This window comes from Colias philodice, chromosome 18, assembly GCF_061535455.1.
Source record: "Colias philodice isolate Cphi_HAF_F1 chromosome 18, ilColPhil1 Martin Lab GWU primary, whole genome shotgun sequence".
Lineage (NCBI taxonomy): Eukaryota > Metazoa > Arthropoda > Insecta > Lepidoptera > Pieridae > Colias > Colias philodice.
In genome coordinates, this window is record NC_143103.1 from 4,614,258 (window position 1) to 4,853,024 (window position 238,767).

The 238,767-nt window shown below is 32.9% G+C and overlaps 24 protein-coding genes and 1 long non-coding RNA gene across 35 annotated transcripts; 12 read left to right on the top strand and 13 right to left on the bottom strand.

Moving 5' to 3' along the window:
* The first annotated feature begins 743 nt into the window (after positions 1 to 743).
* On the top strand, positions 744 to 6,687 carry LOC149480388 (aldo-keto reductase family 1 member A1-like). Its single transcript, XM_089706511.1, has 6 exons — positions 744 to 933; positions 2,768 to 2,948; positions 3,061 to 3,248; positions 5,314 to 5,552; positions 5,964 to 6,114; positions 6,462 to 6,687. Exons 1-6 carry the CDS (start codon positions 862 to 864, stop codon positions 6,603 to 6,605), a joined length of 975 nt encoding a protein of 324 aa, XP_089562637.1. The 5' UTR covers positions 744 to 861; the 3' UTR covers positions 6,606 to 6,687.
* A 550-nt stretch (positions 6,688 to 7,237) lies between these two features.
* LOC149480389 (very long chain fatty acid elongase AAEL008004-like) lies at positions 7,238 to 10,841 on the top strand. Its single transcript, XM_089706517.1, has 6 exons — positions 7,238 to 7,352; positions 7,504 to 7,694; positions 7,944 to 8,078; positions 8,581 to 8,686; positions 9,521 to 9,657; positions 10,649 to 10,841. Exons 1-6 carry the CDS (start codon positions 7,292 to 7,294, stop codon positions 10,823 to 10,825), a joined length of 807 nt encoding a protein of 268 aa, XP_089562643.1. The 5' UTR covers positions 7,238 to 7,291; the 3' UTR covers positions 10,826 to 10,841.
* Positions 10,842 to 11,664: 823 nt separating this feature from the next.
* HSPBAP1 (HSPB1 associated protein 1) lies at positions 11,665 to 16,607 on the bottom strand. The gene is made up of 6 exons (XM_089706489.1): positions 15,988 to 16,607; positions 15,777 to 15,910; positions 15,513 to 15,637; positions 14,980 to 15,104; positions 13,215 to 13,325; positions 11,665 to 12,257 (listed from the first exon to the last, which is right to left on the bottom strand). The coding sequence occupies exons 1-6, from the start codon at positions 16,312 to 16,314 to the stop codon at positions 11,859 to 11,861; spliced, it is 1,221 nt and encodes a 406-aa protein (XP_089562615.1). The 5' UTR covers positions 16,315 to 16,607; the 3' UTR covers positions 11,665 to 11,858.
* A 5,961-nt stretch (positions 16,608 to 22,568) lies between these two features.
* Smug (Single-strand-selective monofunctional uracil-DNA glycosylase) lies at positions 22,569 to 25,498 on the bottom strand. The gene is made up of 5 exons (XM_089706415.1): positions 25,050 to 25,498; positions 24,851 to 24,970; positions 24,598 to 24,741; positions 24,355 to 24,507; positions 22,569 to 24,057 (listed from the first exon to the last, which is right to left on the bottom strand). Exons 1-5 carry the CDS (start codon positions 25,299 to 25,301, stop codon positions 23,935 to 23,937), a joined length of 792 nt encoding a protein of 263 aa, XP_089562541.1. The 5' UTR covers positions 25,302 to 25,498; the 3' UTR covers positions 22,569 to 23,934.
* Positions 25,499 to 27,120: 1,622 nt separating this feature from the next.
* LOC149480392 (tRNA-specific adenosine-34 deaminase catalytic subunit ADAT2) lies at positions 27,121 to 27,899 on the top strand. The gene has a single exon (XM_089706238.1). It carries the CDS (start codon positions 27,334 to 27,336, stop codon positions 27,820 to 27,822), a length of 489 nt encoding a protein of 162 aa, XP_089562364.1. The 5' UTR covers positions 27,121 to 27,333; the 3' UTR covers positions 27,823 to 27,899.
* Positions 27,900 to 28,034: 135 nt separating this feature from the next.
* LOC149480393 (uncharacterized) lies at positions 28,035 to 30,165 on the bottom strand. Its single transcript, XM_089706236.1, has one exon. It carries the CDS (start codon positions 29,966 to 29,968, stop codon positions 28,955 to 28,957), a length of 1,014 nt encoding a protein of 337 aa, XP_089562362.1. The 5' UTR covers positions 29,969 to 30,165; the 3' UTR covers positions 28,035 to 28,954.
* Positions 30,166 to 35,519: 5,354 nt separating this feature from the next.
* Trs33 (trafficking protein particle complex subunit Trs33) lies at positions 35,520 to 36,592 on the top strand. Its single transcript, XM_089706420.1, has 3 exons — positions 35,520 to 35,834; positions 35,909 to 36,172; positions 36,386 to 36,592. Exons 1-3 carry the CDS (start codon positions 35,751 to 35,753, stop codon positions 36,509 to 36,511), a joined length of 474 nt encoding a protein of 157 aa, XP_089562546.1. The 5' UTR covers positions 35,520 to 35,750; the 3' UTR covers positions 36,512 to 36,592.
* A 538-nt stretch (positions 36,593 to 37,130) lies between these two features.
* Positions 37,131 to 40,032, bottom strand: LOC149480395 (cytochrome c oxidase subunit 7A2-like, mitochondrial). The gene is made up of 3 exons (XM_089706525.1): positions 39,863 to 40,032; positions 38,526 to 38,624; positions 37,131 to 37,447 (listed from the first exon to the last, which is right to left on the bottom strand). Exons 1-3 carry the CDS (start codon positions 39,878 to 39,880, stop codon positions 37,295 to 37,297), a joined length of 270 nt encoding a protein of 89 aa, XP_089562651.1. The 5' UTR covers positions 39,881 to 40,032; the 3' UTR covers positions 37,131 to 37,294.
* Positions 40,033 to 42,324: 2,292 nt separating this feature from the next.
* PolA2 (DNA polymerase alpha subunit B) lies at positions 42,325 to 51,687 on the top strand. 4 transcript variants are annotated; one of them, XM_089706479.1, is made up of 12 exons: positions 42,325 to 42,477; positions 42,629 to 42,863; positions 43,078 to 43,123; positions 44,964 to 45,037; positions 46,191 to 46,358; positions 46,745 to 46,868; positions 48,029 to 48,153; positions 48,549 to 48,697; positions 48,991 to 49,225; positions 49,314 to 49,517; positions 49,855 to 50,038; positions 51,535 to 51,687. In XM_089706479.1, exons 1-12 carry the CDS (start codon positions 42,402 to 42,404, stop codon positions 51,667 to 51,669), a joined length of 1,755 nt encoding a protein of 584 aa, XP_089562605.1. In that variant the 5' UTR covers positions 42,325 to 42,401; the 3' UTR covers positions 51,670 to 51,687. The 4 variants fall into 4 exon arrangements, with proteins under 4 accessions (XP_089562605.1, XP_089562608.1, XP_089562606.1 ...); XM_089706482.1 differs by having other exon boundaries at positions 42,335 to 42,477; positions 42,756 to 42,863; positions 43,083 to 43,123; XM_089706480.1 differs by having other exon boundaries at positions 42,336 to 42,477; positions 42,677 to 42,863.
* Positions 51,688 to 51,720: 33 nt separating this feature from the next.
* On the bottom strand, positions 51,721 to 64,085 carry LOC149480397 (mitochondrial amidoxime-reducing component 1-like). Of its 2 annotated transcripts, XM_089706508.1 has the most exons (9): positions 64,038 to 64,085; positions 54,238 to 54,311; positions 53,647 to 53,872; positions 53,425 to 53,569; positions 53,241 to 53,335; positions 52,620 to 52,728; positions 52,338 to 52,543; positions 52,187 to 52,261; positions 51,721 to 52,032 (listed from the first exon to the last, which is right to left on the bottom strand). In XM_089706508.1, exons 2-9 carry the CDS (start codon positions 54,248 to 54,250, stop codon positions 51,903 to 51,905), a joined length of 999 nt encoding a protein of 332 aa, XP_089562634.1. In that variant the 5' UTR covers positions 54,251 to 54,311; positions 64,038 to 64,085; the 3' UTR covers positions 51,721 to 51,902. The 2 variants fall into 2 exon arrangements, with proteins under 2 accessions (XP_089562634.1, XP_089562633.1); XM_089706507.1 differs by lacking the exons at positions 54,238 to 54,311; positions 64,038 to 64,085 and adding an exon at positions 54,527 to 54,676.
* Positions 54,903 to 55,387, top strand: LOC149480398 (uncharacterized). The gene is made up of 2 exons (XR_016317008.1): positions 54,903 to 55,047; positions 55,112 to 55,387. It is a non-coding gene; the product is annotated as an uncharacterized LOC149480398 (long non-coding RNA).
* LOC149480399 (mitochondrial amidoxime-reducing component 1-like) lies at positions 57,634 to 64,116 on the bottom strand. Its single transcript, XM_089706509.1, has 8 exons — positions 63,975 to 64,116; positions 63,234 to 63,459; positions 63,008 to 63,152; positions 62,820 to 62,914; positions 58,790 to 58,898; positions 58,492 to 58,697; positions 58,334 to 58,408; positions 57,634 to 57,950 (listed from the first exon to the last, which is right to left on the bottom strand). Exons 1-8 carry the CDS (start codon positions 63,985 to 63,987, stop codon positions 57,821 to 57,823), a joined length of 999 nt encoding a protein of 332 aa, XP_089562635.1. The 5' UTR covers positions 63,988 to 64,116; the 3' UTR covers positions 57,634 to 57,820.
* Positions 64,117 to 72,583: 8,467 nt separating this feature from the next.
* Positions 72,584 to 73,500, top strand: Srp14 (signal recognition particle 14). The gene is made up of 3 exons (XM_089706539.1): positions 72,584 to 72,810; positions 72,894 to 72,966; positions 73,052 to 73,500. Exons 1-3 carry the CDS (start codon positions 72,787 to 72,789, stop codon positions 73,276 to 73,278), a joined length of 324 nt encoding a protein of 107 aa, XP_089562665.1. The 5' UTR covers positions 72,584 to 72,786; the 3' UTR covers positions 73,279 to 73,500.
* A 147-nt stretch (positions 73,501 to 73,647) lies between these two features.
* Positions 73,648 to 89,682, bottom strand: Sptz (zinc finger FYVE-type containing 26 spastizin). Its single transcript, XM_089706537.1, has 17 exons — positions 89,577 to 89,682; positions 89,162 to 89,341; positions 87,250 to 88,897; positions 86,907 to 87,025; positions 83,613 to 85,328; positions 83,427 to 83,525; positions 82,526 to 83,338; positions 82,128 to 82,402; positions 81,793 to 81,933; positions 81,054 to 81,178; positions 79,768 to 80,183; positions 79,146 to 79,616; positions 78,389 to 78,614; positions 77,660 to 77,960; positions 77,445 to 77,579; positions 76,953 to 77,079; positions 73,648 to 74,394 (listed from the first exon to the last, which is right to left on the bottom strand). Exons 2-17 carry the CDS (start codon positions 89,225 to 89,227, stop codon positions 74,224 to 74,226), a joined length of 6,849 nt encoding a protein of 2,282 aa, XP_089562663.1. The 5' UTR covers positions 89,228 to 89,341; positions 89,577 to 89,682; the 3' UTR covers positions 73,648 to 74,223.
* Positions 89,683 to 89,986: 304 nt separating this feature from the next.
* Positions 89,987 to 92,673, top strand: CLS (cardiolipin synthase). The gene is made up of 5 exons (XM_089706271.1): positions 89,987 to 90,660; positions 90,739 to 90,876; positions 91,257 to 91,472; positions 91,789 to 91,884; positions 92,252 to 92,673. The coding sequence occupies exons 1-5, from the start codon at positions 90,253 to 90,255 to the stop codon at positions 92,402 to 92,404; spliced, it is 1,011 nt and encodes a 336-aa protein (XP_089562397.1). The 5' UTR covers positions 89,987 to 90,252; the 3' UTR covers positions 92,405 to 92,673.
* LOC149480403 (transforming acidic coiled-coil-containing protein 3-like) lies at positions 92,667 to 95,661 on the bottom strand. 5 transcript variants are annotated; one of them, XM_089706273.1, is made up of 2 exons: positions 95,358 to 95,661; positions 92,667 to 95,221 (listed from the first exon to the last, which is right to left on the bottom strand). In XM_089706273.1, the coding sequence occupies exon 2, from the start codon at positions 95,151 to 95,153 to the stop codon at positions 94,191 to 94,193; it is 963 nt and encodes a 320-aa protein (XP_089562399.1). In that variant the 5' UTR covers positions 95,154 to 95,221; positions 95,358 to 95,661; the 3' UTR covers positions 92,667 to 94,190. The 5 variants fall into 5 exon arrangements, with proteins under 5 accessions (XP_089562399.1, XP_089562400.1, XP_089562398.1 ...); XM_089706274.1 differs by having other exon boundaries at positions 92,667 to 95,224; positions 95,503 to 95,660; XM_089706272.1 differs by having other exon boundaries at positions 92,667 to 95,224; positions 95,358 to 95,660.
* Positions 95,662 to 96,914: 1,253 nt separating this feature from the next.
* On the bottom strand, positions 96,915 to 104,130 carry CIA30 (complex I intermediate-associated protein 30). 2 transcript variants are annotated; one of them, XM_089706279.1, is made up of 6 exons: positions 104,032 to 104,130; positions 103,376 to 103,658; positions 98,283 to 98,500; positions 98,012 to 98,197; positions 97,168 to 97,312; positions 96,915 to 97,060 (listed from the first exon to the last, which is right to left on the bottom strand). In XM_089706279.1, the coding sequence occupies exons 2-6, from the start codon at positions 103,647 to 103,649 to the stop codon at positions 96,981 to 96,983; spliced, it is 903 nt and encodes a 300-aa protein (XP_089562405.1). In that variant the 5' UTR covers positions 103,650 to 103,658; positions 104,032 to 104,130; the 3' UTR covers positions 96,915 to 96,980. The 2 variants fall into 2 exon arrangements, with proteins under 2 accessions (XP_089562405.1, XP_089562404.1); XM_089706278.1 differs by having other exon boundaries at positions 103,376 to 103,786.
* LOC149480405 (uncharacterized) lies at positions 98,283 to 102,186 on the bottom strand. Its single transcript, XM_089706270.1, has 2 exons — positions 98,615 to 102,186; positions 98,283 to 98,500 (listed from the first exon to the last, which is right to left on the bottom strand). Exon 1 carries the CDS (start codon positions 101,573 to 101,575, stop codon positions 100,139 to 100,141), a length of 1,437 nt encoding a protein of 478 aa, XP_089562396.1. The 5' UTR covers positions 101,576 to 102,186; the 3' UTR covers positions 98,283 to 98,500; positions 98,615 to 100,138.
* Positions 104,131 to 104,619: 489 nt separating the features above from the next.
* Positions 104,620 to 108,003, top strand: Gnpnat (glucosamine 6-phosphate N-acetyltransferase). Its single transcript, XM_089706280.1, has 6 exons — positions 104,620 to 104,924; positions 104,997 to 105,216; positions 105,930 to 106,057; positions 106,411 to 106,472; positions 106,944 to 107,084; positions 107,466 to 108,003. The coding sequence occupies exons 1-6, from the start codon at positions 104,898 to 104,900 to the stop codon at positions 107,482 to 107,484; spliced, it is 597 nt and encodes a 198-aa protein (XP_089562406.1). The 5' UTR covers positions 104,620 to 104,897; the 3' UTR covers positions 107,485 to 108,003.
* Positions 108,004 to 108,034: 31 nt separating this feature from the next.
* Positions 108,035 to 120,016, bottom strand: yata (N-terminal kinase-like protein yata). Of its 2 annotated transcripts, none has more exons than XM_089706268.1 (13): positions 119,393 to 120,016; positions 118,976 to 119,205; positions 117,783 to 117,959; positions 116,038 to 116,266; positions 115,654 to 115,797; positions 115,208 to 115,389; positions 114,583 to 114,811; positions 114,406 to 114,493; positions 113,817 to 113,978; positions 113,140 to 113,280; positions 112,709 to 112,827; positions 111,859 to 112,057; positions 108,035 to 110,774 (listed from the first exon to the last, which is right to left on the bottom strand). In XM_089706268.1, the coding sequence occupies exons 1-13, from the start codon at positions 119,768 to 119,770 to the stop codon at positions 110,623 to 110,625; spliced, it is 2,430 nt and encodes an 809-aa protein (XP_089562394.1). In that variant the 5' UTR covers positions 119,771 to 120,016; the 3' UTR covers positions 108,035 to 110,622. The 2 variants fall into 2 exon arrangements, with proteins under 2 accessions (XP_089562394.1, XP_089562395.1); XM_089706269.1 differs by having other exon boundaries at positions 108,035 to 110,790.
* Positions 120,017 to 120,488: 472 nt separating this feature from the next.
* On the top strand, positions 120,489 to 121,935 carry mRpL11 (mitochondrial ribosomal protein L11). Its single transcript, XM_089706400.1, has 4 exons — positions 120,489 to 120,711; positions 120,789 to 120,978; positions 121,051 to 121,217; positions 121,762 to 121,935. Exons 1-4 carry the CDS (start codon positions 120,577 to 120,579, stop codon positions 121,858 to 121,860), a joined length of 591 nt encoding a protein of 196 aa, XP_089562526.1. The 5' UTR covers positions 120,489 to 120,576; the 3' UTR covers positions 121,861 to 121,935.
* A 102-nt stretch (positions 121,936 to 122,037) lies between these two features.
* On the bottom strand, positions 122,038 to 133,332 carry LOC149480409 (N-acylneuraminate-9-phosphatase). The gene is made up of 5 exons (XM_089706399.1): positions 133,112 to 133,332; positions 127,784 to 127,958; positions 126,452 to 126,536; positions 125,034 to 125,256; positions 122,038 to 124,567 (listed from the first exon to the last, which is right to left on the bottom strand). Exons 1-5 carry the CDS (start codon positions 133,211 to 133,213, stop codon positions 124,403 to 124,405), a joined length of 750 nt encoding a protein of 249 aa, XP_089562525.1. The 5' UTR covers positions 133,214 to 133,332; the 3' UTR covers positions 122,038 to 124,402.
* Neurochondrin (neurochondrin) lies at positions 130,410 to 133,078 on the bottom strand. The gene has a single exon (XM_089706397.1). The coding sequence runs from the start codon at positions 132,775 to 132,777 to the stop codon at positions 130,564 to 130,566; it is 2,214 nt and encodes a 737-aa protein (XP_089562523.1). The 5' UTR covers positions 132,778 to 133,078; the 3' UTR covers positions 130,410 to 130,563.
* Positions 133,333 to 134,736: 1,404 nt separating the features above from the next.
* Positions 134,737 to 136,850, top strand: LOC149480411 (phytanoyl-CoA dioxygenase, peroxisomal-like). The gene is made up of 4 exons (XM_089706430.1): positions 134,737 to 134,984; positions 135,240 to 135,413; positions 135,887 to 136,057; positions 136,528 to 136,850. Exons 1-4 carry the CDS (start codon positions 134,790 to 134,792, stop codon positions 136,777 to 136,779), a joined length of 792 nt encoding a protein of 263 aa, XP_089562556.1. The 5' UTR covers positions 134,737 to 134,789; the 3' UTR covers positions 136,780 to 136,850.
* Positions 136,851 to 211,132: 74,282 nt separating this feature from the next.
* LOC149480412 (uncharacterized) lies at positions 211,133 to 216,067 on the top strand. Its single transcript, XM_089706874.1, has one exon. The coding sequence runs from the start codon at positions 211,133 to 211,135 to the stop codon at positions 216,065 to 216,067; it is 4,935 nt and encodes a 1,644-aa protein (XP_089563000.1).
* The last annotated feature ends 22,700 nt before the right edge of the window (positions 216,068 to 238,767 follow it).

A 238,767-nucleotide genomic window follows, 5' to 3' on the forward strand; every position in this document is an offset into this window, starting at 1 on the left:
TTGAGCTTAGTATACCAACAGTGGGACACCCTGTATAATTCCGGATTTTTATTCGCAGAAAAAAACGACATGCAATAGATAATTACGTTTACTTATATTGCACGCCTCATAAGCGAAGCGTTGAGGTGGGTACTACTGTCACTTCGCGCAAAACATCTGATTTTTCAAACTTAAAATGTCTTTATGTATCATACATTGCACTTGTAAGATAATACATACACACATATATTAAGAAAAAACACTATTTTTAACGTTCATGATATTTTTGATGTCATTTTTGTTATTTAAACTAGTTAAAAAACAGTTTAAAAAAGTTCTGTCTTGGACGTCCGTGTGTCTGTATGTGCTGATCCTTTTTCTTGTTAACACGATAGCGACCGAAATACTTTACTAATCGAGTCTTTTTTTTCTCTTACGCTTGAGTATGCTCAGGAATAGAACCCTTTCATTTTTCAGGGTCTGATTCGATGTGGTTTAATTGTTATTAAATAAACAAAAATAATAATTAATAAATATTTATTAAAAAAAAATTATTTAATTAATGAAATATCTTTTTTTTATATTTCTGTGGTCCCCAGCTAACCGCACTTTGAATAAGTTAGAAGTAGGTAGTAGGTACTAGGTAGGTACCTAGGTATTGAATAGATTTTATTTTTATGTATTGCATTATAGTAATTTTCAACAGGCTTTATACCTCGAGTGCAACTCAATTTCAACAATTTAAAACCTGTATCGAGGTTGCATTCACTCCTCACTCCTCCGACAGAGACTCCGCCGGGCGACCAACGGCTCTACACGTCTGTCTAGTTACTGTTGCTGTTTACATACCAAAGTTTATTATTTGTTATTTACTAACAAATCATGTCTGTACCAGAATATTTTGTGCTTGATAATGGAGACCGCATGCCCAGAATCGGATTTGGAACGTGGCAAGTAAGTTTATGTAGAGTTAATTATTGTTTATATTTTTCATTACTATTTTATTTTGTTCAATTAAAACTTTTTGTATATATTATAAGTAAATAAATCTATTTTCCTACTTATTTTCATTTTAAAAACACAAACGGAATTTCACCTAGTTAAATATAGGTAAAGATGTCAGATAAATGGGTAGTTGAAGCGATTATTCTAACGGTGTATTTAAGAATGTACAAAGTAATCAATAAGCTTCTAATGGAATAAATTATACACATAGCATTTAACAGTATTGAAGTTAGACTGTAAATTATCACTTGGTCGGCTCCGGCCTGCAAAATGAGCAGATGATAACAAAAATAATACACTAAATAAATAAATAGTACCTACCTAACTACAGCTATAAGTTTATACTGGAGTATAGTTTCCTTCCTTCTCTTCATTTTATTCTGTCATTTTTGTTTCATTTAAATAGAAGAACCTACAGTTGAATTAGCTTAAAGTCTTGTTCTTTGGCATTTTCTTATTTCTTTAGATGTCCAGTGTGTAAACTAGCCCATGTGAAAATACAAACAATGGTGAGCATTAACGGTACTTCTACTTAGGTACTTACGTACTTACATGATTAAATTAAGAGATGAGGAGCGAGTACAAAAATTTTACCACGATATGTATAATATTATTATAGAGTTTATACCGTCTAAGTATGATATTACGTACCTACATATTATAGAGTGAAAGATAAAGTGGTCTTTAGGTAATTTTATTTGAATCATATTCACACATTTTCCTGTTTTTGTTCAGAAATAATTTCCCGTTCATTATTTTTAGGGGAATTTATGTTATTCATTTTTTCAAATGTTTTTTGTTTAGAGTTTGAGATTTTCGCATCTCGGCTTTTCAATTTCATTCGTCGTTTTAAATAACTTTTGAATAGATCCCATTTCGTTTTGTGCAGTTTACAAGCAGAATCGATGATTATTATTGGTTTCTCGCAGCATTCTGATACATAGGCGTTGTCTGCACCACAAGAACATTTGCCGCTGCAGAAGGAATATGTTTCGCTGTCATCGCAGTCTCCTCCACTGGAGCCAGACAGACCTCTGGATGTTGACGCACGACACTTGTTATCTTGAGACCACTTTCCGTTCACATCAACATCATTACATACATTTGAGGATGACACCGATAGCATTGATTCAGACATTTACGTCATTTAACTGACTGCATATTATTTGTATGCAATGCTGCATTTTGCCTTAAATCCTTGATTTGATGCATTCATTATAATTTAGCCTGAGGTTGCACTAATTTTCTTTTGATCTGACACAATAATACAGTAATTATAAAAATAATAAAAATGCCTCATTACGCTTGCTTGAAGGTTGAATAGGACAAGAAAAAATCAAACAAGTTTTTGCTATAAATAAGTTTTTGTACCTACCTATCAGGTACCAAGATTATCAGGTAGGTATTATAAGAATTAAGGTACTCAATACTACGCGTTGCAGTACTAAGTTGGTAGGTATTTTAAAAAAATATTCACAAAAATTAAAGAAAATACCTAGTTACATAACTCACTAGAAGCTTAGGTACTAGGTAGTTAATCTCTATAGGTATTATTAAAACATAAATATAACTTATCTTGAGAAATATTTTTTTGTACTTAACTACGAGTTATATATTTATTTTTATTTTTCAAAGAACTACTAGGCGAAACAAAAAATTTAAAGTTGTTATTCCACCGGAAATAAAAATTGATTGAAAGTAAACTATGAATCGTTAAGCAATGTATTTTTATCATAGATTCAAAAACAACCAGACCATTTGAATAAAAAATTACATTCTTTAGACTTCAGATGAGGTGTTGGAAAAAGCTGTTGATGCAGCGCTGAATGCTGGTTACAAACATATCGATACCGCAAGAGCTTATGAAAATGAAGCGACTATAGGTAAAGCACTAAAGCGCTGGATTGGAGATGACGACGACAAAAGGAAAGATCTTTTCATAGTCACCAAGTTACCCCCTGGAGGTATGCACATTAATGATTAATTAGATACATAATCTTAAGAATGAAGAAACATGTTTGTGGCTCTACCTAGAGCAACACATTACTTCATACTATAATTTGTATTTTTTTCCAGGAAATCGACCGGAGCTTGTTGAAGAGTACTTTCTGGCTTCTTATAACGATTTAGGACTAGAATACATTGACATGTATCTTATGCATGTACCGTTTTCTTTTGAACATGTGCCTGGTGATCTGCACCCTAAAAACCCTGATGGAAGCATGAAGGTTGACCTCACGACAGATATCGTTAGTACTTGGAAGGTTAGTTGAGTAAAGGTTATACCCAAAAAATAATAGTAATTATATAGCAAAATATGTGTTTGGAACCTCCGTCGACTTACTAAAGATTTTACAAATACCAAACGTAAAATTATCTCTGTATGATAGTAATTAGCAGATCCAAGAAGTTTATATGTACATTTAAGTCTATATTTTTGACTATGCTACGTGACAACGTTAGTTTTCAATATTATTCAATAAAGTTTATGTTTAGGCTAATAACCATCAAAAATTAAATTACAGTGTATTTAAATTAATATCACTTATCTTTACTAAAACAAGGCAAACGATAAATCTTTATATAATGGGAGTGTCCTTATTTCACTGTATGCGCTGTGGTGAAATAGAAAAATGCGACTTACAATATGACGAAAAAAATATTGTAAATAGTTATCGAAATGATGAAATATACAAAGAGTGCAGTTACCCAATGTGTTCATCAAAAAAATGCCTGCAATTAGAAATGGCTAATAAGAAGAAAAATACTAAAACAGATATAAAACACAAAGATTATCCAAATCTGAATCAAGATTATTTTTCATGGACGAAAATATACAAATCGCCTATTTTTCGTCATAAAACAAAAAATAACTTAAACAAAATCGATAGCAGCGAGATTTTTAATGTAAGAAGCATAACAAAAGAGGACATAGAACCAGAAAATAAAACAAACATAAGTGAGAATGTACCTATTACAGCACAAACCACAACACTAACAAGATCGACGTCTATGCAGAGAATACAAGTAGACATTACGGAAAACAAAGTTTGGACTAATTTAATTCCCAAATTCATGTGTCCTTGTTGCTGTGGTGGTGGTGAAGATCAATTACCAAAAATCACCAAGTTTATAGAAATACCAGAGTACTGCGCTCATGTCGAACCTGCTGCTAATTCGTTCGATAGCATTGATTTACATTCTAAAAATAGCAGCAATTATCCAATTCATGTAGATGCATCACTTTTAAGTATAATGCGACTTCGGGGCAGTCTTAAAAATAAAAAATTGCCTAAACTGTATACCAAAGTTCTCAAAACAATGATGCGTGTTGCATATAAAAATGTTAGATGTATTTTTCATACTATTTCTCAACTTTAAACTAATTTCTTCATCCTCTTAATGCATCTAATAAAGTAATAGACGATAGTAGCCGAATAATTGAGATTGAGAAAATCAAAGCCTAGAAAACAAAATGCGCAAGAACAACAATAATTATCTTTCAAAAAATAAACTCATTTTATGTGAGAAACAAAGCAAGCATGGATTGAAAGAATCACAGAAAAATTTTAAAGGAAATAATCAGTGCAGCGCAGCGGAATTTTCCAATATGTGCTCGCGTGAAAAACGGAATGGAAAGAACATTTTTAATCATATTTTCCCGTGCTTTAACAAAAAACGAAATGTGAAAAGTTATACATGTAAGGAATATCAAAGATCGCTCGCTGCACAAAGAATAAATAATGAACATGACACGGTAAAATCTGCACGTACATCTAGCAACTTTTCAAGTCAGGATAATGCAAAGTCGAATCATAGTCTCGAGATAATATCACTTGTCTTATCGAGATCATTGTCACAAATTTCTTCATTGCAAAGCATTCTTAGTTTAAATTTAAATAAAACACAAGGGAAACAACCAAATAAACATAATGCTGCATATATAATGATGTGCAATATACGTAATAAATTCAAAACGAAAAAAAATAAAAATCCCAATCGATTCAAGCGTAATAATGTTATAGTACTACAAATGCCAAATGAGTTTATCAAACAATCCACTCCACATGAACTATCCGCTAATCGAACTGTGAACAAAACGACACAAAAATCTGAAAAACAAGTTATCATAAAAGACATTTCAGATACTAATATAAGCGTTGAACCTAAGAGCGTCACTAGACTGACAAATAAAATTTGCGGACCAGGGGAAGTTTTCTTTAAAAACATCTAAACCCTTTTAAGTAAGATTTACATAGCAACTAATTGTTAAAAAAATAGCAAGCTTATAAGATAAGTAACATAATATTTTGTATTTTCACTTCGCAGGCAATGCAAAAATTAAAGGATTCTGGTAAAGTCCGTCATTTGGGAGTGTCTAATATGAATGAAGAACAATTAAAACGCTTGTGTGAAATAGCAAAACCGGAATGTCTTCAAGTGGAGGTGCATATTTTATGCCAACAAAAACCTCTCATAGCTGCAGCCAACCGTTTAGGAATACCTATTGTAGCTTACTCACCATTAGGCTCCAAAGCTCTTGCTGATATGCTGTCTACCAAAACTGGGTACGTTTAAATTTACTTCATATCAAATTTTATAATTCTAATTTAAATAGTAATACATAGTACCTACTCGTCATTCTGTAATCGTTGTTATGTAATTCTATTGAAATTACAATTGGCACAGAATATAATATGTAAGGTAGTTACTAAGATTTCATTTCGTAGTTTTTTACGAATAACAAAGACTAGATTTTACATCACAAGGACATGGACCTTACGATTGATGTAAAATGAAGCAATACATTATTTTGTAGGTATGAGTTGCATGCACATATTAATAACTATTAAGAAAAGATGTAACTACCTAGTGTATAATGATATACATAGAAGATGATGTGCCTACTTAGGAGAAAAACTAAATCCTAACAATTATGATAAGGATTGTTGTACTACTAATAAGCATTTACAATATAGGCGGGAGTACCCGAGTCAACTAGACCTGCCGGCAGTGAAGGAAATAGCCAAGAAACATAATCGCACTCCAGCCCAGATTTTATTAAGATACCTACTGCAGCACGGTGTGGCAGCCATTCCTAAAAGCACAGACCCTACAAGGATTAAACAGGTAAGATTTTGCATACTACTTATTTAAACAATACTTCTATTTATTTTTGTTGGGAAAATATACACAACCAGTGTAGTATATTATTTTATTTAAAGTAATTAATAGGCAAACGTTTGAATACTTTCCTATACTTTTGTTAATTAAAGAACGCGCTAATATCAGGAACTACTGGACCGATTTTAAACAAACTATAACCGCCACCCGTTGCATGTACGTGATATATAACCACGGGCGAAGCTGGAGCAGACTCACAGACTGCGAGTATCTAACGTAGAATATTTTAAAACTACTAATTATATAAAATACCTAGTGATAAAGAAGTCATAAAATTACAATATTTATTTCAGAACATCAGTGTATGGGACTTTGAGCTTAATGAGGCAGAGTTCAATGAGCTAAGAAGCTTGGATCAGGGAGAAGATGGCCGTATTTGTGATTTCGCTTTCTTCCGAGGTGTTGAGCAACATCCGGAATTCCCTTTTAAAAAATAATGTATAAATTGTAAACATATAATGTTTTATGAACTATAGAAACATATCTGAACTACCTAATAAATATCATCCAAATACACAATGTGTTTGTTTATTAAATTTCACAACCTTAGCATAAAGATACGAAAATTATAATTAAGGGTTATTGACTACTTTAAAAATCCATAATTCAAAGCTGAAGAGTTTTTTGATTGAACACACTAATCTCAGAAACTACTGTACCGATTACAAAAATTATTTTACCATTGAATGTGATCTAGCCTACACCTACTCGTATTATGTATCACGAGCGAAGCCGGGGCAGACCGCTGGTACCTACTCTTTAAATGGAAACTTTTAGTACCTACTCTTTGAATGTCATCCTGTTTAACTTTGATTATTACATATTAATTTAAATTTATACTATAAAACCTATTCTCGATGTGCAAAAACAAGGAATTTGAGGGTTTTTGTCATAGATATAACTATAAAAAAGTTTAACCGTTGACCTGATTTTTTTTCTTTCTTTTTATTCATAATTGAATTATATTGATTTACGTATCACCGAGTCCAGAAGGGTAAATCCACTGTATACATTAATAATAATGTTGAATACTAATGTCCCCTTTGATCAGAATTGAAATGAACAGCGGGATACTTGGCTGTGTTTTAGGCTGTTAACATATTATATTTTTGGTTAGATAGATATGGCGCTTATTATAAAGGGATCAATTAAGTTATACCATTATTTAAATGAAGATATCGCTGGTGAGTAAATAACTTTATTTATAAAAATATATTTTAGAAATGTAAAACTAAAAAATTAAGTGTTTTTATAGAAATTAAGGTTCTGTCACGGAATAAAACAGGATCAACATTTAAATTGCGTATAAAATCTACCTTTTTTATTTATTTTTAGATGAAAGGACACGAGACTGGTTCCTAATTGGTTCGCCATGGCCTGCCTTAGCATTAATAATATTCTATTTATTTACTGTATTGAAATGGTTGCCCAACTATATGAAGGACCGACCAGCATACGATCTGCGGAATGTTATAGCAATATATAACGCATTTCAGATAGCATTCTGTGCATATGTGGTTTACTATGTAAGTAAATACTAACTTCTTTTTTTATAGTAAATAGTAATCAACATGTTCTTCATCAAAAACTATAAAGTCATTAAAAACTTGCAAAATTCCTTTATATAGTTATTTTATAATTAATATTTTTAAGAAATGTTACTTACCTAATATATTATCCTTTAATTTAACAATGTGCATTCCTTCAATAAGAGAAATGTTTATTTTAACATTATTATATCAATCCGTGCATTCGTATTTCTTTCTCATTTTTAGAGCCTACGTCTTGGATGGTTAACTAATTACTCCCTGGTTTGCCACCCAGTGGACAACGGACCTCACAGTATTGACTACGCCTGGAAAGTTTGCTACGGATATTTCATTATAAAAGTTATCGATTTGCTTGATACGGTAAGAACTGACATCTTAGCCAAATGTTATTATAACATTATTGAACAATTACTTACTTCAATGGCGAAGCGAATCTTGGCCTTTGATACCAAAAGTTTCCAGGTTTCGCGCCTAAGCGTGGCGTCGAGTTCTTCTACTTGTCTCTCCAACCGTGGCGAGGTCCATCTGTGCGTTTACAGATCGAATTACTCATATAAACCCCCTTCGCGTCGCGATCATTAGCCAGATGACCAAAAACCTGTTCGCCAATGTAGGCGCTGCGCTTTTGTATCCCCGATAATGTTGTGTTCATGGATAAGGTCTTCGATATCTAGATTACAGATTAATTAAAAGATTCAAACTCAAACATTTATTTCTTCACCTAGACTTCTTGATTTGCTGGAAAATTAATTATTTTAATTGCCTGTCTTGTTATTATTTTGAAAATTGGATCTAAAACCAATACGCCTCAGAAGCCTTCTAAATTAGTTTAAGTTCTAATAATAATCAATAAACTTTCTAGGTGTTTTTCGTATTGAGAAAGAAACAAAATCAAGTATCATTCCTCCACGTATACCATCACTTTGGTATGGTCGCCGTCGCCTGGGGAATGGTCAAATGGGTGCCAGGTAAATCAAATTTTATTAAATCATTAAAAACAAAACTTTTACTGGTCGTTTGCATGTTTTCTTGACAAACACTGGCTTTAACAAATAACTTTCTCCTCAAAATTTCTGCCACATAATATTGCCCTTAAACAATTCCTTCATTTAAATTGAATAGGTCATTATTAGACCTGAATAAACATAAGATATATAAATAGTATCTATCTTGATCGGCTATAATTCCGTTGAATATTAACAGAATATCATTGTCTTGTTATTGAATTTATTGAGGTACCTACGTTTCTTAGCTTGAAACATCTATACTAATATTATAAAGCTGAAGAGTTTCTTTGTTTGTTTGAACGCGCTAATCTCGGGAACTACTGGTCCGATCTTCTATCTACTGGTCTTGAAAAATTCTTTCGGTGTTAGATAGCCCATTTATCGAGGAAGGCTATAGGCTATTTACAGCTAGCTACTAATAAATAGTAAATGTCCTTCAGTAGGTACCTTTGGTGTTTTTAGCGTTTTCTCAGTTTTTCATAGCATATTTTAATAAGGTAAAATAATCTAATAGTACCCACGTAAAATAGTCTCTTGTAGCCTCTAGGACACCAGGGGCTCTAGACATTTTGAACTTTAGTATACCTCAAGTGACTTAATATGTATCGTAAAAATTGTTCAATAGGAATGTAAAGATATCACAAGAATAATGTTTTATGTGTCGAAACTAATACAAGTTACCTTTATTCTAACTCGCGAATTCTTTGTAACAATCGAGACTATGGTGTCAAATTCGCTAATTATCACTAAAATTTGAAGATAATTTTATGCAATGAATAATTTTGTATGCAACAGGTGGTCATATGACAATGTTGGTTCCTATCAACTCGTTCGTCCACATCGTTATGTACTCGTACTATTTGCTGACGACATGTAACGAATCGTACAAGAAATCTGTTTGGTGGAAGAAACACGTCACACAACTACAAATAGTGAGTACCTATCATTTATTTAAAATGTTTAAAGAATAACAAGAGATATTGAGTTAAATTATTTACCATCCCCATTTTATACTCATAGAATTTCTTCGTATTATATCTTGTAAATCTAACGCAATTACTATTATGAATATTTTTGAAATTACGTTATTTTTGTTATGAACTATTTATTTATATTTAAAGAGAATCTACAGCTGTATTCTTAAAATAGTCACATAATATATACAATAAGCCATTTACAGATTCTCACGGCTAATTGTTACATATTAAGTAATGTTATTCTACATGAATATGTAAAAATTAGGTACAAAAATGTGAGCGATTACGCACACGAATCACAATATGCCTAAAACCAATACTATATTAACACTTGCTAAATTGTGTTGTTAAATTAATTAAATAACCAATATTGGGCAACTTTTTCAAAAATACGTCTTGGCATTTGCATGCGGTGCGATGTAAACAAGCCACTGTAATTCCATATTAGTTCTGTACCTAACTAATTAATTGGTATCTAATAAATCACTATCACTACATAGTATAAAACAAAGTCGCTTTCTCTGTCCCTAATCTTTGAAACTACGCAACGGATTTTGATGCGGTTTTTTAATAGATAGAGTGATTCAAGAGGAAGGTTTTAGTATATAATTTATTATGTTTTAGACAAAGCGGGCGAAGCCGCGGGCGGAAAGCTAGTGTATTATAATACATTGACACCTTTTTCCCAAAATAAATAGATACGACACGGGTCAAGAACGCGAGGTGTTTTTCCTTGTTACGTATTTTTATTTACTTATTTTTATGGATAAAAATACGTAACAATTAAAATCAGAATTCGTTGTTATAGAATCGAAAAATTAATGAATTGGAAATTTCCACAATACATCGATTTTATTTGTATGTATTAATGATTAATGATGATATAGCTTTTAGTATATGGTATAACTATTTTTTTAGTCCAATGTTCGATTTCTTTTATTTTCAGGTGCAGTTCACAATATTACTGATCCACTTTATCGTCCTCGCAGTGGCACCGGATTGTCCGTTCCCACGACCGCCCGCCTATATCCTCATTCCTCAAAATCTCTTTATGGTTATACTCTTTAGTGATTTCTACTACCGCACTTATATAAAACTTAATAAAGTGAATAAAGAAAACTGAACGTCTTATAAAGTATAATAAGTTAATAAATTATATTAAATACTATTTTTGAACGACCATTCTTATTCAATATCCTAGCCATAGAAATCTAAATAACAAGAAACATAGAAGTGCTATAATGTCATAATTCGTATGAAAACCGCTGTCGCCAAAATCAACACATTTAAACCGATAGCTAAACAGTACACACAAGTAAACTATGCCTTTTATTGGACTGCTTGATTTTAGTGAAAACTAACTTAAATATTAAATTAAGCTTTTTAATATGTATCCTAACGCACGAATTTACGGTTTATTTTAGAATAACATCCCTAAGTATATGAGACGTTTTGTTTCTTTTTGCTCTAATAAGGTTGAAATTTGTGTTAAACGTGATAATAAGAATGCTCGACTGTGTCATTCATTGTTATTTCGATTACTATGGTGACACTCGTAATAATACTTATAAATATAATTATAATTTTAAGGAAAAACGGCATTATTTATAAAAAAAAATATTTACCGATGAAATATTATTCCTTTATTAGTATAATTACAACTTGTGGAAGAATTTCCGCAATGGGAAATGCTGAAACACACCATGTTTACACACATACGTCTCCAGAGCAACTGAACTGTGACGAACACACTGGTGGCACAGCTGGTGATGTGAAAGTCACCTGAGTGGCGACAAGGTCACGCGCGCTTACGACTTCTAGTGTCTTGTTATTTAGATTTCTATGATCCTAGCCCTGTACCCAACTGTATACTTGTCTGAACTCTGAATTGACACAATCAAATATTTTTTTAGTAACGTAATAGAACCGAAACTTAAAAAAAATTCAAGAAAAGAAAAAAAGTCATCACATAAATTATATTTATTGCAATATCGCCCTCATAATTTTCACTTAGTCTAAAAAATTCTTTAAAATACATAATAATTATGTATCATTATTCCTTACGAATATATGTATTGTGATATCAATCAAAACTGTACTTATACTTACATTAATAAAATAGCTCTTTGAGCACGTATGTTAATACGGGGAAAGCTTTAACTTAAACGAGCTAGTAAATTATGCTTAACGAGATCGATGACGTCATTCTGACTAAACGCGTCGATGACAGCCTTTGTCAAACAAAGGCTGCTCGTAGCACCGTCCAATTCTTCGTCGTCTAACGCTCTCTCAGTATTCGCGTATTTACTAAGATTATCCTTCAGTATATTGATGAGATCTACACTCGTTACGGTGGGTGCTATTTCCATATTATTCTCTGGGTTATCGACTAAGCTCTTGAGATCAAATTCCTCTAAGTCCGGCAGCGGACTGTCGTCATCGCGCGTCTTTTGTCTCTTGACACGACGCACTCGTCTCTTCTTATCCATATACGTATTGGCTACTGTTTCCAACTGCAGGAATAATACTGCAAGTGGCGTGTCCACAATGTCATCCTGTAAACAAATGAGCGGTTTAATTTTTGAACGTAGTATATGCATTTAATAATACTGGTAATATCCTCAAAACCGTGTTCTCAGACACAATCAGTTCAAAAATTTGACATATAAAATTAAAATTTACAAGTGACGACGGCTTCGTCATTGTACAAAAGCTCGGCGTTTTGTCACTTGTTCACTATGACTTAAAATATTATATTATAACAAGCTATTTGTCCCGTTTAAACAGGAAATATATAGTTAAAAAAACTCATCAATAACCACTGACTAAGAATTCCTATGATCCGAAAAATGCAAATCATACTATTAAATCATATATGTATTTCATACAATATTTAGTTCGGATGACGTAACGCATCTATATGATGCATATAGTCACATACAGGGATACTAATGAATATAATCGGAAAGATGACTAATCCTGTATTTATGACACTCTAGTAACTCCTCCGACCTTTACACAAACACCTGCATGTAGTTTCACGGTCAATTAATATATATTTATAATTCATTATCACTTCATGCCAGGTAAAATATATGTAGTCATTTCTTGATTCACTGCCAGGTCAGAAATCAATGAAAACTATTCTGTGCATTTTAATTAGCAGCCACATTGTTTAATATCATTTAATTATCTTATATATTACTAGCGGTCCGACCCGGCTTCAAACTTTCCTATCTCTCAAGGTTTAAACTATCCTATCTCTCAAGTTGGATCGAACTGCACATGGTGTGCGAGTCCATTGAGGACAAAGATTGTGACACGAGATTTATATATATTAAGATTTTATGAAATTATTGGGGCATGTGTAGTAAATTAAACTTAAGGTTAAATAAGTGTAGATTATTCTTAGAATTAAAACATAAAACTATTCACTTTATATGATAATTGATAATAACGAAATAACAACACGATAAAACATTAAAACACAAAACACATTAAACATAAATTACCTCATTAGGATTGACCAGCATTTTAGCAGTTTCCAAAGGCAAATCTTTGCACATTTGGGCAATAAATATTTTAATGAGTGCTTCTGATACATGCGCCGAGGGATCTTTTTCCTGCAAAAAAAAAACCTACATTAGTAACTCCTTGTAAGTATGGAAGTAAAGAGCAAAATCTACTGGTATAATAAAATCAAAATTAAAATTGTCTGGTAAAATAATCATCGAGTTCTTTTTTTTTTTTCAAGAAAAACAATAAGGCAAGGATTTACACAAATAATATTGTTTATGAGCACATCTTCCTTGTATATTTTCCTGATCATTTATCAATTTCCTAATGATATACTGTTTAAATTATCATTTATAATTTTAAAATATGGAACCAAAATGATACTGATCAAAATAAAATTAATTAAAAACATAATAATATTACAATATGAATAGATTTGAAAATAAAATCCCTAGCTGATTTTAGTAAGCTTTATCATTGTTGATTGATTGACACGCTTTTGTCCAAACTTGCATTCACCAAAATAATACATTATAGTATAATTATTGGACAAAGCTAGTCGTCCGCTAAACGGATGAATAAAATAAATTAGTCGTCCGATTACCGGATGAATAAAATAATTTAATCGTCCGATAACATCTATTTATCTATATAGTTAGGTTATCGGGGTTTCTTTAGAGAACTGACGCACGTATTATAGGTTTTTTGTGGGGGGAGGAGGGGAGAGGAGGGCACACGTAGGTATTTGATTTTTTTTTTGCGCGTCGACGGAGCCCCGCTTCGCGGGGCTCCTATTTCTGTGTAGTTTTTTTTTAAGAAACCTAACCTAACCTAACCTAAAATTGATTTTTTTTTTCGCGTCGACGGAGCCCCGCTTCGCGGGGCTCCTATTTCTGTGTAGTTTTTTTTTTTAAGAAACCTAACCTAACCTAACCTAACCTAAACTTGATTTTTTTTTGCGCGTCGACGGAGCCCCGCTTCGCGGGGCTCCTATTTCTGTTTAGTTTTTTTTTTAAGAAACCTAACCTAACGGCTAACCTAACCTAAACTTGATTATTTTTTTGCGCGTCGACGGAGCCCCGCTTCGCGGGGCTCCTATTTCTGTGTAGTTTTTTTTTTAAGAAACCTAACCTAACCTAACCTAACGGCTAACCTAACCTAAACTTGATTTTTTTTTGCGCGTCGACGGAGCCCCGCTTCGCGGGGCTCCTATTTCTGTGTAGTTTTTTTTTAAGAAACCTAACCTAACCTAACCTAAAGGCTAACCTAACCTAAACCTAACCTAACGAATTAAGGGCGAATATCTCGGCCATTTTTGATTTTAGAGAAAAGTTGTTCCTATAAAACATGCTTATATTAGCGTAATCTTTACGATAAAACAATAATAAATAGGTGTTATAATGACACCAACTCCATCAAAAATTTTCTAAGTCCTGCGCCCCCTTTGCTTTAGTCCAACCCAACTAGCTTTAGTGTTAAAAGGTTATCTATTAATCCGAATAATCGGACGATTAAATTATTTAATTCATCCGGTAATCGGACGATTAAATTATTTTATTCATCCGGTAATCGGACGACTAATTTATTTTATTCGTCCGTTTAGCGGACGACTAGACACTTCGATAATTATTATGTTGTCTTGATGACATAATAAAAAATACTTTTTCAAACTTATAAATCATACGCCTTAGTCATACTAAATTGTATCAGAATTGTACTGTTCTAAGTAATGTGTAATATCAAGTGAAAATATCTACATACATGTGGCAGCCACATATTAAGGGTAATGTTCACTGGGTCAATGTTCTGCACATAATGCCACCATCCCCTTGGCACTAGGAGAGCATCACCTGCAGACAACTCAACCATTCTGCCTCCGGTTAAACCTAGAATAGAATATAAATAATTTCTTTGCTATTTTTCGCATTCATACTAATATTATAAAGCTGAAGTTTGTTTGTTTGAACAGGCTTATCTCAGGAACTACTGGTCCAATTTGAAAAATTCTTTCAGGGTTAGATAGCCCATTTACCGAGGAAGGCTCTATATCATCACACTTAGACCAAAAGGAGCGGAGCAATGCGGGTGAAACCATGGAACACAGCTAGTCTATAATAATAATGGTATTTAATGGTAATTAATGGTTCAAATTTAAATTGAAAAATAACTTTTGTATTGGATAGTCCATTTATTACATCATGCTATAAGTAATGGGATTAGAGCAGTCATGAAAAACAGGAAAGAAAATTTATTTTAGTGTTATGTACACAGATACATAGTAATAATATATTTACCATTAAAAACATCCAAACTGTGAGGACAAAAGAAGTTCAATTCACTGTACACACTGGACTCTTCATAGGGCACCCTGGTTGGTTTTAGGCCTCCTGTCTCAGGTGGAAATAGAATCCACCGCTTTCTAAAATATATTACAAGTTTTTATCAGTTATTTACTTAAAAATACTTTAAACATAAATGTAGAATAGAATGTGTTTGTTAAAGTTTTAAAGAATTCTTTCCAAGTTCTATACAAAAATAAACATTATTTAGGTACTCACTTTCCATGCACTTGAGCAATTATGTTGTATCCATAAGTATCCTGGTGTGCAGGAGTGTGTGAACCCTCACTGCCCACCCAGAGGGTTGTATCGGCAGCTCCCTTGTCATACCCAAACTGTTTCCATGATAACTCCTTCAAAACAAAACAGTGTATTATCCATACATTTTCAATTTAAAACAAGAAAATAGGTAATAAGCTAAAACACTCACCTTACACAATTCACTGTCGGCATCGAACCATTGATGCAGATATTTGTAATCAAAATACATCCACTCTTTACTAGCAGCCAAGTTGTTGATAAAATTCTTAAATGTCAGTTTTTTAACCTTACATTTTCGCTCCCAACAGGGCTCATCAGATATAAAATCTTTCCGCATACATCTAAAAGGTATTTCTCTATCACCGAAGACGGTGGACCACTTCTCCAAATTCCACTGGCTTAACGACCAGTTAGTAACAAAATTACGAAAAACAAGCGGGACAGACACATTTGTTGTTATATTCCGTACCAATTCCTCATTCAGTGCCGTAGCCATGTCTTCGCATTAACAGATAATTCGATGCAGTAATTAAACATTCATATAGCATTACTGAATTGTGCAACAGTGCATTACATCATGCACCGATTCTAGACACCGAGCATCACAGAACAACCTCTACGCCAAACGATGAACCAAGCTAAACTAAACGGTGCAGAACACTGAATAGTGAACACAAAATATCTGATTAATATCCAATAATACCAAATGAACGTGTAAAAGGTTTTGGACCTCACCAAAACAAACGCTTCGCATAAATGCATTTGACAGTTGACATTGATAGATAACGTTTATGACAGATGATGACAGTGACGGCAAATTGGAATCGAGCCGCGATCAAAGATTAAAATATAAAATACTATACAGTATTGAAAGTTGTGTAATTTATCTTATCTAATAAAAAAAATGTCATAACTAGACCAAATTCAAGATACCAAACAGCAAACAGTAGACAGAAAGCTTATATATAAAAAAATAATCATCAAAATCAGTACATCCAGTTGAAAGTTCTGAAGTAATAAACACAAAAACAAATCTAATGGGCGGCTAAAATGTTATCCACTTGTTATAAGTACAAACCAAACGTGGTTTTATTTGTTTTATGATACGAAAATATGGCTCAGATTTAAAATAATAATAAAATATTCAGAATAGTTTGTATACAGGGTGTCACACTTTCGGTATACTAAGCGCGAAGGGACTTGTAGTTTTGCATACACTGATCACGTAAAAAATACTCAAATAACAAAATTACGTGAAAAATTTTTCGCCAAATTTTTCCTTAAAATCCATGTATTCTTCTCTAGCTTCGCGCAGCCGGCATATATCGCTTTGCTAGAGTGAGAGTTTGTCTATGAAAACATAATCAAACGATAGCTCACGTGCGGGTGGCCAAGTTGGGCGGGTTGCTTTTTAGGGGTGTACACATGGAATTTTAAGAACTCCTCTATTTGAAAAAAAAATGCGTCTGGAATTTTATAAGTATTTTTTACGTACTCAGCGTATGCAAAACTACAAGTCCCTTTGCGCTTAGTATACCGAAAGTGGGACACCCTGTATATACAGGGTGTCCCAAAAAGTAGTGATGAACGAAAGCTGGGAGGTAGAGGACCTAGAGGGCTATCCGAATCACCCCCATGTATGTTATGCGATTTTTCGTATTTTCGGAGTTATGACGTTTTTTTTCAATTTTTCACCGATCGCCGAGTACTATGATATTTTCACTCATGGTGACGTAAATTATTGCGGAAGATGCTTGATTTTTTTTGTGTGCTAAGCTGAAAGATAGGCCAATTTAGTATGGTAACATTTACTATCGTTAGATCTTTGAATGGAATAAAAAAAAGAATGAAATGCCAAGAAAGATAAAATTACCCAGTATGTTCACCACTTCAAGGGCCCGTAAAAAAATAAAATCACATAAAAAATGTTTTCTGTTTGGCTTTTAAAAACTTGCTCTATCTATCAGGAAGCTACCCTGAAAATTTCATTTTATCATACAGAAGGCTTTAATCGAAAAATTGAAATCTAAATTTGGTAAGTGCAAAAATTGAATTAACATTATGATTAATAAAAACAAATTAAAACCAATAACAAGGTGTTTTATTACCAAAAATTTTTAAAATGACCCCGCGGTTGCTCAGTGCAAGTGCGACATCACCGTAAAAAGTTGTCTTTTAAATGTCTGTATGCCCTTTTATCATTTTTAATGGTTTCTTCTGCTACTATGAATTTCCCGGCTATTTCGTCCAAATTGTGGCATTCTCTTAAGTAGCCGAGGTATTTTTAGTATCCCCATTGAAACAAATCAATGGGGTTTAGGTCGAGGGACCGTGGAGGCCGGGCTTTAAGGCAGGCGTCACCGGCGCATGCGCAGGCTGCAACGACCAATCCATCTTTCGAGTATCTTTGCCCTTTAGCCTGGCCTCCACGGTCCCCGGACATAAACCCTATTGATTTTTTCCGCGGGGATACTACAAAGACGAGAGACTGCCACAATTTGGACGAAATAGCCGGGAAATTCATAGTAGCAGAAGAAACCATTAAAAATGATAAAAGGGCATACAGACATTTAAAAGACAACTTTTTACGGTGATGTCGCACTTGCACTGAGCAACCGCGGGGTCATTTTAAAAATTTCTGGTAATAAAACACCTTGTTATTGGTTTTAATTTGTTTTTATTAATCATCATGTTAATTCAATTTTTGCACTTACCAAATTTAGATTTCAATTTTTCGATTGAAGCCTTCTGAATAATAAAATGAAATTTTCAGGGTAGCTTCCTGATAGATAGAGCAAGTTTTTAAAAGCCAAACAGAAAACATTTTTTATGTGGTTTTATTTTTTTACGGGCCCTTGAAGTGGTGAACATACTAAGTAATTTTATCTTTCTTGGCATTTCATTCTTTTTTTTATTCCATTCAAAGATCTAACGATAGTAAATGTTACCATACTGAATTGGCCTATCTTTCAGCTTAGCACACAAAAAAAATCAAGCATCTTCCGCAATAATTGACGTCACCATGAGTGAAAATATCATAGTACTCGGCGATCGGTGAAAAATTGAAAAAAACGTCATAACTCCGAAAATACGAAAAATCGCATAACATACATGGGGGTGATTCGGATAGCCCTCTAGGTCCTCTACCTCCCAGCTTTCGTTCATCACTACTTTTTGGGACACCCTGTATATTATTATATTTAAAAAATAATTGTAATTTTTATGGTGGGTACAACTTTATAAGTTATAACTTAGAATAAAGCTACAAATACAAAAAAAAACATACTTTAAAAAAACTTATGAATTTAATGAGTATCAATCTGTATCGTCGTCGACGACTGTTATAATATAAACTTCAACATTATTTTGGGGATTAACAACTTAACTGTCCAATGAGTCACATATGACTCATGGTGAACTTTTGGAATAAGTTCGTGAGTCACAGGTGACTCTTTTTTCAAGAATCTTTGGGGTATATTTTTGTTATGAACGTGGAGTGATATTCTAAATATAATTACGTGAACGTGTGGCGAAAACCCTAACCTTCAAGAAATTGAAATAAATTTTCGCAAAAGTTTTATACATTATCTGTGGTAGGTACTAAGGTAGGTGTGTGTATCCTATTTGTTCGAAATAAAACAAAAAATACAGTGAAAAGGAAAACGTTTTATTATGAAAAATATGTTTGTAAGTATTATTAGGAGAACCAATCAACACATAATATTATGTTTTTCGTTGTAGCAATATAAACAATATGCTTTTTTACATATTTTGCACTCTGTGTGCACTTGTTTAGCTTTTCGAGCCAACTGCCCTTGAATTTTTAATTTTTCATAGCAACCGGTACATCTCTTTCGAACTAACTTATTGTTTGTAGTATTACGCGGAATTTCTTGAAGACTATGGCCAGGAGATGAACTAGAAACTGGAGATCTGGGAGTCAGAGAAAGCGAAAGTCTTTGAGGCACGTTATTTTCTGTAGTTCTCGCTGCTGGCCCTAGAAAATGTCGAACTAAATGTTCTTGTACTTGCAAAACAGACAATTTAGGACATCCTGATGCCAAATCATTGTAAATGCACCTAGCATTTATTACAGAAACTTGAAATAAAATATCAACAGCCATTTTTTTGTACCAAGTTAGGCTTTTGCGTAAAGGAGAGTGAAAGGATGCTAGTTGGTCCGAAATATCTATACCTTTTGCTTCATTATAGTCTATTATAACGTTGGGTTCATCAAATTCGGTTCGTCGGGTCATCAATCAAGTTTTATTGTCTATTCTTGATGTGTACACATATGACTCATTGAACTTGGAAAAAAAAATCTTTTATCCCACGCTCATGCTCATATATGAGGCATAAATATAAATTGAATAAAATAAATAAAAACAATAACTATTTTTATAAAATATAATTTATAAAGACAATGTGAATGTTTTTTACCCTAATAGAAAAAAAAAACTGATGGACGTGGGGTAGTGTTATTTTGTATTTTTTTTTTTTTTTTTTTTTTTTTTATTATCAGAAACAAAATAGGTTTACAGATATATTAGTGTACAGTTGTGAATTAACAAACCACTGAGGTTTATAGTAATGTTCGTATACAATAATTTATAACAAAACAATTTCGGTTTAACTGTAGAATACATAAATTGAGTCTAAAGATTGCACAAAAACAACAGTTTTTTTTTATTGATACTTATAACTATAACATCAACTACAGTTTGTCTAGATAATATTGCTTAAGTTTACGTTTTATGTTTATTTTGGTAATACAATTTCTTAAATTAATATCCAACCCATTCAAGATATCTGGTAACAAGAACGCGGTACGTCGTTGGCCATACATGTTTTTTGAGAATGGTTTAATTAATTTATTAAGAGTAGTGTTCCGTGTATGGTAAGAGTGTGAATTTAATGTTTGATATTTTGTGTTGAAGAAGTTTTCTTTGAGCAACTGAAATTCAAATTTATAATTAATTGGCAGGACACTGCAATGTTTGAAAAGTTTAGGTATGTCATTTTTAAATTTTATTTTTATTTGCGGCGACACAATTTTTTTGAGAATTCGAACTTGTATGTTCAGAATCCTTTGCATATATGTTTTATAAGTCCTACCATAGCTACTTAGGCCGTATGATATTATAGAATCAGCAAAAGCATTGTACAGCAACAGTCTTGTTTTATATGGTAATCTGTTTTTAATAATATACAAGACTGCCAGAAAAGATCGAAGTTTATTGCACACCTTTTCAATGTGCATCCTCCAGTTGAATCTGTTATCGATTATTACACCTAAGTAAGTGTAGGAGTCGACAGCCTCAACAGTTTCACATTCGCAAGTTGTCGCACGTGGTTTACAATGCATACACTTATGCGTATGATTTTTTATACTTTGATATAGATTACCGTTAATGTGGGGAGATTTGATATGTTTTTCGTGCATTTATTACTAATCCAGCATCATGACACCATCTGCACAGGTTATCGAAGTCATCTTGAAGCAAATTCATCGCTGTGTCAACATTTTTATGGGATACTAAAAGGCATGTGTCGTCAGCAAATTGAAATATCTTGGAGTGTTCTATTGCTTCTCCCATTTTATTCACGTATGCCAGAAAATGCAAGGGGCCCAGCACAGAACCCTGCGCTGTTCCCATGTCCACCTTTGTAGCATCACTATACGTACTACCAATTCTGACAAAGTTGTTGCGATTTTGCAGATAACTTTTGCACCAAGCCAGTAAAGTACCGGCTAATCCACTATCCTCCAATCTATATATTAGTTTCTCATGATCAAGGGTTTCAAAGGCGCGGGAAAAATCAATAAATAGCACCAGAATGTGTTTTTTTTCGTTCAGATTTAAGTTTACGGTATCAGTAAAGTCTGATAGAAGGGCATTGGTGCTTTTTCCAGATTGAAAGCCGTATTGATTAGTAGAGATTATATTATTATCATTATAAAATTTATGTATTTGATCACTAATAACTTTTTCGACTATTTTATCAATTGACGAGAGTAATGTAATTGGCCTATAGTTCACAGGGTCATCGTGCGTCCCTTTTTTAAATATTGGTCGGATACATCCTACTTTTAGCTTATCTGGATATTTACCTGTCTGGACCGAGACGTTTATAAGGTTAACTATAGCAACAGTAAGATTTTCTGATATATATTTAACGTCCACATTTCTTATTCCATCTATGCCGGGACTTTTTTTATTGTGTAGATTTTTAATAACACTGGAGACCCTATTGTGTGTTGTTTTTTGAAATCTCATACATACATTTGGCGGGACATTTTTAGACTCTTTAAATAGGTGTTCAGTGCAGTTTGGAATAATATTTTTTATAGAGTTATAAAATTCAACGGAAAATTTATTTGCAATTTGTTTCACTGATATATTTTGGGCTTCAAACGCTTTAAGTATTGATTCATCAATACTTTTTGACTCCCTACCACATATGTTATTTATAATTTGCCATAACTTGCTCGGATTGCCGTAGTTAGTTTTTATTTTATTTTCATAGTATTTATTTCGGTAATATTCAAGTAGTTTATTAGTTTTATTTCGAACTTTAGTATACTGCAGTCTGAGGATATGATTGTTTGGATCAGCTCTCCATTTATGAAATAGGGACAGTATATATAGGGACAGTATATATAATAGAGGGAAATTGTATGGGGATGTATATATAGGGACAGTATATATAATAGAGGGAAATTGTATGGGGACAGTTAAGTTGTTAAACTAATTAATAGCAATCGCCCTTGCGGATGCCATAGGACAGTTAAATTGTTATCAATTAAGAAAATGTACGTATCCATCTCCAAACTTAATACCTACTTACTTTTAATATTTCTAAGGTACAACAAAAATCACTTTAAATACCTATTAACATAAAGATACAAGAATCCAGATCTATTAAATTGAACAGCATAAAAGCTCTGCCTCATTAAAACGCCATGGCGATTGGCGACGTCTTTCCGACTTCCGTCCATCCAAGCAGTACGGAAATGTCCAAATCAGCGACGTTGCCAAACCGTCGCCAAGTGAGTTACGTAGGTACCATAATTTTGAATATTACCTTATTAGCTGGACCATGGCTACGGAGCCAGCAACGTCGCCACGGCGTCTTACTGAGACTTCGGCTAAGTTTGTACGAGCATCAAGCTGCGTACACGCCTGACGTGTGTTGCTAACATGCGTTGTGTGATTTGTCCTCATTATATACTCGTCCCGACCGACCCGTCATAAGTCTAGTTCCGCTAATCAACCTTAGATCATTAAAACTGTGATTAAAACAAATAGATAATACAGTACACAATGATATAACAAAAACGAAATAAAACTGTCCTCAAGTGTGTTTGTCACAATCTAGACGAAAAAAAGAAGGTTACAGCGAAATCGAGCTTATTAGCATTGCTTTAAGGTTTATTGTCAAAACTTACGAAAAGCAAAAAAAAACTTGAGCGATGTCAAGGGACATCCGGATGGAACGAAGTGTTAAGTTAGAGAGAGACAGTCAGAGAACCACGCGCACGCCGCGCCGCACGGCTTACAACTCTAGCAAAAAGTGTCGTGACAACTTTTCGTAAGAATTTTTTCCGTCTAGCCCCCTTTCACAACGCGCGTTAAGGAACTTCGTTCCAAATGCTAAGACTATTCTGCGGCAAAATAAATTAAACCTTATCACTTTGAATTAAAGTCAGATTTACAACGCACCAAAAGTCCACCCAGAGTAAATTTCGGTGAAGACATTTTTTATCACTGATTGTATAGCTAGTTGTTATTAATGATCAAAGTTACCAACATTATGACGTATATGTTGTACGTATGTATTAATATTAAAGCGCGGGTCGATGTGCGATGGCCTTCACAATTTTTTTCTCCCACTTTATCGCAAATCAATGCGCATCCATGTCGATTGAAAATTTTCAGATGGCAATATTGATATTGTAATATTGCCATCTGGAAAATCTAACACTCTTCTCACATAGCAAGAAGGAAATTTCTTAAAGCTTACAATATCAATAAGTTAAAAAAAAATTAATACAAAATACAATATGTTGCTTATGTCCATTACATAAGAAAGTGTAACAATAAAATTATATTGTTCATGTGATATTGTCTTTGTTGTAATATTTTAAAAGATCATGACTTCTTAAGCATTCTATGGCTCGCTGCTCCCAATTTCCATTATTTACAACACGTGGGCTTGGATGCATCAAATACACAACCTGTAATCATTCAGATTTTTTATAACAAAATTTAAAAAGATATGCTTCAGCCTTCACTTAAAGCCAAAAGTAGTGTAAACCACACATAATGTTGACGCTGAGCAATATTATGGTTCAAATAAGTTTCTCATTACAAGCCTGGAAGCATAAACCAAAGACAAAATATATAGAAAATAACTAAAATTACAATGGCAACATTAAAAAAAACAAAAATATAAATTTAAAAGTAGCTATGTATGTGAATATTTAGTCATATCTTCTTGCTATGAAGAAAAAAAACAGATTGAAGTACAATACCTTAATATTATGAAGAGCATATTGACTTATTGTCTTTTGGGCTCTAGTTAGACAAAATCTTCCAATAGCAACAATAGTTTCAACTTCATACAATCTTATCACATCTGCTAATACACGGTCTCCCATACTATACAGAGGTTCCATATCAGACACCTGGAAAAAGCAGTAAAAGAAAATACATAAATTAAAGACAATGGTAAAAAAAATATTATTTTTAACACACTACCTAACATTTTAACTTACTTTAAAGTCTGCTGGTGTTATATTACATCCTTTACCATTCATCCATTGCTGATTAATATAGTTATACACAAAACTAGTTTTGAAAAAGTTTTCTGGTACACCGCATAACTTGTTAAATAGTCCCCAAAATCTTTTACCACTGATCTATAAAAATATAAAAAATAAAATTTTATAAAATGGAGCAATTAATTTATAAATAACGAAGTCTACATAAATAAATAGAAATAGAACAATACTGTCAGTTTGTGACTACCTCAGTCCTGGTGCATTTAAAGCCATTAACAGGGCGGGCTTCATTTTCATTAAGAGGTTTTTGCACAGGTCCTTCAATTCCCAGCCAATCACGTACAGATGACACTTCTCCAAATGGAACCTGTTCAACATATTTTTATATATTACCTACATAATAATTTCTAATTAGATCTCACTATTTTTTTAATTAAAATACACACGCCAGTTTGAGACATTCCCCAAGGGCCCGGATTCATGCCAAAAAACATTATTTTCTTTTTAGTATTGCAATATTTTTTTACATACATTCTGAAAGTATATTCAGCATAAACAGTAGGATTGTATACATGTTTTATAGTTGCAGGAAGCTTAAAATTTTCGAGTAACTCATTATAATTCTCAATAATTCTAATAAAATCGTCAGATATTTCTTTCTCTTCTTCAAACGTGAAAAACGCCGATACTACTTCCATTAGTAAAACTATTGCCTAATTAAATTTATAAAAATAATAATTAAAGTTATCTGAATAAGGATTTCATATTTAAAATCATCCCAAATTGAATGGTTATTTAAATGTTTTTTTTGTTTAGAGGCTTTGTTTATTTTCTTTGTTTACCACATTGTTTACAACCAGAGTATAATGTATATTATGTTTACATGAGTTTACAACAGCTGAACGTAGTATTTGTATTCTCTTTGACAACTGATTGATTCACAAATCACAGAATATATATACTCTGGATTGATTACAGACAATTACAGATTAACCATAGATTAAAGAGTAAAATATACTGTGTTTTAGCGCCAAATGTCAATGCTTGACAGAATTTTTGTCCACGTATCCAACTTTTTTTGAAGTGAAACTTCTTTATCGGAGTTGGAGAAAAAGTTAGTGTAACATTTTTGCGTTACGCCGTACGCGTGACATTTTTGCGTTACGCCGTACGCGTGACATTTTTGCGTTACACCATACTCGTGACATTTTTAAGGTCATAAAAAAGTTTCACTTCTTACGTGTGTACACGCATACATTTTTTTTAACCTATTGCATATTCTATCGCGGGCCTTGAGCGCGGGGACCGAATCCAAAAATTCCGTAACGAAAAAACCTCACGCTCCCCACTCCGACGGGCTCGGAGGTGTGGCTTAAAGGCATGCTATGCAATAGCTTTAGCGCGGCCGCGGCAGTCCCCGAGTGCCACACGTCTTTTTTTTCTTAAAGAAATGATCTCCCACTGTAGGCCAGTAGAAATCGACACTAAAAACCCTAAATTCGCAAAGCACGATGTAGTTCTGAATTTTTGGTACGTTGTTTGGATCAGAAGGGTGATGAAAATCCCAATTTGCAACTTCGAAAAAGTTGTGCTCGCTGCGCACCACGTGATAAACTGCGAAAATTTTGGACTTTTTTGACTGTTGTGTTATTATTTGCGTATAATCTTTTTTCCTACTTTCCCAAATTTTGTAATTTTGTTAATTACCTATCCTGCAAATGAAAAAGTATTATCCTTTTTATGATTATATGCTCTCAATTTCAACTCTTTAAAAATCTATTTCTACCTTCTTTTTGTTTTTCAGATATTGTGTGTGAACTATTTGTCTCACAGACTTTGTTCTATGCTCTAATGAAAGAAAATTAAATGCACTACAACTTTATTATACGAACTTCTCATAGAACGAGCGGTTTTTGCCAATATTTTGCTTCAAACGGGAGCAAAACTAAAAATTTCAATATTTCGGGAAAAATGAACCATCTTCGAATGGCCACAGTTTAGTCGTTATAAGGTTTAGAGAGCTGTAATTAGGCTTAAATTGTTGCAAATTTAATAACCTTAATTTATGTACTGAATAATACTTGTCGGAAACGCATAGTTTATGACTTTTAGAGCAAAAAGTGAAAAAAGTCCAAAAGTCGCAGTTTATCACGTGGTGCGCAGCGAGCACAACTTTTTCGAAGTTGCAAATTGGGATTTACATCACCCTAACTGATCCAAACAACATACCAAAAATTCAGAACTACATCGTGCTTTGCGAATTTAATGTTAATTTCCACTGGCCTACTGCGGATTGCTTAGAAACTAGAAAATAGGCGATCTGTGAAGTGGACTACCTACCAAAACAAACTCTAGGTGCACTCTGCCTTTTACTTTTCTCTTTCCATTTTATGTAGGTACATTTGACTAAGCTAGTAAACAGACTGTGATGTAGTTATCTGTGATACTGACACGACCCGACGTTGACACATGGTTGACACTTGTGACTTGACTCACCGGTGACATTACCTACTGGCTACTTGCTGTGTTATTTCAATTTTCATAATTATTCATCTTCATCATCTTGCCTTCATGGATTAGAGCGGATTAGAGCCTTTAATAGAAAATTGTGTTGACACTGCATACTTATAGTTGAATAGATGTTTCCCGTATCTATTAAATTATATTTTTCATCAAGATCTGTTTAAAAATAAGAAGTATTTCTATAAAATTATATATCTGTCTAATATTATGATGGTCGACTTTATGGATCAAGCTCTTAATTTAGGAAGAGAAGCTTTGGAAGCCAACGAAGTTCCAGTGGGATGCGTATTTACGCTGAATGGAGAAATTATTGCTGAATCTAGAAATACAGTAAATGAAACCCGAAATCCTACTAGACATGCAGAAATAAACTGTATAGATAAGGTTATAAATTATTGTAAACAAAAAAATCTTCAGAAAAGCTTAGTTTTCGAACAAATAGTTGTTTATGTTACTGTAGAACCTTGTATTATGTGTGCTGCTGCATTAAAAAAGTTAAAAGTTAAAGAAGTAATATATGGCTGTGCAAATGACAGGTTTGGTGGTAAAACAGTTCTCAATGTAGGTGAAATTTATGAGAATGGTTTCAAACTAACTGAACACAGCAAAGGAGATCAAGCTATGCTTTTATTGAAACAGTTTTACAAGGGCACTAATCCTCATGCACCTGAATCCAAAGTTAAGAAAAAAAAGTAATTACATATGTATGGAAGAAATTGGATACATTTAAGAAACATTAAATAATCCCTCTCCTATGTACATTCTTATCATTATTTAAAAAATCCTGGTGATGTTATAAGTCTTAATTTAAAATTAATTGAAGATTCAATGGAAGAACCACACCCATCCTTAGTGCACAAATTACAACTTAAATTAAATAGGTAAATGGTGAATAAAGACATCAAATGTAATTTAGCAACATAATCAGTTTATTCCTCTTTATTAAAATCTATTTCTTTTAATATTGAGTAGTTTATAAGCATTTTTTTAAATAATGTTATACAATTAGACATACATCTAGTTATTGTAGCAAGATATAATTAAGTTTAATATGAAATGTTATTCCTCAACAAATACCAATGCATATGTATGCAACATCTAAGACCTTTTATATAATAATATATTGTGCACCATTCTACCAATACATGCAAAATCTACATTTATTAGAATGTTACAAACTGCCTAAAATCATAATTTTGGTATCATATAAACTTAATAGAAATGTAGAAGTAACAATATTTTAATTTATACACAACAATCACAACATATATTATTATCTATATCTATTTACATAAAATTATACTGCACAAATATAAAAGTGAGATCCATACTTGGAATATTTTATTGTTATTTTACAGTTAGACCCTCAAAATATTTATTGAATGAAATGTTTTATGATGTGTAGAATTCATGTTTTTTGTCTAACAATGGCATATTAATGTGGTTTATAACAAATAAATTAAAATGGACATCAAAAAATGTCAACTATATCTAATGAGATCTCACAATTACATTCTTACAGTTTACACTACCAAAGTCCATAAAATAAATCATATTTCTAAAAGATTTTAACTTACAGAGTTTAACTTTTTGAAATTAAAAAAAAATTGAATTGAAATAAAATTTAAGGGGCCTATTATAATTGCTAGCTTATAATTAAATTGTGTAGTTTAAAATGATCATGTGAATTCTAAATACACAAGATCAGAATTAAGTTGTGCAATAATGAGATATATTATGTATGTATTATGATTACAACTAAACAGATTACAACCTGAAGATTGGATTGTAACTAGGGATTTATGTGTCAAGAATAGATTAAAAATACCTATTCTGTGGGTTTATGAAATCCGTTAACAAGTGGCTGTTCACAGTGAACATTGTCAGAGTCATCATCCCCATTCATATGTACTGCTGGTTCTATGCCATTATTAATGGTATTATCAACATCATGCTCTGGACTTGAACAGCTGGAACTACTGCAACTATCTGAACTAGATGAACTATCACTTTCTGAATCCTCACTGGTATTCTGGGCCTGGTGCTGGTAATGTTCATTTTCAGCTTTCAACTTCTCATTTGCTTGCTCAAGTTCATTAATTCTCTCTTCTTGTTGCTTCAAGCGTTGCAAGATGTCAGACATTGATTGCTCTTCTGTCGGACCTGGTAAAAGTGACCCTACAGAGGCATCCTTCTCAAGTAGTCCATTGCTTTTATCAGAAGGCACTTCTTTGTCTGGAATGGCAGCAGTTTTCTCCTCTTCATTATCCCTTGCTTTGTAACGTTCAGTCCTTTTTAGAAGGGTATCATACTTTGCTTCCAAAAGAAGATATTCTTCAATGAGTTCATTTTTGGACATATTCGACAACCTTTCACACTGCGCATCTTCGTAAACACTAGAAAATTCCTTTGTTAAATATTCTTCCTCATCTTCTGGTAATGAAAAAAAGTAATTTTCTTCGGAATCAACGCTAAAACTAGAGTCACGAGTACGAGCCGATGGTGTTCGGAAGATATTAAAATTATTCTCCGGTTCTGGTTTGTGGATTTCCATTAGAAACTGATTGTTATTAAAGGGTGCCTGGGTTTTAGCCAAGACAATTTTACGATATCGCTTATTTCTTTTACAATTACTTCGGACTTCATTTTTTCTTCTTTCTTGCCAAGAAATCTTCAGATACGGTTTCATTATTTGCCGCTTTGTTTTTCCGCGACGTCTCTTTTTTTTAACGTTGCCGTCTGATTTAGGTTTTGTTATGCTTATAATAGAGGGCGCTTCTATCAAAACCAGAGATCGCGTCGGATCGCCATCTTTTATTTCGGATATGTTATTTACATCCATTTATATTTCGTAAACCAAATTAATGCAATAAATATAGTCAATTTACCAAAACAAATCCCACGACTACTCACAAAATCGAAGTCTTCACAAATATACTGTATGAATTTAGGATAAAACACCAAATCTCACAGAAACCTGTTCACTAATAAACACTACAATACACGACTTCGCCATATTTGACTTTTATCAAAAGTCTAAACCACAGAGCAAGTAATATAGTAAGAGACGGCACTCAGTACTTCGATTTCGAGCTCACGCACACATATGCATGTATTACTTAGGTCAAATCTTATATACCAACCTATGAAAAGTTTACGTCAAACATGACCCACATTGCTGCCAACATTTAAAAAGTAGACGTTGCTAGTGATGTCTCTTTATGAGTGCTAGTATCGATAAAACTTCATATCGATATCGATAAAATTATCGATGCTGGGTAACAACACTACTAATTCTCATCGATATATTCAAATTTATAGGAAATTGAAAATAAAACAACAATGTAGATCAATAAGTTTATTATAATATTAAATATATAATAACATTTTTATATAATATTAAAACTCACTATTATCAGCAATTGAATATTACTGAATATCTTTATTTAGGCCTGTAGGACTGAATTCGGCTTAAATATTATGTGAATACAACTAGATTCACATTTTATACTTTTCCTTGAAATATTTTGCGGGATTTCTATTAAATCTCGTTCTAAATTTCGATACCAATATATCGTTGCCGTTCGGATCGCCATATTGGAATTGTATATGAAGAAGCCGTTGTTTTCTTTAGACATAATAATATCTCCTCCAATTGATTCTACAGCCAGAACATGACGTGTTAGAGACGTTTTCTCATAAATCGTTATGTAATTATTATGTTTTATCTTCCTTAGAGAACAGTCATTGGGTACATATTGCAAATATTTAGCACAATTGAGGAGGGTCGGAACAAAAACCGATAAACGCCATGCTGTATTATTTTTTTTTTTTTTTGTAATTTCGATGCTTTTGCATAATTTTACATGATAAGCTTATTGAATCTGTTCTAAAGCCGATGAATCTTGTAGAAAAATGCGCTTCAAGTTAAATGATCTATACAGATACCGATAAATCCACTGATGAGGTAAAAGAAAATTGATATCTTAACAGAAACCGATAAATCCTACATAAATTTGATAGATTTTTATAAGGTTGAGACAAAAACCGATATATCAATTTTTTATTTTTAATTATTTAATTCCTCATATACTTAGTTTTAACCAAAAATGTTAATGGTTTTTTCACATAGCGATAAATCCTTAGTTGATTTTTTCAAAAAACGATAAATCCGGATAGTCTAAGCAAAAACCGCTATATCCATTTTTTTTTATTTTTTTTTTCGTTTATTACTTCACACACGAATCTGTTGTTTTGGCCACCAAACAATGTTGCTAATGTTGATATATTAAGATTTTCTACTCTCTTTTACCTAAAAAAACAAAGAAATAAAACGTTTTTTCCGATTTGTCAAAAATCTTAGAAAGTGGATTTAGCGGTTTTTGTTCCGAAGCTCCTCAATTCAGTTATTACACACAAAGATTTTAACATTGTTTACACAATATAACACTTTTTCTTCTTTTTTCACTTTTGGCAGAAATATTACAAATTAAAAAATGTACTGTACATTAACTGAGTAGGTTAATAACAAAATTTACGATATATGAAGAACAAAACAAACTTTGTTTAACATCCACCAAAACAATAAAATAAAACGCCATTTTGAATTCAAATTTCAAACAACAAATCAACATCAAGACGTTGTCTATGCTTAAGTCTTAACCATTGACAAGAAATTGAAGAAAGAAAGAAATAATTTATTAATGTACTAACTTAAAATTAAAATGTACAAAAATAGGGTTTAAAAAAAAAGAAGAAAGAATAATAAATAATTAAAACTAAAATATTAATCTTTTATTTTATGATTACATCGGAGATGCCAACATTAGAAATATTTTTATTTTTTCTAAATGTTGGCAAGCCAGACTTGACCTTAGGTCTTGGAAAAGTACAAAATAATTTGAACTCTATGTCAATTGAATGAAGTTTAAAATTGCTTGATAATGGAAGCCTAACCAAAACGATGTTCTAAGTGTCGACCCACTGGTCTAAACAATTTTACAGCGCGAAGGAGCCTCCAGCGTAGGTATTTGCACGTATGACATAATACAAATTTATTGCCATCTCCATCCCATCCACTTCCCACCCTAAAGACAATTAGTATTGCCAATCTTATCACTACATAGTATAAAGCAAAGTCGCTTTCCCTGTCCCTATGTCCCTATGTCCCTTTGTACGCTTAAATCTTTGAAACTACGCAACGGATGTTGATGCGGTTTTTTTTAATAGATAGAGTGATTCAAGAGGAAGGTTTATATGTATAATAACATCCATTAAATAGTGGAGAAGTACTGTTATTTTTGAGGTTTCTAATGTGAGGTCGTAAAAAATTACATATTTTCCGCTTACATTGCAAACGCAGGCTGAACCCTACGAGTTTTATCAAAATAATGTACTAAGTATTATACACATTGAAAAGGTCTACAGAAAAGTCCGCGATGGTATATGTCTATCTCTTATGGATAACCCACAATAACTTTTTTTTGTCATTTACTTTTTACGACAAATAATGGCTAATTTTCGATGCGATTTTAACCAATACAGCAATTAATCCTTAACCAATTAAATACCTTGAATACAATGTTCATTTAATATAGATCTATATGGCCTTTTACACCGTATGATTTAAGTGAATATTTTCGAAGATATTACAGATTTAAAAATTGCGGGACGTAGCGTTTGCGGCGGTACCGTCCGGCCGCGGCCCGGCTATCTATTTTATACCCGTGCGAAGCCGGAGCGGGCCGCTATGTTTTTAATGGTTTTTATATACTACGTTCACAGTTTTTCTGTATTGTTTTTAGTATCAGCATTGCACCCGTGCGAAGCCGGGGCGGGTCGCTAGTAAAAATATACAGTAGCGGTACCACAGTATTACCATCCTACAGTATGGCGACGAATGTACTTGTGCAGAGAAACGGAGGGGAACTGGCGGGGGGGTCGGGCGACGCGGGCCGCTTAATGCAATCACGCTGAGTTTGCATTAACTATCGCGAAAGGATGACGCAGTCGTATTTTTTGTGTAATAATTTTATTATACATAGGTACTTACATATTCTATTATGACGCGCAAAAACTGTTCCGTTTACGGATGTAAATCTACATTGAAATCCCAGAAGGAAACAATATTTCAGAAAGATTGTATTAATTGTATCTGATGAATTAAAATCAAAGCTATGTATATGTTGTCCTCATTATTTTCTAATCAGATTGTACATCCCAATGCGAATGCATTACTTAGTTAAATGGTTTAATATACAATTAAGAACATCCAAAAATAAAGTGTCCACGTAAATAATATTTAGCAGTGCAATATCTGTAATTATATATTTATGAACAAATAATTACATCAGATTTAATAATCGCAATTATTTTGAATGTACATATGAATAAATGATTTCATCATAATATTATTAATCAAAATTGTTTTATTTCCCATTTGTTGCAACCCTAGCGTATTTTCGTGTGGCAGCGTAAGTACCTACGCTGGCGGCGGCATCGCGCGACATCAAAGGCGATTCCTTACTGTAGGAAATAATATTGTAATACCACAGTATTACCATTATTTCCTACAGTAGTGCGACGAATGTACTTGTGCAGAGAAACGGAGGGGAACTGACGGGGGTCGGGCGACGCGGGCCGCGTAAAGCAAACACGCTTAGTTTGCTTTACCTAGCGCGAAAGGATGACGCAGTCGTATTTTTTTGTGTAATAATTTTATTATACATAGGTACTTACATATTCTATTATGGCGCGCACAAACTGTTCGGTTTACGGATGTAAATCTACATTGAAATCCCAGAAGGAAACAATATTTCAGAAAGATTGTATTAATTGTATCTGTTGAATTAAAATCAAAGCTATGTATATGTTGTCCTCATTATTTTCTAATCAGATTGTACATCCCAATGCGAATGCATTACTTAGTTAAATGTTATAATATACAATTAAAAACATCCAAAAATAAAGTGTCCACGTAAATAATATTTAGCAGTGCAATATCGGTAATTATATATATTTATGAACAAATAATTACATCAGATTTAATAATCGCAATTATTTTGAATGTACATATGAATAAAGATTTCATCATAATATTAATAATCACAATTGTTTTATTTCTCATTTGTTGCAACCCTAGCGTATTTTCGTGTGGCAGCGTAAGTACCTACGCTGGCGGCGGCATCGCGCGACATCAAAGGCGATTCCTTACTGTAGGAAATAATATTGTAATACTGTGAGCGGTACCGTGTTCGTGTATAGTTTAAAACGATGGTTTCAATTATATTTTTGTAAATAACTAAATGCTAGTCATAGAATCATATCGAGATAAGACCCATCTTTACTTTTTTTTTAATCTTAAATTAATATTGCGCTAATATTATTTAGCTGAAGATGTGGCTGAAGGTTTTTTAATTTTACTTGTTTTTGTGGAGTATTCTTATTTTATGAATATTATATAAAAAAGAATATAAACTCTATAGGTATATGTTATTAACATGTAACAAGGAGTTGTAAAACGACCCTGAGTATTTTTCCACATAAGAGTTGAGTAAAAATCTACTCTAAAATTGTCTCAAAATTATAATAGTGCATAATAATTTTGCACGCCTCATAAGCGAAGCGTTGAGGTGGGTACTACTGTCACTTCGCGCAAAACATCTGATTTTTCAAACTTAAAATGTCTTTATGTATCATACATTGCACTTGTAAGATAATACATACACACACATATTAAGAAAAAACACTATTTTTAACGTTCATGATATTTTTGATGTCATTTTTGTTATTTAAACTAGTTAAAAAACAGTTTAAAAAAGTTCTGTCTTGGACGTCCGTGTGTCTGTATGTGCGGATCCTTTTTCTTGTTAACACGATAGCGACCGAAATACTTTACTAATCGAGTCTTTTTTTTTCTCTTACGCTTGAGTATGCTCAGGAATAGAACCCTTTCATTTTTCAGGGTCTGATTCGATGTGGTTTAATTGTTATTAAATAAACAAAAATAATAATTAATAAATATTTATTAAAAAAAATTTATGAGGCGTGCACTTTTGGATTTTCCAAATTATTTTTCTGTATTATTTTGTATTCATTGATAGTTTACTGTTAAGTGTATCGGTAAACGTACAAATTCACACTTTGCTTAGCTTATTTATCGATCTTAATAATAAATATTATCCCGCAATGTTATCGGTTATAGATAAGGCAATCATATTAATTTTACGTTTCTAGAAATGACTTGTTTAAAAAGCAATTTCTTGCATCATCCTAACAAAAAGTTGATTGCATTGGAAAAAGATTTCGGTTAATTTGTAATAGACTGCTGAAATCCCCAGTTCTGTTGACATGACAAATAAGGACTTGTATCCATGGTTATGAATAAATCATTTAAAAAAAAGGGTGAATTGACAAAATGACACTGACAAATTAATAGTAAAATTGTTGACAAAAGCGATAATATTGATATCTAAATAATAGGAAAAGATTAGCAAATAACAAATAAAATATAAATTCATTTGTTTGAACGTTTTAATTTAATACTCGTAGAAAGCTAACTGCATTCTATTTTATAATTTTTAATTACGAACAATATTGTTTTATTGGAAATTCTACATAATACGATGGCAGATGATATCGTTTTTGAGTTATTGCATTCTGAAATAATTAATTATGCACTTGAACAAACAAAAGATACTAGTAATAAGGTTTGTTGTGTTCGATAAAAATTTATTGTATGTGATTTGAGCTCTTAAATAATATTATGAATGTTTGCTTATAGGAAACTGATCTATCAGTAGTGGAGTATATAGGTTTTGCAGCTGGTTATAAAATTATGGAACGATTAACAAGAGAATGGCCGAGATTCAAGGATGAACTAGATACTATGAAATTTATATGCACAGATTTTTGGACATGTATATACAAAAAGCAGATAGATAATTTACGCACAAATCACCAGGGTGTATATGTGTTACAAGATAATGCATTCCGATTTTTAACAAACTTTTCTAATGGTCACCAATACTTGGAATATGCTCCAAGAGTAAGAATATTTCATTATTAATCTTATAAATGACTTATATTTAATTTTTGCTCGATTAAGATTCATTGGTAGAATCAAACTTGTGAAAAATTAAGATTTACCTATGTTTTGAAAAATATAATAATAGTAGTTTTATATTATAATAACTTTATAGCATTGTAATTATTTTAGATTCTGAAGAAAATACAAGTAATGTTATATTTAACTTTTCAGTATGTGGCATATACATGTGGACTTTTAAGGGGAGGACTTGCAAATCTTTGCATTAACAGTGTGGTGACAGCCGAAGTTCAAACTATGCCTTCATGTAAATTCCATATTCATGTGCAGAGAACCTAAATGCATTCAATGTATCTATTATATTATATGTAATATTATATATTATCATATTTTATTTCAATAAATATTTATCATACGCAATAGTGTTATTTGCATTGATACTGATATATTTTATTAAATTTACAGTAGAAACTTGATTTCAGTAGAACACCGATTTTTAGAATTAATTGGGTCCGGGGTCAATTTGGATAATAAAATTTTGGATAACAGGATAACTGGACATAATAGAAAAACGAAGTATCACACATAATATGTATTTTAAACTTTATTAAGCGAAATTTGTAACTTTATTAAGTAGTGTCTTGCCTCTAGCTTTCAACAATAACTATTGAAGATGTCTGGTCTCCAATGAGTGTTTAATTTTGGCGGGAGGCAGAGAGTGTCCGTTCTGTAGCGTTTAGCTACTATTATGTATTCTGTGCCTTGACTGTATCTACATAGTCAAAGGAAATTCTAATGAGATGTTTCACCAACGACAAAAGTTCGACATCGAGTTTCTACTGTTATAAACATTGAGTTATACGTAGTAATAATAATAGCTCAATGGGAATAAATACTCTTATCCAATTTCACAACTTCTGGTTATGGTCCGTTGACCTACGAAATAAAAGTCACTATCTAAGGTACATAAATCGTGTATTATTTTAACAACAAAGAATTTAAACATTTAAAATATTAAAAAGTTGTTGTTTTAATTAATTATCAATTAATCAACTGCACGAAAAGAAACAGTGTAGGTAGATTGTCTCTTGAAATAGGTATACGAGTAGAACTATTGAGATTCTATTCCTTCTGTTTCCATGATTCTGGTTTCGCATTTTCATAAACAGCTCCAAGGGTCATGATAATACCCAAGTAACTTGCGACTATGGTGCTTATATACAGAACACGGTCAGAGAAACCCCTTTTCAACCAAATGGGCTGCCCATCTTCGCACTGGAAAATTATTATGCGCAACGTGAATATAACGTAACTCAAAGATAAAAGATACTAGAAATATGTACCTATTACTTACAACTAATATATTGGGTATGGTATGTAATATGTATCAATTTTATTATTTAAGTTACTCCCCACCTTTTATACTGCTGTCTGCTACAGTTCGATTCAAACTTTATTGGCGGTTCGGTAGTTAGGAACAGGCGCCAGGCGCAGATTAAGTATTAGTTGGTGCAGGTGCGAGTGCGCTGTGCGGGTGCGCAAAGGCAGTATCTTATGCTAGTATCATATCTGTGGCACAGGTCCCTTCACGTCCCGCTAATATCTAAAATTGTTTTCTGCGCATCGGATCGTATGATGTTCCGAGCCGCAATTAAGTTTGAATCGTACTGTACCCCACTACCCATAGAAATCTAAATAACAAGACACATAGAAGTGCTATAATGTCATAATTCGTATGAAAACCGCTGTCGCCAAAATCAACACATTCAAACCGAAAGCTAAACAGTACACACAAGTAAACTATGCCTTTTATTGGACAGCTTGATTTAAGTGAAAACTAACTTAACTATTAAATTAAGCTTTTGAATATGTATCCTAACGCACGAATTTACGGTTTATTTTAGAATAACATCCCTAAGTATATGAGACTTTTTGCTCCAATACGAACAAACGTGATAATAAGAATGGTCGACTGTGTCATTCATTGTTATTTCGATTACTATGGTGACACTCGTAATACTTGTAAATATTCTATAATTTTAAGGAAAAACGGCATTATTTCAAAAAAAAATATTTTCCGATGAAATATTATTCCTTTATAAGTATAATTACAACTTGTGGAAGAATTTCCGCAATGGGAATTGCTGAAACACACCATGTATACACTCATACGTCTCCAGAGCAACTGAACAGTGACGAATGCACTGGTGATGTGAAAATCACCTGAGTGGCGACAAGGTCACGCACGCTTACGACTTCTAGTGTCTTGTTATTTAGATTTCTATGCCACTACCCATAACGATTTTTAAGCGTCAGAATATCCACAATATTAAATAGGTACAAAAATGAAAACCTGAAAATCTGCTTGCAATTTTTTCAGCTTTACAAGACTTGAAGATTGATGCAATCGAGGTGTTAACATAACATTTCGTAAATTGCGACGCACTAAATTCTAGAACATAAAATAAATAAGGATATTAATTGTTGTGTTAAATTGAAAATTTAGGTACCTAATACCTATTTGATTTTTTTTTTCAATCAGTTTCCGTTGAAGTTAAAAAAGCACCGCGCCGTCGGGGAAATTTGAAAACTAAGACAGTGCGCGCACGAGCAACTTTGTCTCCGCAACTTTTTTGTCTCCGCAACTATTTTGTCTCTCCCACCCATGGGCTAGTATGAAAGTGCGCGCACGTAGCGACGCAACTCCCCATACAAATTGATGGGAGAGACAAAATAGTTGCGGAGACAAAGTTGCTCGTGCGCGCACCCTCTTATGAATCTAATTCATATAATAAAATCGTTGGAAAGTCTCTTACTGTGCTTAAAACATTGAATATTTTTTAAAAAGAATACTTGGGCGTGATCTTGGCGTGATCTACTATCAACAAACAAACAAAAAATAATATTTTTTTAACATTTAATAAAAATATAATTTTTTGTTTGTTTGTCTGTAGGTATGTAACTATGTCAGGGCTAAATAAACTAAATAAGTGCTGCTTGGATTTACTTCAAATTTTGCATGGATATTAATTAGGGGTCGGTTCAATATATCATCACGCTAAGACCAATAGAAGCGGAACCTAAGAGCGGAGCAATATTATACAAGTAAAACTTCCGGGCGCAGCTTGTATGCAAATAAAAAGGACAAAATTTGGAAGAAAATATAACTTAGTATATCCATACTAATATTATAAATGCGATAGAAATATCTGTGGCATGTCACACGATGCGTTCCGGCGCCGCACCGGACTTGTAACCACCAAGACGAGGCGGGGAGGGGTGAATGCGGTGCGACGTCGGAGCGGCACCGCTCAGTTGTTTTGCGTCACAAGGAAGGACACGCTGTGCAACGCTGCTACGACGCCGCTGCGACAGAACAACGTTACGGCGCCGCACCACTCGTGTGCCCACTGACACGGTGAAATCTTTGCGGTGCGGCGCCGCAACGCATCGTGTGCCCCCGCCCTTACTCAATCACGCCTTAAGTACTGAACCAATTTGCATGAAATTTGGTATAGAGATATTTTGATATCCGAGAAAGGACATAGGCTACTTTTTATCCCGGGAAATAGGATAGGTTTTATCCCGGAAATCGCACGGGAACTGCAACTATTCGGGTTTTTCTTTAACTGCGCGGGCGAAGCTGCGGGTGGAAAGCTAGTTAAGAATAAATAAGACATGGGTACTTACTTTAGCCAATTGCAACATTGTTAAATATATCCCTCATACACTTCATGAAATTACAAGAAAAAAAAACAATAAATAAATTGTCTATAAAAATTATTACATGCCAAGTTTAGAATATAGGATGTCAACATAAATGACGAACCTTTTTGGTGCAAATAACATTATACAGGCTGTTAGTATGAACACCGTATCCTTGAAATGGTTATTGGTTTCCAGAACGTAAAGGAGGATGGCCACATATGACCTGAATGCGAACATTAATCATCGGTGTATCAAAAAATAGTAATTTATGCGTGCTTTTACTAACGGGGTCTAACTTATTTTTTTCGGGCCGGGAAAATGTTATGTATTATTAATAAATAAACTCAAATTCATAACATTGTTTGAACGCATCCAAACGTCTTTCATTTTTACCTGGGTCATGCCTGGGTCATGCGTTTCGTTTTCACAGCGCAGCGGGAGTTAATTAGCGATTACGTTTAAAAAAATACTAGAATAATAATATATATTTCTTTGTTTTATTTCACCTATCATATTTAATAGCAAAAACAGTAAGAAAGATATAATTTATAGATTTAAAAAATATTTTTTGCCATAAATACATTTAATAATATACCTAAAATATGTAAAACGGAACGTATTTTTTACCGGCATAAATCATAATAGACACAAGTCACAAAGGTTAGATGACACATGACATGACTGACGCGTAGCTGAAAAACATGATTTTGTTTATTATTTGTGTTGTATTGGCTTATATATCAATCAAATAAATAACATAGGCTACGTCGTCCACCCTTAGAATTTAGTTATGGCTGTAGGTATAACTCTAAACCATATTCATTATATACGTAGCCATAACCTCAAAAATGGCAAATTATGTAAAAATTCTAAGCTCCACCACTTTCAAATAATATATTTGCAATGTGGGATTGCTAAGGGTGGTTAGGCGAACCATTTAAGCCCTATATTAATCATGGTCGCGACATTTCATAGTCAGGTCTTGGTATGTATGGGCAGTGGCCGATGTCCTTTAATGTTTAAAAAAACCGGTGGTAAATGGTAAAACGTGGTAAAACAATGTTATGAGTTTATGACTATCTACCTATTCAAAAGTGCTTGTAAGTCTAATGTGTAAACAAATGTTTGAGTTTGTGTGTACGTTGTGGGAAGTCCGACGCGGGCTCTCCGTCTACTTTGCCCTTGCGTGCACATATAGGTATAGGGTGAAATAATTTTGTAAAGATGGTTGGAAGCGAGCATGAAGCGAGAGTGTATATGTATTAGCTACTTTTTGCTAAAGACTAAAGTGAAACATGAGTGAAACATCTTATTTATATAGAAATTAGAGAAATTATTACTAGAAAGTATAAAGCATAATATTCTCTGTAGGTAATAGGTATATACTTTATACTTACGGTTAAAAAAGTTTAATACAGTATGTTTATTTTTCTTATCGTGCCTTAACTGTGAAGAGCGTTTTTAAAATGTTTTTAAACCATTTTTTATTTAAACTTATATATTTTTAACGTAGCAGCCTATCATATTGATTCTGAGTTTGGATTTTGTTTGGTATATTACTAAATTCAAATATTTTATAAATGATATCCAGGATGTAGATCCAAGCGCTCTACAGTCGACTCGCACATCTCAAGAAATCTCCATAGTATGTCCATGTCCACAGAGTTGGACGTGGAATCTATACTAATATTATAAAGAGGAAAAGTTTGTAAGTATGTATGTATGTATGTATGTATGTATGTATGTATGTATGTATGTATGTATGTATGTATGTATGTATGTATGGTTTTCACGCAAAAACTACTGGACCGATTTCAAAAATTCTTTCACTATTAGAAAGCTGCATCTTTACTGAGCAACATAGGCTAGGTAGTGCGGGGGTCACGGAGGAATTCTACCAATATGCGTCTTGACGGAACACAGGGGGGTTTTGGTCGGTAGGAATCCGACATAACCCACGGCTCCTCCCCCGGAGGCCGTGGGTATCTATGAAAGATTTCCCCACTAAAACAAAAAAAAAAGGCCGTAGTGCGGGACGGGGTAAAGGTGATTTTCATGTGATTAAAAATTAAACCTATAGTCCGACCTATAGTAAACTTTTCACTGTAACGATATCGCTATCTATGCGGGTGAAACCGCAGGGCATTGCTAGTACTAAATAACAGCTCTTGATAACAGCTTCCTTGCGGTACCCAACATGATAATAAACTAAATTAACTTAAACAATCGATTGAGTTACAAAAAAAATAACGTACCCAAATTCTTAAATATTTTATTCGATTACTTATCTAATTTTTCCACAATTATTCAGGTTCCTAAATACAATCAATAATAATTCCACAGAATAATTCAAATAGCCATAAACTAAATATAAATTATTGAATACGAACAAATGTCATCTTTCAACGTTCATGTTCGGTTAGTCTATGGTAAAGCAAAACTTTCTGACGCACACTTTTTGATTGGCGCTCTTTTACTTCATGCTGCCTTCATTCGCTTCGTTGTTTCAATATCTCAGAAAATGGCTACCGAAGAATTGGTGACTGAGCAATTTCAGTTTTTAGGTATAGAAGTGCAAAAAGATGTTTTACGGAAATGTGAGTAAACTTATTAGTTGCCCATTAAAGGCTTGTACATGTATACAAAGTTTGGAAAACTTATATTCTGTAAAAACTTAGTTGTTGTCAGTAAAACTTCAACGCTCAAAAATTAGTGTTCAAGGTTGTTCTTTCGTTCATGTCTTTATAGGCGTAAGTTTATGTGAAGAGTACAACGTAGACCCTGAAACTTTTATAGAACAATGGATGGCATTTAGTTTAACCAATTTAAACGGAACTGCGCCCAGTATTGATAACTTAAATTTACTTGAAACCAGAGAATTCTCTAAGAACAACGCAAGTAAGATTCATGTTCTTGCCAACGAAACCGCAAGATCAAGTACCGGCGCAAGTTTACCTATCTACAGCGCAGCCGCTTCAGCGCAGTATCCTTTTTATCCACGTGTTCTATTGTTTGCGCAATAATTTGAATCAGTTAATAAGTAACGCAAGATTTAAATGAATACCTACGTTTGTACAATAATTGATGACTTGCTAAGATATTTTTTTTTATCAGGCTAAACCTATAAATATTGAAATTATTCAGTAAACAAATCTCATGTATATGCATTTGTCTAAATTTTTTTCCTTAATATTTAGATCAGAGAATGAAGTACTCTCGAATTACATGACAACAACACCAAAGGTATGAATTTATTTTATTTAAATACTACTTAATTTGTTTGTTTGTATATTTATGTAAATTTTCTAGGTTCTACTGTTATTTGGAAGAAAATTCTGTTGGCAAAACATGGGTATAAATCTAGTGCCACAGTTTTATTCTGTGACTAGATCTACACTCATTGATTGCTAACAGAGATAACCTCAATAAGAAGAAATTTTATTATAATAATGGGTAAGTTAATGTATTAGACAGTAAACTGGGACATGCAAGCCATTTATGCCATTAATATGTACACTCGAAAAAAGGTTAAAATATTCCATTATGATGTACTATGTATATCTTAATTTGTAAATAGGATACTAGAAAAAAATAATAGCTATTTGTTTCGCAGCAGAAATCTTGTGACATATTTATTCAGTTGACTTGATGATATTTGTGGGCGAGTTTGCTTCTGGTTCATGTAATAGACATCATGACTAGATCCATACTCGTCTGCAGCCATCAACTCATTCTATGTCTAAGAAACTTTTTAAAAGTTGCAAATATGGGGTAATATTATAGAGATAGTGTAGAAAAATTTAGGGTTTTAGATTTATAGTAAAAGGAGAATGGGCAAATTGGGCCTGAAACTTGGGCTAAGACCAATACACACGAAATATTGTTTTTGTGATAGATCATTACACATACCTTAGGAAAAAAATAAATCAACCGGGTTCTTGTACAGTCAAGGCAAAAAGTTTTATTTATTTGGCTATTATTTTGCGCACAATAACGGTGTTTTTAATTCGAGTGAAGTAAATATAAATCTAAATGTCACTGGAGTGACTGAGTTTAACCACAAAAAACGTCTAACTACGTTGAATTATAATAAACACGGTTATAGTACCTGTTACAAAACATAATATTAGTGTATTTCGGTTATTAGAAGGCTTAAGATTAGTACGTATTTGTAAGTGAAAGTGAATTGGAGTAACATAAAGATATTGTCATTGTCTTATAACAGTTATTTATTGCAAAAAATATACACAAAGAAATAAAACTTGATGTGACTGTACAAAAACCCGGTTGATTATTTTTTTATATATATTTTTCCCGTTATGTATGTGTTATGATCTATTATAAAAACAATATCTCATGTGTATTGGTCCAACTCAAGGGTTCAGGCCCAACTTCCATAGTAAAATGCCCATTCTCCTTTATTTCAATTGTATATTAAAAATGTAACAAAATATAACAATATTATTAAGAAGAAACATTTTAATGTCAATCCCAGATATAAATCTTAATTACATGGATACTATTCAGTATTCATAGAGTAATAAAAATTCCTGAGACTTTCTGAAAGTAAGTTATTCCAAATATCAAAATGACATTGACAGAATAGTATTTATAGTATTACCAGTTCTCCTTTCTGCAGATAAAATATTGGTTTGTGTGAATACACCATTGCAGGATAAAGAATAAATATTTTGATCTGAAAATTCCAATCACCCAATGATGCTTTTCATAACATATTTATTATATTTGAGACTTTTATGTCGTAAAATTTTGCAATTTCATTTATGGTACCTTCACCACAGAATACTTAATAGTAGCTAATGCTACCTTCACATTAAAACAAGACATACAAGAATTGACTGTGTGACCAATTCTTATAAACTTAAGTGCTTGACTCTCAAGTTCATTGACCTAAAAAAATAACCTATAAAGATTGTTATTTGATTTTTTACCTTAAATGTACTTAGTTTTGTACTGCACATAAAATTTTCATGACTTGAGTAGTCTACACTGTAAATCCTTTTATCTTTTCTCAGGCAGAATTTAAATTATTTTCTTCTAATTGTTTCAATAAAATTTACAGAGGATAAAAGTTGAAAAGGAGCAAGTCTCGATACAACAAAATGAAATATGTCCAGCAACATATTCTCCAACAGTGTGAGTTACCTATAGCAATATGTATACATATAATAAAATTGTAGGAAAGTCAAAACTGTACATTAAATATTTTTTTAAGAGGCGTCAGGCGTGATACCGAAGCCAAAATTCTTCACAAATATTGTCTTTGGTATTTTTGTGTTTGTCTGTATGTATATCCGGTCTAAACTCAATAAGTACTGCATGGATTTAGACTAGAGATAGGTTGAGACCTGAAGAAGGACACAGGATAAGTTTCATCCCGGAAATTCCATGAGAATGGGAACTAAGCGTATGTTTCTTTGACAACGCAAGCGAAGCAGCTGGCGGAAAGCTAGTATTATTATAGAATACCTTAAGTAGAATTAAATCAACTATTTTCATGTGAATGAAACAACCTATTTCCATATATGGTACCATGTAGGTGGATGGAAAATTTATTAAACAAAGAATTAATTTTTTAACATATCTTGCATCTATAAGTTATGACAATTTACTTCATAATAATATAATAATTATCAATTGCAAATGTGGTAAATCATTAGTAATTAGTCTGTGAGGTATTAGGTAATGTAAATTTATTGACCTTCAAAGCATATATGGCTTCTGTATATATTTGTAATTATTTAGAAGTATGAATGAAGCTAAAAGTATTCTTTGACTAAGCTAATACCATGGTAAATAGATATAATTACAAACCATATATATCAAAACTCCTGACAAAACATTTGAATCAACTTACAAATATATGTAAGACTCCCAAGTGGTCATCAGTTTAAGAGTCTTGATCTTGATCTTTAAAAAACATCTACCTTGAGAAATTAAAGTTTGTACTTTATAGATATATATAGATTTGTATCTATACTAATATTATAAAGCTGAAGAGTTTGTTTGTTTATTTGTTTGAACGCGCTAATCTCGGGAACTACTGGTCCGATTTGAAAAATTCTTTCGGTGTTAGATAGCTCATTTATCGAGGAAGGCTATAGGCTATATACCATCACGCTACGACTAACAGGAGAGGAGCCACGGGGGTGAAACCGCGCGGAGCGGCTAGTTAATATATAAAAGTTATAATTCTTGTATATTTATGTTGTTTAACATACTTTATTTACACACATTACTATATATAAGCTGTTGTTAAACTAATTATATATTTTCTTATACTTATTAGGGGTAGTTCGGTTAAATATACGTCGAGAACCAATCAAGGATCCGTTGTACACTCATATGGACAGGACTCACTCTTGCAAAAGATAGATAAGTCTAATGATTTGAATTTAACGGACCTTAACATTACGCAAGTTGGTAATGACGATGGAGAGTTGTATAGCAAAGCTATGTGAGTATATTGTATACATTATTATTGTTAACATTCACCTACCAGAAAATAATTTATGACAAAGTATGTATGTAGTTGTAGGAATTTCAATAATATATTAAATATATATAAAAAGAGCAACTATGCTTATTGCCGGTTCTTCTCCATAGATACTCCTTCAGAATCAATGGTAAATGTTAAAAATATGATATTATGACGATTCAAAAGTGCTTCTAGAACAAGCCTAATTGTATAAATAAATGTTTGAGTTTGAGAATCAAATAACACAAATGTCAAATGTTATATCTTTTCTTATATTTTTTTATTAACGGTGTAAAACAATGAATAATAAAAAAAAAAAACACACAACATTGTATAATGTAAGGAGATTAATGTTTTAATTGTAGGTTTGGATTTGAGTTTCTTCATGAAAAAGCAAGTACGTTTGATAATCATATAAGATATATCTCACAATGTATTATGAAGAAAAATGGATTGTCAGAAACTACTTCAGTCACACAAAAGACACAGGTAGGAATTTATTTATAAGCTAGTAAATAATTTACCCGTTATATTAGAATGAAAAACAAAAGCAACTAAACTAACTTGCTATAGATGTAGGTAACACGAAGAAGATTTACCCACGTTATTGAGTTTTTCCTTTTAATTCTCAAGGAGCCTAAGTTTTTCCATATTACATCGGCTATCTCTTAGTGAAAGTCCCTTCAAAATCGGTCCAGCCGTTCCAGTGATTATTCTGTTAGTTACAGTTATTCTTATGAAGAGTTATTTTATTTTATGATTATGCATGTGTACACTACTAGTCGAATTGATGTAATAATTTTAATGATAATACCCCAGCCACACTATGCTACTCGTCCTGCTACTCGTGCTGCTCCTCGTCCTGCTCATCGCGCTGCCGCTCGCCTCGATATTGCCGTCTGGCCACACACTGCTCTACTCGCGCGATTAATCGCGACGCTCTTCACTAGGGATGGGTCGTCGACGTATTTTTCATCAACGAGACTAGATAGTTAAATGTCGTTCATCAACTAGTCATTCAACTAGTTAAAATCTTCGACTAGTCCATGTGTAAAATAAATAACTATTATTAAATAAATTCTTAAAACAATAAATTCTAATCTCAATAAAACAATTAATAAATATTTATGCTTTCTTACAAAAATTATACTCCCTAAAAAAAGTATTACTAAAAAACTTATTATCGTTTGTTTTTATAGTTTAAATTCAAAACATTGGTCTTGTAAACCAAAAATATTTTTTTTTAAAAACTTCAAAGAAAAGAATTTATATCAATAAGACTGTTTAGCCGTTGAATTCAACTAGTGCATTGGTGAACGATGGACTAGTCGAATCGTTGAGTGTACATATAGACGGTTAATTTAACTAGTCCGTTGATTCCATGACGCCCATCCCTAATTCGCACTCGTATTGCCGGTCCTTTGACTCGCGCGCAAAAGCCGACAGCAGTGAGCAGGACGATGAGCACGACGAGTGGCATGACGAGTAACGTGGCCACACTACGTCCCTGCCTACTTCCCTCGTCACTTCCCATACCACTCGTCGAGTCGTGTGGCTGGGGCATAACATTCAGGTAGTATTTTGTATAGCTGGGACTTAAGAAGAAATAACACCACAAAGTACATGTACATCTAAAATTATATTTACAGACAGAGGTGTTTGTAGCGGGAAGAATTGAATGTGACGCCGACGCTAGACTTAACGCTAAAAGTGTTCTATTACAAGGCACTTGGGAGAACTCACTTAGTAACTATGTTACAGTTGACATGGATAAGTAAGTTCATGGGGAAAAGGTTTTATTGATACTTGTACCCTGTGATATTTATTTTGTATAAAATATTGTAAATATTGATGTTTTAAATACTTGCATACCTAACATATTATGAACTGTGATCACTGGTAATGTACATAAAAATAATCACTAAGTATAGTTATAAATAGTATAGGTATATAAAGAACACGATTAAACACATGAAATTATTGAATTGTCAATAATCCTTGATAATGTTCAAAGTTTGAATTATATCTGTCCATTTAAAGTGGATTCTCAAAAATTATATATTCTAAACTAAAAGAATTACAACAAACGAAGGAAGCTTTGCTTTAAATTTATTATATTTATTACAACTCTGTATGGATATTTATATAATTTTCTTCCTATTACTCTAGCCTAAAGCAGTATTCCTTATTCCCTGGCCAAGTCGTTGTCATGCGTGGAATAAACCCACGTGGTGATAAGTTTATTGCACACGAAGTGTTTCACGATGGCGCCAGGCCTATGCCTGATCGGAAAGCAGATCTCATGAATATATTAAAAGGTAAGGACACAGTCTTGTAACTTGGATATTCTCATAATGAACAAGATCCTAAATATTTTCTCCTAAGCATCACAGAAATCCCAATGATAGAAAGAAACAGTTTCAAATTGATGAAATTCAAAACACTTCAAACCAGTTTTACACTTTTCGCTACCTATTGATATTTTTTTCATCAAATCCTCTAAAAATTTGAAACTAATTGATCTATTTTGTAAAATATTTCACCAGAAGAAAGATACGTCAGGTAAATATAGCACAACCAACAAGTAAAATATTTAAATAATTAATTTCAGATACATTATCACTAGTAATTGCAGCTGGTCCATACACAACATCAAATAGTATGGGTTATGAGCCGTTAAAAGATCTAATAACATACATAAACACACACAGACCACAAGTTGTTATAATGACAGGACCATTCTTGGATGGAGAACATGCTAATGTAAAAGATAATTCAATGGCTGAAACTTATAAATCATTTTTCGAGAAATTGATTGATAGCTTAGGTGAAATTTGTGTATCGAGGTAAATGTTTATAAATTTTTTTTTAATAAGTATGTATCATATATTGAATATGTACACTTCAAGAGTATAATTTTGGAAACAATTTCAGCCCTCATACAAAAATATACATAGCATCAAGTTTAAAGGACGCATTTCATGTTAACATCTATCCAACCCCACCATATTCAGTGCGGAAGAAACATACAAACATACATTTTATACCAGATCCGTGTACCTTAAATATAAATGGTGTGATGGTTGGAGTTACTGGTACTGATGTGCTTATGCATATTAGTCAGGAGGAAATATCTTTGTAAGTTGCCTTTGTATTTAATATTTTAACAGCAAGCTTTTTGAGTTTCATTTCATGACATTTTTCTGCTCAATGAAATGTTAATTTTTGTTAATAAATTTGCAATATTATAATATCTTTTACCTGACTAGCTCTAAATAATCACAAATTAATTATTATATTTATTTAAAATTTGTTAATAAGCTAACTATTTATTGTCTCTGTTCATGATGCTGTTTGTTTTAAAATCTCTATAATTATCATCTTTAAATAGCGTTTATAACAGAAAATCCTGATTGACGATAATTTTTATTTATATTCTTTCATTTTACTTAATTTGGCTCTTATTTATCACCAGAGGTACAGGTGGGGATAAGTTAGCGCGGCTAGCGAGCCACATACTAACGCAGCAGTCTTTCTACCCGCTATGGCCGCCGCCCGCATCGCACCCGGTAGACGCGTCTCTATGGGCGGCCCACGCTCAACTACCCTGCACACCACACGTTCTCGTACTACCCTCCAATTTTAGATATTTTGTTAAGGTGCGTTCAGATTTATAGCCTGTTTCATAAATTGATATGTTATCTAGATATAAAGTCAATTTTTGGATGTGTTTAGCTGATATGTATGTTTAAATAATGGTAAAATAGACGTGAGTCTAAAATAATATAAATGCTTCTTCACCTTTTCTCGAACATCTAAATTCTAAGGAATGAAACTACCAAATTCAATTTTTCCAGCTATCCTCTATAATCTTAATAAATTTAAATGTGAAAAGACACTTTTAAGTAAACATGCTCCATCTTAGGACGCGTTTTCACTTGCGATCAGGTGAAACGGCGGCAAAATGTTTGCCTATCTATGAATAATAAAAAAAGGTAACTCTATCTGTCCGTCTCTTTTTCATGACTCAACCACTGAGCCGATAGGTTTATGTCGGAAATCCCACGGGAACGATAACTATGCTGGTTTTTCTTTGAGTACGCGAGCGATAGCTATAGCCTATACGTAATAACTAATATAACATGGGTCAAAAAGTGTTAAGTAGTGTTAGTAGTAGTAGTAGTAGTTTAGTAGCATCATCGTCGAGTTGTGAAACTGACCTTTATTATCTGTTTAACTATTTAGAACATTTATTATAGGTCTCTTCACTCTCTTCTATTACTATGTATTATACTCTGTCCATTATATTATGTATTTGTTTTTTGACAGCTTCACGCTTATGAAGGATTGTATTGTTTAGGTTAAAATGTCATACAAGTAATATTGTAGTTCATGGACAGGCCCCGCCCACTTAGTGATGTCTACACAGAATAATTATTCAATGATGGTTCGATAGATTATAATAATCGATAGAAATACTCTGTAAAATATATCCGATACAGAACATTTATTCTATTATGTTATGTAATTTAAACATAAAGACAACCAAATTTTAAGATAGAAACCAATCCATACTAATATTATAAATGCGAAAGTAACTCTGTCTGTCTGTCTGTTACTCAATCACGCCTAAACTACTGAACCAATTTGTATGAAATTTGGTATGGAGATACTTTGATACCCGAGAAAGGACATAGGCTACCTTTTATTGCGAAATATGTACCACGGGCGAAGCCGGGGCGCACCGCTAGTAAATAATATAATATTAGTTTAGTTTTAACATAAAATGCATCGATATGTGGTCTTATTATAACATCTTATTAGTACGTTTACGTTGTAATTATTATTTACGTACCTGATTCGATTTATGATAATATTTTGAATTTATAATCGGAATGGTACTTATCACAATCGATAATCTTTTGGACATTCACTTCTGGTATCACCCGTCGAGCTGTCAAAAGGCAATTCTACCATTGAACTATAGAATATATGGTTCTAAATATTTTCAAATATAAGAAAACTACTGATTATTTGTAGCATTTGTTTAAATAGAAGGTATATTAAGGTATTAACTATATAGTATTATTTTTAATACCAATTTCGAAAACGAATTTTTCTAGATAATTCCAGTAACCGTGAAGTTATTTTTCAGGAAGTAAACGGCTGCGTGGTTGTGAATCCTGAGCATTTGACGAAGGGAACAGGAGGAGGCACGTTTGCACGAATGATAATATCCGATGACAATGACCTTTCTAAAAGTATCGCTGTCCAAATTCTTAGGATTTAAATATAAATTTGTACGACATTATGAATTTTCTTTTCGTCAATGAAAGTCAAATTGGTTAACATATGATTTTATTTTTATACATTTCGTGAACCGACCGTATTTTGATTTTTGAATACAGTCTTACCATTAAGCTTGAAGCTTATATAACCCAAAATAAACATTTAAAAAAGATTAACAAAATAAAAATCTTTGAACGATATACAAAGCATATCTGTAAAATGGAATGATAAATTTTATGCGACGTAAACGGGATCGTTCAATGAAACACGGCCGCCTGGTGGGGAACGCAGGGCCATACTTAATCCCAAGCGGGGAGAGTTTTTCTCACTCTTCCGAAGCACCGGGTCTTCTATCTGACGATAGCTGTAAATAAAATTATGAAAAAGACGCTTTTAAATTTTCTTTTTATAAATTAATCTTGTAATTTCTTCGATAATTTAAGATTAGTAAATTAGATAATACATGCAATAGATATTGCTGTTGCGTAGTGTCCAATAAAAAGTAAAAAAAATATTACGTCTTTAATGTTTGCACTGGCTCAGCTCTTGAGTGACGCAATCCTGTTTCTGGGTCGATCGTGGTCATTATGCATCTACGGAACATTAAATAGTTAATAATATGGTAAAAATCAATTCATGGATTAAGGAAAAGCTATAAATGTTGCTTACCTGGTGCATGGTTTAATGACTTCGAAAATATTTTCACCTATCTTCACAAATTTCCAATTGTCCTCATCATAAGGTTGGGCGCCGTCTACTACGAAGTTTGGTCTAAAGTGTTTATGGGTCGCTACGCAGTCGGTCAACCTTGTATTTAATTCGTCAACAGAAGCTTCGTTAATTAAATTGAACGAAACCTCATCAGTAAAGGCTCCCTAAAATATAATTTTTAAGTCAAAAACATTATAATGTAAAAAACTATTACGTACTTTACATTATAAACATTCATACCGTATCATTTTTGCCGAATTTGTACAGTTTGTTGTGAAATTTACCAGTTCGGCAATTTTGCGACGCATAATATACCAGTCTCATGGTTGCAGGAGGCTTATCCAATAGTCTGGAAAATGATTAATTTACAATAATTGTAAGTATATCTAGGTAAACAGAATTAGTCAAATATGGAGTGTTTTATTTTTTTGCTTCATAGTCTACTAGCTGCTCCGCGCGCTTTCACCCCCGTGGCTCCACTCCTGTTGGTCGTAGCGTGATGATATATCCTTAAACCTTCCTCGATAAATGGGCTATCTATCACCGAAAGAAATTTTCAAATCGGACCAGTAGTTTCCGAGATTAGCGCGTTCAAACAAACAAACAAACTCTTCAGCTTTATAATATAAGTATATACCAGTTCGGCATATATAATTGAGTGTCTTACTTCAGAAACACGAATATATTTTGTAAGAATGTTTAAGTGTATGTTAGTTAGTCTCACACAAAAACAATGAACGAATTTTGATGCTACTTGGGAGTAATATAGTCTTAAATGTGCTTGAATTTTCATTTGATATTGAATTACTTATGTTTGCTTTTGCCGCGGGTGAAACTACGCGGCACACTAGTCATACATACTTTGAAAACCATTCGGCAGCTTCATCTCCACAATCATAAACGGGCACTGGCGCAGACCACACAGTTGCGGTTTTAGGAGATTGTAAAGCAGTCACCTATAAATTTCAGAAAATTACACGTACTAATACTTTTCACCATACAAGTATAAATATAAGGCATTTAAAAAATCCTAAAGATTATCTACCTCAGCCAAATTCACTGACAAAGTTCCCATTTCACGATGCTTCATAGTAAGAACAGAGTTGTTAACTGTAGGTTCTACATGAAGCAAATCAGGGTAAACTCTAGCAGTCACGAAATTATATTTGCTGTCCACTATCATAAGGACTCTGAAAACACAAGTAAAAATAAAGAAGTGTTGTTTGTTTTGTCAGCCAAAGATTATTTACTTAAGTTTTAAATTTACCTGTCCCGCAGCCATCCACTTCTCAATCCTAGTAAAGTGCATTCTAGTGAATTTAAGACTATTTCACCACAAGACTTGATCGGATAGATGTATAGGTTTTTTAAAGTACCGACTTGTCTCCATTCCTCCGGCAACTTTGTTCTCTGTAACTTATTGTAGATATGGTAAGCAGCGTAGGCACCGCCGATTACTCCGACAGAAGCAATCGCAGCTGTTGTGTAGGAACCTGAGGAAATAATATAAAAAAAAATAGGTACACCATTAGTGTAAATATTATGTATGTACATAAAGCTACCTAAAGCAACAATAAAATAAAACATATTCCAATTAAAAATTGTAAACATCAAGAACGTAATCGTTACATACAGTTACATCATTTGAAATTAACCTAAAAAATAATATAAACTAAATAGGAATTATAAAATCCAGACTGTTCTGGAAAGAACCTAAATTAATATTTAATCATTTTGCCTAAAACTTAGCCTAAAATTAGAAATACCTAGTAAATGGGGTAGGTACACAACCCACTTGTCATTTAAACTTTTCTAATAAGTAATATTTAACATTATCAATAACTGAGATTTTTCTCACCTTTATAAGACATTATTTATTATTTATTTTATTTCAATATAGGATAAACTAACATAATACGTTGCTCTAATAAACTTCACTTCAAGACTGTTATCAGTGTAAATCACGCAAGGTACTGATTAACTGGAAATTGGAATTGTTTGTGTAAATTAGGGACGACACCAACATTCGCATCCGCATGCGGCTGCGGCGCGGGCGGTTCGATAATCGATATACATAAATGGCTTTTGACTTTTGTTAATTTAAGATAATAAAACTAAACATCAATAGAATTTGTTTTGTTACCTACCGTGTTTTTGCTGAAATAAATAATATTTATGGCTGCCCATAAGGCCCCTAGTAAGTGCAAGGGAGCGCCGAGCGCGCTGCGCGCAATATGCTCTATGCCGTTCCTTTTACAACCCCGCGTGCCGCGAAGTATCTCGTCGCGTTTTCAAATTATCCGATCTGATATCGGATGTCGGCTATCGGCGTCCGATATCCGATAATAGCACATATAAAATATAATGTGCAGTAATTAATAATATCGAATCTTTTTTTATATTTTACTTTTCCGTTTTTGAAGTCGGTTTTTTTTAATGTAGTTATTTTTACTGTATGTACAACTACGATCTATCAGTTGATTTTTTTTAATCATACCTTTTTAATAAAAAATACACGTTAAGGCAATTTTGTTTAGTTTTCTCTCAAAATTTCTGGCAACACTCATGATGATATTGGAATGATTTTAATTTTTAACGGATAATGTGAAAGGGCAAATTGTTTCCGATATCCGATATCGGATCGGTTAATGTGGAAACGCTCTTGGTAGTATCGTCTGTTAAAATTAAATCACCCTAATAAAAACAATAATTGTCCCCCTTCACCCTCATAGGCGCACCCTGCGCGCGAGAGAGACGGGCAGACTTTTCATGATGCGTATGCAGAATGCCGTCACACCGCGCGCGTATTCTCTGACACTACACATGTTCAATGTGTAATTGTGTGGACGTTCCAGGCTGGTCCGTCCACACAATTGCAGCTGGAACTTCCAGCTCTTGTTAATCGGCCTATAGAAGGATTACAAGTTACAACGCATGAAGGAAATAATAATTGCATTAAATTTTCTTAACAAATTTGTATTCACATGAATAAACTCTTTTTCCTGTTACTCTAGCCTTGTTTATTAATGGTCTTTTAAAATTATTTCACCAGCAAAAGGTTACGTAATTTAACACACAGGCTATATTATGTATGTTAGGCAAACTATATTTATTTAATTTATTCATTGGTTAGTCAATATAAAATGTAAATCTAATAAAATATTTAAATAAATGATTTCAGATACATTATCACTACTAATTGCAGCTGGTCCATACACAACATCAAATACCTAGTATGGATTAAGAGCCGTCTAGAGATCTATCATATAAACACCCACAGACCACAAGTTGTTATAATGACAGGACCGTTGATGCAGAACATCAAGATAATTCAATGGCTGAAATCATTTTTCGAGAAATTGATTGATGGTTTAGGTGAAATTTGTGTATCAAAGTAAGAGTCTACTAATTCTTATTTCTTCGTCTTTTCTCGAATATCTAAATTCTAAGGAATGTTACTAAAATTTTTATCTAAATTCTAAAATTTTTATAAAAATTTTCTTTTAATGAATTTAAATGTGAAAAGGCACTTTCTAGGTAAACATGCTCCATCTTAGGACGCGTAACTAGTCACTTGCAATCAGGTGAAACGGCGGCAAAATGTTTACCTACCTTTCTAATTCTATACCAAATATTATAAAGAGGAAAGGTTTGTAATTATGTATGTATGTATGTATGGTTTTCACGCATAAACTACTGGACCGATTTAAATTCTTTCACCATTAGAAAGCTGCATCTTTACTGAGCAACATAGGCTATATTGCATTTTCAAAAAAATTAGAGATCCTTACCAAAAATGCAATAATGTAACCCAAGGTGTAAAAAGTTCCTCAATAAAACTTCTGTCATTGCGTGCGCAGCGGAATCTATTGAAGATAGAACAAAAAAAAAAGGTTCTACGGTATTATAGAATGGATCAATATCTACAAGAAAGTCCGCGATACCATATGTCCATCTTCAGTAGTTATGTTACTACTGTTTTTTATTGTCTCTCTGTGAACCTCATTCTCTGTGTATAAAGTATGTATTTTTATTTATTTATTTATTTATGTTACTACAACAACTTTTTTACATTTTCAAAGTAAATAGAAGTGCCGACAGTAATCAAATCATGTTATCCATACAAATATATTAGGTAATCCTTATCCCATTAAATGATGTTTTATTATAGACTGTTTCAATACCAGCAAAATACTTTTTAAATGAAAAAAATTGGATATACAATGAGCAGGCGTAGTGCGGGTCGGGGTAAAGGTGATTTTCATGTGATTAAAAATTAAACCTATAGTAGACTTTTCACTGTCACGATATCGCTATCTATGCGGGTGAAACCGCAGGGCATTTCTAGTGAATAATAAAAAAGGTAGTTAACTCTATTCTATCTGTCTGTCTCTTTTTCACGACTCACCACTGAGCCGATTTGGATGAAAATTGGTAAGGATAGGTTATAGGTTTTATCTTGAAAATCCCACGAGAACGAGAACTATGCGGGTTTTTCGAGCGAGCGAGTATGCGAGCGATAGCCTATACGTATTAACTAATATAACATGAGTCAAAAAGTGTTAAGTAGGCCACATTATCGTCGAGTTGTGAAACTGACCCTTATTATCTGTATAACTATTTAGAACATATTATAAAGGTGTGTATAAAGGTCTCTTCTATTACCATGTACATATTAGTTGTTCATATTTAGTTATTTAAACTGTTATCGAAATATTTCATTTATATAGGTATGTAGTTCTAAATATTTTCAAATACCTATTGTATATGAAAACTACTGATTATTTGTAGCATTTGTTTAAATAGAAGGTATATTTTTAATACTATAATTTCGAAAACGAATTTATCTAGATAATTCCAGTAACCGTGAAGTTTTTTTTTCAGGAAGTAAACGGCTGCGTGGTTGTGAATTCTGAGCATTTGACGAAGGGAACAGGAACGTTTCTAAAAGTATCGCTGTCCAAATTCTTAAGCGCGTCACACACGGTGAAGATACTATAATATTTTATGTTAAGATTCTCTAATATAAAACGTTATAGTAGGTATCTTAAGGTATCCGGTATCAGCGTTCTGAGTTCTGACCATCATTTTTCTTTTTGTCATTGCGTAAGACCCCTGTAGAACCGCCATCCTGTTACAAATGACCCGAAATTTTGTAACAGGATAGTATCTTCACCGTGTGTGACGCGCTTTAGGATTTAAATATAAATTTGTACGACGTTATGTATTTTCCTTTCGTCAATGAAAGTCAAAATGGTTAACATATTAAGATTTTATTTTTATATATTACGTGAACATTTTCATTTTTGAATACAGTCTTAACTACCATATATTAGCTTGAAACTTATTTAACCCAAAATAAACATTTAAAAAAGATAAACAAAATAAAAAGCTTTGAACGATATAAAAAAGCATATTTGTAAAATGGAATGTTATAAATTTTATGCAACGTAAATGGGATCGTTTAATGAAATACGGCCGCCTGGTGGGGAACGCAGGGCCATCTGTAATCCCAAGCGGGGAGAGTTTCTCTCACTCTTCCTCTTTATTGGGTCTTCTGTCAGACGATAGCTGTAAATACGAAAAAAACTCTTTCTATTTTTTCTTTTTTATATACTTATTATTGCTAATAATCTTCAATTTTCTTCGAAGATTTAAGATTACAAGTAACACCGTATTCAGAATGAAAGCTGGAAACTTATAGGCGCTTACCGGCGCTTGACAGCGCTGGTTCGTTCTACACAAAACAGGTTGAAGCAGATCAAGACAGATTTTATATGGCACCGTTCAGCGCTTATCGGCGCGTGTTCATTTATTTTCTTGCGCAGGTTACCAGCGCTGACAAGCGCCGGTAAGCGCTTATAAGTTTCCAGCTTTCTTTCTGCATACGCCCTAATACAGGCAATAGTGATTGCCGTTGCGTAGTGTCCAATAAAAAGTAAAAAATTGATTACGTCTTTAATGTTTCCACTGGCTCAGCTCTTGCGTGACGCGATCCTGTTTCTGGGTCGATCGTGGTCATAACGCATCTACAGAAAATTAAATAGTTAATAATATTTTATATGATAAAAATCAATTCAAGAATTAAGTAAAAGCTATAAATATTGCTTACCTGGTGCATGGTTTAATGACTTCGAAAATATTTTCACCTATCTTCACTAACTTCCAATTGTCCTCGTCATAAGGTTGGGCGCCGTCTACTACGAAGTTTGGTCTAAAGTGTTGATGGCACGCTACACAGTCGGTCAACCTTGTATTTAATTCGTCAACAGAAGCTTCGTTAATTAAATTGAACGAAACCTCATCAGTAAAGGCTCCCTAAAATATGTCATATAATTTAAGAGTCATGAATGTACATTAAAATGTAGTTAACTATCATGTACTTTACATTACCAGATAAACATTCATACCGTATCGTTTTTGCCGAATTTGTAACTTTTGTTGTGAAATTTACCACTTCGGCAATTTTGCGACGCATAATATACCAGCCTCATGGTTCCAGGAGGCTTATCCAATAGTCTGTAAAATGATTAATTTACAATAATTGAAATTATATAGGTAAACAGGGTAAGGTTTGACGCATTTGGTGCACTTCTCAACTTGAACACCATGCTCAAATGGTGAATTTTGCAACTGGGGCGCTTCTCAAAAGGTAAACTTCGCAAAAATTGTCTAAATATGAAAAAATCTTTGGTTTTGCGTAGATAATTTTCTTAAAAATACAATCATCCTTTTAACTAAGTACGTACACTCTAAAGCGCATCACACACGGTGAAGATACTATAATATTTTATGTTAAGATTCTCTAATATAAAATATTACAGTATCTTAAGGTATCCGGTATCAGCGTTCTGACCGCCATCTTGTTACAAATGACCCGAAACACTGACACAAAATTTCGGGTTATTTGTAACAGGATGGCGGTTCTACAGGGGTCTTAGTACGCAATGACAAAAAGAAAAATGATGGTCAGAACGCTGATACCGGATACCTTAAGATACTGTAATATTTTATATCAGAGAATCTTAACATAAAATATTATAGTATCTTCATGCGCTTTACTTCAACAATTTTCGGTAATCATATAAAAGTCACACTAAGTTATAAAACAATTATTGTGAGAAAGATTATAATAATATATCATAATATCTTTATTAGCCAATTACGGAGTGTTTTTTTTTTTGCTTCATTTAGTCTATAATATATAAAATTGAGTCTCCAGAAACAGGATTTTTTTTAAATGAACCTATTGGTATATGTTAGTTAGTCTCACACATAAACATTGAACGAATTTTCATGCTACTTGGCACTCTTGGCAGTAATGTACCTAGTTTTAAATGTGCTTGAATTTGCTATTGACGTTTGCTTTTGCCGCGGGTGAAACCACGCAGCACAGCAAGTCCTACTAGCCTATAGGTATATTAAGAAGAGCTGGAACGTCAACACATTTACACATTGCACATGTTAGGCCGGGAGATACTGACACAAAATTTCGGGTCATTTGTAACAGGATGGCGGTCTAGAGGGGTCTTAGTACGCAATGACAAAAAGAAAAATGATGGTCAGAACGCTGGTACCGGCGGACTAGTCGCGTGGGCGTTAGTCACACTCGTCGGATAAATAGCGAAAGTCCAACGATTTGTAACACAAAAATTTTAGAATTTACCGATAGCCCTTAAAAAAGATGTAGGCGGTAGTGTCATGCCATACAGTTACGATGTGACTTACAGTCCGCCATACCGACGTGAATGCGTTGATTTAAAAAAAACAATTCAACCATTTGTACCGGGCTCACTTTTGCACAGGTAACCATCGTCGTGCAGCCATTTACTAAAATCGCCATGCCATACTTTTCGGACGATTCCAAATGGTCGACATACCGCGGAAAATCTGCAAATTTTTGAATTTTTTTTTCTCGCCAAACGATTTGTACCACCCTACATTTTTTTTTCAACAACTCCTGAATGATTATAATTAGAAGTGTGATAATGCCATACCTGTGGGAGGTGGCGAATGTGTATAAGATTTTTTTCTTATTGTAAGATTTTATTCGTAGTTTGAACGATTTGTAGCAGTATGGCACTAATTTTTCCCTCTATTGAAAGTATGGCAAATATAATAATGGTCACGTTGCATCATATACTTTCCAAAAATGCCGTACTGGTACAAATCGCCAATTCTTTTCATTTTTTTTACGTCTTGGCTTAAGTCTTACAATCATCCGCCCCATGTTTGCAATCTGCGATATTTTTTTCTAGGTAGAATTGTATACAAACAAACAGAATATACTGTAAAAAATTATTTTTATTATATATATATCGTATTTTTGAAACGTGACGAATAAATTAATTTTCAAGTATGGCAGCACTTTTTCCCCCTACTAGAAGTATGGCAAATATAATAATGGTCACATTTTATCAAATACTCTCCAAAAATCCAAATGCAATACTGGTACAAATTGTTTGGCGAAAAAAAAATTTTATTGCAGATTTTCGGCGGTATGGTGGCCATTTGGAATCGTCCGAAAAGTATGGCATGGTGATTTTCGTAAATGTCTGCACGATGATGATTACCTGTGCAAAAGTTAGCCTGGTACAAATGTTTGAATTGTTTTTTTTTTAATCAACGCATCGCGTCGGTATGGGGGGCTGTAAGTTACACCGGAAAAGTATGGCATGACACTACCGCCTACATCTTTTTTATGGGCTATCGGTGAATTCTAAAATTTTTGTGTTACAAATCGTTTGACTTTCGCTATTTATCCGACGAGTTCGACTAACGCCCACGCGACTAGTCCGCCGGTACCAGCGTTCTGAGTTCTGACCATCATTTTTCTTTTAGTCATTGCGTAATAAGACCTCTGTAGAACCGCCATTCTGTTACAAATGACCCGAAATTTTGTGTCAGTATCTCCCGGCCTATGTATGTGTCATATTTTGCAATTGTTTATAAATACAGGGTGATGTAATTGGTGTAGTACGAATATCTAAAAATCTATGAAGAATTTTGTGATACAGTAAATGGAAGAATTATAGACTATTTTACAGTATTTAATAAAATCATTTAATTTTTTGTTCATTTTCATTAGAAATGTCAATTTTTCTCACCAAGGTGGAAATTTGGATGATAAGGATCTTGTTAGAAAAATATAAATTTTGACTAAAATCGGCATTTTTTTTTTCAAAAATCAAATTACTAATTAATAATCAGAGTTATCACATTATTAAAAAAAATAAGCCAAACTATACACAATTTTTACCTACTTGATGCAATCCTCAAAGATCATGGACATAGTGTATTGGGCCTTGCCCCATACCATCCAGAACTCAACCCAATAGAGTTACTATGGGGCATAATTAAAGGGAAAGTAGCATCACAAAATGTGAACTTTAACTTGAAAACTGTGGAAGAATTATTTAGAAAGGAAGCAAATGCTATTAGTCTGGATATGTTTAGTGACGTTTGGAGAAAGACGCGAGAACATGAGGAAAAATATATTCAATTAGAACCAAAAGTAGATAATAATTACACTGACTCATTTATAATAACATTAAGAAATTCCGACAACGAAACATCGAGTTCTTCGAGCGATGAAAGTTACAGTGAAGTAGAAGATTACGATTATGATTAAATAGATTCTTCTTCTTCTCTATAGATACTGCTTTCTGAATTGGTGGTACCTAATTGTTAAAACTGTTAAACTGTTATGACGATTCAAAAGTGCTTCTAGAAGAAGTCTAATTGTATAAATGTTTGAGTTTGAGTTTAAAACCAATAGTGTGAAAATTATACAATAAACATGTAACACATATTTGTTAGCGCGTATTGGTAGGTATTACGTACTTACTACAAATATAATATTTCTTAGATATCTTTACTCGACCAAAGTCAGGAATTTAATTATTATTTGATAATTGAATGATTATTAATACTTTTATCCAATTGATTATTTTATCCAAATGATATTAGAATAAATAATTAACTTCATCAATTGATTTACTTTTAAATTATAATTTTACATGTAAATTATGAGAGCTTTCATAAGTAATTATATTTGCATATATATATCTACAACGCACCCATTTTACAATTCAAGTCTAAAATGAAACTAGAGTCGCATTTATTTTTGAACATACTGTAAGTGAAATTGCATAAGTGTGAGTACTGTGAACATGCCAGCTTTCCCTAATTTACCTTTACTTTAATATTATAAAAGCGAAAGTTTGTGAGGATGGATGTGTATTGTGTATGGGTGTGTTTCTTACTCTTTCACGCAATTACTACAGAACCGATTACAATGAAATTTAGCATACATATAGAGGGTAACTTGGATTAACACATGGGATAGGTTCTAATCCAGAAATCCCACGGGAACGGGAACTATGCGGGTTTTTCTTTGAAAACATGTTAACGTTTTCTTTGAAAGCTAGTCATACATACTTTGAAAACCATTCGGAAGCTTCATCTCCACAATCATAAACGGGCACTGGCGCAGACCACACAGTTGCGGTTTTAGGAGATTGTAATGCAGCAACCTATAAATTTCAGAAAATGACACGTAACTAGGTACTAATACTTTTCACAACACATATATATACGGCATTTATAAAATGCTAAAGATTATCTACCTCAGCCAAATTCACTGACAGAGTTCCCAATTCATGATGCTTCATAGTAAGAACAGAGTTATTAACTGCAGGTTCTACACGAAGCAAATCAGGGTAAACTCTAGCAGTCACAAAATTAGATTTGCTGTCCACTATCATAAGGACTCTGAAAAGACAAGCGAAAAATAAAGAATTAGTGTAGTTTGTTTTGTCAGCCAAAGATTATTTACTTAGGTTTTAAATTTACCTGTCCCGCAGCCATCCACTTCTCAATCCTAGTAAAGTGCATTCTAGTGAATTTATGACGACTGGACCACAAGACTTTATCGGATAGATGTATAGGTTTTTTAAAGTACCGACTTGTCTCCATTCCTCCGGCAACTTTGGTTTCTGTAACTTATTGTAGATATGGTAAGCAGCGTAGGCACCGCCGATTACTCCGACAGAAGCAATCGCAGCTGTTGTGTAGGAACCTAAGAAGATATAAAATACACCATTAATGAAAATATTTGATAAAGTGCATTCGAGGAATTCCGGATGCCGGGTAATTCGAAAAATTGTAAATACCACATCGGAGCATCGTTTTATTGTGAATATCTTGAAGGCATCGCAAGAAAATTAATTAATCAATCACTAGTTACGATTAATTTAACGTTATAACATTCACCCCATTATCCGTAATTACCCTAATGCACTTGGTAGGTACCTACGTATTATTGGTTGTTAGGCATTACGTTAAATACCTGTGGTTATACCTTACTAGTTACCTACATCAATAGAAAATAACCTAAAAAATAATATACAGTAAGAATAAACAAAATAGAAATTCCAAAATCAAGACTGTTCTAGAAAGAACCTAAACTAATATTTAAGCATTTTGCCATAATTTAGAAAATAGAAATACCTAGTAAATGGGATAGATACCCAACTCACTCTTGAAACTTTTCTATAAATATTTAACATTCTCAATAACCGAGATTTTTCTCACCTTTATAAGACATTTTTTTTATTTCAATTTTAAATAACCTAATAGGTATGTGGCTATAATAACCGCCTCTTCACTTCAAGACTGTTTTCAGTGCAGATCACTCACGAGTACTGTAGTAACGAACTGGAAATTGGAATTGTTTGTGTAAATTATTAGGGACGACACAAACATTCGCATCCGCATGCGGCCGGCGGCCGCGGCGTGGGCGGTTCGATAATAATCGATATCGATTTGTATATGCATTTATAATGTAAAAGATCTGACTCGGATTTTTTAAAAACGTAATATTTATATTTTTGTAGGAAAAGAAAGAAAATTGCATGAACGTCTTTACAAAATCCATCACATCCTTACGAATTCATTGTTTCACTTTCATCTTCAATTCATCTCATATCAATCATCCGTAATTTAACATTCGCATCCGTAATACGTATCTGCGTAGGTAAAAAAACATCCGTGACATGCCTAGTGTAAATTGTAAACACGTCATAATATAACATACCTACACATGTTGTCTGTATTCAAATTATCAGTTTTATTGTGGTTTTATTTATTGAGCTATCGGACATATATTATCCGTCAAGGTTAAAAAAGTTATAGGTATGCTTTACGCATATCTATTTTAGAAATAGGCCAGTAGAAATCGACACTAAAAAACCCTAAATTCGCAAAGCACGATGTAGATTTGAATTTTTGGTATGTTGTTTGGATCAGTTAGGATGATGTAAATCCCAATTTGCAACTTCGAAAAAGTTGTGCTCGCTGCGCACCACGTGATAAACTGCGAAAATTTTGGACTTTTTTCACTTTTTGCTCTAAAAGTCATAAACTATGCGTTTCCGACAAGTATGATTCAGTACATAAATTAAGGTTATTAAATTTGCAACAATTTAAGCCTAACCGCAGCTCTCTAAACCTTATAACGACTAAACTGTGGCCATTCGAAGATGGTTCATTTTTCCGGAAATATTGAAATTTTTAGTTTTGCTCCCGTTTGAAGCAAAATATTGGCAAAAACCGCTCGTTCTATGAGAAGTTCGTATAATAAAGTTGTAGTGCATTTAATTTTCTTTCATTAGAGCATAGAACAAAGTCTGTGAGACAAATAGTTCACTCACAATATCTGAAAAACAAAAAGAAGGTAGAAATAGATTTTTAAAGAATTGAAACTGAGGGCATATAAAATCATAAAAAGGATAATACTTTTTCATTTGCAGGATAGGTAATTAACAAAATTACAAAGATAATTAAATTTGCAACAATTTAAGCCTAACCGCAGCTCTCTAAACCTTATGACAACTAAGCTGTGGCCTTTCAAAGATAGTCAGTTTTTCCCGAAATTTTCAAATTTTTAGTTTTGCTCCCGTTTGAACCAAAATATTGGCAAAACCGCTCGTTCTATGAAAAGGTCATAAAATATAGTTGTAGAAAATTTAATTTTGTTAATTACCTATCCTGCAAATGAAAAAGTATTATCCTTTTTATGATTTTATATGCCCTCAGTTTCAATTCCTTAAAAATCTATTTCTACCTTCTTTTTGTTTTTCAGATATTGTGAGTGAACTATTTGTCTCACAGACTTTGTTCTATGCTCTAATGAAAGAAAATTAAATGCACTACAACTATATTATACGACTTTCTCATAGAACGAGCGGTTTTTGTCAATATTTTGCTTCAAACGGGAGCAAAACTAAAAATTTGTTATTTTCGGGAAAAACTGACTATCTTTGAAAGGCGACAGCTTAGTTGTTATAAGGTTTAGAGAGCTGCGGTTTGGCTTAAATTGTTGCAAATTTAATAACCTTAATTTATGTACTGAATGATACTTGTCGGAAACGCATAGTTTATGACTTTTAGAGCAAAAAGTGAAAAAAGTCCAAAATTTTCGCAGTTTATTATTTGCGTATAATCTTTTTTCCTACTTTCCCAAATTTTGTAATTTTGTTAATTACCTATCCTGCAAATGAAAAAGTATTATTCTTTTTATGATTTTATATGCTCTCAGTTTCAATTCTTTAAAAATCTATTTCTACCTTCTTTTTGTTTTTCAGATATTGTGTGTGAAATATTTGTCTCACAGACTTTGTTCTATGCTCTTATGAAAGAAAATTAAATGCACTACAACTTTATAATACGAACTTCTTATAGAACGAGCGGTTTTTGCCAATATTTTGCTTCAAACGGGAGCAAAACTAAAAATTTCAATATTTCCGGAAAAATGAACCATCTTCGAATGGCCACAGTTTAGTCGTTATAAGGTTTAGAGAGCTGCGGTTAGGCTTAAATTGTTGCAAATTTAATAACCTTAATTTATGTACTGAATCATACTTGTCGGAAACGCATAGTTTATGACTTTTAGAGCAAAAAGTGAAAAAAGTCCAAAATTTTCGCAGTTTATCACGTGGTGCGCAGCGAGCACAACTTTTTCGAAGTTGCAAATTGGGATTTACATCACCCTAACTGATCCAAACAACATACCAAAAATTCAAATCTACATCGTGCTTTGCGAATTTAATGTTAATTTCCACTGGCCTAAAAAGATTATGTGATGTAATAAATTGCAACGATGAAATGTTAGTGTAAATCTTAGTTCATTGTTTACCTAATTTTGCTCGAATTAGAATTTAGAATTCTCAAGGAATCGCATATAGTTTACTAATCTTAATATATATATAAATCTCGTGTTTGTCTTCAATGGACTCCTAAACCACTTAACCGATTATAATAAAATTCGCACACCATGTGGAGTTCGATCCAACTTGAGAGATAGGATAGTTTAAACATGTTGGTACCACGGGCGAAGCCGGGGCGGACCGCTAGTTATAATTAAATTATGAATTTATCCAAGACTAGTTATGCTTCTTCTTATTTTTGAAAAAATAAAAATTGAACCCAAATGTTATAGTGTTTAAGGTGATTCTGTATACTTAGTTTAATTATTATTATTTTGTTAACATAATTATAAAAATTAAAATCCAAAACCAAAAATTATTTCATTTTTAGTTTTTACACAATTTTTCCAAATCTCAACTCATCTTAAAAAGTGCACCATTTGCGAAGTGCACCATTTGAGAAGTGTAACAGTTGCGAAGTGTACCATTTGAGCATGCCTACAAGTTGAGAAGTGCACCAAATGCGTCAAACCCTTTTAAGGGTATGTAAGATTTCTATTATCCCAAGAGCCCACGACGGCCAGACATTCCTTATTTCATAAAAGTTGAAGTATGTGTCTCTTAAACAGATAAGAACGACCAGCGACTATCAAGTTTGGGTTGTGGTTACTTTGGCAGGAAACAGGTAGTAAAGGTGTATATAAAATTATACCTAAATTTCATTATATGTACTAAAAACATTACTTTACTATGTTATTTCATATTTCTTACACTTTTAGGTACCTAGTATATAACGTTAATTTAATGATACCTATGTTAGTTAATTTTTAATTTTGTCTGGGATAATGTAAAAACCATGAAAACTGTCTGGCTCTTGAGGTAACCTCTTTTTATACGTCCCCAAGTAACATATATAAAATCATAAAATTTAGCTTTTAAACTACAATGAAAGTTAGGTACTATTTTATACACCTTTACTACTTACCTGTTTCCTGCCAAAGTAACCACAACCTAAACTTGATTGTCGCTGGTCGTCCTTATCTGTATAGGAGACATAACAGAGAAACTTTCAACTTTTATAAATTAGGGAATGTCTGGCCGTCGTGGGCTCTAGCTATTATGTTTAGTATGTTTATTTTACAACACATTTAGCGATACCGCACGACCAGTGGCTGGGCCAACGGCCAACGCACTTCCAAACGCATTGGCCTATGTGTAGAGGCGGCATAATAAGCCGACTATCGACGCGATGGAAAATTACTAAACACTAGAAGGAATAATCAACATAATATATCTTATATATGTGAAGTAAAGGATAAATAATCAAATTGTTTACAAACTCTATTTATACCAATACTTTAGGTATATTATAAATGCAAAAGTAATTCTGACTGTCTCTTTTTCACGTTTAATAATTGGTTGAACTTATTTTGATAAAATTTGGTAAGTAGTAACGATAGTTTGTGACTGAGACATAGTGAGTTATTGAGGATAAATTTTCCCAGAAATCTCTATGCAGGTTTTCCTGTGACTATGCGGATTGCGGAAACTTAGAATAGATAGGTTTTTATATAAACTGACATAGAAACGGTATATGCGAACAAACAGTAGTAGTAAAAGCAGCTCCGTGAAGGCCTGTTCAAACTAGAGCGCCTGTTCTACTTAACTGTGCCTACTCGGATCGATATTCTATAGTATAACTCAAGTGTCTATCGGGACACAGCTACCTACGACGCGACGGTAGCGGATATAGCTGTAGTTTGAACAGGCCTTTAGCCGAAAAGAGTGAGCAACGTAATCGACTCGTAAGCTCGTAACCAAGCTAGCTTAGCAAGAAGTTAGCCTACTTCGAACGGAACCTGTTTTTACGCGTATGCTGTGGCGTATGCCGCTTTTATCTCAGGTTATATGATATTATGTCTAATTGCGGCCGAAATCGCGGGCGAAAAACTAGTATATTTTAATGTAATCAACTTAACGTAATCTTTACATCGATCCTAATTAACAACTTACTATTCGAATAATCCACAATTAAATCAGTTGAGATAGCAGTAGATAAGTATATATCTAAGTATGTATATTAAATTCTATCAACTACGTAGACCCTTAGGTACATATAAATGCCTTACCTGGCTTACTTTTCTTTCTTTTATTAGCTTTCCGGGACAAAATAACCATACAAGGCGTAAAGAAGAGACATACAGAATTACTTTCCCATTTATAATAATGGTTAGGATTTACACCCCAACTTCACTTGCAACAAAAAGTTATTTTCCAGGTTAAATCGAGTTGAATATAAATAATATATACTATCTGTTAAAATTTTTGTCAAAAAAGGATCACGTAAATCGGCTCAGAACCTCGGCCTCGGAGTAATCGGTGTACATACATAAAAAAATATACCAGCCCAATTGATAACCTTTTTTTGAAGTTGGTTAAAAATTCGTCAAAATCATTTCCGTAGTTTAAGCACTAAATTTAAGCATGAAAGCGTAACATATAGACAAATAGAGCCACTTTAATATAATATTTTAATTTAATATTACGTAGGAATTATTTTACGTTATCAGTGTTTATTTTATCTGAGATATAAATTCGCATATTTCCATTACATATTTCAATGGTATAGTCTAAAATTTTCAACATCGTCAACATGATTATATGGGAAAAGAATTAAGTACCAGAAAAGTTAACTTGTATAATACCTAAGTATATAAAATGTTTCGTCTACGTTATTAATATTAGGTCTTTAACTAAAACCTAACTAGGTCTATTTTATTATTTAATAGGCTAACATATTTCATATTCTGAATGCATAATATTTTTGTTAAGTAATTATGGTAGTTTTCCAATTACAGAGCATAATTCGACTCAGTGGCGCACAATGCCGAATTATTATTATTGCTGATGCTTAATTGGAACGTGAATTAGTTTTCAAATGCACCAGCAGGTTGCGCTAAGTTCAGTGTTGACTGTTGAAAAAAAATTCATTTAGCAATAACCTAAAGTGGTATTCACATTTTAAATGTGAAATATAAAAAAAAAAGTCAATGTTTGTACCTTCATCCATACCTATATTTATTTTTTTAACACAATTTGAATTAACTTTGATTATTTAGAAAAAACTACAATGAAACGAAAGCTTTAAATTTTTTTCCAACAATTAATAATATTACTAACGATAATAATTATATAAACAAAACATTTCGATCAATACCAACCTAAAGGGGAAAACACTTGTTAATTTTCTGTCACAGTTGGCTTCGATTGCACGCATCAATTCACGCGCATTACTTTTAAGAGCGTTTTCACATTATCCGATCCGATATCGGATATCGGACGCCGATAGCCGATATCCGATATAATTTGCACTTTCACATTGTCCGATAAAATCGTTCCGATTTCCGTTCCTCTAAGAGCGTTTTCCCATTATCCGATCCGATATCGGATATCGGACGCCGATAGCCGATATCCGATATCGGATACAATTTTCCCTTTCACATTCTCCGATAAAATCCTTCCGATATCATCATGAGTGTTGCCAGAAATTTTTAGAGAAAACTAAACTAAATTGCCAGTTGATAAAAAAGGTATAATTAAAAAAAATTCAAATGATATATCATAGTTGTAACTACATACATTAAAAATAACTACGTAAAAAAAAACAACTTCAAAAAAAGAAAAGTACTATCGGATATCGGATATCGGTTATCGGCTTCCGATATCCGATATCGGATCGGATAATGTGAAAAAATCCTTCCGATATCATAATGAGTGTTGCCAGAAATTTTTAGAGAAAACTAAACTAAATTGCCAGTTGATAAAAAAGATATAATTAAAAAAAATTCAAATGATTTAACCTTAGAGTATATATTATTACCTCAGAGGAATAATAGGTTTATTCCTCTGAGATTATTACAATATATGTGCGAGTGTATTGCACAAATTCCTCAGTGCGCATCGTAGGCAGATGAGCTATAGATAATAATATATAGATGTGTGTGTGACAAATAGGGATGGGTAGGTATCAATTGCGTGCCGAGCTATCGATAAGTTATGTAAATAAATATGTATCTTTTGTAAATTTTATGTTCAATATGTTATTTAAGGAGAAATGTATGAATAAAGTATAAATATGTCATTTTAAATTTGTTTGCCAAGAGAATAAAGTGTTTATTCCATTTGAATATTTCTTGTATTAATTTTAAGTACTTAAAAAAAATATGTTTATGAATATCAGAAAAACGAGTTCGATATTAAAGTTAATAAAATAAAAATTCGGGTTTGGTGCTATTTCTTTAATAATAAATGAAACAATAATAATAATGTTTTAAAATGTTAAATAAAAATAAGAAATAATTAGTAATTTAAAATGATAATATAATAAATCATATAAATAATTTTTTTATTTAATTTTATCCATTCTACTATAAAATGTTCAAAATCAATTTAGCGGTTCAGAAAATATATCGTAACATTACATACTTTACATTTACACTATAATACATTTGCATTCATAATATTAGAAAGTCTATCATACAAAACACACCACAAATTTCTTTATAATACATTTTTAAAAGAGTTTTAATTTTAAAGTTAAATAAATAATTTGTTAAAATATAGTTCTTCTAGTAAACTTTATATCGAGTACAGCGTTGGTCAGGTCACATCACTAAGATCACGTGGCGGCAGTGAGGTGCGCGAGCGAGCCTGCGCGTGTCCGCCTCCCACCTCCCCTTCACCCCCGCGATGCTAGATTTATTTTCATAAAAATAAGTATAACAATCGACTTACTGATGAAATGTGATACTGGATTTCAATTTTGTGTATTTTCTAGTATCGTTTTTGCAAAATATAACTGCACATTTCACCATGTTTATTCCTAGATATGAATAAAAATCCAGAGCAACGCACTTCATCAGCACTCAACCACGACTGCGAGCGCGCGCGGCTGGAACGTCGTGTTGTTCCCACCTGTGCCTACTGTTCCCACTTGGTCGTTCGCACTCTATAGATACTATCTATACTCTAAGCCTTAGAGTCTAAGGATAGGGTATCATTTAAGCTATCACCAATTTAATTAGTTTTGTGTTTCTTAAATAATAGGGTTTGTCCTCAAAATAGTAGATCTGTCACCAAAATGTAGTCACCAAACAATGCAAAATCAGTTCCACATTAAATCACCTAAAATCCTGAGATATAAGGTCTAGTACCAAATAAATGTTTTTGTATGTATTATAATAGGTGTGTCCTAATAAGTATTTAAGCAAACTAATTTAAAGAGATCACCAATAAATCATATTATGTTACTAGAAAATTGCATTAAGTTCAAATAAAAAATTAGGGTTGTCATCATCGTTTCAACCAAAACATTCTGCTACTTAACTAGACTCCCAAGGTTCTAAATTTCCACTGGTAGTATAAATTATGTTTAAATAAATTTTTTAGCAGAGCAGTAAATAAAACAAAGTCGGAGTCTATCGGCTTCCGATATCCGATATCGGATCGGATAATATGAAAACGCTCTAAGTGCTCGATTGTACGAAGCGTTGCTGTAGTTGAAACATTCAACGTTAAGCATTATGCCGCATAATGCGCTCTAGTGCTGTAATTCTCAGAACAAAGAATCCTATGATCTATGGGCGTATTCAGAAAGAAAGCTTGAAACTTATAAGCGCTTATAAGCGCTTATCGGCGCTTATAAGGGCTGGTAACCCGCGCAGGAAAATATATGAACATGCGCTTATAAGCGCTGATAGGCGCCGACAAGTTTCAACAAGTTTCAACAAACTTGTCGGCGCCGATCAGCGCTTATAAGCGCATGTTCATATATTTTCCTGCGCGGGTTACCAGCGCTTATAAGTTTCAAGCTTTCTTTCTGAATACGCCCGTTGTTCAGAGCTGTAATTGCTCGGAGCACCTTAAAGTGGTTAGAACTACAATGTAATTGGAAAACGGGGTAGGTTTCATGTCAAAACCTCAATACGTGTCAACAAAACAGTCATCTGTCCACTGTCACTGTCAATATGTCATAAGTTTAACGTGTCGTGCATTCCTGTATTCGTGTGAAAAATCCTTTGAAAATCACGATTCTTCTTTATTTAATAAATGTTTGTGATGGATAATTTACATACGAGTTCATAACATACGTAAAAGATATATTATATTCTATACTTTAAGCTTCACAGAAATTTATAACCATGGTTCTGTTAACTAACGATTTGGTGAGTATAATTTATTATGATAATGTATTAAATGTACAATTTCAATGATTTTACCTTATGTTTTAAAACACTATTATTTTCAGTTTCTAGCAGAACTATCAAAACTTTACCAAAGTGCACGAACATCAGGATCTGTAACTGTGACTATGAAAAGATGTATGTATTGGGTATATTTTTTTATCATAGCTGTAGGTAGTTATAATTTTCTGAAAAATATTGTAATTTAACCTATCCCTTTTAGATGATGGTCGTACAAAGCCTAATCCTCGTGATGGAAGCCTTGCCGTCCCAAATCCAGACTACAAATGTTTAGTAAGGGCACAATGTAGAAGTAAAAAAATCTCAACAGTAATTGAACAAAAAGATGTAGAAACATTCACAAATGCTTATTCTAATCTGCTTAAAACCAGTATAAATGGACTGAAGAGGTTAAAGAAACCAAAAAAGAAGGCTATGGCTGCTCAATAGTAAAGTATATGGATATTACAGACTGAATCAAAATTCAAGCATTTCACGGCAACACACATGCAATGCCAATGACCACAGCCAAGGGTGGAGGTCCATTAAAATGTGCTTTTCTCTCGCATGAGATTTGAAGAGTTGGAGTCTTGGCTTTATGGCTGATGGTATACAACCATGTCTCCAATTAATTTTAAAGTCAAACTTTATAAATAAAGTTATTATAAAATACTTGTTACACTTTTATTTTTGGGAGATGCTAAGTCCTGTGTTTAACTCTTATAATTAGAGATACTTGAAATGTAAGGGGTGATAGGAAATAAAATAAATACACAATGAAATTATTCTTCAAACAATAATATATTCATCAATAAAGGTAATACAGATTATATATCACAAGGTGAGACCATATATTTATTATTAAAAATATTACATAATTATATATTTTTATACACATTATTTAAAACATATATAGTATTCTATTCAGGCAAGTTTTATTATCTACTCCAATAACATTAATACTTAATTTTCTTGATACATTTTTAACAAAGTTTATCACAACATTTTTACACTATGTTATATTATTAGTAAATAATATTTTATAATGAGAAATTGCACCATTTATAGTAGAACAGAAAATAGAAATTAACAATTTCTGAAAATATTACTCAGAATTTTTGAACACAATCACTTTGGTTACTTACACACAAAAAAGTTGACAAATAATTGGATCAAATAATTATAACATATATCAATAATTCCTATAAACTAATAACAGATTGATCAATTTTATTAGCTTTATTTCTATATAGTGCTCAATACAATACTTAATTCAAATATTACCTTGTCGCAACTGCATTTTAACAAACTAAGATAATAAATCACCTTGCTATAAAATCACAGATAATCAAGATCCATTGCATACAAAAACTAGTGACATAATTAAAAAATATTTTACGATTTGGTATTTTTGGACGTGAGTCGCTTCAAGCAAGCATTCCGTACTTGGTCATTGCCGAGTCTCTCGGCCTCTTGTAGAACGCGCCTTAGGTCGTTGGTACGATCGTTACGAGCTGCCAAAATGTATGCACTACTAACATTGTGGCATATGAGGTAACAGGATATCTGAAATAATTGTTATAATGGTTGTTACTAAATTTAATTACTTTGTGTATCAAACGATAAGTTGCATAACTGGATCAATGAAAATAATGTCCTCCTTGAATTTATTATGAAGTCATTTATTATTTAAATAATTATTGTACTTACATTTAATAATTATTTAAATAAGCATGTTTAAACACTTTTGTGTGTATAAAATTATACAGTCAGCGCGAGCAGGCAGTTTCTTAATGATTTTATGTTCAATCTATCGGTCAATTAAGGAAAGCTGGCATGTTCACAGTACTCACACTTATGCAATTTCACTTACAGTATGTTCAAAAATAAATGCGACTCTAGTTTCATTTTAGACTTGAATTGTAAAATGGTGCGTTGTAGATAAATATATGCAAATATAATTATGTACTTATGAAAGCTCTCATAATTTACCTGTAAAATTATAATTTAAAAGTAAATCAATTGATGAAGTTAATTGTTTATTCTAATAATAATCAATTGGATAAAAGTATTAATAATCATTCAATTATCAAATAATAATTAAATTTCAGGTCATAAAAACAATACAAATAACACGTGCGCTTACTCCCAAGTTCCCAACACACGGATGGTTGTTTTGATAATGATTTAAATAACAGGCGTTTTTTTAATAATGTGATAACTCTGATTATTAATTAGTAATTTGATTTTTGAAAAAAAAAACGCCGATTTTGGTCAAAATTTATATTTTTCTAACAAGATCCTTATCATCCAAATTTCCACCTTGGTGAGAAAAATTGACATTTCTAATGAAAATGAACAAAAAATTAAATGATTTTATTAAATACTGTAAAATAGTCTATAATTCTTCCATTTACTGTATCACAAAATTATTCATAGATTTTTAGATATTCGTACTACACCAATTACATCACCCTGTATTTATAAACAATTGCAAAATATGACACATACATAGGCCGGGAGATACTGACACAAAATTTGGGGTCATTTGTGCGGAATGGCGGTTCTACAGAGGTCTTATTACGCAATGACTAAAAGAAAAATGATGGTCAGAACTCAGAACGCTGGTACCGGCGGACTAGTCGCGTGGGCGTTAGTCGAACTCGTCGGATAAATAGCGAAAGTATGGCATTATCACACTTCTATTTATAATCATTCAGGAGTTGTTGAAAAAAAAATGTAGGGTGGTACAAATCGTTTGGCGAAAAAAAAAAAATTCAAAAATTTGCAGATTTTCCGCGGTATGGCGACCATTTGGAATCGTCCGAAAAGTATGGCATGGTGATTTTAGTAAATGGCTGCACGACGATGGTTACCTGTGTAAAAGTGAGCCCGGTACAAATGGTTGAATTGTTTTTTTTAAATCAACGCATTCACGTCGGTATGGCGGACTGTAAGTCACATCGTAAAAGTATGGCATGACACTACCGCCTACATCTTTTTTAAGGGCTATCGGTAAATTCTAAAATTTTTGTGTTACAAATCGTTTGACTTTCGCTATTTATCCGACGAGTGTGACTAACGCCCACGCGACTAGTCCGCCGGTACCAGCGTTCTGACCATCATTTTTCTTTTTGTCATTGCGTACTAAGACCCCTCTAGACCGCCATCCTGTTACAAATGACCCGAAATTTTGTGTCAGTATCTCCCGGCCTAACCCCTCGTTTTCACCAAAGTATAATACATGTATTTTACAAATTTGATGCAATGTTTTCGTTCCTCATAGACATGTGTAAAACATGTTGTATACAAAATTTGATACATGTAGGATAACTTATATGAAACTTGTTGGTTGAAAACTAGTTGCCTGATCTAAGTTGCCTACATGTTTATGATCTCTTGTTTTTGTTGTAGCAATACTTGTAGAATTCGAGACAAATTCAGTCGTACCTACTTTTATAATTTCTATTAAAAAAAAAAACTTGTGATATGTATGTATGTTGAAAACTTTATCCAACAAACATGGATAAAGTTTAAAACTTGTTTGTTACTAGTATTATACAGAAATTGCAATAAAATAAACAATACTTATCTAAACCACGACTGTGTTTTGTAGGTGAGAACGCTATCAATGGATCAGACAAGTTCTACCATGTCACAGACTTCAGTGTAAACGCAAATGTGTTTTATACTTGTATAAATACTGGTTGGCTACAAAGTGTGAACGAAAGAATGTTTGAGACAGTCTCAATACATGTGTAAAATAAATAATTATGTTTTGAAAAGTATTCTACAAGTTTTGTATCAAACTAGTATTTAACTTGTTTCTTGGTGAAAACGAGGGGTAACATGTGCAATGTGTAAATGTGTTGACGTTCCAGCTCTTCTTAATATACCTATACATCTAATACATATATATTTTATATAAATCTTGTGTCACATTGTTTGTCCTCAATGGACTCCTAAACCACATAACCGATTATAATAAAATTCGCACACCATGTGCAGTTCGATCCAACTTGAGAGATAGGATAGTTTAAACATGTAGGTACCACGGGCGAAGCTGGGGCGGACCGCTAGTATATTATAAGGTTTAGTGTAGTTTATTTTTCCGCCGAATTTACCTTAATGGGAACACTATGTATATCAGCAATGAGTATCTCAGCCTGTTCGTCATGCAGCTGTCCTCGGGCTTCACACCGACTCACCACGGCAGAGACGCCAGCTTCTAACACTTGGTCGCTCATTAAACTGAAATCATATAAAGGAGATGATGGTAATTAAAATAATTAATGGTAATTAAGCTCATTTGTGGCTCTATAATATTTCAGAAGATCTTAATAGTAAATGAGAAGTGTATTTATTTATTTTACAATTTTATGTACCATAACAAATTTCAATACATAATATTAAAAGGAAAACATGCATAGCACATAAGGCAGCCTTATCGCTTATCAGCGATCTCTCATCTCTTCCAGCTGTGTAGCAAGACTTTATAAAATTAAGGGATTATTATTCCTAATCCTACGGCCCTAGAAACATATGAACAGTTAATAATAAAAATATATATCATATGAGTTTGAGTATTGTGAAATGATTACGTTTTATAAACTTACTTAGCTGCAGTTTCCTTTGAAGCGCGGATACATTTAGCCAATGTTTTCACCTCCATAAATCTATCGACATTCACTAAATATTTTGCGACGTGGATGTATATGTTCATAGAGTCCAGCTTGTGTTCTGTTATTATCCTAAAAAAATATAAATGTAAACATAACAAAGAATACAACTCGAAATAAAATATTTATTATACTAGAAAAAAATTACTTACTTAAACGCTAATTCAAAACCACTTTCGATTGACTGTCCTGTAGCCAGAACAACTGCGATGAGTTTTATTTTATCTGTATTAGATCCAAAAAGCGTCAATGGTCTATTGTCTATGCTTTCTGATTCTCTACGCATATTCGACAATGGTATGATTTCTTTTAAGACTCTTTCCGTTAGTCTATTGGATGCTTCACAGTTCGCTAAATATTTGGCTAGCTCAATTTGGCGCGAGAAAGTCGTCATTAAATTGTCAATAGTACTTCTATCGAGGTGGAATTGTATCGATTTAGGATCGTTTATTTCTGAAACGAAGGTATAAAATAAGACAATTTTATAACCAACCGATAATTTCTTGAAAAGAACATGCTTTAATAAAGCTATCACCTACCTACACTGTAAATTTTGACATGACAAAATAGAAAATAAAGAGCGTGTGTGCCGAGCACACGTGTCAGAAGTGAAACTTCGATGACGGGAACTTGAAATTTTACTTTGAACGCGCCTAAAGAAGTTTCACTTCAAAAATGCTTATTACTTGAACTAATAAACAAGTATCTAGTTTTAATTCAACACGACATATTCATCATCTTTACTTAATAACTCAGGCCCCGTAATAACTCAGGAATCACAGACACAATAGAAAATCTATTGTGTCGTGGACCGATCGGGCCGTTCGGGGTTCAATGGGTTAAGACATGATTCATTCAATAAAATAAAAATAGTTTCTTACTATTCGCAACCGGCACACACTGTCCCAAGTGATGTAAAGCGGCTGTCAAATGGTGTTGCCGCGCTAGTAAGGTTGCGAAGGTCGGGCCGCTGTTCACGGGCCGCGAGTACAGCAGTGCGCACGAGGCGGACGCGCGTGCGTGCTGCCCGCTACCGCACTGCAGTGCGTATAGCGCATCTAGACGCTTGCTCATTTCGAGCGTGCGGCATACGTGCATTATGTATTCCTTGAAATATAAGATACTATTGAAAAAAAAAGTGAAGTCCCGTGTCCCCGTAGTGGGGTAAGGGGCAGATGCATTATTCATACATCTGTTTCACTGATCGATTTTCTTTAGGGACAAGTAGGTGATCAGCCTTCTGTGTCCTGCCAGACCGAGACATTTTTTTTTCTTCGTCTCCACCGGGAATCGAACCCAGGACCCCTCGGTTCTACGCTCACGCGTCAACCACTGTACCAAGGAGGCGGTCCAAGATACTATTGAACAGGTAGGTAATTTTCAATAATTTATTAGTGTTAATAAATGGGGAAAAAGTATCTATAAAATAATTGAAAATATATTATCTCGGGTTCCTGCGCTTAGTAAGAAATATATGAACAGAATATGCTTATTTAAGATTCACAAAATGTATATTTACGAGTTAGTCAGTTTTTTTTTTCTAATATAGCAAAGAGCATAATTATTTATTTAAAGCAGGTGTTAACGCTAAAAATAACTAAAGAAGAAAAAAATCAACAAAAATTATAGAGAACTTACCGACCACATTTCCAACGTACTATCCATTTCGGTCATCGCCCTTAGCATTTCGTTAACTTTATCTTTCTTCAGGCATTCCATATAAACGGATTCTGTGAACGTTTCTTTATCAACTACGTTATCATAACAGTATCTTATAACTTCGATCATACTGCTGTGTTTCATATAAAACATTATGTTCGCAACATGAGAGCCATAATTGCTGAGATAATAAACACATTCTTTATAAAAGAATGGGTCCAGCCTTTTATTTTGGTAATCAACCTTTGCATCGTTATGGTTATTGTTTCTTCGTAAAAGACCTTGGGCCAGGGACTTTTTCGGCTGGACGGTTGCCGTTTGAAAGTCACTGTAGTCACCCTGTTTTATTTTTTTAACGCTGGCCAGCATGTGCATTATGTTTAAAGCTGGTTCGGCTAGCGGCAGTTTCTTTTTGCTCGTGTTCATTGATGTTAATTTCTCATTGGTAGTCTGAAATATTAAGAATATCATAAAGAAAATTTCGTTTCAAAATATGTATTGAATTTAGAAATTAGCAAATCAATTAAGAAATATGGCAAGGATTTATGCTACCTGTTCCTCAATGTGAATATTTTAATAAAAAGAAGCATTACAAAATTACCTTAATTGTTTCAGCTTTATCCAACAATTGTTGATTCACTGGATAGTTCATCTCCTCAAGCATGTTTATAATTTCGTTCAATAGTGGTGGGTTTGTTCGCACTCTACCCTCCGACTGCATACTAGACATTGAAACAGATCTCTCGGAGTTTCTCAAGCTATTCATTTTTCTATTCATAAAGTGAGATTCGGATGCCTCTTTACCGTACTCTAACTCTTCCGACATATCCACGTATATATTTGGTGCGTTTTTAAAACAAAGGCCGAATTTCCGCCGGGCTTCTCTAAAGCAGCCGGCTTTGAGACACGCTTTACCCCAAGCTGCGAGTACGCTGGTCCGTGGTATGCCTGATTTGGTGGCTATTTCTAATGCGAGCTCCCATTTCTCAGCTTCGAGAAGAGATCGAACTATTTGACCTGGAAATATGGGGAAATAATGTTATTTATAACATTGACTTCTTATTAATATAGTACTCCACTCGATTAAAAAAAACCCGAAAACGGCCTAAACTTAAAATATTGAATGGATTGTTTAGTAATTAAATTTTTATCGATAAATAATTTTTACATGTAAATATTGTTCATTAAATTCTCCACTGAACGTTCTTATTTTCGATTTTTAAATGGACTCTCACAATAAGTAAGTTCAAATACTAAACTACGAACGTCGACCAGTGTAACGATGGCCTGCCGCCCCGTTTTCGACACTTGATGCCAGATGCGTGTTAAAATACTCTTCCTTGCGGATTCGCCGTGCTACATTCAAATAAAAAAAATCGATATCTTCACATGGAAATGTGAAAATTTCCTATAAGAAATTGACTCGCAACTAAATCACTAAAGTTAAAAAAAAACGTTATCTACACGTAGAAACAGGGAAACTCCCTTTGTAACAAACTAGTGGTCCGCCCCGGCTTCGCCCGTGGTACATATTTAGTATCCTATGTCCTTCTCCTGGCTCTAAACTACCTCCCTGCCAATTTTCAGCTAAATCAGTTCAGCCGTTGTTGAGTTATAAGTGGAGTAACTAACATGACTTTATTTTTGTTGTAATAGGCAAATATTATAATCTGTATTTTGGTTATTGTACAGTCTGTATGGTATCACTGTAAACTGCAAGTGTCTTTGCCCTCCTCCTGTCTCTGTGGTTCGTGGTGTAATGTCGTGTGCGCACAATGTAGTTTGTAATAAAGTATTATAAAAATAAAGATAATTTATCAGCATCCACAAGTTGTGTTTCAATATACAATTATTTCAACAATTTTATATATATAGATGTGCACTAACTGGGATGCGCGCCGTGGTGCGGCACGAGGTGGTGCGCCTGGTGCTGCACGAGCGTCGCCATCGCCTCCGCGTGCGACAGGCAGCGCGACACGTGCGCCGCGCCCGTCTCCGCTATGCGCCCGCCCCTTTACATACACAATTTATATTTTACTAGCGGTCCGCCCCGGCTTCGGACAAACATTGTGACACGATATCTTCTTATATATAAAATTCTCGTGTCACAATGTTAGTCTGCATACTCCTCCGAAACGGGTGGACCGATTCTCATGAAATTTTCTGTGCATATCGGGTAAGTCTGAGAATCGGCCAACATCTATTTTTCATATGTACCACGGGCGAAGCCGGGGCGGACCGCTAGTTTATATATATTAAGATTATAATAATTATATTAAAAATTACACAAGAGAAATGAATCGGCATATTTTGATCAATAAATACTGTACATGATGCGAACGTTAACGTTCTGTAAACAATGGCCTAATAGCTGTCAACGAATATCTGAACGGCCGCGGCGTAGTATATAAAATCCATTCAAATTAACACTTTATTGCCATGCATCAATGTTCAAAATCTATTGGATACGCTCATTAGAAAACTCTGCCTAATAGACACATAGGCAGAGTTTGGATTCGGACAATTTTTGAGCGAGATCTTAAGTTCTTGTTGATTATTGTATGTCAATGGGAAGGAAATATAAAAAATAAGTAACTTGATTATTTAATGCTTTCCTAATACTTACGGTTTATCTGAAGGCGCTCTAGAATAAAGTTCAGCGGCTGCGAGCAATAAGGATCGACGCGCACGCACCAACCAGCGCGAGTCACCGCATCCGCCGTTCGCGAGCTCGCGGGCTAACTCGTCGCTACGGTCTAGTAAGAACCTAGGTTAAGGATAGTATAATTATTTTTAACACCCAAATACAGTATTTAATATGACATATAACAATGTTTACAACAAAAATGGATACATATGAAAATAAGTAGGTCAATCAATCAAATCAATGAAAACAACTTAATAAGAATAAGGTTGTTAAAAGCAAATCGTTCAATGGTTAAATAATTTTAGTCTACTTACCTTGGATAATCCAAGTTAATAGTGTGCATTTTCATAATAGACAAACACAGAGTAACATTCGGGGTGAATTCATAGCTAAATTCTTCTCGAACTGCGTCGTTCTTTTTAGCATTCGTGGACAAACTCCAGTCCATGCAAGTAATGCCGCTGGCAGCAGAATCCGAGTTACTACTCGTTATTAGATTGTCTTGATCTGCACTTGATTTCTTATTCATTGTTTGAATGTAACAGTCGTCGCAAACGCGAAATTTAACGCCACTGGGGTAAGTCGGCACCTAAAAAGTTGGATAGAAAATTGTCACACAAAAAGCTCACGTAAAAATGCATCAGTATAAGATTTTTAGTCTATCACTAAAGTAGGCAAAATTTCCATAATTTTATGTATAAAAATAGTTTACCTGCATTCTATTTCTTGAACAAGCATGACATACGAGACGCCCGCATCGACGACAGTGATGCCGGCGAATAATCATGGAAAAGTTGGATATTTTACACAGCATGCACCTGTCCGTGGTATAATCCTCAACCCATTGATCTTTTGCTGGTACGAGTTCAGGCATTACGAATGGTCGCGAAACTCCTTCCAAGTTAATTGAATCTATTGACTGTAATAGTGCGTCGTCCCAGGGCTTTGGTGGAGAGGGACACGTGTTTCGCGTATTTTTCATGTCTAACGCTTTTTCCGCATAGTATCGCAGTAAAGAATCAACTGAATTTTGAGATATCATCACAGTTTCAATTGTTTTCATATTGTAGTAAAGATAGTCCCCATTAGGATCGTTCTTCAAATTTGGTGATATTTTATTAAGAATGTCCGTGAGTATTTCCAGTTTACCGTTCATCAACAACTGTTCTATCATTAGTATAGGTTTCTCGATCAAATCCCAGAAAAGATGTCTCAGGCTCGGATCCATTTCAAGAATAATTCGCAAGCCAACTTTCAGGTTTTCGAATGAACGCCAGGAATTTGAATGATTATTTATGTATTCGAGACATACTTCAAGTATTTCTACATTTCGGACTTTAGACATTTCGCCTAATATTAAGTCCAACGCTTCTGATGTTGAAAGACGTCCGAGTAGCTCTTGGACAGCAGCTGGAGTAGCCTGATTTGAGTATTCAAATAACTGTCGTAACAAGTTTACAACTATTAAATTTTTCATATGTTCTGTAACGTTATGTATGTCCGCCCAATCTAGACATAATTTAAACTGAAAAAAGTAATTAAATAAATAAAATTTTATATAAAACTAAAGTTCATATTTTACTCGCATAAATTTAATAAAATTATAAATATACCTGTTGACTATCCATGAGCACTTCTACAATTTGCTCAGGATTTTCCATAGATTTTTCATAAATTGCATACCAATGATTAAATCCCATAATGGACGCAATCTAGAAGGCAATATTTATAATTTATTAATAAGAGACAAGACAGATGTTCACAATAACAAGCTAGATGATACTATGTAATAATATTACCTGCTCATAAAGAGGTATTTTAATCAACCAATCTGTACAACTCTTATATAGGTTTTCTTCTACGGCAGTTTTATCAAAAAGGAAACGCAAATAGTCAACTACTTCCAAGGCACCTTCGGCTGGCCAACAATTCAAATTATTCAAAATTAAATCAACTTTCAATTCAGGACATTTAAGATATTGACAATACTTCCAGTTGTGACTAACTTTAGAATTAGTCGCCAATTTAAATAAAATTAGGTCTCTCAAGTTATTTAAATTTGCACTGCTCATAACTTGACGTTCAGACAGTGCATCTATTATTTTTAAACATTGTGATATTTTCCCACACTCGATTAATTTTGGCATATATGTAAAGAGTTTATTGAGATCAATTAAAGTATGCAAGGACGCCAAATATTTATTGCCGTTAAATAATACTTTGGTATGATCGAATCTTTCTAGATCCATATATTTGTTTAAACACTTCGTTCTTGCATCAATACTTTGCTGCATATCAGTTTCATTAAGCGATGTATGGATCTTTTTAATGATATGTGCCAATACCCAATTATGTAACACGACATATGTGAGACATTGTGGGTCTGGAGTACGCGGTAAGGGCGCAAAATCAGCAACGGGATCAACAAACAACTTTTCTTCTGGATTTTTAAAATCGAACACTATATGCAGCAACGTATTAAAATTCTCTTCAGTTGCTTCTTTTGAAGAGCCCACTAAAGAAATGGAAGGGCAAAAATTAAGGATGAGCTTGGGTATCAAATTCACGTTCAGTTTTTTACATATTGGCTCCAAAAATGTGATTGGTAAGTCTTTATTATTTATCATTTTACCAAATATATCATGTAAATGTCGCTCAAGTACTGCGAAGTAAGGTGTATCAGTAGATGAAGCTGAGTCTTTCAGGATATTCTCCTGTTCTAATTGCGAAACAGATTTTGTATACATATAACATTTTCTAAGATAATGTATTCTAGATTTCTTTGTTCCGTTTCGCGTCACTTCTGCGATATTACAGATATCTTTGTCAGACGTTGCCACCACATTCATATAGATTTGGTGATATTTTTGCATTAGGTTTTCATCTTTCTTGTTAAAATTTTGAGGAACCACAAGATCTTCCAAATCCAAACAGCATTGTCTCAGTTCTTTTGATAATTGATTTAGTTTACAGAACTCTTTGTGCCTTATGGGAATACGACAATCTGTTATTAATGCACATATATTATCCGCAAAATCAAATGATTTGTCTGTGTTGCCGAATATTTCAAAAGTAACACTGGCGATATCTTCCACAAATCTTATATAATTGATTTTTTTCACAGATGTGACATCGGTACTACTTCTTACTTCAGCAAGTTTCCTCTCCACGACATTGATGAGGCCATAAGTTATCTCTCTGTTGAGACCACTGCTGATTAGAATATCTACAGCATTAATAAATGGAGAATTTTGGTGATTGTAAAGCTGCAAATGGGGATGTCGTGAACCTAGTTCGATTATATCGAAAGAGTTTGGTGCTCTGTTTGCAGCTAAAAATCCTTCTACCAGACCCATTACTTCTGTTGAAACAACAGACAACGCGGATAACTCTTTGGTAGGATATCGAGAACAATCACGATAGCAAACAATATTCTTTAGTTTTGATATCAAATGCCTTAATTGTTCGGTGAATGTAACTTCCGTAGCAATTTCAGAATCAGATAGATCAAACATCTGAAACAACAAAAGTTCATATAAGTAGGTACATAATTTTTAAGTAATTATATCGTACCTATATTATGTCTGGATCCCTTTCTACCACGTGTACGATAGTACAGGTTGGAAGTAACTAATGAGTAAGGGATCACCACCACCCAAGTACGTCTTTTTTATGTTTCCATAAAGTTACATATAAATACTTTGTGAAGGAATCTAAGTATTTAAACATGCCTAGTTTACGTCAAGATAAAGTCCATTTGTTAGAGTCTAACATGCTCAATTTGCATATAATTAATTTAATTCCTGCACTATTTTTTGTATCAGCCTGTTTAACATTTTCCGTAAATTCTCCAACGCAACGCAAGGTATTTCGTCTCTATTTTAAATATAAGTAGTTATCTACTTATTATTGAATTGAAATAAGAACCTAAATCTATTATATTATATACTAGCGGTCCGCCCCGGCTTCGCCCGTGGTACATAATATTTACGTTTTCTCTACATAAGAACCATCCTCGTACTTCAAGGAATATAATAAAAAAAGAATTATCGGAATCGGTTCAGCCGTTCTCGAGTTATGCGCTTACCAACACATTTTGCGATTCATTTTTATATATAAGAAGAAGATTGCTAAGTACCTATAAAAGCTATACAGAAAAGGGTACGCGTTTATGCGTATTTTATGCATCTTTTATATTTTGTATAACATATCTGCTCTCTTAAATGTAAACAATATCACATAATGTTCTCTCATATAAATTGTAAACATAATAAATTATAACCAGTCGTTATGCCAACATTATTGGGTGAATGACTTTAATATCTATAAATTGAGTTGATAAGTTGCATATGTTGACGCGGAAGTGATAACTCGACGCGGAATATATTTTTAAGTATGAAAATTTATGGATTTCAGTGTCTTCAACACAGAATAGAACATGTTTTGGAAAATTCATCATCGAATAGTGAAAAGGCGATTCGTTCTATTATTAATCACACACCAGGTTTAGGAATTACATATACTGTTTGTAATTTAGTCACATTTAAGTAATGTACTTAATTTTCCCATACTACAAATCTCTTATAAATTTAATTTAGGAATTGTTGCTAATTACAGAACCAAGCAGTATATCTAAACATATCATTGATAAAATGATTTTCCTGAAATCAGTCAAAGATTTGTATCAAGATTGTCGAACTAAGAAAATATCATACAAAATAGCCTCAATTCGAGTATGGAAAATTGTTCAAGTATGGTTTATTATTTACATAATTATAGCTATTCCTCTTTGGTGCAGTAAAGGTATTTAATCATTTTAATATTATTTTTTTTTTCTCAAGCTGATTATATTTTTTGTATATACCCTCATTTACAATTATGTTTCAGGTTGGTGTTTCTGCTTTTTGTGTTGCAAATTTTTCAAACCTGAGCAAACAATTCAAGATGCAAAGCTATATCTACAAAATAATCCCCCTGGAGTTCTCAAAACTGGCAATAAAGAAATCCATTATAAGCCCACTGATTACGAAATAAAATGTTATGAAAAATTTGATCATATTCTAAGAACAATATAAAATTAAAAATTAACTTACCTCCAAAATCTGATTGGCTTTTTGAAAATCATTATGGTACAGTGCTAATGCTACCAGACAATTGGGTTTTGCTAACATAATAGATATAAAGTCAATTGATGTTGTTTTACTGCTGTATGCTGTAAATTAGTGAATTGCATTGCATATAATGAAAGAATATAACTTAAAAAAATACACAATATACACAATTTTTTTTTGTCACTTTACAATTGAAGTATATCATCACTTGAAATATAAATTAAATGAATGTAGGCATTAGCACATGAAGGTGATTATCTAGATACTAATATTGATTTTTTATGTTAAAAATTCCAATTTGTAAAAGAAACAATATACAATTTACCTTCATCACATGCAGATATTGTGGAAGTGAGCATGGCTTGCTCCAATTCTGGCTTTGGATTTGTGTGTCGCCTTCGCACTTTCGGTTTTTTCCTTGTAACTTTAACTTCAAACTCATGTTCTTCATCCTCACTGCTCATATCCACCTCTACATAATCCATACACAACTTCAATTGTATTGGATTTGAATTTGGAGAGAGGGTGGACACCAGTTGCATTTTCCATATTGAGTGATTCACTACATCTACCAGCCTTCTTAATCTAGCCAAGACATTCACATCTGTGCAGTTTATTACTTCCTTTTTTTCAGTCAAATTTTCCAAACAAATCTTTAAAGTGTCCAAAAGTATTTGTGTTATGAAAGAGTTACACATAAAACCAGTGTTTAAACTCTTAACATCTTTAGATGTCTTGCTTTGTTTTTTTGAATAAAAATATGAACATTCTGAATGTGTTCCACATGGAAAGTCTTGATTGTGTTCATAACATGACAGATACTCGTATCTCAAAAACAAGCAAGAAAATATGTTCTCAATTACTTCAATACAACTTTGCAATGGCTGAATTGAAAGAACTAGACGTTTAATGTCTTCCATGCAACTATTTATCTCCTCTGGATTTGCCAAATCCTCTGATGAATCCAATATAATGTCTATTACTTTAGTTATTGTGCAATAACTGTTGTAGATAGATATATCCCAATTTATACCACTTGTTTTATTTTTGCTTGTTGATTTATTGCTCAGTACTTTTAATTCAGATATGAAATCATTATTCATATTTAATAATTGAGTGACTTTATATCTGTCTACTTTAGAAAGCCTACATACTTGAGATATAACAGTTAAAGCACTCTGCACCAGCACTTGACTAAAAATAGAAGTGGTCATAATTTTGCAATTGTTCTCTAAACAAAACTTGATTAAAGTAAGCTCTCTTTTTACTTCTGTTAAATAGAATTGTAATTGTTTATCCAATGAAGTATATGTATCTAATATTGAGAATATATTAGTCAATTGGTTGACTAGAGATGTTAAATCATATGTTTCTGGACAGTTTGTTAGATCTATTAGCACCATTATGAGCAATTGCTTTGTAAAGTTATTTATTTGAAAGGTAACAGTCTTCATGTCATGCAATTGTTGTTTATAAATTTGTGCAGCTTTAAGCAGCCAATGTACTTTTTCATCATAACATAATTCTATCATATATTCTGCTGTAAGTTTGAAATCCTTCTGTGCCTCTTTGTCATGGATAATGTTACTTGCAGATTGAATTAATTCTGGCAATTGTTGTGGTACTAAGCTCATTAAAATCTGTTTTCTGTGTTGTTTGAAGGTATCTGAAGTTATGAAACTCAGAATTTTACTTGAAAACTGGGGTAAAAAATTATCATATTTAGCTAATGTCAATATTGTGATTAGTCTATCTGGATTATTCTCAACTACTTCATTCTCCAATACTTCTACATAGAGCTCTTGAATCTTAAAGGAATCCTTAGTATCCACATTTCCTTGAAGATATTTTAAAATTAAAGATGTTGTAACAGGATTCTTTTTTAAATTTTGTTTAAAGAATTGTACCACATTTTCTGTCAGGGGTGGAACTAATTTTGACTCTTCAATGTTGTAGTATATTTTATGAATTTCCTAAAAGAAATTATTTTATCAATTAAATAGTTTTTTTTAATTACATAGTAATCAGAGAATTAAAAAGAAAAATTATTATTTTGAATAATCGAAATTTGATCAATGTTAGTTAACTCAACTCACAAACTTCAGAATACCCAATACCCATATTTTATTTAAAAGAAAAATGCATACAGACACACATGATATGACAAAAATTATAAGAGTGCTTTCAAGACCATTTTAAAAGAATTAAGAAGAATATAAAATATTAAGTATACTTACATCATATATTTCAGGTGTTAGGTCTTCAAGGAGACGAAGCATATAATTCAATTCCTCTTCCTTCATCTTGTATCAGTATATGAACATGTATTTATATATATATATTGCATATCACTAAAAGACTAAGGTATTCGACCTATGAGTCTACACTTTTTTATTATAAATTCATTTCCCCAGTACCTATAAAGATACATTACAATGTCAATATGCACTTAACGTGTATAACATGCTAGTAAATTAATGTTTAGCAAATGTATTATATTTCAAGATTACAAATGTCTAGTGAAATATTGTAAACAATGTTGTTAAGTTTATTTTCATTGTGACATCATAACAATTTAAGTTACATAGAAGATACGACGAATTATAAATTAATAATAATATTATAAAGTTGCAATCGATATAGAAAAGTTACCAATAAGGCAAAGTGGAGCACAAATATAAACACAAGTTCCGAGACTCAGCAGGAACACCAAAATATAATTTTACAACTTTGTTTTACAATATTAACAAACTTCAAAATAATTTGTTGAAAATTAAATGTCATACATTTGACAAATGACAAGTTTCATATGTTCAGTGACATTTCGCCGAAAAATTTCTTGCCGTTTGATATGTATTATGCTGTAACTCTTAGATTATACACTAACAAATTAGGCACAAAGTTATGAAAATACACGATCACGATAGACCTTATCGTTAGTGTAATAAATGTAAGGTGTATGTACATATTATGACATAATAAATGAGTACGTATCTACTATTATCTTTCAAAGAGCTTTTATTCTTATTATATCTGTAGTCTGTACCACAATCTGTACCTTGCTGCGAAATGTCAAAAAGTTAAAAATAATAAATATGTCAACATAACAATCATCTGATAAATAAAAAGGCAAATTAAATTATTTTTATGTATTTATTTGCAAATCGGGTGAAAATTTTGGTAAACGGTAACTTAATATTTCAGTAATTTACAAAACTATTTAAAATATACTTGAAATGTAGCAAAAGTTCTTTGCGCGAACTTTTTTGGTTATAATATGTCCCAATTAACTTAGTTAATTAACCGTCGCATATTTTCGTATTGATAAATGATGAGATTCAGAACATACAAATTGTATAAAGAACTTCAAAGTTTGTATTCCAAACAATTTAGTTCCTTATCAACTCTGAACACTTCAAATGTTTATAAGCGGCATTATCCAAGACATCCGATAAGTGTTTCATCAATAGTGTGTCTATATTCGTCAGATCATAAAAATTCCTTTCAAAATATAGAAAAAAAAGCAGAAGCTTTAAAAGATGCATTTGAGCAAAGAAGGGAAAAAATTAAAGACACAGAACATAAAATTAGACTTAAAGGCGTGGAAATTGTTCGTGATTTAAAACAACACAAGGATTTAACAAGCCAAAAATTAAGGGAGAAAAAAGATGATATTATAAAAGATATAAGAGAGACAAAAGCAAAAGTTAAAGAAAAACTTGAAGGAGTAGTTGAGGTGTGTATCATTCTAGAATGCTTATGAAATTTAAACTTATTTTTAACGCAAACTAAAATTATAAATGTATAATTTCAGAGAGAAAATGTTTTCACAGTTCCAAACATACTGTGTGTGATGAGAATAGCAATGTCTCCATATTTAGGTTATGTAATTTTGCAAGACGATTACAATCTAGCACTTGGATTACTTACATTTGCAGGTATTACAGACTTGGTAAGTTAATAAGACAAATATTTATTTTCAGATAAATTGAAAAACAGAAAAGCATTAGGTACCTATAACAACAACTCTCCTTTCATTATAATAATCACTAGCCCGTGGCTACTCGCAAACAGATAAACAAAATTCCTATCAGAATGAGATGTTTCACTGACAACACAAAAAGCAAATCATTGAATTGCTCCATTGCGATGTGATACAAAGAGAGAAGGACAAACATTTTCCCATACATAATATTAGTAAGGATTAGGTACTTTATAGAATTAATGATTATTTTAAATCTTCATGCATACATAATTCAAACTAGATACATATTATTATTAAAATTTTATTATTAAAAATATTTCTATTATATTAAATTAATATTGTTTCAGTTGGATGGCTGGATAGCTCGTAACTGGGAAGGGCAGGCATCAAAAATGGGTTCCTTTCTCGATCCAATGGCAGATAAAGTTTTGATTGCTACATTATTTATATGCCTTACCTGGCAAAATCTTATTCCCTTATCCTTGACCCTTCTAATTGTGGGAAGAGACGCAGCTCTGGTTGCGGCCGGTTTTGTTATAAGATATATCAGTCTACCGCCACCAGTAAGTCACTTAATTTTATTATGATATAGATTGTGCCTACTTTTTGTTGTTTATTAGTCATATATCATTGTGATAGGTTCTAGTGTAATGGAAACAGTTAAAAACATAAATATTTCTAAATAGATTTAAAGAAAGCAATATAAATTACAGTAAAAATATAACTATGAAACATTTATAACTAAAAATTTTTGGCATTATTAAATTTAGTTGCAAAGATATGATGATAACTAAATTTTGTGGATTTGTGCAAATCGTTATTTATTTCGTTGCATGTAGCATTTATATTAAAATTTATAAAAACAATTTAACATTGCAGAGGACCTTGAGCCGCTATTTCGACGTGACACACGCAACAGCGCAACTGGCGCCCACATTCATAAGTAAAGTGAACACTGCAATACAACTAGTATTGGTAAATTGCTTTTAATTAAACAATCTGAACAAGTCTGAGTACATTTTTAAGCCTTGCCCTTTGTAGAGTAATGGGGGCATTCCTTATACATTTTGTATGATGTTATAATAGTAAGTATGTATTTTTGAAGTTATTGACATTGTTGGTAAACATAATATGATATGGGTTTATATTCCTCAATCCACATAGGATTGGACCTTTGTAATATAGTTGGTGTGAAAAAGCTAAGCCCAACTTTCATACTATAGAGATAGACAATAATTATGTGAATTATGTAGTTTGAATTAAAAATTATTGTTGAGTTATCATATTTAGTACCATACAAATTTTATTATGTCATATAATATGAGAGAAATTTAATTTACAGGTTGGTACAACTCTCGCATCCCCAGTATTTGGGTATGTGGACCATCCCGCTTTACAAGTTCTTTTTGGCGTGACTGCGACATCAACAGTCATTTCAGCACTTAGTTATCTAACTAGCAAAGATACATATAAAGTTCTCAAGAAGAAATTATGATTCATATAAATATATTGTATATTTTTTGTAGTCTTCCATTATTGAGATTGATGAAATCTAAGAAATAGGTGTTCATTGTTAAATAACATTTTGAATAACATACTGATAAAATGCATAGTCAAGTAAGTGAGAGTATATAAATGGAATAAGGTTCTTGTGTACACTTTGCTTATAATGAAAATTGTTGCCTGTTCACAATATTGATGTTATCTTTATTAGTGTAGATATAAGATTGTGGGAGTTAAAAAATAAAACCTCTAGATACAAAATATGGATAATTTTATTTCCTCATTCTATTCACATGAACTTTATGCATAAAATTATGAAAGTACAAAATTATACTTAATCTACGAGAAAATTAAAAAAATTGGCCAATCAAAGGTATAAACATAAATTAATATCAAAATAAAACATTGGCTTATCAGTCTGAATCAATGAGGAGTTCGCTTAAATCCAAAAAAAGTACAAAACATTACAAAAATAGAATCTGGAATGTCACTATTACTGGTTCAATTTTTTTAATTAGGTGCATGAAATGAAATCAGAAGTACTACAATTAGTAAGATGTTGTTATAATTATGGATGATGATAATTTTTCCAAGCGCTCCACATCTTTACAGATGCCCATACATGAAAAATAAATATCAGTGCAATAAATTCCTAAAAAATTAAGTAATATTTAAAAAATTTTTGGTGGACAGGCATAGAACTTTAAATGATACTTACCTACATTTACTATTAAGTAATTCTTTTTTGTGAGTTATGTAATGGACTTTCTGGATGGTAAATGTTTTTTTCTGCATTGAAGGCACACATACATAGTCAGACATCAAAAGAAAGGGACAACACAAAGTATATACATTAAAGTAAATACAGAAACATCTGCCATTACACACATTTTTGGTATATTCTCTATGTGTTATAGAGATTCTAACTCTAAGCTGGCCTAAAAAGCTTTTTGTTATTATAATAATAAACATGTTGTGTTATGTTAAATGAATAGCATTATTTTTAGATAATATTCATTTGTTTTCTTTATATATTATCTACTGTAAGAATCTCAAGCTAGGCAGTACTAAAATCAGCATAGCAAAAAATAATTTTAGGACTAGAACAATATACAATCATAATTTTAGGGCCCAATTTAACTTCATAATATTTGATGCCTTATAATATCTTAATCTTACTGTAAGTAATCAATAAATGAAATAATGTATTAACAAACTAATATTATGTTTAAAATATTTGTATATAAAGCATATATAATCAATTAAATTATGGCATCTAAGTTACTTTGTTATAGGTTTGATTAATTTATAATATATTATTAAATCTGGAATTATAAGAATGAATAATACTAATGGAGATCAGGATCACTATCCCATTTCCAAACAATGCTAAAACTATAATATTATACTTTGACCATTCTATTGATGGCCACTTACGAGCAAAGCACCAAACATACATAGATATTAACAATATAATGTATACGATATTTAACAAAACATAAATGTCACAAAATGTTAAAATCTTAAATAACTAAATTATTTTACAGAATAACGGACATACAAACTGATTGCACAAATAAAAAAAAAGTTTTACATTAAATACAATGTAGATACTTTAACAAAAATGGTAACAAAATTTGATTACTTTTTTAGGATTATCATAATGGTTTCATCATTAACATCAGATGATTGAGACTATGTTTACACTCTAATGTTAAATAAATATTATTTGCTGAGTTAATGATGGTGTTTATGAGTAAACATGATCCTTTATGAAGTTAACCAACCTTGTTAATCAATTCATCACAGATAGCTGTAAGTTCTTCATTATCTTTGATTTTCTGTGCCAAAGATTCTTGTAGAGATGACGCATGTACTTCACTTTTCTTCAACATGGCATTTAATTTCAAAATTTCTGCTTGATGAGCTTTCTTAACCGAATCTAACTCTGCATTAGCTTTGTTCAACTGTTGCATAGCATGTTGCCTTAGAGTTTCATATCTAGCTTCCAGTTTTTGAATAGCATCATTATTGTCCTCCACAGTTCTTTTCAAAGTTTCTTCATTACTTTTGTAACCTTGTATAATCACTTTACATCGTTCATATTTAGTGTGAACATCATTGAATGCATGTTCCATAGAAGCTAAATGTGCAGCAGCCTCATCTCGTTCCCTTAATAATGTCACTCGTTCTTCAGTCCATCGTTTAGCCTCTGCTTCCCTTTCACCAATAAGTGAAGAGATAGTTCTTTCATACTCCTCCATAACAACACTCATTTGTTTGTTGTTACGAACTTTTTCTGCTACTCTTTGAGATAAAGCCTTTTCTTTTTCTGCATATTCCTCATTCTGTTCTGACAATTTCTTAATTTTAGTTTCACATTCTTCTAAACGCTCTTTAAGCTCCCGATTTATTTCTCGTAGACTTTGAGCCTCTTCCTCTTGGGAGGTGAGCATTTCCTTAACAGCTCGTAACTGCTCAACTGTATGAGGATCCATGTCGGCCGTGCGTTGTATAACGGGAGGTGGTGGTGGTATAGGTGTGCCTAAACTTAGTAATCTATCAATAGTAGCAATGGCCGGAGAAATGGTTGGCTTAACAGGAGTCACTTTAGATGAAGGTTGACTTCTATTAACAGCGGGTGTAACTACTTGAGTAGGTTTCTCAGTAGGACCACTGTTACTTGATTGTACAGACAATTGTTGCATTGAGTTCAATATATTTTGCTCGGTACCTGACATGGTACTTTAACAATCTGACACTGTCTTCAGAAATCCTACAGCTGCTGGAACAATTCTGACGACATCGTCTTCTGAAAATAACGTAATAATTATTTCAAGGACAATAATTAGTGGACTTGGTCACTTTGTCAAGTCAGTGCGACATTTTTATATTCGGAGGTTTTCCTTTATTTTTCTATAGAATAACGTTGTTAAAATAAATACCTTCTCTGAGATTGAGTGTTCCTGCTAGGAAAAAATTATACACATCCCACGCATGAAGTCATAAAGATATGACCCTAGGACCGTAAATGGTAAACCAAACGCTATGTTTATTTTATTGCCTTTGAACAAAAAAAATCACACTCACAGTAAACTACAGTTCTATACAGGTGTACTCACTAAATTCTTTTTGTTAAATATTGTACACACACCAGACTATAAAAATTTAACACAAATTCTAAATTCCCGAGCTAATGGTCGCGAATTGATGGATGACATCAGTGCCACAGACTCAAAAAATGTATCTTTCTTTTTTGAAAACACAGACTATATACAGTACGAAAGTCGACAAAGATTAAATTCGAAGTGAGTAGCACCTTTTTTTATTTATAACCTGTTGAATATTACTAAAAAAATATATATTTATTGAGTTTATCTTAGAGTATGTACATTGTACATGTATGTATATGCAAGCTATAGAGCGAGGGCACGCGAGTATGAACTGTTACTTAAGCGTTTCTAAGTTTTCAGCTTCCTTTCTGCAATATGGTTGGAGGTATCACATGTGGGATACCCGATTGGAACGAAGTTCAGGTTTCGTCTTGAAATAAGTAATATACGACGTATAAATAAATAAATAATATAATTAATGAAATAAATGAAGGAATGCTAATACACTTTTGCAATATTGCTATAGTATCGTGATGATTTTATTATTTTTAGCACGTTATGGAACTTCTTCCAATATTAGAAACAATGATTGCTTGCGAAAGACGAATTGTTTGAGAAATGATTAAATAACGTCTGTTGTATTCAAAGACGTTAAATAGACAGTGCAGCATGATGCAACAACAGTCCAGTGTCCGGTCGATAGAGAGCGTTTTCTTTCCCAACTTGTTTTTAATTAGGTGACCAGGGCTTAACAAAACAAGGGATAAATTCCGTCCATCCGGTACATATTATATTGACGACACGCTACTTAATTCAATGTACATAAGCAAACATAAACTAAAACATGTGTATGTTACCGTAAAAGGGTAAACACCGTAAGTTACAATTTTCATACATAGCTGAATGAAATAGTTTTTATCGTAATGTAACTTATCTCTTACGCGGTAGGGTTTCGTTTTAAGTTTTAAATAAATAAATAAATTACCGATACAAAATTCATGGTCACCCTAACTAGCATTTCTACGAACATCAATGATTGGTGGAGTTGTCAAAACGTTAGGACAAGGTTGGGAAACCTCTCGCTCGGACCGATTTAGGTGAGCTACTGCTTATAAGGAAAAAGCAACCCTAAGTATATAGTAATAAATGATAATTTAACAAAACAAATATTTTTTGGTGCTGTCTATCAGTTAAGGGTCTTTGGTTTTATGACACACCCACAGTCCAGACACTTTGAAAGTATTAATCTGTGGTGTTAATGTCAATTATGTTAAAATCAAGAGGAAATCTCTGTATAGAAAAATCGGAACTTTCCTCAAATTTGATTTGCGCTTTCGTTTTTTTATCGTCTTTAGGTAACCGCATATTTATACTATCAAAAGGATACAAATAAAAGTCTTATTTTTGTAACAAATTTTATTATTTGCTTATATTCAATTTCTTAAAATCAAAATTTTACACTCCTACAATAAACTTTTCCGTTTTATACATTTCATATGCAAATTCTTCTTCGTGGGTTGGGTCGTACTCTAAACCTGTAAATATATGTATTATCTTATGATTGTACATTCAAATTGATGTAATATTATAATAATCAAAATAAATAATGGTAATTAAAATATAAGACAACGTTTCAACATGCCTACGTATTCAATTTCCAAATTAAAAGCTCCGTCAATTTTATCACCACATGCAATTCCAAAATGTGTTACTTTATCAAGCCGCATTCTTGTTTGTTTATCTTGAAGTCTTCCCTTTGATCCCAACACAAACTTTGAAAATGGAATCTGAAAAGATTCAAAATAGGAACTAAACTTTCAAGACAGAACTGAAATATTGCAAGCTCATGTAATGGGTCCTCTTCACAACATAATGGGCAGCGTTGCCATAATAGATGATCGTCGATGTTTGCCACCATACGGCGATTATGAATAAACATCTACAATAACGGCCGATCAGAATCGAAATCGAAATTTAGGCCCTCTACATTATCGTGATAGCCTCTGCTCGCCCAACACTGCCCATTGTGAAGAACGCCCCAAAAAGTAATTGTAGGTAAAGGAGAAAGGTTTGCAGATGAATTATCGATATGAAGAGTAGAAACGCGATAAATATGTACAGATAATTTTCAATAGGTAGAGGATTTCTTTATTTTTATACTCAAGAACGGTTGAACGGATTTAAATAATTTGAGCTTCATTAGATTTGTCTCTTTTTGGGTATTGCTACAATATAGATAATCATCAAAATTATGTCCAGAGTCAGTTACTCTATCATTTATCCTGAATGAAGCCCTATATCGTCAATTTTTAGTGAAGAGGTAAAGGATAATAGTAATCTATTTGTGAGAATTGTTAGTTTTATTTGATATAATTTCGTTTCACCAAAAAAATGTACCAAAAGATGCCTACCTTATTTTCGTCAGATTTAAGAAAAATTCATCTGTAGGTAAGTATAGAATAAGAATATTCGTTCATTATACAAACCTTAGCAATTTGCCAGTATGGTCCACCTCTAGTATACAATACATAATGATAAATATCATTCCAAGTTATATCGTAATAACCCTCGCATGATATATTTAATAAATATGATCTACCGTCTCCTCTTACTTTAATAACTAAAGTATTGTAAATATTCCAATCAAATGTAGACTCTCGCTTAAATGATTTCTGAAATAATTTTTTTTAGTACCTGAGTTCAAAAAAATATTTAATTTAATAATAGGTATTAATGTTAACTGAACATTGAACTCACTCTTATTCTCTTAGATCGCATTGAACAATAGCCTGACCTTTTAATTCGACCGTCTTTTGGAATTCTTGTATCTAAATACCCGTGAAAATTAACTCTACCAGCGGGACTCATTTCCAATTTGCATGTACTGAATCCTTCGTTGTGGTCGCTGTCTGCTGTTGTTACAAATTTGTCGAGTACTTCTGGTTTATCAAAACACCAAATCAAATCGGTTTCTCCTGAAAGATAAAATTAAATATTTACAACAAATATCTATGTAAATTGATAAAGTTCTTTCATAGTATTTTCAAAGCGAGTTTACACATTCGTGTTTGTCACATTATTTTACATACAAGTGTCGTCGCGAACCACTGTTCACAGTAATTAGCGAATGTACATAATATGGGTGTTCGTTATACGCCTCGCTATTCGCAGTTCACACGAATGTGTAAATGTGCCATTAAAGTTAATCCGATGAAAACTTGAGGGTTCTGGGTTGTGTAATGTGTTTGCAAAGACGTTATAGTACTAACTAAACTGTGCACCATGGCGCAAAAAACGGTCCTAGTGAGAGCGTTCTTGTTTCCAACTTGTCTCGTTCTAATTAGATGACCATAGCTTAACAAAATAAGCGACAAATTGCTTGAAAACCGAGCGAGTTAAATACGTCCGGTACATAATAGATTGATGATACGCTACTTAATTGTATGTATGAAAAAATAAACTATAACATAGTGTATAGTATATTATGTTACCGTAAAATTGTAAACACCGTTAGTTATAGTTTTCATACATTTCTGAAAAATAAAGTTTTTATCGTAATGTAGCTTTACGTGCTAGGGTTTTGCTAAAAAAAATTAAAAAATATTACCAATACAAATGTGCAAAGTCAAACAAAATTCATGGTCACCCTAACTACCATTTCTACAAACATCAATGATTGGTTGAGTACTCAAAACGTGAGACCGTTTTTGGTAAGTTTAAATAAGGAAAAAGCAATCCTATCTATAGATCATATTTTATCAAAACAAATATTTTATGGTTGAACTGTCTCTGTTTTGCTGTTATCAGTCTTTGTATGTTGTCAGAGGGCGCCATAGACTATCTAATTATCTATACAATATATGCAATTATTAATCGCGCTTTATCTTCTAAACTCCTACAGTAATAAATTACAATGTTGTTGCTGTTTCTTTTAACTACTTTTATCGTTTAACTAGCTTTCGCTCGCGTCAAGGATAAATTATCTATTAGTCTCAGATTATCTCTGTAAGTGCCAATTTTCATCAAAATCGGTTCAGTGGTATAGTTATAGGCGTAAAGAGACAGACAGAAAGTTTAAGTTATGATTTTAAAAATAAAAAACTTAAACTGTTAACTGCCATGAGACTTTCCATTCATGGAAAGTAGAAAATTTATTAAGAATTTATACTCCCAAAGTATTCTAAGCATAATAAATTAAGATATTTAATATTTTAGCTTGTAGCAATAGAAATAAAATACAAGATTTAAGGTCTATATGAAATTTAATGTCACATTCAAATGTCATTAATTAAAAACCTAATAAATTACAACATAACAATACTTATTACTGGTGGATCATCACTTACTTATAATTTAATTAACATAATATCAGAATGTTTATTAAAGTATCTCTAAAATTTATGGATAATCACATAAAGCACCAAAAACCGCAAAAGCAAACATTTATATTATAGCTATTCAGTTAAAAAATATAAGAATACAATACTAATTATATTGTGCTAAGGCTACAATAATTTCAGATTCAAGTTTCTGCATTGTATCATAATTATGGCAGGAATTATAAAGTTAAAAATAAAATTGAGTAAAAAAATCAGTATCAAGTAAATGAAATCTCAGCGAACTTCATTTATTAGTTGATCACATATTCTGGTAAGTTCTTCATTGTCCCGTGTCTTCTGCGCCAAAGACTCTTGTAAAGATGATATCATTAACTCATGTTTTTTCATTGTGGCATTCATTTTCGTGATTTCAACGCTATGATTCTTTTTTAAATTTTCCAATGTTTGATTAGCTTTCTCCAAACTATCAGATGTAGTTTGTTTTAGGTTGTTGTACAAGGCCTCATACTTTTGCATTCCTATTTCGTAATCAGTAATTTTTTTGTTAAAGATATTTTCTCTATCTTTAGCTTCCAATACAACACTTTTACATTTCTCATATTTAGTAAGAAGATCATTGAAGGAAGATTCCATATTATTCAGATGTTTTACGGCTTGATCCCTCTCTTTTACCAATTTATCCAATGTTTCAAGATATTGTACTTTCTCCTGCTGTTGCTCTCCAATTAAAGCTGAAATAGTTTTTTCATATTCCTCCATAACAATGCACATTTTCTTGTTACTCAATTCTTTATCACTTATTTGTTGAGTCAATTTTATTTCTTTGTCCAATAAATTAATTTTGTCTTCAGTCAATTTTTTTAATTTAAGCTCCATGTCTTCTTTGTATCGAGTGAAGTTATGTTCCAAGTCTTGTAGTGATGATCTAAGCTCTCTGTTTTCTTGTCGTAGTTGTAGAACCTCATGGTCTTGATTTTGAAGAATTGCTCTTAATGATTGAAGCCTATCATTTTCTTGTGCTCCATAATGCTTTAGTCTGGGACTTCTAGGAGCTGCTACTGGTGGTGTATTACCTGATATGCTTATCAGTCTATCAGTTGCAACCTGAGTTGGTGTTAAAATGGCAGAGACACTACGAACAAGCACTGGGGTTGGTTTTGTCTGAGCTGCGGTACTTTTAGGTAATTCACAGCTGACCACTGGTGACACAACTTGCATTGGTTTATCTTTTCCACATTTATTTTGAACTGCTCCTGCAGTAAATGTGTTATCAGCTTTACCTGTCACATTGTCGGTTAAAATTGATGTAGAACTACTTGTCTCATAGCCAACATCATATTCTAATGAATCTGCTTGAATCTCAGCTTGGTGAAGTTGCTGTTTTTGAGCATACAAAGGGTCAAATTTAACATAGAGACTCTCTTTTCCTCTGTCCAAAAAGGTTGAGTTACGATTTGATTCAGCACATTTGTCTAAGTAATCTAAGCTGGTTGCATCAATGAACATATTATCATATGCAGGTATTTCTCGCATTGTTTCATCACATATACTGTCAAAATCGGTTCCAGTAAGTATATCGTTTGTCATGTGGGAAATATCTAAAGAATCGTCCGATTTCTTGGGTGATAAAGCCATTAAATCTCCCATGGATGAAACCGGAGTGATAAAACTTTCCTCTGAAGTAATCGTACTTGCTTTCGATGACAACATTTTTCTTGACTGTTGTTCTCGTTTTAATAACAGCGCGTTTAAAAATTATTTCAGTGTTATTTAGAACACTGTTTTCATTGCAAAACTCACTCGTTGTAAACGATTCAGAAATATTCCCGACCAGTATTTGTATGAACTTCCAACTTTTCACACACTACTTATAAATTTTCTTCGACAGTAAAACAAATATTTCTCAAAACCTAATTGTAATCAAATCATAAAATATAAAAAGTTCTATTTTTAGCTTTATCAAATTAATTTTAACAGCTGCACCGATTTATATCTCACAGCCATTCAGATACTCCGTAACGGATATTTATTTTTGAACTACTTTGACAGATGGTCGACGGATGAATATTTTTTTCTTTTTTCCCATCCATAGATTATAAAAATATACATAGTCGTAAATATTAAGACAAGATTATGACGAATTCACGTAATAAAATGCTTTCGGTCAAGTTTTTAATAGTTAAAGATTTATCTAAAACAATAAATTGAGTAGTGTAATAAGAACGCGGAAAACCGACCAACCTAACCTAACCAACCAACACCCAACCAAACAAACTACCTTAGCAACTACGATGCACAAATTACCTACATCATTCATACTTCACATGAAGTTCACATGGCAGAAATATCACTAAATAATTTATGTAGGTAATACAACCTAAAACAAGAATATTCGTTATCTTTTAAAGTTTTGGTGGTATCTCTAGGGATTTTGTTTAATCCTTGATATTCTGATTTTCCCGCAAAATATACCTCATACCTCATACTTACTAATATATGAAATAGATTGACTGTTATATCCGTGGTTATATCGAATTAACTGCTTTTTACTCAATGCTGATATATTTTCACATATGCATGTACAAAATGCAGTGCGTTTGTAAACTGACAATGTAATTACAATTATTAGTAAACGGTGAAATTATACAATTAGCCCGCGACCTTACCCGCGACATATATGTATATACACAAATATTTTTTTACCAATTTTAATGTCCATCTATTAGTTTCAGCTAATATCAAAAATGGATGGACTGATTTTGATGGGCTGAATAATTTATTTTGAAAATTTTGATTTGAATTTAAATCTAATTTACAGGCAAAAACATTGCAGGCACAGCTTGCCTTTGAAAATAAAATGCTAGTGTACTTACTCAAAATATTGAAAATAGTAGATCTCTACTATGTATAAGAATCATATCGAAATTTGTAGTTTGTACCTAACATCACTATTAATTAATAATATGATTATATGAACATACATTATATTTGCCAACACTCAGCTTTGGGAAAAAAATGATAATTAATATTTTTCATGCATGTAACCTATAGTATAGACATCATACCTACATAATAATTATTGTTCAAAATTAAAAAGGTAGGTACTGTAACAATTTTTTTTACATTGTTGTTAAGGCAGGACCGAACAACACCTGCTGGGGCAGCTAGTATTTTATTTAATGTCAGGAATAAAAATCCTTTACTGATATGTTGTATACAGTATAAACACTTTGTTTAACACATGCAATCATTCAACCAAAAAACACTGAAAAATCATTAGGTATACTTATTTTTAAAATTAATGCTTTGATCAATAATAACAATGTTATTGACAAATAAAGTATGAATTCTTATAATAATGTATGGTTTCATATTCCTAACTTTTTCACACTTAAACAGCTGAACAAGTCAAGCTCATGTGGTCAAGTCAATAAATCATTGGAACGGCTAAGCAATGGAAATAATAGGTATAAAACTAAATTTATCAATAAAAAAATTAATAAAACTTACCAGGCCTAGCAAACAGTAGGGGATCAGTAGCAAAATAATCTTTGACTTCTTTTGCAAATAGTTTTAACTCACATTTTAACTCTTGGAAACCATTTTTTATATGTTGAACAGTAGATATATTACCAAGCATCTCCTTAGTGTTATAACCACCTTTTCTATCACCTTCCCAAAAAAGCGCGCGTTCATGTAATTTTAATACATGCGGATACTTTTGTAAATGTAAATGTGAATCAAATGTTTTGACTAACACAGAATATTGTCGGTGATAAAACATAACCTTACGCTGAAATTGTTTATAAAGAGCCATTATAAAATTGTAGCACTTCCACTGATATTTTATTCAGAGCTTAAATGTGTCACGAAATCGTAGTTTTTACATAATACGAGAAAAGTGCGAGATCCTACAGACATCTGTAACCAAAGGTTTTATTCGTTCATTGATATTATTGAAATTTGATAGAAAATAGAAATCAGCTGATTGTCAAAAATTTAAAAATGAAGGAGTGTAGAGTGTAGACGAGTGTAGTCTGTAGATAACAAAAAAGCTTTGCTAATGTTCATGAATAAAAAGGAAAACGGATTTTGCGGAAGCAAAAATTAATTAAAACATTTCAAATGTCGCGATTTAGGTGAATAATTGATTTACGGATACATACATCAAGCAAAAGTTCAAATTTTGCCGCTCATACTCGAGGTCTGTGGGGACTGGGGACTGGGGATCATCTTGTTAAATGTCAAAAAAGTACGGCTGAGTATTAGTCAGTTCAATAAAGAAACGAATCTTCAATGGCGGCCAAAGCTGACTTTGACAGATGGTAGGATCAGCAAAAAAGAAAATAAAAATAACGTAAATTGATAATTATTTTATTAATTATTTCAAATTGTTTGTTGACAAACTTTTTTGTTATTGTATTTGTGTATTTATATGAATTATCATATTTACGTATACAGAATGTAATAAAATCCCCATAATACTTGTAATAAGCCCATAAAACTGAACAACTTTTCCCAAAGAACATATTTTGTCAAATTCCAATAAAACATTATTTACTTTCGCAAATGCATAATTGTCATTGTAAATTTATGATAAAAACTATTATAGGGAAAATCAAATACATTTTAGTGATTTTATTTTTCCATTTTTTTTTTGCATACCGTACGGCTGTGTGTGAGCGAGAGGGAATGATAAGCGCCGCCATTGAAGATTCGTTTCTTTAAAGAACTGACTAATACCTACTTGGTACCTACTGAAACCTACAAGAGTACAAGTTAACTTTCACTTTTTGTTGAATAATGCGGACCAATAACTTTATTATCTTATCGTTGATGTTCGCTAGACAGCCAATCGTAGTAATTTAAAAACATTGGTTAACGTTGAACATTTTCAGTGACCTTTCTCTTACCATTTTAGTTCCTCATTACTCTTGCCACGTACAAACGTCTCCGAGAGGATTTCTTTACAAATAAATATTGTGTAGTAAAATGTTTTAAACAAGAATAAAACATAATAAGAATATTAAAAATGGGCATGGAAAAACATAATTATAAGGTAGTAAGGACTATTTCTAATTAATAAATTTACTTTCATTCAAATTATATTAAATTAATGTTTATTTTACAGAATGAGGAACTCTCAGAGTATCTGTATCCTCCAGAAATACTACAAAAATTGGATTTTAACAAAAGTCCAGCAGTATTTAAGCCAAAAATAAGTGCTTCTAATCCAGGCGAGGACTGGATGGTGGTGAGACCTTTACAAAGATCAGATTATGATAAAGGTTTCTTGCAATTACTCAGTCAGTTAACCAGTACTGGTAATATCACAAGAAAACAGTTTGATGGTAAGTCAATGAATTATTATAATTTACATTGTATTGAACATGCTCTAAAATTTGTACAGAATCCTTAAATTCTTCTCTCTGTTGTAAATTCATTTATTTGTTTGTTTACATGTAAATATATATTTATTGTAATTGTTAAGAATATTTAAATTATACATAAAATAATTGCTATATTCTGTGAGAAGTTTGTAACAATTTATAAATTATTAAATTATAGATCTATAAAATTATTATGCTAATTAATGAAACATGGCCGAAATTATATAAAAACATAATTTGAAACTAATGAGGTTTAAATGGCAGAAAGACCTGTTTGCAAAATATGTGTGGATAATCAAGACTTGTGACCTTGCCACACCTGTTGACCAATAATGGCATTCCAATGTCTGCAAATAATGCTTTACATGTTTTGTTATAGATTTACTTAGCATATGATTTTAGCTGTGCAAATTATAGTTTTAATAAAATGTTATTTAATGTATGTTGTATTGTAAGACTTATGTTTTAAGAAGTTGAATCTAAATAATGAATAAATAGATTTAAAATAAAAATATAATTTTTCTAAAGTATATGGAGTATATCCAGGTTTCTGTTGTTATTCATACTGACATTCCAAAAATACACATTTTATAAGTCTGAATATTTTGATAGGTAATTTGATTTGACTTTTTCCATCACCTGAAATGATGATAAATTATACATATTTATTTTAGAACGATTCACACAAATGAAGATGTCTGGTGGATATTATGTCACAGTTATTGAAGATAAGAGGATTTCAAAAATAATAGGTGCAGCCACTCTTACAGTTGAACAGAAATTTATTCACAATTGCTCCCTAGTAAGTGTTCAGAGGTTCTTTTTTTCATACTTACACAAGTTTTCTGTGAATTCTTTACTATGTACTATTTTAAGTACATATATGCAGAAATATCTCATTGTCTGTTTGTTACACTTTCACACTTAAACCAGTAAACCAATCTTGATGAAATTAGATAAGGAGATAGACTTATACCTTCACAGGATTACATCAAGTGTAGATTAATTTAGTTTTGATAATCTGGACTCAATAATTTATTCAAGGCTTGTTTTAGAAAGTGTTTTTGATTGTTGTAATTCTAATGCAATTTAACATTAATGTTTTATAAGCTGTGTATGAATTACACAACTATATGGATGACATTTTATTTACAGAGAGGCCGCTTGGAAGATGTTGTTGTTAATGATACATATAGAGGCAAGCAACTGGGAAAGCTGTAAGTGTATTCATCCCTCTGAATTAAAATGATTTTTATTAGTTTTATTTGCATTAACAATTTATTTGTGACCGCTGATAAGTACACATACAATGAATAAATAGATCGAGATTGATTTTATTCATTTACGAAGTTTTAGTTAAACATTATCAAATCCATCCAATATAATTCTATGAATGTTGTTAGCAATATGATTTTACTCTCCTCACCTGCTAACGGATGATTCTCTTATTATAAACATCATTATCATGATTGGGTCTGTTTGATTTATGACTTCCAATAAGACTCGAGGGTGTTGCAATTGATAAAATTAATGAGTAAATGATCATAGCTTATTTATTGTACAAGCAAAATTATTGTTTGAACATTCTTTGAGGCAACATATAAAATCTGGGCTTGACCTGGCACATACCTTCTAAATTCTAATGTGTACTATATTCATATTGTAAATTGTAATGCTTTATTTTTCAGAATTGTGGTGACAGTTTCATTGCTAGCTCAAGAGCTTGGCTGCTACAAAATGTCATTGGACTGCAAAGATAAGCTCATCAAGTTTTATGAGACCCTGGGTTACAAGATGGAACCTGGAAATTCTAATGCTATGAATATGAGGTGAGTTAACATGTGATTATGATGTTTTTTTTTTCATTATAAGGGCATTTTCAGTTTCATTTTACTTATACTTTGTACCTGACCCACTGAAGTTGTTCTGTCAGCATACCATTATCACTTACGGTTATGAAAAAATGACGACCAAACGGTCCTCATACCTATCGAAAATACATATAAAAAATAAAAAAAAAATGGTCAAGCCAATTCTGTGTAGTGAAGGTGGCTACCAACTTATTGATATAAATTAATACTTAAAAAGGAGATGGTTTGTCCATTAGACTTTAATTTTACATGAGAAAGAGAGAATTACCATTTACATTTTAGCTTTATTGCTTCAATTTCAAACAGAGTTGTAATGTTTAATTTAATTATATTTTTTAGGTTCGAAGAGCCATCCTGACAATTAGCCGCTGAGTCATCCGACTTGCGCTCAAAGCTGTAAGCACTTACAGCAGCCGAGCGGACGTTGCAACACCACAAACGGGTCCATACCATTATCTGAACTACCCCCATTGTCATTATGTTATAGTCATTGTGATTTTTATTCCAAAATATTATAATAGTTAGCAATAAAATATTAAACCATTTTTGTGTTTGTTGTGATTTCTGCTTTGTTGTTTTGTGTTTACGGTCGCAGGGTCAATTTGTTTATCCATCAAAAATTGTATTTTACATAGTGGCACTTTTTGTATGTAAAATTTGCGTTTGATGGGGTGGTAAATTGATTTTGGATGTCTCGGCACATAATTATAATTTTAGTTGTAAGTTTTTACTGCTCAATGTTTAAAAATATTTGTTTATCGGATTTATTTGCGCTAAAATCCAGCTATGTCTGCTTCGCTTTTGTAACTAAATACATATAATTTGTTCATAAGCCTTAATACTAACACTCATTTATTAAATGTTGCTTTTGAGAAAAGGTGTTTTATTCATAAAATAAAAGCTGAAAATTTTAAAAACTTTTTTATTTACAAGAAGTGTAAATACGTATAGATATCGCATATTATAATAATAGACTTGATTACGAAACATTCATTACAATACCGATTCGTTGGCATGGATAATATTCTACGAAAGTCTAATCGCACTTAATGTTCTGCAATCATTATTAATAGCTATATACAATTATGGCTGTGCAATGCGACGAATATTATCCATGAGCCTTTAAACAGCTATACGATCCAGTCACACAAACACCAAATTGTCAATTATTATTCAAAAATTACAAAGAAAACATAGAAGCTGAATTCGCAATAGTGAGTAGTGACATCTCACTCTTACATTTAGGACTTGAACGATAAGGCATATCATATTTATGTAGTTCCACGTTTTTCATTTTATTCAGTCTTCATTTACACTAATATGCTTTGGTGTTAATTTTATACCATGTATTTGACAGACAATTTGTATTTTTTATAAATATTTAATCAGAGGGATGCTAATTACTATTAAATATTGTAAAGTCTAGCTAGAATTATTCGTGGACACTATAGTTAATTATTTAAACTAGATTTTCCTAACTGAAAGGTAATTTATAAGCTACCCAACAATTTTGATGAGTTCTACCTAAAATCTAAACAAAATGTAACATTTCTTCATCACCAGTATACAATAATAAGCTTGATTTTTGTTTATTTTCACAGGTAAAGTGTGGCGATTATTTAAATTACATATAACATAACTTTTCCTTATTTTTTTGTCGATTTCTCATGTCTGCTATATATAAAATTTTGTAATTATGAAAATAAATCAATTAAAAATAATTTTATGAATATATTTATTTATTGATGCACAGCACAAACCTACAGTGGAAGGTAGCATTAATATTATGTACATTTAAAAGCGGTGAAGCTTGTAGCAATCATCAGTATCCTTTAGGGAAATTCTCAAAATAAGCTATTCATGCCTATATTAGGCTTAGTCTTATTTACATAGCTCACAATATTACCAAACTGGCAATTATAGTCTCACTTGAGCGCCTACATTTGGTGCTTTAGTTTTATATTACTTGATCCCTATTTACCATCAGACATCTTGCAGCTTTCATATTGCAAAAGTTATAAAAATAAAGGCTATAATTAATGTCCCAAGCTATATCTTTATACCAGATTTGCACATTTTTATGGTTGGTAATATAAATCTTTACTCCTTTTACAAATTTCTTAGACCCATAAGCGTTTTTACGGAAAAGATTTGACCGCCATACTATATTTTGTGGAAAGCTACAGGAATAGCAAATGCGGGTTTTAATTCCAAGCCTTTCAAGCTATTAAAAATATGATAAAAGCTAAGGAGAAATTACACATACTATTTTTACGAATTTTAACTACATATTTGCTATTAAACTATTAAAACAAACAAAATGATTTATTATCTATATTCATCGATTAAAGTAAATTTTATATCAATGTGTTATCATATCAGCGATAAAGTTGATAAAATAAATGTTAACAATTTAATTGTAACAATACGTTATTTACATAACAAATCAATTATAATTTTTTTTTATTTTAGATTAACAAAATTCTAAAGCCAGTTTATATGTACTTACTATAAAATTTAATTTTAATGAAAAGCTGAATGTATACTGTCCAGTGGTTTTAAATCCTTAATTATCTAACCCAGCTCATAGAATTTATAAAAAGTTAATCAAAATAATATCGGAATTTGTTTAATATAAATATATTTTTACATTTAACTTATGAATTTAATCTGTTAGGAAAGATATCAAATGATTATAATCAAATCTTTGATAAACTATAAATGATAATAATAATTATAAGTACTTTACATAGCAATGATAGAATGGGAAACGCGTGATGATTTTATATTTCATAGGTAATAGAAATTATATCGTGATACAGTAATAAATTTATTTAACATAATATATTATTTTCATAGTAGGAATATTCGATACTTCAATATTATCATCATTATAAAAATAAATTCGTAATAATAGGTAAATAAAAATAGCAGAATACATAATATATTGGAAAAATATAATAAACCACAGCACGATTTAGAATTTAATAACTATTTGAAATCTTAGATATTTAAATGACACAATATATAATTTTTTTTTGTATTTCTCGCGCTGTCAATGTCAATAGTAGAAAAGTTTGACCTTAATAAACTATTAGTATATGCAACTTGACTCACAATCACAAAGGTCTTCAAAAATGTCCGAACGGCGTTGTACATAACGTTCATTCAATTTAACACCTTCATGCATGGCAGGAATGAATAAAATTGATTGTATACGTTCATTAAAAAACTCTGCTTAATATACACGGAGGCAGAGTTTTGGTTTGAACATTTTTTGGTGAGTTTAGTTGTTTATTTTATGTTAATGCCTTAATTCTTAAACATAATAAACGCTGACGGTTTACTCAAGGGTCATGCGAATACAAACTGCGGAGATTTCGATCTTTCGTATATTACGACGGCCGCTGTCACGTAAGCTGGCCAATTATATCCACACAATTTTTATTAAAGTTCATGAAAATTTCGTTTCACTGTGTTCAACAAGGTCCGGTAGCTAAAAGGGTGGGGTTGGGGTGGTTATTTTAGTTCCTAGTTTCATGGGCCCTTGCCCACGTGCGTTCCGCCTTGCTTCCATTTCGCGTTGTCGCTGTAGCTTCCTCTCTTCGCGTTTGCGACGCATTTCATCCATTTTGGAGGCGTTGTTTTCTGTAATTTTCGTTACCTTTTTTATTATGAAACGAAGAGACATGGAAAGGAGATAAAAAATCGGTTATTAACACATACTGTTTGATGGGTGAATGAAAGGGTTTATCTGGTCTTAAAAAAATTTTGATTTATTATTTAGCGCATAGCGCACCTAAAATTTCATCATTCCTTTATCTTCCTACTTGGAAGGTAAAGGAATGATGAAATTGAAGTGAAAGACAAGCTAAACAGAACACTGAACACATCCAGCTGTGAAACTGGCTGGCAACAATTCAATCAATTTATTAAAAAACTTAAGGTGTCAAGGATGGAACGAAGTTCTATGAGAGAAATAGATACAGATACTTTCGTAACACGCGATAAGGAACTTCTTTCCAAAAAAATTGGTTGTCTGTAAAGTCGGTTTACTGACGATAGTTGAACGTGACAACGTCCGATTGTGCTTCTTTGTCGCTCGTTCCGCGCTCTCGCTTGCACTTCAAGTCTTATATGGAACGCCTCAGAACGAGGTAACGCCGCATGAGTCATGTTTTTTTGTGCGTGCAGCCGGCTCTATCGAATTATAAGACGTTGTCACGTCAAAAAAAAAAGACGGGTTGTACTCCGGGAGTGCCGGCAGAAGTGAAAACTTGATTATTAACGTTGAGCATGTTTGATATTTTGGAATGGTATCCGTCTTACGCTTTTTCGATCAGGTTACGTGTCCTGTGGGTATCTTTGGAAGATTTCACCACTATAAAAAATAAAAAATGTTGTGTGGTTTTATGAAACCACGGTAAAAGTGAAACTGTTCGAACGGTTCCGAACACTGCTTTGTGTAGCGCATGTCGCGTGACGGTCGGCAGCCGCGATACACGCGACATGCGCTACACAGACCAAAAAGTTTGAGACGATGTAATAAAAGTTTCACTTTAAAAAAAAAAAAAAAGGTCACGTGTCCTGACGCGAGTTTAAGATTTTATACCCATTACAGAAAAAGTGCTCAACGCCGCTAAAGAAGTTTTCACTTCAAAAATTAAAGAGAAGTTGTGACACTGGCCACCAACACTCAACCAAAAAAAGAAAAAAAAAAAGCAAAAGTCACCATCAGCGTTCTCCTCAATCGGCTCGAACTCGCCGTCCTCCCAGCCGCCGAGCGAGTCGTTGCTGTTCTGCAGCGCGGCCGGCCGGTGCTCCAGCCGCGGCGTGTTGCGCACGAACGTCGCGTTTGCGTTCAGTACCGGCTGGCTCCAGTCCGAGTTGTTCCACGTCTCCGATGGGCTCGCTAGTTCCGCTTCTGCCGCCTGTTGTAAATGGTGACGAGTTTTTTAACGTGATAACGTTTTTAAAATCGTTTTAGTCGGGTGACATGTTCAGAAACTTGTGTCACACCAAAACCTCACGAGCGCGATCGCAGGTATAACGAGAGAGAGACGGACCGATCTCCCGTCTCATCTCGAGCGCTGCCACTGTATTATGTTATCACGTAAACATCTCGATCGTAAACCTACTTTACAAACAACCAATTTTTTTTATGAGTTTTGTTCAGTATATTAGGCCGCAAAAGCGTATATATAAGTATTAAATCTGTACTGATATTATAAAGCTGAAGAGTTTGTTTGAACGCGCTAATCTCAGGCACTACTGGTCCGATTTGAAAAATTCTTTCGGTGTTAGATAGCCCATTTATCGAGGATATCATTATATCATCACAGCTAGTAAATTATAATTGTGTAATAATTGCTTGTTCAATATTTTAAATAACACGATAAATAATGGCATACCTACAGAAGTGGTTGTTTAAACATAATTTTGAGGTTATTTAATAACACAGTTTGGATCTGCATGAAACTTGACACAAACACATTACACTTTAGTCTTAATTACCACACACGCTACTTAAGAGTACGAGTAAAACCACAGTCTCCAGCTAGTATAGTATAGTATAAACTTACAGGTTGTTCCTGCAGTTCCCCCCACTCCTCGTTATCCCAGTCGTCTTCGCACAGCGCCGCCAACCCGCCGGTGCCTTGAGCACTGCTCGCGCCTGACTTACCGCTGCCTCCTGTTGTACCTGTTACAATTAAAGTCAAATTGAATATACAGAAAAAGTTCAAATAAATTACGGAATAAGTAAGTATATAAATATCTGATACCGCATCTCTAGAACATGGTAAAGTTTGAAATAAAAATAATTTCCTTGTTATAATTTAACCTGTAAAAACTGAAAGTTTTTTGCAATTGATAAAGAGATGTTATTAAACTTTATGGCAAGAAAAATTACACTTTTTGTATAAGTACACACTCTGTTATAGCATACTATTTCTCCATACAAATAAAACGAAATCGGATGCTAAAGCTAAAATTAATTTAATTTTAAAAGTACCCGCACTAGAGTCGATTTCGCCCCACGCAGTCATGTCCCAATGTTCGGGATCGTAGTCGGACGCGGACTCGCTGTGTTCCAGTGACGTCATCGATGTCACAGATGATGTTGTTGTCGACATACTACTTGACGATGGTTGTTCTGTAAAGGAATGGACATGATTAGTTTATAGTTTGGATTAAGCTTTGGGCTAATAACTCTGGAAATCAGAGTTTCATCAGATCAGAGGTAATTTTGAATACAACTTTTGCTTGTTTTGCTAATTTGAAAGAAAGAAAAGGAAAAGAAAACTTACACGGAGAAATGTTTTGTAAAAACATGAAATGTAGTCTACACTAATATTATAAAGAGGAAAACTTTGTTTGTTTGATTGTAATGAATAGGCACATAAACTACTGGACCGATTTTAAAAATTCTTTCACCATTCGAAAGCTACATTATCCACGTGTAATATAGGATAGGTTTTATCCCAGAAATTCAACGGCAACGGGAACTATGCGAGTTTTTCTTTGAAACCGCGGGCGGATCAGCGCCATCTTGAAATTAGTCATCATTGAATTTAATCATCTAAATGACATAGCTTAGCGTACCGTTCACACATTTCTACGAACCAAAACTAAAATTTATATATCCTAAGGCAAACGTCAATTTATAGGTTAAATAGTTAAGAATCTCACCGAGTGAGCCCGGTTTAGAGAGCGCCGATTTAGTCGGATGCTGCACTTTAGCTGTATCGGAGTGCGAGCGGTAGAACTTAGCCGTGACAGCTGTGACCGCCCATCCCGCCCACGTGGCCGCCGCGTTGCTAAGCGACGGCGTCGCTGTGTGCACGTCCGCCTCTGTTGATGTTATTATATAATATGATTAACGATGGTTTTAATTAATGGCGTAATTCGTATCGGAAGCCAATACTATGTTTGGGTCGCAAACCTAGTTCAGTAAATAACGATAGTTTTTAACTTTTATATGAATGTTTTATGTAAGAGGAAGGCTTGTTTAAGTGGGTGTTTTAGGGTAGGGGTTTGTTTTTCGAGTGTATGTGGTAAAAGTATGCAAGGTAGAATAGAGGGAGGGGGATACAATATTTTTCTCCAGATTCTGAATTGAAATGAAATTTGTTTCTTCTGGAATATTGGAATTATTGGATTATTCTGCAAAAATGCCTTATTGAATTGCCTATGTTTAGAAATACCTGAATAAGCATTAGGAAGTCATAAACAATGGACCCTTAAATATTTATTTATAACAAAAATATTATAAACATACCCATTCCTTCTTTAAGGCTAGGATCCTCTGAAACTTTTTCTAATTTACCAAGAAAACCTTTGATAGTCCTAAAAGCTGCGTCACGAACCTTCAAAGAATATTTATTTTTTCAGAATATCATACACATAAACTTATAGAAAATAACACAACACATTTAAATTTATAAAAAAAACTGACCTGTTTTTCTGGATCAGCAGTAAGTGGACATAAAGCTGGCAACACTCTGTTAGCAACCTCAGATAAAAGGAAGTACTGCTGTGTTGCCGCCAAAGCAAGTACACCCGCTTGTCTCGCTGGCGGGAAAGAATCCCGTGTTGCCCTCACGAAGGCAGATACTAATACTTTTTGCCGAATTTGCGGGTGCAAATGGGCGGCTATTTTACCTAAACATACTGTTGTGTTCGTTCTGAAAATGGAAACATGAAAAAATTATTTCAGGAAAGCGATTTTCTGTAATTTTTTAAATTATGCTGAGACAGTTACAAGAAAAAGGCTTGGTAATTTAATTTAATAAAAACGTTATAGCTAAAATTTTAAATGAAAAATTATCACAATTTAATATGCAAAACATGGAAAAACACATAGAAACATTTTTTTTCCCAGCTGCCTAGGTAACCTCCAACTCAAACATTTATTTATTCAATTAGACTTCTTTTAGAAGCACTTTCGAATCGTCTTTACATATTTTTAACATTTACCACCGATTCGGAAAGTAGTACATATCTATGGAGAAGAACCGGCGAGAAACTCCATAGTTGCTCTTTTAAACGACTAAAAGTCTTATTAAAAGTCATTATCTTACCTAATACCACCTTGGTCATCCTTAGATTGTAGTCTAGCAAAATGTCGAAGTACTTCTACATTCAAATTGTTATAATTAAGTTTTGGAGCTAAATGAATTATCGATTTCACAGTTTGCTCTCTTATAACAGCGTTTGTATCCAAAAACCCATGAATGACTTGTGGAAAGATTTGGTCATTTACCTGAAATTTTAAAGTACAAAAGTAGCAAATGACCATAGATCTTAATTACTATATAGTACAAAACAAAGTAGCTTTCCGCCGTCGGTGTTTCTCTATGAATAAGTCTTTAAAATTATGCACAGATTTCGATGCAGTTTTTTTTTTTAAAGATTGAGTGGTTCAAGAGGCGGTTTTTTTATATAATTGGTTAAGTTTTTGACAACGCTGGCGAATCTGCGGGCGGAAAGCTAGTAATATAAAACAAAAACACGATAAATAACTTACGGTAGAATTTTGTAGGTGCAAAATAAACTGATCAAGTTGTTGCAACAGTCTTGACCGTGTAGTTCGATCATTGGACGCAAAAAGTTTCACTACACAGGGCACAATCTGTTTTTGGTACTCGGCATCTTCAAGTAGCTTACCTAACTGTAATACAATGTTTAGATAAAATATATGTTCAGTTATTCAAATATTATGCCATATTTCATCAATTATTTCATGTTTTTGACTAAAAACACAGATTATAATTTAGTTTTATTAAATCGAAAATGAAAATGAATACTTGCATATTCACACATGTTTAAAGAAAAACAGCAACATAATCATTATAAACTTCATTGACTTAAATAAATTCATATTAAATAAGAGTGCTGTTTTATAGAATACCTTAAACATTGGACCCAATACAGCAGAGCCAGCATCACCATAATGGAATGCAGTCATCAATTGAGGCAGAATCTTATGAACACACACAGCCTCCGGAAAACTGTCCAGATGACTGCCGAGCGTTGAGAAAAACCTCCCCTTCTCAGCCTTGTCTTTAATTTGTATTTCTTCTAAGAATAACATTGTATCTATCAAATCGTTTTTGAAATAGCCTCCTATTTTACGACACCTGAAATAAAGATAACCTTGTATTTGGGAAACACATGCATTATGAAAAACAATTTAAATAGCCTTCAATAAAAAATGTGTTATTGTAACAGTTTATCAAGTAATATGAGTCAATAATTTTATTGATGTCTAAGACAGTAAAATTATAATTTCATAATCACTACATAGTATAAAACAAAGTCGCTTTCCCTGTCCCTATGTCCCTTTGTATGCTTAAATCTTTGAAACTACGCAACGGATTTTGATGCGGTTTTTTTTAATAGATAGAGTGATTCAAGAGGAAGGTTTATATATATAATAACATCCATTAAATAGTGGAAAAGTACTGTTATTTTTGAGGTTTCTAATGTGAGGTTGTAAAAAATTACATTTCTTCCGCTTACATTGCAAACGCAGGCTGAACCCTACAAGTCCGGGATACATCGCCCATTTTTGCAAGTGATTACTATCAAGCTAATTTTTCGTGAGTAGCTTTATTTTGATGAGATGCCCAATAATTTCATGTACGAAACTCTCGATTGTGGTAGCTTACAGAGGTAACAAGGATAAAAATTTTTGATTTGACGGTTCTCAAATATTTATTACGCAATTTGTAGGACAATATGTCTGTTGAATTATATAAGTATTAAATAAGTGAAAATAAAAAAATCAGCTGGTTAGTAATCATTTATGATGACTTCGTTATCGATACACATTGGAAAGGGGGACTCTTTGATCAAACCATAGATTTTGTAGGACAAATATTTTTTCGAATAATTTAGATAATTATCTTGAGATTGAACAAAAAAAAACATTCAGTTAGTAATTAATATTTGAGAACCATCAAATCAAAATATTTTATCCTTGTTTCCTCTGGTAGCTACCACAATCGAGAGTTTTGTACATGAAATTATTGGGCATCTCATCAAAATAAAGCTACTCACGAAAAATTAGCTTGATAGTAATCACTTGCAAAAATGGGCGATGTATCCCGGACTATACGAGTTTTATCAAAATAATGTACTAAGTATTATACACATTCAAAAGGTCTACAGAAAAGTCCGCGATGGTATATGTCTATCTCTTATGGATAACCCACAATAACTTTTTTTGTCATTTACTTTTTACGACAAATAATGGCTAATTTTCGATGCGATTTTAACCAATACAGCATTAATCCTTAACCAATTAAATACCTTGAATACATTGTTCATTTAATATAGATCTATATGGCCTTTTACACCGTATGATTTAAGTGAATATTTTCGAAGATATTACAGATTTAAAAATTGCGGCACGTAGCGTTTGCGGCGGTACCGTCCGGCCGCGGCCCGGCTATCTATTTTATACCCGTGCGAAGCCGGAGCGGGCCGCTATGTTTTATATACTACGTTCACAGTTTTTCTGTAGTGTTTTTAGTATCAGCATTGCACCCGTGCGAAGCCGGGGCGGGTCGCTAGTTAGTTATATCAATAGAAATGTATGAACCTAATTTGAAGCTTTAATAATTAATTAAAATAGCTTATGCTTATGCATACCTTGTAATAATATCGGCTGGATTCGGTCTTGAAGCAGGATTTGCACTGACTAATTCACAATATAATGTGCATAGCTGTTTTGGAATTTTATCAACACATTTGAGTGATGGTTGATTTTTTAGTGGACCATTGTATGCCTCCCAAATGAGACATCCCAGACCCCACATATCAGAAGAGCTGTGGAACACAGTTTAAAGATAAAATAAATAAAATTATTTTATGGAAATACAACTAGTATTAAACATATTCAACTGTGTATAATCTGATAGGAAATTTAGCTATATGACTGGTCTAGAAGTCTAGTCATGAACTAATAGTAATACATATTTTCTGAGATATCAATGTTAGGCTCAGTGACGCACCACTTTTTTCCACCTTAAGCATATTAATTATTCATCTCTTTGGACTCTATGTAAGTACGAAAGCGTGCGTTGAATGTGATGAAAAAATAATTTGCGATTGGTTGCTCGGCTAGAGTTGAATAGATTCGTAAAACACGATGCAAGGCGTCATGTTTTACGAATCCATTTAACTTTTTCACTTTGATTCTGTACCGGTATTAGTCAAGCCATTTTTGTTTAGCGTTCCTCGATAAAGAAAGCTATACCTGTATAGCTAATCGTAAGATATCAAAAATCTGTTATATTTTTTTATCAGTAATAGTTACATAATAATCACCAGTGCACACTTAACTATTACACCCTGTATATCACGGCTCTAAGAACAATAGGAGCAGAGCAATGCGAGTAAATCTATGGGCCACCAGCCACAGCCAGTTTTTATAATATTCTGATAAACATATTGTAAAATTCAATCACAATTCACAACAATAGAAAAATTGCAAAAAGCATTATCAATAAAAAATTTAAATTTTTGTAATATCTCAATTCATACAATCCTGATATAAACACTGAAATAGTTCATCCAATTGAATTATAATTATGATAACTAGCAAGTGACACAGTTTTATCAATTATTTTTATGACCAACCAATTGGCAGAAAGGCAAATTGTTTTATGTATCAATTTAGTTGTTCCGATTAGGAAATTCTGTTTGCACAATAATATAGTAGCAATGATAATTGGCATCAATTTTTTAACTATGAAAATTTTATATGTGAAAAAGTATAATGGCCTTATTGAGAAAGAGCCTCATCCTTTTTTTGAAGTTGTTTAAAAATCAAAAAAACTTACCATTTAGTAACTGCCTTAATTTTAGTAGGATCATTTTTCTCCGGTGGATCATAAATTTCCAATGCTGGTAGTATTTTAATTGGTATAATGTTAGCACCTTCCTGTCCATGGCTTGTTATAAATTCGAAACCACCCAATTTCCATTCCTCAGCCGCAGTTACAAACACAGAGTATAAACATACATTGTTGTGTTTGATATTGCCGTCATTATTGAAAAATGATAATGCCCTCTGGAACAGTACATCATAATGTTTTAGAAACAATATAAAGCTATATGCCATGCCACACTTCACTGTTGTTAATAATGATAACATACATGAATAATAATCTTTGAAGCTAGTTGTATATTGCTTCAAACACACAAAAACATTAGATAAATGCTGTAAGTGTTGAACATGATGAAATTGTGCTACTTACAGTAATTTGAAAAATTCCCCATGATAGAAATAGTTCTCGTTGTTGTCCCTCCAGTTTCATTTCTTCTATATGAGTTGCTAAAGGCTGAACATATTCAGTTGCAACATACAAAAATTTATCTGTTTCACAGCTATCTAAGTAATGTAATAGACTGGGATGCCTTATAGTCTTCAGACGTTTTAATGACGCCTTAGCTATATCAAATAATGTTTCAGAATGCTTTTGAACATCGAATAGGAATATAGACACTTCATCTTGAGTTCCCCTCTTCTTTCCTTTGTGTAATGTCCATACACTTTTATCGTCAAGCCCCGTAACAGGGTCCCCAATTTCGTAAGGAAAATCCTTTGTAGGATCTCTCGAGAAAAATGACCACATATTGTTTGATTATTAAAATATCAGTTGAATACTTATTTACAAATCTTGTGCATATTTTATGCGGTTTTTAATTTGATGTCTTTATAACACACATCAATTGTTTGTCGAGATTTACTTAGTAGGCTGACTTTCCTTCCAAAGGGTAATGATAAATGCAAATATTACAATTTATACAAAACAATAATTGATGAAAATATTATTCACGACAGCAAATAGCAATAGAAGTCGAAATCTTGCAATTGTGAATTGACACAATGGTGACACATAGTAAATAAAAATCTGACATATGTAACAGATATCAAAAATAATCTATACATCTGAAACAAAGTGTCAATAACAATTTAAATTGAAAATAAAATTTGTCTAGCTCAAAACCAAAAATTATGTTTTATTGAAAGCAGGCATTTTCTTCTATTCTTCTTAATGGTCACAATCACGTTCGAATAGCTGAAATGATGAGCGAGATGTATAATATACGTAAAAGCAATAAAAGCGTACTATTTAGATTCGCTGAGGTTCGTGCTAGGGCCGGTTTTTCAAACGTAATTAAGGGGAATACTAATTAATTACGTGTTCAGTATATTCACATCGACACCCGAACAGGTACGAATATTTCGTTGTCACTTGTGGCTTATAATTTGTGCAATTAATAATAGTATAGACTTGGCTTATAATAATAGCATAGACACCCTATTATTTTATGTCAAAATCAAAATTTAAATGTCAACGTCAATATCATCTGTGAATTGAGGTTATAAAATTAAACTGTTTTGATTTTTCCTATTTGTTTTAAATAATACAATAAGATGTCTAAGTCTGTAGCTCGTTTAAAATCAATGAAGAAGGTTGCAGATAAAATCGATCACTCATCCAAATTGCGCACCAATATACCTGCAGGAATGGCTTCAGCTGGGCCCCCCTTAGGACCGATGTTAGGCCAGGTATGTGTAAATGATTTGAAAATATATTTTGATGACATACATTACTAATCATATTATTAATATATTTGATATTTTAGCGGAATATTAACATTGCAGCATTTTGCAAAGACTTTAACGAAAAGACAGCAAACATTAAACAAGGAATCCCATTACCAGTTCGCGTAAAAGTAAACCCCGATCGATCTTACCAACTGATCATACATCAACCACCATCGTCTTATTTCTTAAAACAAGCAGCTGGGGTCAACCGTGGTGCTATGGAACCAGGTAATATTATATAGTTGGGTTTTTCTGTGCCTTAAAGTTTAAATGTATACAATATCAATTTTGTTATTTTAGTGAAGGAAATGTGTGGTAAAATTACAATCAAGCACATATATGAGATAGCTAAAATAAAATCGCAAGACCCTCCTCTTGAATGGAGACCACTGCAGGAAATCTGTAATATGTTGCTTTCACAAGCCAGAACATGTGGGATTGAAGTTGTGCGATCATTAGATCCAAAGGTGAGTTAGCATAGTTTTTAAACCAATTTTTAAATTATCTGAACACATATAAGCTTTTTTGTACTAAGCTCATAGTTTAGTACAAAAAAGATTAAAGACTGATTTCTGAAATTATTGTAAGGTTTTGAAAATGATTTTGATATAATGTATTGTTTATTCTTTTTCAATTATTAAATATTCAACTAAGCTTGATTTCTGATTGAAATTTAGATAAAAATGTGTTGATATTAGAGTGGATTTGATTCCTACCCAGGGCAAATATTTGTGTATGAACATAGATGTTTGCTCTCTGTCTGGGAATAAATATACATATAAGTATTCATTAAAAAGTATATATGTATGTTTACCAGCCATTAATTAGGTTTCCATAACACAAGCAAAAGCTTAGTATGAGACCAGACTGTGCCATGTGTAATGTCCTGAAATATTTATTTATTTAAATTTAAATCAAGGAAACCTAAGAGAAAGGCATAACATAAAATATATTAATTAATAGGACTTTGTAAATTCTTTTTCTTGTGTTTTATGATACATTCCCTTTTAGGAGTACGGTGAATTTTTAAATGAAAGGAAAGCTATAGTAGAAGAACAAAAGAAAATGTTGCAAGAGAAGAGAGAAGCAAAGATGTTAAGAACTGCTTAATTTATATTATGTTCCTTGTAAATAGTTCTAGTTATTTCAAATTAGTTTATCCAATAAATGTAGTTAATATCTCAATATTTTTTTATATCATTTTACTCCTTGAAATACTATAAAGATAGAAATAAGTGAAAATGTTTTGTAAATAGGTATATTGGAAATTTAAATAAAACACAAATATAGAAAAAATAAAATGTAATAGATCCATAACAGTACCCAAAGAAAGACCTACCTTAATCACAGTATACCCGACCAATAGTTTACATTATTATGGAATCCATACTGTAAAAGAAAGGGACATGTGAAATTATCTGAAACTTTATCCATTACTCTGGACACAATCTATCATTACATAACAAAACTCAAAATTAAAAGATTCTCATCATTGAGAAGTTAACCTTATTAATTTACTTACACTATTTCTATAAAATTTTAAATTAACATTAATCTCTTCTATTCTAATTATAAAAAATATAGAAAATACACAACATTCACCATTTAGAAGCATCTGGGTAGGTCATAGAAGTACGAAAATAATATATTTCCTATTTGTATCTTTAGCACAGAAGAGATTAAATTATAATGAGAATATCACAATTATTACAGTCTATACAACATTCTTACACACAATTTATATAACGTGTTTGAATTCCCAAAGTTCTCAATATAATATAATATTAGTAGACATTTCAACTATTTGGCAAATTAACTTTACAAATTCATGTAACAAGGCTTCTTTACAATATTTAAGTGTGGCATTAATTTGAGAATTCATATTCACATGTCTAGCCAAATATGTTAAAATACATATGTACCACTAAAAATTCACAATACATACTATAATTTGTGCCTTGCCAATGAGAAAATTTCAGGTACTTTTGACCCTTACACCTTATTTCCAATGGACTCAATACATACAGAATGTCTTAGTAATTTATACTTATTATTTACATTATAATATGCATAATAAAATGCTGATGAAGCTGGTGGAAGAGTCAATTACAAATAAATGATAATAGCAGATTTTGTGACTAAGTACAAGAGATTAAATTTGTGACACATGTTCAAGATATAGATAATTACGAATTAAAAATAGTGCGAGGCATTAATGTAAGAATACAAGCCTCTTTACAGCTAACAATTATAGGCGAAAGTTCTAAGTAGTCAAAAGGCAATTACATATATAAAAAGCAAATTAAGTAAGGAGTTTCTTTAAGAAATGATGTTTTTTTAATCACAATTTGTACTGTATCCTTTGTACTTTGAATACTGATTATGCACATGGGATAGCAACTGTTTCGTATTTACAGAAGGAACTATTTGGTAACTGGTTAAGAAATATATGACTAACATCATTTACACATTTTTCTACTTAATACTACTTTACTATATTTTTTTACCTTAGTTAAGCAGTGTTTAAAGGAATGAGCTGATGCTCAATTTTTAGTAGTTTATATTTGAAGTTATACTTATACACTGTGAATTGAATACATATTTTACAGGTTAGTAACTTCATTATATATTTTTGATATTTCCAAATTGTTTCTTTATATTTGAAATACCTAACACTAGTTTTACATCAATGTCAATTAGACGGTATAAAATCTATAACACAATACTTTTGCAGGACAAACACATATATCAATCTGATTATGTTATACATACAATATAGGACCACAGGGAATGCCATGTGTATAAGCTCCATCTAGACGACATATCATATGTAAGTCTAATACTTTAAAGTTTAAATCATATCTCTACTATAATGGTGCATTTACACATTCGTGTTCATCATTTTCCTTTTAACTTGTAAAACCTTTCATTACATAAGAATACTCTTTGATTACATACGAATAACCGCTTTACGCGAATCAAAAGGCGAATAGCCAGTACTTCGTTTTTATATATTTTATACGTGTTCGTTATTCGTCTCGCTTATGTTCTAGCTTTTCACACGAATGTGTAAATACTCCATAATACTATACTATTTGCTGTGATTATTTACATTTATTCGAGCTCTGATAATACCCCAAACTGTCTTATTAAAAGAAATGTAAAAATATCTTACATATAAGTTTCACTCACATACGAACCATGTGTTTTTTCTTTACATGTGTAAATTGCATGTAAAATATTTTTGTTTATTTTTTTATTAAGATACTAAGGAGATATACATATTATGTATTATCTACGCAAGAATGAAAATAGTGAAAAAATAATTTACGAGTTCAAACATTGGCTCAAAAATCCAAATGAAATATTATAGGTAAGTATGGAATTTTGGCCAATCAAAGATTTCTAAGGTGCAAATTAAGTAATGTTTCAAATAAATAACACTAACCCCAGTACATAATACACTAATAAGTAAATTTTAAAGATTATCATGTTTCAGATACTTCTATCTAATAGATTGATAGAATATAAAGGATTGGTGTCACCATTTGCTGATAATGTAACCGATAGTCTGTTTGACAACTATGCTAAACAGAACATATCAAGAAGCTATGAAACCGACCATAACCGTTTAAGTACATATATATAAAATTTAGCATGTAGTTCTTTGTACCGAGCGTTTGAATTTCGGTGAATTTGGCAAGACTTCAGGTAACTCTGTGACCTTTTGTATCGTGAAATCGGGAAGGTCCGATTCCGAGTCGTCAGTGTACAGCGGCACCCAAACTGTACTTAGGAGGTCTGCATCTTTACCCCCCTGGAATAATAAATAAAACTATATTATAATATGTCGCATTATTGAAGAACATAATTAAATTAGAACTAAATTTATAATTGGGGTCACTTGGCCAAGCGGGCAAGTAATTATTATTAGCATTATCAGTGTACATATTAACATATTCAAATAATTATATATCTACTGCTAAAATGTTTACACAGGAGCAATTGCAATAATTTATTTACACTGTCATAACCTTTGTTGTTTGACACCAACAATACTATTTTGCTTACAAATTGATCCTATAGACAGATCACGTAGACATAGATATTTGAGATGTATCCAAAGCCATCAAGATACATGGAAATTCGCATTCACAATAAATCTATGACAATCTAATTCAATAAGGTAAGATTAAATAGATAATTTTTCAAGTAAATTATATCACTATGTTCATGATAAAATAATATCGAATGATTGATGAGTCAACAATGCGACTATTTACCTTTATATCAGTTTCGAGTTTATCCCCAACCATGATGCAGGAGCGCGGTTCGACGTTGAGCAGCTTGCAGGCCTCTAGAAAGATGTTCTGGTCGGGCTTCTCCCAGGGCAGGTCCCCGGAGACCAGCACACAGTCGAAGTACTTGCGCAGGCCAAGCCTATCGACCTTCTGCCACTGAGCCCGCGATGGCCCATTCGTGATAAGACCGAGAAGATAATCCTCCCTGTGCCATTCATTCACCACTTTTTTGTTATTACCCGTTCAACACAATGCTGAAACTCAGCACACGATCAACACGCTTGCACATACTTTTCAATGATCAACTCTCATACAACCGTAGAAATAAATGCAATCGTAGAAAGTAAATGCAAGTTATCACATATAATTTAACGTATAAACTATATGCAAAAGACTTATATGATAATAGTGATATGTTGATGAATTGTGTCATAATTTTTACTTGTTCGTTTTGAGAAGATTAACTTTGATTCTAGATTGAAAAGCATACATCAACATAGCATTTCTTATAATATAAAATAATAACAATGGAGATATTTCAATGTAATTCTCCATTTGATATTGCTGTCAAACAAAAGGTTTACCCATTTTATTCAACATATCAACATTACAAGTATACACACCACAAAATATCTCCAGAGTTAAGTAAAATTTCTGAGGCAATGGGTTTTACCTTCTTGGTGTACTTCCTCATATATTTTACAAATACAATTCAAACCTAAGTGTAGGGCACGCGGCGCCCAGAGTATGTCACTCGTTGAGCAACAACTGAACTGTTGAAAAACAAGTAATTCATTAGCAACATGCGCTCAAAGCCAACCCAATTCATTGTAGAGGTCGATATAACACTCGCCTAAAATTACTGCATTAAAATTGTCTGCCAAAAAAGTGTCGTACCTCCACAAGACATTGGTGTTGACTTCAAATGACATTTTCAGAACTCATTATAAGAAATACCCAACAAACACAGTATTATGTGGCGTGTGAAATACATGAGATATGAAGAATTGACATTTAAATGTAATGATGCCAATGATTTTATGGTGATGATAGAAAAAACCACATAAGACCATGCAAAATTCAGAAATTCTTCCAAGAATTTATATCATTACAACCGGAAATATGATATACTTAATGCACTTAAAATAGTACAAAAGTGACATTTTTTGCTCTAGAACTTGAGTAAACTTGGAACAATCTCTCCAAACATTATTGTCAATTCCTCTAATTAAATGTTTAGATCTCCCATTAAAAACATTTGAAAAGAAATTGACTATCATGTAAAAAAGTTACATCATGAAGAAATATTTTGATCAGCTTCAGAAAAGGGAGTTATGGCGCAAGCTCTTGTAAATATTTCTGCATAACATAATAAAAATCAAAAGACATTTAGGTCGTACCTTAAAGTTTCCAAGAGATGTATAACATCTGGCGAAAGAGCTAAATATTTAAATCGCAATTTTAACCACTCGGCAGATATATTTTCTGAAAATAATGAAAACAGTTGCTATAAATCATACAAAGTTTGTTTATTATGTACATATCTTGTGAATTGATATATAAGTATTGGTTGAACAAAGTTGATTTTGAGGCGCAAAATTCAGTACCTAAGTATCTAAATTACTTTGGTAGAACTTTGAAATTATGTATAACTGATTTGGAATAAATTTATAGTCACAGAGCAAGTCAATAATCGCGAATAATGACCATTGCTCTGCTCCCATAAGAACAATTTTCGGTTTAATTTTACAAAAAGTAAAAAAAAAATGGCTTTTGCACTCCACACAACGCGAAGCATGTGGATGTGTCCTACTCTCGATTTTACCATTTCTCCAGTAAAGCCACAGATCCTGCGCTGCAATGTAGGCTATATTAAAATTAGCGGCGATTATTACTGAATGAGTACACATGCAACGCAAAAATTACGCATGTGCAATGTGAATGCATCCCACATCATAATAATCACCGGTAATTAAAACGTAAAAAGCAACATTGAAACTCGTGCCTAATGGGCTATTAAGTTGCGATATAAACTGACGTTCTGGGCATATTGCCAACCAACGTATCTAAAATGAAACTTCCTTGAAAGGTCGTGAATAAAAATACAAATTCATCGTAAACATGAGTAGGTATTCATTAGTCAAGCCCACATAAATGATAATTATACCTTTCTTGGTTGGGTAATCAACTGCACGCCGCACTAGTGTTAGTATAGTGAATTAGTAAAAATTAATTTCCTTTCGAACAAAGTATAATGTGAAAAAGTTATACTAAAGTGTGAATAGGCAACCTGGCGACTTCAAAATACCGTTGTACATTATGTAATAAGACTGCAAGTCGTTAATTCTTAATAATTCCTGTACCTTTCCCACTTTCCTATTTAGTAATTACCAAATGCATCTTGATAAGATCATGAAGCAAAATTGAAAATTATCTCTTTTATTTGGGGAATTATAGGTATGAGGCAGGTTACAGGTATGTTGTATACCTACCATATACCTACACCTGTTTCACTGATCGATTTTCTTTAAGGAAGTGGTGTAGATGATCAGCCTTGTGTCATTTTTTTTTGTCCCAACCACCACGGAGACCGGGAATCAAACCCAGAATAAAGGAGGCGATTATTTTTTTATTACTTTTGTATAAAAGTTACTACGAATCAACTCATGCCTCCCAAAAAGTTACAGAATGTTGTTGTCATTTTTGTTTTTTAATTAACAATAAATACTCACTAGCGATATGTCTATAGTTCTTTGGTAAACAATTGCGCCACAAATGCGCTGGCCACTCGTGTATTGCGTAGGATTCATCGTCGGGGCGAGCGCGGAACGCGCGCAGAAACATGGCCGCACTCTCCGATGCCACGTCATGGGGAACACCGTACTCCTGATGCAAGATCTCCACTAGCTGTTGAGACAATTATTGACGTGGGTATAATGAATAATGTTTGTCAGTCATCAAACATAAACTAAAGGTGCTGACTCTTAGCATTTTTTGTTACGTAACTAACGAATGAATGGCGTGACACGTATTCGGGGACGTTGAATCACCTTATCCCACAGGAGAAAATAGACAGTCATATGTAATATTATTGAAAAGAATATACGTCTACATGAATTTAAGAAATTACTTGAAAAGAAAAACAAAACACTGTGCAATCTTTGCTTATGAAAAAAAAAAAACAAAAAATTAAGTGTTACCCAAATTAATAAAACTTATTTTAATTATGTTAATATGTTTAAGCAAAATGATGACTGAAAATAATTTGTATTGAACAAGTTTCACAATAAGCTTATTAAACATGGTGAAAAAAAGTCGGTAGGTACCTAATTTTTAAAACACAGGAACTAAGTAATTAATTTTCAACATAAATAGGTGAACATGGAAATTTGATTTGTTTATTTCAGCAGTGTTAAGGAAGCATTGGTGTATGTCATAAATAGAATGAGTTCATTGTACTGTTAAATTTAAGATCTCGTTCACTCACCTGCTAGTTGGCACCATTTGCAGTTTGTAAGATAATACCACTGACATAGGGTAATTGCGCTGGTTTGCCGTCCAGTTTCGGTTTTCGTCCATTTGACTGACCTGCTACAATCACGTGCGTAAAACTTGAATACAAACCTACCTTCCCGCGCAAGTTTGCACTTTTTACGGTCCTTAATGTGTAAGCAACAGTACTATCAACATCAAAATTTGATTTGACAAGAAGAGAGTTCAAAAAATTAACGTAAAAGTGGCCGCTTCCCATCCGTGCCTTGCAGATGTCATCGCGCGAGAGAAAAATTTGCCGGCGAGAAAAGTTCATGGTAAGTTAAATCTCTGTTTTAGCTAGTTAACGTAATGTTTTTGGTACGTATGTTTAGTTATAAGCCTATTAAACGCAATTAGAAGTGTTTATCATACTTTTTTTATAATACTCTTCGAAAAATTAAGTGGACGGATACTAGGTTACCAAATTCTCAAAATATTTGGTTTTCGTCCAAGTGGACGAAAACTCAAACAGCTACGTGAATATTTGTTAGGTTCTTTTTACTGTATCGGACCTTTAAAATACTGAATAGTTTCTCCCGAAGTGATCTTTATTGCTATTAGTTTAGATTTTTTGGTTTCCGTCCACTGCTTTGTCAGTGCTGCCAAAATAAAAAAATATTTAAAGAAGTGGACGAAAACTAAATTTAGCTTTAAACGTTTCAGTTTTCGTCCATGAATGAGTATTGGAGTGGACAAAAATTAAAAATGGCTATTCTTTTGCAGTACTTTTCGTCTTTTTTACGTATTGAAAAGTTTTCTATTCAGTATCTTCCTTATAAATAATTGGTGAGGGCCAGAGTGTTGTAGGTACCTAATATTGTCATTCATTCAGTCATGTATCATTCTCCTTATGTGAAGTAGAGTCAATTATTCGTGGCATAAATGGGGGTAGGTCAGACATAATACACTGTATTTTTCTTGATTATCATTCACTTGAGTATCATCTTTTATTCTAGGTCTGTTTTGCCAATGCAATATTTTTTTATTTTCCTTACTCAACGTATCCTAAGAAAGATCTTATTGTTTTTAGATGGCCTCGAAGGAGTCTAAGAAAGCTAGAAAAAAAAACGCTACGTACACTGAAGAATCTTTAATAAAGGCATCAGTAAGACAATAATGCATAGTTCAGTAAGGTATAGTATAGTTTATTTTAGTAGCTAAAACGTATTATTATGGCTGTGTTTAATATAGTACGTTTCATTTGATAAACAAAGTATTAGAAGGAATATTTCTGTTTTTTGATGTAATTTCTCAGTCCTATAATTATTACTTTATTCATTTACATTGTACGCATTCCTTTCTTTATTACGAATGATTAATCAGTCATCACTAACGCATATAAAGACTGCCAAGTGCTACATAGATCTCAGTGTTGACTAGTTATATTGATTATTATTAGTAAAACTAAACCTGTAAGGTAGTGAGAAATTGTGATGTTGATTAAATAAAAGTATATATTTACCTGTAATTGGTTTTTAACTTAATAGTTGACCTACCCTCCTTTTTCTACACGGTGGTCGAAAACTAGCTTACACTAGGACGAAAACCAGTTTTTTTGGACGAAAACTAGCATTTACCCTACTTTTGCAGAAAATAATTTAAATAAAAAGATACGTCAAAATGATTTATTTTCACTTAATATTATCTTAAAGAAGACTATATAAGGACTAAATAAAAATATTATATGTTTAAGGAAGGGTGCTCCAAAATATTTATTTCGCATCACAAAGTTGGCAACTCCCATAACTGGACGAAAACCAGCGCAATCACCCTATTTGACTCTTATTTTATTAATGAATTATTACTAATAATAAAACCCAGACATTGCTTTTAATTATTTATTTGAAAAAACATCAATGCGTTTAACATTTGAAAATAGTTTTAATTTCCATAAACATTATTTACAATAGCAATGTTACCATTGTTGAAAAGTATTAATAGCACACATATTAAAAGCTATATTTAGTTAAGAACACTCTTAATCACCAAATAATTTTTTGCCTAGATCCATCATTCTGTGGCTTCTGCACATTTTTAATGCACCACCTTTCTTTAATACCTTTTTGGCGTCTTCATTTGAGTCAACTAATCTGCACAGGAAATCTTCAAATGCTGATTTAATATTAGGAGCTAGCGTGCCTACTTTTACTTTAGCTAACATTTCGGCAATACCTTCTGCCCACCCACTTTCAATAGCAAATTCAGAGATCCATGGAACAATTGTCAAAACACCACTCAATGTTTGCATGCCCAAAAACCAGAGATCTGCTATTTCATTCCAATTTTCTTTGTAGGTCATGGATACAACAAGAGCACTGGGGTCATTAGACTCATCAACCATATACGCATCCCACAGGAACCGTATAGTTGACTGAATGTATCTACAAATTGAGAAGTCATTCTTCTTAACTTTATTGGCTTGTTGCTTGAGTAATAACAATCCTAAGACAGCAAGATGTCCATGTAATACTAGATTCTCAGGTATATTTTTCAATTCTGGGAGGTTATTGAATATAAATTTGAGCAGAGTGTTAAATAAAAGACTGTTTTCAACTACTTTTGGAGCTAACACTGTGAGGTTCATGAATATATTACAAAGGCTAACCATAGCTGCCCTTGAGTCCTTCATGTCTTCTAAAACTTTTGGATCTAATTCCGGTTCTGGTTGAGTTCTGGCCTTTCCCCTCTCTGATTTTGGAATGGGGGGCTTTTTATAATGAACAATGGACCAGTGGAAGCTCATTGCTTCATACAAAATGTCTTCTTGTTTCAAGTTTAAAGCAATGTCTCTAGCTTTATCTTCTACAACAAGATGGCAAAGGGCAGGTAACATCAACCTTAGCAAGTCAATCTGTCCCATTAAAGTTGTATCAGTGTCCATTGGTTCTCCTTCAGACTTATTTTTCTCAGCTAGTTTTCTTGATCTATAAGCATGGAAGGAGTCATTGGCCAGGGAAAACATAAATGGTAGTAAGTTATACACTTGGTCCCTCATTGCTGTAGTTTCTTGGGCTAGCCAAGCAACTAAAACTCTTACCATTGCACACACAAATACTTTCTCTGCATCAGGGAGTTTATCTCTGTTTTTATCATTTGAAACTTTTGTTAGTAAGGAGACAACAGCATTAAAAGCACCCTTTAGACTTGTATATACAGATTGCTTTTCTTTTTGTTCTAAATCCAGTTGATCTGTGGCCATATAGTTGATAGAGGACTCTAGTACAATAAAACATGCAGTAACCAAGTCACCATTAGCAAAAGCTTGTTTGAAACTCCTGTCCTCTAGTTGCATTCTGATTTCAATGGCACATAATTGTAAAAGCAAAAGGAAGAACTTCTTTGGGTTCTCTTCATCATTAAATGTCCATTCAATACCTAATAGATCTATTATATTGGCAGCCAATTTCAAAGCAGGATCTCTTTGGTTTTTTCCTATTTTGCTGGTAAGAATATCATGAAGTGCTCTGTAAATACTTTGAGGCCAAGTTTCATCAGATGCTCCTGGTAGGATAGTGTTTTTATTGCAACTATATAAAAGGGCACTTAATATAGTAGCTAGCTCAAATTTACGCTCAGATTGGTCTGTTGCAAAATCCAATGCAATTTTATTGACCAGGGCATGAAAAGGTTTTGGGTCATTGCCCCATGCTGTAGGGCCATAGCGACTTACCAATTTCACTAAAATATTCAATGCTTCATCAGTCTGAAAACTTTGGTGGGAGTAAATTTCAGACATTTTAGTAATAGCACCAACTTCAATAAGAGCTTTTTGTCCAGCTTCTTGTTCAGCAATACATTGCAGGCAGGTATAGGCTTCACTGATGATGATGAGGTTATCATCATAGTCTTCATTGTCAGATGTTTGAACTATATCAAGGAAAACTGGTATATTTTCAAGCATTTCAGGATGAGTTGCAAGTTCTGGTTCATTGCAAAAGCATGTTAGTATTGAGAGTGCAACTGATTTGTAAACAGAGGGAGGGCAATCATCTTGAGCATTTGCACCAGTCAGGAGTTTCTTCAGGAATTTAAATCCTATTGCTTCAAATAAGGCTTTCTTCGCCGCCGCATTGCAGTCCTTTCCTTTAACGAGTTTTGTTACCATAAAGAGGGCTGCGAATTTTTCGGTATCGCTTTGAGCAGCTTTTAGTATGAGTATGCATTTTTTTATTGGCTCTGATATTTCACCCATTTTGAATTAAATACACTGCGTTTACAAAACGCTATAGATCTCGCACCACTGAGAGCACGAAGCTGTTGAATCGAGCGAACACTGTTCACATCACGTTTATTAATAGCACGAGTTCTCTTTCAAAATAGCTAAATCTGGACGTTGAGCTCACGTTCTCCAACTATGAAAGTTCTATTTATACAACACTGGAACATAAACGAATCGACGAACACGCGGGTGCAACACAAGTAAGTTATCGACGGCGTACGAATCTACAACGGCGTAGATTGGCTATGACAGCGCGCGTAGTGATATAACCATGACCGTGGCAATGTCAACATAAAGGGAATCTTACCTTTTTGCAAGCTTTTGCGTCTCCCGCGCGTGTTTGTATCAAAGTATTATCTAAATCAAAAAAGATAGTTGACACATAGTTATCTTCGTAAACACCATCCATATTATTTTAAGACAAAATGATAAAAATAAATTGCAACAAAATTGTGTCAACCTATACGTGAAACGTAGATTTATGATTTGACAGAATTGCCCTTCAAATACAATCGTGAAAAACAAAATTTTTACTCAAATGTCAAATGTCATGAGAGTAGAGATCAGAAAGTCTATTCTCTTTGGTTTCAAAGTTTTTTTTTTTCATTTATTGTATGAATATCCGTCAGTACTTTCCCATAATTTTCATTTCATTTAACTTTAACACAATTATATAAGATAACCACAAAATTTTATAAACATTTATTAATAGCAGAGCCATCTAGAGGGTATAGACTTTACTATTTCATGCGTTTTCTTTTGAGTGCAAACAACAACTGAGAGCGATATGTATTATGTATTTTAAGGGTGTTTGTTCTTCAGGATGTTATTATGATACTCGAATGTTGCGCAAGGGTGCTCTCTTTACTATAATGTTGTAACTTATACATAGTTTGTAGCATTATCTCATAAATAAAGTTAATACATAAATAAACTAAAAAACACGCAGAATATTCTAAGTTGTCTCACATAATACAGAGCATACGCAAGGAAATTATTTAATCCTATCATCTAGTATCCTTATCACGATAACCTGATTGAATTATTGTATTGTCGCACAAAGTTTGAATAAAATCCTGAGATGCGTCTAATAGTTACCTAAAAATTTTAGAAGTCACTTTTGAGTTTTTATCCACTTGCACTTGCACGTTGCAATTGAGCTAAATAATTATTGCATATATAAATTATGTATGTGTTTAGTAACAATGCAACAATGGTACTATTTAGCTGATGAAGCTGTTATAAGATCCATCATCACACGGTTGTTGGCTGATGCACTGGACACGGGTAGACTTAATTTCGAATACTTAATACCTATGAAGTCTACCCTTTCATTTAAAAATACAGCTTGTTTTACACCATGTCTTTGCTGCAACGTGGCTGCAACAGATTTTAATTAGACGAGAAGCGCCTATAACAATATCTAGGTATTATTAGTTTATTTTCTGCTTCTGAGCGGATAATTTTTGTTTTTGAAGTCGATTTAATTTTTTTTAAACCGAATCATAGGTAAAAGCTATCCAGTATCCATATTAGTTGTGTGTGTGTGTGATTTTTTTTAAATAGCAATAATTGCCAATTAAATATTAATTATAATTAATAACGACCGATTATGTTTTTATGTTGGGAATGTTATTTACCTTCTTTCATATAATAGCGCTTGTCAAATCAGACTTTATCGAATACAAATGAGATTTTAAAGCACTTAGCTAAAGAACTTTAAGAATTTAAACTTTCCATTAAAGATTTTTACATTGATAAAGTAAAAAATGATCATCATTTATTGACATAATAAATGTAGACGAACTAAACATCACGTAGACCGTATACCGTACTATGGTTTTCGCGAAAAATCATGTGTTTTATGACATGTACATGGTTATCACGGGTCGTGACACCAGCTTTTGATAACATCTTCCCTATATATGTATTGTATAAATCACCGACACAATAATTTCACGGTCAGTTACCAAACAACCATCAAGATGGTGAGGCTTACGAAGGAACAAGTGCAGTTCTATAAAGACAATGGATACATCCATTTGAAGAAACTCATCAAGGGCAAGGAGCTGGAGAGAATCTCTGAAGAGTATGACAACTTATTCAAATTGAAGCAAGATAATAAAATTGATGCTGCGTGGGTTGGAACTGATGAAGATAGAAGTGGAAGTGAACTTACAGTAAGTAATTTTAATTTTTCTTTGCTTAAAATTTTCTTTGAATAGTTCATACTTAATTTTAAATATTTTACTAATTAATTTCTGCCCATTTATTTAAGAAAAATGAATGACCAATTATCTTGTAGCTGTTAAATTCGTTCAGTGCAATTTAATAATTAGGTATTATTAATGTGGTCTCAAATATACATTAAAGTATGTAACCATAGGCTATACTATCGTTTAAATTTTATAACAATTTTTAAACACTTGCTATAGGTGAAAGCTATCCACAACCTGCAGATGCATCATGAAGTTTTCGGTAAATATTTGTACAATGAAGATCTCTTGGATGCCTTGGAAGATGTTATGGACACAAAGAACATAATCTTGCACCACACGAAGGCTAACAACAAGCCCCCAGAAAAGGGTGCTAACTACCCAATGCATCAAGTAAGTTTCACTAAAACTTAGATTGAAGTTTAATAACGTCAGGTTTTCGTATTCAAAAGTGTTTGAATTATAATATCATAAACGTATTTAGTTAATATGTTCTGTATTTTAACAAGATTCATGTAAAAAGTATCCATTTAAAAAATTGGGAAGAAAATAATAAACGACGTGTAGGGTAATATCGTGTTTCTGACTCATTAGAGCAGATAATAACTGCTGGTTATGGTTAGAAAAATGTTTGCTGCTATATTTGGCTTACGATTATTTTTATTTATGACTAGCGGTCCGCCCTGGCTTCTCTCGTGGTACATGTTCACGTTTTCTCTCTAAAAGAACAATCCTCGTACTTCAAGCTTATAAAAATAGAATTACCGAAATCGGTTCAACCGTTCTCGAAATGCGCTCAGCAACAAATTTAGCATTTCATTTTTATGCCTATTATAGAGAAGATTTACAAAGTCGATTTTTTCTAGGATTACCACTACTTCCCTTACGAGAAGGACTCAGTAGTTGCTGCAGCTATGTTCCTGGACACTGCCACTCCCCACAACGGAACTTTGTTCGTGTACCCTGGATCACATAAATTGGGACCCCTAGAAGACTTTGGCCCTAAAGAAGGAAGCAATTTCCACTATGTTGATCAGGTATTATTTTAATAGTTTCATTTAGTGTTATGATGATAAAGTGTTTTGTGAAGAATCTGTATCAGTGTATGTTTGTGTTAAGAATTGTTTTTGTATTTAGTAGATATTGTTAATTGTATAAAATCCATACTAATATTATAAATGCGAAAGTAACTCTGTCTGTCTGTCTGTTACTCAATCACGCCTAAACTACTGAACCAATTTTCATGAAATTTGGTATGGAGATACTTTGATACCCGAGAAAGGACATAGGCTACTTTTTATCCCGGGAAAATGACGCAATCTCGGAAATCCCACAGGAACGGGAACTATGCGGGTTTTTTTTTGACTGCGCGGGCGAAGCCGCGGTCGGAAACCTAGTAATGAAATAAAAGTGTTCTGAAGAACCATGTAGTTCGCCCTGCTACAAGACATTTTATTTGTCAATAATTATTGAAATAGACGATAAAATATGCAATGTTGTTCAACAGAAAAAGTTCTCGATCGAGGGCGCGACTCCCCTCAACGTGGAGCCTGGTGACGTCGTCATCTTCTCCTACTTCACGGTGCACGGCAGCACACCCAATCTGTCCAACAAGACCCGCCGTATGATGCTCATGCAAGTGACTGACGCGGACGACAGGCCCCTCACAGGGGTGCCCACTTGGCCCGGCGCGGGATGGGTGCTCCGTGGGGCTAATAGGGGCCGCGATGCCTCGATAGCTAAACGATATGAGGCGTAATTTGTTTGTTTTTATGGTGTGACGTTAGTGTATAAGTTATTGTATTCTTTAATAAATAGATGCTGTGATTACTTTTTCTTTTATTTTTCATTTCATCTATACATTTATTTTACGAATTATGAAATTATGCATTGCATCCAAAAATATGAGAAAATTGAGCTTAACATTACGTATTAAAATAATTTATCGATTATGCTAATTAATTGCATAGATAAATAATTTAAATATAACGGCTTAATGCAGTTAAATTAAAATATTTATCTATGCGAAAAATTCACACATTGAAAGTAAAAAATAATAATTTAAGTTACAAGATAAACTGATTTTTGTTACACAAAGTAATTCCTCCATATAGGGTGGATGTACCACTAGTTGACCATTTAAGCGGTTTTATCTTTAGCTATATAATATAAAAAACGGGTTATTTGTTTTACGTTCAATGTTATTTTTGGGACACAGATAATTGAATACTCACTGTAACTATTGTTCTTAATATCAATTTGATAACCTTCAAAGGTTTTATGAAAACTACTCTGAAAGTTATTTCTGCTAAAAATACCATTACTTGACCACTGATCACCAATATCTGACCATCATTACTCTAAAAGTTGACCATTTTCAAAATGGACGAAATGTCCTTCTTCGAACATTAGTTTTGTTTAATAAATAAATATATTATTTAATAAATAAAGATAGGTTGATGAAATCAAACCACTTGGTCACGGAAATCAAGTGGACAACTCAAGGTTAATAATATTCTCGGCCCCGAAACCTGACCAACTAAGTTCGGTATAAAAATCTTACGGTGGTCAGCTTTTGGAAATATGCAACATAAAGCTATGACTTAACTACGGCTTATATGGTTTGTTAAATTAGGTAGGTATAAGCACAAACCAAAGCACGTCTTTCTTAGCAAAATATAAAGAACCAAGAGCTGACCATACTGGTCAACAATAGGCGAAAAATTGTTTTCGTTGCTCCAAAAGATAACCAGGCCGCTAAAAATCATGAAAAACTGTTCATGCCAAAAATGAAGCCGAAAGTCTATAACAGAATGGTTCAACATTATGCCTATAACAAGACATATAAAGAGTAATCGATTGCATTCAAGATAAATTAAGATTTCCCAATCAACTCCCGATAAAAAACTCTTAGTAAAAAATGTGATTACTTACGGGGCACCTACTTAATTACATCTTCGTGTTGAAAAAATGTCAATATTTCTGACCAATGGCAGCAAGGTTTGTTTTTATTTTATAGATGATGTTGCTTTATAGAAAAAACAATAAACTATCATCTGGGGCTGCCGTATTTTCTTAATTGGCGCGTATATTTGAATTTCGGTCATGTATTGGCGCTTGGTCAGCTAGTGGTACATTGACCCTACCTATAACTTAAATAATAATAAACAACATACTTTCCTATTTAAGTTATACGGAGGGTCTTGTTTTGCTCATAAATATTTTACTCTACTCTATAACCTTCGTAAAGTTCCGTTGAACTTATTTAGTACTAGCTGTTGCCCGCGACTTCGTCCGCGATTCGGTCGTTTTTCGTCATTCGTCGTTTAAAAAAAATACGTGACACTTTATTTTTGAATGTTCTTAATTGTCTCTTATAAAATTTAACTACATTAAAATTGAATACTCTGATAAGAAAATCTTAAAATCATCGAAAATCATAGACATCGAATATCTGAGGAAAACATGAATGAATGTGATTTAAATTCTACATTTCTTAGTAATTAAAATAATAATCTTAATTAAATGTAGATTAACAGTTTGAGCGCACCATTATAGAATATATGTACCTAAGTAATAAATTACGTTAGTTTACATAGTAACTTTACTAAAAACACGATGACTTTCTTTCGCGCTCGGTACCACAAACTAAACATGTTTGTGGTACGTGGCCCGCGTCACTTTACCCCCCACGAGTTCCCCTCCGTTGCTATGCGAAAATACATTCGTCGCCCTACTGTAGGAAAAATTGTAATACTGCGGCCTGGGCGTTATAACACGCTCAGGGAATTCCTGAGTGCTGATAGACTTCCGTCTATCGGCATTTATACCAATTTTATATTAATATCACCATCTTGAGGAAAAGCTTCTAATGTCGATTTAAAACGCATATATACGGATTAACCTGATGAATTAACATGTTCTAAAATTGTGAAATGAGTTCAGTTTTAAATTCGAGAAATATTGATTTCTTGTATTCGATTATTCGTCGTAGTCGAATACAAAATATATTTAAAGAAACTTAGGTTGGCCTTCAGGCAAAAGGGATCCTATCAAATGATAAACTTGACCTTGTATCTTAAAAGTAATAATGAAAGGAGCATCTGATAATTGTTGAGTACCAAAGGATCATTTAAAACGCAATACTATAAGAGCTAATATTGTCTAAGAACTGTTTAGATTGCACATGTTCCTCTAAAACTTAAAAGTAGTGATTTCAAAGGTTCCGGCGTATCTTCAAACGAAAGCCGACTCCTTACTCCACTTTAAAGCATTACAAAAAGAACATACTACGTTAATATCGCCTATACAGAAGATGATCTGTAATCAATTGTGAGGTTATAAGCAAACCCACTTTTATATTATTTTGTCGGACCACACCACCGAATTTGTAGATTGATCTTCTATGTTTACCTCTAAGTCATTAAGACTATGTCGAAATCTGTCTGCAATAAGACGGGCCTCTCGCTATTCGTCCGTTTAAAGAGACCAATAGTTTCAATTCTTAATCTTTCATTAAACAAACTTATTAATCGTTCTTGTCTCAAATAATGGTAATATTCGCGTCCCTACTCTAGTCATTGCTTATGCTCATGTTCATCTTCGAGAGATCGAATAATATTATGGTGCACCCTATTATTTGTCAAACGGTCTTCATATTGAGTAAAAGTTTCAGAATTCTCGAGATAAAATATGACGATCGTGATCAGCTGTGAGACGTAATTCTCTCTCAGTGAGGGTTTCGGTCTCACGGGATAGTACAATATGCCATTTGCGATCAGCTGTGAGACGTTATATATACCCTCAGTGAAGGTTTCGGTCTCACAGGATAGTACATGCCGTTCGCGGTCAGCTGTGAGCCGCAATTCTCGTTGTGAAGCGGTTTCAGGTTCGGCATAACACATGTTGTTTTCGGTCAATAGTAAGCCTCTTATCTCTAACGATCCTTGAGAACTCTTATTTCTCATTTTCTTAACTTTGCTCGAATTTCGATATATAAAGATTTTTTAGGTGGCACTGATGCGGGTGAATAAAAATTAAAACGGACTAAGAGTGTTATAATCTCAATCATCATCATCAATACATATAATAAAATTGTGGAAAAGTGATGTCTGTACAATTAAAATATGTAGAAAAAAATTAGCAGGTGTTATTATTATCGAGAAATCGAGAGAAACCATTTTTTTCTCTTAAAAGCTCCCCCCCTCCCACTTCCCGAACTCCGATTGACCGTAATTTATTTTTCCTTACATTTTTATCATATCCTTTTCTAATGGGTTTCATCCTACTGCGATTTTTTTTTTGTTTCAAAAATTATCTACCCTGGTGTATAGGTAAATTTTCCACATAAAATGTCCTTTAAATTATGTCGTATTATATTTTTAACCCCCGACGCAAAAAGACTGGTGTTATGTGTTTGACCGCTATGTATTTCTGTGTGTGTGTGTGTGTCTGTCTATGGCACCGTAGCTGGCTAACAGGTAAACCGAATTAGATGCGGTTTTTTTTGTTAGGCAGAATATTTTCCGACGCTGGTTCTTAGATAAAGTGTATCAAAATTGGTTCATCCACTTATTATACCTACATAGGGGTAAAAGTGGGAATGAAAAAAATGAAAGTTATAATTTATTTTTAAAGATCGTCGGGAAGTTTATGAAATTATTTATTCCTTTTTCTATACACTTTTCTTCGTCTAAACGGTTTAGTTACGTGCTCTCTCTCTCTTCAGCCTTTAGTTACGTGCGTGAGACAGGAAAGATCTAATTTGGATTTGTTTCTGGATTTGATAAAAACTGAGTATCGATTAAGCTGATCAGTGGCTACTGGCTACACCATAGATTATTAAAAACATCCGTTTAAGAAAGGAAGGAAATAGAATTTGCTCCTCTCCCCCCCCTGGTTCCTAAAAAATAATATGACATAATTTAAAAGAAATTTTACGTAGAATTAGTTAGGCATTTCTTTTTTGATTTCGATATTATATACTAATCATAATTTTTAATTACAATATGTAGTAACTATTTGGTATAGGTTAGGCATTTCATTTCTTGATTTTCTTTAATAATTTGGTACGTAAGTTTTTTAGCTCAGTTTAGTAAGAAATTTTAATAACATTTCTTTTAATTATTTATGGTAGTACAACAGTACAGTATGGTTGTACGTATTTACTCAATAATTGTATGTTAAGTAGTAATTCAGCATGGGCGTAGCCACGGTGGGGCTGGGTGGGGCGCTTACCCTGGCTTTGATCTGGTAGGTACTAATTGTGAAAGGGAGTGGGCGTGGGCGTGGGATTGGGACTGAACGTGGCATATGGCGTGGGAGTGCGAGTGGGCGCGGGAGTGGGAGCATGAAAATAAAAATGATTTTTTATTGTTGCCCCACCCTGAGCCCATGGTCATAGGTCCCATAGTCACTATTCCACGCGAACGAAGTCGCGGGGACAGCTAGTAGACAAATATAATCAGAAAGCTTTGAACTCCTAAGCTCAACCATAAAAGATAGACATTTATGATGTCGGGAGATATTTTTTATATAATATGGAGAACATTTCTTTCATACTTGATTTCTGTGTAGCTTTAACCATTAAGATACACGCATTAAGAACGCACACGCGACGAAAGCTTAAAAATGGAGTTGCTGCTCTGCTCACGAATATGAAAAATAATTGTACCGAGTTTCGTTTAAATCCGTCGAGTAGTTTTTGTTTCTATAACGGTTATACAGACAGACAGACGGACAAACATTTTTGACGTCGATGTCGATCTCTAATCACCTCGTGATAGTTATTTAGGAAATATATTTCATGTGCAGAATTGACCTCTACAGATTTAATATAAGTAGGTATACATATATTTAGATTCCAATTTCCATGTAACGTTAAATTCGACTATACAATAACTAACAGACAACGCAGCTGCAGGTTACTCTCGTTTCCGTAAGTTGAGGCGGCTACATATTCGGTCCTAATAACATGACTTTTTGTGAACGAAACGACAGCGCGGTTTAATTCGATGGCAACACCATCAGAAAAAAGGAAATATTTTTAACTTTGAAAAAATATTATGATTTACACTATTAATACTATTTTAACATTAACACAAAATATAAGACTGTGAGTGTGTAAAAATAAATCCAGCTAGTTTCACATCACAGTTATGTTTATAATTAGGTATACGACATGAAAATATATTAATTACCTACCAAGCAATAATCATACAGATAAATACTGAACAAAAGTATTAACAGTCAAAGTATATTTTTACTAACAACATGTAAATGATGAAGGAATAATAATTATCAACGAACTAACCTTTTTGTATTAGAGTCCCGCCTCGTGATCGAATTATTAAAACACGAAGATTTTTAAAAATGTAACCAATGAACACAATCAATATTAGATTAACTGCAGTAATGGTGTCTAGTTTGACTTAAAATAATATACATCTACCCTCACTTTTAAAAATGTAGTATATTCACACGAATTATATAAGCGCACCTTATAGGGAAGGGAAGATTTATTATGGGTTAAAGAGTTAAATAAATAAATAACATAATTATATTTAAATTATTAATTTTTAACATTGTGTTCAGTAGTGTTAACATGTAAATTGATTTGATTTTTACGAAATCTCATAGATGGCGCTGAATCAAATTTGTCTTTATAGTACTAAGATTCATTAAACAGTTTCTCTGCCCAAATTACGTAAATGACGTAGTTTTTATAGTGTAAAGCTAGATAATAGCATGGCTTACTCAAAAACAACATTTAAACATGAGTCTTTAGATTGTACGCTGTCGTAGTACACGGAATACGTAAGAAAAGTAAAGGTTCACAGCTCCTCCCCCGGAGGTGATAGCATGATAATATGTTTAAAAAAACCTCACACGACCTGTTAGTAATATTCATGCAAAATTTGAAGTCAATCTATGCAGTACTTTTCGAGATTAGCTCGGACAAACATACAGACAAACAGACAAACAGACAAACAGACAAACAGACAAACAGACAAAAATTCTAAAAACTATATTTTTGGCTTCTATATCGATTATAGATCATGGATTATGTATTCTTTTAAAAAAATATTCAATGTACAGTTTTGACTTTCCTACGATTTTATTATATGTATAGATAAAAATTGATAACATCTCAAGTAATTCAAATACATATATGTAATCAGTAATCTTAGTTGTAATTTGATGTAGCTATAAATTATCGGTAATAAAGAGAATTAAAATTGTTCGTATTTTTAATTCACGAGCTTGATCTGAAAATTACGCTGACCTTCAGCGTGAAACATTCATCTTAAGTTCACACTTCACACTATAGCACAGAATACATAATAGTAGCTAAACGCTACAGAACGGACACTCTCCGCCTCCCGCCAAAATTAAACTTACCTCACCCCCGCGCGATCAGACATAAAATGGGCCATATTTTTCTGCAAGGACGATACGCAACGAAGATTGACAACATTAATCAAATTGACTTAAAGTAATTTTATTATTTTGGATTTGTGATTATCGTTTTTCGTAGAAAATGGTTAGATATTGTGCTGTTTACGGATGTATTTCATCAGAAAAACGCGAATTTTTTTTTTACGCTAGTCACAAATGTGCCAACCATAAAGCGTTAACACACACATTTGCAGTCTCTACAGTGTGACTGTCAAAACGATCATTTTGTATGGAGTGTCCGGGGTGTGACTATAGATAATAATATTATAGTATACAAAATTAAAATATACTTAGAACTAGGTACTTTGAACTAGTTATATCTATGTGGAAAAGAAATTTTATTCATAAATCTTCACAATATATTAAAATATCATCCCACTCTACATTTGCTTATTATAATATAAACAGTAAACATACATATTGCCTACTTTCGCATAAAGAATATTTTAAGCTCTTATGGACTGCATTATATAAAAGTAATATGCCGACTGGGATGAGTTACGATGAAGGGACACGTCGTTTCGTGAACGCTGAACAGAGAAATTCTTTTATCAACGTTGTTTGGAGGATAATATCTTCGTCGTAGAGCCAAGCTTTTTATTTACAACTTTGAGTACCCATTCATAAAGTTGCTTTTGGTCACACTTGATACTTTCTTTGAAAGAAAATTATTTCGAGCACTTCACTTAGCACTTTCTTCTTCAGATGTTTTGGTAATTTGGAAACATAATTGTTTTTTGGACTTATCTTAAATTAAAGTGGCTGTTTTATAAAGTAAACGTGGTAGAAAATTTAATACATGATGTCTTTTATTCGTTTGAAAACGTCTGAGGAGAAAATTATTTAAAGGGCAATGGAATAAGGTACCTACATTCTAAATTTTATTTCTATTACTGTAGGTTCCACGTGTAGTTTCTGAAGAATCTAAGCACCCTAGGTTCTAATATTATATCACTAATGAATTAAACATTATATTTGAATTTTGCGACACAACAATAATACAACTTTACTGTCTCTTGTTCTAATTCAGTGACCCTTTCCTGTTGTGTGTGTGAGGTAGAAACATTAACGGTATTGTGGCATTTTTAAAACTACGTCTCGGCATACTATGTTAAAAAATTTCCTAGTCATATACTTTGTTATTCGTTTTTGTTATTTTAAGGAATTCTGAATTTTAATATTTTATTATTACAGATAAGACGCGTTTACCGATACTTGAAGACACTTTATGGTTTTATAAACACATTGATAAAAAGTCAAATGGCAAGACTCCCATCGGGTGATTGTACCTATGTTTTATGGAATTTAACCAATTATTATTAAGCGTAACTATTCGATAAGCAATTTATCGTGATATATACGAGTGACGTGCCAAATAACATAAACTTCTAGAAAAATATGTTGTGAATTCGAATTCAACTTTAAATGATTATTGATTAAGTATGCTTTTACATCAAAAATAACTTATATTTAAAGTAATTTTTGTTATAATAAAGTGGTTTGGTCGTTATTTCCAGCGCAGTTACAACGGCTTGAGGTCTGTCTTGGGATAATATCTTGGGACTTCGTTTGGAATAAAATTGCGATGATTGACACAAATTTAAATAGAATGGTTGTTCTGTGTAAGGAAGGATCTGAATCTATAAAAAAAATCATACGCAAACAGTGTGAAAGTGTGAAAGAAAAAAAATGTGGATTTCCGTATGGTCGCGTATGGTTTCTTAAAAGGTAGGTAATACATTTTAAAATTTCACTATTTTAAAGTAAGCTAATATTTTTTTAGTTTAATCCATCGTTACGAATACTGAAATTTGTCTAAAACAGAATCATTGTGCGTGCTTACTGCTTATCCACCAATTTTCTTTCGCTTTCCACTAATTTTAAATATAAAAAAAGTGTGGGGTGAACGCTAATGTTTGTTTTATTGTATTGCTGATTAATATTTGAAGGCTATATAATAATATCATTATCTAATCGACTACTTAAATAATCTGTTTAGAACTTACTGGGAAATTAGATTTCCGCCTGCGGCTTCGCCCGCGTTTTCAAAGGAAAACCCGCATAGTTCCCATTCCCGTGGGATTTCCGGAATAAAACCTATCCTATATGTTAATCCAAGTTATGGGTGCTTAATTTAATTGTAATCGGTTCAGTAGTTTATGTGTGAAAACCATACATACATAATTACAAACCTTTCCTCTTTATAATATTAAGTACCTAAGTACCTCTATAGATATATATATGTCATAATTTCGTTATTATAATAATTATATAATTATGATTATGAAAGTTAAGTACTACTTGAATATACTATGCATTACATAAAGAAGTCTGATGGGTAAATAACCAAACAATTATTTATTAATAACAAACTAATTTATTTTTGTTGTTATCACGATTGACCTTAACATTTAAAATTGTTATCATTGCTAATTTACAACATAATTGGTGTATTCAAAACAAATTTCGTGTGATTTCGTTGTAAACTGATTAAATTATGGAAAAGAAGTACTTAATGAAATTTTACATATTTTATATTCTCTGTTATTATCATAACTATACTAACTACATATATATTGAATACAAAAAAGAGGATCTATTGGATGCCTAGGAAGATGTTATGGGTACTTAGAATATTGTGTTACATACAAAGGTGCAAATTAAGCCACCTGAAAAGCATCCTATGCCATGCATCAGGTGACTAATTAATGTAAATAATATAATATCAGTCCTGTATTCACTGAAGGGTAAGTCAGGTACATACATGATACAAATTACAATATTATATTGTACTGTATAGACTACAGATATATTATCTACGTTCGTACAATCTATACTAATATTATAAAGCTGAAGAGTTTGTTTGTTTGTTTGAACGCGCTAATTTCAGGAACTACTGGTCCTATTAGAAAAGTTCTTTCAGTGTTAGATAGCTCATTTATCTAGGAAGGCTATAAGCTATATATCAGCACGCTCTGACTAACAGGAGCGAAGCCACGCGCTTGAAACCGCAGGGCGCAGCTAGTGTGTTATACCTAAACATAAGATGCTCGGAAAGTCTCATAAAACTGAGCTTTAACATCTGTATCTTATTTAATTTTGCACGTTTGTGATCTGGAGTACATACCTGTGAATGATTTCGTAAAAATATATTTCAGGATTACCATTATTTCCGCTATGAGCAACATTCCATGGTGGCCCGCCACGTTATTTTTGGATACGTCGAGTGAAGAGAACCGTACGTTATTTGTGTAGCCAGGTTCTCATAAACTTGGTCCTTTAAAAGATATTGGAGCCAAGGAAGGAAGCTACTTTCATTATCTTGAACAGGCAAAAAGTACCTATAATTATATAAGTTTGGTATTCATAGATATGTAGAGTACCTATATCACGTAAATTGACAGACCAAAATGGGTAACAAGTAACAACATATTATTTTACGTTTCTTATCATATAATGACGATTGACGACCTCCAAGTTGAACAAAACTGACGTTACTTCATAAAATTATCATTATAATTACATAAACTAGTATGATTTCTTTATTTGCGTAGAAGGCAGAAGCATAGTTTAATTTTTAAAGATACCAATATTTTTTAGAAATCAATATGCTCTATTAAATAATAATGGTTAACATTTTAATTGTGTACCTGCTCTCTAAAAGACAAAGCTCCTAATTATAAAACTTAAAAAAACACGATTGTGTATACAATTTTAACAAAGATGTATTCAATTATTATTGAAAAAAGTGTCATAATTAACTAACCACTGGAAAAAAAACATTTTTAATCAACAATACCAACAAAAATAATTAAGATTTCAATAGCCTCTTGTATAGACTATTATGTCATAAAAAAATAATGAAGAATAACAATAAGTCATTAACTTCGCTTGTAAATTGAAGCTTTGTTCGCGCTATTCTTTTGTTTGACTCATCAAATTTCTTATCAGCATTCAAGGTGCCCTTAACTGAATAGTGTGAAACGCCCTGGCGGCAATTAACTCTGCTCATTAACACACCATTTTCATTCGATGGTCGAAAATTAAGGGAGTTTCTTCAGTTCATCTAACGGTTTTTATATCACGTGTGGGTTAATGTGGTGACTGAAGGTCAATTATAGTGATTTCTGCCTTTTCACGCTTTGCACGTAATTTGTATCAATAGATATTATTCCGATGTTATCTTGTGTTTTTAACTACCTATTCTAATGTTATCTTGTGCGTGTTGTTGTTTTACTACATACCTATGTTAAATTTTGGAAAATTAGGTAGCAAGCTAAATTTAATTGAATGAATACCGTAGGTACAATTTTTATAATAACTATAAAATAGCAATACCGCACAAAGATAAACCGCAAAGCGGATATATAAACTGTATTCAACGGGATGCGGCACGTTAGCTTTCAATATCGAAAGCGATACAAATCCACATTTACATTGCATTGGCAAAAGAAGCAATCTGATATTTGGGTAAACAGGATCGTTGCGGTGTGTAGTCGATACAGGTTGATTTATTCCGGGTAAACATCTTCTACAGAATCGGATTACTCTAGGAGGAGATCACTTTTGGGGCTCCCCGCAACGTAACGGATTTCTGGCAAATGATAATAATGATATTGTTTATCAGTATAATAAACTACGGTAAACGTCCTATAAATATAACCTTTTGACCGGGTCGAATCCATAAACCGTGAAAATTTGTATTAAATTAATGTCCTATAGAAATCTATAACTGTATATGCAATATTCTATGAAACTGTTGTCCAAGTATAAGCACTGACAAGGAATCAGCTGGTAAAGTCAGGTGTCTTGTTCAGAATAGCCAAGTGTGTTCCAAATTCGTATTAATCCTACAAGAATTGACTACGTTATCAGTGAGTCGCACCTGCCTTGCCCGGAACGTCATGTGAATGCATCGCACACACGTCGTAAGCCTATTTGTGATTTTGATACATGTGCTATGTCAGATTTGATTATGGACGGTTTCTTACTCTAAATTGCTATAATGCATATATACATGCAAATTAGAATTAGGGTAATTCAATAAGAATAGATTTAAGATTAGGACCAGTAAAATATAGAGTTACTAGCGGTCCGCCCCGGCTTCGCCCGTGGTACATATGAAAAATAGATGTTGGCCGATTCTCAGACTTACCCGATATGCACAGAAAATTTCATGAGAATCGGTCCACCCGTTTCGGAGGAGTATGCAGACTAACACTGTGACACGAGAATTTTATATATAAGAAGATTAAAAAAATGTCTTTCTTAAGAACTAGGTTATAGACAGTTGCAAGTATTTCAATTTAATAAAATTTTAAAACTGTCGTTAATTTTAAATTTGCTGCAATAAAAATTATTTCTCATATATTAATATTATATATTTACATACACATTCAGTTAAACTAAACAACAAGTATTTCCCACGTTACCTGTGCAAACGCCAAATACCATTATGAATTATTAATTTAGATATATTTCACGAGGGCATAAAGCTTTAACTACTGGAGTTGTAAAAGTAGGTCATAAGCTGAATAGTCAAATTTATCTTTCCGAATCCCGCAATATAAGACTCGTAGTTACGAGAATGTCTCAAATTGGATGGTTTCTACGACCAAACTAGACCAATTGTACATAGTCACATTAAACCCCTATACGTACCCCCAATATACAACAGATAAAATAACACTATACCACAGACTAATACATTATGTAGCTGCATCGGTTTCAATAGACAATACGAGCATTAGAGACAGCCGCGGTTAAAAACTTTTAAATATCTGTATTTTAATTAAAACTCGAATTTAAATCGGTATTTTGATTTAGAGTATTGCATTTAAATATCCAATGATGCTAGTTAAAATTTGTATAGATTATTCGAAACTGTCATTTATAAATTTGGTTTGAGGAATATTTAAAGTTAACTTTAAATTTTTCGTAGCAATTACTGCTTTCGGTCTAGTTGATACATCTGAACAAAGGATTTTTGCTTTAGTTTTAGAAGATTGTTACAAACACCAGACTTCACACACACAATTTTGAATAACGTCATAATTACGTGTGCTCAAATTGCCGAGGGGCCTACCAATCTAACGATTTAAATCTTCGATCGTATTATGGTTGCGTCATCAGCTAGCGCTCCAAAGCGTTATGGCTGTTCTTAATTACCTAATGCTTTGTGGTCTAATATAATGAAATTCATTGCTAGAATTTCGTAAAGACTTTTCTGTTAGTTATGAGATTGCTTCAGACTTATAACACGATAACGCATTGTTTAAGTACCTCATAATATTATACTTATTCGAAGTTTCAACTAATCGTATGTTAAAATACCTAGATAGTTTAGTGCACATGCTGTTTAATTATCTGGACGCTAATTACTATTTTGTAGAGGCTTCCCTTTCTCGATGAAGGTCGAGTTCCTCCTTTTATCTGCAAAGTATCTCGCCTTCGTTGATGAATATAATATAACGGTCCATTATATTCTCATTATTTAGTCATCTGAGGTAAAGTCTACGACATTTTCAAGGGATTTTTTGCATTAAGATGAACGGCTATGCCACCTGCTAGGGAAAAGGTTATAAAAATTTATAGAGAATTTTTCAGAACTAAAAGTGTTTTAATAATTAATTTTTAGCTGGATGTGCACTTGGTTTTTAAAATATTAAAACGTTTAGTACGTGTGTGTGTTTAAACGTGAAGGTATATTTCGTGGAACTAACTACTAGGTAGGTAGGTATTATAGGTATACTTTTTTGACGTAGTTATTAGGTATATGAATTTATTTATTTATTTTTACATACATAGATTCTTTACAGCTATTTGTATTACAATATTAATTATAATTAACTTTATCAAAACAATACGCCAATAAAAAGGAATACAAAGACAATGTGACATAATAGTAGTTTTACATTAATTTTGTAAAACTACAATGTCATTTTTTATTATGAAGTGGAAAAAATAAATCATTCTTTTTTTGGACATGATATACAAAAAAGAGGAAAACGTACCCATTATAGAATGTTTGGTATGGAATTGTTTGAACTATGATGGTATATTATGTAGGTACATAATAATACAAAATTGTAAAAATTGAATTTCGAATAACCAACACTCGTTTCTATTATGTTATGGCGAAGTATTTTAAAATGTGTAACGTAAAGAATTTTCGTATTCAGTGCAAATGCGTACCGATATAATGTTTGTATTGTTGGTGCCCAGAAGACAATGGCAGTGCATTTTGCAGAGCCATGAACAGCTATCGAGGCGTGACACGGTTACGTGAGTTGTTGAGAATTCCCTTGTGAATACAACTTCATTCCATGTTATGTTATAGTAACTGTAAGATTTGTTGGATATGCAAGTCAAGAATGTTATGTATGGTACCTATGTTTTGTGCCGCATATTCTTTTTTGTAGGGTTACTTATATGTAGATAAGTATATGATATATATTTTAAGATGTATGATGGTATAAGTATATATTATATTGATAACAATAATTTTTGGGATATTATGGGATATAATTTGTAATTCAGATTTTTCATGTTTGTGCTCTTTGATTAAATTTCGAGTATCTATCAAATATTGTGATTTTAAAACCATTTTTATAGTATTTTCATGTGGTTTTTCACATTTACGTGCCTTGATTTTAAATAAATCTTGTTATATATTCAAAACTAGTTTTTAAAATATTAATATTGGTTGAAACATTCATGAGTTTCGAACTTGTGCGGGCATGAATACATAATCATTCAAAAACATTTGTAGTTTGATAAAAAAGTTTAGCGAAAAAACCGCATAAACCCTGGTTTTCCAACTAGTTGTGTATGTATATCTGTAATTCGGTGCAGTCTACAACGTCGCGCTTTTAATAAAGTTCAAAACTTTGAACAAGTTTAATTCAGTAATGGTGTTTATTCTTTTTCGTATTTCAGTGTATATTTTCCAGTGGCTTTCAAATAACGAGGCAGTCGGACGCGAAGCCTCCAACGATCATATTTATTGTTTCCCAATCCAACTGAATTCAGCGGAGATTGGTAACCTTTCACGATTTTCAAGCTCATAGGGGAACCATCATTATTTAGTAAGTCGTTTAGTTAATATTGTCAATTCCTTTTTGTCTTTTTTGAATTTATCTTTATTCTAAATTTATTGTAGGGTAACATATGCATAGGCAGTTAGATAATTAATAGATATATACCATAAATATAAACACATACCAGTTAAATAAAACTTAATATAAAGAGAACTAAACTGAGCATATCTTATCCTATCTATTATTTGCGAAATAACTTAAAATGTAATGCTCGAATATACTTGAAAGATGGAACTTTCTGGAAAAGGATTCTAAATATAACATACGAGTATCTTGTACCTATTCGTATTATTGCATTCGTGAAGCAGATTCACGCCAAGCCTGCTTTAAGTGGATTCTATCTTGCGGGCTTATCGAACGAATGTATTAAAGGTAGGAATGTACCTTGTACCAGCTGTACCTACAATCTACATACGATTTCTTTAAGAATATGCCAATTTAGTATACTATTGTATTTCTTACCGTACAGACTCTAATCTTAACTTAATGGGTATTGAAAAGGTTTTTGGGTTCCCAAATATTAATATTTAATGATCATTTGCAGGTTTCATTATTAAATCACCTCAAATCCCCTCGGAAACCTCACTAAAATGAAAAATTGCATTAATAACGATGTTTTGTTGCTAGAAATAACCGTGTAACCGATAGAAACGTCGAAGCATAGCTATTAAGTTAAAGCTTAGCTTCCTGCTCAAAGAAGATTAAAGAAAAAAGTTACGATGCCTTCATAGATACTTCTCACACATCAGATTTTATAGCAAATTGATATAATATTTCTAATATATCGTGGATTTCAACATACATAACATTACAATTTAATCTGATAAATTATAATTACAAGAACGAGTGGACGGGAGCAAAGCTCCAAGTAAACCTTGTTAAATATAAAACAATTAGTGTGTCCACTAACCTCTTATTAAAATGTTAATGAAACATAAACAACGGCGATTATGCCAATTCAGCGGGCTACTATGACAGAGGAAGCATAGCATATTATAATAGCATGTAGTAACAAATGCGTAACACGCGTCGTAGTTACGTCGAAATTAAACATACCCCAGTTTTTGAACCGTCCGGAATTTTCAGTATTTTCAAGTATAAATTTACCAGTTAGTTAAACACGATGCGGACCGTCATTAAAAGTGCTTGCAGCGGTCGGGTGAAGAATGTGAGGAATAAAATAAAATGTGCGATACAATGGCGTCGGGAGTGTGAACATTTGGCGCGCTCCCGTTGGCTTGTGCATTCTTAATGTCCGTACATAAACCTTAATGAATCAGAAACAGATGGTTTTAATAACATTTGCTTTGAATCGATGCTCATTCGATATAATTTGTGCATGATTGTGGGCGAATGTTTATTTGGTGCATCTAGCAGCAAATGCGAGCTTTAGCAAACTTAAATTAGCAAACTAAGCAAACTTAAATTTTTTAAAATATAATATAATAATTTCTTATTCGTTATGTTCTGTAAATGTTTCATATTTAATGAATTCAGTCTGTTCATGAGATGTATGTACAATCAGATATAATTTTTCTTTCGTAATATAATTCAAACAACCAACAAAGATAATAAGTAGATATCAATTTATTTTGTACGTGAAGGTTAGTAGGAAATTGTATCTAATTCAGTATGTCATGGAGAGAAATTGGGAGCTGGTAAAGAGCAAGTCTTGTTCGTTTATACGCATCGTTGAACTGATTGGATAAGGTAAGGCTTACTGAACTCAATCACAACGTGTATTGAATTTGGATATATTAATATTAATGCTGGGAATATCAGGTTATATATGCTGTTATGCCAAATTAGAAGTAATTATATATAGAAGTATATGCATACCGTATAATTGTATATCTTTAAAAAAAATTTATAGGTGGTGAATGTATTTGTGAACTATTTTCTGCTGGGACTATTTTCAATTGTGAAATGTAGAGCAATTTTTTTGTTCGTTGCATTAATGATTTTGATACTAAATTTATGGATATTGCTTTAATAACAAATGTATTTTTAGTATACATATATATTTAAAGATAGCTCTGTAACTCTTAGTATAGAGGTACATAAAGTTTTAGGTTATTTCTCATCATTCGTGTATCTGATTGCGAGTTTTTCGATTGTGCGCAGCCATTCATTCCCCCGAGCGGTTGAGATTCAAAGCGCAACTGATAAACTACTTAGATATACGAAAGTTTTTCTCCAAGCTTTTCTCATCACAATCGCAATAATATGACGCCTCAGTAGTAACTTTATCTGACAGCACCACTCGATAGACAAAGGACCCGCGTCTCACTCTTGTAATTTACTTGCTTTTTCTCTTTGAATTTGTTTTTAACATTCCCCTTTTGAAGGGCTGTTATCTGGAAAGCGCTTCGTCCTTACGCTTTTTATACCATTCAGAATATGATTTGATGCGGGCCTCGCCTCCATATTTTCTTTCCTTAGAATTTGAGTATGATGAATATTGAAAAATACTGGAATTCTTTATTAGTTCACATCATTCATTCGAAAAGCGTCTTAAGAATTCTATAAAAACGTTTTATGTCGATGTTTGAATGGGTACTCAAAGAAGCGAACGTATTAATTATACGTACGTTAATGAAATATAAAATGTTGCGCTAATGATTGCAACATAAAAGATAATATCCTTATAAGTTCTCATGGAATGAGGTAGGTATAAAAGTTAATGTAAACGTCGGGAACAAATAAAACGCCTAATGAAAAAAGGTTGTATAGGCTGCAAAGATATAAAAATAATAATACCGTTCATTTAGTAGGAAAGCAGAATTTTAATGGTACTTTTAGAGCGTACAGCTGTGCCGTCCAACTTTGTGAGTGGTCCCGAACGGTCCTGCGCGCGTTATTACCGAAATGAATTGTCTTGATATACTGGAAACTTCGTTTACACCGAACTTATCGAGCACATTTTCACTCTCCTGAAGAGGTAGAGATTTATGTAGTTTGTATGAGAGATAATAATGTGCGCTAACAATGATTTACTTCTCACTCCCACAACATGGAATAGACACGCAATTATACAAGTCAAGGTGGGTTCAACAACAACATTCGGCTGAAGATGCGAACCGTTGTTACCTCAAGCCCATTTACATTCCAAAATAAGATATGAGATTTATTGTTACAAAATGCCATACACCATTAAATTTACAATATTGTATCTAATATAAGGAAATATGAATTTTAATTATTTCTCATTGTTTGAACTTTCTTAAAAGTCAACAATATCATGACTTAATTACAATACGTTTTAAATACACAAAATAATTAATTGCAAGAAGGTGAAGCATTCAATGCTTCGACTATATGCAGTAAATGCTATATAAAAGTAGTGTTATTAAAATTTATTAAAGGCGCCAAAGCCATACTCCAATGAGAATTGCACTGTAAGATAATCATGATTCGCATTTCGCAGTACGATTGGATGCGGTATTGTGGCTGATGCTCGCTTTGTACCTCATCTATTGCTTCTACCGCAATTCCTTTCTCACATTTTTTAACCACTTTCGTTCCCGTAATTTCTCTTGTCACCAATTGCTTTGTGACTGACGTTGTGTTTCGTTCGATTGTGCTTGTTATGTTTTATTAGTTTCGTTTTAGAAACGCGCTCGCATTTGAGCATTGTTTTTCTGGAGGGCTTCAAGTACATAGTATATAGTACAAGTATATGTAAGGGTTTTAAATATACATTTTTCGCTGAGAAATCAGAATGGATTGATAGAGTGGAAAGAGTAAACTGTAGATAGATACTTTTTAAGATATAATCACCGTTATCAAATTCAGGATTTAGTACTTATGTTTTTTTTTATTTAAGGCAAAATATATAGAACAATTTATTATACATCGGCTGTATGTGTTATAAGACTACATATTCTTTAAACCTCATAATAAGATTTATAAAATTGAATAATGATGATAATATAATATGGATATTCTTTTAAGTATGGTATAGATGATAAATGGGACCGATATGAAATAATTACTCAATTTTAGGTAAGAAGCTATAGGAGCAGTGAATCTGCAAAATGACGGTTTCTCAGAGTAATTAATTACCCAAACTTCAATGGCCATAGGCAACAAAAGACGATTGTTTGCCTTCCGCCCTGTTGAATCGATATCGACCTTAAAATCCGGATAATCTTGCCCATTGTGTCGTCTATGGAAGAAGTGAAGTTTTTATTTCCTACAGATTAGTCGCTCTTTTAAATCGCTTCGTCTTTAACAGTTACATAATCTTTATTCTTTGATATACGCTTCATATTTGGGGGTACAATTTTTATTGATAGAAACGATTTTCAAGTTCCTTGTTAATGTTTCTCCATAAGGCCAGGTGCATCAGTTTATTTAAGTATTATTCTTATTTTATGTCTTTCCATTTTACTGCCTTGAAGTAAAGGTTCTGCATGGAAGTGGCTTCATATATTTTTTATCAGAAAATGTGTGGACTGTTCTAAATTGTAAAAATTGGTGAATGAATATGTGTGAATTTAATTAGGAGCCCTGTAATTACGATGGAGAGTTATTGTCCCAAACCAAATTGATTAACCAGCATCCAATCTGTCGAGTAAGTCGAAAAGACTGGGCTGAAGATAACGAGCCAAGCACAATAGTCCTGCCCGCCCACACCAAATATGAACTCTCTCTTTGTCTACTTAATTACAACGGGTGTCTTTGAGATATGGTCGGTACACATTCAACCACAAAGCCTGTCATACACATATAACATTTTATCGGTCGAGCAATGTTTTCGCGTCTCGAAAGACAATTACAGTGTCTACGGGAGAGCAACGTGGTGTCAATCAAACGTGCTCAAGCTCGTTCATTGATATCATAAACATTGACAAGGTGGTTATATATTTTTATAAGTTAACAAATTTACCTATAGTAGAGCCATTTTAAAAGGCAACATTTGACATTTCAACAAAATTCAACAACGTAACCTAGTAACCACGACATAGAATAACATGATATTTCGTTTTGTTAGAACTGCACATTTGTTTAATTTTTTTCAATTACGATTACATAGTTATAATAATAATGACCGATACAAGTTATTTTATGATTTGATTTTACTGATAAACCATTCTAAACATAATAAACAATTTCTGATTTAAAGAACTGACGTCGCTACAATTTTGTACCAATAAACCTTTCTTCTTTTTAAATACCAGAGACGTTACTCTAAAAATCGAAATCTGACATCTAGAATCGAATGCATTGATTACTTGGGAATAAAAATTATCATAAATTATTGACATGTGTTTCAAGTTCGATTGACAAATGTTTCAAGTCCGTATCGATTAATTCACTTTAATCGATGTTTTTAAGCAGGTTACCACCCTATGAAGATAAAATTGATAGACGTCAAATGTTGCCTATTAAATTGGCTCTACTATAAAATGACGATTTATATTTTAAAAGCTCTTAAATGTAGCCAACGTCAATCTTGCGTATCGTAAGAAAGATTATCAGAGATGAGAGATGAGAATGTATGTTACATTCATGTAACGTGAAAAGTAAAAGGGAATGAAATAATTGGTTCATAAGTGATGAAGATTGACAGATCACTCATCGACACGCACGCTTAAAATTGTAGATACAGTCGAAATAAAAATAAAAGACCAGCGATAACAATAATTTTAAATTACATCAATTTAGGACGATAACGGCTTCAGTTATTATTTCCATAGCGCCGATAAACCTTGTAAATGGTTTTCCAAACGTCCCGGGCGCGCGGCGAGCCTTTTTATTAGGGTATTTGTCAAGATATTCTTCCGTAAAAGGGACTATAATCGAAATTTTACGTTTGGTTAACATACGCCCTGTGTTCGCTTCGATTGGATTTAAGAAAATCGATAAATTAACTGCGGCGTGTATAATACATACAAACGATCATCATTGACGAAATAACATTAAAGCAACCGCAATATTATTTATAGGTTCGTTTGTAAATGGAAAAAATATAAAGTTATGCCATTTTTCAGCATAGCAGGAATATACATTACAGTGTTTTACTTGATTTTATATGTTAATTTTTAACTCATGAAAGGGAATCCTTGTCGAGCCATTTAATATATAAATTGTAAATATAAATATGTACAAGTATTCATAAGTATGTACCACAGTATGTATTTTTCGAAATATGATGAAATCAAAATGACTACAAAGCAATAACGTCACATGTTGTCGCCAATATGACATTTCCATATTTAATGAAGTGATTGTTGAACATGATCGGTATTAATTGGAATACTCAATCTGTTTGTTTGTTTACTTTAAACTTAGTTAATATCAGTTAAAGAAACAATATTGTTTTAATTGCATTTGCTATTAATGCACCATAAATAAATGAATTTTGATCTATAATAATCCAATGTCTTGCATAACTAATTGAAAAATAATGTTGGAAAAGAATGAAAATATATTTTTCATATCCTAGACGGTATTCTAATATACCGTTTAAATACTTCTTATTTCTTAAAAGTACGTATTCATAAAAGTACATACGTAAGGTACTTGTTTTCTTACTTATAAGCGTTTCTAGGTTAGTATGTCTTGTAAAGGTACACTGCATAATATTATGATTAAGATGCAGTTTCTTTTCCGTTTTATTCAAATAAGGCCTTTAAAAGTAGCAAAAGTTTCTGCTAAATAAGAAACTGGTGTTATTTTTTACGGGGAAATGAAAAAGGCAAAAGTTTTCGAGACCTGCAACTATTGCATCAGAGTAAGGGTGTACATTTTTTCTTCATAGAATTTTTTTTCTGTATTCTCCACTACAGCAAATATTTGTTTGTGAGCTCGTTTTTCCTAGTGTCTGAGTGTTTATCTTTAATATGTTTATATACAAATGAAAAACATATTTAACTGCGGTTTTGAAATGTTTGGTTTGATTTTAAAGTTCTTTCAAAGAAAATGTTTATACGGAAAAGTATAGATTTGCTTTCAGTGTTCAAAGATGATGATGATTTAGTTTAATTCGCAAAAGCTGAATTTTGAGCTTTATTTTTTAAAATTAGTTCAGACAATAGAAATATATTTCGAACATTTCAAGGAAATATAACTAGCACCGATTTAAGCCGTCCAGAGCAAATTGTGGTATGACAGTAATAAAGCATGCGGGGTGTTAGTCATCGGTCAGCGGATCAAGTCGGGTGTCCAATTTCCTGGGCACTGCAGTAGGAAGCCACCTCGATTAGCTCCACGATACAGCCAGGAAATGCACGTGTTTACTCTGCGACGGGTCACAGATAAATTGTGTGGACAGAACGCTTCGGATTCGCTCTAGCGACGCTTATGACCGTTTCAAACGCCTGATTAGATGGTTCTAGACTTAAATTGAAGGTTTCACTGCTTGTGCATATTAAGATGCAGCAAGATTATTACTCACATTCACTCGATGTATCTAAAAATTCAGTACACAGTATAATAATGTGGTAAATTCTTGGAATCTACGTAGTTTGTAGATAAGTCAATATTTTACTATAACCACAGACTAATAATAATATACTACGTATACAACTATAACGTTAAGCGAGGAAATTAATTAGTTTGTGTATCTATTATGTAAGAAAATACACGGTTATATTCTGGTAGTTCTATGTAGACCATCTTTTTGTTAATCATACCTTGTGCACCAAATTTAGCAACATTCGTCTTAAAACTTTTGAAGAATTAATTCTTGAAGACGAGCGTTCCCCCAAAATTAATAAGCAGACGCCGAATTTAAATTTAATGAAACAAGTTTCTCTTGAATGCGACTTATGCTATTTCATTTGTAACAGAGGCCTATACACCTTTTACGGTGTGGGCAAACCAAGAATAAACGATTTGTAAAATATTCAAAAGCTGCGAAAATATTTTGGATCGAAAACACCGAATATTTGATGAGGGAATTTAAAAAAGAATTGCAAAGTTAATTTAAAAATCATTTACAAATTTACATACAAGTGTAAATAGGAAAATAATTTCAAATCTTTTTACTCCAACGCCTTCCCGTCACCGACTTAATTTCTGCTACACCCTCACTACATCTATTGAAAAGGTAGAAGCCTTCCAATGATTCTTAATTAAAAATTCAAGACGGAAAAATCTATTAAAATTTAAAGTGAAGTGTATTTAGTGAGTTTTGCACAAACATTTGCTATCTGGGTCGACGAGGAGCGGTGGAAGCGGAATGCTCAACGGCACCAATGATTCATCGAAATTGCACCGTAATTGAAAAAAATATGTTATTGCTGTTTGATGCATTGCTAGAATTTTCTCGCCACCGGAAAAAAATGTATCCGATCCAATCCACGTCTATTCCCTGTGAAATTACACCTCATTTGATATATGGTTTCGATTCGTATAAATTTATCGGATTAGGTTGGACACTGCGTACTGTTTCGACCAATGTGAATCATCCTTCATTTTTCAGGTGGATTTGAAGTTAATTGAACTATGGTTTTGAGGCAAATATGTTATTAATTATTATTCAATATAAAATATTATACTTAAGCTGCTTCTATTAAAAAAAAAAAAAACTGTAAATATGTTGTTATACTTACGTTAGCATTAACCTTGCGTTAACAATCTGTCTATCAATATGATGAAAAGATCAGACTGATTATTTTCTTATTTGAAAACCTGTGAAACGTGTGTCAAATGAATCTGCCCTATACCTGACTATGGAAAAGAAATCTGACACTAAGCGCAAATACTTTGCTATTTATATTTACTGCAAAATTCCTGTTTAAATTGTAGGTATTCCAATATTTACGTCAGTTTCAATTGTTCTGATGCAAGCGTTAAGCGTCCAAATACGAATTCAAGAGCCTAGTACGATTTCTCGCAAAAAATAAAAATACAAGAGAATTGTAGCAGTCTTTGACAAGCACTTCGGCAGGGCCCGGGCCGTTCAAGCGTGTTTGCTTAGCCCCAGTTCGCAAATGCTACTGATTGCTTGTTTGTCGTAGAAAATTTTTATTTCCCTCGTTGAAGCTGTGTGCCATCTCGCTGAATGTTCGATTTAACTATTTTGAATTTCCTTTATTGGTTTTTCCTATCAGCGATTTTGCTTAGGTTAATTCAGGCGCTACTTTTTGCGAGCCTCACTTGTTATTTTATTTAGACGCTGTAATTTTATCTGTGAGCGGAGTTTGCTTAAATTAAAACCACGAAAAGATATTATATTTTATGTTTTTATAAAGTGTATAATGTTATTAAGTTTGTATGAAGTTGGTTCAATTTTGCTTCGAGGCTCACTCGACGGGGTGACAAGAGTTCTTGTCAACAATGTGGTCGAGACGAGGCGACACTGTGAAATACGAAATTAAGATCTGAATACTGATTTGATAGCCGTGTTTTTATCAAATAAATAATGATAAGTATTAATTAAACCAATTGAGATTCTGTTATTTATTTGTAGAGTTTTGAGCTGTGCTTTTATATGTAGAGGGATTTGAAATCCTACTAAAATTATAAATCCTACTAATATTATAAATGCGAAAGTTTGTGAGGATGGATGTGTATGTGTATGTTTGTTACTATTTCACCCAAATACTACTGAACCGATTACAAGGAAATTTAGCACACATATAGAGGGTAACTTGGATTAACACATAGGATAGGTTTTATCCCGGAAATCCCACGGGAACGAGAAAAACGCCGGTTTTTCTTTGAAACGCGGGCGAAGCCGCGGGCGGAATGCTAGTTAAATATACTTGCGAATAGCTAAAAACCTGTAATATTATTCACTATTCATTATGATTCTATGTTAAGGCCTTCACAAAATTATCTACATGAATTAAACCTTATGTTACGTTACAAAAGATCAAAGGTAATAAAACAATTCTAAAATAGTTCAAAAGGCTTTATTAAACAAGTAGCTTTTGTTTTGTTTCAGGGAATCCAGTTGGAATCAGAAGATATTCTCGGCCGAGGCTGTATCGACAAGCGGCTTAGTTTAAATTGAAACATATTGGTGGAGAAGGAAACCTTACCTTACATATACAAGTACAAACACATGTGTGTTTGTATTCATGTGTTTGGTGCAGATAAGGACGATTGGCAACTTTACATTTAGATAACATGCATTGTATTGTTAGCTATCGTTTTCTGCTGAGTTGCATTGTGTTGGTCGAAGATTTTGGTACAATTATTAAACATCAGATTTATGTACGATGTTGAATCTTACGTTTGCTTAGGTACGTTGTAGGTGTGGTGTTTTTCCATAATAATATGCAATATAAGTTTTTTTTTCATATTTTGCCAGTATGAAAAACGAACCCTCTGTGTCATGAAAAGTCATAATTAGTGATAATTAAATTACAAATGGATGTCAAATCAAGTACAACTATCGGTACATAGTAGATCATCATAAACTGGCAATTTATCATCTAGCTAGTCGTTAGTAATTGCGTACAAAGTCATCCTTCAAATTTCTATATTCTACAACGCGTGCACTCTATTTCAGTTATAAAATTGTAGTCAGACATTTTACTACACTTCCCATTTTTGCAGAACGATGCGAAACTCGCAATTGCACGTGTTCCAAATTTCAAACTACACTATTGAACATCAATATTATATTTATTTGTATATTTCTATCTTATTTCCATAATAATTTCCAATGAAGTCTTCAATATGAAATGTGGGACGTACTTAAAATATGTAGGAATATGTAGGCGCAAATGTAGAAAATAATGAATTTTATAGTTTTTTTTTTTTTTTTTTTTTTTTTTTTTTTATTTTGAATTTCCAACAAAGAATACATAGTTTGAAAACTCTTAATTCTAAGATTGCTTACGACAAAAATCATTTATGTATCTTTACTTACAGGAAATTACAACGATCATATTACAAATATTATTTGAACGGATGACAATATTATTTTAAGACATTATAGTGTAATAAGAAAAAGAAAAGATTGTATCTCTTATTATAATAAATTTCTCATAAGTACATGAACTTTTATAAATGTATATATAGTGAAAAAAATGACTAAATGACTAGTGTACGTCTTGCTGAAAATACATTTAAAAGAATTTGAAAGGTCGTATTTACTAATATGTATTCTAAACTAATATTAGGTTAGAACCTAGGTAGGTACTGATATAAGTTTATAATGTTTTAATTAACATATACTATTAAAATGATTGATAACAATACGTTTGAACACCGCAAGTGAATTGTGAAATATATCGATTTCACGTGACTTTGCTGCGATAACGTTGTATTCATGGGTAAGTCTAACCATTGGGGAATGTTTCCCTAAGTTTGTACGAAATGGAGGAGTTCTAAGTATAGCGCAGGGATAACGAGGAATCCTAGCGGGGACATTGATACATATTCTACTCAATAGTTCAGGAGAAACAATGCTGTGATTGAGTATTTTAAATAAGAAGACAACATCCAACACTGTACGACGAGATTTTAAACTCATTATCCTGAAATAATTGAGCCTGTCCAGGTAACTTGTGCAAGATTTAGCAATTCCAGCTTTGAATGCCAGACGCCGAACCAGTATTTTTTGCAGACGCTCGATACGATTTATATGCGTTTGATAGGTTGGGTTCCAGACTGTACAACAATACTCGAGACGACTACGAACAAAGCTGTTGTATAGCAAAAGTGTTGTGTTGGGATCTTTGAAGTCTTTGGAGCACCGTAGAATGAAGCCAAGCGATCGATATGCTGCAGCCAATATGTTGTCGTAATGAGATGTAAAGCGTAATTGTGAATCAAGGTAAACTCCAAGATCTCGAACTACCTTAATTTCTTGCAACAACGATCCGTGAATATTGTATGAAGACTCTATGATCTTGTGTTTGCGCGTAAATTTTATATGGTAGCATTTGTCACAATTCAGAAGCATCATGTTACAAGAACACCATTCATTTAATTTTTGCAGATCTGATTGGAGCAAATTTGCATCCGTCTCTGAACGAATTACGCGGATTAACTTGAGATCATCTGCAAAAAGGTATGGAATGGAGTGTTTGAATATATCCGGCAGATCGTTTATAAAAACATTAAAGAATAAAGGCCCTAAATTCGAGCCCTGTGGAATACCTGAGGTTGCGATATAACTTTCTGATTGACTACCATTGAGAACAACAGACGACGGCCTGGTATCCAAATATGATTTGCACCAATTCAAGACGGTGGCAGACACTCCGAACAACTCCAATTTCTGTATTAGAATTGAATAGTTATGATAAATTTAAAAAGTTCAAAATTTTTTGAAATTGCGAACAGATTTTTGAAATCTGGTTTAACGTTTCTTGATTAAGGTTTGCCATAAATTTAGTTGCCTCACTATTTACTTATACATTCACAATGTTTACAGTAATTCTATCATATCTACCTACTACCTTTATTTTTTGGAATATTACGTCATTCGTGCAAAGAAAACTCAGTGATATTATCATAGTAGGTAAAACCTAACAAAAGTAGACCTTCGGAAACGCACATTCAGTAAATTTAGTCCGAAACAACAGCAATAAATAACTGACCCGTAAAGGGAGGACAAAGGTTCAAGAATATCGGCCAAATGAATTGAAAGGCTTCATACATAAAACAAGAGCCTTCCTTCCTATGCTACAGAGGTATCACTCTAGCTGGGAATCAGTTCAGAACATTAACATTGCCCTATTTATTAGCGACGTGAAAGAAATTCAGTGGTAATGTAGATGAACGCGTATAAAGTTCCTATAATAACAATTTAATAGCTATTTTGTATATCACTATCACTACATAGTATACAACAAAGTCGCTTTCTCTGTCCATATATCTCAATTTCCCGATGTATGCTTAAATCTTTAAAACTACGCAACGTATTTAGATGTATTTTTTTAATAGAAAGAATGATTGGAGAGGAAGGTTTAAAATATATTTCATAAGGTTTTAGACACAGCGGGCGAAGCCGCGGGCGGATATCTAGTTGCGTAATAAATATACGATTATAGTTGTCTTTATTACGCCTTTGAATATAATATGAGAAGGATTATCTAAATGTTCCTAGTGCGGACTAGTAGCACGTGTCTTTCTCATTACCTACGCTCAAGCCACTCACGAACCCATTACAGTGATCGAATTAACTCTTCTCTTTCTATTTAAGTTTCTGAAAGCTCTATAAATTAATGTAAGTAGATTTGTTACTATATGATGAATCATCGAACTACATATTTGCATACAAAATCAAGCCACTTTATTATACTTCCATTATTTGTTGAATTTAATACATTACACACATAATGATTGACACACATAATTGGAAGAATAGCAAGAATATTCGATATGGGTCAGTGCCGTACATTCCACGATGAAATAGTATATTTTGTTAGTAGGTATCTATCAATAAACAAATAGTTAAAACATTTAAATTGCCAGCGGTTACCAAAGTTTGAAATATAGTCGAACTAAAAAGTAATTCTTCGATCTAGATTAGCCTCCAGGATAAGTATTGCAGTTATAAATAACCAAACTTTTGCCATTTTCAAAATTACGACCTAGATAAGGCTTCTTCGGCAGTTAATCATCATTGGAAATTGGTTTTCGGTTTCAAGCTCCATAAAATTTTTGCTCGTAAAGTGTATTGATACGTTGATCGTATTTGGTGTTAAGAACTTTCTATAATTCTTTTCAATTAACGATAGCGGCCAAATCTACCTAATTGTTGACATGCTTTGATTTTTTACGAGCACAGACGCCTTGAGCGTATACGCACTATGCGGGTAGCCGTCCGGCTGACCGCAAGCACAATTATGTACGGAATATCCATTTCTATGCGCACTGTGCGGTCTGCGGTAGCCGCATCGCAGTGCGCATAGAAATGGATATTCCGTACATAATTGTGCTTGCGGTCAGCCGGACGGCTACCCGCATAGTGCGTATACGCTCTTAGTCTACTTTCAATAACCAACCTGAAACTGATGCTTCCCCTAAAACCACGAAGGATTTCAAACACAAACAGACTCAAACATTTATTTATTCAATTAGATTTTTTAAAAAAGCACTATATATTAGAATAGTTCCTGACCTTTATTAAATTAGTCCTAGTTCTTTAAATCTAATTTCTATTCAAAGTACTTAACATCGAGTATCTATTTGTTTTATTTTACTTTATGGGTCTACTCGTTTGTTTATGACACGAAAAAAGATTCATCCGAATTGATTAATAGATTGCCTAAAAGGTTCAGGAAAAAAGAAGGTTGGATAAGTGATTTTGCCTTCGGCACTTAATCATTTGCTTAGGCTCTGAAGAGTTTGAAATAAAGGTAATTTTTCGCTTATAGAGTTTAAAAAATTCGTAAAAGAAAATTTAATTTTAACATTACTCAACTAAATAAGCTACTTCTTCAAGTGGCAATTTATATCTATGCTAATATTATAAAAAGGAAAGATTTGTATGATATGTAGTATGTTTGTAACGAATTGGCTTTTTTCGAATATAAATCGTCTGCAATAATCATGCATAATGCATAATATATAGAATTATAAAGAATTGTAAAACGTAGCTGGGGGTTTGTTAAAGTTTGGAAGCAGTGCGTCAGACTCGCAAACAGCCCGAAGGAACAACTGATATGATGTTGTTGTGCACCGTGGGAGCGTCTGAAGCACACATAAATTACGATTTATCGCCAACCTGCCAAACTTTCTGGACGCCTCACCTTACTACCAACCCAACCCTATTGTTTAACTTCTTTATTCCGCTCAATGGTTTTGGGTCGTGTTCTATGAATAAACGCAAATTTATTGTAATCCGGTGTGTAGTTCGTCTCTATTAATATATCCGATCTCTATCTAATATCTATCTATACTATCTCTATGTAGGAACATTAATATACATTTTCAAGTACAAAATCTATAATATACGTTCCCTCGAACATTATTATTACTCATACATTTTTTTTACATCTTTTAATTCTTATAAAATTCAAATTTAAATCATTATACGTAAATAGTTGATGACATTTAGTAATACATAGTAACTTCTATAAAATGAGAATAATCAATCAGACAAGGAATCCCTTATAATAAATTTATTATATAGCCATAATATGTAGTAGTTAAAAAAGTTTGCATTGTCTTTCCCATCGTGTCAGCAACGAAGTTAACCATAATGTAATATTGGTAAAGGGGAGACAGGTAGCTGCGGCGCCAAGTTTCTGCGTAAACAAACCAATAAACGTCGTCACAGACAATTTTAGGGGAAGAAAACAATTATTTACCTTTCATCTGATATATGCGATGCCGGCGTTCGGTAATCCGTTCACCTGAGTTTGCGCGACTATCAATGTTAATTAAATTGCTTCGGGAATTATTTGGACCGTACCGGATGGCTAGCGTTGGTGTTGTATATGTTTAGTGTGTGTATAAATGTATAATTACAACGTGAGTAATTATATTTTATGCACCGAGGATAGAAGTATTCCCTATTACTTCGACGGTTCTACAGAATTTTAGTAAACACATAAAAAATCTTTGGTATTTTAGTGAAACAAAAGAATATTAGAATTAAGTTTTTAATTCCATATTTCATTTTAGGGGAATCATTCGTGAATATCTTTTGATGTAGACACACAGCCTATAATCTGACAAGGCATTTGCTATAAAAAATATGTATATACTTACTATACGAAAAAAGACTATTGTTATTGACAGTTTTTGAACTGTATTCTCAAAGAGAATTAAACATCTGCTGCAGCTTTTAGAGGAGCAATTTATCAATAACGTTCCACACGGCTTTATTTAAAACTGTCTGAATCTGTTTCATGTTATTTTACTTATCAGAAGGACATTGCAAATATTATTAAAATTTCAGTACTTCTCAATGAAAAAAGGTAATTTCTCATTTTTCGCTATAAAATTACTTTATATATCCGGCATGCATTTATATCATGGAGAATGTGTAAAAAATATTTTTATTTTTTTATATTATGTAGTATATTTTTAAGTACACATGGCCAACGCTTCACTCGCGTAAACTCGCGCTGGTTAAAGTGTATAATTTATTTAGACATTAATTGCTAAACAATTGCTAACATAGACATTAATATGTTAGCAATTAATATACATTGTATTATAATATATTCATATATTAAATCTCTATACCAATTTTCATAAAAATTTTATCATTTGCGTCATAGGGTAAATCTATTGATGCCGCGATGACGCAGTACAAACGCTTGCGTTCGGTTGCACTTGATTTCGCTGCGGCAACACCATCTTTACTCACTTTTGATTTTATAATATTACTAGAATAGTAGCATGTTGAATGAATGTGTTTGTGAATTAATATCTATTGCAGAACAACTAAATATCGACTGAGTAAAGTCAGAACTCAGAACTACACAGTTGTTGGCTCGTAGCATCAATTTCTGATCGTAGAGCTTTTCGTAGCACGGAATATGATAACCTAGAAGGAATTTAAACACTGTGTAGCTTATATTTTTAATTTTTTGATTAATGTGTAGCTTATATTTTTTTGTTGAATGGTACAGAATTTCTTATCATGTATCTACATAGTAAAAGCTTCAAATTGAAAAGGGTTATGGATTTGACAGTTCGCCTTTGGTGTAAACTTGGTGAAGTTATTTTTTTAGTACATACCTACTGAGTTTTGTGAAATTTGAAATTCATTTACGGTACTACATTCAAAACGTAATAAACTATTCAATTAGTGCAACGTTTGGTTATCTAAGTATACAAATATGTCAACTCGCAGAGTGATAACTTATTAAAAAAAATATTCGAATATGCATTTCATTCACATGTTAGCAAAAAAAAAAATGCTGCTACACTTTCAAGAATTTCGGCAAATACATACTAGGTAGTAAAATATTCTGTTCTAGCCAAAGTATTTATTTCACGGTAAAAGCTGAGTAGGTAGCTCGGTAATGCGTCCACAGAGAGTCAGAGCAACCGCCGCGGCCGCATGCGAGGCTCAACTTTCTAATCTTTTAAAGTTCTCCACATCTACAGTTACATTCAGTATCGAAATTGCCTTCGTAAAAAATATTTATACCTACATCTTGTAACTCGCTTCGGTTTTAAACATACATTTGGTGAAATAAGAATTTTACATTAGATTATATTATATTATCATTTTATTATGACAATAATTTTAACACTAGAAAACCGATTATAACTGATGTACCTATGCTATACATATATCGATATTAAGGTATTTTTTTTGTTACTTCTAATATCTTTCAAAGTTACTTTTCTAAATCAAAGGAAAAATGAATTCTGATCATGACGAAATTGCCCCAATTCCATCTCATTATTATGCAAAGCTCGTAAAATAGTCGTATAATTAAAAAGTGTCACCTTTGTAATGCAGATGATTCGGATGACAATCAAAGACGCATTAAATCGAAAAGTCCAATCAATCGGTTTTGCTGGGTTTCATTAAAAGGCCTGCGGTGAAACCTGTGGTCGTTGTAACTAAATATGTCACAAACATTTGTTTGGTCTATTTTGTATTATACCTTGTTAATATGTTAAATTGAACTAATGCTAAACGTAAATATATTTTTTTATGTCTAAACTGAAATGCCTGATTATTTCTATTTCTCAGACAAAATTGATCAATTATTACAACTCAAACTCAAGTTTTCCTTAAAGAGAAGAAGTTAGTTAAATACTGTATACTTTAACTTCCACTTTACACGACACGTGGGGGCTTAAAACTTGAAATATGCATTTAAAAGTCCGAAGAAATCTCATAAAAGTTCCGAGTTAATCAAGAGGTGAATACAGTTTAGCAGATGTAAAAATTCACGGCGCTGTCGTGTCCGCGAGTTCCCGCGATGACGGTTCAAGAGATACACCAGAGGGTCATTTGCAATGCAACCACGGCCCTGGCTTCTTTCGCATTCCCTACCTATTGCATTTTGCTGTCTCGTAACTAAGTTTAACTCGCCCGGTTAATAACATCTTCGCCTTACATTTGTTCGAGCTTTTACAGAATATTAATGTTGTTTACTTTGAACGGTTTAAATTAGTTTGGGTCGATACGGGATGAATAATTCTCGTTTAGTGCTCTGTAGATGTACGGTTGGGTTTTTGTGGGAGTAATTAATTATTGACTGAGATAAATTACTTGAAAATAAGCTATAAAATAATAAAATAATGTATTAAAAAACGAACAATACATATTATTAGAATAAATAGTCAATATTTCCCAGAAGAAGTTCCATTTAATATTGACATACTCAGCATCATTCCCAGAAGTATTCCCCACTTCCTGAATTCCTCGAAAGTAATATTGTATAGTATATTTTCATACATTTATAAAAATGTTCGCTGACATAGATATGTTATCGATTGTTTTCTCTATATTCCGTTTATGTGTATTGTATCATTGTGTTTTAATTTCAAGAGGTCCGTTGAAATGTACCGTTAACAGTATTTGGTTTAAACATTGAAACAAATTAGTTTTATTGCTGTTTGGATAAATATATATTTCTTTGTTTCAGGAGCATTTTTCAACAAAATAGATTCACAGTTCTTGCTAATGAAACTCAGAAAGAACCAACTATTTCTTATAAAGCATTATGCATGTTCTTAAACGAGTTAAAGTAAAACAAATGTTGCTTAAGACGGTAATATTTCTAATTAAAAGTGTAAAACGTCCTCGAATCCGGGAAAATGTCGCTAGCCGTGGGCGGGTGGCCGCAGCGCCGCCCCAACCAGACTAATGAATACCATGCAAATGGCCCTGTACAATGAAACCGCACTCCATTTTCAACTGGTTTTAAACAAAAAAAGCCAATGTCATGAAGTTTTGTATAATATATTCCCTCGCAGCGCTCTCTACAAACGTTTTTAATTAAAACGTTGCTAGAAACAAATAGTAAACACACTTTGAGGAGCACGTTTACGGGTTGTGTCATAAATAAGTTTTGTTTAATTTCAGGTATTCATTTATGATACGAGTTACAGATGAGATTCCTGGAATTGTATTTTAGTGACTGTTAAATATTGTTTTGCACTGCACAATACGTACCAACTGTATATGACCGAGCTTACGAATTGTTTAGAATTCCATTCACAATATTAATGGTAATAATTAAAATAATTATGTGGTTTTAGAACTGCGGATTTGGTTCAAACATTTCTTTAATTAAACAAGGTTCGTTATCTCGTTACAGTCAATAAGTTAAATATGTTATGTATTAAAAGCAAGTTCTATGCATTATGCCGATATTTGTATCGCATCAATAATTAATCAAGTAGGTGCTTACCAAAGATGACATAGGCTACCATAGTAGGCTACAGAGTGGGTTTACATGTAATCGCTTTTCATTGTACATTTGCATAGCACGAGCCACATGAGATCGGCACTTACGTATAAATTATTGATCTCTTGACGGACATTTTGTTTTCTTTTACAAAATGTTAGGAGTGCTGCAGTTTACATTGGTTGTTTGGATGATACGGTTATTCATTCACCTGTATGGAAGTTGTTTAAATATAATCATTTGCACAAGTAAAACTACATAATTTAAAAATACAGTTATGATACTCTCACTCACATTTTATTAGTTGTGAGGGAGAGAACAGGTACCGGGTTTTTCTTATTTGTGAGCTAGCAAGCTATGTATATAATTAAAAAAATATTTTTATCAAATATTACTCGATAAAAGTAGATAAAAAAATATTTAAACAATAAATTCGACTCAAATAAGTCTTTGTAATTACCAGCCAGAAGCAATAAGCTTTACATAAAGGCGGTTATTATGCAATCCGACAAGTGGCAGTATCTGCTGATGACGTAAACACAATTGCCAATATTGCTCTATCAATAGCGATAGCCTCATTACTAGTCCATAAAAATTATAAGGCTTGCAAAATATAAGGACAGCTACTGTTACCCAATAAATCATACTTTTTTTAATAGGTATAAATGACAAATTATATTGTCTACTAGGAACTTCTTATTATAAAGATGAAGGATTGTTATCCCAATTAAGTTGAAGCTCTAATAATATCGTAAAGGCGTCGTATTCTTCGAGGAATCTCTTTTTCCTCTCGTCACCTGAGCTATTTTGCCGCCATAAATTCACAATCGGATTGACGAAGCCTCGTATCCGTCCCGATTGTTGCCACGAACTTTACAAAGCCATGGAAAATTGACAATATCCTCTCTTATTCAACCTGTTGCGATAAGATTCAACTTTCTCCTTGAAACAATTCATCCAGCTTTGCTATATCCATACTATAATATTATAAATGCGAAAGTAACTCTGTCTGTCTGTCTGTTACTCAATCTATTGAACCAATTTGCATGAAATTTTGTATGGAGATATTTTGATACCCGAGAAAGGACATAGGCTACCTTTTATTGCGAAATATGTACCACGGGCGAAGCCGGGGCGGACCACTAGTAACCTATAAAACACTTTTTAGTTTAAAGTGTTTTGTTTTATTTGAAATGGACTGACGCGTTTGATAGGATATTCCATATTGGTAGAATTTTTTGTGGTTTTAAAGTACCCTTATTACGTTTATATTGGGATAAGTGTCTTGTAAATTGATAATGATAAAATGAATACTCGTGATATGTGTGGTAGTAAAATCAGGATGTTAATGGTGTTTGAAACATTGTGGTATACGATTGGCTTTATAGTACCTATCTGTAACAATTCATTTCAAATAATGATATAATTATGTAGATGCCAATTAAGTCCATAAGATATCACGATTATTATGAAGGTACAATCACACGTGTATCATCAAAAGATTTTATCCGCCACATTGAAAATTTTTACTCAAAAATTTGATTGCGCATTGTATACGTAAAAATAATAAAAACGTATTACAAGAGAAGCTTGGTCCGTTTATCATTTACAAAAAATGCGTACAACGTGGAATAGACTCTGATATAAATACGGTGAATTTTTACACATTTCGAGCTTAGTAACACCATCGTGTATGGAAATATAAGCTTGTGTGATTTGCGCTCAAGAGATTCAATTTCACGCACCTGTATGATTGACGGAAACATTATGCAGGTGGAGTTTTCCCGTAATTTACAATTTTATCTTTCTACGAGGCTCAAAAGAAAAAGTCTCGTGGGCCATTTTTATCGTGCTTTGTAAAATATTTATAAATTCAAGAGCCACTTTTCTAGTGTTTGATTTTACGCGAGTATTATACATTTAGAAATTAAAGATCAATCCGTTAAAAAGACTTTAATTTCTAAACAATAATGGTAGGCAAATACAGCGCTATTGAGTTAAAATAGCTATAGAATAGCTCCGGATAAGTTATTAATTCTTGTTTTCTTTATAAAAGTCTCGAAGAAATTTGAAGCGTAAAAATCAAAGATCTAAGAAGTTTTCCATAACGAAGGTTTTTATTTTAATAGGTAGTCTTGGCTTTTCTAAGACGGTTCGCAAGAAAATAATATTTGAATGACCCATTGTTAGTAGCATGAAAGAAATACTTAGCAAGCAGATAGAAAATAAAAAAACCGGAGCAAACATCAGCCGCAAACTAAGTAATTATGAAATTATATTGCGAAGTTTCATTAAACTGAGAGCAACTTTCAAATGGACATTATACAAAGAACTTTGTAATAAATTCTACGTTATCACAGAAAGTGGTTAAAATAATATAATTAAGGTACGATGTGTACCCAAATTTAAGCCCTTGCGAAGGTTAATTTTCTGTGAAACATTATTGTTTTATAACAGGTGAGTTAATATTAATATAAGACATAAGAATTTAATAATTGATCACATTTAAATCACGATTACGCTTCAATAACTTTGAATTAAGTGTATAATATAAAATGGTTCATCGTTACAGCCACTTAAAGTTGAATGAAATTAGTTAGAGTTTTTAATTGGAAGTAGAAAGACAGGTGTTGGATATTAAAATTTAGGTACATATTGATTTTTTAAATACCTTTTTTATGACTAAGGTTCAATAGTCAGGAAGTTTGGCAAATGCGGGTAGATTTTTCGTGATGTCAAGTACACTTTACAAATGTGACATCGTATTTATATAGAGTGTAATGGAGATCATTTGAGTTAATGCGAGTGTGTAAGTTATCTTAATTATACAAAGCCGTTGGGTATGCTTCTGTTGTAGAAATGTTTGTAAACGCTATAAGCTTCTTGGTAAACGCAGACATTTGGTTTATGAGCTGAGATATGTTTGACATTTATTACAATTGCGTCATTTTTGGCTTGATACACGTAGAGAAAGCGATATAGGGTACAGGTAAATTAAGAACGTTTTTAGAGTATTTCTTTGTAATTAAAGAGTATATTTTTAAATAGTATTAGGTATGTAGAGTTTAAGTACATATGCTGTAGTATATAGATTTTTTCTTATATTTGAATTAGGTAATTATTAAAGGTAATTTATGCTGAATGAATGTTGTATTATGAAAATTCTCGTTCCGTCCATAATATAAAATGTCATTGATTCCGTTTAAATATAACTGAAGTACAAAGTCACCTTGTCCAATATAATATTTTATCAAAACCTATTCACAGAATTCAGCTAAAATTATGAAACAATAATAAATCAATTGAAAATATAATTACCGATTTACCCACAACTATAATTATGTGTTTACCATTATTATAGGATTGCGTTGAATTAGATTGGTGCGAATGAGATTTAAATGGGGCGACGTTGGAATTCTCTGAGTTCAATACATTCGAATATCCTTTTGAGATTGGAGTGACACAAAGCGTATTGTTACAGACGAAAGGCTTCTATTTCGTGCCGTTTTGTCACGGGAACTTCTATAGATATTGTCTTCGTCTACGATCACTCAATACCGGCGCTTTCAAACCTACTTCCGTTGAGTATTTCATAATTGCTTTTAGATTTATAACATTATTATGTTGAAATGCCGCAAACTAAAACTTTGAAAATAAAATCTTGTCGAACAAAAGCTTCCTAACGATCGAATCTATTGATAAAACTTTACTTATTACCACTATCATAAAAAAGCAATAAAGTTCCAAAGGTATACATTGTTTCCATCGCCCAAGGAAAATTGTTTAATGGCTCACTTGCGATTGTCGTAAAACTAAATTTTTGTGGGGAGGGTGGGACAGGGGTCCACGTTAAAACTCCGGCCGTCCACTAAATCTTGTGGGTTTACGATTCTACAAAAATTGGGGCAAGCGTCTTGCAGATGAAGAATAAAGCGGTGTGAAGTCATTTTTTTAAATATATTTTATCACTATTTGTGTCACGCGGGTGTGGCGGTCGTTGTGAATTTTGAACTAAAATACAATAATTCTGTACCTAATATGTCATCGATCACAAAAAGGAAATTGGGTAGCGACGAGGGAAGTTAAAATAAAAGGACTTTGTTGATATTATACGTACGTGTAATCCTCTACCCAAGGTTTGGTGTTAAAGGAACTCAATAAAAAAAATTCGTAAGGAGTTTTTTCCTTTGATGCAATTTTCACTCAATATATATTATATCTGTAGAACTTCATAAACTTCAAGGTATCTTAACAATACTTTATTTAAAATATGACACACTTTTTTTATACATTTTATTAAATATTTTTCATTATTATTATTATATATTTATGAAACACAGAATTGTTTAGTTTTAAACATTTATACATATAAATAATTAATTGGTAGATAAGGTTGGTTTGTATTTGCATTACCATTCTTTGTTTAAAAAGCTTTGTTCGAAAATGAAAACTCATAATGACAGACAATTCGTTATCAATACTGTTAATTATTGTATAATACATTTTAATTATGACACGAATGCATAATTGATGACACGGCATAAAAGCACAAAGGCAATGAAGACAGACGAGGGTTTGCTGAAATATCAACTAATGAATCTTGAATTGGAAGCTTATATGCATGTATATGCATTATCTGTCATCTGAGTAACGATAAACATTTGCTGCTGAGTTTTTAATGTATTAAAAATAGATGAGTGTGTGTTTCATAGTGCGGTTTTTAAAAACGTGTTAAAGTGAACTGTTAAAACTAAGTTAAGTAAAAGAATAAACTTAATGAACTATAATTTTGGCGTAAAAAGGCACATTTTGTTTTCTATTTACAACATTTTTTTACAAACTGAAGGTAAACAGAGATAAAATAAATAATTGAAGTTTCTGTCAGATGAAGTTATTGACATTTCCGCCTTCCAAAGACAACAGATCGCTGTCGTACTGACGTGCTTCAGTGTTGCCATCACCAAGAAATTACCCAACTATAGGCCAAATTTTTACTTTATTTTTATATTAAAAATAATAAACTAAATATGGGTCTATTATGTGAGGCATGTAAAAATAGCATAAGTGTCACCCAGAGACGCATAAAATGTACTACATGCGCGCTTGTTTTTCACTCCGAATGCGTTGATTTTGGGAATAATTCTACTTCCATGCGTACCCAATGGAAATGCCCTAGTTGCACGGCTGCCTTACGCAAAGGAGGCGACAACAGTAATACACCAGTTCGCGGCGGTATGAAGAATACAGTTCATCAACAGCAGAGCCAACCATCTTCGGATGTCGGCGGACAAAGTTCGAGAGCTACACCGGAGTTCAATCCCCCATCTACCACCAATGCAGCCCTAACGACACCCGAATTATTAAGCTACTTTGAACAATTGCTGGATGAAAAACTGAAAAAGATAAAAGAAGATTTTCTGGATGAAATAAAAAATTGTTTATTAAAATAAATCAAGAATGAACTTACGGAAATGTCTACGGAAGTTAAAACAATTAAGGAATCCTACGATATGCTTCAATCTGAACATTTAGATCTCCAACAAAATTTTGAAAAGTTAGAAGCTGTAGTTCTAGACAAAAATAATCAAATGGATGAGTTACGTAATCTCATGAACAAACAGCAACAGTGGTCGCGGCAATGGAATTTGGAAATAATTGGTCTACCCGAAAAAACAAACGAAGATCCTAAACAAATAATTACTGAAATTGCGAAATATGCGGGTATAATATTATGCAGCGATCAAATTGAATTTGCTCACAGAGTCCAACCATTTAAAAATATACCTGGGCGTCCCAAGCCGTTAGTCGTAAAACTGAAGGACCGCCTATACAAAGATAAAATTCTTTCTGGTATACGTAAGAAAAAGGGTATAAATACTAACAATGTTGGTGTGGAAGGTCCTACTACTAAGTTTTTCGTCTTTGAACACCTGACTCCTGAGAACAAGGCCCTCTTGAAACAAACTAAGGATCTGGCTGTTCAGAACTCTTATAAATTTGTATGGGTTAGAAATTGTAACATTTTTTTAAGAAAATCAGAAGAATCTCCAGCTTTATGTATAAATTCAAAGCGGGATCTACAAAAAATTGTATAATTAAGCCGAATATATTAATTAATTTATCAACTATTATTCTTGCTGCTGATAAAATGTTCACTTTTAAGTTTATAATTATACCCGTAGAATATGTTAATATCTCCCATACATCTTCATACACACACACTTTTTTCAATACAAATAACACACATAAATTAACAAAACCACTAATAGCCGAATTAAATAACATGTTTTTAGTGTCGGATATTAATTATTTTAGTTCCTATTTAAATTATAGTAATGGCTAATAACATTAATTTCTTCTATCAGAACGTAAGAGGACTTAAAACTAAAACACATGAATTTTATAATAATATTCTTTTGAACAATTTTGATGTCATTTTAATCACGGAAACATGGTTAGCGGAAGGTATTTTTGATAGGGAGTTGTGTGATGACCGCTACGATATCATTAGAAATGACCGAGACTGTACTACCTCAACAAAAAAACGAGGTGGAGGTGTAATGATTTGCTGTAACAAGATCCTTCAAGCTCAAGTTATGACTGATTGGAGACCTAAGGCCGTCGAATGTCTGTGGGTGAGTATACCTTCAACAACTGTCCTATCACACAATAATCGAGGTCTCCATATCTGTGTAGCTTATATACCTCCAGATAAAAATCAGGCCCGAACTCTTCAAATGTTTACTGCATCAGTATCTAAATTACTCATTGATTTTCCTAGCGATAATTTCTTAATCTTTGGTGACTTTAATTTGCCAAATGTCAAGTGGTCCCCAATTAATGTTATGCAGTTAAAAAAAGGCTCTATTGAAATGCAGACTGCTGCTTCTGACTTCTTGGACATGTGTAGTATTTCCGGTCTAGATCAGTACAACTTTATAACAAACGACAAGAATAACATACTTGATTTAATTTTTTCTAATTTCCGAATAGATGTCAGTAAAGCGTCGGGACCTTTGGTACCTGAAGATATATATCACCCTGCTTTGGAAATAGATATTTCTGAACTAAGTATCAAATACATAAAGAAATCAAAGATAGTCCGTTACAATTTTTACCGTGCTAACTATTCAGACGTTAATGATTTTCTCTCAAAAATTAATTGGCCATCCATTTTAATAGGTGATCATATCGATGATATAGTTGATGTGTTTTACAGGATACTAAATGAGTGTTTTGTCACACACGTTCCAAAAACATATAAATCTGTGAAAAACTTTCCCCGGTGGTACAACAAAGCATTAATACATATAATAAAAGATAAATTAAAACTTCACAAAAGATGGAAAAAATACAAAAATCCCCTTGACTACGATGAATTTAGTCTACTTCGTTCGAGGCAAAAGATTCTACAGGAAAAATGTTTTTCACTCTACCTTGATCGAATGCAATCGTATATTCAGAAAGATCCGACTTGTTTTTGGTCTTACATAAAATCTATAAAGACGGGCTCAAAAGGATATCCTAAAAGTATGATTTATAAAAATAAAATTTTTTGTACCGAAACAGACATATGCACTGAATTCAACAAACACTTTCATAGCATTTTTGATGAACCTGCTAAGTCATATGAAGAATTCAACCTTCCAGTTTCGTGTCCGAATAATGAACTTATCTCTAATATTTCTTTCAAAATTTCTGAGGTTAAACGTGTTTTAAAGTCACTTAAAGGGAAAAAGGGCGCAGGTAGCGATGAAATACCACCATTTTTTTTAAAACAGTGCTCTGAAACTTTAGCGTTACCCTTGTCCATTATATTTTCGTTGTCAGTAAACCATTTTGGTGAGTTTCCTTCGAAATGGAAGGAAGCTCTTATTGTCCCTATATACAAATCGGGTCCTAAAAACCATATTATCAATTATAGGCCGATTTCTATATTAAACTCACTCAGTAAAGTTTTTGAAAAACTTATACATCTTCGAATAAGTCCTTTAATATATAAATTCATTCCACCAGAACAGCACGGCTTTATAAAGGGACGCTCTACCGTAACAAACTTATCTATACTTACAAACTATACATTGCAACAACTGGATGGGGGTAATCAAGTGGATGTGATCTACACGGATTTCGAAAAAGCATTCGATCGTGTAGATCACATCATACTTCTTAAAAAACTATATGCTATCGGTATACGAGGTGATCTATATCGATGGATCTGTTCTTATATCAGTAAAAGAATGCAGGCTGTAGTGATTGGAGGAGCTAAAAGTAACTTCGTAAATATCATATCTGGAGTTCCGCAGGGCTCAATACTTGGACCTCTTTTGTACAACGCTTATCTGTTTGATATTTTCACCTGTTTTATCCACTCTGAATATCTAATGTATGCGGATGATAAAAAAATCTATCTTGCTGTTGAATCTATTAATGATTGTAAAAATATTCAAAGCGACCTTACTAATTTAGAAGCCTATTATAGAAAAAATAGAATTACTGTCAATATTAAAAAATGTCAAAAAATATCAATTACTAGAAAAAAGGCACCCATTTCATTCACATATACATTAAATGACGATCCAATAAAAGAAGTCAACTGGGTGAAAGATCTTGGTGTAATTATCGATCAAAAATTAAGTATGACACAGCATATGGACGTAGTCGTGAATAAGGCGCTTAAACAACTTGGGTTTATCAAACGCAATTGTAAAAGTTTCAAAAATATTAGTTGTATCAAAGTTTTGTATTCTACATTTGTCAGGAGTATACTCGATTATGCCTCAAATATTTGGTCTCCATATTACGCTAAACACGTAAATAGAATAGAATCTATCCAAAAAAGGTTTTTAAGGTTTTTGTGTTTTAAAGCTAAACACTGCTTCAACACATATACGGATGTTTGCTTATATTTTAAATTAGAACCATTACAACTTAGACGTATTAAAAATGACTTATTATTTCTTCATGCTTTATGCAATGGAAGAATTGATTCTTCGGAACTCCTAGAACTGGTGTATTTCAACACCCCTCAGTTTAGAACTCGTCACACATCATTATTTTACACTCCTAATTCTAGTAGTAATTACGCAAAGAATCGAATTATGTGTAGAATTTCTCATATATATAATAAAGACTATAGAGAACTAGATGTTTTCCTTTTATCAAAGCAAAGATTTATAAAAGAAATTAACAAAATTCACATACAATTCGGCTTTAGTACTAACATGCAAGTCCAGACAACCACACATTCACATCACACTAATACTCACACACACATACACACACGCACACAAAGGGAGATTTCAGATTTAACTGTTTAATTATTCATTAACCTTTCTTAAGATATTATATAATTCACCAAAACATGTAATACTTACACTCTTTTCTGATAATATGTCATTTAAAAAATTAACTTATCTAAGTAGTAATCTTAATTGGCTCTTAGTTCTGTACTAATATATTAGAAATTGTTACTTATTGTAATGCTGTATGATTACAAAGAAATAAATAAATAAATAAATAAATGTAATGAGACTTAATAGACCAAGAGCTGTATTGTATTAATTACTATTAAACTATTTTCTCTCTAAAACTGATACTTTGTGAACGTGACGGTGAAAACTAATATATAAAATCTCGGTTGTATATTAATAATTTAAGAATAAGAACTATAAATGTTACAAAACAGAAAATCGGTCAGGGTAGTAAGACATGCAGAGAAGAACATACCTTAGGTATATTATTCAATGTGGGGAAACGGCGTATGACATTTTTTCGTCATTAGGAGAGGCTAATATATTTCGTTGGAACGCTTATGTTTATGTATATATTCGCCACATTCAAATATTTAAAAATTCTGTTTAATTAAGGCAAATGTGTTCATACATAAAATAATACTTTATTTATTTCTAATATCATTGAACCAGATTAATTGCTATCCTCTATTTTCTATTTGCGGTATTTTAATCAGTGCTGAAAATACTTGAATATTTGATTAATAATAATGACGATTGATCTATATTTGTGAAATTTGGTGTAAATTTTAATATAAATTTACTACCATAATATATATAAATATATATCATATTATGAGTTTCCTACGATTTGTTAATGTTAACGTTTAGGATAATAATAGCCAAAATAAACCTTCAATTAAGGCATAAAGAGAAAATCTCTTACACATGCATCACACATGCGAAGAAACACATGTCTACACGACATATAATTGTGAGCTTAGTTAATAAACCAAATAAAATTATGAGTTGAGGTTATATGCGTCAGCTCTTAGCGTATAATTTCATATTCAACAAACGTGTGCACCTGTCGCTGACGGCAATTAGCCGTCTCTGACATTATTTTGACATTACTTTAGACAATAATAACAATATCGCGATTTAGCGTGAATATGCCTTTGTATGATGGAGTTTAAAGCTTCTGAATTAATTATTTATCGTTGAGTAAATTGTCTTTATGAAAACTTCGTTACTAAGTTATGAACAATTATAATTTAGATCTACTGATGGTTAGGTGAAATTATCGATGTTCGGTAAAACAAAGAAAGTAAAGGATTCGGTAATTTTAGTAATTATCTTTATTATCACGATATTATAATAGCAATAAGCGAAGTCGGCAGCAGACGCGATTTCACAATAAATTATAGTGATCTTAATCCATGGCACCTCCATTATAGGATTAGTCTCGTACTCAGCGTTAGTCCATAATGTGTCTGCAGTCTAGGCCTTAATTACTAGTTTTAGTCAAGATGGCCGCCCCAGTACGTGATGTCAATTTTATAGGTGGTACGTTTTTCTGGAGTCATTGAAAAGTTAATGATGAAATGAGCGAACAATCTATTGTTTCAAAAAGCACATTGTGCAACGAAAATCTAATATTGCAACACAATATCCCGCATAGTGCATTTAATAAGATTTTGCAGTTTGTACGTCTTACAATTTTCCTGAAAATATATAGCGATAATTCCCAAGCTGCGTAGCAAAGCTATACTTAAAAGTTAGAACGATGTGTTTAAAGTTTGTTTTGCGCTAAGAGTTTAAAACTGTACTGTTGTTTAAATATGTATTTTATGAACCACTTAATATTTTAAACTGGCTGTCGCCTATGACGATTTCTGCGTTTTATGGTACGTCTATGTTTCATTTTATAATTCAGATTTTTATGGAGATTATCTAGATTTTATTTTCAGATTAGTAAACATATGTCTCACAGATACTAAATAGAAGTAAGCAGTAAATAGTTTCCTTTCCTTATCTCTATTTTACGCAGTGCCTTTTCCCAAAAAAGAACATTAATATTAAGTGAGAATATAATTTGTGCACTGTCACCTCTAGAGCTACGGAAATAATCGTCGTCGAGGCGTCCAACCTCGCACCGCGGCGAAAGCAGCGTATCGCTTATAAATACAGAGTACGTATTTACCTAAAGCTTTTAGAGCGGCAAAATTTGATCCCACGTTGTGTTTCCTATACGTTAGTGTTGCGATGATTCAGCATGTATGTTAATGCATTTCGTTTTGTGTATCAGGTTTCGTCAAATGTAACCGAGACAGCCTGACGGCGCAATCCATCATGCAGATATTTTCCTATCGCCCCTACCAAATGGATCTATCGGGGAATACAAATGATATTTGTCTATATTTGCATTTTTAACGTTTTCGCGATTAGATTTCAGAATGCATTAGTGCCACTTATGAGTAATCGTATGATGTGAGGGAACTGATGTGAATGGAGACTAATATTGCCTTAATGTGTGATAGAATTACATGATTCATTTTGATGGAAATTTAGATTGATTAAAACTTTCCAAAGGGAAGGATAGATAGGAGGGTGGGAAGATGAAAAGATGAACAATGAAAAGTTTACGGTGCATTAATATAAGTATTAAATTCATGTGTGGACGTTACCCACATCAATACATTGTGATAATAATAATCAGAGCTAATATGTAGTAGATTATATATTTATGGCAGTCTGCTCAACTTACGACCAATTTAGAGTGTGTTGTAAATATTTTTTTGCATCAATCAAACAAAATCATCTATAAGATTATGTTTATTATAGTTATTCGGATCTACGATAAATGCATCTACATGTCATTCGCGTATAATGTGCCTCGAAAGTGCTCAAACGAATAGACGATATATTTTATAGTTGTATCGTTAGCAGCCTGCGCTCTTCAACGTCATTTAATTTCGCTGCTATAAAAGAAAGTTCAGTGTATAACGGCGCATGTTGCCAATAATCCTACCAGTTTGATGAGCACTGTTTACGACCTACCAGAGTAACACTTAAGCGCAAAATAAATCGCCGGCAGTGCCAAATTTATACGAGTTCGCATTTTATAGATATGAAAACAGTACTTCTCTTGTTATGTTCCATTTTATTTAATGACACACATTTAGGATGTTTTTACGATAATTTACGTAAAGAAGAAGCATTAATAAAAGTTATGTCCTTTGGTACCAATTAATGACGCGTTTAGTTGGGACTCTCTTGTTTGTAGTAGTATACGAACGTAGACACGCTTTACGAAGCAATGAATCTGTCATATACAATGTTCTTACTGCTTCTATAATAAATCTTAAATAGGAGAGGTTCAGTAAAGGTAGGTTGTCACTTTCAATTATATCTACTTCCCTAATGATTCTTTTTTAGAAATTCTCTGTTCAAGAATCTTATTGTAACCGAATATCAAAGTGAACTTGTAAATTCTGAAATTCAATAAGTTTGGTTGATGAATAATAGATACAGAGATCCTACCGTGATCGGAATAGCTTCTTCTTCTTCCTCAAATATTAATTGAGCAAGGCATTCTTCATTTTTACTGAAGTTACCGAACGTATGATTTACTAAAGGCAAGATTTAAAACAAGTAAATGGTGTTCATGTTTTCTAGAGTAAATAAATATTTGAATTAATTTCCCTCAAACAATGTGTATTATTTATACTATGTAAATTATTTATTTTATACATATTTACAAGAAACGGTAAGGTGACATGAGATATGGGGAAGAAGATAGCGTCTTGGGACCTCATTATGAAGCGTTAAGCTTATCACGGTTCCTACATACCTTGCGTATAACAAAAGATATTATCTTGCTCCTTAGATTTAGTTGCTGTCAAACAAACTTTTTAATTCAATAGAATTGACTTTGACACAAACTCAGCAAGGGTTTTGTGGGAAGTGGAGTTACAAGGTCGATTGAAATCGGAAATATGTACATTTCAAAGTAGTGATGAATTTTAAATTGCCGTATTCGTCTTTAAGTCTTCTTATAAATAAGCTACACCCAGCTATAATGCAAATAGAAAAATTTCCATATTAAATCCTTTATGTTTACGTATAAATAAGGTTCCCCAGTAAATAATATTCAGAACAAGACGTCCGTTTATTATATAGATAGCTAGATACCTAGATACACAAACCGACACTGGAGTCGGTGACAAAACGCGCGTGACGTGTTGACATATGCAATATTACATTATCCTGGTTGCAAGCTGCCACCGCCGCGGTAAAATTATTTCACTATCCAATATTCTTATATTCATGATCTATACCTTAACTATGAAACTAAATCTAATTATAAATTGAAAAAAATGACGGTCTTATCGCTACATAGCGATTTCTTTCAGACACCCAACCTTACGGAAAGAAACTAGTTAGATGAGAGAAGTAGGGCAGATCATAAATATAATACTCAAGATAATACGTACCGACGTACCTATATTTGTTATTGTTAATGTTAATGATAAATTATTTAAAATAACATAAGTAAGTATAACGTATTTAACTATTTAAAAGGCTTCGCTAAGACAATCATATGTAATTTATGCATGTTATAAATATATCCTCTTATGCACAAAACACTGACAGCTCATTCCGTATTGAGAAGTAATCCGTGTAATAAAATGGTTATTATTTTCAGACGTTAATCTCCACTAATCCATTTCATGTGTATTTTTTTTGAAACATTATTTTCTTTTACGCAATGTAAGCTACCTGAGTTTATTTGATTTCCTGGATTTATGCCATGTTGAATATTGCTGTTGAAATATGATTACGTTGGAGGCACTTCAAACCTAAATACGTAGGTCAGCTTAACTAGTAATTGTAAGTACTATCGCTTTCTGTGTTAATATGAGTAGCTACTTATAGCTACACATAGAAATTTGTGTGATCAAATTACGGGTAAAGACATTTATTTGTCAAAAATATTATAAATTAGAAAATTGCAACTATTATAACAATCATGTCAACTGTCTAAGCGTTGAATCTAAGTACATATGATAAAGGCAAGAAACAAAAAGAAACAGATAAATTGATTTGAATAATTGAAGTCTCGTGTAGAGGACTAGAGTTTGGGATTTGATGCGGATATCACCTTTATAACTATTTAGTCAGCGTATAAATTGTTTTTTTTTTAATTAAATTAAAAATACAATTTACTCATATTAAAAATACAATTAAATTATTGATCAGAAGTACGTAGTTAACTAATGTCTAACATTTGAGAATCATTAGTAACAACGTTTACAAATTCTGTAGAAAAAGCATACACAGACATATGCCCCGTTCTATCTAGAGACTAGTATAAATAATAGTTTGTCAAAATTGCCTGTAACGATCGGTTTCGAACCGGAGATGTCAAACCCAGCAGTCAAATCTCCGAATATGTCATGATCTATTACAACGTCCAACGGTAAATCACTTTTGTATAGTTAATTCATACAGAGTCAACATTTGTATGTGGTTTCCTTTGTGATATCATTTTCATTATAGTATTCGTTAATATTAATCAAAAGTTAATTTACAATGCCATATCTATACTAATATTATAAAGCTGAATTATATTAAAAAGATGTTTGTTTCTTTGAACGCGCTAATCTCAGGAACTACTGGTCCGATTTGAAAAATTTCGGTGTTAGATAGCCCATTTATCGAGGAAGCCTATAGGCTATAATATGTATATCATCACGCTAAGTCTAACAGGAGTTGAGCAATGCGGGTGAAACCACGAAGCACTGCTAGTATTTTATATGTGTAATTAGTAGGAAAAACAAAACAAATATCACTATAAATATAATTTATATCATTTCATGTTGAGTAATATCACGTAATATTGATTTATGTTACATCTATTGGCAAATTTCAATAGCACGTGATCGTAATTAAATCGACTCAAACTCAACATCCTGAACAGAATGAAAATTTAATACTTAGTTCAATCTTAATAACAACGTAACGGGGTAGTCATTAAGTTTCACTTAGAAACTAATATGGAGTAGGATATTAAATATGGAACACGGTGAAAATCATGTAGGCGTAAAGGCAAATTAATTTTGTCACATAATGCTATTTTATATGTATCGGATATGAAATAAATTATAATTAGATTGACGAAAAACTGGAAACAATCTGTTTCGTAATTCATAAAGGCACTTATTTGAATTGAATTATGAGGAACACATTACGCCCGTAATTTATACTTTAATTTATTCTTAGGAAAGTTTTTATGGGATATAGCGAGTGAAAAGTTTTCATTCAATAAGATCCTCTAAGTGGTGCGGGAACATCTGGCAGGTCACGGTAAATCTCATAAGGCGAGAGTTCATAAATTCTGAAAAATTTACATTATTAGAACCAGTCATAGAAACGAGAACGAGTTGTTTTAAACGTTGACATTTTTGTACGTATCTTTAATGTCAACGACTTTTGATTTGGTAGAGTATTAATATTATCTATTCATATTATTGAAATGAAAACTATTCTTGTTATTTGATATTACGATTTGTATTTATCGTACAAACCTATTTTATCCTAATTATTATAAAATTAATGCTATATCGTAGAAATAAAAAATACAGATATTTAAACCCAAAAATTCATGTGTAAAAGATGTTTTGTTGCATGTAGAGTACCATACGCTATCCTTTTTTGTTCCACTGCAGGGACACAGGCCTCCTATGGAGGCTTAAGCTATAATCCGCGCTGGCGCGGCGGATTGATAGATGTCGCATGGTATCACACTTATTAGTTTTAGTGATCTAAGTTTTAGTACAAGTCAGTATCATGAAAATTTTTTTCACCAATTGGACCAACCAATTCTGATCATAGGGCACAAATAAGAAAATTAATTATTTTCAAACTCTTGTATTCTGAAAGTCATCGTTTTATTGGAGTTGTTAAATTGCTGAGGTATAACAAAACTTTATCAGGATAAATCACAACACTTATTTATTACATACAATAATAATCGTAATTTACTTTACTTTACTAGTTTTTACTTAAGAGCGCATATTCTATTTAACGCAAGTCAAAAACTCCGCGATCTATTACGATAGATCGCGGCTTGCGCTATCCTTTTACTATGAACAGCATAGGTCCGCAGGAGAGCGCCGAGCAACATGTCCTCTCTCTGGAAAGGCTCGCTGCCGACTGATTTTAATCGGGTCCAGTGTTAGCAACCTGAAGTGAGCTGATTATCGTACCAGGGGCGTAAAATTATCGTACATTAGGCGTTTTTCGTTCGAAATTATCGTACTTTTTAGAATAAAGTCAATTATAAATAAATAAATCATATAAATTGTAATATTGATAAGTATGCAAGTTCTGTATAGTTAATCTTTGTTTAACTACCGCTGTCAAATCAACGGGACACTGAAACCCAAACTTTTTAAATTTTAAGTGCCTTATTATTCATTATACTCTTTGGTTTTACGCGTGGTACAGACTACAGACCTGAACCGATTCCATTTCCACTTTATGTTCAATAAACGCGCCAAGTTTAAAATTCAATCTGACAAAATTTCACTGTTCCCATGAAAGTTCGATATGATACACGTCAAAATTTCATATTTGTATGGGTGAAATAATATAAATTCTCGAATTTTGCCTGATAGAAATTATCGTAAAATCAGCGTACGATAATAACATGCTATCGTACATCGTACGTAGGCACCAAATTATCGTGTTTGTACGATAATTATCGTACGGTTGGGAACGCTGATCGGGTCGCGCGCAGTGTTTTATAGTACTTTAAAAAAATTTGTAGAAAAATAATAGAGGTACCTTAGTTGATTTTTTAAATTTTATCTTATAAGTAAGACATTCTTTAATTGCAATATGTATAAATTATATTCAATAAAGTCAAATATCTTGGTGAAAATAATCATTTTGTCGACTATAATTTCTAAAAAAATTCACATTGTTCGGATTTTAATTTCGTAAATTAGGAGTCCAAAATAAAAAAATCTTTTAACTAACTATTTTAATAAGGATTTTTGCAGTTAGTTAAAAATAATTGTGTGTTAGATCTGTCAGCAATTTCAGATATTTTTAGCTTCGAAATTGACACTAAAAGTGAAATCAAGTAATCATCGGCTCAGTTATCTTGATGGTATTCAGAAATACTGTATTAATTGAAAAAAACTCTTAACTAACTACATAGACAATAAAATTTCCTAAAATTATTAGTAATTCATATGTTTGTAAGATAAGTGGTTGATGGACAATCTGGTTTGAAAAATCACATATTTGAGCCAAACAGCGCACGGACCGCGTAAACCCTCTTAATGTATAAAATATTATAACGACGCGTTAATTTCCATAAATGATGACAGGTTCACACACATGCCTCAGAATACGTAACTGTCAAATAATACGATTGATTACGTGGTATTTGCACGTTTATAACATCCGCAGTACGGCCGTGCCGATATTTTCAATCATCGATTTCATGTACAATTTAACAACTTCGTTTGTAGAATATTATTTAAAGGTTAACCTGTTCGATGGCCGACCGCAACCGATCTCTCTAGGTTTTAACTTGCATGATGTATATGTTATTCATTTCATACCCAGCAATTAAGTGTGATATTACTTTTAATAAATTTTAATATCCAAAAATGTATGAATTTATTCAAGAATTCTAAGATAGTCTATACATAATGTCGATGTATGAGGTTTTACTTCTACAAGTTTTGTCTTCAAGAGCTAATGCTGGCTAATACTCAATAAATAGTGAAAGTATTGTTTTTATAATAAACTAGCGGTCCGCCCCGGCTTCGCCCGTGGTACGTATTTACGTTTTCTCGACATAAGAACCATCCTCGTACTTCAAGGAATATAATAAAAAAAGAATTATCGAAATCGGTTCAGCCGTTCTCGAGTTATGCGCTTACCAACACATTTTGCGATTCATTTTTATATATAAAGAAAGAAGATGCCACAGATTTATACTGTTATCTAATTATTTGCTGAAATTATATTCCGTCGTGACCGTCCTTTTCAATAATTTTGTGTTAGGTTAAAAAAGAATAGAAATTAAAAATATTTTATTAACATGATTGACGAAATATGGACGAAATATCTCAAGGCAAAAAAATGTTCTCCGAGATACATTGAATATCTCTTATAACCTAGCCGATAGATTAGATATTTAATGATAAGAAACTTATAAATTGACAAAAGTCAAAATCTTTATGTACTTTTTATACTATACAATGTTATTCATAGAAGAATGACTAAATTTTCATAATTTCATAATCCTAACTCGGTTAACCACATCGGTTTGGATAGAGCTAGCGCAGTTTCCGATACCATAACATTTGGATAAGGGGTAATTAATTGAAGTTGTGCTTTGTGAGGATAGTACAGCAATTATATATGTATATCTGTTATGTACTGAGCATACACGATGCTATCTTGATTTATCACTACAATGCTACGGACAAGGCGCTCGCTGAGATAATTGCTTTGTTATTATATTCATCTTGTTGAACGGTAATTGAAGTAATTATAAGGTGCATACGGTCCTTATAATGCGTATTGATAACCTTGTATTTGTATTTTATCGTCCTGAAAGTGAAGATAATAATATCAAGTCTTCAGTTTCAGGACAGTGCCTTTTCTGCTTCTTGTCAGTCATTTTAATTTACCGTAGATCTGAAAATATGTGTACATAAATACATGCCTACATAAATAAATTCTGATTAGTATTATTAGGATTAAGAGTATGAAGTATACAAACCTTAAACGACACGAACAATTTTACGCACCCCCGGTTCTGAACTCTCTGCAGACACCATTGAATGTCTGATCAACAAAAAGTGTTTGTGATTCGATCCCAAGCTGACCCGCCAATAATTTACTCTCATAATAACTCGAAGTATATTTAAGCACACACTATTCAATCAAGCGCTGCCCGTTCCCGGAAAGTTGTGGAACTTTCTAAGACTACTTCCTTAATCGTGTTATCGTTAACTTTATAAAATGCGCCCGTGTGCCTGCTCCGTGTTTCTCTCCGGATGGAGGTTTTAAGAGTTTGTGTTACTAAGCGATGCCCTAATGTTCGTGGTGAAATGTATTTTAAGGCATTTTTAATCTCATCGATCTTTTGTTTTAGATGTGATTGAATTATCAGTTTATTTTCACGAAATCTAAGAAAATAAGCGTTCTTACGAAACATAATATAAAATGCTCTTTTCATGTTTGAGTGATATTTACTTGATATTTATATATTTTATCACCTGTAAAAGTTTTCAGCATCCTGTTATTAAGACGGAAACTCCTTCCTTATGTATGAAGTTTAACAATTTCCTCTCAATATTATTGGCTCAGTAACAGATGAGTCTGTCTATACAAACAATTTCCTGAAATTATTTTCGTCCTTTTACAATGTTAAAGAAGAAAATAAGGGATTTTATTTTAAAATAAGGAAATTGTATTGTTATGTTTTGTAAGTAGGTAGGTAATCGAGGCAAAATAGCTGTATCGGTTTACCTTTTCATTGATAAAATGACTCGTTTTCGCAGAATAAATAGCTGATATTTAAAGTAGGTACCGTCCATTGTGACATTTTGTATTTAAAATTGAAAAAAACTGACGCTGAAATCAGTTATTAGACATTTGGGAATACTCAAATAAAGGCAGACTTTTATTGTCATTGTACATTTTGACTTCTGTTTATTTGTTGCTAACCATCCATCAGCAGGATATTCCCACATGATTAGCGGGTACTATTTATGGTCGTACATACATATACAGTTTTGTGGTTTGTATATTCTGTCAATAGATATATAAAATAATAATTATTAAAATATTATTCTACGTCGATTCTTAAAAAAGAATAAAATCATTACCTAGTTATAAAATTATTATTCATTAAGCTTAAATTCTCAATAAACAATTAGCCTGCAAATGTATAACTCAGTGTACAAAATATTCACATCTCACTCATTTTACAACTTATACTTAAAATCGAGTTAAAGTAAGATGAAATTCAGAATTTATTACACGTAAGCGAATAAAGGCTGCGGCGTGTAGTTCAGCCTCCGCGCAGGCCACAAAACCTTTCACGGGTCGCAATCGTATCTCAGAGGTGGCTTTCCGAGACAAAAACAAATGGAAGTATTACTGGAGACAATCTGCATTTAAATGGATCTTTTTCCTCAATTCTTGTGCGAGTTTGGCGATAGGTATCGCTGTCGTCGATTTATTTTGCCGAATTTACATTTCCAGTGTGCTTTGCTCCCTTGTTGCACTTCTATCCTTATCAGTTTAATAATGAAGTGACAAACGACACTCAACAGGTTTGATGTCGATTACAAGGATAAATCTAATCTCTAAACTCTTAATTTATATACATGTAGCTATAATGACCGCTTAATTTGACTTGAACGTGTAATTGAGCACTGGAAGTGTACCCTGCTTGAATGTAATTAACAACGAGACGAGGTTTTCTAAAACAGAAGTACTAAAAATAGAAAGCTATACAGGAAATCTAGTATACCTACATTTGCTAATGAGAGCATGAACGAATTAATGAATAGAGCTATTTTTGGTATAATAAAGATAAATAATGAGTCAAAACTCTAAATGTAATTCAATAAAAGTAATAAGTAAGAAACGTAATAGTTATAAATAAATATAGTTACGACTGGAAAACTATAGCTCACCAAAAATATCATATACTATGGCTCAATTGACTTTTAAAGACATTAAAAATACTAATACATTTTTTACTTAGATTCCTGTAGTAACAAAATAACATTTTATTATATGAGGACATGTGTAGACGTTATAGCGTCGCTTATTTGCGCTAATAAAGGCTTAATCGAAACGAAATAAACATCACGTATTCCAATTTCGTCATGTACGTGGTTTAGGTTAATAAAGTAGCCAGCCGTCTGAACCGATTTGACAGTTCTCATTAAGATGTAAGTACCTACACTTTCATCTCCACATTAAGTATAAGATAGCTCGGATGTAATTTTCTTAATACAACTATTAACTGAGGATAATATAAACTAATTTGTGGATTGGATTAGTCTTTAGTAAACATTATTGTGGGATGATTGTAGTGGTATAATTTTTTGATGGTTTGATTATACGAATTTATATAAGATGATAAGATTTTAAACATTTGAATTTAGCTATAAACGAAAAACCTATTTAAAATACTTACATACGACTATAAAAAATACTTTTATTAAACAAACAGTAAGGTTTTTTCTTATGAGGAGCTGTCGAAGGTATTTAATATCCTATTTATATTGTTATGATCCCTAAAATTAGATTTGCTTTATGGTTTTACGACAACGTTGGAACTAAAAGGAAAACGGGTCCAAAACCCACTGATCCTAAACAATGATATTGTCCTAAATAAACGTGCTTATTTTATAATAATATCAAACCTGGGTTCTAACTAATTCAATATTATTTGACAAATATTTTTAATCACAATGAAAACCGAAAACGCGTGGGTGTCGATATCTTATCAGATTATTAATTCCAAACTTGTGTTGGTTCCATGAAATACTTCTCTTCACGTGTAACTCTTCACGTGTGTCTTATATTATGTAAAAAGATGATAAGGTACCTACTTAATATTCAATTTATTTAAATATTACTAGCTTTCCGCCCGCAGCTTCGCCCGCTTTGTCTAAAACATAATAAATTATATACTAAAACGTTCTTCTTGAATCACTCTATCTATTAAAAAATTCGAAACCGCATCAAAATCCGTTGCGTAGTTTTAAAGATTTAAGCATACATAGGGACAGAGAAAGCGACTTTGTTATATACTATGTAGTGAAGAAAATACTATGCATCATATACTAACTAAATTGAAAGCTGGTAAAGCGAAAGTGTAAAAAGTATTAAGTATATATACTTTACTCGTAACAAAATGAAATATGGTACAGATAATACAAGTTGTATAGTATGAAAAGAGTCAAGTCAACGATTGTAGTTTTGCTTATGCTCCATAGAAGAATAAATAAAACCTCTATTGCAAGCTAGAAAAGCCGATCTCTGTATTGAATGGCGCCGCCCACGCGACACAGATCAAGATCAGGTTAGGTCCAAGGTTACTAAGGCTTTATGGGACGAAACAAATAAATTTACTATAAATCTGCGTTAGATTGAATGTATCAATGTACTAAGTTGTTTACGCTTTGATCATTATTGAAAAAGGTAATAGTGTGTATTTTATTCATTAAATTCGTTAGAATCCAATTCATTGTTACATTTGCTTTATCAGCCACACGTTAGGCACATATATTAATTTTTAAGTTTAATTTAATTAGAGCACAGAGCCAAATCATAAAGCATTAGCACGTGAGGATGTCGCCTACACTAGTTCGTCGCATTAACTATCCTGCTGTTAATTGCGCCCACAAAAGGCATTAGGCAAATAATAGCGTCTCTCAGGAGGCGAGGGTTCCGCTTCCTTTGGAGACCATCACTCATTTCACGAACCCTCAAATTGAGTTTTGAGCCACATTGTTTAGATGACTTGTATTTCCAGCGTCTTGAGTTTTTGTTATGTGAGAAAGCAGCGTATAGGAAAACTAACGTGTAAGTAATGTTGATACGAAATGATAAGAACTATTGCAAGAAAACTAGGTACCTACATAAATTTAGATTATTTTTTATATTCTGAAAATATATCATTTCAATAAAACGCGAAAGAATGTTTTTTCAGGCACTTAAAAATATTAAGAGAATTGTCGGTTTCAATGCTTAAACTTGAATAAAAGTAATTCGTGTAATTTGTTTAAAGAGCAAGGTAAATGTCATTAGTTCTAGTTAAAGGCTTTTGAGATATGGCCTGCGGCTGATAGCTAAAGTTCAAACTTCTAAGACCTTTCTGGCGATAATAAATCTTATGTCTTATTGTTATTTTAATTCTACATTTAAGACAATTAAAATAATGTTCTATATTTAAGATTGTTTTGTACTAAAATATAAATGATGTATTTTTAAATTTAAATAAAAATTCATTAAAATTTGAAGCAGTTTCGTAATTATCAAGAATTTCGCCCACCACGTTCTTTATTAACTAACAATGGATGAAATTAGTTGGCTCGTTTTTTAGACTATAAAATAAATCCACAAAACGAAGCATTGTCCCTAAATTTTATGAAACAATAGGCAATTTGTCAGGTTTGTGAAAATTACCCAGCTTTAAGACACCAATGATTTTGCAGCTTGCATTATTCGTTGAAATTAATTAATGTTCAATAAGGGTTGGCATTGGTATTAATAAGAACATTGTATGACTTCTTTTTGTGCAATAACTTTTGATGTTGTAGATATTATGTAGGCCCAGCTGTAAGAATCAATATCCTAAACTTTAAATTTCATCTGTGAGAGATAATAAAAAAATTAGGACATAACTTCAAGATATCGATTAGTTACATAAAATATGTAGTCTATCTGCATAGATAAAAGCTTTTCAGTGCCACATAATAAAACTATGTAATTCTCGTTCCGAGAAACTCATGATAATAAAATAAACGTACATCCAGCTTCAGGATTGCGTATTTTATGTACGGGGATCATCAATTGGGTTCATTAAGCTCCAAGATTGAGGTGACGAATCGTTGCAAATTTCCGTTTATTTTGTCAACGTATTACCCTCTTAGTTAACTAGCTAGGGACGTTAATCTGCCTCGGCGAGAGGAGTAATTACAGTCACACAGTGCTGGATAATCTTTGCTACATTTGATAGCTAACACGACATTCTGCTTTTATGTCAGCGGCTTCCTCATACTTAGGGCTCCAGACTGATTAGTATATTGGCGTACGTATGTACTGAGTTTTGGTTACGGGTTTGTACTGATATTATGATAGCGCGAATAACGTTATATCGACGATAATATGAATATGAATTTTTGAACATGTATGTAAAATATATAGGTATTAGATTTTTCTGTGGGAATTTGAATTGTTTTAAGATGTGTGTTTCAGTTTCTTACTTATTTCATCTCCATAATACTCGGGTACCACCAGAAGGACGGTACCCGGTCTTTTGGGGTTAGGATACGTGGGGACACGGATCCAACACGCCGAGGCCCTTTTGAGGGTTTTAATGTGTTATGGGACACTATTTCATATTATTAGATACTCTATTTTTATACATTAAATTCAAGATTTTCTTGCCGTGATTAAAACAATATTGATTTTAAAAATATTTTAAATCGTAAATCAAGTAAGACAAAACAAGCCTTTTTTATTAACATCAATGTTATCACAAAATTCTTATTTTTGTTATCGTTCTTATATTTAGTTTCTTATAAAATGTGTAATCTTTAGGCACATTAATTTTGAATCCTATTTAATTTAAGTATATATGAGTAGATTACGATAAGCTCAAAGGAAGCTTAAACCTAAAAGTTAAAAATATACCATCACTACCTTTTCCTTTTTCAATCTGCTAACGACTCCAGAAATAACTTGAAAAATTAGATGCGTGGACAGGATTCCAATTAGCGCCTCGCTGTGCCAGCTCATATCTTAAATTTCATTTTTAGATTTCTACAAACACTAATGATGTTACCTTGTAAAACGTACCTTTATTAGTGTGTTCTTAAAAGCAAAAAGTGACATGAAATATTCAAATCGAATAAAATTAGATAACTCTAACGCAATTGCGTCCAAATGAAATTACATCGAAACGAAATAAAATCAATTTAACGAATCTTTCGTTGGAATATACATTTGAAATACAAAATTGTGTGTCGCTGGCATGTTTTCGCATTGCTACGGTAAATACTGTCCCCCATAATTATTATTTGAATGTACAATTAGCGTTCGAACCCAGTCGGACGGTTCGGGCGGTAATTTGATTTGCAGGCGACAGGCGTAAACAGTGAGTTTATACGCGACCTAGAAGCTTAAAATTAGCTGAAGCGGGGTCCAAAAACAGAGAAATAGGCCGGAATAGTAAGGCACTGCGTATCAAGGAAAGAAATGTATGAGCGACCTGCACTATAAGCATATATACACTATAAACATAGCCTCTTTATTTTGTATGTTTATCATGTTAGTACCAGGATTAGCATTTAATTAAAATTTTCACCGAATTCACAAATATTCCAACTCACTGGGTGTAATATTAACAACGCCGAAAACTGAGATACATCTGTTTTACGTTGTTTTAATACAAACGATCTTTACAGAGCTCTGTTCTTTGACTTGTAAAGCAAACATTATAATCGTATCTTTATACAGAATTTAACAGTAGGTTCAACTTTAGCGCCGGCTTAAACTTTGAATGTTCATTAGCAGTTCGTTCTTACTGTCTTTCCATGAAGGGATCCACAATCTGCCTTTGTTTCATCACCTTTATTCATCCATTCGATTAATGACTTTTTAACTGCAAATTAATGAGGACCTTTGTGGCAGCAGAATTTCATCACTTCGTGGGAGGCGTTATTATGGACCATTTTTGTCATCTGGAAATAAAACTTTAGCGTTAGACAATATAATATATAAAAATGCCAACCATTTTTTTATTATACTTAGGTTCGCTATTTATTATTAATTAAAAAATTATTAATAAAAAAATAAAATTTAAAATTAATTATTAATAAATAAAAAAATTGTTATAACATCCCACAAACAAGATTCCATAATTAAATCAAACGCAGCTCAATCGATAATAATCAATTAAGTGACATCAACACGAACAAAAAGTGTTGTGTTAAAACTGTTAAAAAGCTTTCGTATAGCAATTGCGTCAATGGCTCTATTTATTTATTCAGTTCATGCTAAAACGTGAAAATCGGGAAATGTGCTTAGATTTAAAAATGTGTCACGGAGCGGTTTCGCCACTGTACTTCGTTCAAAGCCGAACGGTTTTTAATAGATTTCCACCTGCGGGCGGGCTGTGTCTAAACATTTTAGTTTCATAGTTCATAAATTGAATATTCCTGGAAAGCTTTAAAAATTCATATCTCTGACGATTAAAATAGATGTGATGCTAACGATCGCAAGTGATTTAGCTTCGACATGACGATATGTATTTTACCTACAAGTGGCCAATTCTCGTACATGAGTACAAAAAAAAAAATAATAAAATATAAGTAGAACATGGTACGGTGCACTCTACAAGCATATACATAACATCTCTCTGTATAATCATGTAGTTACGAAGTGGTAATTTTTTTAATCGTTCTAGTAGTTTTTCAGTTTATCGACAAAATATATATCTCTTTATAACAATATTAAAAACATTAAGTGCAATACCTTTCCCCCGCTTATATAAATAGCAATCTTCTTTCGTATATTATATTTAGGGCCTGGACTTATTTCAACAGCTAAATAATGAACTTATATTGTTTCTATTTAAGAGGCGTCGATTACTGTCTATTTTTTGGTTAATATTTTATCGTTTAGGTTAATACTCGTATTACACGTGCTTGTTTCAAGTGTTGAAATACTTGAAACAAGCACGTGTGATATTGAATATTAGATATGTTTATTTCAGACGGCTATTATTTCTGAAATAGTTTATAGTAGTACATATATTATTATGTTGTTATAACTAAACTAGATAATAAACAGTTACCTACCATAGACCACTATATTTGTGATGTAAATTAATTATGAAATCGTTTTTTTCCATTAACACAAATATAGAGTTAATAGGTAAGTTTCCAGTGCATAAAAACGATCGGAGAAAGAAAGAGTAATTAATTAGTCATTCGTGGGATTAAGACGGAGTAGCTTTAGAACAAGATTTTTTCACGATCTCGCTTTAACTTCAGTTCTACTGTGTAAAGTTATAAAGCAGTTTATATAATACTTCTTTTGGCGTCATTATGTTCAGATGAATATGTTAAAATTTAACATTTTAATGTGAAACAAACACTCTAAAAGTCAGTACGCTTAAATGTGGTTAAAAATACATTAATGATTTATTCATTATTTTTATATCTGTTTTATTTCCGCTTTATTATACTAATTGGATACTATAGGCAAGATATAATGATGATGAAAATAAGTATAATCTGTCAAAACCAGCGAGAAATATCGATTTCACGTAAAAATAACGATATACTAAAATTACTAATTGTGTTCCCGTCGTATTTCGTCGACGCAATTTCATGGTTATTATATTATTACTTATGTATTTTTGTTTCAGTAATATCTTGTTTTGTTTTAACAAGTACCTAATATTAACAATGATTGACGAAATATTAATAAGGAGAAAAACATGTCTAATAATTCTCTAACAACAATTGAAAATTAATGAAAATTTCATTTATTCGTGGATCCAATGTTCAAATAATTGTTGTTAAAGAATAGGTACATAATAAAATCTAAAATCCGTTTCAATACGATATATTTTCCATTGGTGAAGCCAAATATGGCCAATAATGAATAAAGGTTATTGAATAACAAAACCTTTTCATAGTATTCAAATGGAAATAAAGCAAGCATTGAATTTATCTTTAGGTGCCAATCACTACTAACTATATCATTTACTTCAAGCGGTCACTAATAAGCGGTCTAGACAAGCGGTCAAAATATAGTGTTTAACTTTCGTACGAAGGTAAAGTTTAAAATTGAATTCTTACCATTGAAATAAATTTTAATTTTATCAACATAGAGTTTAGTATTGCATTGCGACTTTTTGTTCTGCGAAAGAAAATATAATTAATAGTTTCAGTTTGTAGGCAAAGTGTTATGAAGTTGGAGAACTCTATTAAGGATTATGCCAGATAGGAGGCGCGGAAAGTAACTCCGCTGACGATATTCGCAGCAATATTTGCAAATTCGACGGGATTTTGCCAAGTTTTAAAATATCTTCGAAGTAAAATTAAAGTGGAGCGATAGATAATGTATGTTTAAATTTTAGTTATGCTCTATTTCATCGTGGATGTTTTGAAAATTGTAAACTGTCGAATAGGTAACGTGTATGATATCTATACTAATATTATAAAGAGGAAAGGTTTGTATGTATGTATGTATGTATGTATTGTATGGTTTTCACGCATAAACTACTGGATCGATTTTGATGAAATTTGGTACAGATAATCTTTAGACCCTGAGAAAGAACATAGGCTACCTTACCTTACCTTTAATTGCGAAATATGTACCACGGGCGAAGCCAGGGCGGACCGCTAGTATTTTATAACATTGTAGGTCTGTAGGGCATGGTAGGTGTGATGATGTTATATGGAATACTATAATAATGATAACAGAAAAATTCTAATCCATATTGACGAAAATCATAGTCAAAGTTTTCTTTCTATCGACTCTCTTTATTTAAGCTTACGTGAATATTGTATTATTAAATGTTACAAATCCTTTTAGACAAACAATAAGAACGATATACGTAGTATGGTGGTACACGGAGGGAACACACAAAAATACTAACGATACGACGAGCCATCACGTATTAATATATAGATAACAAGTTACGAGACATTCTTCTGAGATAACACAAATTCTACGCATTGTCAGGGGAGCTTGTAATTAGTGATGTAACGACCAAATATATAGACTTAGTTTTATTTCAAATGACTGTTATCAAGAGTGGTCTGAGTATCTTGTGTAGGAACACAGCTCTACAGTAAACTTAATGGGCCCTCAAGTTGCCCACTACCATGAAAAGTCAATCAAACTTTAATGTTCAGTACATTTAGTTGGTCTTATATGAGTTTAGTACTAATGACTCTTGTTTGAAATATAAGCTCGTTTAAATTGCTTCAGCGAATAGTGAGACAGGTTTGTACGTTATTACTGAAAGTACAGTTACGATGGATGAAAAATATTAGTGATTTATGAAAAATATAATATCCATAACGTCCAAATCATACAAAAATAAAATTTAAAAATAAGCCACTAGTAATAGGTCCCACTCAAACTAAAATGATAATTATTATAAAAAAAAAATAATTATTATAAAATAAAGAAACATAAACACATAATTACATACTAAATATCTAAATATAGTTAAAAAGTACGCTACCCACGTAGACTGAATGGAAATGTTTAAATTACTATTTTTATGCAGGAAACCTTTAACTACGACCCCTTTTACTATGCAGCAAACTTAACTATGTACATGTCGCTCTAATTTTTGTGTCTTTTACAGAAAAAAGCTAATTACGAGGGTACGACTATAAAACTAAAGTTTAGCTCTACCTAATCATGAGAGCTACATATTTACGCAGCATTGAGCATTTACGATTAAAAACCATATTCCAAACACAAGTTTATAAAAGTATACTATTTATACAAAGTTTACTGCAGATGTGTTAAGTATGATTCCAAAATCTGATACGCTACAAAGATCAAGAAATATAAATTATACGTAATATTATAATATGTAAGATTCCAGTGACGCGATATCATCTCACGAGCATCTTACACTCGCAAGCCCCTTTTGTCAGAAAGGAGTCAGAGGCAAATAATTAATAGCCGTGCACCCATTGCGGCGTAGTAAGACGAACTGCCTTTGTCCTCAGATTATATCAAGAGCGCATTTAAACTTAAACCAAACAAACCGGGTGCAGGCGTAGAGTTATTGCGACACTTTGGCTTCTCTTTTTCTTTGCTTTATTAACAAGATTTAAGTATAAACGTGTATGCTTTATGAAGGATTTAATTAAACATCTACCTTGGCTTATTTTATTTAAGTAATCATTCGTGCATTATGCTCAACTATAAACCTATATAATTCAAATAAAATAAAAGTAATTTTTATATATTAAACAAAGACTGACTTATTTTCACTCTTACTCAAAACTTCTTACCATTCAAGCGAATCGTAAAAACGTGTCGAAAAGCGCTTGAGTATATAATATCTTGTGTCAAAATGGTTCATAGTTCGTGCGGCAGCGTGCAAAATGCACACAATCCGCGCTAACAAGTCTCGACGTCACGACGATTCATAACGAGCCAGTTTTTAACCTGAGATAAAAGCGGCGGGCGACAAAGTCAGCACAATTTTCTTTCCAATAACTCGTGGCGCTAACGACCTAGTGACAAACGCCCGCTGACTCCACTCGGGTGTCGTGTGTAAACGCTGAGACGTCAAATGACGGGGAAATGATGCAGCGTGTAACGATTGCTGCGTTTTAATCCACATTATTTTTTATGTGTCTTATCTTTTCCATTCATATTTTTGCACACGTAAATTATTTCATAGCTGCATATGTTACGTAAGCGAAATGAAATAATTAACGTAAGTTACGTCAGTTTGCGACAAATTGTCGAGTTAGAAGCATCTTGAACAATACCGGCGTGACGTAATTCCATTTCAGAAGCCAGAGAATGTGATAAAGTAATTTCATTGACTTAATTAACATTAGGACGAAAGGCGCTGAGCAGACGCGACGTCGAAAATTATTAAAGATTAAGCTTAACGCACCGCGAAAACGTCGAATTAGGCGTCTTCGATAAGAAAATGCGTTGTTCGCGTAAATTGGTGAGTCTCCAATGATGCGAGAGCATTAACGGTCCACCAGTGACATATATACGCGGGTTTTGTTATCCGTGAGTGTGATGCGAGTAACCGGAGCAAATGATGTGGAAAAGATGCGGGAATGACGCCCTCTTGATCACGGAATAGCGCGTCTTTTCTGCTTGGAATTTTATGTTTTTAGTTTTTACTTTAACTTTTATAGATGATGCTGTTATCTACATTTCATGTGGTAGTTCGGTTTGTTAAAGTGGTATAGAAAAATGTAACTGCTTATATAATCTACCATACATTAAATAGGCCAACGACGATAGAAATTTATTGAAGCAGCTCTCCGCGATGTGATTTTTGGTCATATATAGGCACGAGCAGAAAAAGGGTCATTTTCAGTGGATTTACAAGTGTGAAGGGATTTATTAAAGTAAATACAAATAAGAAATAAGGTGAACAATATCACGCTGTTTATTTTGCGCAACGTGGCCGTAGGCTAGACGACAAAGCTTCCCCTCATTGCTGAGTGCCTTCATTTGTTTACGTTACCCTTTCCAAGGTTAAGGTTATTGTAATATTACTCAATTTATTTTCTGCCAAATACGAGAAACAATATTACGATATTTATAAAGATATCATTAATATCAATAAGTAGAGTAAGAACTCCATATTTTCCCTTTATGATGATATCATATAAAATTAATAAGTCGTTCAGCGACCCGAAAGGGCGATATCGCGAAGAAAACAGACTTTGTGAGGCAGTATAGGGAGTTACTGAGACTCGCCCGTCGTTACTCGGCACTAATGTTCAATATAACACTCATTGTGCTTTAATACATCGTCGGAGCGAAGCCGTACTTTCCCCTTTTGTCTCTGTTTTCTCCCAAGCCCCGACCTCTTACGCGCTAATGATTTTAGTGTCACTATTCGTGCAAATATATTGCTCTTTTTACAAGTAAGTTATGTAGATTCCGGCGTGAGTTTATCCTTTATAGTTGTTCAAGCGAAATAATACTGTTATTGCAAAGCGGTTGCGAGAAGGAGTTTTGTTCCTAAATATTTGTTAAACCGATATTTCTCTAGCGATAACATTCAAAATTCAAATAGGGAATAATATTTCCATACACGGCTTTTCGTTTATAATATTGTTGTACAATTAATATCGATACAACACGATAAAGTCTCAATGTAAGTAAAAACGAACTCATGTTTTTATTTAATACAAAGGACTGCATTTAACATAACAAACACACCGTCCCTTGCATCGATAGCTTTCACACAAATTGAATACACGACATAAATCTAACGTTCGCCTAATACTATGCGGATTTCTCCACGGGCCATTTTATTTCGCCGCACAAAGCCTCCGAGCTAGTAAATCCCGCGGTATCGCGAGAATGCGACAGACAGCTAACGTTTTAGATACGATTTAATGATTTCGTCACATTGTGCGAATTCATGACTAATAAATACACGTAGTATTGGAAATGCGAAGGCAAATGTTGAGACATAATTAAGGTATAAGACCTGTGTACGGATAAGCGGATAAGCAATCATTTCTTCATTCTTGTTAATACGTTAACGCTAATAATTTCTTCAGTGTAATTTGTATCATATTGTTGCGGTAGTGGCATAATTATTGTGGATTTACAGAGATTACAATATTTTATGCATTGCTGGCATTTATTCTGTTTTGTATTATTTAGTTATTTGTTAAAATAATTAATGAAATAGAGAAATCAATTAGTGTATAAATAAAAGCTTGAAATTTAGTAAATGGATTTTAAATTTACAATTATTTAAATACTTACAATGTGAATTCCGTGCTGAAATATTATAATGGTGGTGGTCATGGTCATGGTCAGGCCCACCGAACGAGGTAAGAGGAGAAACTAGACCTGAATTCAAACCAATTTGTTATTTTAGACACAAAGTTTAAAATAGCAGAGCGGAATTCATGAAAACAAAAGTATGTTCCCGAATGGCTCCATGCATCGGCCAGACATGCGGCATCGGCTTTGCATAATACCCACACTTAGACCTCATTCACACGAGAGCTTTTTTAACGTCCGTTAAAAAAGCGTCCAAATAGAACAAATGCATTCCCAAGTATATGTTCACATGTCAGCGCTTTTAAAGCGCGACGCTTTTTTATCGCGCAGTGTTCTATTTTCAACGCTCGGCGTTGGGCGTTAAATAAAATAGACCATAGGAAACTTCTTACTTTCAGACGAGCGCTAAAAAAGCGCCGGCGCTGCGTTCAGTATGCCGCACGCTCGCTCAGCGGTAGCACGTGTTTGTTGTGCTTATAATCATCAGAAAATCGATACGATGTCGTGGATTGTTGATCCCGAACTATTAATTATAGATGTGGAGTCTCGTCCGTTCCTGTATTCAAAATCGTTATAGACATTTGAAAATAATTAAAAAAATTCCGGGGTATTGACTTAACTCTTCGTACAGTGTCACAAACTGCCCTTTTAAGTATCTCTGTTCATTCAGAGGATGTACCCAGAATGCCTTTTGTTTTCTTTTTCGTCTTTTAATAACACAAATCGCTAGTGCCAATCTTTCCTTCTTTCTTTCTTTCAAATATACCTAACATATAAAAATTAAAACAGTAGGTATTTTTATCATATTCCTTTAAGTAACATGTTTATCGATGACGAGTTTGAACAAATACCTAAGTAGGTACCTACAAGTGGTTTATTAAGAACAAACTTTCCGAGGAATTCTAAGCAAGTATAATAATATAAATATCATAAAGATATTACGCAACTGACATTACGTAATTATTTTAGCAGAAACCATTTCCACGTCTTACTGAAGCCAGAGACGAGACATGAGTGATTTTAAAGCGTTAGTATGAACAACCACAGAGAGAACGTTTAAAAAGCGCCAACGCCGGGTTTTAACGCAACGCTTTTTTAACTCTCGTATGAATGAGGTCTTACTGTATTTGCTCGGCATCGTAATAAAGCTATGTGTGGAATTGATTATTATTATTACCGTCTAGTATTAGATTATATTATCTGTGCCGTCTAGCGAGATTTTCCCGCGATGAGTTTAGTTCGCTGGATAAATAAATAAGCTCATGCTACGGACAAACGTTCGGTTTGGTTTTATTATTGAAGTGCAATTTTTAATTGTTCAATTGTTAATTATTATTAAAAAGGATAAAGAAACTAGATACAAGTTTATAATGGTAATGTTATTTATGATAGAAAAGGACTGTGAATTCACTAGGGGAATCTAGTAGTGAAAGTTTATTTTAAGTATATATAATTTTAATAACCAATTTTTATTTGTGAGTGTGTAATGCCATTAGCCTTGTGTGATCATTTTTAATGTGCAATACGATTCAATTAAGATTAGGAACGTCAATAATAATAATCTGTTGTTATATTACCTACAGCTACTGTTCACTTTCATGGGTCTAGAACAACTGAATAGATTTTAATGATTTTGAATTGCCTACCATATAATGTTTAGAAATTAAGAACAAATTTTATAATCTAATCGGTCAGAATCGGGACATGCATCTAGTTATGTATAAATGCTTAAAATAATATGACACATATATTATTATAAGACGTGGAGGCGCGTAGGTGTGCTACGAGGCCACGACAAAATACTGAATTTAAATCTGACTATGAAAAAATGATACCAATACAAGGGTATTGGTATCATTTTTTCATAGTCACTGTATAGTTTGTTTGTACAAAATAATAAATGGATAATCTTTTTATAAATACATAAAAGAAGGTCGACTTAGTCACACCACTTATAATTCATGATTGGCTGAACAGAGTGATAATGATTTTTGGTTAAATGGATTCATCTTCACTGTTATTAGCTACATTTCGATATTAGTTGCAGTTTAATTAGGTCTTAACTTTATTTATTTTCAATATCGTTTCCTCCTTATTTGATTTTGCCATATTAAATCAAACACAATGAAATACTTTAAGCTAGCTAAGTTTCTTGCACATTGACTCTTTCTACGTTCTTTAGATGCTGCAAGCTCCAAAACGTGGAAATATATTATGTTTGTGGAGAGGTGGGTGCGAATGAGGAGAGAGGAGGGGTACACGGGGGGAGAGGAGAGGGTCCCGATGATATATAGACGGCGGTGCATCGCCCTCGGCTAGTGAAGTTACATTTTGTGACGTAAACATGTTTTTGCAGGTATTATAACATAGATGGAAATGAACACCGATTAGCGGACCGCGTAGCTAGAGTTTGCATTTTAATAGCATTATAAATTGATACACAGTTCCATCAATAACAGGTTCTATTTTAAGCTTAAAACATTCTGGTGAAAATAAATATCGAATTGCGATGAAAAAAAACATTTGTTTTTTCAAAAACTCGATTTGTATTTCATAACAACGCTCCGATAGGCGTTTGATATATTGATGAAATTTTAATTCCATTGGAAAATGTTAAAGTTTTCATTTTAATTATGGAATTGCAAACGAACAACACGCAAATGCATACGTTTATATGAGAATGTTAATCACCCTTTATTTATTACAGGGCCAAGACAAATATGAGAGTCTCGCATCGCTGCATGCAACGATATTTGTAAATGACCACTAAGCTAAGCGGGGAAACGAGCACTCGAGGTTTTGATGTGTGGTCGGAGATACATTGGCGCGGGAACGTTGATCTCTATGCTAATATTAAAGCTAAAGGCATACCATAACAAATCGGCATTCCAGTAAAACGTGCATAAAATAACTAGAACATTTCGCACATCTAACAAGAGTCAATGAACGTCTATTATTTAGAGAATAAACAATACGCAACTAAGTAAAGCATAGGTACTATGTATGGCTTTGTCGACACATAAAGAATTGCTGCACAATGTTCGCTGCGCAGCGGATTTAAACCAGTCACTGATGAATTGCAACATTATCGCTAACAAGCTGCTATTTAATTCTCCACACAGCAGCGAACAAAGATGTTCGGATAAAGAATAAAGAATACAACCTCCCTCTTAATTGTTTGCATTCTGGGAAATACGTTTAGAAATATTCTCGTTTCCCAGATAACATTCGTGAAGATATGGAACGGAGTATAGCAAAGACTATTTTTAACAAACGATATAACTCTTTGCTAACGTTAATTAAACTTTTTGTCCGTGAGTCTCAGTTTTACGTGCTTTGCGGTTACAATACACGGACCGTGAGAATACAGGAGGGAGAAAAAATATAAAACAATTATCCTCACCGCAGCAAGAATCCCTAACGACCAGACATTCGAGTGGAAGAATTACGAATTTCGCAAAATTATGAGGAGCTTTAAATAATCATTAAACATAAATGCGTAATGGTTTCCCATTTCAATGATAGCTCGTAGCAGTTAACTGCCTCAGTAATGTCTCTACACAATCTCTTTCACAGGAAATTGTTACGTTTTAGGACGGTATTAATGAGTTATTGCCTATTAGGGTGTACGAAGAACACACTTCTTTATGGGGGCGTACATAAACTAACAGGGCCACGTCTGTGTGCGTGTGTACAGTTAAGTATGGATGCGAGCGAATGCACCAAGATAGTTGCTTTGATTAATCGAGCCTATGTTAATAGTCGTATAATGCACAGCGAGCAGGTGAACGTAGAATTTGCCGGAAACGTATTACCTGGCTCTCCTCGTGGCATAGGCAGTATGGCACACTGAGAACATAATTATCTTTGCTCAAATACGCATGCGGTTGGCCCGTAATTATCTGTAATTGGGTTAATTGCGTCGTTAATTTAAAAAGTGATTGCTTCAATATTGCATGGTTAAGTGTTATAATTGTCACTCGAATTGTTTTGCAAATTAAAGTTATTTGTAATTAACTCGGCCTTGTATAAATTATCACGTACGTGTATTTAAAATAATTTCCATCACGACCACGTGCCGTAATAAGTTTTATTTCGGGATAATCGTATTGTTTATGAAGCGGATAGAATGAAAATATTTTCTCGACGTTCTTCAGTGTACACATAGAAATTGGGGATAAATATTACTTTATCAATACAAACAAGCAAAGATGATGTAATTTCTAGTAATATTTTTTTTATAGCGCTTCGAGCGATTTGTGTTTTCGTAAGGCGGATCTTCGTAGAGTCTGGAAATATTTGGAAGAAATTTTCTTTAGTAAACACACATACGTGGGATGAAAACATGATATGTTTATTCGGTTTATAACATATTACATACTATTACTAAATTTTGCGTGTACGTGCCTACGTGCACTTTGATATGAGTAAATTACATTTTATGTATTAAAATAAGTTGTAACGTAAAAGCACGTGTAAAAATTATCTGTAATTGGCTACAAAGGGGAAAAGGGTAACATGTCGACAGCCCTCATGTGAATTGAGCATTTAAGAGTTTGTTGAGCGCTCGTGAGCATGTATTATTAGCGGAGCCTTATTAACGTCAATGAACGCATTTGGGCGGAAGTGGGAAGAAGGTGCTCTCAAATTTTGCAACATAGTTGCTATGCTTTCAATTTTATATTTGAATTTTAATTAAATTTAGCGAATATCAAATGTAATGCAATCGTTGCAAAAAGTAAAAAAATTGGATAGAATGATTGCTTTGCATATGGGATGTAGATTAAATATCATCGAATAATCAATATAAAGTTGTTTTAATCGTAATAATATTTTCGATTAGGTTACTAATTTTGTACGGAAGTTTTCCTATGATTTTCTATACTAAAATCGATCTCTTTAAATGATCTTCCATTATTGATTTATGCCTTGTTTATATGGATACATAATTCCAATTATAATTTCACATAAGCTTCCATACAATATTATACACTTCAGCCCCTTTAGTCACTGATAAATGGAGTGTTTGAAGTTTGAAACTTATTACCTGTGACTCGACTTAACGACTTAAGACCACGTCAATTGGCGACCAGTGGCTTATTCAACTAACTCCTATGCTGAACTAGTTCGTAGTGTGTCCGTGACAGGCAAGTAACGAACTCAACGATTTTTACACGTGATATTTGAAATGCTTTTCCATTTCGTGGTCAGTTTGTAAGAAACGTTAAATGATATTCTTGTGATACTCACTGGCGCTTTGTTTGTTTGAGTTCAAATAAGGCTGAATAATGTTATTGTACTATTTATTTTTACAACCTAATAAGGACTGAATACATACATACATGAAAATTGTCGTCGTATCGTATGCAGGATAAGAATTTATTACACAATTCACAAAGTTAGATAGTTACATACTTACGCATGGTTTTCATTACAAAGTTAATCCCAGTAATATTATTAACGGCGCTGTTTTCGTAATAAACATAAATCCAAATTATACGGAAATTGAAATTCATTTAAATAGTAATTAAATGAAGTTAGTTCCAGGAGGGCCGAAATTCATGACGCGAAGTTCTCCTGCTTTCGTCTTATGAAATCGTAAGACAATTAAAACTTGTACGGTACGGAACCAAACGAATTATGAATACACTGAAATTGAATTCTTTTTAAATTACTGTTACTTAGAATTTTACTTTTTGTCTTCTAATTAAAAAAAAAAATGTCGTGTCGCGTAGTTTGAATTTAAACTCCTCCGAAACGGCTTGATCGATTTTCATGAAATTTTGTGTGCATGCCTTGGTCTGAGAAACGGACAACATCTATTTTTCATACCCCTAAGTGATAAAAGTTAGCAACATTTGCGGGGAAAGCTATGTTATTAATTTTCAATGTAAGCAATTTTAACAAATATATAAAACGTTCAGTAAGTGAATGTTATTAGCATTTAAATCCTGTATATTTATTTCATTTCATCTCCACTAGTTCCACTTATAAAATCTACTATTAATGGAAATGAATGCTTCGAATGGATTCGATTTATTTGATCACGTTTATTTAAATGCAATTTTATCGTGTATTATTTAAAAATGAATGTTTATTAATCTCATAATAATATATTTTCGTCTTAAAAAAGTTTCATAAAACATAAGGTATATTTAAATTAAATGAACATTATGTAGTTGTGTATCAAATATGAAATTGAACTAAAACTAATCAATGTGAAAGTATGTTCATAATCGTATTGTCTAAGGAACAAATCAAAAACCTGGACACGACTAAGAGCATAAAAAAATTATATCACGAATGTAGAGTTTTTATTTTACGTATCATACCTATATATAATACTAGCTGTTCCACGCGGTTTCACCCCCATTGCTCCGCTCCTATTGGTCTTAGCGTGATGATATATAGCCTATAGCCTTCCTCGATAAATGGGCTATTTAACACCGAAATAATTTTTCAAATCGGACCAGTAGTTCCCGAGATATCGCGTTCAAACAAACAAACAAACAATCAATCAAACAAACAAACTCTTCAGCTTTATAATATTAGTATAGATGATCGTGTGTAAATACGGTTTCAGTATTATTTACAATCGATCGTATACAATAAACCGTTAATAGGAAATGCTTCATGCAAGTACTTGCAGTGGTTTTGGATCACGGACACAGAGCCAAACCTTAAAGAGCTCTCAATTCCCTTTGACCTTTGGCAGAAATCGTATAAAGTAACACCTCTTGAAAACTTCCAGCTATAAAACACGCTCGAATTTACATCAAGCGCTCGGTAATCTAACTTTTGTTTAACGTAAAACTCGGAATTACATTGGAAAAGATTTGATGTGATTTGAAATATTGAATTTAATTATTATGATTTATATTTAAATACTATATTTTTTGTGTTTGTAATTGCTTTTGTTCAATACCGTCGTTTAGTTACGTTTAGTTCCTTATCGCAAACTAGATGGCGCCACGTTAGAATAGTTCGAACTTATAACTGGCTAGTGTTTTGTTTTTGTTATATCATGTATACTACTGTGTGTTGATTAATTAAATGCCTTACAACAGCAGTGGTGTTTTATTAGTGAATCCAAGTATAGTGAATTAGTGACAGTGTACGCAGCGACACCACTGGTGCCGAAACCCGGGAATAAAGGAATAAAAGGACTTGTAAAAACCGTGAGTAAAGTGAACTAAGTGGACATTAAAGACTTGTAAAAATTCAGTGTTGTGATAACTTGGACTTAGAAAAATTAGCTGAAATATTAACTTAGAAAAATTTGATTAAATACTGGACTTAGAAAAAATTCGATAAAAATTAGTATGGATCTTGGACTTAGAAAAATTTGATAAAAAATAGTATGCATATGGGACTTAGAAAAATTTGATAAAACTTTGTATGCATATGGGACTTAGAAAAATTTCATTAAAAATTTGTATACACTTTGGACTTAGAAAATTTTTTGAATAAAATTAATGATAGAAGAAATGGATCCATTCGTTGCTCAGCAAGTAGAGATACATGATCAAATAAATAAAAGTTTTTCAAATTATAAAAAGACCCCAAAAGAGAGACTGACAAACGTTTACATAGAAATAAAATTAGAATGTTTAGAAGCAAGTTGGAAGAAATTTACCGAGAATCATTTGAATATTATATCAGTTGCATCAAAGAGGGAACGCGAAAAAACCCCCTATTTTACCGAAGAGATCTATGATAACCTAGAAGAAATTTATATTAGTTACAAATCTAAAATGAAGGTTGATCTTGGTTCCAGCTCAGCGGGTTCTTCTAAAGTCAGTCCATCGAACGTCACCTGTGCAGGTAGTGAAGTGAAGCTCCCACAAATACAGTTACCCACATTTTCGGGTAATTATGAAGAATGGCAGAGCTTCCATGACATGTTTGTCTCTTTGATCGATAGAAATCCATCATTAAGCCAAGTTCAGAAGTTGCATTACCTGAAATGTAGTTTAAAAGGCGAACCAGAGAATTTATTAAGGAGCTTATCGACTACTGATACAAATTATGAAGAGGCGTGGGACAGATTGAAGCGCAGGTATAATAACAAAAGATTCAATGTTAATGAGATTCTAAAACGTTTGTTCGGTCAAAAGCCTATGTCTAGCGAGTCGGCTACAGCAATCAAACATCTTATCGATACCACGGAGGCATGTTTGAAGGCTCTAAAGAATTTAGATATTGATGTGTCTTCGTGGGATGCGATCATTAATTTTTTAATAGTCTCAAAATTAGATTTAGAGTCCCGCCGCCAGTGGGAGACCGAGGCTGGCCGATCTCAAACCGACAGCATCCCAAAATGGAGTGAGCTCGTAACCTTCCTGGAAAGTAGATTTAGAACATTGGAGATGCTAGTAGGTGAATATAAACCAAACATGAAGAATAGTATAAGTCCTAAGCAAACAAGACAAAAGGCGTTTCATATTATACAAGATAATAAAAAGGATACTTACAAAGAAAATAGTAAAGTCTGCGTATGCTGTTCAGATGCTCATTTATTATACCAATGTAAACAATTTGGAGGCAAGTCTCCCGAAGAGAGATATGAGTTTATTCAAGCCAAGAGACTTTGCTTCAATTGTTTCTCATCCAACCACAACGTGAGGAGCTGTCACCAGTCGACGTGTTGCCGGCGTTGTGGCAGACGACACCACACCCTGCTGCATATAGAAAGAAATCCTCTCCCTGTGTCTGGGGAACCAAGTACGAGTACTACCCACCAACCGACGAGTTTAGATGAGAATCGCCAGTATGATAAGAAAGTAGTAGCTCATTTTGCGAAAGATACACATCAGGTCAAAGTGCTATTAGCTACAGCATTAGCTAGAATTAAATCCCCAAATGGCTGCGTCCAAACTGCGCGAATATTAATCGATCAAGGCTCTGAGGCCTCTTTTATTACCGAAAGTACTGTACAATATTTATGTCTTAAACGTACACCAATAAATGGTTTAATAACTGGAGTAGGTGATGGTAAACTTAGATCTAAGCACATTGTTTCATTTGAGTTAGAATCATTACATAATCATAAATTTTCTGTTTCAGTAAATGCATATGTGTTGCCATCTTTAACATCTTTTCTTCCGTCGAGTAAGGTTTCCATTTTTGATTGGCCAGAGCTCAGTAATTTACCGTTAGCCGATCCCGAATATGGTTCACCTGGTAAGATAGATATTATTTTAGGAGTAGATATTTTCAGTCAAATAATGTTGAGTGGTTTCTTGAAACATCCCATACATGACGGTCCTATTGCACAGAATACTCATCTTGGCTGGATCTTGTCTGGAAGAGTAGGAGAAAATGAAGAATCAAATCCTAGAGTAGTAAATTTACATTTGCAGGTAAGAGAAGACAATATTTTGACACAGTTTTGGGAAATTGAAAGAGAACCAGATTTAATAGGAAAGAAACTTACGAAGGAAGAAATCAGATGTGAAGAAATTTATGAGAGTACTACCACAAGAAATGAAGAAGGTCGTTACGTAGTGAGATTGCCATTTAAGGAGCCAGATCCAAAGTGTGTGTACGGAAATTCCAAGGAAGTTGCTTTGAAGAGATTTAAGGTATTAGAAAGAAAGTTTAAAAAGAATTCTGACTTGCACACTGAATATGAGAAGGTTATAGTCGACTACCAGAATCAGAAACACATGGAACCGATTTTAAGTAAGGAGGATATTGAGTATCCATTTTCCTTTTACCTACCTCATCACGCCGTGATAAGGGAAGACAAGGAAACCACCAAACTTCGTGTTGTTTTTGATGCGTCGTGCAAGGGGAATAATAACGTATCATTGAATGACACGTTACTCGTTGGACCTAAAATTCAACAAGATTTGCGCCACATTATAATGAGGTGGCGAACGCATATTTATTGTATTGTGGCAGACATCGTACAGATGTATAGACAAATAGTGGTACATGAAGATGATTTAAATTTCCAAAGAATATTATGGCGGGCTGATCCATCGCAACCCATGCAGCATTTTAAGCTATCGCGACTTACCTTCGGTACTGCTTGTGCACCGTATCTGGCGGTTAAATCACTGCAACAATTGGCTCGAGATGAAGAGTTGAGATATCCACTTGCCGCAAAAATTACACTTGAAGATTTTTATATGGACGATTTGTTGACCGGTTGTAATTCAGAAGAGAAAGCTATAGATATTTATAAACAGATGAATCAATTGATGTCTAAAGGTGGGTTTAAGCTCCAAAAATGGTGCAGTAATTGTCCAAAATTACTGAATCATATCGAAAATGATAATCAATCTGCAAAGGATACATTTATTTTTAAAATCAATGATACAATTAAGGTGTTGGGTATTTCCTGGAATAAAAAGATAGATAAATTTGAGTATACTTACAATTTACCGGAGTTAGATGAGCCTGTGACCAAACGGAAAGTGTTATCTGATATTGCGCGCCTTTACGACCCTCTGGGTTGGGTTGCTCCTGTCCTTATTACGGCGAAGATCTTTATGCAAACGCTGTGGAAATCTGGATTAAATTGGGATGAAAATCTTTCGTCAGAATTATTAAACCAATGGCTACACTTTAGAAAAGAGTTAGATGGTATTCGAGGTATAGCTGTTCCTAGGTGGCTTTCTACAACGAATGATGATCCAGTTGAGCTTCACGTATTTGCTGACGCTTCTCAGGTAGCTTATGCTGCTGTCGTCTATCTGAAAACCATGGACACCGATGGCAATACTTACGTGAATGTAGTCACATCTAAAACTAAAGTCGCCCCAATTCAGAAGGAGATATCCATTCCGAGAATGGAACTATGCGCGGCGTTGTTGGCTGCCAAATTAATTTCTGAGGTTGCACAAGTACTGCAGGTACCTAAAGATAAGTTGTTTGCCTGGTCCGACTCGACCATAGTGCTTGCATGGCTCCGTGGAGAACCCAGCCGATGGACGACGTTTGTAAGCAACAGGGTCTCCGAGATTTTGACTGTTTTGGATAGTGATCAATGGAACCATGTTGCCACAGACCAAAATCCAGCCGATTGTGCCTCTAGGGGTATATCCTCTCGAGAACTAGTTCATTATGATCTTTGGTGGCATGGTCCTAAGAGTCTACACGAAAACCATGTTTATAGTACACATTTAGATGTTGACACTGATGTTGAAGTACGACCGTTAAAGGTACTTACCAATACGACGCGATCTGCTGAAGAATTTATATGGGAGCGGTTTTCAAATCTAACTAGAATGTTACGAGTTTTATCTTACTGCAGAAAATTCCTAAAACTGAGAGAACCTAAAGAATTAAGAGATATTAATAAAAGAATTACGACCAATGAAATGAACACTACATTAGATACAATTGTAAAAGCTACCCAAAGACTATATTTTGAAGATGAGATTAATAAGTTAATGTCTCGAGCCGGAAGTGTTACTAAAGGAAGTCCACTGCACACTCTTGCACCCTTTCTTGATGAAAAAGGGTTGCTAAGGGTGGGCGGTCGAATACAACTGTCTTCTGTGCAGTTTAATAAGAAACATCCTCTAATAATGCCCAGTGAGTCTCATCTCACTAGGTTATTAATATTGGATGCACACCACAGAACACTTCACGGGGGTCCACAACTCATGATAAACTTCTTGAGAAGTAAATTTTGGATCCTACGACTTAGAGAAAAGGTGAAGAAGTGCTACAGAGAATGCATGACTTGCCTACGTTATTCTCGCCAGGATAACAACCAATTAATGGGCCAGTTACCTAAGGTTAGATTGACTCCAGATAAACCATTTAGGTCATCAGGTGTTGATTTTACCGGGTACATAGATATTAGGTTTTCGCCTGGTAGAGGATCGAAATCCTATAAAGGCTATATTTGCCTATTTGTGTGTATGTCGACTAAGGCGATCCACTTAGAGGCTGTGTCAGACCTTACCAGTTCTGGATTCATAGCTGCATTCAAACGCTTTGTGTCTCGAAGAGGGCACTGCCGCGATCTGTACAGCAACAATGGGACTAATTTCGTTGGTGCGGATAAAGAGCTGCGTAAAATGTTAGGTCAAGCGAAGTCAGAGTTGGCCGACGAAATTGCTAATTTACTTACCCAGGACGGTACCACTTGGCATTTTATACCCCCACACGCGCCTAACTTTGGAGGGCTGTGGGAAGCGGGTGTTCGTTCAGCGAAAACACACCTGAAAAGAATAGTAGGAGACGCAATACTTACCTTCGAAGAACTGACGACTGTGTCAACCCAAGTAGAAGCGTGCTTAAACTCCCGTCCAATTTCTGCAATTAGTGATAATCCAGGTGACGAGATGCCCCTCACACCTGGGCACTTCTTAGTCGGTGAACCATTAGTCTTAATTCCTGAAAGCGATTATTCAAAGACCTCTCTCACAGGTCTTCAAAGGTGGAAACTTACTCAACGGATGGTTAATAATTTTTGGAAGACGTGGTCAAATGAGTATTTAGTGACGTTAAATAATAGGTACAAATGGTTTTCAAAAAAGACAGAACCTGACGTTAACGATATTGTTATTATAAGGGACCACAATGTTCCTCCAGCTAAATGGTTATTAGGGAAAATCGTTGAAAAACATCCGGGTAAGGACGACCTTACCCGAGTTGTAACAATTAAAACTAAGAACGGTCTTTGTAAACGTCCTTGTAATAAGTTATGCACTTTACCAAAAGCCTAGCTAATTAGTTATTGTATAGAGTTCTTAGTTAAGTTAATGAAGCAGTATTTTTTAGTTCCTATTTTTTACATTGAAAAATGTTGTTGTTTAGAAGTCAATATTGTTTTAGTTCACTCTCAAGTTTATATTGTTTAAAGTTGAGTTTAGATGTATGTAATAAGAGTTTCTATTGTTTACGTTGAGATGTTATAAGAATTACTTTGTGTTTATTAGGTTAAATGTACTATTCAACTGAATTGTTCTTTATGTTTCTTTTTGTTTAGAAAAGCACTAGGTGCTTTTGGTGGGCGGGATGTTCAATACCGTCGTTTAGTTACGTTTAGTTCCTTATCGCAAACTAGATGGCGCCACGTTAGAATAGTTCGAACTTATAACTGGCTAGTGTTTTGTTTTTGTTATATCATGTATACTACTGTGTGTTGATTAATTAAATGCCTTACAACAGCAGTGGTGTTTTATTAGTGAATCCAAGTATAGTGAATTAGTGACAGTGTACGCAGCGACAGCTTTAATGAGATTTTTTAGATCTATTTTTGAACATTTTAATGTATTTTTGCTTATTTATTTAGTTGTAAGATTGTAGTTAAGATTGTTCATTATTGTAGATTGTATTAAAAATAATGCATGTAATTTTACAATTTAGAAATTTATAATGTTTAACATAGAACAAGTTATGTATTCAAAGAATATATTAATAGATAGAATTTCTAAAGAATATTTTATTCGAAATAGAGAACACTTTCCATACAATATTTTATTTCGAAATTAACAGTAATGTGTAGTTGAGAGTAAATTCCAAAAAAAAAAAAACGTTGGGTTGCTCTATGAAACTTGCTGCTCTATGAAAGTATTAAAAAAAGTGTATAGTATTTACCCATCCGCTCGAAAAGCAAATATCAATGCGTATGAAGAATACTCATTAAAATTCATACATATCAATTTGTTTTATAAAATTGGTCCGTTAGGGGATGGCTTTAAACATTATATTTTACAATATCACCTTTACAGAGATATAGCTGTGGGTTGAAGCAAATTACGTATAAATTGGATAATTAAATTTTAATTTCTGCGTTGTGTCAATTTTGCGGGAAATATGTTAGTTATTATCGGATTCGCGGTTGTTCAATTAATGCTATAGTAAATATTATCATTTATTTAATTTTGATACATAAAATTTGTACTAATTAATTGATAGGCACAAACTTCCATGAGCTTAATTTAATTTATATAATATCCAATTAGGAGAGTTAGAATTTTATCCATAAATCAAATGAAATTTATAAAAGATTAAAATATAAATTTAAACAGATAAAAAACGACAACACAAAATTACTTAGTGACTTCAAACGTAGATTTTTTCGGTAATGTTTCGATCGAGAAAGCCGTTAGCCGTCAGAGACCGCAGGCTCCAGAGGTCATTAAGGCGGTTATCAAATTATTCATCCCGTGAGCTGTGATGTAGTGACCCTCTCGCGCGATTAGTCTAAAACTAATTGATTTCATGGCGAAGGGGCCCGAACCCGCTAATAAGCTCTGAGTGCTTTCACGCATCGCTCAACACTTGCGGTCTGTATCGTTCATCCAAATTAATGTACAAAATGTTTGGGCATGAATTAATCACGACTGATGTGGGTACAATCGAAGTTTTAAGCGATATACGGAGCGGAGTTGTATTTTGTTATATCGATAAATGTGCAAGGTTTACGAAAGGCAACAGCAAATAATACATACATTATTTCGGATGTCACTGCCATATGGGATTTCGTGAAAAAATATAACTGTTTTGTTCTTCTCCGTTATTGCTTATTGTTAAGAATGTAGGTACATATTATTTTTGCCCTATTTTTTGCTTCTTTCACAGTTCAATTTAGATCTCAGAAGTATCGGTGTTTTCTAAACTATGTCATGCGTATAACTCACAAGGATATCATTGTAAAAATCTATTATGTAATATATAATAATCACAATGCAAAAAAGAACAAGGAGCTTAAGCACAATACACTGAAGACATAATAAGCTTTAATTGGTGATATATTATGAGTGATATAGATCCTGTATTGGATCCGCGTAATGTATCTATAATATCAGTAATTAATATGGGACAGCTAATTAATGATGAGATAATTGTTTAGGATTATATGTGTACAAGCATATCGTTTTCTAATATACTTATATAATATATTTAAATTTTATTTTTTATAATTTTGTATAAAAAATAGCTAAATTACCTAAATCATTATTTAAGTTAATATTATGCTATAGTTTTGTTATTATTGTGTCATTAACGAAGGTGGACCCCAAAATACAGGCTGTTCTAGTTTGGGGTCCAAATGTTACATGTTTGTACCTAACCCACAAATTGATCATTAAATGATTTTTATTTTTTATATTTTTTTATCTTGTTTGGCATACAATTCTTTCTTTGTTACTGATTGAAATTTCCAAAGATTTTTGCAATCGTAATGCAGTTCATGAAGTATGAAGATGATTATCATACGTACTTTCCTTTTTTTACAAACTACTCGTATTTATACTGACGATGTGCAGTGACATTTAGATGTGCTACGAGTATAATCTCCACGGGTACCAAATGCCTATATCTATACCTACAGTTGCATAATATTTACATCCCATACCAAATCCTCTGCTTAGTTACCATCTCCATTCTATAAGATCAAATTAAACATTGTAAATTATTCATCAAAATTCAATCTTAATAAACAGAATAATTAGCACGGATTGAGAATTAACATAGAAATAAAATTTGTATACGAAAGCAGGTGTTATTTTTCGTCATTACAAGCGCGGTGCTCGCATTCATTAAAACTTCATGGTAATAGAGCGCTGTAAACAAGTTTAAAAGTGAGCTCTAAAATAAATATAAGGCTAATTTAGACGTAGCGTTTATAGCACATGAAATATATAGGCGATTAAATATAGATCATAATATTATCTTGTTTATTATCGTAGAGTATAAGACAGACTTTGTCTTGTTTGTTTTATTGAACTTAAGATATTTTTTATAATTTAACGTAATTCAAAATTGATGTTATACTTATCATGATGGTATTGTTTAATGTTGATTTGTAGGGGCGACATAAAATATCGTTGTATGATTTGATTATCTATATTACTTTGCTTTGATTGGTTTGAACGGGATATGACGACCCTATGATGTAAATTATGAAGTATGAAATTATGAGTTCATAGCTTCCGTATTAAAGATTAAAAATAATTGTAAATAACGATTTATGTCGACGTTATATTGTTTGTTTATTATATGAGACCGTAAATACTTTTAAAATTTTATCACATTGAAAAATTCTGTCGATGCTATTCAGTGGGATCAAGGGAAAATACGATTATTGAGTCGAATACACGTTACAGTTTCAATGTTACCGTTTCAACGTGTGCGCTCTATATGTTTAAAGCTATGTATATTATGTAGGGGTGGGTGATATGAAGCTGGGAGTAATCAAATCGTCGTTATTGCTCAATATCACTGTTGCTAGGTTATGTTTGAAGAATCTTTTAAATTGCGGAGGTTTATGAAATAAAGATTTTTTTTTATATGTACGAACATACGTATATCAATTTGTTAAAAGGTATACAGGGTGTCCCACTATTGGTATACTAAGCGCAAAGGGACTTGTAATTTTGCATACACTTATCACGTCAAAAATACTCAAACAACAAAATTACGTCAAAAAATTTTTGCTAAATTGTTCCTGAAAATCCATGTTTTCTTCTATAGCTTCGCGCAGCCGGCATATACCGCTTCGCTAATGTGAGCATTTTGTCTATGAAAACATAATCTTAAACGATAGCTCACGTGCGGGTGGCAAAATGGGGCGGGTTGCTTGTTAGGGGTGTACACATAGAGTTTTAAGAATTCATCTATTTGAAAAAATAGTGTGTCTGGAATTTTATAAGTATTTTTTACGAACTTAGCGTATGCAGAACTATAACCTCCTTTGAGCTTAGTATACCAACAGTGGGACACCCTGTATATAAATTTGGTCCGTGATAAATTTAGTTTTTTTTTTTATACTAGTATTTAAATACTTATCATTATATCTGTTCTGATGTAAAATTATAAATAGTTAATAGAAAGGAGAAAAAGTTTTGTTCTTTATCATTTATTCAGTATCTAAGGTTTCTTAATCGAAGACCGCTCGTCTTTTATTTATGTAATAATATCTAACCCTTTATTAACTTCCGAGAAACCGCAAGAATTATATAATTTTTATACAAAACTAATAGGTGAAGTGTTTTTACAATAGAAAAACGTATTTTTTTAGGGAATGCAATGAATATTCAGTTTTGGCTTTCCTTTGTTGAAATGTTCATTATATTTATCGGTATTGAATGCCTTAAATTTCAGCTAAATAGTTCTAAGGTTCTCTTGATGAATTGACAAAATGAATTGTTTTCTATATCAGACCCTTTAAGGATGTCTGAAACGAAGTGCTCAATTTTACTGTTCTAAAATTGTCTAAAATTGTCTAAAATTCTAAAATTGTCTGTAAACTACCTTCAATTTATGTTACTTTATTTTAAAATAATATAACATAGTAAATCGCACTGTTTAGCTGTCCATTCATATGCTGTAAACTGTCCATTCATAACCGCATACATTATCTTTAGTAAATTGGTACTCATTTAAACTTTTGTATATATTAAATTCTGAAAGTAAACGAAAATTCATATCAGAATATGCTTGGTAGACACATGGTTAATGGAAAGAAAAATCAATCAATGAACTCCACACGTCTGCTGTACCTTGGGGATGCCGCATTCACGCATAGCTATTTTCGAACTCGCATACATATACAATGGATCAAACCTTTTCTCTGATTACACACGATTTTCAAACTATATCGTGGAACTATTAAGTTTCATATAACAATGAGGAGCAAGTAATATTAGTATCGCGTGTATCGCAACCGATCCATCACCACTTATCATTGAACTCGGTTCCTAACTTCGATTATCAAGACAGTAACGATAGCACGACGTTACTGAATCACTTTATTCACTTTGCTAATGGGAATTTATAAAGTATTCCCAACCTAATGAGACGTTGGACATCATAATATCGGATTACAAATGCTTGAATATACAATACTAGCTATCCGTCCGCGGCTTCGCCCACTTTGTCTAAAACCTGTTATATTATATACTAAAATCTTCCTCTTGAATCACTTTATCTATTAAAGAAAACCGAATCAAAATCGGTTGCGTAGTTTTAAAGAGCAGAGAAAGCGTCTTTGTTTTTATTTATTTATTTATTTTATTTAGCATCAAAAATTCGGATATCAGAGATCCATTTGTTAGTAAAAAAATAAACCTAAGTATTAATGTTAGTAAAATTACATCTAAAAACTAAAAACTAAGTCCAAGTTTTATGTACTACTAGCGACCCGCCCCGGCTTCGCACGGGTGCAATTCTGATACTAAATATACACTACAGAAAAACTGTGAACGTTGTATTATGTATATAAAAACATAGCGGCCCGCTCCGGCTTCGCACGTGTATAAAATAGATAGCCGGGCGGCCGGTACCGGTACGCTACGTCCCGCAATTTTTAAATCTGTAATATCTTCGAAAATATTCACTTAAATCATACGGTGTAAAGGGCAATATAGATCTATATTAAATGAACAATGTATTCAAGGTATTTAATTGGTTAAGGATTGATGCTGTATTGGTTAAAATCGCTTCGAAAATTAGCCATTATTTGTCGTAAAAAGTAAATGACAAAAAAAAGTTATTGTGGGTTATCCATAAGAGATAGATATATACCATCGCGGACTTTTCTGTAGACCTTTTCAATGTGTATAATACTTAGTACATTTTTTTGATAAAACTCGTAGGGTTCAGCCTGCGTTTGCAATGTAAGCGGAAAAAATGTAATTTTTTACGACATCACATTAGAAACTTCAAAAATAACAGTACTTCTCCATTATTTAATGGATGTTATTATACATATAAACCTTCCTCTTGAATCACTCTATCTATTAAAAAAAACCGCATCAAAATCCGTTGCGTAGTTTCAAAGATTTAAGCGTACAAAGGGACATAGGGAAATAGGGACATAGGGACAGGGAAAGCGACTTTGTTTTATACTATGTAGTGATGATGTAGTGATGATGTAGTGATATTGTAAATACCGCATCCGACGCTTCGTATATTTAAAGGAAGGTTTTGGTATAAGTCCCTCAAATAGATAATCGATCACAGAGTAATTTATAAGTACATATTTTAGTCTTTAACGTTGACATGATGTGAATGTTGAAAATAAATTGGAGTCAATTAAGAGATTAATTAATTTTAATTGACTGCCTAATTAATTTATATCCGCACAGTTTTGTACACAATTATCGTCTTATTTCTCTGCTGTTTTACGGAAAAACAAGGACAGTTTAATAATTGTTTGATAAAGTTTTGATGTACATATTACATTAATAACCACAGTTTCAAAGCGATGGATTGCGTAACAGGCTTTTCAGTTGCTATTAACATTATCTATCAATAGGCGAATAGCGAATGTACATCGCGGTTTGCCCTTTCCCCGGTCCGGACGCGCTCACCGTTTAAGGTCTCTAACGAGCGATAAAATTCCCCCGAATTCCTTTTTAACTGCAAGCGGAGTTTACCTGCGGGTTGGTAAATACAAGCCCACATTTGGTCCCGGAATTGTGATTCACAATCTGAAAATAACAAGAAGAAATTTGGCCACATTCGGAGTTCGTGCTGTTTCAGGCGTAATTTAAGAAATGGTTCGTGATGTAATGGTAATTTGAGCGTTTTATTGGGCGATTGCTGGTTATTTGTAGTTTATGATGTACTGCAAATGTCTCTATTTTTACTTTTTATTGCTTAATTAAATGATAAGTGAAATGTGCTATGCGTGCGTTTATGATATTAATTATAATTATGTATATACATTATACATACAATAAACAAATTGTTTAAATTGTTTAAACATATATTATGTACGATATATTATCTAACCTAAGTCTGACTTTTCTGTTTGTGTTAGCATACTAATTAGAGAAGATAATAATAATTAGGTATGACAATTCCTAACATAGTTAAATAAAAATGTTACTAGCTACTAAAACAAAATAACATCACCTTAAAGACTTTTAATAATTATAACTACAGCCTCATAGACATAAACCATGCATAAACCGCATGTCGTAATGAGACTGTGTATGTTCGAGAATAAAATAATAACCTCTTGTTAACCTTTTGTTAAAATTACTTGCCTCCCGCTGTATCATAGCCAATCTTTTATGACCTGCCCCCCTAGTCAAGTGGCTTTCTGTTAGCGTAGCGTTTAATAGAATAGACTACGAATGTATGAGATTGACGTAGGCTGTAGATAAACGTATCTACAGGTTACGTCAATCTCATACATTCGTAGTCTATTCTATTGAACGCTACGCTAACAGAAAGCCACTTGACTAGGGGGGCTGCTCAGCTTTTGGGAGTAAAAATTGTAACACGCGCTAAACAGAGCATGTAAAAGGAAAGTATTGGGACAAGTGTAGCGTCACGGGTGAACGCATTGATGTTCCTAATGGCCTCCATTACACACATTGTGTGCTCTATCGAACATAAAGGTCACTGGGCTCAGGGATCAGCATTTAAAAAATGTATCAAAAGGGATATTCATACATTTGTGGGGACTCGGGCGATTTGTTATCCATGTCGTATATTTCACATTATGGAGTGTGTTTGTGCGGTTTGCAGCTCGAGGAGAAATAAATAATTATTTATTTATGTATGAAAAAAATTAACAATGTGTGTATATTTGCGATGAAATTATGTGTAATCTCAAGGCACCGTAGTTACGAAAGCACGTTCATTTGTAGTTTCTATTCAAAATACGGTATTGTACAGACTCAAAAACTAAACCGCTTTGTGAAACCGAATTCAATTGATAAACCGGGCACAATTTAAGTTTGATTATATGTCGCACAATAGACAGTCAACGAAGCTTTGTTTCGAAGACTGCGAAGATAACTTTTATCTTGAAAAGGCCCGACCACAACAAACTTAGCGACTGTCTTCGGCCAGGATAAGGAAAACTCGATTAAAAGAAGTGGGAAAGGTAATTGGAATGTTAGAAAGTAGATACGCAATGTACAAATAATATACCATTGAAGTTTCCTCATTTAGTTCTTAGCGTTGTGAAAAGAGCTGGTGTTTTTAAAAAAAAATTTAACTTGGATAAATTAAACTTTATTAGGAACGTCACAATAAGAAATAGCGTAAATTAACAGCATTTCTATTCAAAGAATGAGTTTTACGAGAGCTAACTTTCTTGTTGTAGTAGTGGCTTGGAAATGTTATTTACAGAATAAGAAAGCCGGTGGCCCGGGACGGGGTGAAGGACTCTCGCTACTGCAATACTTGGACCTCATTGTCTTGTGCCCTCTTCGAGTGGCCTCCTCATCTGTATTTGTAGGGCTGCGCATTTGACAATATCGAATTATTTCATTAGTTTCCTTTGATGATATCGTTTTACTTTACGAGGAAAGAGCGATTTGGGTATCGGCGAATTTAATGAGCGTAAATGAAAATGGGATTAAGTTGAATCGTTTTAAGGCGAATGTTTTTGCATTTTCTAGACGATTTGTTTATGATATAAAATTAATTTGTTTTTGTAAGTCAGGTAGCCTTTTATAGAAATTACTTAAGAGCACTTTTAAATTACGGCAACCACTGTGTTTGTATTTTCCAATTGCATCATTGTGAATTCTGAAGTGATTTTTTATATTAGGTATAATAATATGTTGAATCGTCGTCGTCGTTGTCGAGTATATTATACAGACATACTTTGTTTAATATTTAACTGCAATTTAGATATTTGTGTTTTGTTACCCAAATCAACACAATGGAATCCTTCCATCGTTAATATCCTCTTTTAAAGTAGTCTGGGCCTATAATTAGCCACTAATATATAAAATAATGTATTGATATTTCTATTTCGAATCAATATATGTATAATCTATTACGAAAGACACACAGCCCTTTTAAACGTATTCTGTCATAATATTTTAAAATGAACAATAGCATTCCTTGTTTAAGGAATAAATGCAGCCCTTGAAGTGGACAGTTTCGGGCGAGTCCAACTCGCAGGAAGCTTGTTAGCGACTTCTGCGGTTTGCACCAGATAACATTGTGCTAAAGATTTAAATTGTGCCCACTAGAGAGCCGTGCGGTTTGTATGTGTAGGTAAGGCGTTAACAAAATGTTAGGTTCCTACTGTATAAGTTATCAAGATAATCACGCTAGTATTCGATTATTTGATGTGTTTTATCTTAACGATCATAAAACAAATGGCTTTCGTGCTTTGTGAGATTTTCTATATAGGTATAAATTAAATTGATGTTAAGCTGGAACTTGGACGATGTTATTTATTTATTTTATTTATTGTAATAATTATGTAATAATTCTAAGAGTTATACTTTATAACTCTTAGAATTATTAAAATAATACTTAACCTAAGAATACAGTTATATGTATAAGTAAAACACGTTTCAGATAATAAGCACTTTATTTATAGCAAAACTGTCCATACATTCCAAGAAAGTTTCTTTATTTGAATAAAGCAGTCCTTGGAAAGATGTCAAAGAAAATTAGTTAAGAAAAATAATACTGAAAATAAATCCAATATCTTCTGTAAATTTCTAGTGAAATCTCGCTATAAATTCAATGGATTTAGAAAATAAATCAGTTTGAATAAGCAGCGCAGTTCAACCAACTCCAATATGAAATGCGCACGACATAAAAAATTTATCAATATAATTTTAAGTGCTCATTCCAGAGATTGCCATAACTCTGTTTACGCTAATAAAAGCAAAAGTAATTCAAATGTGCGATTTCGCGAGACACTAAAACGCGTAATGTCATCTCAAAAGTTCAAAATGAAGGCCGTATATGACATCTGACATGATGATATGTGCGTGTGAGATTGAGTTTTATCGCCAGAAGCTCCAGTTAAAGTATCTTTACGACTGTTTTGAATACCTTACAAATGTGATTAAGGAACAAAATAAAATGTCGATGGAATTAAATTTTCCGGGAGCTCGTCAGCTACATTTTGTCCGGGATAAATTGGAATCAGGCTACATTGTATGAAAGTTGTGTATTCATAATTTGAGCATTAAAAGTATATTTATTGCCCAAACAGTTGGAGTCCTTTAATATCCATCAATTAAGAAGCTTTTGAGTTGGACAGCTCATTGAGTAGTTCCACGTATCGCACCTATCAGATTGAATCGCAAAATGTGAAAAGATACAAATTTGCCTCGTTAGCGTTTTATTAAGATTACAGAAAACGCTTAAAATTATATCCCACTTAATGAGGACTTTTTTTTTCACGACGATTTCATTTGATAATTTATTTATTAAAAACATTTAAAACATGGTACCTGTAGTTTTATTTTTATTTCAAAATAGTAAGGTAAGCAAAATCATAAAATACCTCAAAAAGCTCAAGTGCGTTTCCCGCTAAGTGTGTAATCGGCTTAAAGTTGTATCAAACGTTTATACTTGTAAAGTTCCAACTAGAGTGATGAAGTCAGCCCGGGTATTACACAAATTAAGGCAAACGACAGTGTGTTCCAGGCTTTACTTAGCGATTGCTTGTCAAGCGCTGTTTACCAAGTACAAGCTTTTAACCTAAGTGCTGATGAGACTTAATGTTGCTAGAAACATCTTTATTGTTTACGACTTATTAAAGCGCTGATGAAAATTTGATTTCGCTAAGGCCGTGCGGCGGGAACTTGGCAAAGTATCGCATGATTCGGTTTCGAGAAGCGAAGACTTAATATTGATGTTTTGCATTAAAACAAAACATGTATTATGTGTCGAATAAAACACACAGCGTTGGTGAAGAAAGCTGTCTATGAATCCTATATATCTCTATGAAAAAGGGTCACCTTACCGAATATTGATGGATCTTTCACCTCACTAGCAAGAGCGCGTCCCTAGTATGTCATCTGTCATCGCCAATTTGACATCACCTTTGAAGCGCTGTCATCTGCCTCTGCCGGCATAGCATCTTCATCAGCAAGCAGTAAACTGCAACGCTGTGTGTTTTATTCGACACATAATACATGTTTTGTTTTAATGCAAAACATCAATATTATGTGTCTTTCTAAAACACACAGCGTTGGTGAAGATGTGTTTGATATCTGCTGGTGAAGAAAGACATACAAACGCTATGTTGAAAATAAATTATCTTGTTAATATTGTAATACCTAAGAGTATTAACAACTTAAATTTCATTCCTTTCAGAATGTTAAATGAACCTCTTGTATTGTAAAATAAAGTTATATTTTAAATTCTAAAAACAATACAAGGGGGTTATGTAGCAACAACAAAAATTGTTTTTCTTTCATGTAAGAACTAACCCTATATCCTCTAAATTTTAAATTATTCTCCTCAGATAATCATAAGCCAATACTAATGAACTAAGTCTTAGAACCTAAGAACTGATTTATTATTTCTCTGTATCTTTGAAACAAATCAAAGTTCAAATAATAAGATAAAAATAACATTTTAAAAATTATAACTCAAAGGAAGATCAATGTCATCAAGGATAAACAATGGAGCCTCTAAGGCTAAATACTACAGTAAATAACATCTGTATATAAAATAACTATAATACCAATGTTAACACAACTGTACCTTAAGCTTTAAGCATGTTTGTTACACATTGATCATTACTTGGATCTTAAATCAATTACAATTAATTAAATAATTAATTAAACAGTTTAAGGTTACCTTAAAGTAAACCAGACTCACTGGCACTGGCTAAATTGACTGATTGACAGTAAAACTTTATAAAGGACTGTATGGTCCTTCCATTGCCTCAACAGGTTGGTGCCCTTACCACCTTCTTGAAGCCACTGCTGGACAGGGTTGCTACTGTCTTTAAGATCTGGAAGGACCTTATCTAGCCAGACATAAAGGTTTGTGTTGCAAGCTTAAAGGGTCCGCCCCTCTATAGATAAGAATCAATTATCTACTTTTAAGACTGAAAATCAGTCCTTTGTTACTTGAACCAACCTTTCCACATGGGTCACTGGGCATATTTATGTGTCTGGTTGTCCTCACAACCGACCCCTGATGGATAATATGTTGTTGTATCCATTTTATATCCAAATTCAGGTCAGGTTATAATCTTATTTTGCTGCGATAAAAAACTCTATTTTGAGATCTTCAGAAGTCATGTTCATGTCATGAGCTTCTCGGCCTGACCCCAGTAATAGCATAAGAGCTCCTGAGAGAATAGGGTCAGCTTGCTTATTATAGACCTAGGCTAATTAAAATTAATTAATTTAATTTAATTAGCTAAATAGAATCTCTGTGTACTAGATTACATGCATTCTTCTTTTTTTTTTTTTTTTTTTTTGCATTATGAAAGTCACCTCCTGCTTGGAGGATCATATGTTGGCACTGTGGAGGGGCACCATTACCTAACTGCTCTTTCTCCTTTGCTCTACAATGGGCTTTTTTTCTCCCCCCCCCCCCTTTTCTGACTGAGCAGTTGGGGGGTAAGGCCATTCACCAATGGTCTGAGTGCTCCTGACTTCCGGGTCAATAAGCATATATAACCATAACAGTCAATAACCATAAGCCATCTTTAGGCGCTTGACATCGAGTTGCGGAGAAATGCCCGTATATTATTATTATTTATTATATTAACCATAAGCCACCCTTGGGTGCTATGTATCTGCCCGGGTCCCGGGGTGCGAGGTGCGCTAGTACACTTGGGGGATTATCCTTGGAAGGGAATATTCAGCCTAGGCGTCAGCTCCATCAACGACTGCAGATGTCGCATAATTCGAAGCAGGCTTTGGCAAATATGCCCTGGCACTAAAGCACCTCTTTGGATAGCGGAATGGACCATATCAGGAGCCTCCGAAATATATTTCCTGTTGTACAAGGTAGGAGAAGCCACTCCGGTACAGGTAGATTTCTTGAGAGGCAATCTAAATCAAAAGCCATTTAGGCGTCCTGGAAGCGTGCCAAGAGTTATTCTCAACTTCTCATCTAGGTACAGTTACTCAGTTGTGAGGGCTAAGAGAGTTAGCAACCTTTGTATGTGGGCGACCAAAGTCTGATTGGTTGCTTGGGCTACAGGATGTGCGCCCCTTTCAATCTACTCAGAAGCATTTTTATTGCATACCTATGGTACGCTACATATAAGTCAGAAATTCTAAGGCCAAGTCCCCTGCTTCCCTCTCCATTTCTCTGACAGGTAAGTACTGTTCAGATGTCCTACTCAGCCCGCATCCGCGGTATCTGTAGTTAGGAAGTGACAAACTTGTTCTTTTACAAAGACTATGACATTTCTGTGTATGTTGTCTTTTCCACAGCTCGTAAGTCTTGTGTAGCATGTAGAGGAAAGCCTTTCTCTTTGGTCTGCTGTGCGCGAAACTCTAGAGAAATACCTGGAGGCGACAATTGTACAGTCCTCTCAGTGTTAGATGTCTAGAACTGTCTGCAACTCTTATTTAGTGCAAGACATGGTCCTCTTAATGACTACCACAGTATGCTCTATCTTTGAAGCTTTTAGGCACAAGTATCCAGGTTTACAATGTACATTTTGTAATTGATGTGCCAAACCTGCTTTCCCAAAATCTCTATGGTCTCCGGGACCTGTAAAGTTAATTGGAACAATCCTTGTAGACAAAAAGATAATTGTCTAACTAGAAGGCTGTGGCTCATTCTGTGGCTTTACTAAAATCTCCATGGTCTCCGAGACCTGTGAAGTTAAATTATTAGAATAATCCTGGTAGTCTAACTAAATCAGAGGGCTGTGGCCCTTTTTGTGATTGGAGTGCCAATCAAGCTTTACCAATATCTCCATGGTCTTCGCGACCTGTGAAGTTGAATTGGAATAGTTCTGCCCATCAGGCTTTACCAAAACCTCCATGGTCTCCGCGACCTGTGAAGTTAAATTGGATTAGTCATGGTAGACCCAAAAGATAATTGTCCAACTAAACCAGAAGGCAATGGACTTTATGTGGCTGTAGTGCCAATCAAGCTTTTCCAAAATCCTCACAGTCTACAAGACCTGTGAAGTTAATTTTGTAACGGTCTCAATAGACCAAACTTAATAGCTTAAATAAAACAGAAAGAGGGCACCTCTAGCTTGTAGGGTCTCCGCGACCATTTGAAATGGCTGCAATATGCAGGCAGAAAATAGGCCAATGATGCCTGATTGTACAAGCCAATCCTGGCCTTGGAAGAATCTCATTACTGTTACCAATGATGTCTAATTTTACAAGCCAATCCTGGCTTTGTAAAAATTTAATTACCGTTATAACCTGTGATATGTATCAAAATTACCTGGTTAATACCTAGGTGTTTAGGTGTCTCAGATTGAATATCAACCTGGCGGAGCCATCAGCTCTTATTGCCAGAAGCATATCTGAATGTAAGTATGGCATATATTTTTCTGTGTCTTTCTGGACACTCAGTTCTTTCAGCATAACCATACTAAGCTAATCATGGCTAAGGACGCCTTGTACATATTTTCAGTACATATTTTTGTAGAAGATACAAATAAAAAATACAAAGATTTTGGTTACTTTACTGTTGATATTATAAAAATTTTATCACGCCTGAGTGTTAATTTTAAGGCAAGCTCTTTCACTTAAGTAAGAAAGGAACTAGATAAACATCATTATCATCGGTAACATTATAAGCAAGAATGATATCATTCAACTGTTCGGGGATATGGTAAATATGGGTCCTTGATGATGATAACGTATATAAACATATCTACATCTCCTAATATGCAATGTCTATTTCTTATGATTTTTCAATACTTATTCAAATAAGTACCCATAGAATCAAAGCTTATTCTGGTATCAATTGACTATGAAAACACGCTCTTTATGTTAAGAATTATTTACCCTAAACTAGGTAATCTCAACTTGTAGTAATCAGTACCTCATACTGAAAATTGTGTGAGACCGTTGTTCACATTATACATTCTATATCATATCTTAAGTAATGTAAAATCTATATGTGACATGTTTGATACATGATAGATATGTAAATTATATTATAATAGTTAATTAACAATTTCTTCTCTTTAGAATATTGTGATAGACAGGTTTTGTACCTATCTAAAATATAAGTACCTCTTAATTGTTTTGAACTAATTGTGTAGTAGTGGGCACTAAGTAGTAGGTACTCACTTTTGTTGAGGTAGTTACAATTGAATGGTCAAAGTAAATAAAAAAATAAATAAAAACCTTTATTTGTCTCTCTCACAAGGGTTAAAAGTGATTGAGATACCTCACTACCTGCTGCTGGGGCTCGTTAGTCATAGGGGATCACGGTCGATTCCATAAACCTAAGTACCTTCTACCTAGGTAGCCTAACGATATCTCACAATTCTGGTTAAAAGCAATACTTGACACAGTAACCAATGTGCCTGTGTATGATAAATAAACCCGATGATAATATAGCGATCTCACTATAGGCATGCATTGTGTTTTATTACTAATTACCTACATCTAAATATTGATGTATTTGTGTCAAATACTGTGAAAATATGTATGCCACGTGTTGCATGGAATTCTATGCACGAGTCCGGACATGTTATGACAAGTCTGATTGTACTTACGGAATTTCTCGTCTCCCGGTCTCTTGGGCAGTGACGAACCATTGCTTCTCTCGTCCTCCGAGGACGAAAAAGAGTTCCCGCCACTATTATACATACCTAAGCACCGGTTTTCGAATTTTCTTCCGACAACGTGGTCTTTTGTGTTTCATATTGGAACTAATTCCGTTCCTAAACCAATTACTACTAAAATTTAACGCTTTATGTGTTTTATTCAGGTAAAAGTAACTTAATCTGATCACTTTTACTAGAGATAAATACTAATTATATTCTGCGCGATGTTATTGCGCACGAATTCATAAACGCTATGCCGGCAGAGGCAGATGACAGCGCTTCAAAGGTGATGTCAAATTGGCGATGACAGATGACATACTAGGGACGCGCTCTTGCTAGTGAGGTGAAAGATCCATCAATATTCGGTAAGGTGACCCTTTTTCATAGAGATATATAGGATTCATAGACAGCTTTCTTCACCAACGCTGTGTGTTTTAGAAAGACACATAATACTGAATTATTATCTTCTTTACACTTTTATTTTAACTAACTTACAATGTTCGGTCTTTTGGTATACAGAGCGAGAAGCATAAAAATATTATAGGATATATTTTTATGTTTAATTCATACGTGCTAAATGTTGTATCCAATATCAAATTTACAAAAAAGTGGATCATTCAATTAGTAAAAGTTTCTAGTAGAATTTCGAAATATAAGCAATTATAATAAATGCTTACTTAGTAATAAATGGTTATTACATTATACCCTAAAAAAACATTTAAAAAGTTACATTTTATATAAAAATAACCTTTATCCAATATTAATACAGCGTAAAATAATGAAACTGATTACAAGGCTCGTCAAATATGCTGAATAATAAACACGCTCGTAAACACAAGTTGATATTACAACAGGATGTGGTGGGGATTAGAATTCGTATATTGGCAGCGTTTGCTCCCTGCTGGGAGGGTTCTCGTAAAGGCCCGACAATATTTTCCAATTATTGACTCCGCTATATTGTGCCAAGAGATGTTTAGTGGTTATTACGACATCACAGATACTACAAGTGGTTCATATTTCTTTTTTATCTGTGCTTCACGGTGTAACGCTTTTAATGGCCGCAGTAAATAGTTTACACTGCGTTGTTTTTATATTGGCTCATCTTTTTGAATGCGCTCGAATAAAACGAAGTTTAAACGTCCGCGTCGGTGTAAGATTATAGTCTAGGTTATACAATAGTACCTATGTAATGTTGCCGTAAAAATGAAATAAAACTTGCGCTTCTGGTAGTATAAGGAAAGATTTTATTTTAAGTCCATAACTGTTTAAAATATTTGTTGTTAATCGTCATTTACAAGTAGGCAGGCTGAAGATAAAAAATAAAATTAAATCAACTAAATTGTTTGATTTTATCGTAATACTAGCTTTCCGCCGGTGGTTCCGCCCGCGGTTTCAAAGAAAAACTCGCATAGTTCCCGTTCCCGTGGAATTTCCAGGATACAACCTATCCTATATTACTCGTGGATAATGTAGCTTTCGAATGGTGAAAGAATTTTTAAAATCGGTCCAGTAGTTTATGAGCCTATTCATTACAATCAAACAAACCAAAGTTTTCCTCTTTATAATATTAGTGTAGATGTGAGCTATCTAACAACATTTCACAGGCTTACTTAAATCGGTATCTGCATTTAAAATGTATTGGTATATTAGTTATATCATATAATAATGATTATAAACTTTGAGTACCCTAAAACAAAATATGTTATGTTTAAGTATCAAATCACAAACTAAACGTAACAATAAACGCGGTTCTTCTTAATGCTAACTGAATTAATACACACAGAGAATGTGTTTGTTTGAGTACGTGCTATAACGTAACTCGTTAGAAATGGCTGTCTAATGAGCTGATATGTAATTTTAATTCGCATGTTATTGTTTGTTAATTTAATGTCTCAATGTTGGACAAACGCCAGTGCGGCACAGCCTAAAGTTCAACGATAGTGTCTACAAAATAGGCGTGTACTTGGCAGAGAAATTTCCGAGCGAGCCGCCGGAGGATCCGACTCTATAATACGTAAATAATCGTCAAGAACACTCCATAACTTTCTAATTGCTTTTTACCTCGATGGGTCCATGCTTTTAGTCAGATTGCTTATTTTGTTAATGAACTTCGACGATACAAAACTTTTTACATTTTGCTATGGTATTTAAATATGAAAATTGTGAAATTATTTTTAAAGCTTTATTCTCGTAATTTAGTGATTCAAAATGTTTGCTTATTTCGGTGCTTAAGTTTTTGAAGTATTCCTGGTTAAACAGATTAGCTTTATGCGTAAAATTATATTACTGTGAGGTTTTCAGAGTAAACAAGACGATTGTGAAAAAAGCGAAGTGTAATTAGATTGTTACTTCGCGTCTACGAATGCAAGCCGGCATAAAGTTTTATTGAAAAATGTTGCGGTATGATTCAGAGTCAGGTAACATTTCGGACATGTAAAGGCGCGTTGTACAAAAGAATTTCAATTTGGTACCGAATCGCGCAACCCTTTTCAACTTTACAAAGTAATTTCCTGACGCGAAATTGATTCGTTGGCTTCGTGGTTTTTGTTTGGTGTGGCGACCGCGATTTTAATTAAAGTAGGAAAAAATGTTACCTTGTTATGCTCCTCGTTTGCTGACAACCACTTTTCACTACGAAACGGTTTGTTAGCGCTCGTCCTCCGAAACGGCAGACGGATGGTCGATAAAACGAGATGAATAGGCGCACCACTACACGGCCGGCCCTAAAAACGTCGATAAATTACCTAGTAATAGTCTTGCTTAAGTAAAACCGATTTGATGCTCCCCGCCGTAATGGTCAGCTTTCCTCCAATCCCATTAAATAAAAATAATGACCTAATAACTTGTTGATTATATTGCCGTGTTATTTCTTTTATAACGTTTATATTATCTAATTTTGATAATAATGGCTGCCGTAATTTAGTCCGAATTTATTTGCATTAGCGTTAAATAATGTAGATGCTGAAAAAGATATTTCATCGTTGGATCCTTTTATAGCAAAACGAGCGCGTTTTAAAGAGATGTAGTAAGAACTATTCTGCCTAGTATTTTGAATCGAACTGTGCACAGTATGAATGTCAAGTTACTATTTAAGAAAGCCTTAGGGTATGATTTAATATAACATTTGGTGGAAACTCCGTTTGGAGTGACGTTAATATGACAAATAATTTCCAACGAAGCCTACCTTCGGTGTGCCGCGGAAATGCGTTGAATATGCTAATAATTTCCCCTGTGCTTTCCTTGCCAGTTTCATACTTGCTTCCGTCACTTAAAGTTAGGAATACTTTTGAATTTCAATATTTTAACGTTGAAATTGGATCGACTAGCGGATAAAGTTCGTCTAATTTGGATAAGTAATTTTTGCTTAAATTTTATCAAATTTATTTTATGAATTGAATAGAATATTTTTTTATTGGTAGCCCACATATTATTATGTGGCCACAGGTTATTATAAAAAATAAAAAATAATAAGTTATGTGGCGTTTGGTATAAAATATTAGAGCAACAGCTATATATGTATAGATGAAAAAACTGGTTTTACATAAATAATAGCAATGTAAATAATATTACTTGAAAACGAAACACTTTTAAAACTTTTATCCAAAAGTAACGATAATATTCGCATAGGCACATATTGAGCTTTCGATTTCACCTGAAGCTATGTAAGTAGAAAAGTAAATTCCTTAAGAGGCTATAACTAAAGATTAGACCAATTCTGTGCCATAACCACCTAGTGTGCGACCCATTTATAGTAAATGGCTTTCTGAACACGGCGACAACTTTAGGAACATTTTAAACAATAATTTCTTATAAAAATTGTCATAAAATGACAATTTCATCGAATAAGCTTCGCGCTATCCTCAAGTAACTACTAGACTATTTGGGTCTAACTCTTTTTCAAATATTAAAGAAACTCTCTTTTAATTAATTACTTTAACTGATTATTTTGTAACTGAGAAGGTTTTAATAACAACTGTACAATAAAATAATAAAAGCGTAGAACTGGACGACAAATTTCAAAATGGAGTTTTGATTATCCGGCCATTTTCTATAAACTAATAATATTATGTGTTTTGTATTATTCCTTTTAATCAAACTGATAAGATTCAATTTCGTTTGAGGGAAGCTTTCAGACAAAGGGCAATGTCTCTTGGACGGACTATCAACGGTTCTCTACAGGCATTAAGGCTGCGTACACTGCTGCGTTTTGTTATAGGCGAAAAATTTTATGTATAACATTGAATATTGTTCATATCGTATATGAAATCTAATGTGGTAATTACCCCAAAAACCTAATTCCTTATCACATTATGCGGTATATTTGAAGTTAGATGTAAAATAATATAAAGATTACCAAGAACACATAAGACCAAATATGAACAGAACCTTTTTATCATAAATCCTACACTCGAATATGTTACTAAGGCGCTTTTTATTACACTTCAAAGTACATTTGAAAGCGGATACTTTTTCAGATGAAAACAAGCGCTCATAAGCCGCCTTTTATTTCACCATTCAATTTTCTATTAATATCAGATAAAAACTTGTAATATGTAAGATGGTTCGTAACGCTTACCTTCGACGTATGTTTGATGGCATTTAATGTGTTACGCGTAGGTAACAACAGGTAGGTTATTAGGTCGATATACTCACCCCATGACATTGGCTTTTCATTTGTATCCAGTGATTGGAATCGAACCCGGTGTCCTATACGTTTTAAGTATTCCATGAATAATAAAATGCAACTTATTTCTCATATGTTTATATTTTAAAATAAATTAAGCCGCTTTGCTGTCTTATCACCATTCTTGTATAAAGCTGTAATTGTGAACACAGCTTAATACTATCTAGTCCTTGTGGCTAGGCTCCCCTTTGCTCTAAGTAGGGATACAACTTTTATACGTTTTTTAAAGCATGCAATGTTGATTTTTGTTGTGGTTCTTGAAAGCAGTGTGGAACAAACATAAAATTACTTTACTTTTGAAGTCGTTGTTAATAAATGTGTACCGTGAAATTGGATCGTTTGTATAATAGTGCTTTGTATTGCTGAAGAGGTATCTTTTACAGGTTTTATTAGGTTTTCAAGTGCTTTATATTTTTCTCCATGAATTAAAAATACTGTTAAAGATATCATTGTTTTGTTTTTTGCACTCTCCTATATTAGTTGGTCTATGGAAGTAAAATATGTTTTAATTACTGTATATTTATGACATTCAATAGAAAGCCACCCGACTCTATTTTTATAACATTAGTCTCATAACCAAATAAACCATAGTAAACACAATAAATATTAACTTTTCCGGCATTAATATGATCAAGATAATCGGCGTCATGTTCAAATAGCAATTTTCCGGGCGTGTCGCCCCTGCGTACCATGTTACTTATTATATTGGTTATCTGCCCCACTCTATTATGGAGATGTCATCATATTGTGGAATGATGACCCCGCTACTGAATTCCGGACACATGTTTTGCTTTAATTCCGTCCTTGTTTTGGAAAATACGCATTTTTATCATTCGTTTCTGTATGATGAAAAATCATGGAACATCATAGAATTCGTTTTATAGAAATAAATAATTGGATGCGTATTTCATAGAATTCATAATGATGTAGAAACGCACTTTTTATACGAGATTTTTTGTTGCTTTGAGTAATTAAATAAAAATAGCCCAGCGTTGGAATAAGAGTTTATGCAATTTTTCAACTGCCATTTTATATTTATGCTGAGCTAAGTAACATTTATGTAAAAAAAAAAAAATAATTTTCTGTCAATATTTAAAGCTTTGATATCTAATAAGCAATAGATTTAACCTAGGTATATACCTACCTTTTAGATTTGGGTCTTGACATAGTTTTATTATCACGACTAACAAATATTAGGTAAACTATGAGCATTATATATTTCTAAATTACATTATGCTTAGTAATTCTAAATCTAATGAAACCGATTTGATTAAGATTGTTCACGCGAGCTTATTATCTATAATTATGCCAATTAATATAATTCAATTCAATCATCTCGATAGATTTGAGCTATTGAATTATAATGGATATTGGAATGTTAAGTTTAATGTGAACGTCTAGTGTAACGCCGCGACTTCGCCCGTGGTACCTACATATCTAAAAGTGAAATGATTTTTGAAATAGGTTCACTTAGTAGGTTCAGCAGTCCCTAGATTAGCGCGTTTGAATAAAAAGACTCTTCCACTTTACTTATATAATTAGTACGTATCGTATACGTACGTATATATGTATAAGAACAACGTGTAATAATAGTTTTAAACTTTCTAACACAAAGCGTTAAAACGGGTTGAGCTTTGAAGGAATCTAGAACAAGGACGGAATTCTATGACACGGTAGGGCAAAATTATGATTGCGTTCAGAAAATTACGTTATTGTTGGATACAAATTGTTGGATCGAGAGACATTCGTAGACATTCCTTCGGAAATAATAATAAAACATTGTGCCGTCTTTCTCGTAAGGGGTACGCAGAAGGGTTGCCAGTTATGTAGAAGTAGCGAATGTAATGCAACTCTGTTATAAATTTGTTTAATTTGGGTAAATACTTAAGCCTTGTAAACTCTAAAGGAGGGAACTACTAGGTACGTACTAATTAATTATTTAACTAGTAACGTACTAATTACCGAATAAACGATCTAGGGATTTTCAGATTGAACAGGTACCATAATTTTTCAATAATTGTGTTCGTGTTTGAAACAATATAGTTAATGCCATAGCCTATTTTACAGACTCTAACCATCAGAACAAGCTATATAATCTATGCAAAGAAAAACAAATAACCGTACGTTGCAATCCCGAATCGATTCAATTGCTGAGGTACGAAATACTCGATGTATAAGTGAACGAGCCTAGCAATGTGGCCTTCAAATCAAACAAGTGTTCGTAGCGATTCGCTTTGCAGTTTGTCTGGATACAAGCAATGAATGAGAGTGCTTTTTTTAACCATTTTTGTATGCTC

What these genes read in the sequence shown, in the direction of transcription:
- LOC149480388 (XM_089706511.1), top strand. Translation starts at nt 862, where the DNA reads ATGTCTGTACCAGAATATTTTGTGCTTGATAATGGAGACCGCATGCCC. An exon ending in TCGGATTTGGAACGTGGCAA is followed by an intron (nt 934 to 2,767) that starts GTAAGTTTATGT and finishes TACATTCTTTAG; the next exon opens with ACTTCAGATGAGGTGTTGGA. An exon ending in CACCAAGTTACCCCCTGGAG is followed by an intron (nt 2,949 to 3,060) that starts GTATGCACATTA and finishes ATTTTTTTCCAG; the next exon opens with GAAATCGACCGGAGCTTGTT.
- LOC149480389 (XM_089706517.1), top strand. Translation starts at nt 7,292, where the DNA reads ATGGCGCTTATTATAAAGGGATCAATTAAGTTATACCATTATTTAAAT. An exon ending in TTTAAATGAAGATATCGCTG is followed by an intron (nt 7,353 to 7,503) that starts GTGAGTAAATAA and finishes ATTTATTTTTAG; the next exon opens with ATGAAAGGACACGAGACTGG. An exon ending in TTATCGATTTGCTTGATACG is followed by an intron (nt 8,079 to 8,580) that starts GTAAGAACTGAC and finishes TAAACTTTCTAG; the next exon opens with GTGTTTTTCGTATTGAGAAA.
- HSPBAP1 (XM_089706489.1), bottom strand. Translation starts at nt 16,314, where the DNA reads ATGGCTACGGCACTGAATGAGGAATTGGTACGGAATATAACAACAAAT. An exon ending in CCGACAGTGAATTGTGTAAG is followed by an intron (nt 15,911 to 15,987) that starts GTGAGTGTTTTA and finishes TTTGTTTTGAAG; the next exon opens with GAGTTATCATGGAAACAGTT. An exon ending in TGCTGGTCAATCCTAATGAG is followed by an intron (nt 12,258 to 13,214) that starts GTAATTTATGTT and finishes ATTTGTTTACAG; the next exon opens with GATGACATTGTGGACACGCC.
- Smug (XM_089706415.1), bottom strand. Translation starts at nt 25,301, where the DNA reads ATGGAAGTAGTATCGGCGTTTTTCACGTTTGAAGAAGAGAAAGAAATA. An exon ending in GGGGAATGTCTCAAACTGGC is followed by an intron (nt 24,971 to 25,049) that starts GTGTGTATTTTA and finishes TATGTTGAACAG; the next exon opens with GTTCCATTTGGAGAAGTGTC. An exon ending in ATGCTCTTCATAATATTAAG is followed by an intron (nt 24,058 to 24,354) that starts GTATTGTACTTC and finishes GAATGATTACAG; the next exon opens with GTTGTGTATTTGATGCATCC.
- LOC149480392 (XM_089706238.1), top strand. Translation starts at nt 27,334, where the DNA reads ATGATGGTCGACTTTATGGATCAAGCTCTTAATTTAGGAAGAGAAGCT.
- LOC149480393 (XM_089706236.1), bottom strand. Translation starts at nt 29,968, where the DNA reads ATGGATGTAAATAACATATCCGAAATAAAAGATGGCGATCCGACGCGA.
- Trs33 (XM_089706420.1), top strand. Translation starts at nt 35,751, where the DNA reads ATGGCAGATGATATCGTTTTTGAGTTATTGCATTCTGAAATAATTAAT. An exon ending in CAAAAGATACTAGTAATAAG is followed by an intron (nt 35,835 to 35,908) that starts GTTTGTTGTGTT and finishes GTTTGCTTATAG; the next exon opens with GAAACTGATCTATCAGTAGT. An exon ending in ACTTGGAATATGCTCCAAGA is followed by an intron (nt 36,173 to 36,385) that starts GTAAGAATATTT and finishes TTAACTTTTCAG; the next exon opens with TATGTGGCATATACATGTGG.
- LOC149480395 (XM_089706525.1), bottom strand. An exon ending in AATTGCAAGCAGATTTTCAG is followed by an intron (nt 37,448 to 38,525) that starts GTTTTCATTTTT and finishes ATAATTTTCCAG; the next exon opens with TGCGAAGATGGGCAGCCCAT.
- PolA2 (XM_089706479.1), top strand. Translation starts at nt 42,402, where the DNA reads ATGGCTACCGAAGAATTGGTGACTGAGCAATTTCAGTTTTTAGGTATA. An exon ending in AAAAGATGTTTTACGGAAAT is followed by an intron (nt 42,478 to 42,628) that starts GTGAGTAAACTT and finishes ATGTCTTTATAG; the next exon opens with GCGTAAGTTTATGTGAAGAG. An exon ending in CAGTCACACAAAAGACACAG is followed by an intron (nt 46,869 to 48,028) that starts GTAGGAATTTAT and finishes TTATATTTACAG; the next exon opens with ACAGAGGTGTTTGTAGCGGG.
- LOC149480397 (XM_089706507.1), bottom strand. Translation starts at nt 54,566, where the DNA reads ATGGGCAGCCATAAATATTATTTATTTCAGCAAAAACACG. An exon ending in AATTCGGCAAAAATGATACG is followed by an intron (nt 52,544 to 52,619) that starts GTATGAATGTTT and finishes ATTATATTTTAG; the next exon opens with GGAGCCTTTACTGATGAGGT. An exon ending in CCAGTGCAAACATTAAAGAC is followed by an intron (nt 52,033 to 52,186) that starts GTAATATTTTTT and finishes TTTTATTTACAG; the next exon opens with CTATCGTCAGATAGAAGACC.
- LOC149480399 (XM_089706509.1), bottom strand. An exon ending in AGTGGATGGCTGCGGGACAG is followed by an intron (nt 63,153 to 63,233) that starts GTAAATTTAAAA and finishes TTGTCTTTTCAG; the next exon opens with AGTCCTTATGATAGTGGACA. An exon ending in TGTCAGTGAATTTGGCTGAG is followed by an intron (nt 62,915 to 63,007) that starts GTAGATAATCTT and finishes TGAAATTTATAG; the next exon opens with GTTGCTGCATTACAATCTCC.
- Srp14 (XM_089706539.1), top strand. Translation starts at nt 72,787, where the DNA reads ATGGTTCTGTTAACTAACGATTTG. An exon ending in TTCTGTTAACTAACGATTTG is followed by an intron (nt 72,811 to 72,893) that starts GTGAGTATAATT and finishes TATTATTTTCAG; the next exon opens with TTTCTAGCAGAACTATCAAA. An exon ending in AACTGTGACTATGAAAAGAT is followed by an intron (nt 72,967 to 73,051) that starts GTATGTATTGGG and finishes TATCCCTTTTAG; the next exon opens with ATGATGGTCGTACAAAGCCT.
- Sptz (XM_089706537.1), bottom strand. Translation starts at nt 89,227, where the DNA reads ATGAAGGAAGAGGAATTGAATTATATGCTTCGTCTCCTTGAAGACCTA. An exon ending in AAATACCTCTTTATGAGCAG is followed by an intron (nt 83,526 to 83,612) that starts GTAATATTATTA and finishes ATTGCCTTCTAG; the next exon opens with ATTGCGTCCATTATGGGATT. An exon ending in TACATAGTGTTCCCATTAAG is followed by an intron (nt 74,395 to 76,952) that starts GTAAATTCGGCG and finishes CAATTATTTCAG; the next exon opens with ATATCCTGTTACCTCATATG.
- CLS (XM_089706271.1), top strand. Translation starts at nt 90,253, where the DNA reads ATGATGAGATTCAGAACATACAAATTGTATAAAGAACTTCAAAGTTTG. An exon ending in TTGCAGGTATTACAGACTTG is followed by an intron (nt 90,877 to 91,256) that starts GTAAGTTAATAA and finishes ATATTGTTTCAG; the next exon opens with TTGGATGGCTGGATAGCTCG. An exon ending in ATATCAGTCTACCGCCACCA is followed by an intron (nt 91,473 to 91,788) that starts GTAAGTCACTTA and finishes TTAACATTGCAG; the next exon opens with AGGACCTTGAGCCGCTATTT.
- LOC149480403 (XM_089706273.1), bottom strand. Translation starts at nt 95,153, where the DNA reads ATGTCAGGTACCGAGCAAAATATATTGAACTCAATGCAACAATTGTCT.
- LOC149480405 (XM_089706270.1), bottom strand. Translation starts at nt 101,575, where the DNA reads ATGTTGTCATCGAAAGCAAGTACGATTACTTCAGAGGAAAGTTTTATC.
- CIA30 (XM_089706278.1), bottom strand. Translation starts at nt 103,682, where the DNA reads ATGGCTCTTTATAAACAATTTCAGCGTAAGGTTATGTTTTATCACCGA. An exon ending in CCTACTGTTTGCTAGGCCTG is followed by an intron (nt 98,501 to 103,375) that starts GTAAGTTTTATT and finishes TTTATCTTTCAG; the next exon opens with GAGAAACCGATTTGATTTGG. An exon ending in CATACTGGCAAATTGCTAAG is followed by an intron (nt 97,313 to 98,011) that starts GTTTGTATAATG and finishes GAATCTTTTCAG; the next exon opens with ATTCCATTTTCAAAGTTTGT.
- Gnpnat (XM_089706280.1), top strand. Translation starts at nt 104,898, where the DNA reads ATGGGCATGGAAAAACATAATTATAAG. An exon ending in CACAAGAAAACAGTTTGATG is followed by an intron (nt 105,217 to 105,929) that starts GTAAGTCAATGA and finishes TATTTATTTTAG; the next exon opens with AACGATTCACACAAATGAAG. An exon ending in GGCAAGCAACTGGGAAAGCT is followed by an intron (nt 106,473 to 106,943) that starts GTAAGTGTATTC and finishes TTTATTTTTCAG; the next exon opens with AATTGTGGTGACAGTTTCAT.
- yata (XM_089706268.1), bottom strand. Translation starts at nt 119,770, where the DNA reads ATGTGGTCATTTTTCTCGAGAGATCCTACAAAGGATTTTCCTTACGAA. An exon ending in CGAAATCGACTCTAGTGCGG is followed by an intron (nt 112,828 to 113,139) that starts GTACTTTTAAAA and finishes TAATTGTAACAG; the next exon opens with GTACAACAGGAGGCAGCGGT. An exon ending in GGGAACTGCAGGAACAACCT is followed by an intron (nt 112,058 to 112,708) that starts GTAAGTTTATAC and finishes CATTTACAACAG; the next exon opens with GCGGCAGAAGCGGAACTAGC.
- mRpL11 (XM_089706400.1), top strand. Translation starts at nt 120,577, where the DNA reads ATGTCTAAGTCTGTAGCTCGTTTAAAATCAATGAAGAAGGTTGCAGAT. An exon ending in CCGTGGTGCTATGGAACCAG is followed by an intron (nt 120,979 to 121,050) that starts GTAATATTATAT and finishes TTGTTATTTTAG; the next exon opens with TGAAGGAAATGTGTGGTAAA. An exon ending in TGCGATCATTAGATCCAAAG is followed by an intron (nt 121,218 to 121,761) that starts GTGAGTTAGCAT and finishes ATTCCCTTTTAG; the next exon opens with GAGTACGGTGAATTTTTAAA.
- Neurochondrin (XM_089706397.1), bottom strand. Translation starts at nt 132,777, where the DNA reads ATGGGTGAAATATCAGAGCCAATAAAAAAATGCATACTCATACTAAAA.
- LOC149480409 (XM_089706399.1), bottom strand. Translation starts at nt 133,213, where the DNA reads ATGGATGGTGTTTACGAAGATAACTATGTGTCAACTATCTTTTTTGAT. An exon ending in ACGCAAAAGCTTGCAAAAAG is followed by an intron (nt 127,959 to 133,111) that starts GTAAGATTCCCT and finishes TTGTCTCAACAG; the next exon opens with CTAGTGGAGATCTTGCATCA. An exon ending in CATCTCTTGGAAACTTTAAG is followed by an intron (nt 125,257 to 126,451) that starts GTACGACCTAAA and finishes TGAATGGCACAG; the next exon opens with GGAGGATTATCTTCTCGGTC.
- LOC149480411 (XM_089706430.1), top strand. Translation starts at nt 134,790, where the DNA reads ATGGTGAGGCTTACGAAGGAACAAGTGCAGTTCTATAAAGACAATGGA. An exon ending in CTAACTACCCAATGCATCAA is followed by an intron (nt 135,414 to 135,886) that starts GTAAGTTTCACT and finishes GATTTTTTCTAG; the next exon opens with GATTACCACTACTTCCCTTA. An exon ending in ATTTCCACTATGTTGATCAG is followed by an intron (nt 136,058 to 136,527) that starts GTATTATTTTAA and finishes GTTGTTCAACAG; the next exon opens with AAAAAGTTCTCGATCGAGGG.
- LOC149480412 (XM_089706874.1), top strand. Translation starts at nt 211,133, where the DNA reads ATGAAGGTTGATCTTGGTTCCAGCTCAGCGGGTTCTTCTAAAGTCAGT.